The sequence below is a fragment of the Hemiscyllium ocellatum genome, chromosome 7, assembly GCF_020745735.1.
Source record: "Hemiscyllium ocellatum isolate sHemOce1 chromosome 7, sHemOce1.pat.X.cur, whole genome shotgun sequence".
Classification (NCBI taxonomy): domain Eukaryota; kingdom Metazoa; phylum Chordata; class Chondrichthyes; order Orectolobiformes; family Hemiscylliidae; genus Hemiscyllium; species Hemiscyllium ocellatum.
In genome coordinates this window covers 68,365,496-68,653,853 of record NC_083407.1, presented here as the reverse complement: position 1 = coordinate 68,653,853, position 288,358 = coordinate 68,365,496, and the positions used below count along the sequence as shown (strand labels likewise).

Sequence of the window (288,358 nt, the reverse complement as noted above, 5' to 3'; positions counted from 1 at the left end):
TACTGCAGCAAAAGAGGGAAGTTAGGGTAATAAATCAACTATCTTTCAGTTTTTTTTAAACATTAATCTTAGGATTGATCTGACTCTTACTTTGGTCAATCAGTATTTGACAAAACAGAAATCTTTTCATAGTGCTTGAGTATTACTAAACAAACACTTGAGGATCCCACTGAAATTGTTTCTACTTGTCTGTTGTAACTTTTGGAATTGCTTTCCATTCTGCACTAATTATCTAAACATTGACAATTTGACAAGAGCCAAGGCTTAGAAATCATCAAATGTGCATAAGGATACTCTTGTAATTTCATCAAATAAACTAACAACAACTTTACCTGTGTAGCATAGTGTGTAACACAGTTCATCCTGAAGTGAAGACGGTCTGGCATCACAGAATGTATTCACAGTTAATCCACTTTGGAGCATCCTAACTATTGGCATAATAATTTAAAATCTCAACAGTTTGCTGTTTTCAACTACACACTACCCTCCTTCCAAACCATTCGTCTGCTGTCTGGCTCTGTGGGGTTACCCCATGTGATTCCAGTCTATCAATCTGGATGGAGCACTGTGGTTTCCCTTCATATATCTGCACCATCAGTTCTATAGATCTCCGTGAATCTCTTTTTTGACCATCTTCTATCTCATGTAGATATTGCTTTTCAGTGATGTCATCCATCAAGTGTTAGGTTCCACATCTGTGCAGAGAACACCCAACACTACCTTCAGCACTCCATTAACCCTCCATTTTCCTACTGTGTATGTTCTTATAAACTCAATGTGCACTTTCCTGAATGACAATGCCCAGCTTGATATGTTCAAAATGTTTAAAGGAATTGATAGGGTAGAAACTAGTGGAATGAATCAAATTAGAGAGAGCATCATCATAAAGTTAATGCTAAGTCATTCAGGTGTGCAGTTAGAAACACTTCTTCATAGAAAGTTTGATAGATACCTAGAACTTGCACTCTTAAAAAGTTATGGATTCCGGGACACTTGAAGCCTTCAAGTTAGATATATAGACTTTTGTGCAGGAAGGGTGCTAAAGAATAATACCCATTCTAAGCTTTCTTACTCCTTGTTTTGATAAATGTTTGTTTAATTCTCCTTATTTATATCCCTATTTATTTCACTGTGATATGTCTTCAATTTTATTTTTACACAAATTGTTGAAAAATAGAATTGATACCACAGGATTGTCCCAGACCACATTTGGATCTCACTACTGCTGCTCCACAGTCAGTAAATTAGCTTCAGAGTGTCCCTTGTGGTGCCGTGGTAATATTCTTACTTTTGAGTTGGGAGGCCTGGGTTGAAGTCTCACTAACTCCAAAGATGTGCAATTAACCTCTCCCAACATCCACAGCATTAGGGGTCCTTGTGGCACAGTGGTAGTGTTCATACCTCTGAACCAGGAAACCCACGTTCACATCCCACGCACTCCACAGTTATATAATAACAACTTTATGAGCAGGTTATTGAGAAAGTATTCAGGTCGTCTCAGTGCTTGTCCTTTCTCCCAGCCAGTGACCTTAAACTTGAAGGGCCCACTTTGTACTTAGCTCCGGATATTTGAAGTTTGATTAAATTTGTCCAAAATCCCCTCACAACGAAATAAACCAACTTCAGACTTCGAAAGAGAGGCTGGCTTCTCACTCATCCCAATAAAAACTCCGAATCACGTGGAGGATGATTTTGAAGCGGATTAAACACATAAATCACATGGATTGACCGAGATCCTGTAATAGAGATTGGGTGTGATTTCCAATAGTCTGATATAAGAGAAAATCTTTACTCTCAGAAAGGATGCTCATCAAAGTAAATTCGAACTGTATAAGCTAAATAGCATATAAGGTTCTTGAAACGCATAATACAATAGCAATCTGATGCCTTCATGGGTGTCGCTTATTCAGTGCCAATGTTAATAACGCGAGCTTTTATGCTATTGACTGGTGTTGCTGTAAATTACAGTATCGAACCTTTTACAAAAATCGCCACTGTTTTATTTCGGCAGCAGCATCACAGCGCATGTCAGGATATCATTATATAATTCTTGTTAATCTTTCTGGAGGGATACATATTTGCTTATGATGTATACAGCGTTGGTGCATTGAAAGCAAATAGGACGTTATTCTACAGAAAGACCAGGCGGAGTCAGGAAATGCTTTGAACACCGATTGTATCCAATGAGTGGAAAAGAACACCGTTTTGTAACTAGTATACAACGATGTTCAAAATGGACAATAGTTGGGGACTAAACTTTACACAATATTTGAACAGTGTGTTTAAAAATATCCTATTGTATTTCAAATCCCTTCTATCAATTTGTTTTTGGCTATAGAGATTCCTATGCATTCCAGATTGTATTGAAACATAGTTCTTGTCAATAAATGGCCCACACCATTAGCAAAACTCTCTCTATCGTTTGATACACGGTAGTTCTTAACAGTAAATGGTTACAATTGGTACAGGTAGCGGAACGACACCAAATACATTCTTATTGTAAATGCAAGTCCTGATAACCCGAAAAGTAGTTGGGCAATGAAAATGGGAGATATAATTTTCAGACTAGTAAGAATGTACAGGTAATGGTTAAGTATCAATTGTGTATTGTGTGGATGAGTGTGTAAGTGAGTTTATTGATCAGATTTGTTACACCTTGCGAATTAGATCGACTTAATTCCTAATATTACCAATTTTTTTTAATCGCTAGGATTTGTGTGAGTGAAAGGGTACGACTACCAATAAAGTTCAAGTGAATACAGCTATTTTGAAATGTTTTGTTATGTACAAAAGCTAGATGAGTTCCAGTTGAATTATTGGGGTTAAAATGCATATTCTTACATTATGAAGACTACATATCTAGTGAATGGGGGTGAGGGGCGGGGGGGGGAAGATGGTGGGGGATATCAATTCATATATTCACATATGGCCTTACTGGTGAGAGTTCCACCAAAATTAATTGGCGTGAGAATAAGCAAAGATAGAGAGAGTCCTGCATTCTTGCAGCACCATTTGTAATTTCAGGACTTCTTAAGTTCATTACAGCTAAATAATTATTTTTTTTCAAATGTAGTACTTGAAGTAATGGATATGTGGTAACCAATCTGCATTCAGGAAAGTCCTTCAAACATCAATCCGACAACAACTGGCAGTATTATTGACTGAGGCACACATTAACACTTCTGTGTTTCTTCAATATTCTAACATCTAATTGAGTCATAGAGTCATAGAGATGTACAGCATGGAAACAGACCCTTCGGTCCAGCAAGATATCCCAACCAATCTAGTCCCACCTGCCAGTACCCAGCCCATATCCCTCCAAACCCTTCCTATTTCCTACACCCATCCAAATGTCTTTTAAATGTTGCAATTGTACTAACCTTCACTACATCCTCTGGCAGCTCATTTCATACACATACCACCCTCTGCGTGAAAAAGTTGCCTCTTTATATCTTTCCCCTCTTACCCTAAATCTATGCCCTCTACTCCTGGACTCCCCCACCCCAGGGAAAAGACTTGTCTATTTGTCCTATCCATGCCCGTCATAGTTTTGTAAACCTCTATAAGGTCACCCCCCTGCCTCTGACGCACCAGGGAAAACAGCCCCAGCCTGGTCAGCCTCTCCCTATAGCTGAAATCCTCCAACCCTGGCAACATCCTCGTAAATCTTTTCTGAACCCTTTCAAGTTTCACACATTTATACATTCATACTTCATTCAGAACCTCAATTTAAAATTCATATTTGACATCATATACATGGCTAATGAGGTCCTAGAATGACAGATTTCCCTGAAAACATGCAATAACTCCTTGAAGGACTCCTAAGAAATCCATTTCTATGACTTTCATTAGAATTCATTTTCAGGACAAGCTGCCTCATTCATTAATTCTTCAGTTTGCTTGGTAACCCCTTATCCTACCCGATTTCATTATCTAATACATTGTAACAACATCTGCCTGGAATCTTAAATAACAGAATCAGGATGGTTCTAAATTTCCATCTTTTCTTTCTTCCATCTCTGCAGTGAATATGAAAAATTGAGTTTACCTGTACAGCTTAATGATCTCAGACCTGAATCATTTTGGTTTCCTTTGTTTGTACCTTCTTCTGTCACAAAGTCCTTAGTGAAGTAAGGAGAAGAAGCATTACACACGATTTAATATCCATTCATATCAAGGTTTTATAGACTTAGCAGATTTGTAAAGAATACAGTTCTCCTTGACTGCAGCCTCCTAACAATGAAACATAATAGATTGTGATCACTCACAGGTGTTTTCGCCTTTAAATTCCCTTCAACCAACACCTACTCATGTTTATACGGTAGATGTAATTAAATGCAACTAAGTGCATAACTACAAATTTATTTACATTGAAAATTATTTGCCCATTTAAGATCCACTTTCCCAACCAACCTATATTCATTGACACACAAACTGGTGTGATCTACTATGTTCCTCATGTTCTCATTATGGAATGTGGCAAGTACATTGAACTATAGAATAATAAAGCAGAGGAGACAAATTGATTCATCATGACTATGCTAGCTTATTACTAGAATTATCTAACAAATCCCATTCCGCAGCTGTTTCCACATACCTCTGCAATATTTTCCCCTAAATTACTTCTCTAACTGTAACCAAAATCTTCCTAACAGACCTGTTTCCATCACATTTGCAGGCAGTTCATTCTTGATCAAAACCTTCTGGGGGACAAAATTCCTCATGTCACTTCTGTTTATTTTGCCAATCACCTTACATCCGTGTTCTGGATCTGATCCTTCTGTAAGTAGTTTCTGTATTTACCCTACCAAAACTATTCATAATTTTGAACACCTCCATCAAGTCTGCCTCAACTTTTCCTGCTGAAGGTGATCAATCCCAGCTTCTCCAATCTCTCCAAATAACTGAAGGAGGTCATTGCTATTGTTATTCTAGTAAAGATCTTCTACATTCTAAGGCATTAATATTCTTTTCCTAAAATGTTTACCTAGCTGGGGCTCAACTATACTTTTTCAAATTTTTATTCATTTATGGGCTGTGGGAATGTATGGATAAAAATAGTTTTATAGTTCCATGCCCTCCCACTACCCCCACAACCCCCCCCCCAAAAAAAAGCCTGTAAGCAAAATGTAAATGCATTGCTTCTTGAACTGCTGTAGTCCTTGGGGTATAGCGATACCCACCATGCTATAAGGAAGGGAATGCTATTGGGACAATGAAGGAATAGCAATACAGTTCCAAGTCAGGATGGTGTGTGACTTGGAAGGGAAAATGTAGATGTAGCATTCCCATGTATTTGCAGCCCTTGTCCTTCTTGGAGGTAAGGTCAGTCATTTGGAAAGTGCTATCAGAGGAACCTTGTAGTGCACCTTATAGATGGTATACATTGTTGTCATTGTGCAGTGATGGCGAAGGAAACAAACATTGAAGGTGGTGAATGGGCTGCCAATCAAGCGAGCTGCTTTGGCGTGGATGCTATCAAGCTTCTTAGAACTTTATTGTGCCTGCATTCATCCAGTCAAGCGGAGAGTATTGCATCTCCCTCCTGATTGTGCTGCATAGATGATGGATAGGCAATAGGGAAGTAGGAGATGAGTTAATCCTCAGAGAATACCTAGCCTCTAACCTATTTGTATAGTCACTGTTTATATAGCTGGTGAAGTTCAGTTTCTAGTCAATGATAATTCCTAGGATGTTGACAGTAAGTTTTCCATGATGGTTGAATTTGAAGGATGATGGTTAGATTAACTTTAGTTGGAGATGGCCAGTGTCTGGCACATGTGGCACCAATGTTACCTTGCAAAATATATCTGCTTTTGTACTCCATTCTTCAATTAATCAAGCCAATTTTTTTGTTAGTAACCTTTGAACTTGTCATGCCATCTACAAAATTGCAAACACACACCTAGGGCTTTATGTTCCATGTGGACTTCATGACCTTCAACATCCTGGATACCCAAAACTAAACAAACAATATCATCTCTCAATTAGTTAATCGTACAGTACCAAAGTATAGAAAATAACTTTTAAAAACAAAATCCTACTTAGATTTAAGTTTGGATTTAGAGCATCTCAGAACATTTTGCAAATTGTGTATTACTCATATCCAGTATTACAGATGTTTTGCATGACAGTTTTAGAAGTAACCTAGAATGATTTTAAGGATTGAGTTCATTAGATTTGTGGGTGTGCTCCAGATATTAGAAATAATTCAAAGTGTGAGATTGTCCATTCCATTTGTCATCCAGGTTTTGCCATGTCATCAATTGTTCTTATTAGCATCAAACAGCTGAATCTGTCAATGCTGTGCTGTTTAGACCTCAGTCTAAGTTACTGGATAGTAGGAACATAAACCAAGAAGATAAAAGTAGCAGAGCTACTTGCTTATGGCCTGATACATGCAAAGAAGATCTGTCAGAAATCAAGTCATATCACAGAAGACTCAAAAAGGCAAGACAGGTTGGAATAAGCATTTTATTGTGAAAATTGGAAGAAACACCTTTACCTTATTGTGCTGCTAAAATATTTTTCTTTATTGTTTACACACCAGCGATGTGTTGAAAAACCATGAGAAAATTCAACTGAAGAGAGGTTAGGTACAGTACAAATATTTGTCTTTTGTACTATTTCATCTTTCTATTCATTATAGTGGTGCAAATTACAGCTTAGTTTTGCCACTTTTTCCCATCCACCTCACTGGCAGACATTGATTATTTCAGCACCACAATTCCATTGAAATCAGTCACTCTCAGGTACTCTCCCAAGAGGTATAATTAGTGGTTGATATCACCATGGAGATTTGACTGTGAGGTATCACAGTCAAAGCCTAGTCCATCTTAATGCAATATCCACAAATAAGCACTTTTCAGAAGAGGTCACTGAATAAGGATCAAGAATAGGAACCATTCATGAATTTTGCCTCCTTATTCAAAGGATATTGTTGCCAACTGCTGCCAATTCACTTGAGATGAGTTGGCTCAGCACAACATAGTAATGAAGTGAAGGCTGTTTGATCGTTTTAACTTGGTCGCTTGATCAGTTCACCAGTTGGAACCATTTTCCCTTTGAATGCATTTCTCAAATAATAAATTGGAGAGGAAATAGGGCAATGGTCCTTGAACTTATTAGCATTTTAACCAGGTCTGAAATACACCCAACAGATCAGCAAAACTACCTTGGATACCTAATTAAAATGTAAGCTTGAGTTGCTCTGTAATTCAATGAAAAAAGAAAGCAATAAATTTCCATGCAAAGGTAGAGTTTTGCAACTGGATTGGCTAATTCCACTCAAACATTTTATTTGAAGAATTATGATTTTTAAAAAATAAATGGCTTTTTCCCAACTGCAAGTTCTTTGGCATTTCTAAATTTTAATATGTTGCAAATTCAATTGGGACCATTTAGCAGTTCATTGTGTATGTGCAAAACCCTGTATATATTCCATTCCTTTGTTTCAAAACATGATCTAGTAGGTGTTCATTTGGGTGCACAAAAATTAATTATCTAAAGGAAAAATCAAATTGGCAAGTAGTATAGTTTTACTTTACACCATATAAATAAACATTTTGAAGTTGAAGCCAACTTAACTGGGATGAGAAAGAAGTTGAAGCACATCTTGTGGTTTTAACAGTTGTAGACCAAAGCCTTTTGACAAAAGTTAAAACAAGGGTGTTATATAATAGCAATGAGACCTCTCAATCCCAAATTATGTTTGCTTTCATTTAGAGACTATATTTAATTCTATGTCTGTTTATAGCAGTGAAGAAATTCAAATACCTTAATGAATCTGAGACCAAGATATGAGCAACAATTGTTTGAAAGCTAATAATATCAAATCCTTTGAGCGTGAATTTCATGAAAAGATATTGGCCAGATGTTTCAATTATTCATGATCAATAGTCAGAACATAGGAACAGGAGTAGTCCATTAAGTACCTCAGGTCTATTCATGCCATTCAATGAGATAATGGCTGATTTGTATCCTAATATTATCCGTTCACCCTGGTCCACATCTCTCAACATCACCAGCTAGAAAAAGACTGATCAATCTCAGGTACATATTTATGAATTGTTTTAGCATTTATTGCTTTCTTTGTGTAAAATTTCCATTTCCACTCTCTTCTAAAAAATGACAATCTCTTACAAAATGGAATTGTTTGTATAGAATAAAATCATGAAAAAAGGAAACCATAAGCTATCCACTTATAGAACTTTTGTCAACTTTACTATTGTATAAAAAGACAATTGCGATGATTCATTTGTTTAAAAAGGGCATTTAATTTTTACATTTCGATCAATACTTTGCTTAACAGTTTGATTACTTCAAGCAAAGATAGTTACAAGCCATTCCTTTGAGGAGACAGTAAAGAAGCAAAAAAAAAAATTTCCTTTGTGACCCACAATATCTCTCAGACTTTACTGGAGCATGATAAATACTGGGTGAAACTGGCTATTCAGCACTGAAGCAGCACAGTCTGTCCCTTGGTACACAGGAGATGGAAACGCTTTGTTCTGAAACACCATTAGTCCAGCCAGGAGAGCCTCTTCCTCTGCATGAGTAATTGCCAAGTCAGTACAGTAGTAAGAAGTATTTATTGCTTGTAAGTAAATAAAGCTTTTTTTCATCATGCCAGAACTACTGTGGTTTTAGCTTTCCCTAATGGGTTTCATTGGAAACAAATTAATGGTCAGTCCATTGATATTTTATAAAATAACCAGTTGTTATAAATTATAATAAAACAGGTGTCTTGTCAAAGCATTACAACTTTCATTTATATTAAATACACATGGTTTTGGATTTCAGAAACTCATTTGCTTTAAAATATGTTCTAGGACTCTCAGATCTCATAGCAATGTCTTGTTTAGATTAAAAATACTGGATTTGGATTCAAATTCAAAACGTCACCGTTCAACTACAAACAACTTAATAATTTATGGAGCCCCCACATATCAAGAATATTTGAGCTCCCTTCATTTCTTTTGCACTCATCCCTCATTAAAATGCAAATATGTAGTAAAATACTTGGAATAATTTCATCCAATGTTTACATTAATAATAAAGTAAATCAATGAGAGTACATTTAACTGGAACTGATTTATGTTTACCCACTGTTTGTTGGGAATTTTATTGGGGCACTATATTTCACTGGGTTCCCTGGGCATACTTCCCATCCCATGTGCAGGACTGAGGGACTCGAACAACAAAAGCTTACCTGTTCAAAGGCAAAACGTAGGGTATATTGTTTGTTTGTCCTACCATCGCCAGGATTAACAGCTTTGCCACCCACTTTCATCTCAGTACAGCCCTCCCTTCCTCTTATTCCAGGAGGAGATAGCCTAAAGTAGAACAGAAAGAGCCACAATGGGTGGTGGGCTGCCCGACATCCAGTTCTTCACCCGCTATGAGGAGAGGGGCCTGACCCTGATTGGCCAACAGTTTTAAAACCATAAGACTGGCATTGGAGGCTGCTCTTGACTTATTGTGCCAAATCGCCTGACTGAACGCTGTGTCCCTTGACTTGACTGAGAACTGCTGACAATCTTGACAAGCTTCCTGGCTTTGTGTCTATGTTTCTTGTCAAGGCAAGACAGAAGATCATTGAGAGTCTGGTAGCTCTGGCTGGAGAAAATTCAATAAGACAAGGCAGGGATCCAGGTAGGCTCTAAGTCAGTGAGCTTGGAGAGACTGAGTGAGCAACCCTGAGGTGCTGGATGTCCAAACTGTATCTGAGTGCCTATCCATGCACGCTGTGTCCTCACACCAGTGTTTCAATGCTTCTTGTTAGTGCACCCTGAACAGCAGCTTTAAAATGCACAAGTGTTCTGCAAGTGGATCAGTTAGTGCCATGCAGGTCCTGAGAGGCTGGCAGTTTTCAGATGCCAGTGTGTATGGATTATGGGGGTGGGGAGGGGGAGGAGTGTGTGCAGGGGTCTGTAGGTACATGCAGATGTACCCTGGAGCAAGTCTTCAGAAATTGTTGCCTGGTGTCCAAGCCGGAAACCCAAATGAGCAAGTACTGAGCTGGAGTCACCAGGTATCCTGGTCATCACCCTCAAAAATTTCTCTTTTGAATCCTCCCACTTCCTTCAGACCAAAGAGATAGTCATGGGCACCTGTATGGGCCCCAGCTATGCCTGCCTCTTTGTCGGGTACATGGAACAGTCCATCTTCCGCAGTTATACCAGCACTATACCCTACCTTTTCCTCCGCTACATTGATCACTGTATCAGCGCCACCTCGTGCTCCTGCAAGGAGGTTGAACAGTTCATCAACTTTACCAACACCTTCCACCTTGACCTCAAATCCACCTGGACCATCTCGGACACGTCCCTCCCTCCCTGGAGCTCTCCACCTTCATGTCCAGCGAGTGACTCAACACAGACATCTACTTAAAACTCACTGACTCCCACAGCTGCCTCTACTACACCTCCTCCCACCCTGTCCTCCTGTAAAAATGCTATCCCTTATTCCCAATTCCTCCTCCTCCACCACATCTGCTCCCAGGAGGAGCAATTCCACTCCAAAACAAGTGGCCTCCTACTACAATTTCCTCTGCCACATGACCTCCAGTGCATCTCCTCCACTTCCGGCACCTCTGCCCTTGAGCTCCACCCCTCCAACCGCAACAAAGATAGACACCCCCTGGTCTTCACCTTCCAACCCATCAACCTCCAGATACAACGCATCATTCTCTGCTATTTCCGCCACCTACAGTCAGACCTCACCACCAGAGATCTATTTCCCTCCCCACCCCTTTCAGCATTCTGCAGAAACCATTCCCTCCGTGACTCCCTTGTTAGGTCCACACTCCCCACCAACCCCTTCTCTGCTATGGGCACCTGCCCTTGCTGCATCAAGAGGTGCAAAACCTGCACCAACAAACTGCCCGCACCCCCCCCCCACCACCTCCGTCCAAGGCGCCAAAGGATCCTTCCACATCTGGCAGAGATTTTCCTGCAGATCCAAACACCTCATCTACTGTGTGCATTGCTGTCGATGTGGTTTCCTCTAAATTGGGGAGACAGGATGTCAACTTGCATAACATTTCAGAGAACATCTCTCTGGGTCACACGCACCAGAGAAGCCTACTGCCTGTGGCCGGCCACTTCAACGCCTCCTCCCACTCCCCAAGGATATGCAAGTCCTGGACCTCCGCCACTACTAAAGTCTAGCTATCTGATACCTGGAGGAAGAAGACCTCATCTTCTGCCTTGGGACCCTATAACTACACGGAATCGATGACAATTTCACCAGTTTCCTCATCTCCCCTCCTCCCTGCTTATCCAAGATCCAACTCTCCAACTCAGCACTGCCCTCTTGAATTGTCCTACCTGTCCATCTTCCTTCCCACCTATCTGTCCCACCCTCGGTTCCGATCGATCATCATCAGCTCCCACCTTCATCTACCTATTGTCTTCCTAGCTCCCTTTTCCCAAGCCATACTCCCTGCACCCACCCCCCATTTATATGTCGGCTCCCTTGGGTACCCCTCTCCCCACATTCCTGATGAAGGGATAATACCCATATTGTCTCGCTCCTCAATTGCTGGCTGACCTGCTGTGCTTTTCCAGCACCACATATTTTTACTTACTCTGATCTCCAGCATCTGCAGTCCTCACTTTCTCCTCACTAAGTATCCTCTCCCTCAGTCATGTAGGGAATTCTCAGAGTCTAGGTTCCTCGAGGTGGCCGATAGCATGTGAGGCTGTATTTTAATGAGGCATGATGTGAAGTTAGTAAGGCCTCTAACAAGCAATAATTCACATTAATAGATACTTTGCTGCTGCCTTGTGAGAATCTCACCTCAACATCTGAATCTTAGATGGAAAATGTAACAAGTTGCCTTGACATTAACAAAGGCCTTGGTGGACTTCCCATGTGATTCTGCCAGATTTCTCACCATGGCCAGAGCATCCTGAGATGTATAAGTTACCACTCTTTGTCTTATTATTTTACTCCATGTTAAGTATACTATATTCAAAATTCAATTAGTCTTCCCTGTAATCTGCTGAAATAATATACTTGCTATTTGTGATTTATGTGCGAGGATTCGCACATCCTTGCATGTTGCAGCTTTCTGCAGTCTTTCCCCATTTAAATAATATTGTTATGAAGATGTGGGTGTACTATACCTTTAAGAGAGTAAAAGCTAGCAATCACAGCACCAAGTGTTCTCAATAAGACACAACGTAACATGTACTCCAGGTACTGGGGTGGCTAGTTGCCTGGAAACGAGAAAACAGATTCAAATTCAGCCAATCAGTTTAAACTATACCCCGAAAAAATAACAAATTCCAATCAAGTTCGAATTGAGTACATTGACAATCTTAAAAGCCAATGACATAATCCGATGCTTTGGGGTATAAGAGTGGGGAAAATTGAACAGTTAGGAGAACTGCCACAAGACCAATGGCTATAGACTGTTAGTCAGAACTCTCTGACCTATACGGAGAAGAAGTTTGCACAGAGAAAAACCTGAACACTGACCTAGGGAGCCAATCTACTGACAAAGATAAAGAAAAGGTTTGCCTACTGGCTGGTTTTAAAACTTGAATTTTCTGTAAATCTTAATTGGGAGTTTTATCGGACAAGTATTATAGAAGGGACAGTAAAAGCTAAGTTAGAGGAATGAATTGTAAACAGTTCTAAATTAATTAATCTCTGTTATACTTTAAGAAATAAAGGTGATAATTTATACTTTAAATAGTTCTCAGCCACTCGAATTTTTATAGGTTACTGAATGGGATAAATCTTTTCTGTGTTGCTGGTTTTAAATTAAGCAGGAGAGATTACCCCGTGTTGTAACTATTTGGAGGCTCAGGTCCATGATTTGAACTGCTTAAGACAGATTTGAATAGATTTGGGGGTATGAAAACTCCCAGCAGATTTAAACACTTGCAGGTCAGTGTCCTAGACCTTTAGTAAAACGTTGGTGAGACAATTTGTTTAATTTCGGTGACTTGTAGTTGATTACATTACAGGTAAGAGAAATGGCTCTTAAAATTGCTAAAGAGGTTTTGGGATTTGAAGATGATTCTCAAATTTGCCAAGAAAGTTTAGAAGGAAAGAAAAAAGCCATACTTTTAGAATTAGCAAGCAAGTTAGATTTGGGCTTAACCAAGGAAAAAGTAAAGTTGAAATTATAAGGGAGTTACTCAAAAACTTAGATGTGTCAGAGAAACAGACAAATGCAGTAGAGGTAGAAAAACTTAAATTACAATTGAGGAAAATGGAGTTAGAAGATAAAGAAAGAGTGAGAGGAAAGGGAGAGGGAGAAAGAGAGAGAGAATAGTGAGAGAGAAAGAAGGTTCTTAGCTGTGCAAACAGAGAAAGAAGAAAGGGACAGAAAAAGAGAGAGAAAAGAGAGAGAAAGAGAGAGTGAATTTGAACTTGAGAAGTTGCAACTTAGTCAGCAAAGTCAAGTTAACAGGATGGAGTTTAAAAGAGAAGGTAGTAGTATATATAAACATGTCAAAACTCTACCATATTTTTGATGAGAAAGATGTTGAAGCCTTCTTTATTTCATTTGAAAAATTGGCTAGGCAGATGGAGTTGGAGCTGTACTTCTACAGGATGATGAGGATGGGATTGAATTGCCGGTTGGTTACATTTCGGGAGGAAACACTCCATGATCAAAAAACAACTATTGAGTTTGGTACTGACCTTACAACATTTTAATGTGTATGTCATGAACAATGTGTTAGAGATGGTTGTGTACACTGACCACAATCTGCTTACATTCTAAGAATGCTTTAAAGACAAGAATATACGACAATTTCATTTATCGTGGATTTAATTAGTAGAGTTCAGATGAGATTTGTCTTTGTTTAATGTTATACATATACATACATATATGTGTATATATATGTGTGTGTATGTATATATGTGTGTATATATGGGAAGAAGTTAAGGTAAAATTATATTAAAGTTATCTGTATGTTAGGGTAATGTGCTTAAAACGTAGAGGAATAAAAGCCATCTTTTCATTCTGATGGCTAATTTTTTTCTTAAGGGGGAGGTGTTATGAAGATGTGGGTGTACTATACCTTTAAGAGAGTAAAAGCTAGCAGTAACAGCACTGACTGTTCTCAATAAGACACAATGTAACATGTGCTCTACCTTGCCTGGAAATGACAAGACAGATTCGAATTTGGCTAATCAATTTAAATTATACCACGAAAAATACCAAATTCCAATTAAGTTTGAATTGAGTATATTGAGAATCTTAAAAGCCTATGACACAATCTGATGCTTTTGGGTATGAGACCAGGATAATTGAACAGTTGGGAGGAGAACTGCCATAAAACCAACAACTATAGACTGCTAGTCAGAACTCTCTGAGAAATATCTGTCGAGAGAAGGAGTTTACACGAGAAAAATCTCAACACTGACCTGGGGAGCAAATCTGCTGATGAAGATAAAGAGAAGGTTCGATTGCTGGCTGGTTTTAAAACTCGAATTTTCTATAAGTCTTAATTGGGAGTTTTATCAGACTAGTATTGTTGAAGGGAAGGTAAAAGATAGGTTAGAAAAAGAAATTGTAAATAGTTGTTAGCTAATTATTCTCTGTTATACTTTAAGAAATAAAGTTGTTAATTTTTAATTTAAGTAGTTCTTGGTCACTTGAATCTTTACAGCTTACTGCAGGGGATAAATCTTTTCTGTGTTGCTGGTTTTAAATTAAGCAGGAGGGTTTACCCTGTGACGTAACAATAGTTAGATCAGCTATTCTTCCTGCCAAAGTGCACAACCTCACATTTTGTCATATTATACTCCATCTGTCAAATTTTTGCCCATTCACTAAACCTGCCTCCATCCTTCTGCAGACTGTCATCCTCACCATAGAATCATACAGCATGGAAACAGACCATGCTAATCATAATCCCAAACTAAACTGGTCACACCTGCCTGCTCCTGGCTCATTTCCCACATCCACCGCTTCCTCAGGAAGTACATTCCACATACAAACCACCCTGTACGAGATGGTAATGAGGTGAGGGAATGGTGAGGTAGATGTGAGGAGGTGCCTGGAGAGATAAGACTATGTGGAGTGACATAGTCTGTTACTCTGAGGAGATGCAGTGCACCAAATTGTTAGCAAATTCAGAGTGTTGATGTTGCCATCTGATACTGGCATGCCACTCATCTTTCCTGACCTTTTAAGGTCAATGAACTTTTTATGGCATTGTATTCATGTACAAAGGACTACCTCCTGCTGCTGGCTATCTCTGAGATTTCCAGTCGTGCCTATTTAATTGAGTGGCTAGCCTCTTCCTCCCAATCATGGGAAATATAATGCCTCTTCAAGGCCTTTTACAGCCTCCAGCATTACCTCCAGCGGAAATTTAGAGGACTGGGGGGAGGGTAGTTTTCCTATATCTGCTCCCATTCTTTTGTTTAGTTGCTTTAGGAGATCCTTCCATTGACAGGATGTGGGCTATCATCAGCCCTTGCTCTCTGATTGTTCAGGAAATCTGGAGGCTGGATGCCAATGCCGTAGCTAAGTTAAATATGGCCAAGTCCACTTTTTCAACAATTCAGTCCCCATCCTGATGCAGGGCAGTTAAAATACCAGCTCTTGTTTCATAATGACAAAAATGTGTCAAAAGTGCTATTGTATGTAGCATTTAGAGAAGTAAATACATTACGAGTTTTGACATATATTATGTTTAGTTGTCTGAAATTTTAAGATATGTAGTTTAGCCATTGGTTATACACTTTAGCTCGACAACCCCTACTCTTTTCCTTATCGGTGTTATGTGAAAAGATTATGTTGTTTTTTCCTGTTCTGCTCGTGACTGAGTTTATACTAGAGGGAATATAAAGAGTCTTGGCAATTGTCTGATTATATTCACACGAGAGTGATGTATTTCCTCTTCTTGAAATAATGTGACTCAAAGCCTGTGTAAAATCCACTGAAAAACAAACCACACCCAAACTGTTTAGTTTCATTTGATCCTTAAAAGACTAACGTCTCTGAAATTTCACTTCAGTGAATCCTAAAGTGAAAGTATTGGGTCACTAGAGTACAGCACCACGCCTGATAAAATGTGCACTGACATATGTCATTTTCAAACTAGCAAATCCCTGCTTTCAGTTGAGTTTTCTGTCACAGTAGTGTTGCCCACCCTCTGACAACCATTGACTAAAGCCAGGGAGAAAGTCATACATGGTGAAAAGAGAAATACAGGCTGAAACATAACATCCATTCAGGGTAATTTGGAGTTGCATCAGAGGTAAACTGCAAAAAAGCCTTAAACTGGAACCCTGCGTACCTCGATTGACACTTTTCTGGTTTAAATAGAGGAGCAGGTGACCAAACTAATAAGAAGTAGTGGATTGGTCATTCAAATATTATAACAAGGCTGCCTGCTTCCATTTTAACATATCTTTACTCCAATCTCTATAGGACAGATACCTTTCAAACAAAGTCAAACTCTCAGTGGATCATGGAATGTGCATTGGAAGAATTTTAGTGTAATGGATAGATTAAACGCATAATTGACTAAACACAAATTAAAATAGGCAACTGATCCTTTAAGCTTTAGAGCAGAGCTCTGCCCTAATAACTTCTAACACATTAGAAAACCCACTTTACTGATAATGATATTAAGAAAGAGAACTGCAGTAGGCCATTTGTCCCCTTGAGCCTGTCCGTCATTCATTAAGATTATGGCTGATCCAAGGGTCACCTTAACTGTACTTTCCTCCCTGCCCACATAATCTCAACTCCTTTGTCAATCAAAGACTGTCTAATGTAGCTTTGAATATTTTAATTGACCTAACACTCACTGTTCACTGAGGAAGAGAATTCAAAGCATCCATGAATCTATAAGAGAAGAAATTCCCCTCATCTCCTTCTTAAATTGGAAACCTCTTATTTGTAAATAGTGACCCTAGTTTTTGTGTTAGGGGAAAGATCCTCTCAATATTTACTCTGTCAATCACCCTCACAATCTTAGATGTTTCAACAAGATTACCTCTCCTTGTGTAAGTTTAAGTCGGTGTTAGATAGATTCTTGATCAGTAGAGAAGTCAAGGTTTATTGGGAAAGGGCAGGAAAGTAGACGTGAGAAATGTCAGATCAGCCATGTGTCATGGACCAGGCCAGACCCCTCAACCTTTCAAGAAGGTAGTTCCGACCCTAACTTTACTAATTGTTTTAAGTAGGTGTAAGGTAGATATTCCAGGAGAGAATCAGCTGGTCAAACTACTTAGTTTTAAACAAAACAGAATTTATTTACAAGATAACTGAATGAAACCCAAAGAACAGAAAACAGAATTCTGAAGAACGTATACTATCCAAAAGCTCAAAAGATCATCCCACTTAACGCTGCTGTTCAAGAATAGATGCAACAACCCCCAAAAACACCCCTTGGCACAAAAGGTCAAATCAAACACAAATTCTTACAGGATAGGAGTCAGAAAAAGAGAGAAAAACAGCCTGAGCCTGCTTCAGAATTCTAGCAGCGTTTCCACACAATTACTGCTTTTAAAAAAAACAAACCAGAGAAATGCTGAGCTGGGAGAACTGGCTACTCCCCTTTCATTATACAAGTGTTTTTCTTTTTAACTTGAAAGCCTTCTGCCTGAGGCAGTATCTGTTACCTGTAAACAAATTAGCCCTAAAACCCACCCAAACTCAGACTTTTCAGAACATGTGTTTTTACGACATCCTGAAGAAAATACCAAAGACAACCTAACCTTGTTAAAGGTGTAGTTTCATCACACCTCACCCCTTAAAAGAAGGAACCGTCAATATCCAAAAATTGTTTCATTTTAAAACCTGTTAAAAATTGGTTTGAACTCTAAAATGCACATATACGTTACATTGACTATAAACATGCACAACTACGTTCCACCTCATCTGTTGTACCCCTGCCACTGAATGCCTCTGTTTCTCATTCAAGCCTCGACAATGCATTGACAATCACATTTTCTCATCATACCACATGCACAATTTTTAAATTGTATGGCTGCAACAACAAGCTCCATGTAAACAGTCTTGCATTTTTCTGCCTAAGTTTCTCCACAAACTTCAATGGGTTATGATCAGTGTACATGATTGTTTCAGATACGTTACTGGTAACAGAAACACTGAAATGTTGTAATGCCAATGCCAAGCCCAAAGTCTCCTTCTCAACCATCAAATATTTCTGCTAATGAATGTTCAACATTCTGGAGAAATACTTGATAGATCTTTCTATCTTCTCCTCATCTGCTTGGAAGAGCACAGCACCAACATGTCACTTACATAGACAGTCACCTTGAATGGCTTTGCGTAATTAGGTGTGGCTAATACTGAGGCAGTGGTTAACACAGCTTTCAGGCTGTCAAATGCCTTCTGACAATGCACTGTCTACAGAAACTTTTTACCTTTCTTTAGCAATTCAGTGAATGGAGCAGCCACACTGCTATAATTTGGTACAAATTTTCGATAAAATCCACTCAAACACTCTAGTCCCGCCCTTTTTGTTGATATGAGAAACTCCCCAGTTATCTTTGTTTTTGCATCCCATAGGACCATTTTTCTGTGTCCAATAACAGGGCCCAGGAAGGTGACTTGGGCTTTGACAAATTCACTTCTAGCCAGGTTTGTCATCAGGCCTGCCTTCTGAGGTTGATTGATAAAGTCGGATGAATGTTGCAAATGTTCCTTTCACGTGCAACTAAAAATTGCCAGGTCATCTAAATAAATGACACAGTTGGGCAATCCAGCACTGACCTTATTGGTTAGTCTCTGAAATGTGGCTGGCACATTTTTCATGCCAAATGACTGATACAGTCCATAAACTGATACAGTCCATTCGGCATTATGAAAACCAAAATTATTTTTGCTCTTTCTGCCAGTATCGTCTGAGCAAGTTCAACTTAGAAATATAAGTTGCTTGCCCCTCCTTCTCAACATAGTCTTCTGTCTGTGGAATTGGATATGCATCAGTCTTTGTAACTGCATTGACTTTGCAATAATCCACACATTGGGTACCATCTGGCTTTGGCACCATTACTATGGTGAGCTTCAGTCACTGTAACTCACTTTGATTAAGTCATCTTGGAGCATGCGTTCAATCTCCTTTTGAACTTGTGCCAACATTAGAGGGTTATGCCTACATGGATGTTGCTTAATTGGAACAGCACCTTTCACCTTTCATATCTACATGATGCATAATTAGGTTAATACTTCCCAGCTTATCTCCCCATGTGATAGTAATAACCTTTTCAGGTCATTTTGATTTTCATCAGGAAGGTAACTCAATAATTTATCCCAATTTTTGAGAACTTTCTCATTGTCCAATTTAATTTGAGGATTGTCCAATTCAGAATCCTCCGAATTTGGTTCTTCCCTCTGTGTTGTAATCAAAAATACGTTCTTCTCTGGCGTTCGTTCTCTGTCATATAGTCATAGAGTCATAGAGATGAACAGAATGGAAACAGACCCTTCGGTCCAACCCATCCATGCCAACCAGATATCCCAACCCAAACTAGTCCCACCTGCCAGCACCTGGCCCATATCCCTCCAAACCCTTCCTATTCATATACCCATCCAAATGCCTCTTAAATGTTGCAATTGTACCAGCTTCCACCACATCCTCTGGCAGCTCATTCCATACACACATCACCCTCTGCATGAAAAAGTTGCCTCTTAGGTCTCTTTTATATCTTTCCCCTCTCACCCTAAACCCAAGCTGTCTAGTTATGGACTCCCCAACCCCAGGGAAAAAACTTTGTCTATTTATCCTACCCATGCCCCTCATAATACTTTTTGTGCATATTCACATGACATACTCTGTGAGATTTCTTTCTGTCTGGTGTCCCTATCAATTTCCTTTTGACTTGATAAGACGCACTAAATGTTCACCTATCACTGGAAGTGACACTAATATCTTAACCCCAATAGCAAACTTGCGAATTTTTTATTTCTTGTCTGCTTCCTGTTGCATTGTATGCTGCGATACTTTTAAATGCTGTCTAGCCAACTCCCCAGTTCTATTTAGTTGTTCCCTAAAATTTGACATATAATCCAAATACGTGGTTTCTGAATTCTGACTTACCAATCTCTCCTTAATAAATTTTAACAGTCCTCTCACTTCATGCCCAAAACTAATTCGAATGGACTGAACTTGGTCAATTCATTTGGAGCATATATGATTACAAAAAAGCACAAACGGAATTCACTTATCCCAAACATTAGAATCATCTTGACTATAAAGTGTCAACGTGGTCTTTAATGTCTGATACCACCTTTCTAGTGCTCCCTGCGACTCTGGATGATAAGCAGGAGAGTTGAATTATTTTATTCCTAAGCTGTCCATAACTTCCTTGAATAATTTTCATGTGAAGTTTGACCCTTGATCTGATTGTATCTCTAGATCTCCATATCTAGTGAAATATTTGAGTAATTCCTCTACAGTCCTTTCAGCTATGATATTGCATAATGGGACAACCACTGGAAACCTAGTTGATACATTCATTATTGTTAACAAATCCTAATTCCCACTTTTTATTTGACGTAGGAGACCTATGCAATTAATTAAGATTCTTGTAAAAGGTTCCTCACGTCCAGGAATAGGTATTCAAGGTTTGGGTTTTATTACCGCTTAGGGTTTTCCAATTACCTGACATGTATGACATGTCTGGCAAAATTCAGCTACATCCTTGTGCAGTCCAGGCCAGTAAAAAATGTTTTTGTATCTTAGGTTGTGTTTCCCTCACTCCTAAATGACCCCCAAATGGTAGCTCATGTGCCACTCACAACACCTCCTTCTGATATCCCACTGGCAGTATGATTTGATGAACATCTGACTATTTCTCATCTGCCTGAATCTGTGATGGTCTCTATTTCCTCATTAAGACATCATTTTTAAGATAACACTCAGGGATACATTCACATTTCTTTTCTGTGTATGCCTTTTGATACAATGCTTTAATTTTTTTATCTTTCTGCTGTAACTCTCACTTAATTTATCTGAGCTAAAGATATCTGCATTGTCATCTATCTGCTCCTGCTTTGTCTCAACCATCTTGATCATAAATGGTCTCTGCTAATTCCACATCAACTTTCTTATCCGCACTCTTTGATCTGTCCTGTTTCAGCTAGTGACTTTACGATCTTGTTACCACACAGTCAGTAGATATCCCAGGATATGTGTCCTGCAAATTTCAGTTGCCTGAGTTTCCACTGGTTTTTTAACCACAGTAGGCAGCACGCCTACCAGTGAATCAGTTATATCTTTAGCAAGGACAAATTGTATTCCTGGAGCTGACAGTTTGTCCAGTACTCCGACCTATGAATTCTCCACTCTTCTCTGGACACCTAGCCTCACTTTGAGTGCTTTTTGTCTCACTGTAAATTCCCATTATTAGTACCTTTTCTGGTAATAGTCCTTCAAATGTCCATATCTCCTCATCTTTCAGCATCTCAGACTGAGAGGATCCTGTGTCTCTGAATATTGTAATCCCTTAGCTACTGTTCCTGGGCTACGAGGGTTAACTTTACCTTTGCAGGTATATGGTTTAAGAAAATCTGGCACTTCCTCCTTAACCTTCCTCCCACCAGCTTGTACATTCTGGTGCAGCTTTCTAACTTCCACTGTGCTTTCTGTTATCACTCCAACAAAATTCACTAGCTTATCCTGTTTTCCTACATCTGGCTTCCCGGTGCTTCTCCTAACCCACCAATACTGTGACTTCATGCGGCCTATTTTGTTGCAGTGAAAATACTGGAGGTTCTTTTTAACTTCTCAGTCCCCTTCAAGAGTTTCCTTTTTACCGTGTTGTTATCCTTATGATCTTCACCGAGATCTACCTTTCCTTTTCCACGTGATGATTTCTCTTTTCCCCAATTTCAATCCCTCATGGACTGAAATTGATTCTGGAAGCCAAACTTTGCTTATAATCATTAACCATTTCAGCTGCTAAGCTTGACATTTTAACTTTCTGCTCTTCCAAATGAGTTCTCTCTACTTCAGGAAATGAATTTTTGAACTCTTCCAAAATAATTGTCTCTCTAAGAGGCTTTCTTCACCTCCTCATACACCTCAGATCTTCTGATACTGATGCGAATACTTCACTAGCTCGACCTATATGTTTTGTCTGGATCAACAAAACACACATGGTCACTGGCCACTGCATTTGTTTAGCCATTTTTTCAAATCATATGAAAAAGGCTTCCACATCCTTCTCATCAAATTTAGGTAATGCTTGGATATATTTAAATTGATCATCAACAGGCCTTTGGCTACAATGGGTTTGCTCATCCTCACTCTCTTCCTCATTAAGCTTACCTTCAGCTTTCATTTGCACCCATTTAAGCTGAATTTCCTGACTGTGTGCCAACTTCTGAAGTTCAAACACTGTCTTTTTTTCTCTCTTCTGCTTTTAATCATGATTCAAACTGTTTCATTCCTGTTGTCCTTTCCTTGTCTTTTGTTTTAACTCAAGCTGCTTCATTTTCAATTGAACTTTAGCCATCTCTAAAGATTCTGATGGCATTTCCAGCAAATTTAAATGCTGAGCTACTGCTGTAATTATCTCTCCTTTCCTCACGGAAAGAGGGAGCTCCAGCTCCAGATTGTCTACTACTTCCTGCAGCTTGGCCTTAATGACATTTTGTAAAACCCCCAGAATCACTTCTTCAACCCCAAGAAAACTCTTGGTTACTGAAAGAGTCATTGTTATCCCAAGCACTGTTTAGACCAATCAAATCAACACCCAGGATAAAAGACACTAACACCTACCACTCGCTGCTTTCGAGTCCAACAACTCTACTCAAAATTTGGAACTACAGAACAAATCCAACAAAGAGCCTCAAAATGTGTTATGGACCAAGCCAGACCCCTCAAAACTTTTCAAGAAGTTAGCCCAGACCTGAGCTTGTTGTTTTAAGCAGGTGTAAAGTGGGTATACCAGGAGCGAATCATCTGGTCAAACCACTTAGTTTTAAACAAAACAGAATTTACTTACATGGTTACTGAATGAAATACAAAGAACAGAGAATGGAGAATACTAAATAAAGTATCCTACCCGAAAACCCAACCATCATCCCACTTGATGATGCTGTTCCAAAATGCATGCAACAATCTCTGTAAACCCCTTGGCACAAAAGGTCAAATCAAACACAAATTCTTACAGGATAGGAGTTAGACAGAAAGAACTTGAGCTTGCTTCTGAATTCCAGCAGCATTTCCACACAACTACTGTGACAAAAAAACAAATCAGAGAAAAGCTGAGCTGGGAGAACTGGCTACTCCCATTTCATTATACAATGTTTTTCTTAAACCTTGAAAGCCTTCTGCCTGAGGCAGTATCTGGTAGCTGTAAATAAATTAGCCCTAAAATCTATCCAAACTCAGACTTTTCAGAACCTGTGTTTTTATGACATCCTGAAGAAAATACCAAGGACAACCTAACCTTGTTAAAGGAGCAGCTTCATCACATATGATTGTATTGAGTAGTGAAGCAGACTTGAGGAGTCAACAGCCTTCTACTGCTCCAATTCCTGTGGTCACTCTTCTAAACCCCAATGAGTATAGGGACAATCAGCTCAATCTTTTCCTTGCAAGGCAAACCCAAGAATCAGCTGAGTGAACCTTTTCTGAATTGATTACATGAAGTATGTGCATTCTTCAGTAAGGAGATTATATCTGTATCTAACAAAGAAAAGGTGTAGTGTTACCACTGCACTGCATTGTTTTGCAATACTTTCCAACTTTTACACTCCATTCCCATCGCAATAAAGGACAACATTCGACCTATCTTCCAATTACCCTGTTTTACTTACGTGCCGACTTTTGTGCATGCACAAGAAACCCAGATCAGCATTCCTGCTAATTTGTTTTCTTCTGTATGAACATCCGTGGTCTATACATAGCAGTGACTTCCAGATCCAGAGGTCAATGCTGCAAACAGTGCTGGCATGCTGATTGCTGTGCACAGACCCTCAGGGGGACTGTATGTGCAAACACAAATTTTCGAGAAAACGCTGCATTTGATATCTCTATAATGAGACATTCCGCAGTTTCTTGTCATCAAAATAATATTCTGTTTTACTGCTGTTATTTCCAAGTTGACAATCTCCCATTTTCCTCCATTATATTCCATCTGCCAAATTTTTGTGCACACATTCAAACTACCTTTCAGACTTTTAATTATTAATATAGTCATTAATATTGAATATAATTGTTGAGGTATTAGTCCTGAAGTCTGTTGCACTTCAATAGTTAGACTTCACCAACTCAAAAATGACCCATTTATTCTCCCTGCTTCCACTTATTTGGCTAATCTTCTAACCATGCTAATATTTTATTTCAATCCTCTAAGCATCCATTTTACGTAGCATTTATTTATCTCTGGCACTTCAGTACATACCCCATCAATTACACTGTCCCTTAAGAAGTCATTTGATTTTCTGGCATACAGTCCAAAGTGATTCTTAACTCCAAAGGGTTTTGATCAATTCCCTCCCTTTCCCAGGGGCTGTAAACCTTAGCTGAATAGTTTTGCATGGTGGGTTTTTATTTTCCTTATAATTCTCCCACTAACATAAGCTAGGTGTTCCATGTGCTTCAATTCTTCCCAAATTTCATTCATTGATCAGAGCATATTCACAGCCTTTGAAGAAGTGCTTGGATGAGCACTTGTACTGTCATAACATTCAGGGCAACAATGGACCAGGTGCTGGAAGGCTGGACTGGTATAGATTTAGTGTAGCTTTGGCAGTACAGACTTGATGGACTGAAAGGCCTCTTCTATGACTGTGTGTCTCAGCTGCAGTCATGTGTGGTGAAACACTGAAACCTCCAGTGTCTAGCTGCTCCCCCTCTCCCCCTCTCCCCCTCTCCCCCTCACGTTTGGCTTGTCTGTGATTCATTGATGTTTTGAGATTGTCCCCTTTCAAAGCCCATCTACATGACAACATGAATCAGATGGTAGAAATGCTGATTAGCTATTCTTCCCCGACTATAACCCTATTCTATTTTGGAAGTGAATGGATAACTCTTTACAACCAATATTTTCAACACTTTCCTGGGATTTTGGAGATGAGCCATCTAAGTGTCCCAAACAGGAACTGCTGATCTAACCTCCAAGTGTAAATACCTTACCTTTCTCCCCAAGCAAATAAGCCAGGGCCACCCTTTAATTGTAAATAGTTGAACACCCAGGTAGAGCTTACAGCAGATCATATTGCTCCTTCATTTTATCCAAAATTATAGACTCAGTCCAGAAACATAATTTTCTAAACCTCACGTATGTAACACATACTATATATAACAAATTTCAGCTAGATTTTCCAGGTATCAGAATCCCTGGTTACAGCAATGGGGTAGGAAGGACAGAATCAATAAGATGGTTTCTTGATGACATTACTTGTGAGTAACAAGGAACAGGACCATTACCTCCAGGCCCAACAAGTTACCCATTTAGGATCCCCTCCTTCAAACCTGACCACTGTTGCATCCCCTACCATCACCCTCAATATTTACACTATACACTATTTACTCCTTTGAATAGTATCGGTTTTCCCACAACCAAAATTGGTGCACGTCTCCTTCAAAATTCCAGCAATCAAGGTCCCAACTTTCACCACTTAAGTAATGTCCCACAATTGGGATCTCATCTCCTCCGCCTTGAACCAGATCCACCTTCTTTTGATCAGAAATCACCTTGCAATATTAACCCTCTAATAACTCCCTAAATACACCTGACTTTTCTTGTAGGCGTCAGCTGTCTGAAACCGTAGTCTGACTAAAATAGTTTGCAGTTTGTCAAACAGGCTGCCTCTACTCAAAAATGCAAAAGAGGAATGTTCAAATGGCCCTCTGCCATAAAAAAAATTCCTCAAGTTTGGGATAATCTTATTTCCCATTTTGCCCAACTTCACATCAGGCTGCCTGCACTAAACTTACATCCAGGCTGACACACAGGCCAAAGAATTTAAGATTGGAGAGAAGAAAGGACTTACATGCACCCTTTCAGAGTTAATCTAGCATCTTTCTCCATATTAAATTTCTCCATTGAGCTACATTTATTCTTTTTACTAGTCAACATTTTTGTTTCTATAGACTTAGAAAACTTGTTCTTCATAAGATTTGTGCTACTCAATATTAACTGTGTGAATTTAAATCACTGAGGATCAGAAGGGATAATTCATATTACATCTCAATGCATGGTCAAGGATACGAAAAATTTCACAAGAAAAGTATTCTTCATCAAAATTTTATTGAAAGGCATGTTTCCCAGCAAATTGAAAAGGTAAGCTTTTGCTAGTGTAAAATACTTGAAGTAGGTCAAGGGAACCATTGAACACAAATGGAGTGAAAATAGATCAAGAAGATATGTACCAATTTGAGGCAACTTTGACAACACAGCAGATGAAGAGAAAGCATGCTGATTTATTTCAAATCATGTGAAGTGGCACATTTAAAAACAAGCTTATGGGAGATCCAATTAGCGGCGATCCAGCAAGTCTGAGTCTGTAGTGCTCTGCCCAAAACTCAGGCAAAGTGGGCTATCCGCCTCGACCACACCTGCCAAACTATTCAAAATAACTTTTATTCAATACTGTTAGTTTGCATCAAACTTGAGTAGTTGGTGCTTTGTTAAAATGACTAAGGGAACGAATGCCCGCAGCTCGCAGCAGGGAGGAACCCCTCCCCCACTCTCCCCAGCTGCAGCAGAGATGTCCACAGCCGCCCCGGGGGACTTACCTATGGTGGCAAGCCTTGTTGCTGTAATTACCAAGCTGGAAGAGAAGATCAACGTCTTCACAGAGGAGTCCAGAAGCAGGTGGGAATCGCTCTCTGTCGCGCTGCAAAAGCATGACCAAGATAGTGAAAAAAAATCAAACTCAAGTTGGAGGGGCGGAGCTAAAGGCCGCAACCGCCAAGGCTGCTGCAGAATCAGCCATGGGTCAGGTCCGGACTCTCAAACAGCGAATCCGGGCCTTAGAAGATTACATCGGCCTCAAGAATTGGGGTTGTCAAAAATTTGTTTGCTGGGCCTTCCCAAACGGGAAGAGGAAGGCCAGCTTGCAGTGTTTTTGGAGCAGTGGCTCCCTCAGATGTTGAAGCTGGAGGCTGGATCAGGCCAGGTGCGGGTAGAGTGGTCCCACCGGGTTGCAATATGCAGGCCTGGGTCGGACCAGCGCCCCCGCCCAGTCCTGTTCTGGCTTCAGTGTTACAGGGAGATGCAAATGCTCTTGGAAGCCTTCAGAAATCTCGGGAAAGATCTCCAGGCCATGACATATAAGGGATCTAAGATTATGCTGTTTCAGGATTTTTCCCCAGCTTTGGTCCACAAGAGGAGGGCATTTGATAAAACGAAGAAGCATCTAAGGGATTTAAACATTCAGTACTCCCTGTGCTACCCAGCGACGCTGCGTTTTAACCACGAAGGATTCGTCTATAAGTTTTTGAATCACCGGAGAAGATCACGGAATGTTTGGACTTTCTTAAATAGATTGTAAGAATTAATCTGTGTGGTTAATGATGCTGTTCTGCATCCCCCACCCCCCCCCAGATTACCCTTTTCTTTCCCTTATCTCCTTGATTGTTCAATACCATCTCCGGGGGGGGGGCTTATTTGTTACCCACTATGCGATTTTCTTTTTTTCTATAGGCTGGGCAGTTAAGTTGATTCAGGTGAGGGGGGGCTTTTGCCTTGTCCTACATTATTTCTTTCTTTTAGAGCAGGGTTTGTTTCCTCCTTTTTATTCTGTGTTGTTATATTTAATTATTACCTGCTGAGACTGTAACTTTGTAGTTTTATACATTTATATGTGGTATTAACATTACTAAATGTATCTAGGTGTTGGTGTGGGTGGGGGGTGTAGGGTACTCACCGTCAATTTTAGCTTTATAGTACACTTGAATTTTTTTTCTACTTTATTATGGGGTGCCTGGGTCGAGGGTGGGGCACTGGTTGGAAGAGGATATGATGGTTTTCAGATAGGAAGTGATGTCCCTTGGAAACAAGGAGAAAATCTTCTTTTAAATATGTTTGACTTTTTTTAAGTTAGAAATAGTTTTTTTACTATATTGGCGAGAGTGTATTAAAGAATCTCTTTTTGTGAATTTTCTATGGTCTATGTTCGGGGTGCTTTGGATGTGGTTCATCCTCCCGGGGAGTCTCAGTCTTGCATGGACGATTATGGTTAGTCATTCAATTAAATGGTGCACCTGGAATGTCAAGGGGTGTAATTCGCCAATCAAACCTCAAAAAGAAAAGGGTTGATATAGCTCTCTTACAGGAGACACATTTACTGGATAAAGAACACTTGAAATTACATCAGGTGGATTTGATCAGGCCTTCTTTTCATCTTTCAGTTCAAAAAGTAGGGGAGTAGTCATTCTCATTCGGAAGAATCTCCCTTTCAAAATCCTAAGTCAGATAAAAGATGAATCTGGACGGTACATATTGATTAAAGCCCTTATAAATGGAGAGGGAGATGGGATTTTGAATCTTTACTGACCCCCAGCACATCCTTTCATAATTATAATGGAAGCTTTCTCCAAACTGATGGCTCTCGGGGTTCATCATACAATTACAGGGGGAGATTTTAATTGCATTATGGACCCAGACATAGACAGGATACCCAACAGTAGTGTGGGTATACCCCCCCAGATCCAGGTAATTGGCAGATTTGAATAAAGAGCTAGGATTAGTAAATGTGTGGAGGTGTCTCCACCTGCAAGGCAGAGATTTCTCTTTTTTATTCTAATCCACATAAGTGTCACACTAGAATTGAAATGTTTTTTTGCCCCCACAACCTTTTTGAATTCCATATTATCCTGCAAAATAGATAATATAATAATTTCTGATCACGCTGCAGTGTATATGGAATTCAAGACTAGGAACAATGAGATGCCCGCCCCCCCCCCCCGACATTGGCATATGGATTCTTTCTTAATGAAGGATAGTAAATTTGTAAAATATTTCTCTCAAGAATTCAAAAATTTTGGGAAATTAATTCCGGTACGGCTAGTAACCCGGTGATGTGGGAGACCATTAAAGCTTATGCGCGGGGTCTGATCATTTCAAACTCGGCGACCCAGAAAAAACAAAAGGGAGAACAATAGTGTCTACTTGATGTTCACTTAAAGGCAGCTGAGACAGCGTGCGTTGATAGGCCCTCTGTTGCTAAATTACAAAGGATTACGGCCCTTAGGACAGCCCTGAATATCGCGCTCATCCAAACAGCAAAGAGGGAAATATTATTTGCAAAGCAAAGGTTATATGAATTTGGCGATAAGCCTTGTAGATAACTAGCATCTCTCACTTATCACGTCCATCAGGGAAAGTGCTGGTATTTTGACTCACGATCATAAAAGGATCAACGCAAGCTTCAGAAAATTTTACTCTGATTTGTATAAATCACAGGATTGTGAAGATAGAGCCAGGAAGATGGAATCCTTTTTTAAAAGCCTGGCATTTCCGGACTTAATCTCGGAACAGGTGTCGATCCTGAATGCTCCCCTAACAACCCAGGAAGTACTTGATGCAATCAGGCAGCTTCAGAGTAATAAAGCACCTGGCCCAGATGGATTTCAGGTTGAATTCCACAAAGTTTACAGGAGTATTAGCTGGTCCACTTATGGACATGTACAACTACTCATATAGTCAGGGCTGCCTTCTGCCTTTGTTGAGAGAAGCGAATATCTCTCTCATTCTCAAAAAAGGAAAGGACCCAGAAGATTGCGCATCATACAGACCAATATCTTTGCTAAATGTAGATTTTGAAATTCATTCTAAAACATTAGCATTGAGGCTGGAGAGGGTATTGCCATATATCATAAAAGTGGACCACACGCGGTTTATCAAGGGCTGTAGATCATCTAATAATATTAGAAGGGTTTTGAATGTGATTCAAGCCTGTTATTAGGAAAGAATACTGGGAACAGTGGTCTTGTTGGACACGGAGAAGGCATTTGACACGATTGAATGGTTAAGGTTTGGCATTGGAAAGGTATTTGCTAAATAGGTCTCAACATTGTATAATGACCCCAAAGCAGTTGTGATCACTCATGGCTTAGGCTCAGATAGCTTTAGTGTGGGTAGGGCCTGCCGTCAGGGATGTCCTCTCTCACCGTTACTGTTCACACTAATTATTGAGCCACTAGCTGAAGCTATATTAGCTGATTCTAATATAATGGCCCCGAGGGTTGGCACGGGTAAACATAAAACTACCCTTTATGCAGATGATGTTCTTTTGCTTAATAATCCTTTGAGGTCCATGCTCCACCTGATCCAAGTTATTAACTTATTTAGTGCTTTCTCAGGTTACAAGATTAATTTCTCAAAATCAGAGGCCATGCCGATGGGTGGACTCGCTGGTATATCCCACTTATTGGACAGACCTCATTTTCCCTTTTGGTGGTCTCTGGAGGGTTTTTTATATTTAGGTATTTTTATCACCCCAGTATTGGTCATCTATAAAAGGTCAATTTTGTACATCTACTGGAAAGGATAAGGCAGGACCTTCAACGCTGGGGATCTTCCAATTTCTTGGCTAGGTAGAATAGCTCTAATTAAAATGAATATCTTTCCCCGTCTCTTATACCCAATGAGAATGCTCCCGGTGATGCTGCAGAGGCCGGCATTGCGCAAATTATATGGTTGGCTTGGTTCTTTCATCTGGAAAGATAGACGGCCCCTCATGAAGTTAAAGAAGCTACAGCATCCACAAGCAAGGGGAGGGCTGGATTTTCCAGACTTTAGGAAGTGTCAGCTGAGTTCTCTATTAAGCTACATAGCCGATTAGGTCTCATCTGACCCGCAATCAATCTGGCTGGACATCGAGTCTTTTCAGGTAAAGTGTCCTCTTATTCACCTCTTATTTTTAGATAAGATGAAAGTCATTATGGACCATTGTAAAAACCCTATGGTATTAAACACAATTAAAGCCTGGAAGATAATGTGGCAAAACGACGGTAATTCACATAAAACCTCCCCTTATACTCATATAGTGGGGGCATGGCATTTTCAACCGGGGCTCACAGACGCCACGTTTAAATCCTGGAGGTCCAGGGGTATCTCCTGTTTTGGCGATCTGTTTGATGAGGCAGTCATGTTTTTTGAACAGCTGCACTAGAAATTTGGACTGCCTAATGGAGACCTCTTTCGATACTTCCAAATTCGAGATTACGGACAGAAGACGATTACGTTATTAGATAGCCTTTATAAATCAGAGAAAGAACGTAGAGTGCTGTGGCCAATGGGTTTACCCTTGGTCAGCACTATTTATCATTTATTACATAATGAAGTCTTGGAAGACATGGAAACGTTTGCTTAGAACATAGGATCAGGAATTGGGGTTGGAAATATCCACAGAAATGTGGGATGACTTCTGGGATAATGCCAGAAAAATCTCTATCTGTAATAGAACCCAGGCCATCCAGTTAAAGATACTCCATAGGACTCATATATAGCACCGGAACGACTGGCAAAATGTAGGGCAGGAGCATCTCCAGTGTGTCCCAAATGTAAAATAGAGGTGGGCATTCTCACACACTGCTTATGGACATGTCATAAGATCCGCAAATACTGGGTCAGAGTAGCAAATGCTTTGACAGAAATCTTGGGCGCGGAAATTAGAGTAGATCCAGTATCCTTTCTCCTGGGCTTTTCGAGCTTGCCTTCCCTGGATGTGCACAGGAGAAATTATTTTCCATTCTCTCCTTTTGTGCAAGGTAAAATTTCTTAGTAAACTGGATAGCTGAGGGCCCTCCAGGATGTTCGAATTGGTATAGGTTGGTCATGGAATGTATTCCCCTTGACCACCTCACAAATATGGTGTACCAAAAAACTGAATTATTCTATAAAACATGGCAGCCCTTCCTGAATTAGATTAGATTACTTCCAGTGTGGAAACAGGCCCTTCGGGCCAACAAGTCCACACCGACCCGCCGAAGCGCAACCCACCCATACCCCTACATTTACCCCTTACCTAACACTACGGGCAATTTAGCATGGCCAATTCACCTGACCCACACATCTTTGGACTGTGGGAGGAAACCGGAGCACCCGGAGGAAACTCACGCAGACACGGGGAGAACGTGCAAACTCCACACAGTCAGTCGCCTGAGTCGGGAATTGAACCCAGGTCTCTGGCGCTGTGAGGCAGCAGTGCTAACCACTGTGCCACCGTGCCACCCTATATATGCAGATATTTCAGCCATTTTGTCAAGGACTTTTATCGAGTTGTGGGAGCGGTTCTGGATCATCTAGGAGCCTCCGAGGGAAGGAATCCCATACAAATACGGGTTTTATGATGACTTGATGTTAATTCATTCCGAGCATGTACTTCACTATTTAATTACTATGTTATCCTTTTTTTCTCTTGAGTAATGTAAGATATTTTATTATATGCTCTGGTTAGTTATAGGTTAGATTATTAGTTAGTTGAGTTTTGTTTTCTCCTTTTTTTACTTTATCTCTTTTTGTTTGTTAGGTTTTGGTTATTATTTATTTAATATTTAATTGTATATTAATGTTTGTATTTGTGTTTTTTATTTTTGCAAGTTTGTAAAAGCATGTTAAATTTTCAATAAAAATCTATTAAAAAAATAAAAATAAGTTTACTCTGAATAATGTGAGGTTAAAAAAAATTAGAAGAGGATATGAATAAATAATGCAATGTATTGATCAAATCTCTGATCAATTGTTGAAAATGAAATCAGTGTACCTACAACACACTTGGACTGTGTTCTCCAGATAAGTATTGAATGGTTTCTTTAATTTGAGTTGTCGGAAAAGCTACTGAAATTGCTTTCATTTTTAAAATAGTGTTGGCATATTTCTTAGTGTACATTTTAAAAACATTGTTCATTTGTATTTAATTAAGGACACAAATGCCTTTGTAGCATCACTGCAGGCAACAGCACTCCAGTTTTCCTGTGTGGCCGTGTTTGCAAATTAGTCTACAGGTTAATATCCCAGTTAACCCCCAAAAAAATGCTTTTCATACATATCCAACAGAAATTATTTTCAGAAATTAAAATCTCTAAGTTTGATTGTTTCAGATTTTCTTTACTTGAAAGAAAATGCATAATTTGGAAAGGAATACCAAAGCTTTGTGAATGGAGGTGAATAAAGAATTGATTTATGTTGCCAATTTTATGGCTGTGGAAATACAGTGGCTATTAATATTGAGGTGTCACTAAGGGGCGTAGTTCTGCTTTTTACAGCTACATTAGTGTGCTGCTACAGAAGCACCTGTTTGATTTCCAAGTTCAAGGAAAATGCACTAAGAACATTTAGACCATTAAAAAGCATTACTGCTGTGAACCTATGATAATAGCTAATTTCTTGGTCATTAATCTAGACATCATTTAATACCCTCAGAAATCCATTTCTCTTCACTGCTTTTTGAGCTTGATACCCCATTGTCAAAGGTGCAGATCTGCAACTTGATGGGATGGGACACTCTTTAAATTAAGACAGTGCTGAGATCCCATTTGACACAGCAAGTTTTCCTCTGAGAATCTGTTAGTCAATACCAGTTCTCCAGCAACAGATGAATTCAGGCTCCAAACAAATAATCTTTCAACTGTTAGAAAGGCAAAACAAGGAAACAGAGGCCTACAGGCCACAGGCAAATGGTTAAGTTCCTGTCTATGCAGCTACTTGTTGACTGGCACTATTCAGTTAATTCCCTTGTTTCCTGTCATTCTTTTTGTTTCCTAAAGCAGTACAATAAACTGAAAGTTAGCTGTTGAAAATTTTGCAGGTTTAACTAGTGAAGTTATTTACAATTTGATTTTTTTTCAACTTTTGTTAATCTTAACATTTCTGGAATTGTAACTAATTGTAATCATGCAAACAATATAAAGCTGGGGAGGAGAGTGATCTGTGAGGAGGATGCCGAGATACTTCAGCATGATTTGAACAAATTACGTCAGTGGGAAAACATTTGGCAAAGGATGCATGATGAGGATAAATGCGAGGTTTTCCACTTTGGTAGTAAAAATAGGAAGGCAGATTATTATGTGAATGGTGATACATTGGGATGTGGGAGGTGCAATGAGATCTAGTCCTTGTACACCAGCCCATGAGGGTAAATATGCAGGCACTGAAGAAGCCAAATGTTATGTTGGCCTTCGTAGTGACAAGACTCAAAGACAGGAACACGGATGTCTTAATGCAGTTGGCCAATGAGACTACACTTCAAGTATTATGTTTGGTTTTGGTCTCCATTTCTGAGGAAGGCTGTGATGGCTATGGAGGGAGTGCAACAAAGGTTTACCAGAACAATTCCTGGGATGGCAGGACTGACATATGAAGACAGCCTGAATTAGGACTGTATCCACTGGAAATTACGAGAATACGTGGGTTATCTCATAGAAAATCAATAAAATTCTAACAGAACCAGACAGGATAAATGTAGGATGGATGTTCACAATGACTGAGGAGTACACAGCCAGGAGTTGTAATCCAAGAATAGGGGGTAGAGCATTTAGAACTAAGATGAGAAGAAACTTCTTCACCCAAAGATGGGTAATGCTGTGGAATTCTCTGCCATAGAAAGTGGTTGAGGCCAAAACTTTGACTATTTTCAAAGAGAAATTGTATACCATTCTTAAGGCTGAAGTCATAACAGTGTTAGGAAGAAAGCAGGAACAGGGTGCTGAGTTGGATAATTAAGCATGATCATGTGAATAGCAGAGCAGATTTACATGGATTGAATAGCCTACACGTGTTCCTATCTTCAATGTTTCTTTATTTCTAATAAGCAAGAATTCCTGAGCAGAATCGTTTGTGTCTGGTGGATATTGTTTTCTGAATGTTTCCCTTTAAAAATTCAAGAGTCCATTTGCCAACCAACCAGGAATTTCTTTTCAAGCAGGATAAATAAGTCATTTCCTTTGAGATTTGGTATTCTTGCAATTCTGTCCTAATGAATGCAAGACAAAAAGCTTCAACAGAATATATTTTATTCAGCAATGCCCAAGTTCTGTACAACCAAGTGACTAGTCATATGCTTTACTTCCTCTAAGATCTCTGATCCCTGGACATGAATTGCAGCAGACACAAAATCCATAATTGCTTTTAAATGGGAAATGGATGTATAAGTGAAATATAACAATGTAGAAGGGTTATGGAGAAAGGCCAAGGGAGTGTGAGTAGGTGGATGGTTGTTTTAGAGAATGACAGGCAAAGTGAGACAAATTCTTCCTTATCAGTGAAAAATGTTTATGAACCTTTGATATTTACAAAATTATTTTTCTTTGGATGAAGTTTTAAACCTGCTGAACTGTTTTCGTCAAAAATGCTTCTTTATTCACAAGTAAATTGACAACATTTATAAATCCCTTCAACTCAGAATAATATACCAAGGTACATTTTTACAAAGATGTAATGATAATGAACACAGAAGCAAATGAGATTTCAGGAGTTTATCCAGAGGTGAGCTTTAAAAAGGTTCTTAACGCAGAAAAAGTGGAGAGTGGTAATTCCAGTGCATAATCCCAAGAAGGGAAAAATTTCTGGCTGTAACAGGCTGCTCCTTTTTGAGGTATTTTAGGTGTTGGAGTTGATTTCCTCGAATTCCAGGAGCAGCAATTACTGTTTTATTTGCTGTTGCATTGTTTTGGGACCTTGGAGAAAAAAAAAAGTCAAAACCCTTTTAAAGGGAGAGGAACAGACTAAGGCAGCAAATGGCGAGGTCAGTGCAGGGGAGAGAGAGAGAGAAAGAAATCCACACTGACAGAGTTAGCAGTTATTGCCTTTGCTGTTGTATTCATGTATTGCTGAACATCGAAAATTAACAAATAGTGAAAGTCACAACTGATCTTGGAGGAACCTGTTTGGGAGAGGTCGCAGCACAGAAATAGATATGTGAATAGATTTAAGTTTGGCCTTGGGGCCTTGTTGTGGGTCTGTAGTAGTGAATAGAGTGGGTTCTTTCTAAATTATACGTTTTACTGAGATATGTCTCTTGATTAAACTTAAAAATATAAGCCATATATACTAAGTTAACCTGGAGCAGTGTTTTGCAGAGGAATAAGACTACTAATTTCTGGGTCTGCAGATCAGGTGAAGCAAAAATGGCCTTTAGTACAGTGATATCCTCTTCTTGTCAGATGTGGGACTTTAGGGAGAGTTTACGTGTTACTAAGGATAATATCTGCAATAAATGCTATTGGTTGTGAATCCTATCAGATTGAATGGAATAGTTGGAGGCAATAAGGAATTTACAAGAGCAATAGGATGTGTTGGATGGCAGTTACAAGGAAGGGAGAAAAGTTGCAGAGGCAGTCACATAGATGGGTTAACTTCAGGAAAGGTAAGAGAGGTAGCCAGGTAGGGCAGGAGTCTTCTGTGACTATCCCCATTTCAAACAAGTATGCTGTTTTGGAAAATGAAGGGGGTGATGGATTCTCAGGGGAATGTAGCACGAACAGCCAGGTTTCTGGTATTGAGACAGGCTCAAATGAAATGACGGTTACGTCAGGTTCCAAGAGATCGATTGTGTTAGGGGATTGTCTAGTCTGAGGAACACAGACGTTTCTGTGGCCAGCAGCAAAAAAATCAGAATGGTGTGCTGCCTCCCTGGTGCCAGGATCAAGGATGTCTCAGAGACTGCAGAACGTTTTCAGGGGGGAGAGGGCCCAGCAGGAGGTCATTGTACACATTGGAACCAATGATATTGGAAGGGAAAAGGTTGTGGTTCTGAAGGGAGAATACAGAGAGGTAGGCAGAAATTTAAAAAGGAAATCCTCAAGAGTAGTAATATCTGGTCTCCTTCCTATTGGAAAGATATTGTGAAACTTGAAAGGGTTCAGAACAGGCTTACAAGGATGTTGCCAGGTTTGGAGGATTTGAGCTATAGGGAAAGGTTGAACAGGGTGGGGCTGTTTTCCCTGAAGTGTCGGAGGCTCAGGGGTGACTTCATGGAATCATGAGGGGCATGGATAGGATAAATAGACAAAATCTTTTCCTTGGGGTGGGGGAGTCCAGAGCTAGAGGGCTTAGGTTTAGGGTGAGAGGGGAAAGATATAAAAGTGACCTAAAAGGCATCTTTTTCACGCAGAGTGTAGTACATATATGGAATGAGCTGCCAGAGGAAGTGATGGAGGCTAGTACAATTGCAACATTCAAAAGGCATCTGGATGGGTATATGAATAGGAAGGGATTGGAGGGATATGGGCTAGGTGCTGGCAGGTGGGACTAGATTGGGTTGGGATATCTGGTCGGCATGGATGGGTTGGACCAAAGGGTCTGTTTCCGTGCTGTATGTCTCTTTGACTCTATGATTCACATTTTTGGATCATTGGACTCTCTTCTGGGGTAGAAATGATCTGTACTTCTCCCTGTATTCCATGTGACCTAACCTTGCTAACCAGTATCCTATGGGGAACCTGGTCTAAAGCCTTACTGACATCCATATAGATCACGTCTACTGCTATGCCCTCATCAATCCTCCTTGTTACTTCTTCAAAAAATTCAATCAAGTTTGTGAGACATGATTTCCCACACACAAAGCCTTGTTGACTATCCCTAATCAGACCTTGCTTTTCCAAATACATGTACATCCTGTCCCTCAGGATTCCCTCCAACAACTTGCCCATCACCGACGTCAGGCTCACTGGTCTAGTGATCTCTGGCTTGTCCTGACCACCTTTCATAAATAGTGGCACAACATTAACCAACCTCCAGTCTTCTGGCACCTCACTTGTGACTATCGATGATACAAATATCTCAGCAAGAGGCCCAGCAATCACTTCCCTAGTTTCCCACAGAGTTCTAGGGTACACCTGATCAGGTCCTGGGGATTTATCCACTTTTATGCATTTCAAGACATCCAGCACTTCCTCCTCTGTAATATGGACATTTTTCGAGATGTCACCATCTATTTCATGACATTCTATATCTTCCATGTCCTTTTTCCACAGTAAATACTGATGCAAAATACTCATTTAGTATCTTCCCCATTTACTGCAGCTCCACAGAAAGGCCGCCTTGCTGGTCTTGGAGGGGCCCTATTCTCTCCCTAGTTACCTTTTTGTCCTTAATGTATTTGTAAAAACCCTTTGGATTCTCCTGAACTCTATTTGCCAAAGCTACCTCATGTCTCCTTATTGCCCTCCTGATTTCCCTCTTAAGTTTATTTCTCCTGCATTTATAGTCTTCTAATGATTTACTTGAACCAGCCTATCTATATCTGACATATGCTTCCTTCTTTTTCTTAACCAAACCCTCAATTTCTTTAGTCATTCAGCATTCTCTATACCTACCAGTCTTTCCTTTCACCATATCAGGAATATACTATCTCTGGACTCTCGTTATCTCATTTCTGAAGGCTTCCCATTTTCCAGCCGTCCCTTACCTGCGGAATATCCGTCCCCAATCAGCTTTTGGAGTAAAGGTGAGCATAGATTTGGATGGTGACAAGATATGTAAGAACTTTGGAGAATAAAGCAAGGTTCTGAATAATGAAGTTGTACTTTACTGGATGCTGAGGGCAATACGTTTTTGAGAATTGGGATGTTGACAATAGATTTGAAGGACAGCTCATAGTCATTTAAGAGAAAGAGTCTTAATCTCTTCACTAATTTATATAAATATATGTGTAAGTATTCTATTGGGATCTGGTGCCTTGTATTTATATGAAAGAGTCATATCCATGATATCAGCTGACATCAGCATTAGGAAGGGAAGTGGGGTGGAAACATGGCCAAGGGAGAAGGAAGTGGATCTCATAGAAACCATGATCACAAAGAAGGCATAAAGGAAATAGCAGAGACCAGACAACAATAAATTTTCATGGATAGGGCAGGGAGGAACTTCAGAGGAAATTTATCAGATTAGCTAATGAAGAGAGTGGCAGAGACAGCTGTTATGATGGCTCCAAGCATTGAGAAAGGAAGTAAGTCCATGAACTTCTTGCATTTATGTTAGTGAGGGCAGCAATAATAAAGAGGGGAGAGAGCAATAGGAAGATGATGCGCAACAGACAACAGAAGCCAGAGGTTATATCTGCCTTCTAGAATCTTTGTGGAACAGTGAGCAGCTTTGACAGTTGAAAGCTGGACCTGATTTGTGTTCAAGCAGATCTGGTGATGGATGGCTCAACCAATTGTCTACTATCCCTGTTCAAGTTTGCACATCTTAGACTTTAGGGAGCACAGAGCTGCTCTGGGACAATAGCCAGGGTGAGAGAAAATAATAGTTTTTGGTCAGAGAGGTGCTGGAAAAGCACAGCAGGTCAGGCAGCATCCAAGGAGCAGGAAAATCGACGTTTTGGGAAAAAACCAGAAAATAATACATTTACTGGAGGCAATGGCATTAATTCTGGATGTGAGTGTGGTTAAACAGATCAGTGGCTGCAGAAACATTGTGGAGAAAGAGAGACCAATGAGTAGGCTGCTGAAATTGTGAAAGGGCAGCTGTATATGAACTGAAAGATAGCTATTTTCCAGGGACAGACAAGGAAAGAAGATACATTGAATTGTTTGATTAACTTTATACAGAGGTCAACTCTTCTAATAGTCTTTAAGTACATTGTTAAGGTACCAGATTGATATCAAAAAGATACAAAAACATGTAAGATACAAAGAGGAGATTATTGATAAATGGATCAAAAATAGAAAATACAAGGCACCAGATCCCAATAGAATACTTACACATATATTTATATAAATTAGTGAAGAGATTGCAGAAGCACCATTATAAATAGCAAACATCAAGAAATTGAAAACTTTTAAAAATTACTTCATGGAAGTTGGGCATCACTCGGTGGGCTAGTGTTTACTGGTTATCCCTAATACCTCTGGAGAAGTGGGTGAGTTGCCTTCCTGAACTGCTGCAGTCCTTGAAGAATAAGCACACACAGCAGCAGTTAGCAGGGGAGTTCCAGGACTTTGATCCAGCACCAGTGAAGGAATGGTGATATAGTTGCAAGTCATATTGTGGGTGATTTGGAAAAGGAATTGCACTAATGGAGTTCCCATATTAATGCATATTCTCACAGCTTTTGAAATGGAAGCTCAAGCTTGATTAACTGTACCAAATTATTTGAAAAAATAACAAAGTGTAGGCAAGAATAATGCAATAAGTGTAACTTTTAGATTTACAGAAGGCCTTTGATAAAGGAGTGTTAAAGGTCACAGCTTGCGTTGTCAGAGAGGTATAAAATGGATGGCATGCTGCCTGTAAGACAGAAAACAAAGTAACAAAGCAATACAATCTGTGCTAAGAACACAATTGTTCCACCATTTACATCAATTTTGATCTCAGGAATCAGAGTCCACTCAGAGTACTGCAAACAACACTAAGCTCTGTGGGATTGTGGGGAGGCTGGTGATGGTGTAGCTAATGAAGACTGTAAAGTAATAGAAAAGTATTAGTGAGCAAATCAGCCTCAGTATAAGTGAAGTGATACTTTTTGGTTGGAAGTATACAGAGGCCTCAAATCCCTTGGAAAAATGGTGTTTAAATAGCATAACGGAGTAGAGGCAACTGGTTCACGTACATAAAGCACTCAAAGTAGTGTCACAGGCTATTAAAGATATTGGAAAAAGAAAAACAATGACACTCACTTCTAGAAGGACAAAAAAAAGGCAAAGAACAATGCTGTTAAATTGGCACGAGCCCTTGCTTAGGCTGCACTTTGATAATAGTGAAATCCCAAAATTATTAAAATTACACTGTGGCACTAGAGAAGGTAATTTACTTGCATGATCCCTGAAATAAGAAGTCATGCCTTTCAGGAAAGATTGAACAGACCAGAGATTTCTCTCTCCAGGAAAGACTGGGGAGGGCCCTAATTGAAAATTCTAAGGTTGAGCTGATTGAGGGAAGATATTCCATTCACAGGGAAGACCAGAAATAGGAGCCATCAATAAAGAAGTAATGTGGTCAACAATAAATCAAATTGAGAATTCACAAGAAACGTCTTTAACCGGAGTGGTTAAGATATGGAATATACTTAGACAAAAGCAGTTATGTGTAATTAACATCAGACATAAGGAGAAATTAGATAACTAGGTGAAGGTGAAAGAAGTGTTACTAATGTTAGATGACAAATGATGGGAGGAAACTTATGTGAAGCATGGAAACCAAAATGAACCTATTGGGTTTAAAGGTTTATTTTGGTGTTGTAAATACCAGAAACATTATTTTTCAGAGTACACAGTTCACCTAAAGGTTCAATGAGCTTTAGTTTAATCAGTAGTTGAATTATCCAAATCAGGAAAACCCAACATTTAGACAATATCTCCAGGAGTACAATCGTTTGCTGAGGTTTGTGCTGAGACTTAAATGCTGCTTGCATTCAGCAAACAGCATGAAGGAAAGATTCACTGCAAGAAATAACCTTTCTAGAGTATGATGTAAACATGAGTGGATAAAAGGCACAGGTCAAAAGACCAACAGCAAAGTGTTTTCATGAACCAAAGCACGGTACAAGCACAGGGAAGGAAGCTGACTGGTGGGTAGCACTGGTAAATATTTAGTCCTTAAAGTAAAAGTTAGGTATTCTGTTTGTGTTGAGGTCTCCAGTGTTTTTCTTCTCTTTTTTCTCAAAAAATGGCTGCTTTAGTATAAATTGATATTTTATTTTAAACTAAAATCACATACAGTGAAGTGTAAGAACAGAGTCCAGATTAATTAATTAATAAATGAAATCAAACATGATAGTGATGTCAGGGAGTGTGATATTGTTGCTCCTACAATGGAGACCATTATGGTCCAAACCGAAGATAAATGTAGTGAGTGTTTGCAACTCCAGGAAGTTTGGATTGGGAGCTACAGACATCACACTCATCAAGAAGAGGAAAATTATCAGAACACTTTGTTCCAGGGGGCAGTCACACCTTAGAGTATTAATGACTGCAGGTGACAAGGTTTAACATTACAAGGTTTTTGCAAGCTAGGTGGATAAAAGCATTGATCTGAGGGAGGGTGAACAAACTGAGAATAGCACGTAGCACAGGGAGCCATTCAAGTGTTGGGGGGGGGGGGGTGAATGACATAGCAATGCAGTAATGGAAGAGGACAATTAGAGTTCAGAAACTGTTGTCTGCAGCTGTGAGAATGAATCTCAAAGGCTATAATGCCTGCCTAGTGCCAGAGGTAAGGACATTTCCTTTGGCTGGAGAAGAACTTGGAATGGGAGGGCAAGGATCCAATTGTCATTATCTAGGTTAGTACTAATGAATTTGATAGAACTAGACAAGAGGAGCTTTTGAAAGAACTTGAACAATTAGGAATTAAATTCAAACATAGAACCTCCAAGGTTATATTCTCGAGATTATTACCAGAATGACAGACAAACTTGCATAAGGCAAATTATGTCAAGGAGTTAAATGTGTGGCTCAATGATTGGTGTGGGTAGAATGGGTTTCAGTCCATGGGGCACCAGCACCAGTACTGGCATAGATGGGTGCTGTTCAGGGAGGCAGGCATCACTCAAACCATGCTGGGATCTGTGTCCTGGCAAATCGAATAACTAGAATGGTAGAGAGGGCTTTAAACTGATTGTGGGACATGGGGGAAAGGGGGGAAGACCAGAAGCGTAGGCTTTCAAAGCAAATGACTATGGCAGCATTAGAGGGCAACTATTTGAATAATGATACCCAGAGTAGGACAGGAAGGTACAGCATGTAAATGATAGAAAAAGAACAGCACTTAGGTCGAAAGGGGAAAAATAGATTGGTAAAAAGCCAAAATTAATGGCTCTTTAGTTGCAAGTTGCTCTTTATAGAAATGCAATTGCTTCACCACTTGCGAAGATCTTTGCATCCTCGCTCTCCACTGGAGTCGTACCTGAGGATTGGAGCGAGGCAAATGTAATTCCTCTCTTCAAGAAAGGAAATAGGGAAATCCCCGGCAATTACAGACCAGTCAGTCTCACGTCTGTCGTTTGCAAAGTGTTAGAAAGGATTCTGAGGGATAGGATTTATGACCATCTGGAAGAGCATGGCTTGATTAAATGCAGTCAACAGGGCTTTTTGAGGGGCAGGTCATGCCTCACAAAACCTTATCGAGTTCTTTGAGGATGTGACTAGAAAGGTTGGTGAACGCTGAGCTGTGGATGTGGTGAATATGGACTTCAGCAAGGCATTTGATAAAATTCCCCATGGTAGGCTCATTCAGAAGGTCAGAAGGAATGGGATACAGGGAATTTAGCTGTCTGGATACAGAATTGGCTGGCCAACAGAAGACAGCGAGTGGTAGTAGAAGGAAAATATTCTGCTTGGAAGTCAGTGGTGAGTGGTGTTCCACAGGGCTCTGTCCTTGGGCCTCTACTGTTTGTAATTTTTTATTAATGACTTGGATGAGAGGATTGAAGGATGGGTCAGTAAGTTTGCAGATGACACAAAGGTTGGAGGTGTCGTTGACAGTATAGAGGAATGTTGTAGGCTGCAGAGGGACATTGACAGGTTGCAGAGATGGGCTGAGAGGTGGCAGATGGAGTTCAACCTGGATAAATGGGAGGTGATGCATTTTGGAAGGTCGAATTTGAAAGCTGAGTACAGGATTAAGGATAGGATTCTTGGCAGTATGGAGGAACAGAGGGATCTTGGTGTGCAGGTACATAGATCCCTTAAAATGGCCACCCAAGTGGACAGGGTTGTTAAGAAAGCATATGGTGTTTTGGCTTTCATTAACAGGGGGATTGAGTTTAAGAGTTGTGAGATCTTGTTGCAGCTCTATAAAACTTTGGTTAGACCGCACTTGGTATACTGCGTCTAGTTCTGTTCGCCCTATTATAGGAAAGATGTGGATGCTTTGGAGAAGGTCAGAGGAGGTTTACCTGGACGCTGCCTGGACTGAAGGGTTTATCTTATGAGGAGAGGTTGACAGAGCTCGGACCTTTTTCATTGGAGAAAAGGAGGAGGAGAGGAGGCCTAATTGAGGTATACAAGATAATGAGAGGCACAGATAGAGTCGATAGCCAGAGACTATTTCCCAGGGCAGAAGTGGCTAACACGAAGGGTCATAGTTTTAAGCTGGTTGGAGGAAAGTATAGAGGGGTTATAAGAGGCGGGTTCTTTACACAGGGAGTTGTGAGAGCATGGAATGCATTGCCAGCAGCAGTTGTGGAAGCAAGGTCATTGGGGACATTTAAGAGACTGCTGAATATGCATATGGTCACAGAAATTTGAGGGTGCATACATGAGGATCAATGGTCGGCACAACATCATGGGTTGAAGGGCCTGTTCTGTGCTGTACTGTTCTATGTTCTATGGTTTGAGCTAGGAAATAACAAATGAACACATGGTAGGAGTAGTGTACAGGCCCCCTAACAGTAGCTTTAAGGGAAAAGAGAGAATAAATCATGAAATAATTAGTTAAGAGCAATTAGTAACAAGTAAAAAAAGGCAGGACATAATATTAGGTAATTTCAGTCTTCATGAAATTTGGAAATTGGCAGAAGTAGCCACAAGGGAAAATTTAGATGTGTAGGACAGTTTCCCAGAAAAATATGTGATGGATCCAAACAGGGATTGAATTGTTTGGCATCTGATGTGTAATGAGGCAGGTTGAATAAATGATCTCAGAATAAAAGATTTTCTAGAAAATAGTGACCATAACATGGTAGAATTTAGCATTTAGACAGAACTAAAAACTTGGGTCTAAAACAATTGTGCTAACCTTAAATAAAGAAAATTGCAACAGTGAAGGTAGAGTTAGCTGGAACAGACTGGAAAAGGAGCTTAGTGGCAAAGACAGTTGAGAAAGAACAGCAGATGTTTAAGAAAACAGGCCATTATGGCTCAGAATTAAGGTACATCCCAGTGAGGAAGAAGGAAATGAGCCAACCACAATTAACTAGGGAGGTTAAGAGTGGCATCAAAATTTTTAAAAAGTAAACTGTGGCAAATATTAGTCGCGAAGCAGAAGATTAGGAAAGTTTTAATAGACAAGCAAAGATGACAAATAATGAAAAGGAAGAAAATAAACTTTGATGGTATCATATAATATGAAGACAGACAGCAAGAGCTTTTTTATTGATTCATGGGATGGGGGCACTACTGGCTAGGCCAGCATTTATTGCCCATCCCTAATTGCAGTCAACCACATTGCTGTGGGTGTAGAGTTACATGTAGGACTGACTTTGATTTGATTTGATTTGATTTATTGATGTTGTATGTACAGGCAGATCACAACATACAAAGATCTCCAGGTGATTGAATAGAGTGAGGAATACAAAAGTTACAGCTGCAAAGAAGATATACAAAAAGCAGTATTAACATTAGATTTCAAATTTGAGAGGTCTTTTCAGAAGTCTAATAACAGCAGGGAAGAAGCTGTTCCTAAATCTGTTGGTATGTGTGGTTAAGCTTTTGTATCTTCTGCCTGATGGAAGAGGTTGGAAGAGATTATAACTGGGAGCATGGGGAGGGATCTTTGATGTTGGCTCCTTTTCTGAGGCAGTGAGAAGTGTAGATTGAGTCAATGGATGGAAGGTTGGCTTGCATTGCTTTATTCACAATTCTCTGTTTCTTATGGTCCTGGGCAGAGTAGTTGCCATATCAAGCCGTGATGCAACCAGATAGAATGCTTTCAGTGGTGCAAGTTTAAAGTTGGTGAGAGTCCTTATGAATGTGCCAAATTTCTTTAGCCTCCTGAGGAAGAAGAGGCATTATTGTACCTTTGTGACCATCACATCCATGTGGGTGGTCCAGGACAGATGGTTGGTGATCGCCACTTCAAGGAATTTGACGCTCTTGACCATCTCCACTGATGTATATCAGGGCATGCCCTCTTCCTTGGTTACTGAAGTCGATGATCAACTTGATGTTGAGGGAGAGATTGTTATCTTTACACCAAGCACCCTTTCTCTTTGTTGCCTCATCATTGTTTGACATCTGGCCGACAACATTGGTGTCATCAGTAAACTCGTAGATGGAACTTGCACAAGATTTAGCCACACAGTCATGAGTCTACAGGGAGTATAGTAGGGGGCTAAGTACAGACCTCACAGGTGTTGAGTTGTTGTGGAGGACGTGTTGTTATCTTCACTGATTGTGTTCTGTGGGTCATGAAGTCTAGGATCCAATTGTAGAGGGCGCAGCAGAGACCTAGGTCTCAGATTTTGGAGATTAGTTGGTTGGAATTATAGTGTTGAAGGCGGAGCTGTAGTCAATAAGGCCAAAGTTGATATGAGCCATGACTGACCTCTTGAAGCACTTCATAATTATGGAGGCCAGCGCCACTGAGCGATAGTTATTGAAGCACGGTACATGTGTTTTCTTTAGTAACAGGATGATAGTGGACTTTTTGAAGCAGGTGAGGACTTTAGAGTGTAGCACGGAGAGGTTAATACTCCCACCAGCTGGTCTACACAGGATCTGAGTGCATAGCTGGGGACTTCATCTGGGCCAGTTGCTTTCCCTGGGTTAATCTGATGTCTGCAGCAGTGACTGAGGGAACAGGTGCATCCAGGGCTATCGGGGTTGTTAATATTGTTTCACTGACCTTCTGTTTGAAATGAGCGTAAAATGCATTGAGCACATCAGGGAGGGAGGGATTTTTTAAAGTTTGTGAGAAGACTTATAGCTCGGGTGCTCGTTGTTGTGGTTCTGTTCGCCGAGCTGGGAGTTTTTCTTGCAAACGTTTCATCCCCTTTCTAGGTGACATCCTCAGTGCTTGGGAGCCTCCTGTGAAGCGCTTCTGTGCTGATTCCTCTGGCATTTGTACTGGTTTGAATCTGCTGCTTCCGGTTGTCAGTAGCTATCCACTGCAGCGGCCGGTATATAGGGTCTAGGTCGATGTCTGTTGATCGAATTCGTGGATGAGTGCCATGCTTCTAGGAATCCCCTGGCTGTTCTCTGTTTGGCCTGTCCTATAATAGTGGTGTTGTCCCAATCGAATTCATGTTGTTTGTCATCTGAGTGTATGACTACTAGGGATAGCTGGTCGTGTCTTTTCGTGGCCAGTTGGTGTTCATGGATGCGGGTTGTTAGCTGTCTTCCTGTTTGTCCTATGTAGTGTTTTGTGCAGTCCTTGCATGGGATTTTGTAAACTATGTTGGTTTTGCTGCTGCTGGGTATCGGGTCCTTTGTCCTGGTGAGTTGTTGTCTGAGAGTGGCTGTTGGTTTGTGTGCTGTTATAAGTCCTAGTGGTCGCAGCAGTCTGGCTGTCAGTTCAGAAATGCTCCTGATGTATAGGAGTGTGGCCAGTCCTTTGGGTTGTGGCATGTCCTCATTTCGTTGTCTTTCCCTGAGGCATCTGTTGATGAAATTGCGCGGGTATCCGTTTTTGTTGAATAACTTGTATAGGTGTTCTTCTTCCTCCTTTTTGTAGTTCAGGTGTGCTGCAGTGTGTTGTGGCCCTTTTTGAATAATGTCCTGATGCAACTTCGTTTGTGTGTGTTGGGGTGGTTGCTTTCATAGTTCAGGACTTGGTCTGTGTGTGTGGCTTTTCAGTATACCTTCGTGGTGAATTCTCCGTTCGGTGTTCTTTATACCATCACGTCCAGGAATGGGAGCTGGTTGTCCTTTTCTTCCTCTCTCGTGAATCGGATTCCTGTGAGTGTAGCGTTGATCATCCGGTGTGTGTTCTCTATTTCTGTGAAAGGACTGGCCACACTCCCATACATCAGGAGCATTTCTGAACTGACAGCCAGACTGCTGCGACCACTAGGACTCATAACAGCACACAAACCAACAGCCACCCTCAGACAACAACTCACCAGGACAAAGGACCCAATACCCAGCAGCAGCAAAACCAACGTAGTTTACAAAATCCCATGCAAGGACTGCACAAAACACTACATAGGACAAACAGGAAGACAGCTAACAACTCGCATCCATGAACACCAACTGGCCACGAAACGACACGACCAGCTATCCCTAGCAGCCATACACTCAGATGACAAACAACATGAATTCGATTGGGACAACACCACTATTATAGGACAGGTCAAACAGAACAGCCAGGGAATTCCTAGAAGCATGGCACTCATCCACGAATTCGATCAACAGACACATCGACCTGGACCCTATATACCGCCACTGCAGCCGTCAGCTACTGACAACCGGAAGCGGCAGATTCAAACCAGTATAAATGCCGGAGGAATCAGCACAGACACGCTTCACAGGAGGCTCCCAAGTACTGAAGATGTCACCTAGAAAGGAGACGAAACGTTTGCAAGAAAAACTCCCAGCTCGGCGAACAGAACCACAACAGGGAGGTATTTTTGTCCACTACTTTGTACTGCTTCATTTTGTAGCCTGTTATGTCATGTAGGCCTGGCCACAGACAGCAGGTGTCTGTCTGATTAGTTTGGGTCTCTAACTTTGTCCGGTATTGCCTCTTGGCATCTCTAATAACCTCATGGAGGTCGTATCTGGGTCTCATGTAAAGAGTCGGGTCGGCTGACTTGAATGCTGCACACCTGGTCTTCAGCAGGCAATGATTTCCTGGTTCATCCATAGTTTCTGGTTTGGGAATATATGGATTGACTTCTTTAGCACACAGTCCTCTACAAACTTGCTAACAACGTCAAGGAGGCCTTCCTCGTGAATCCACACCTAGATTTTGTTGGTGTGGAAAGGCATGAAATGTATTGCAGAAAAAGTCATGATCTAAATTCAAAGTAGAATCTAACCATTTTAATTATGACTTTTTTCACATATTTAAATGATACCCTCCAAACATCTAAAAGACCTGCTTCATCTACTCACAACCAAATAAAATAAATTATTATAAATAGCCACAGTTTCAAATTGTCAACTGAAACTTTTGCAGTCATATTACGAGAAGGAATTAACATGCTAATTAATTACTTTTATTTTTTAAAAATGCAGATGTTGCCAAATTGAATTTCAAAGCAACTTCAGAAATCACTAAATTATAAAATTCCTCTATGTGTTTGTTCAGTTTTGTGATGAGACAGCAGGGTAGAAAATGGCTACTGCCACCTCAGTAAAAGCTCTAACCACAACAGCAGTGAGGTGTGGTTCACATTCAGTAGTAAAATGGAAGTAATTAGTAGGGTTGCTAGCTAAAGCAACCCAAAGGATGACCTTCTATCACTCTGGTCAGGATGCAGGAATTCAAATGTGCTTTGAAACGGATACAGATGCTTTTATAAATTAAGAAAGCTTTTTATGATTGGCAATTAAAAGTGCATAAATTATTCTTATCGGTAATTGTTTCCTTCATGAGTACACCATATGGATTTTGCTGATAATCTTAGTTTTTATATTTTCAAATGCTCTTACTGGTTGTGCAGAAAGCTTTTTACTGCCCTTCCTCTACCAGTGTCACTAATAATCAGCTAATGCAATTAGAAAGCCTCCTCCAAGCTCATTTGTAATGCACTAATTTGTGATGCAAGAATTCAATATTCTTCTGGAGGAAAATGTTTGCTGATTTATATTTGTGCGAGTTGAATTAAAGTAAATTTGGTAAAATTTTTAAAATTCCAGTATAAATTACTTAAAATACAACGTGCTGTTCTAAGACACCATTTTGCTTTAAACTTTGTTCTCAAAGCATGAATCATAAATAGAAAAGCTATTTCTAATTAAATACTAGAAAAACATGTACTTAGGAGGTATTAGCAACATTGACATTTACCACACTGCATAGAGGAAGCATCATGTTAGTTCATGGACGTAAATTGGACGCCAGAGTTGGCTTCCTTAACCAATGCTAAATTTTGTTGATGTTTATGCAAAACATCAAAATTGTGTGTACACATCTTTAAGAAACAAAGATCCTTGGATTTCATTGCATAGCATCCGTTTCTCAGGAACTCCAGTATGGACTGTGAATGTTGCGGCCTCACTAGAAATTTGTTACACATCATATTAGTTAGAATAATCCATCATTGCTCAGGCAATTGCTTGAATCTTGTAGTTTATCCAGATTGGCAGAGGTTCCTGGCACCTCTGTAAAATTTGTTTCTCACTGATCATAGCAAGCATAGTTAAGCTGGCAGGCTGCAGTCATTTTGAAAAGTCATGGAGTCATACAGCTTGACAATCAACCCTTCAGTCCAACCAATCCATAACAAAATTAATCCCAAACTAAACTAGACCCACCAAACAGTTCCTGGCCCATATCCCTCTAAAACTATCCTATTCATGTATCTATCCAAATGTCAGGAAGTTCATTCTACATGTAAACCCCCTGTGTAAACATTCGTCTCATATCTTTTTTAAAATCTCCTCTCACCTTAAATGTGCCCACTAGTCTTGAGACTCCTCATCTTAGGGGAAAGACAATTACCATTAACTCCATCTATACCTTTCATTAATTTATAAACTTCTGTCAGGTCACCTCTCAATCTCCTACGCTCCAGTGAAAGAAGCCTCAACCTATCCAGCCTTTCTTTATAACTCAAACCTTCTATACCTGGCAATATCCCGGTAAATCTCCTCTGAACCCTCTCTAGCTTGATAATATCCTTCCTATAATTGGGCAACCAGACCTGGACACAATATTCCAGAAGAAGCCTGACCAATGTCCTGTTTAACCTCAATGTGACTTCTCAACTGCTATACTCAAAGGACTGAGCAATAAAGGCAAGCGTGCCAAACGCCTTTTTAACCAGCCTATCTGTGAGTCTGGTTTTCCTGCATTCTGGTGCCCTGCTCTTTAACTACAAGTTTTAACTTTTCCAATTCATCAGTAATGATTTCTAATTGTATCTGCAGTGATCTAATCTCAGCAAGTTAACTGTAGGAATCTCCTAAGCTATATGCTTGTGTTATGGCTACCTTAGTAGCCTTCTTTTCTAATTTGTTATGTGTTTCTTGCCCAAGGGATTTGTAGCTTCCGTCCACATCAAAAACTCACAGATCAGGAACAAGAAGGATTTATAAATCAGAGGAAAATTTATTCTACACATTGGAACTGACAATAAATAAAATAAACCTACTCTCACTCCAGCCCCATCCAATTCTTCTGGGACAAGGATAACAGAGGGTTAAAATAAAAACTCCTTTTTTTTCTTTAAAAGGAGTCCAAAATGTCTCTATGGTTTCTAAACAAGAGGCAAATGTCTGTCCCCCTCTAGACAGAGTCCCATCCTCAGAGTCCTTGTATATACTCCACAACCTTTTTCCGGCTTGCTTTGCTCTTACTGGGTTGTAGAATACCTGGCTGATGGGCCAATTTGGTTGATTACCTGCATTCTCAGTTTCTCACTTGAATCCTGGCTTTCATGTGTGGTATTTACCCTCTTAATTACAGCTTAGGCTGAATCCTGAGGAATACCACGCTGGTGGTTTCAACAATGGAGGACCAGATGGTCACTTCTTATTGAAAGCCATCCAGGGTCGTCAAATATTTTCCACTTCCTCCTTAAAATAAGTTAGACAACTCCAATCAAAATGTTATGAATGAATTTACACAGGGGTGTCCCACCATACCAAAGCGGTCAAATCAATATGAACACAAACTTATACCAATGCAAAGCAGTCCAACTTTATTAGGAAACAAGTTACAATAACCGGTAATACAAAGTATACTAATTCTATTTGGCCATTTAGTTTACAATACTTCTTGGGTCTCTTGTACATTTATCCAGTTGCTTTCCTGGCTATGAAGTCTCTGGGTCTGTGAAGCTGTTTTCTCTCTCTCACTCTCTCTGGATTGTCTGTTCTTACCATGTTGGTCTCCTTGGGAGATCTCCAGAAGATTGAAGAGATTTGTCTGCTGGTGAAGCCTGTTTTTATATTTTTTTGGATTATTTTCTGCAATGTTCAGTAGTTTTGACCAATCAGGGAGACATACTTAATTGCTAATCATTTGGATGGATAGCGACTGTTTGTTACTTTGTGTAGCAGGACCCGATTCCTTTCTGTCTGGGCCCTCCTTTGTTTGGTGGATAAATTGTTACAGGTATGTCTGACCAGGATAACTGCTGCCTTTTACATTATGCTAATGTCATTAGTACCTGGCTGCTGTGCTTGCACTGTGTCTAGCATGTGGGTTTTGTAACTTCAGAGTTTTACTTGGCTAATATACCCAGCATCCTTTGCTGTTCAGCCAAGTTAACAATCTATGTTTTAACAGCCAGGAGGCTGCGACACCAACGTGTAGTCCATCTTGTTTGGTCATTTATACACCTTCAAGCCTTTCAGTTTCTCTAGCATGTTCACCTTTGTGATAGCCAATTCACTCACTGCTGCCCCCTTACTCTCTTGAAGTTCTGGCATGAAGCTGATGTGTTCCCCTGTGAAAAATGATGCAGTGTATTCCGTTCAGTTCCTCTACCATTTCTTTGGTCCCCATTACCACTTGTCCAGTCTCATATTGCAGCAGTCTAATGTCCACTCTTGCCTCTCTGTTACCTTTGGTAAAACTCTCGCGATCTGCTTTTATATTAATGGTTAACTTACATTGTTTCATTTAAACCTGCCTTAAAACTTCTATTGATCACAATTGTTTTTGAATTGGTGAGAGGGTAATCCATACTCAGTATTCATATTCAATATTTTTCCTTGAGATGTGCATTTAACCACTCACAGAGGCAGAGAGAGACAAAAATTCATCCTTTGAGATCTGACAGCACAAATGTGTCACAAATTGGCAGTGTAATTCACAGAAGCACAGATAAATGTAGGATTTCAATGTTTTAAAAGTTTTCTGCTGGGGAAACATGACAGATTAGAGTATTCGATTCCTTGACACTGTCCCTCTATTCCCATTCTCTGCTCCATCCAACTGTCACTTCAGCTCCCACTTCCATCTCTTCACTACTCCCTGCACCAGGCTTCTCTTCCCCTTCTCCAGTTGTAATCTCTCTCAGGCCTTTTTCCAGACCACTTTCCCAATGCCAGGGACCATTCCTGTCTCAGGTGGTGTCCTCATGCAGTGTGGTTTCACTCTTCCACCCACCACCCAACTCCTCATTCCTGCTTGGTTCAGATTTTACCACAAGATTTATCACTGTCCCAGGGAGTGAACAGTCTGGGAGAATTACAGGTACATTTTGTGTCTCGTGTTGTAAAATCTCCATTGAAGTATTCCAAACAAGAAAGAAAAACTTCCAAGGAGGTGAGACAATTATTTGTGGTTAACGAGAATATTAAAAGGTAGCATCAAACTAAACAAAAAAAAATTGTGCAAAGACAGGTAAAAGTTCAGGCATGTAAACACCATATTAAAATCAGCAAAGTATGACCAAAAAGGCAAAAATTTAGAGTACAAGGGAAAGCTAGCCAGAAATATAAAAACCATTTTTAATTTTCCAAACTCCCTTGGTTCAATGATGATCTTGTTAGTTTGGAAGATGGTGAATGTAATCCTTTATTCATGAAGGGAGACTGAAAGCTGAAAATTACAGATAAGTCAGCTGAACATCTGACATAGAGAAAATCTTAGAAGCTATGATTAAATAAATTAAAGCAGGACACTTAGATAAGTTCAAGATAACTAATCATATTCAAAATGGTTTTCCAAAAGGGATATCATGTTTAATCAATCTATTACTGTATGACTCTATGACTCTCGGGAGTTCTATGAGGAGGTAATATGTGGTGTCGATAAAGGGGAACCAGTGAATATACTGTACTTTGATTTTGAGAAGGCATTGAAGTGTCACATCAAAGATTATTGCAGAAAATAAAAGGTTATGGTTTCAGGGGTAGCACATTAGCATGGATAGAAGATCGAAAAGTATGGTACTGGAAAAGCACAGCTGGTCAGGCAGCATCTGCAGAGCAGGAATGTCAACGTTTCGAGCATAAGCTCCTCATCAGGAATGTGGGGGGGACCCAAGTGAGCTGAGAAATAAATGGGAGGGGGGTGGGGCTGGGGTGAAGGTAGCTGGGAGTGCGATAGGTAGATGAAGGTGGGGAATGAAGGTGATAGGTTGGAGAGGAAGGTGGAGCTGATAGGTAGGGAGATGGACAGATAGGACAGTGCCAAGTTAGAGGGTTGGATCTAAGATAAGGTGGGGGCAGGGGAAATGAGGAAACTGGTGAAATCAACATTGATCCCATGTGGTTGGAGGGTCCCATTCTTCCTCCAGACATCCGGTGGCTAGAATTTGGCGATGGAGGAGGCCCAGAACTTGCATGTCTTTGGCAGAGCGGGAGGGGTATTGAAGTATCTGGCCACGGGGCAGTGTGGTTGATTGGTGCTTGTGTCCCAAAGATGTTTTCTGAAACGTTACACACATTGGCACCTTGTCTCCAATGTAGAGGAAACCACATCGAGAGCAACGGACTCAGTAGATGACGTGTGTGGAAAGGCACGTAAAGGGGCCTTGGTCGGAGGTGAGGGGGAGATATGGGCGCAATGTTTGCACTTCTTGTGATGGCATAATTTCCTTTTCCCCAATTAAATATCTTCCCTTGGTAACTGCTTCTTTCCCTCTGTAAGGCTATGTTAAATGTTAGGTAGTTGCGATCACTGTCACCAAAGTGTTCTGCCACAGCGAAATCTGGCACCTGTCCTGGCTCATTGCAGAGTACCAAATCCAAAATGGCCTCTCCCCTCATTGGTCTGTCTACATACTGAGTAAGGAAACCCTCTTGAACACACCTGACAAAAACGGCTCCATCCAAACCATCTGCACTTAGGAGGTTCCAGTCGATATTGGGAAAGTTGAAATCACCCATAACAACAGCACTGCTACATCTGCATTTTTCCAGAATCTGCCTGTCTATGAGATCTTCAATCTCTCTACTGGTCTGTAGAAAACCCCCAATGAGGTGGCTACTCCCTTACTGTTCCTGACTTCCACCCATACTCAGCAGACAGACCTTCCTCAAAAACCTTCATTTTTGTAGCTGTGATGCACTCTCTGATTAGTAATGCTACACCCTCTCCTCGTTTTCCACCCTGTTCTTTTTAAACGTTCTAAACCCTGAAACATCAAGCAACCATTCCTGCCCAGTGAAACTCACATCTTCGTTCTGTCCTTGTTGTGATTGGTGGGGTGGAGTTCAATGTCAGAGGTATGCGAACTGGAGGTGAGCATTGGAGGGCATTGTTGACCATGTGGGAGGGGAAATTGTGGTCCCTGAAGGAAGCCATCTGGGATATTCTATGGTGGAAATAGTCCTGCTGGGAGCAGATGCAGAGGACTTGCGAATAAGGGATAAGTGTTCTTGCAGCAGACAGAGTGAAAGGAGGTGTAGTCCAGGAAGCTGTGGTGTCGGTGGGTTTGAAGTACATGTCCCTGTTGAGTTGGTTGCCAGAAATGGAGATGGGGAGTTCCAGGAAGGGGAGGGAGGTGTCTGAGATTGTCCAGGTAAATTTAAGGTCAGGGTGGAAGATGTTTGCGAAGTTGATGAGCTGTTCAACCTCCTTGTGGGAGTATGAGGTGGTGCCGATTCAGTCATCAATGTAGCGGAGGAAAAGGTGGGGAATGGTGCCAGTGTTGCTGCGGAAGGTGGACTGTTCCACGTTCCCAACAATGAGGCAGGAATAGCTGGGGCCCATGTGGTTGTCCATGGCTTCCCCTTTAGTCTGGAGAAAGTGGGAGGATTCAAAGGAGAAATTGAGGATAAGGACCAGTTCAGCCAAACAAATGAGTGTGTCAATGGAAGGGTACTGGTTGGGTCGGTGAAGTGGAAGAAATGAAGGGCTTAGAGGCCTTTGTCATGGTGGATTGGATGTGTACAGGGACTGGATGTCCATGTTGAAGATGAGACATTGGGGGCTGCAGAAACGAAAATTCACGGAGATGGAGGGTGTGGGTAGTGTTCCGAATGTATGTGGGGAGATCTTGGACCAAGGGGAACAGGATAATATCAAGATATGCAGAGATAAGTTTGATGGACAGGAGCAGGCTGAGAAGATGGGTCGATTGGGGTAGTCAGGTTTGTGGATTTTGGGTAGGAGGTAGAACCGGACAGTGTGCGGTTCTCAGCTTATGAGGTTGGAGGCAGTTGGTGGGATATCACCTGAGGTGATGACATTGTGGATGGTCTGGGAGATGACAGTTTGGTGATGGGAGGTGAGGTCATGGAGGAGGGATCTGAGAGTTAGTACATGGCTTCAATGGTGTAAAGGTCAGTGCACCAAACTACCACTGCACCCTCCCACTTGTCCACTGGTTTGACGGTGATGGTGGGGTTGGAGTGGAGGGCTGCAAATTTCGAGGATGAGAAATTGGAGTGGGTGAGGGGGGGTAGACAGGTTGAGGCGGTCAATGTCACGGCAGCAGTTGGAGATGAAGAGATTGAGGACGGGTAACAGACTGGCATGGGGTGTCCAAGTGGATGGCTTGTGTTGAAGGTGGGAGAAGGGGTCCTCAGAGGGTGGGCTGGAGTCCTGATGATAAAAGTTCATCTCTCTTCTCACATATCCGCTCCACCCTCCTCTCTGACTTATCACGATCACCCCTACCTTCATCTACCTATTGGTTTCCCAGTTACCTTACCCCCAGCCCCACCTCCCTCCCATTTATCCCGCCCCCCATGAAGTTCCTGATGAAGAGCTTATGCTCGAAACATCGACTTTCCTGCTCCTTGGATACTGCCTGACCAGCTGTGCTTTTCTAGCATACTTTTGGACTCTGATGTCCAGTGTCTGCAGTCCTCACTTTCTCCATGGATAGAAGATTGGTTGGTTAACAGATATAAATAAATGGCATAAACGGACCTTTCAGATTGGCAACATGTAACGTGCGGTATGCCATAGGGACTGATGCAGAGACCTTAATTTACTTTATAAGAATGACAGATGAACTAATCAAAGGTATTTATGATTGCCAAATTTGCTAACAACACAAAGATAGGTAGGAAAGTAATTAGTGAGGGAAACATAAAGTCGCTACAAAAAGATAGAGATAGGTTAACTTAATGGACCAATAGTGGATTATATAAAGATAATTGTGAAATGATCTATTTTTGCAGGAAAAATAAGAGCATGTTATCTAAAAAGTGAAAAATTGCAGAGCTCTGAGATGCAGTGTGACCTGGATTTCTTAATGCATGAATCACAAAAGGTTAGTAGGGAGGTATCAATTAGACAAAACGTTTTCTGAGGGCTAAGGGTCTTTGGAAATCTCTGCCTGATAAGCTGGTAGAACCAGACTCCTTGAATATTTACTAGTTGGCTTATTTAAACTCATTTACTTTGCCAATAATGGGGCTAGGTTGAGATCCATGGAATACCAAAAGTGCCTCTGCACCTAGCAGGTGAATTCTGGACCAATTTCCCCTCTCTTCCTAACATGCTGTAGGTGTATTTAATCTCTCCTTGGATCATTGTGTATCTCGTTTTCTTGGCGTTATCAAACTTCGTTAAATTGGATTTGATAATCTTTTGGATTGAAGACAGTTCATTTATTAGCCAATTGATTTGGAAGTTGCTTCAAGGAGAAAGTGAGGACTGCAGATGCTGGAGATCAGAGCTGAAAATGTGTTGCTGGAAAAGCGCAGCAGGTCAAGCAGCATCCAAGGAGCAGGAGAGACAACGTTTCGGGCATGAGCCCTTCTCCCTCCTCCCTACCTTTTATCTTAGCCTGCTGGACACACTTTCCTCATTCCTGAAGAAGGGCTCATGCCCGAAACGTCAACTCTCCTGCTCCTTGGATGCTGCCTGACCTGCTGCGCTTTTCCAGCAACACATTTTCAGCTTGGAAGTTGCTTCCCCAAGTGTTGAAGATGGCTTGCATTGAGTGTTCAATATTACTGTGTACAGCATACACTGTGATGGATTAAGAAACAAAACACAGTGATGGAGAAACTCAGCAGATTTGGTAGCATCTGTGGAAAGAGAAACAGTAAGTGTTTTCTTTCATATTTCCAGCACGTGCAGTACTCGGAGTTTATTTGTGTGCTCTATTAAGAAACTCTATGTTTACATATGTCCAGTTTTAGTCAGTATTAAATCTGCACCTTTGCTACCTCCAGCAGATCGATTTTTATTTTAACAGAATGCAAACTCTACTTGTAAACGTGAATTCATTCATCGCAACAGCATTAGCAGATAATTCAATCTTGTGATTGGATCAATGACAAATGTCTAGACATTTACATGAAATGCTAGTAAAGGATAAAAACATCATTCAAATGTATCTGACTTTCCTTGTTGGGCAATACTCAACTAGAATTCCTGAGTGTTTATTTTCCCCCATCCAATCAAAGGCACAATTGACATCTGTACATGATAATTTATAGTGAACATGAAATCACATCTCCACAAGATGACTAAATGCATGTTTTTCAAGAAATACTGCCAACTAAATTTACAATATACATCTTCACCGCCAACATTTTCACATCACATATTTGAGGAGATGCCCTATTTTCTGGAAGCAACAGCATTTAATAACCATAATATAATTGCCCCTTAATTGTAAATATTTCTGTGGAATTTCAATAGACTTATTGGATACTACCTCCTTTACTGCCCATGAATTTTTGATGTAGACATTGTTGCCTGTCTCAGAGACAACAGGATATACATAGACAGTGGGATGGAGACATATGAGCATTTCCTCCTCATTATCTAACCAGTGTTTGCTGCTTATGGGTAGTTTGGAACAGCTCCCAGGGGTTGTCCCTAGGACAACAATCTCTTGTACACTTGACTATATTTGTTAGCTTTTTTTTAGATTAGATTACATTACTTACGATGTGGAAACAGGCCCTTCAGCCCAACAAGTCCACACCGTACCCGCTGAAGCACAACCGACCCATACCCCTACATTTACCCCTTATCTAACACTACAGGCAATTTAGCATGGCCAATTCACCTGACCCGCCCATCTTTGGACTGTGGGAGGAAACCAGAGCACTCGGAGGAAACCCACGCAGACTCCACAGTCAGTCGCCTGAGGCGGGAATTGAACCTGGGTCTCTGGCGCTGTGAGGCAGCAGTGCTAACCATTGTGCCACCCACAGCTGTTGAACATCATGAAAGGTAGTACATGTAATGTCAGGGTGGGGTGGGTGTTGCCTCCTGGCTCTGCTGGCTGTCATCTCCTAGTGATCAGAGGGGAGCCTTGAGGGCAATGGGCACTTCTCCTGCCCCTCCCTCTGGAGGGGACCCCATTTTTCCTGGTCCTCATCTCCATATCTGGCCGTTTCATCTTCTGCTCTTCCCCAGTCAACATTACCATCTTTCTCCCAGCTCTCTTCAAAAGCTGGGGTCACAAATTCACATATTATCCCTCTTTATGCCAATATCTTACTGTAACTTCTCTACCTGCTTCATCAACTTCGCTATGATCACCCAAGGTTCCCTTTCGTTCCTGTGCTGACTTATGTGCTACATTCACAGCTGTTTTCAAATCACTAGTGTTTCTTTAACTCTTCTGTCTGCATGAGCCCTTTTAGTTTCCTCTTCACTTCTCTCATTAATTTCTCACACTGTATTTGATATTGGTTCGTATGCAATGAGGTCTGCATCACTCTGGCTTTGTAAATTCCTGACCTTCTTGGTGAGTCTTTTTAACTTCACTAAGCTCAGCTATTTCTGTTTCTAGCTTCAGCTCTCTTGCTGCTGGCTTCCTGCCTAGTCTTTCAACATACAGCTATCACAACAGCTTTCTCCACTTCCTTTTTCCCACACTCTAGAAAGAATCCCCAACTGTTCCCCTTCCCCTTCCAGTCCTAACGATACACTTTTAGTTCTTCAGCCACTTCCCAGCCACATATCTTTGGAGAAATCCTCTCCAGTTAGTCATCAAGATCTACCATTCTTTGTTAGCTCTAACTTCTTCAGTATATACTCTGTTCTTTCTCACTATCAAATTTCCACCTCCTCCTAACCGCCCTAACTTACTTCAGCGGGGTGTAGGAAAATTAAGAGGTTCTAGGTTTGGCGTTGGAATAACTTAGAGCTACTATCGATGCCTGTCCAGGATACGGCCCATCTCTGAGAGACAACATAGACAAACATACTGCAGAGACACTTGGAGCTCAACAAAACTCAATTAATTTATTAAGTACTTAAACAAATGACACATACTTAACTACTGGAGATATTTCAATCACAGTCTTTCACTACCCTGAGTTCTGTAACTAACCCAAATATTATGACCTAGGAGAGTTGGCAGTTGGCCAGGCCAGAACTCTTCTTGACGTCTTCACCATGCCTTTTGATGTAGGATACCTCTTGCAGAGTTACTTTTTGCAGTCCTGCTGAAAAGCAAGAATTTTTTGGGCTGCTTTATACACAGGTCACTGTGCCAAATGTAACTTATATGGAATTATTCACACATATAACCAATCCTGAATATTGCGTCCTTATTTGGTAGAGACAGCGATAACTGATTTTCTGCTCCTTAGCTTTAAGATCTGAACAATTCAGTAATTTCTCTCACATAACAGCCAGTGTAAGCTCTTATCAGTTCCTGTTATCTTTAGCCTTATCCAACAGCACTATTGCTAGATCTCACCTAAGACAAGACATAAATTTGTTTGTTACAAATAATTTGCATTTTAAAGCACCTTTTAAGACTTCAGAATGTCTCAAGATTTTTTGCAAGCAATTAAGTACTTATGAAGTGCAGTTAGTGTTCCAATGTTGGAGACACAGCTGCCAATTTGCACACAGCAAGTTCCTATAAATTGCGATTAGATTGCTATTACTACACACCCCTGATCAGAAAATCAATGAAAAGGCTCATTAGAAAAAAGACATTGGCTGAGGTGCTCTTGTGATTTGCTGGTAGTGCCCCTACTGCTAAGCCAAAAGTCTTTGGTTCAAGTCCTTCCTTGCTCCAGAGAGAGTCACAACATTCTGAACAGGTTGATTAGGAAAATATAACATTTCCTGGGGTTGGTCTGAGGAGAGCGCAGTGCTGTGGTACTGTATTTACCTCTGAGCCAGGAGTCTGAAGTTCAAATCTCAACTCCTCTACAAATGTTTCATAACACTGCCAAACACCTTGATTTTGAAAATATCTACTCCAAAGTAAAGATCTTTTTTTAAAATTGGCTAGGACACCATGACAGTGCTCTGCCCCTCCTGCTGGGTGGATAGGATATGCAATCTTTTAGATTCATCCTGGAGGAGAAAAGAAGCAAATACAGTCACATAGATGGGTTAACTCCAGGAAAGTTGGAGTGTTAGGCAAGTAGTGCAGGAGTCTTCTGTGGCTATCCCCATTTCAAACCAGTATGCTGGTTTGGAAAATGTAGGGGGTGATGGATTCTCAGGGGAATGTAGCATAAACAGCCAAGTTTTTGGTATGGATACTGGCTGTAATGTAATGAGGGTATGTTGGGTTCCAAGCAATCAATTGTGTTAGGGGACTCTCTAGTCAGAGGCACAGACAGATGTTTCTTTGGCCAGCAGCAAAAAAGCAGAATGGTGTGTTGCCTCCCTGATTCCAGGATCAAGGATGTCTCAGAGAGGGTGTAGAATGTTCTCAAAGGGGACAGGGACCAGCAGGAAGTCATTGTACACATTGGAACCAACAACATAGGAAGGGAAAAGGTTGAGATTCTGAAGGGAGATTAGAGAGAGTTAGACAGGAATTTAAAAAGGACGTCCTCAAGGGTAGTAATATCTGGATTACTCCTGGTGCTATGAGCTAGTGAGGGTAGGAATAGAAGGATAGAGCACATGAATGTGTGATTGAGGAGCTGGTGTATGCTGCCTGGCCTGCTGTGCTTTGACCAGCAACACATTTGCAGCTGTGATCTCCAGCATCTGCAGACCTCATTTTTTTACTCAAAGATTTTAACCTACTGCGAATCCTCTTACAAGGATGCCTTCCTTGAAGAAGCTCTCTTCCTCCCTCTACAAGGATTTCAGTGAGTCCCTCTCTCACTGCACCCCCCAGGTCATCTCCTCTGCACAGCCTTCCACCTATCCCACCTCCATCGCCCCTCCCCCAAGTCCCTCCTCCCTACCTTTTATCTTAGCCTGCTTGGCTACTCTCTCTCATTCCTGATGAAGGGCTTATGCTCGAAACGTCGAATTCTCTATTCCTGAGATGCTGCCTGGCCTGCTGTGCTTTGACCAGCAACACATTTGCAGCTGTGATCTCCAGTATCTGCAGAACTCATTTTTTACTATGGGAGAAAGATTCACATTTTTGGGTCATTGGAATCTCTTTTAGGGTAGAGGTGACCTGTACAAGAAGGATGGATTGCACCTGAATTGGCAGGGGACTAATATACTGGCAGGGAGATTTGCTAGAGCTGCTCGGGAGGATTTAAACGAGTAAGGTGGCGGGTGGGGGGCTGGCGGTGGGACATAAGAGATAGTGAGGAAAGATCAATGAGACTGGTACAGTTGAGAAAGGAGTCAAACAGTCAGGGCAGGAAGGAATAAAGCAGAGAACAAGGTAGAACTGATAAATTAAATTGCATTCATTTCAATGCAAGAGGCCTAAGAGGGAAGACAGATGAACTCAGGGCAAAGTTTGGAACATGGGATTGGGATATCACAGCAATTACAGAAATTCAGGGATGCACAGGACTGGCAGATTAGTGTTCCAAGATACAAATGCTACAGGAAGGATAGAAAGGGAGGCAAGAGAGGGGGAGGAGGGCGTGACATTTTTGATACGGAATACTGTTAAAGCTGTACTGAGGGAGGATATTCCCAGAAATACATCCAGGAAAGTTATTTGGGTGGAACTGAGAAATAAGAAAGAGATGATCACCTTATTGGGATTATATGATCGACCTTCCAATTGTCAGTGGGCAATTAAAGAACAAATTTGTAAGGAGATTGCAGTTATCTGTAAGAATAATAGGGTGGCTATGTAGTGGATTTTAACTTTCCAAACATAGATAGCCATAGTGTTAAGGGTTTAGATAGAGAGGAATTTGTTAAGTTTGTACAATAAATTTTCTGATTCAGTATGTGGATGTACATACTAGGGAAGGAGCAAAACTTGAACTACACTTGGGAAATAAGGCCGGGCAGGTGACTGAGGTGTCAGTGGGGGAGCACTTTGGAGCTAGCAACCATAATTCTATTAGTTTTAAAATAGTGATGGAAAAGGATAGATGGATCTAAAAGTTGAAGTTTTAAATTGGAGTGTGGCTAATTAGGCAAAAGCGAATTGGGGGCTGATGTTCACAGGTAAAGGGGCGGCTGGAAAATGGAAAGCCTTCAGAAAGGAGATTGAGAATCCAGAGACAGTATATTCCTGTTAGGGTGAAAGGAAGACTGGTAGGAGTATGGAATGTTGGATGACTAGAGAAATTGAGGGTTTGGTTAAGAAAAAGAAGAAAGTATATGTAAGGTATAGACAGGATAGATCGAATGAATCCTTAGAGTATAAAGGAAGTAGGAGTATACTGAAGAGGGAAATCAGGAGGGCAAAAAGAGGACACGAGAGAGCTTTGGCAAATAGGGTTAAGGAGAATCCAAAGGGTTTTTTTACAAACACATTAAAGGATAAAAGGGTAACTAGGGAGAGAATGAGGCCCCTCAAAGATCAGCAAGGCCACCTTTGTGTGGAGCTGCAGGAGTTGGGGGGAGATACTAAGTATTTTACATCAGTGTTTACTGTGGAGAAGGACATGGAAAATATAGAATGGGGGGTGCCACTATTTAAGGAAAGTGGTAAGGATAAGCCAGGGAACTATAGACCAGTGAGCCTGATGTCAGTGGTGGGCAAGTTGTTGGAGGGAATCCTGAGGGACAGGATGTACATGTATTTGGAAAGGCAAAAACTATTAAGGATAGTCAACATGACTTTGTATGTGGGAAATCATGTCTCACAAACTTGATTGGGGCTTTCAAGAAGTCACAAAGAGGATCGATGAGGGCAGAACGGTGAACATGATCTATATTGACTTCAGTAAGGCATTCAACAAGGTTCCCCATTGGAAACTGGTTAGCAAGTTTAGATCTCATGGAATACAGGGAGAACTAGCCATTTGGATACAGAACTGGCTCAAAGATACAAGACAGAGGGTGGTGGTGGAGAGTTGTTTTTCAGATTGGAGGCCTGTGACCAGCGCAGTGTCACAAGGATCGATGCTGGATCCACTATTTTTTGTCATTTTATATGAATGATTTGGATGTGAAAGTAGGAGGAATCGTTAGTAAGTTTGCAGATCACATCAAAACTGGACACCAAACTTCAGACTACAACGGGATCTTGATGAGATGAGCCAATGGGCTGAGGAGTGGCAGATGGAGTTAAATTTAGATAAATTCGAAGTGCTCCATTTTGGAAAAGCAAATCTTAGCAGGACTTATACACTGAACAGTAAGGTTCAAGCGAGTAATGCTGAACAAAGAGACCTTGGAGTACAGGTTCATAGCTCCTTGAAAGTAGTCGCAAGTAGATAAGATAGTGAAGGCGGTGTTTGATATGCTTTCCTTTATTGGTCAAAATATTGAGTACAGGAGTTTGGAGGTCATGTTGCAGCTGTACAGGACATTGGTTAGGCCACTTTTGGAATATTGCGTGCAATTCTGGTCTCCATCCTACTGGAAGGAGGTTGTGAACCTTGAAAGAGTTCAGAAAAGATTTACAACAATGTTGCCAGAGTTGGAAGATTTGAGTTACAGAGATAGGCTGATAGGCTAGAGCTGTTTTTCTTGGAGCATCGGAGGCTGAGGGGTTACCTTATAGAGGTTTATAAAATCATGAGGGGCAAGGATAGGATAAATAGACAAGGTCTTTTCCCTGGGGTGGGAGGTTCAGAACTAGAGGACCTAGGTTAAGGGTGAGAGGGGGACGATCTAAAATACACTTAAGATGCAACCTTTTTGTCGCAGAGGGTGGTACATGTATGGAATAAACGTAGACTTGCATATCTAAATTAATAATAATTATATCCAAAACCAATACTTTTCAAATTCAATTAGACTTTATAGGGTCCATTAAATGGACTTCTAATGGACCCTTTAAAACTTATAAAATTGCTTTTACAGGGAAAACTAAGTTTGGTATTATTCCCGCAAGACATAATTTAGAAAAACATGATTTGAATGCCATTTCTTTTGGGCACTATAAATAAGATGTCTCAAAAATAGACGTCCAATTCCAACTATGAATTTTAAGAAACTGGCTCTAACCATAGTGAAGGTACTAACCATAGCCAAACCATTTTGACTGCTTTAACATAGAAACATAAAATATAGGAACAGGTGCAGTCCATTTGGCCTTTGGAGCGTGCTTCACAAGTCAATAAGATCATGGTTGACCATCCCATTCTGTGTTTTCCATTTTTTTTTTATCCCTTTGCCCTGAAGAAATATATATAATTGCTTCTTGAAACCTTTCAATGTTTTGACCTTCATGGTTTTCTGTGGCAAAGAATCCTGCTACATCCATGCTAACCAGATATCTGAAATTAATCTAGTCTGGTTTACCAGCATTTGACCCATATCCTTCTAAACCCTTGCTATTCATATATCGATCAAGATGCCTTTTAAATTTTGTAATTGTACCAGCCTCCACCACTTCCATACACACTCCACTCTCTGCATGAAAAAAGTTGCCCCTTGGGTCTCTTTTAAATCTTTCCCCTCACCCTAGACCTATGCCCTCCAGTTCTGGATTCCCCCACCCCAACGAAAAGACTTTGTCTATTTACTTTATCCATGCACCTCATGATTTTATAAATGTCTATAATGTCATCCCTCTGCCTCCAACGCCACAGGGAAAATAGTCCCAGCCTATTCAGATCTTGTTCAAATTTGATACGTTGCAATGAGATCTCTTCCTCATTCTTCTAAATTCTATTGAATACAGTCCAAACCAATCCAGTCTCTCCCTATACATTCCCAGGAAACAGAATTTTTAAAAAGTCTTTCACTAGAACATCCTTCCTCAGATAAGGAGACAAAAACTGCACACAGTACTCAAAGTGTGGTCTAATCAATGCCCTGTACAGTTGCAACAAGATGTCCTTGTTCCTGTACTTGAATCTTCTTGCTATGAAGGCCAACATACAATCTGCTTTTTTCACTGCCTGCTCTACTGCATCCTTACCCTCAGCGACTGGTGTTCAAGGACTGCTCAATTTTCTAACTTACTGCCATTCACATAATAATCTGCCTTCCTATTTTTGCTACCAAAGTGAATAATCTCACATTTACCCACATCATACTTCCTTCAACATGTATTTGCCAACTTACTCAACTTGCCCAAATCACAATAAGCACCTCTGTACCCTCCTCATGACATACCCTCCTCCCTAGCTTTGCATCATCAGCAAATTTGGAGATATGACACTTAAGAGTCATAGAGATGTACAGCATTGAAACAGACCCTTCAGTACAACCCGTCCATGCCGACCAGATATCCCAACTCAATCTAGTCCTACCGGCCAGCAGCTGGTCCATATCCCTCCAAACCCTTCCTATTCATATACCCATCCAAATGCCTCTTAAATATTGTAATTGTACCAGCCTCCACAACATCCTCCGACAGCTTATTCCTTACACATACCACCCTCTGCGTGAAAAAGTTGCCCATTAGGTCTCTTTTGTATCTTTCCCCTCTCACCCTAAACCTATGTCCTCTAGTTCTGGACTCCCTGACCTTAGGGAAAAGACTTTGTCTATTTATCCTATCTATGCCCCTCATCATTTTGGAAAACTCTGTAAGGTCACCCCACACCCCACAGCCTCCGAGGCTCTAGGGAAAACAGCCCCAGCCTGTTCAGCCTCTCCCTATAGCTCCAACCCTGGCAACATCCTTGTAAATCTTTTCTGAACCCTTTCAAGTTTCACAGCATCTTTCCGATAGGAAGGAGGCCAGAATTGCACGCACTATTCCAACAGTGGCCTAACCAATGTCCTGTACAGCCGCAACATGACCTCCCAACTCCTGTACTCAATACTCTGACCAATAAAGGAAAGCATACCAAATGCCTTCTTCACTATCCTATCTACCTGCGACTCCACTTTCAAGGAGCTATGAACCTGCACTCCAAGGTCTCTTTGTTCAGCAACACTCCCTAGGACCTTATCATTTAAGCGTATAAGTCCTGCTAAGATTTGCTTTCCCAAAATGCAGCACCTCGCATTTATCTGAATTAAATTCATTCTGCCACTTCTCAGCCCATTGGCCCATCTGATCCTGATCCTGAGGTAACCTTCTTCATTGTCCACTACACCGCCAATTTTGGTGTCATCTGCAAACTTACTAACTGTACCTCTTATGCTCGCATCCAAATCATTTATGTAAATGACAAAAAGTAGAGGGCCCAGCACCGATCCTTGTGGCACTCCACTGGTCACAGGCCTCCAGTCTGAAAAACAACCTTCCACCACCAGCCTCTGTCTTCTACCTTTGAGCCAGTTTTGTATCCAAATGGCTAGTTCTCCCTTTATTCCATGAGATCTAACCTTGCTAATCAGTCTCCCAAGGGGAACCTTGTCGAACGCCTTACTGAAGTCCATATAGATCACATCTACTACTCTGCCCTCATCAATCTTCTTTGTTACTTCTTCAAAAATCTTAATCAAGTTTGTGAGACATGATTTCCCACGCACAAAGCCATGTTGACTATCTCGAATCAGTCCTTGCCTTTCCAAATAAATGCACATCCTGTCCCTCAGGATTCCCTCCAACAATTTGCCCACCATTGAGGTCAGGCTCACCGGTCTATAGTTCCCTGGCTTATCTTTACCGTTCTTCTTAAACAGTGGCACCACGTTTGCCAACCTCCAGTCTTCCGGCACCTCACCTGTGACTATCGATGATACAAATATCTCAGCAAGAGGCCCAGCAATCACTTCTCTAGCTTCTCAGAGTTCGCGGGTACACCTGATCAGGCCCTGGGGATTTATCCACTTTTAACTGTTACAAGACATCCAGCACTTTCTCCTCTGTAATCAGGACATTTTGCAAGATGTCACCATCTATTTCCCTACAGTCTATATCTTCCATATCCTTTTCCACAGTAAATACTGATGCAAAATATTCTTTTGACACTACCATTTTTTTTCACTATCAATAACAAGCTAACTGATCTATAATTGGCTATTTTTGTCCACTGCCTCCCTTATTAAATAATGGGGTTACATTAGTTACCGTCCAATTCATAGGAACTATTCTAGAGTGTAAAGAATTTTGGTACTCATTCATTATAATTAAGTATAAATTATGTTTGATGAAGAATTTGATGACTCATTCCAATAAGTCAATGTTCATATTCTATGGTGTGGCGGTAGCGGTGTTGGACTGGAGTGGACAAAGTCAAAACTCATATGACACTGGGTTATATTCCAACAGGTTTATTTGAACCGGCAAGATTTTAGAGCCCCACTCCTCCTTGAGGTAGCTTGAAGGAGCGGGGCCCCAAAAGCTTGTGGTTTCAAATAAACCTGTTGGACTATAATTGGTGTCAAATGATTTTTGATATTGTTATGAGATGCAGAAAAAAAACAATAAATATATTTTAGCAAGTCATGTTACTGTGTACACCAGTAAACGAATTAATAAACACACCAGCAAACAAAATTAGTTATTCCAAAACTCCAAGTTTTTTTTTAAGATCTTCTTGATTCTGTTGTGTTAATGTTCGCCTTTAGTTGACAACTGCGGTCAAAAGTTTAAGCAGTAACCTTCACCTATGAAGAAATGAGCATTTTGCTTTTAAGCTATCACCTTTCTAATGAATAGCCGAGGTTTAGCATGGAAAGAAAATTTATGTTAACATCATCACATTTCTTCACTGCATCATCTCATTCCACTATCACTGCATTATCAAGGGACAATGTATGGGAAGCTCCAAAAACAAAATCTACAACTAACTCAGTTGAAGGGCTCTGTCAAATTGTTGCAAACTATAGTGGTACTGCGAATATCTTAATTTGGTACATTAGTACTTGAGTGATACCCTCTATTTGTCAAACTATTTGCAAATTATTTATGTCACTTTTCCGGTATTGTTTTAACAGTACATAAACAGCCTCTCTTGTGTAACAGTGCCAGCAGAAAAAGCTGAACTGAGCTTTTTCCTACAGTTGGATGCTGAGCAATTGTACAGGGATGAATGTACACAGGGCTGTCATTTGTCCAAGACTGTACATGATCTGAAGGTTTTTTCACTTTAAACGCCAACCTATGTGGCAGATGATGTATGTGTTTCTTCAGTTCTGTGATTACCAGCTCAGAGCTGTGGTGCAGCACTCTTCACCTCATCAGTTCTAGGAGCTGCGCTCCAGCGTGGGTGAAGTATTCGCAGCAAGATGGCTTCTGACATTCAGTGAGGAGGTGGCATTCTGCTGTAATTTCGGTTTATAGATTTTTGAACAAATCTTCTGCTGCTGGCCAACTAAAACAATGTGTCTGCTGGACTATTAGTATCCATACATTATATTTGTGGATTTATCTTTTCAAAAAGATCTAACTTTTATAGAAAGCTGCTGTCACTATCTGAAAGTAGCAATGGACACAATTCTTCAAGCACATAACCCAGTTTGGATTTGTAAGACCAGATAATGAGCAGCAGTTTCTCTCTGTAGTGAATCATTAATCAGAGAAATGATCCTTGCTGGTGTTTAGATGTTTTACTTAATTCCTTACCTCTGGCCTGCTGCCCCACTAGTGTCAAAATTATTATTTCTCACCCAGCAGGTGATAAATAACAACTTCAGCCATGATTAATACTGTGAATTTCTCAACTAGACTGATGTAAAAAACAAAACCTGCAGAACAAGTGGGTGATAATTGTTGTGAGTGCCATGGGAGCTGTGGTCTTGCTTGTAAAAAAACTGCAGGAAATGAAGCGCACACTAGTATCCCAGCTGATCCTAAGAGGCATCATTAGAGGAACATCACTCGCAGCCTTCATTTGAACATCCTTTTTCTTTCCTCTCCCAACTGCACATTTGAATCATTTGGTCAAAAATCAGTTTGCACATCTGGTTGACATCCACTGAAAAATAGTAAAATTTTGTATGATTCGGAGGAGTACTGCACTAACAATAACTACGATTATCAATTATGCCTAGTTAGTCATGAACATACAGCTACAAAGGATATCACCTAATATTTGAGATGCATTTTCTTCAAGCTATTTCAGTGCTTGAGTAATGAATTGTAATGTATCAAAAAGCTCACATATTTCAAAAAAGTTTAAAATATGCTGTGTTTTGTAACAATTTGAGCACTTCAAGTTTTTGATAAAATTGTGGGATTTGGCATTTAGTTTCACTTTTGATTTTTGAACTGTAGTTAAACTGTGTTTCTTATTTTGCTTTCTTTAAACTTCCTGGCGTGATGTGCAAGGTCAGCTCACATTAAGTTTATTCTGATTCTGGAATGCAAAAGATACAGCAAAATATATTTTAGCACATATCAGGCAAATTTTGGTTGGAATTAACACTTCCATTATTTTATAAAAGCTATCTTCTGTGCTCAATTAGTATAAATTTTTTTTTATAAGGTTTGCAAACCACACAGACTTTTGTTCACCCACTTCTTTGCTCCTGACTTACATGTCATCACTTTTGTTCGTTTTTAGTTTTCTTTACAATATTCAAAAACTATCACACTGCCATGGGGGATTTGCAATCTCAATTCAAAACATAGCAGTCACATTATTAGTAATTCAAATATCTGCAAATTTAGAGATGAAATGGTTAGAAAGAAAGACTTAGAAAATTCTGTTGTGTATTAGTTCTGTACAAATTACACTGCAAACAGTTTCTCATCAAAATGTCAGCAAATGTTAACATTTAAGAATGAAATTACTGAGTTGTATAGTGAAACAAATGGATATTGACAAACATTACACTGACTGCATTCAATTTTTAATAGACATGCAAGTCTCCAAAATACAGGTTTAAAGATGGATTATTAGGATAGTTAGATGTTTACTATATTCTGTAGGCTTTGAAAAACTTAAGATTAAATTTTCAATTTTGTGGAAATGTCTAGCACTGAGAGGAAATGGGACATCATTGTTGCAATATTAGCTTAATTTTCGAATAACAGTGCTCTACATTGAAGCAGAGCCAGATATTTTGTATAGAAAATCTATACAACTCATTAAACATACCCAAATGTGTTATGCAACCATGCAATATTAAGATTGCACAAAACAAATAATACAATAAATCTATCTATACATGCATAAAATATGCCACAGATCTTAGCTTTTCATCATAATCAATTCTTTGAACAAGAAAAGCAATACAACATTAAAGAAGCCTTCAGTAAAATTTAGTTGAGGTTCACATCAAAGTACACACATATACAAAGGTGAAGACAGAACCTTATGGGGACTACATCGGATTGCTCCCTCAACCATGCCCATTAACTGCAATGCAGGCAGCATGCTACTGTTTTAAACAATTTCAGCACTGTTAGTTATTGTGATTAGCCAGCACCAATTAAGGCTAGCCTGCACCACTTAAGGAGAAGTTGCAATATGGCTACTGCAGCTGACGGAAGTCTCTGGTGAGCTTATTTTTTCTGGAAAACACTGAAGATGGTGCAACATGACAGCACTAACATTTTGAGATTCTGTTGCGGAGACCTTGGATGGGAGAGCTTAAACGCCATGTCTTCAAGGTCAAATTCATCAGTCACATGTTGGGGAGTGCAGAGAGTATAGTTATCAAGACCAAGACAGCACCATAAGAATTTCAATAACCTCAAGGTTAGTAAGCACAGCTTCAAAAGTCATGTCCTACCAATTTCAGTGCCAATATCAGACTGCTCAAAAACTAAATCCCCACTCACCAAACAACTGTCTCTCTCGATCATGACTCACATCTGACAATCACATGCTCCCTCAAGATATTTAGCTCCACTGCAAGCTGCATTCCCAAATCTCTCAGCTTTCACAGACTGACAAATATTTAACCACAGCATTGCACACAACACCAAAACAAAATGTACCACAGTCACTAACATTTCCTCTCTCTTGCAAGACAAGGTGGTACGTCATTTGAGGCAGATCAAATGCCCTAACCCCATAGCACTGAGTTATGAGCAAAGCCATCAAAGTGATGGTATTTTTACACCTAATTCTCTGCCTACCTCCCCTTCATCCTGTACACTCTTCTGATTTACAAACTGCAGATGGTGTAAACATGCACCTCTTCACCACGCAATCTTTCTGAACTCAGATATTTGAGAAATACATCTGGAGAGTGGAGGAAAGTGTGGAAGTGAAGGAGATAAAGCACCAAGTGCCAGCTCAGATAGTGGCAAAATGTGTAATCTAGAGGATGGTATGGAGGCAGCATCTATATATGGTGTGACAAGAGGCAGTGGCAGTGACTTTATAGAACATGAAGCTGTTGTTTAGTCACTGTCACCACTCCATCTGTTGGTGATGGTTTATAGTTCCCAGTCAGCTAGACAGCCCACAGCTGCCCACACTGAGAAATGTGAATTATGCAGTCAGGAATTCTTTGCCCAGAATTTCTCAAGCATGTTGTCTAAAGCCAATCTTCAGTGTTGAAAGTCAGCAGCTTTCCATCAATCATGCTGCAGGCACTGGGAAGCACTAGAGCAGGCAAATTAACATAAAAGACAGGCACTAAAGTAATCCACAAGGGTAATTAGTTCACATTATGATATGAAATTATATGCTTGATGCATTTGTTTGAGCTGGCATTTATTTTGTATTCTGCACAAGTAGACACTATGATGGTCAGTGACAATGGGGCAGTAAAATATTGAACGGTTAGTGAATGGGCAATTAGTGTTACAGATCTTGGTATTACACTTAGAGGAAATATTCGTGGACAAATTTTCATTGTATTAATTTGGTTAACTCTTCAAAATGCATATTCTTTTGAGAAGAATGTATTGGCTTTTGACAGAGTGCAAAACATATTAGATTGATACCTGGACTCCAACATTTAAGTGATAAGGAGTAATTAAACAACTAGGTTTATAGTGTGTGGAATTTAGAAGGTAATAGTAAGTGAACAGATTTACACAAGATGTTAAAGGGAACAGAGAGGATAGATTGGGAGAACTATTCCCAATTAGTCAGTCAGTCTAGGGTTAAAGCACATACCTCTAAATTAGAGTCAGACTTATCGTGACAAAATTAGGAAACCGCTTCAAGCAAAGGGTGATAGGAGTTTGAAACTCTCTTCACAAATGACAACTGATGCTACACCTTTGTTAGCCAAAAGGTATTAAGGGGTATGGAACAATACTTAGGGTGCAGGTCAACCATAATCTCACCAAATTGGGGAATAGGTCAGGGAATAAATGGCCTATTCCAGTCCTATATTTATTACATCTGATCTAAACTAAGATGTCAGCCTCAGCTTAGTTGGCAGCCCTCTCATCGGAGAGTTATAATGTTATAGTTCAACTTCCACTTCAGGACTTTAGCATTAGAATCAAGATTGAGCACACTCTTATATATCAGAGATGCCACTTCTTGGATGAGACATGAAACTGAGGTCCTTTCTGCTCTCTTATTTAGATGAAAAGATCCTATGGCATTATTTTGAAGATAAGTTAGGAATTATTCTGGGCCAATGGTTATCACTCAATATAAAAAGATTGGTCTTCATTACATTATTGTAGTGAAACTTTGCAACTTGTAAATTGTCTATTTTTACAATATTGTAACAGTGAATACTTAATTAGCTATAAAGCACTGCAATAGAAATGTAGAAGCATAGGGGTAGGAGTAGGCATTCAGCCAATCAATCCTGCTCTTTCATTCACACTGATCACTGCAGATCCTCCACCTCAAACACCATATATGTTTTATCCATATCCTTTTAGCTTCTAGAAATCTATTTCTTTCTAAAGTATATTCTTAAATATATACTTTTTCTGTGGTAGAGCATTTCACAAGTTCACCACCCCCAGAGAGAAGACATTTCTCATTTTGGTCTGAATGGCCTATTGTGTGTCTTGAGACAGTGTCTTCTTGTTCTGGATTTCCCTGCCAGGGGAATCATTTCTGCATCAAATCTGTCCAGCCATGTCAGAATGTTACACATTTCAGTGAGATCCCCCATCCCCTCATTCTTCTAAATGCCAGTGAATATAGGTCTAGTTGAGGAGAAAGTGAGGACTGCAGATGCTGGAGATCAGAGCTGAAAAATGTGTTGCTGGAAAAGCGCAGCAGATCAGGCAGCATCCAAGGAGCAGGAGAATCGACATTTCAGGCATAAGCCCTTCTTCAGGAAGAAGGGCTTATGCCCAAAACGTCGATTCTCCTACTCCTTGGATGCTGCCTGACCTGCTGCGCTTTTCCAGCAACACATTTTTCAGCATAGGTCTAGTTGACCCAATCTCTTCTCATTTATGAGATTAACCTGCAATGCCAGGATTCAGTCTGGTAAGCCTTTGCTGGTATATCTTTTGAGGTAAGGAGACTAAAACTGCACACAATAATCCTGGTATGTTTCAGTGTGTAGAAATCATGAAAAGTGCAGCATAAACCTAGGTTTATCAATGATACACCTGCAGACCAAGGTAAGCCCAGACCAATCAATCTGTATGAAGGCAAATTTAATAATAAAGATACATTTTAAACATCTCACTAAAATTAAATATATTTCTATTTTGTATTATATACTTATTCAGATATTATCTAGGCCAAGGAAACCTCTCAAAGGGAATTTTTGCCCAAATGTAGAGAAACCAGCTAATAGGGAGGACTCTGTTGCCTGTACTTGGACAAGCAAGCTACTTTCAAGTGAGCTGACCCTCTTTCTAGCTCATTTCTGGAGGGAGTAATCCCATGAATGTTAATATGAAAAGGGGACTAATCATCTTGTAAAGCAAGGATCTTCTTTCAATACTTACTTGTTAAAACACAAAGAGAGCAGATTACCAGTTGAGCCTAGAATAGCTAACATAGTAATCCTCGAATGTGTAATGCAAATTGTACCCTTTTGTGCTTGTGGGGGATAATCAGGAGTCACTGTGTTTGCTCATATTTAAAAGCACTGTGATCAAAGAGGACATTTAGAGATTCCCAATTACTCTTTAATTGGTTTTTCACAGACACAATTCCATCAAATTGTCATTAAATTTATATTAAATATAAAATAAAGCACAGGGTCATCTTGCTAATAATTAAAGTCTGCAGATTTTTGAATAATCTTACATGAAAAAATGTTACAGGAGATTGAACTGTAACTGTGTTAATCACACACAACTTGGAAATCAATTTTTTTTCAACAAGCCTTCAGTTTTTATGTAGTTTGATATAATATTAATTATTTCAATAATCATTCCCTCCTTTTGTTCTTTATTAATTATTTTGTGGAAGAACCTCTTGAACACCTGGATACTGAACTCAAAACACTCTCTTGATCATGCTCTTCAAAGTATTGTTGCTCTATTCTTCTGCAAAACTTGATGAGATTTTCATAATTTTTTACTTTTTCACAAAGTGCATCATCGGTCAGCTGAGTTGTAAGGATGGTGAACAGATGACCAAACACCAATGCATCCAGTTCTGTTGGCCTATGGCACAAACATTAAAGGGTTAGCTTATCATTATTTTCAAAGGCAACATTGAGGCCTGTAGCAATATTCTGTTGCAAGGAAGAGGTTAAGAAAAGGTCATTGCGAGGGATATTAACATACTATTTCAGTTCCCCAAAAAGCTGTTGACATTTCCTAACTAAATTAAGCCAATCTCTATAGATTTCATCGACGCAGACCATCTTAATTTTTATTACTGTAATTTATTATACAGGTACATCAGCTTTATGAATAAACCTGCCATTAACAGATTAATTACATTTTTCCCAAATGAACATAAATTAAATATACCAAAATAGTACACTTAAAATGTGTGTAGGATAATGTTTTCTGATCACTGACAGTTGCTCTTCATTTCTCAGGGAAGAAAAAAAAGATCTGCGTCCTCTGAAGCTATTGTGCGTAAAAAAGCCATCCCTCAAATAGAATGCTGCACATCAAATAGCAAAATGCATGGCTTCTGAGTGCTTCATTTGCCGAAGTTTCTTAACACTGTTGATGAAATGAAGTACAAGGTGGTAGAATTCCTTTGTATTAAACATGTGGAACTAGTGAGAATACAACAATCAAGTGAATATGTCCCTCGTCTAAAAAGACCATACATTTTCTTTAACATTATATCTTTAGTCATTCCAATGCAACTTACTGTTTAGTAAAGAAATAGGGTTGGGTACCCAGCCTTTGAGAGAGAGCTTGACAGCATCGATCTACATCTTCGAGCACCTAGCAGTCAATCAGAAGGAAAATGTTAAAATTTGTACAAATGATAGACTTGTAAAGCTTGGCATTGAATGCCTAAAGGTCTTCTCGCTTTTGGGTTGAGTTAATACTACTGGCTGAATACTGTTTTATACCGCTAGCATTTCATATAAATACAACATTCTTTGAAATTAGATTTCAAAAACTGCTAAATTTGTGGTTGGTAATATTCTACATCAGATTCTACATTGAAAATTTAATATCGGAGAAGTTCAGTAAACTTGTGTCTTGGTGGTTCTTCAAAAGCTTTAAAAATTCTTGATTTTAAAAACCGAATCATCAAAATTAAAATAAGGCACTGGCATTAATTTCATGGCTCTGTAATTGAGAATTGTTATTAGAACAGTTTTAGTAGTCCATTCTTAACCTGACAAGTGGCAACTTTACAGGCCAAAAGGGAGTTTTGAACTCATATTTACAGAGCAAAATGTTGATATCAGCTCTTTAGTAAAACAAGAAAACAAGAGGCAGGCACAGCAGACTTTTCCATATTGTGGTAAGTGCTTCCAACATATAAAGGCAATTTTTTTTCCTTTATCCATTTATGGAAATTGGGGTCGCTGCGGGGCCAAAATCCATTGTTCATTTTCAATTGAGAAGGTGGTTCTTGAACTGCTGCAGTCCTTGAGGAGTAAGGATATCCACGTTGCGTTAGGGATGTAGTTGCATGATTTTGACCCAATAACAATGAAGTAACAGTGATAAAGTTCCAAATCTGGATGCTGTGTAGCTTGGAGAGGAACGTATAGGTGGTGGTGCGTCCATGCAGCATCCCAAGCATTCATCCCTCTTACCACCAGTACACTGTGGTAAGAGTGACTGCCCTTGACAATAAGGTAGCATTTGACCAAGTGTGGAATTAAGAAACCTGAGTAAGATTGAATTTACTTTGAATTGGAAGATAACTTCACTGGTTGAAATCTTACCTAGGACAAATTAAGGTAGTCGTGGTTGTTGGAAGACAATCATCTCAACTACTTGACATCACTGCAGGAGATCTTCAGGATAGTGTCTTAATCTCAACCACCTTCAGCTTTCAACAATCTTCCCTCCAAATCAAGGTCCAAGTCAATGCGGGTGTTCACCAATAATTGCCCAGCATTCAGTTCCATTTGTTATTTCTCAGCAATCAATGCCTGTATGCAGCAAGACCTGGACAATCTTCAGGCTTGAGTTGCTAAGCAACAAGAAATGTTAGTGCCTCACATGTACCGAGCAATGACCATCTCCTACAAAAGAAAAGGCAAGCATCTCCCTTTCACATTCAGTATCACTACTAACATTTAAACTCCCATCATCAGCACTCTATATGTTTATCAATGATTTAAAACTCAACTAGTCCAGCCACATTGATTTTGCAATTACAAGAGCAGATCAGATCAGAGCCTGGGAATTATGTGCCAAGTGTCTAAGATTAGAGACATGAACACGTGGCACAAAGATTGCCATGAGAGAAATAGGTTCAGGTCCTGGAGCACTGGGTTCAGGCTGTTAGGAATGTCCCACATTAGAAGCATGATGGGATCAATGTTCTGGTGAATGATGTCAGTAGGGCAGTGTAAGGCCTTTTAAAAAGTTGGGGGTGGGGGTGGTGGGGAGAATATCAAATTAGGGGAGATATAGTAAATTTAAGGGAAACAATAAATTACAGCAAGGCAGCAAACAGGTAATGACTACCAGAGTACGACATGAAAGAGCAGAATATGCAAACATAAAAGGGCACCAATTAAGCAAGGCCAGAGTTTGCAAAAATGTTTTAAAAATTGTATCTAATTTCAGAAAGCATTTGTAAGAGAAGTGATGAATTGCTTTCACACAAAGAAAAAAAGTGCGATCTGATAAGCATTATAAAGACAGTTGAAACATGACCAAGACAGGGATGGACTGTTGAATCATGTTTCACATCTTGAAATCACATGAAGCTGGGAAAAAAGTGGCAAATAGCTCTATTAATTAAAGACAGAATTACTTCAGTGTTAAGAGTTGACCTTAACTTGAAAGATCAAGGTGTAGAATCAGTTTGGGTAGAGATAAGAAATATTAAGAGGTCACTAGTGGGTGTACCTTATAGGCAGGCACCAGTGACCCTGCACAACAGAACATTCAAGAAAAGCTCTATCTTCTGCCAGAAGTGCCGAATGGATGATCCATCTCCTCTATTTCCCAGTATCATAGACGCCAACCTTCAATCAATTTAATTCATTTTAAGACATCACAAACAAGACATAGTAGGCTCTGGGCCCTAACAATAGTCCAGCAATCATGAAGATTGTGCTCCAGAACTAGCCACTTCACTATCCAAGCTATTGCAGTACCAACTAGAAAACTCTTCATCTACCTGACAATATGGAAAATTGTCCAAGTATACCCAGTTCGCAGCAATTACCCATTAACCAAAACTGTTCACAGTACTCCAGATGTGGTTATTTAGATATTGTCACATGTACTCAAGTACAAAATTACAGTGAAAAGTTTTCAATGCTGCCACACATGGCGCCATCTCAGGTACAAGTACCTTGGTACAAAAGTTTAAGAACAAGGTAGAAAGAAATAAGAAACAAAGTTAAAAGTTAACACTGTAGTCCTTTTTAATATTAAATCAAAGAATAAAGAAGTAAAGCTAAACGTTCAACCACTGTAATCTTTCTTAAGTGCTCAGCTATGCTGATACTGCACTTCCTACAAGGATTTGATCTCCTCGTCTTCGGCATGCCTTCTCGCACTAGCTCAATCTCCCTGCTCTCATTATCGCTGCAGGCATATGGGGAACCTCCACTGTCGCGTTCATCTCACTCCTAGGATCTCAGACCATCAAAGTACTGATCCAGGCACTACCCACACATGGCCTTTGGCCTCACCCTTGGTTTTTGTGCCAATCATTGGTCTCACCTTTGGTCCATGTGAGGGGCATCAGGAACACATTGAGAATCCCGGATCGGGCCCTCTATCACTGCCTTGCACTGGACATCTAGCTGACTACCTGATTCAACAAACCCGATACTCCACCGCAGCTGCCTTTCACCAGAAATTAAACTAGCAGGAAAAAACTTTTTAAAGAAACATTAAACCTAAAGCAAAAAAAGGAAAAAGTAAAAAAGTTGTCAGTTGTAATTAGACTTCCCTACTAAGATGCCAATTTCTTGAAATAAGGGCCAACATTCCACTAGCCTTCCTGATTGCCTGTCACACTTGTGTGCAAGCTTTCAGTGTTTTGTGTACAAGTATACCCAAAGTCCTTTTGTATTGCAGCTTTCTGCACTTTTTCTCCATTTAAATAATGTTCTGTTCTTTTGTTCTCTCTTTCAAAATGAACAACTTTGCATTTTCCCACATTATACTCCATTTGCCAGCTTTTTTCTGCACTTACCTAATCAATCAATGTCTTATATAAACTGTTGGTATCTCTCTCACAACCTGCCTGTTTCTGTCTTGTCTGCAAATTTGGCTCCAGAACATTCACTTGCTTCCTCCAAGTCATTAACATACATTGTAAACAGTTACAGTCACAAAATGATCCCTGTGGTCCCCCATTGGTCACGTGTCACCATCCTCAAAAAGAAACCCTTATAACCACTTTCTGTTTCCTGCATATGATCCAATTCTCTATCCATGCCAATGTACTACCTCTAACACCATGGGCTTTTACTTTGTGACTTAACCTTTTGTGAGGTACTTTATCAAACACCTTCATAAAGTCCAAATACAGCATATCTACTGGTGACTCTCCATTTGCTTGAAAAACTCTTAAAATAAAATTAGCCTGACACGATCTCCTTCTCATAAAGCCATACTGACTCTGCTTGGTTAGATTATGGATTTCCAAATTTTCTGTTATTACTTTCTCAATAATTAGTTCTAATGCTTTTCCAACAATAGATGTTAGATTATTCAATTTTCAGTTTAGAACAGCAAGGCTACAGGCAATATCTTTCAGCAGAATTCAGTTGAAATGGTGTGATGCCTAAAAGAATTAAACTGTTGATAATAAAGGACCCTGTTCAGAATGAGTTAGACTTCTCGGATAGCCAAGCAGACAAAACATACAATCAAGCCAGTAAGAGAGCACAGGAGATAGCTTGCAGTACAGAACCCCAAAGTTAAAGAATAGTAGATCCAGAAGCCTGATCCAAGCCTGATAACATTTAAGATGTGGGACTAACATTATTAAAGATACAGGAATTATGTTATTATAGTGTCCAGATAATCACATTTTTAAGCAAGGTTAATCCTTGTCACCAAAAGCACTCCACAGTTGAAAGGAAAGCATCGAGGTTTGTGTTAGCCCTTCAACAATTTGAAAAACTAACTTTCAGAAATATCAGAGACTGTGATCTATAATCCATCTACCATTCATGTTTTGAAGAAATTTAAATTTAAATCCAATAATTCCCATTTATTCATGAGAGAACAAACAGTGAGTGAAAGTGAGGGAGGCTGCTGAGGGTGAAGGCAACTGTAGGGATTTCGATGCAAAACGCCGTAGAACCTTAATTGCCATAACCTGATGTTTAAGATGCCTGTGGTATAAAACGGAGTTGACTGCGCCTCTCCCCCCCCCCCCCCCACCCCCCACCCCCCCCCCCCACCAAGAACTTAAACCAAAATACCCAAAGAAGAGCACCTCACCCTATAATCTGTTAAAAGGAGTGAGAAGGGGTGTAACCAGCTTTTCAGCAACTTCTAGTGGCTAAACAAAACAAACCCCGACACTCATTTTACAGTTAGCAATTTATTTATCTAGCTTTAACAGTGAACAAATTAACAAAACTATTAACAAACCAAACATAGAACATAGAACAATACAGCACAGAACAGGCCCTTTGGCCCACGATGTTGTGCCGAACATTTGTCCTAGCTTAAGCACCTATCCAATTGCTGCTTAAAGGTCACCAATGATTCTGACTCTGCCATTCCCACAGGCAGCGCATTCCATGCCCCCACCACTCTCTGGGTAAAGAACCTACCCCTGACATCCCACCTATACCTTCCACCCTTCACCTTAAATTTATGTCCCCTTGTAACACTCTGTTGTACCCGGGGAAAAAGTCTCTGACTGTCTACTCTATCTATTCCCCTGATCATCTTATAAACCTCTATCAAGTCACCCCTCATCCTTTGCCGTTTCAATGAGAAAAGGCCTAGCACTCTCAACGTTTCCTCATACGACCTATTCTCCATTCCAGGCAACATCCTGGTAAATCGCCTCTGCACCCTCTCCAAAGCTTCCACATCTTTCCTAAAGTGAGGTAACCAGAACTGCACACAGTGCTCCAAATGTGGCCTTACCAAGGTCCTGTACAGCTGCAACATCACCTCACGACTCTTGAATTCAATCCCTCTGCTAATGAACGCTAATACACCATAGGCCTTCTTACAAGCTCTATCCACCTGAGTGGCAACTTTCAAAGAGCTATGAACATAGACCCCAAGATCCCTCTGCTCCTCCAACTTTCTAAGAACCCTACGTTAACCCTGTATTCCGCATTCTTATTTGTCCTTCCAAAATGGACAACCGCACACTTGACAGGGTTGAATTCCATCTGCCACTCCTCAGCCCAGCTCTGCATCATATCTACGTCCCTTTGCAGCTGACAACAGCCCTCCTCACTAGCCACAACTCCACCAATCTTCGTATCGTCTGAAAATTTACTGGCCCACCCTCCGACTCCCTCTTCCAAGTCATTAATAAAAATTACAAACAGCAGAGGACCCAGAACTGATCCCTGAAGAGCTCCACTTGTAACTGGACTCCAGGCTGAATATTTACCATCTACCACCACTCTCTGACTTCGACCGGTTAGTCAGTTCTCTATCCAACTGGCCAAATTTCCCACTATCCCATGCCTCCTGACTTTCTGCATAAGCCTACCATGGGGAACCTTATCAAATGCCTTACTAAAATCCATGTACACTACATCCACTGCTCTATCCTCATCCACATGCTTCGTCACCTCCTCAAAGAATCCAATAAGACTTGTAAGGCAAGACCTACCCCTCACATATCCGTGCTGGCTGTCCCTAATCAAGCAGTGTCTTTCCAAATACTCATAAATCCTATCCATCAGTACCCTTTCCATTACTTTGCTTACCCCGAAGTAAGACTAACTGGCCTGTAATTCCCGGGGTTATCCCTATTCCCTTTTTTGAACAGGGGCACAACATTCGCCACTCTCCAGTCCCCTGGTACCACCCCCATTGACAGTGAAGACGAAAAGATCATTGTCAACAGCTCTGCAATTTCCTCTCTTGCTTTCCACATAATCCTAGAATATATCCCGTCAGGCCCGGGGGACTTGTTTATCCTCAAGTTTTCAAAATGCCCAACACATCTTCCTCCCTAACAAGTATCTCCTCTAGCTTACCAATCCGTTTTATACTCTCCTCTTCAACAATACGGTCCCTCTCATTTGTAAATACAAACAAATCCCTTCTACTAACTATTCCCAAACAACACAAGATTCAAATGGTATGATGTTCTAATAAATACCAGTCCCACTCACATAACAAAAAAAATAGAATTTAGTCTCAAAATTTATAGCCAGGTTCCATCTTCTGGAACTTTGTGTGTCTTTTCTACTGATCCTTCTGTTAGAAATGTTTTCTTTGTAGATTCTTTGGTCAGGAATTTAGATGGTGTGCTGCAGTATTGTGATAAATGGTGCTTTCTCTAAGAGCTGAGAGCTGTTACCTATTAGCAGATGGCAATTAGCTCTGGGGCTCTGTCCAACTACCTCCTTCTTTTACACCCAAGACAATATATCAATGTCTTACAATAGGATTGGTCCTATGTTGTCAATGCCATCAGATTTAAATTTAATAGGTTTTTGGTAGTTAAGGGCCTGATTTAAATTAATTGGCTTAATTTAAAACCTGTTGTCTTGATAAAAACTGCTGCTTGGCCTTTGATACAAATTTTTTCAATTCGGGTATTCTCTGCACCTGCAAACTTTAAAGTTGCTGTTCAAACGTCCATTATTAAATCTAATCCCTAAGCAGAAGGAAAATAAACACCACCTTTTAAAGGGACCCTGTAATGCTTTCCCCCTAGCATTTTACAAACACCAACTTGACAACACGAACAGGGAGTTTATAAACTTGGAACAGTCATCACCCCAAATCCTACTCAACTCACCCACTTACATTAGTTAAGAAAACTGGATCATTAAATACCTTCCAGAATATGCTAACTAGTCCTAGAATAAACAGAAATGCCCTCTCTCCCCAACTCTAATCCACTTGGAGCTTTTCAGGGGACTTTGCTGCACATTTCTTTGACAGCAATGATCAAAAAATCAGAAATGAAATGTACAGTAGCATCAAGTCAAGATAATCTTTATATGCAATGGTTCATAATTTTGCAATTGGTTTGTCAGAAAAGCCAACATGTTAAGAACGAATCTCTCAGAAGTCTACAGTGCATGTTGACCAGGGTGTGCACAAATAATTTATTTCAAAGAATTAACGTGTACATGGCTACAGTTTACAATCCATGAACATTCCAAGTCCATTACAGGCACTGAAGTAGCTTTGAAGCATAGCCTGTAAATAGGGAATTATGAAGAATTATGAATGATTATTTGTCACTTGTACTCGACAACGAACAACACAATGAAATAGAGTGAAACGCTTCAACTGTTACCACAATCTAGGGCCATTTGAATATTTTACGAAGAATAAAAGATAAAGATAGAAGAAAGTCCTCTTTGTTTCACTGCCTCCACCACAAGTCCTGTGTCCTGAGCCAGCTGCACTGGACCCACCAGCAGTGTCATTCTTCAGTCACTATCACTTTGTCACTGGGCCCACTTCACAGATGGGTTGCTGAGGCCGGGTTCTATGCTGGACCAGCACCGGCCCCACAACCACACAACCACAGGGCCCTGGCTCCAAGCCTACCACAATCACGAGCTGCCAGCACCACCACGCTGATAACCAGAAGATCCCCTCCAGGCCTACTGCAAACAGGAGTCCCTGGTACCACTACCACCTCGATGACACCTAGAATCCCTGCTGCAGGTTTATCACAACCAGGAGTCCTTGGCTCTGCTGAAGCTGCTGTCTTGAGTCCCCACTCCGGACATACCACATCACCGATGCTTCAACTGTTTGTCTTGCCGAAGCCTGGCCAGGTCACTGCCTTGTCTGCTCTGGTTGCTCTCCTCCACAATGTCACATTCTTCGCCATCGCCAAAAGGAAGATGAAGAAGAAAATTAAAATCAAAGATGATGAAAAGGGCAAGGATAAATGGGCAGAAACAGCTGCCTGGAGTGGACAGGCCCAGGAGCCTGAACACTGCCTACCTTGCCAGCGCCAGAAACACAGAAGCCAAATTAAACAATGTAAGATTCCGCAGATAAGGGAATAATCAAATAATCTGTTTCAGAAATATTTTTGGAAAGATAAATATTTACCAAGACTCAGAGAAAGTTCTCCTGCTCTTAATTTATCTAACTTTCTCTCAAGTGGGGAGAAAAGGCCTTCATTTAACATTGCACACTAAAAACAGTATTTATGGCGTATGCATTGAAGTTTCATATTGCATTATGTACTTATGTCATGGAGCAGGGTTTGAATTCATGACCTTCTGACCCAGAGGTGACCATGCTACCACCAGCAAAGACTAAACCAAGGGTTGAGAGCAGCTGTAAATACGCTTGTCATCAACACAACCTCCTGTTCTATCAGTGCTGCTAAACAGTCTCAGTGATGTATCACAAACTTTCATGATGGCATCTTTCTATGTGTGACCACTCCGTCATCCTCAATCTCTACCGATGACCTTCTTCATATGCCAACATTTCTGATTCACAAATTATATAAAAGGAACTCAAACGGCAATATTAAAATGGAATGGGTGTCAGCAGAGTCACCCAAATTCGAATGAACAGAAAATTAATCAGATAAAATTCAAATGGAATCCACAAGGACTGCAGCAGTTCAAGAAGCCAGCTCATCACCACATTCCCAAGGGCAATTAGAGATGAGCAATAAATGTTGGCTGTCCAAGCAACATTCACATCACATGAATGAATAAAATTAATAAAAAGAACACAGATTAAAGTTAATATGGTTAAATATATCATTAAACATTTAAAAAATGACGACTTTCTCTCCACAAATGGTAATGAACTAATTGACCTAGATAATGTTGAAAATGATTCTCATTGTTCAGCAACAATTAACAAATGAAAAAAATGTTTAAGTAATTGTTAAATCAATAGAGTACAAGTTAGAGGATGTTGTGTTGAAACTATACGGTGATGACTAATATTGTGTGAATCATGTTACAGCTTTAAGTAATAAATTGTCAGAAGGAGTGTGCAAGGCAATAAACAGCTTCACAGTAGATTAGCTGCCAGAGCTACAGGCAATGGTGTTTAATCAAAGTGTAGGAGCAGTTTATTGCTACACACTTTATAAAGTCGAAAAGCATGAGTGAATTTAAAATTGTGGCATCCAATTTGGTTAAGTATATTTTTGTTTGTCAAGATATTGTCATTTACTTGGATGGTATCAAGTTTGTTGTTGCCAATTGACACTCAATTGAATTTTAACTGAATATAACATACCATTTGGGAATTAATAGTCACAATATAGAAGTGAATTTATAACAATAGCTTCATGCAGGTCTCAGATGTGGTTAATTTGATCATTTTGATAACTGGTATTTGCAGATGCATGGGCAACAACTTGTATTTAGCAGATTCTTCACTTTAATGAAAATGTCCCCGAACAAAAGTAAAATCAGTCAAAAGGTACATTAAGCCATAGAAGAGGTACTAAGAGAGGTGGCCAATATTTAATCAAAGAGATGGGTCTTAAAGGATGAACAGAAAATGGAAATCTTCTGTTTAATAGCAATTGCACAGGAAGTTGTCTGCTCCTGATCAAATTGGCATTTTCAGCTGGGGCAGTAGGCAAGGTTTACAAATCTTCTAACAGGTGAGTTTGTCTGTGTGCATGGGACTGTAGTAGTGGTGAAAGAACGACTCAGGCGAGAATGTACATGGGTACTTGGAAAAGTCTTCCAGTCAGAATGTTTAGATTGGAAGGGGTAGTGGACACAGGTTTTAGGAAAGAGCTGTGATGATTTAGGGGTAGTATTGGGTATTATGCTCAGTTCTGTTACTCTGGCTAATTTCAGAGTCATGCTAGAGATTAAACTATGTTATACTTGTCAATAAGTATCCGATTAAGTCTCACATAACTGGCTAAATTTTCCAAGCCTGGACTTAGGGTCAGAGACATTTTCAAAGTTCCTGAGGCAGCAAGATCAACCCATCTGGACTTTAAATTTCTCAAGTAATAACAGTGCATCTGTGTGCTGAAATTTTTGCAAGATTCTATCACGCAACATATATATAAGACCACAACTTGCTGGCCTGAAGATAGAACATACATAATGACGAACTTTTAGGGAAGAAACTCCAGCATTTGACTTCCAGTTTGAATCCAAAAAAATCAATTCTCTCACAAAAATAATTTGTTTTAAAAATAGTAAATACCTTCATGCAATACAAACTTTTGTATTATCGGCACTGAGTTAGAAACAAGTAATAAATATAACAATGGCAACACAGTGACTAACCTGCTTTAGAGATTTTCCACCCCATCCAATTGCCTTCATCTTGCGCCTTACTTCCCATTGTTTCTGATAGGCTAATATATGGTTTAAAGGCCAAGGATATGGTGAACCATATCTAGAACGAGTTATCTGAAACCATCAAAAGGTCCATTAAGGGTCTTTAATGTTAAGACAATATACAAAATATCAAGAACTATATAATTGATCCTTTAGTTGGTGTGATAGATCACTTAAAAGTAATAGTAAAATCATCCAAAACCATAAAAGTCTCAAAATCTATAAATGTACTAATACCAGCTCAACCTGAATCGCATACGGAGATTTTGTTTTCAGAATCATCCCGCCACTCACTTAATTAAATATTTTGAATTATCTGATGGCACTAGATGCACAAATAGGATCCCACGATTTGATAATTCTGACTCTCTCACCCCTAGCTTATTCAAGTCTCATTTTTTAAAAAACATGATATTGCGGTATAAATTCTATATTCATATTCACTCATCAGTTTCTTTCAAGCATCGTAAATTATATAAATGAAAACTTTTCGTATCGGGGTACAAACATAATAGTGATTACATAAGTAAAGAGTTACAAATTTCTTATTAAAACTAACATAACCCCAGATTGTGGTGTATACATTGACGTTTGAAGTCATCAGAATCTTTCAAAAAGCAGTGGTTGATTTATAAATAATGTATAAAATGTGAAGTGCCAATGTGAGCTTGGATGGCCGCCATTTTGAAATGTTTAAAACATTGGTAATTCATATCAAATTAATTAGGCATGATTAATTGAATGAATAAACTGTGCAAAGATACCTCTAACCACTTCAAAATGCTTTAAAATCCATAAAATTTGCTGTCTTCTGCATCTCATACAAAGGTTCATTAAATTCATTTTGTCCCTTCAGCTATAAGATCACCATAAAGTTCCCACTTTTGATTGCATACAATGATTTTGTTTTCAGAATCACCTTCCACCCAATTAATTAGGTATTTTGAATTTTTTGAACAATCTGATGCTACTAGATGCACCAACAGGATCCCCTGATTTTGATCATTAAACCTCACCAAAAATCAAGCAGGACAGCTAACATTTTTTAATCTATGTGAAAGCTTCCTATCAACTGTTCATCTATTCTATTTGGCATGAACATTACCATTGAATGGCTCACTTAGGTATACATCCAAAGGATGAACCACAGATGTCAAACCTACAGGTATAATTATCATGGCACAGCTGGATTTAAGTTGGCAAGATGCTGACTAATGTTTTGCCTGGTCAAGAAAACAAGCTTTGTAAAGTTCATTGCAGATAGAGGAATTTTAATTCCATTAATTCATAAATAAACTTGAGAAAAAATGCTAGTCGCATCAATAATGATCATTAAACTATTGGAATGTCTTAGAATTCCTGGTTCTCTTGAGTCTGTCAGGGAAGGAAATCTACTTTCCTTGCCCAATCTGGCCTGCAACTTCAGACCTATGATACTGATAATCAGAATATTTATAAAGTTATTCTGTTTTAAAATTTTGAGAATGCAATGCTTCTGAAATGGAAGAAAAGTATGCAATAATTTCTGTAGTGCTCAAGCTAACATCAATGTTGACACTTACACAAATTACAAGCTTATTTTGTAAAATTGTTGTGAATGCTGACAGTTTCTCACCTTTGCTGATGTACTATCATCACACCACTGAACGTAAAGCTGTAAGGTAAAGCATATTATCAAAAGTTAGTCAAGAATTAGTCACACTATAGTAAATTGCAAAAATATACTAAACGTGACAACTTTAGCTGCAATCATTAATCAAAGGAACAGAAAATAACAATTGTGGTGTTAGTTATTGGTCTTCAGTATTAAGGGAACAAAAGATAAGGTTATAATTCTTTGAGCTAACATACCTCTGCTGTCAACAGCATATTATTCACCAATTCTGTATAAGCTTTCATCTCAGCCTTTTGAATTTCATCTAGTCCATCACTTAGTGAGTGACCCTAAAGAGTCATAATATTCAACAGTGGGTAAACTCATAAGTCAAGCCATAATCACCAAGAGTAGAATTGCACTTATTTCCTTTCAATTAAACACATCACCAATACAGGTGTTGTGAAAAAGTGAGTCAAAATTGTTTTAATATTTGTAAATTGCATATTCTAATTATTTTACTAAAAAACAATTTATTTTCACAAAGTTATCCTTTTAACTTAAACTCCAATGTTAAATTATTCATAGATTTAGAGGATTTGAAATGCCAGAAATTACCCATGACTAATTAGCATGGACATTATAATAGTTTTGGACAATATTACGTATGGAAGAATAAGTAAAAAGTACTTAATTAAAAATGGCAATAAATACTTTTTTTTAAGACAGATGCTAAATCTGCACATGCCAAAACATTGACACATGACGTAGCATTTATAGGTAAAATAATGCAAGTAGCAGTCATTTTTTTTACCTTGGCTTTTGCAAACTGTACTATGGGACCAAGTTCTGATACAACATGATTACCAACATGTATAAAGGGAGCCTTGCCTGTGTAAAACGAGATTACTTTAGTTATTACAATAACTTTATAAAGGAAATGGAAACAATTGCCAAAAAGGCTTGCATAGATTAAAACATTGAATTTCACTCAAAAAAAACATTAAAATATCATGAGAACAAAAAAAACTAATAGGCTCAATTGCATATCATATGCTAACATAAATATATACCCCGGCAGAAAAATGTGGTACTTCACTTTATTATAGAGTTATAGAGAAGTACAGCATGGAAACAGACACTTCAGTCCAACTTGTCCATGTCAACCAGATATCCCAACCCAATCTAGTCCCACTAGCCAGCACCCGGCCCACATCCCTCCAAACCCTTCCTATTCATATACCCATCCAAATGCCTTTTAAATGCTGCAATTGTACCAGCCTCCACCACTCCCTCTGGCAGCTCCTTCCATACACATACCACGCTCTACGTGAAAAGTTGCCCTGTAGGTCTCTTTTATATCTTTCCCCTCTCACCCTAAACCTATGCCCTCTAGTTCTGGCTCCCCACCCCAGGGAAAAGACTTTGTCTATTTACCCTATCCATGCCCCTCATAATTTTGTAAACCTCTATAAAGTCACTCCTCAGCTCCGAAGCTCCAGGGAAAATAGCACCAACCTAATAAACCTCTATCTATAGCTCAAATCCTCCAGCCCTGGCAACATCCTTGTAAATCTTTCCTGAACCCTTTCAAGTTTCACAACATTCTTCAGATAGTAAGGACACCAGAATTGTACGCAATATTCCAATAGTGGCCTAACCAATGTCCTGTATAGTCGCAACACAATCTTCCAAACTCCTGCATTCAATACACTATAAAGGAAAGCATACCAAACGACTTCCTCACTATCCCATCTATCTGCGTCGCTGCTTTCAAGGAGCTATGAACCTGCACTCCAAGGTCTCTTCATCATTCAGCAACACTCCCTAGAACCTTACTATTAAGTGCATCAGTCCTGCTAAGATTTGCTTTCCCAAAATGCAGCACCTCACATTTATCTATTGTTTGTTTGCTATTTTCAAATCTACTTTACACTGTTTTTAGAATCACTTTGCACTGCAAGAATGTACGTTTTTTACATTCAGTCAAGCTCACTTGTTTACCTATTCCTTTATGCTCGAAACGTCAAATTCCCTATTCCTCCTCTCTCTCATTCCTGATGAAGGGCTTATGCTCGAAACGTCGAATTCCCTATTCCTGAGATGCTGCCTGACCTGCTGTGCTTTAACCAGCAACACAATTTCAGCTACAAATCTAATGGTGTCAGCAAGTTTTCGAGGATGACGTCAGTAATGAATACAAGTTCACCCTTGTAAATCCATGTATTTCAGCTGATCGCTGAGACAGTGGAAAAGCCCACTACTGGGAGATCACAAATTAGTTTGAAGGATTCCAGTTTCTTTCTATTTCCCATATATTTCTAATCTAATTTATAAAGTTAATCAAGGGTAGCTGTCCAGATATCATCAGTGAAAACAAACATCAGCAATGTATTTTCTCTTGTCTAAAGGGGAAGTGTAAACACTGCTGCCAGCAGTTTGGTGCAATTAATTATGAATAAGTGCAGGATGGAAGTCAATTTATAAATAGAGTCTGTGGAGTATTATTGTACAGTCTTATTTATAATATTCAGAAAAGTTGATGAGCAGCAGTGAAGTACTAAACAAGGCCCCTAAAAGGCTAACAACTTAAAAAATGAGAAAAATGGTCCAAAAGTTAAGCAACCAAGGTCAGTGCTACATCGAGACTGAATAAGTTAAATTCATTTTCAGTGAAATAAACTTCAGGATTTTGCTTGATGTTCCATAACTCCATGTGTTTTCGCCATGAAATCCATTGTTGACATGTAAAATATACAAAAATGGTATACCTTCATTTAAAGCTGTTACCCATGTACATTGTTCACAAGAGCTATTATCAGAACTGCTTCTAACTCATTAATGTCCATTATGTAGTAAGGAGACTAAAATTGTACAAAATCCTCAAGATTAGGTCTCAGCAATGGACATTAAACAGTGGCAAAACATTCGTCCTTTAGTATTCCATTTCCCTTGTAATGAACAACAACATTCAATTTGTCTTCCTGATCACTTGCTGTCCCTGCATACTAATCTTCTACTCATGCATCAGGTCACCCATATCCCTCTGTACCCAATAGTTCTACAATCTCTTAATTAAATTGTATGTTTCTTCTCTATACTTCTTGTCAAAGTGGACAAGTTCACATTTATCCACACTATACTCCATCTGCCAACTTTTTGTCAACTCACATATCTGTATCCTTTTGCAAGCTCACTTATGTCCTGTTCATAACTTATTTCCCTACCTGTTTTTAAAATCATCAGTGAACTTAGCAAAAATAGACTTGTTCCCTTCATCCAAGCCATTTATTTGGACCGTAAATAACTGAGGGCCCAACACTGATCCCTTTGGTTTGATCAATAATCACATCCTACATGACAACTTGAAAAATCATGTCAAAGTTAAATATTTCAGAGATATGTATGCATAATTTCAGGACATTTTTGGATAAAGACAAGAAATAAAAGCAGTAAAAACTCAGTCAACAATGATTTGCAGACAGAGTTTAAGAAATAGTGGAAATTAGTCTTAAACATTGGTGGTTAGCATGGCAATTGTGGCTGCTCGGGAGAGGCCTCAGAAAATAAGCAACGGTTATGAAACAAGACAGCAATGAGGAATCAGTACTTGGGAAGAATAGGAAAAAGGTTATTTGCCCCTTAAATCTGCTATGGGTGGGGATATGTCAAAAGTGTGCGAAAATAAAATAATTAGCTAAGAACTAATTCTGCACAGCCAAGTATATCACTAAGGCAGGAAGTGACTGAAATGAGGTAGGACTCATAAGAGGAAAGCATGGTCACATCTTTTAAGATGATAATTCAAAAATAATGTAGGCATCTAAGAAATAATTTGCACAGGCTATTATTGAGGCAGGAAATTACTATATTTGCAAGGATACATGGCTTATTGAAAGGAGAGGCAAGAACAAGAGGTGGTGAAGTATCTTCATGAGAATGGCTTGGAATAAGTACATTAGCAAGAAATATCCTGGATAACAGACAATAGACAATAGGTGCAAGACTAGGCCATTCTGCCCTTCGAGCCTGCATCACCATTCAATATGATCATGGCTGATCATTCTTAATCACTATCCTGTTCCTGCCTTATCTCCATAACCCTTGATTCCACTATCCTTGAGAGCTCTATCCAACTCTTTCTTAAATGAATCCAGAGACTTGGGCCTCCACTGCCCTCGGGGCCAGAGCATTCTACACAGCCACCACTCTCTGGGTGAAGAAGTTTCTCCTCATTTCTGTCCTAAATGGTCTACCCCGTATTTTTAAGCTATGCTGGCACTCACCCATCAGCGGAAACATGTTTCCTGCCTCCAGAGTGCCCAATCCTTTAATAATCTTGTATGTCTCTGTCAGATCCCCTCTCAGTCTTCTAAACTCAAGGGCATACATGCCCGGTCGCTCCAGTCTTTTAGTGTAAGGTAGTCTCGCCATTCCAGGAATTGACCTCGTGAACCTACGCTGCACTCCCTCAATAGCCAGAATATCTTTCTTCAAATTTGGAGACCAGAGCACACAATACTCCAGGTGTGGTCTCACCAGGGCCCTGTACAGCTGCAGAAGAACCTCTTTGCTTCTATACTCAATCTCTCTTGTTATGAAGGCCAGCATGCTATTAGCCTTCTTCACTACCTGCTGTACCTGCATGCTCACCTTCATTGACTGGTGTACAAGAACATCCAGATCTCTTTGTACTGCCCCTTCACCTAAATTGATTCCATTTAGGTAGTAATCTGCCTTCCTGTTCTTGCCACCAAAGTGGATAACCATACATTTATCCAGATTAAACTGCATCTGACCACTCACCTAACTTGTCCAGGTCACCCTGTAATTTCCTAACATCCTCCTCACATTTCACCCTGCCACCCAGCTTAGTATCATCAGCAAATTTGCTAATGTTATTACTAATACCACCTTCTATATCATTAATATATATTGTAAAAAGCTGCACTCCCAGCACTGATCCCGGTGGTACCCCATTGGTCACTGCTTGCCATTCCAAAATGGAGCCATTTATCACTACCCTTTGTTTCCTGTCAGCCAACCAACTTTCAATGCAAGTTAGTACTTTGCCCCCAATACCATGCACCCTAATTTTGCTCACAAACCTCCTACGTGGGACTTTTCAAAAGCTTTCTGAAAGTCCAGGTACACTACATCTACTGGATCTCCCTCGTCCATCTCCGAGTTACATCCTCAAAAAATTCCAGAAGATTAGTCAAGCATGATTTCCCCTTCATAAATCCTTGCTGACTCTGACCTATCTTGTTACTACTATCCATATGTGTCATAATTTCATCCTTTATAATAGACTCCAGCATCTTTCCCACCGAGGTCAGACTAACTGGACTATAATTTCTCTCTCCCACCTTTCTTAAAAAGTGGTACAATATTAGTCACCCTCCAATCCACAGGAACTGATCGAGAATCTCTCGAACTTTGGAAAATAATCACCAACGCATCCATGATTTCTCGCGCTACCTCCTTCAGTAGACCATCAGGCTCCGGGGACTTATCAAACTTCAGATCTAACCGTCTCTCCAACACCAATTCCTGGCAAATATAAATTCCCTTCAGTTCAGGTCCTTCAGCCACTGTTACCTTAGGGAGATTGCTTGTGTCTTCAGAAGATATGGAATTTATATGGATGTAGATAAGAAATAACAATGGGAAGATGGTACTGGTGGGAGTAGTCTCAAGGCCAGGTAATAGTAGCCATACTGTAGGAGAGGGAATAAGTCAGCATATGGCGGCCGGGGGGGGGGGGGGGGGGGGGGGGGGGGTGGTGGTGGTGGTATGTAAAGAAAAAGAATATTAATCACGGGTGACTTTAATCTTTATGTAGGTTGGAAAAGTCAAATTGGCAGAGGTAGCCGTGAGGAAGAATTCACAGACTGCATTCAGAACAGTTTTTCAGAACAACATGCTGTCCTTTCAATATGTCACAATTTCCTAAATTTTTAGTTATATTCAATATTTCTTGGACCATTGTAATTTCCTACTTTAATTAAAGCCAATGCAAATTATCTATCAAATCCACCATGATTTTTGGATTCTCATCTGATAAAAAGTGGTTTCATCTAGGGAACTTTCATTTTTGACAGCTCTCACCTTACTGATATACCTTACTATTCAGAATTAGTTAATAATGAATTTAACAATAGTAAACTTTGTTTAAACCGGCACCTAATGAATCAACATGCTTGATCAATCGGCAAAAACTATATCCCTGAAATACCAGAGGTTTACCGTGTTATCACGATGTCCAAGTAGTCAGTTGAGGATGCAAGTAAGAAGGCTGCAAATAAGTTTTATTTAAGGCAAAGTTGCATCATTATTTAAGTGATTTATGCTACAAATAAAGTAGAACACTGATGTATGTATCCCATGTATTACTTTTCTATTACTTAGTGTGTGTTTTTATATCGACTAATGTGGACCTCTTAATCAACCAGAATATTTGATCAACTGCCACAGTCCTGGGCCCACAGGTGCTTGCTAATAAAAACTTTACTGTATTTTGTTTCCTCACACCTTTTTTGACTTATTTCCATCTATGGCAGTTCAAAGGAAAAAAATAACCTTTTTTCCACCTTTTCCCTTCAAAGTGCAGATTATAACCAAGCTACTGAATAGGGTGCAGAGCAAATCTTCCAGGATTTGGTTGGGCCTGTTTTCAAGTGACATTTAGAAGAATAGGAGGTAACCTCATCAATACAGATAGGATTGCTTTGAAAGTTGACAGGGTGGATAATGAGAAGTTGTTTCCCCTTCTGGAAGAGTCTAAAACCAGATGTTATAATCATTAGGAGTCTGTAGAATTCTTTACTGCAGAGAACTGGAGATGCTGGGTTGTTAAGGGTATTCAAGGCTGACAGACCATATTTTAATTAGGAAGGGAGTCACAGGATGTGAAATAAAAAGGCAGGAACATAAAGTCGAGGATTATATTAAGTCAGCCATAATCCCATTGGATGGCAGAGCAAACCTAATGTGTTGAATGGCCAACTTCTGGTCCTACATCTTATGAACTTATTACAATGCACATTTCCCAGGACTTGTACTATTCTAATGGCATATTGACATTGTACAAGGGTACAAAAGAAAATGAAAATTACAGAGTAAACTGCTTCTGCCACTATTTTCTTGTGACCTTTGTGCCACTTATCATTACCTTTATCAAAGAAGTTAGGCAATTACCAGAACCCTGCCTCAATAAAATTAGCAACTTAGAACATAGAACAATACAGCGCAGAACAGGCCCTTCTGCCCTCAATGCTGCGCCGGCCTGTGAACAATTCTCAGCCAGTCCCCCTACACTATCCTATCATCATCCATGTGCTTATCCAAGCTTTGTTTAAATCTCCCTAATGTGGCTGAGTTAACTACATTGGCAGGTAGGGCATTCTATGCCCTTACCACTCTGAGTAAAGAACCTGTCTCTGATATCTGTCTTAAATCTATCACCCCTCAATTTGTAGTTATGCCCCCTCGTACAAGCTGGCGTCATCATCTTAGGAAAAAGACTTTCACTGTCTACCCTATCTAATCCTCTGATCATCTTGTATGTCTCTATCAAATCCCCTCTAAGCCTTCTTCTTTCCAATGAGAACAGACACAAGTCCCACAGCCTTTGCTCATAAGACCTTCCCTCCAGACCAGGCAACATGCTGGTAAATCTCTTCTGCACCTTTTCCAATGCTTCTACATCCTTCCCAAAATATGGCAACTAGAACTGTACACAATATTCCAAGTGCGGCCGCACTAGCATTTTGCATAGTTGCAGCAATATGTTACAGCTCCTGAACTCAATCCCTCTACTAATAAAACCTAACACACCGTATGCCTTCTTAACAGCACTATCAACCATCAACCTGGGTGGCAACTTTCAGGGATCTGTGTACATGGACTTCAAGATCCCTCTGCACATCCACACTACCAAGAATCTTTCCATTGACCCAGTATTCTGCCTTCCTGTTATTCTTCCCAAAGTGAATCATCTCACATTTATCTGCATTGAACGCTATTTGCCATCTCTCAGCCCAATTCTGCGGTTTATCCAAGTCCCCCTGCAACCTGCAACATTCTTCCACACTGTCCACTACTCCACTGACTTTAATGTCATCAGCAAATTTACTAATCCATCCACCTATGACTACATCAAAGTCATTTTTATAAATGACAACAGCAGTGGTCCCAAAACAGATCCTTGTGGCACACTACTAGTAACTGGACTCCAGGCTGAATATTTTCCATCAGCCACAACTCGCTGCCTTCTTTCAGAAAGCCAGTGTCTAATCCAAATTGCTAAATCATCCTCAATTCCATGCCTCTGCAGGTTTTCCAACAGCCTACCATGTGGAACCTTACCAAGGCTTGACTGAAGTCCATGTATAACACGTCAACTGCCCTAACTTCATTTACATGCTTGGTCACCTTCTCAAAAAACTCAATGAGGTTTGTGAGACACTACCTGTGCCCTTGACAAAATCATGTTTACTATGTGAAATCAAAATGTTGCTTGCTAGGTGATTATAAATATTCTCTCTTATAATCCTTTCTAAAACCTTTCCTACAACAGGAGTAAGGCTCATTGGTCTATAATTACCTGGGTATCTCTACTGCCCTTCTTGAACAAGGACATATTTGCAATCCTCCAGTCCTCTGGTACCAAACCTGTAGACAATGGCGACTCAAATATGAAAGCCAAAGACTCTGCTATCTCCTCCCTAGCTTCCCAGAATCCTCAGATAAATCCCATCCGGCCCAGGGAACTTGTCGACTTTCACTCCTTCTAGAATTGCTAAAATCTCTTTGTCACTAAGCTCAATCCCTTCAAGTCTAATATCTCATACCTCATTCTTCTCCTCTACAATATTCTCCTTTTCCTGAGTGAAAACCAATGAGAAACATTCGTTTAGCACCCCTCCGATCTCCCCATGGTTCACACTCAACTTCCCACTTCTGTCTTTAACTGGCCCTATTCCCCTCATACCTATAGAAATCTTTAGGGTTCTCCTTTATTCTATTTGCTAAACACTGCTTGTGTCCTCTCTTTGCTCTTCTTAACTCTCTCTTTAGCTGATCTGTAATTCTCCATTGCCTCATCTGAACCATTTTGCCTCATCAGAACCACTTTGCCTCATCAACACGTAAGCCTCTTTCTTCTGCTTAACAAGAGATGCAACTTCTGTAGTAAACCATGGTTCCCTTACCTGATCACTTCCTCCCTGCCTGACAAAGATATACCTATCAAGGACACACACAATATCTATTACTTAAACCAGCTCCACATTTCCATTGTCTGCATCCCCTGCATTTTGCTACCTCATTCTATACATCTTGCCTATCCGCATTATAATTGCCCTTGGCCCATCGATAACTCTTGACCTGTGGCATGTATCTATCCCTTTCCATTTTTTTTCTCAGATTTAAGTCACCTTTCAGCATTAATGCTGCACAGACTTAAAACAATAGTCTAAGTGATCTTACAGGAGCCTGACTTCTTGTACCAAGACTGCGTTTAAATTTCCAGGTGTTAAAAAATAGATTACTGTTGCCAAGATTAAACTTAGGATCTGTGAATAACCACTCAGAACACCTGGGAGTTTTAGTTTGAATACCATACGTCCAGAGTTCACTTAAATTAATATATAATTTTAGAATTTAAAAGGCCATTTCCTCTACAGTACTTAACCTCAGAATAGCCACCAACACAGCAAACATATTTTGCCGTTAGTTTAATGCACATTAAATAAAATTGTAATTTGAAGTAAAGTTTTGTATGTATACTTCAAATATATTTCCAACCCATCGTTTCAGTGAAACGTTAGCCTACCATCATATAAATTGCTGCTGTCTACAAAGATTTGAAATTTTGAGTGTCACTCAATAAAAAAGTCAAGTTCAAGTTAAAAATTCAAGGTTAGCTTGTCTAAATTAATCATTTATAAATGTAGTGACTTGGGAGTGGCCTGGATTCATAGATCACGCACACTATAGCAAAAATGACAGAAATCTTAAACTTGCAAAGGGATGCATTTAAGAAGTTATGGTTTCTATTCACTGACACCCTCCAGTGGCTCTTAATGGTGAATGTGACAACACTGCAGCTCTTAGATCACCGACAAATGATTGAGCCCGACAAGCTCAAGTGGCATACTCTAATTAGAAATGAATGCTCTGTAGCATATTAGCAATGGCAAAACTGGTGCAACAGATAACACGATTTGCAGTTATGTCACCAAATCTTAATTCCACAGGTAAATCTGGACAGTATTTCACAAAACATAGAAATGTAGAAACTAGGAGCAGGAGCAGGCTATTTGGCCCTTCAAACCTACTCCATCATTCAAGACGGTCATGGCTGATCAGCTACAGCAATGCTGTATTCCCGCTTTCGCCCCAAAAACTTTGATGCATTTAGTATCTAAAAAAATGATCATTCTCTTTTCGGAATATATTCAATGACTTGGCATCCGTCTGTGGGAGAGAATTCTACAGGTTCCCTACCCTTTGAGTGAAGAAATCTTTTCTCATCTCAGTCCTAAATGGATTGCCCCATATCCTAAGATTGTGATCCCTGGCTCTAGATTACCCAACAAGGAAAAAATCCTCCCTGCATTGAGTTTGCCTGGGCCTGTTAGGATTTTATATATTTCAACCAGATTCTGCCCCCCCCCCCCCCCACATTCTTCTAAATGTTACATTCCTAATTGAATCAATCATTCCATGTAAGACAGTTCTGTCATCTCTGGGATCAGTCTAATGAACTTCTGCTTTACTCCCTTTTTGCTAAATTTATTCTTTTTTGTGTAGGGAGACAAAAACTGCATTTAGTAGTCCAGGTGTGGTCTCATAAAACCCTTTTTAACTGCAGTAAGATATCCCCACCCTTAACTCAAAATCCTATTGCCATGAAGTCTAATGTACCATTCGCCTTCCTAATTGCTTACTGCATCGGATTATCTCCTTTCATTAACTGGTGTAAAGGACACCCAAGATCCCTTTGTATATGGACACCCAGATCTGTGTGTACGCCCATGTTTCCTAATACATCATACCATTTAAATAATACTTTGCCTATTTTTCACACCAAAGTGAATAATTGCATACTTAGCCATGTTGCATTGCATCTGCTAAATATTTGCCCATTCAACTATCTAAAATCACCTTGCAGCCTCCTTGTATACTCCCTACAACTCACAACCCTGCCCAGTTTTAGGTCTTCAGCAAGCTTCAATATACTTCATTTGGTTTCATCATTTATATAAATGATTTGGATGTGAGTATTAGAGGTACAATTAGTAAGTTTGCAGACAAACCAAAATTGGAGGTGTAGTGGACAGCAAAGGTTACCTCAGATTACAACAGGACCTTGATCAGATGGGCTAATGGGCTGAGAAGTGGCAGATGGAGTTTAATTCAGATAAATGCGAGGTGCTGCATTTTGGGAAAGCAAATCTTAGCAGGACGTATACACGTAATGGTGAGGTCCTAGGGAGTGTTGCTGAACAAAGAGATCTTGGAATGCAGGTTCATAGCTCCTTTAGAGTCTTAGGTAGATAGGATAATGAAGAAGGCATTTGGTATGCTTTCCTTTATTGGTCAGATCATTGAGTACAGGAATTGGGAGGACATGTTGCTCCTGTACAGGACATTGGTTAGGCCACTGTTGGAATATTGCATGCCATTCTGGTCTCCTTCCTATCGGAAAGATGTTGCGAAACTTGAAAGGGTTCAGAAAAGATTCACAAGGACGTTGCCAAGGTTGGAGTATTTGAGCTATAGGGAGAGGGTGAACAGGCTGGGGCTGTTTTCCCTGGAGCGTCGGAGGCCGAGGGGTGATCGTATAAAGATTTATAAAATCTTGAGGGGCGTGGATAGGGTAAACAGACAAGGTCTTTTTCTCTGGAGTGGAGGAGACCAGAAATAGAGGGCATAGGTTTAGGGTGGGAGGAGAAAGATATAAATGAGACCTAAGGGGCAACCTTTTCACACAGAGCGTGGTGCATGTATGGAATGAGCTGCCAGAGGAAGTGGTGGAGGTTAGTACAATTGCAACACTTTAAAGGCATCTGGATAGGTAAATGGGTAGGAAGGGCTTGGAGGGATATGGGTCAGGTGCTGGCAGATGGGACTAGATTGGATTGGGATGCCTGGTTGGCATGGAAGAGTTGGACCGAAGGGTCTGTTTCTGTGCTGTACATCTCTATTACTCCATGACTCTATGTTTCACTCATCCAGGTCAGTTGTATTTATTGTGAACAGCTGGGGCCCAAGCACGATCTTACAGCATCCTCTCTCATCACTCATTGCCTGCCTGCCAGCCAGCCAGAAAAATACCCATTTATTCCTATTGTCTATTTCTCATCTGTCAACCAACACTCAATCGATTCATATATATTAAGTTTGCCTGCTGACTTGTTATCAAACGCCATTTTAAAATCCAAATATATCACATCCACGGGCGCTCCCTTATTTATTCTACCAGCAACATCCTTAAAAAAAACTGCATATATTTAGTAAGTATGATTTGCCTTTTATAAACCTGTGCTGACTTTGTCCAATCCTGTTAGTGCTTTCTAAGTATTCTGCTGTCATATCTTTTATAATATTCTAACATTCCCCCACTAATGATATAATGCTAACTGGTCTACAATTCTGTTTTTGCCTAACTCTCCTTTTGTAAAGTGATGTTACATTTGCCACCTTCCAATGTGTAGGAACCGCTCCAGAATGTATAGAATTTTGGGAGACGCATCCAGCATTTCCAGGACTACTTTCTGAAGCACTCTGTGACATAGATTATTTGCCCTATGGTTTGTCAGCCTTTAATTGCATTAATTTCCCAGTTTTTTTTGTTAATATAAAACAAAACACTGCAGATGCTGGAGAAACTCAACAGATCTGACAGGATCTGTGGACGGAAAATAGAGCTAATGCTTCCAGTCTAGTGACCCTTCTTCAGAACATTCTGAAGACCTGCTGAGCTTCTCCAGCAATTTCTGTTTTTGTTTGTTTCTTACAAACAGGTGAAATGCATTAACAGATGGACAAGCTAGTATTTGAATTGTCTAAGGCATCCACAGCTTGCAAGCCATGACTCAGCTGCATAACCTATTAAGTTAATGAAAGAGCATCTAACAATTAAACACACATGTACAAATACAGAAAGAACATATTCTGCATGCTGGCAATGGGAAATAAATATAATGCTGAAAATACACAGATCAGACACATCAGTCATGATGGATTTATTTGAACATATTTTGTATGAACAAATCAAATTGGCAAATACAGTCTGGAAGATGAGTTTGCAAGCTGTTTGTAGACTTTTGTAAAGTTTCCTGTTAACAATATAATGTGGAACCAACTATGCATAAAGTTAAAAAAAAGCAGAACACTGCAGATGTTGGGAGGTCTGATGAGTCAGATCCAATTAAAAATATTGACTCTGTTTTGCTTTACAGGTCTGCCAGATACAAATTATTTCCAGCACTTCCTTATTTCAGGCATAAAGCTATTTTACACCTAATATAGTGCAATTAGGTAGGTTTAATTAGTAATCTTAAATCGTCAAAGATCCTCTAGGGAAAAAGTAATACAATGGGCTTCCATTTTAAATTTAAAAGCAATGTCATTCAGTCCAAAACCAGAGTCAAAGAAAAAAGCCAATTACATAGGAAGGCCAGGAGTGTTGGTTAAGGGTAAATGGATAAACATTAAGAACAAGCAACTAACATGAGAGTTAAACAGCCAGGAATATAATAATACTATAAGAGTTTTGACAAGTATGCAAAACAGAGAGTAGCTAAAGCAAATATTGGTAATTTAGAGTCACATTCCAGGGTGTCAGTCCAAAAAAATCAAAGCTAACACTCCAGAACAGAAGTCAGAAAACACTACTGTTGGAGGTTCTTCTTTTCAGATGACACATTAAATTAAGGCCCGAACTGCCTGCTCAGTTGGATACAAAAGATCCCATGGCATTATTTCAAAGAAGAGTGGGCGAGTTATCCAGAATGGAATTCAACATATACTTGAAAAGGAAACTTTTGGAGATTATATGGAAAGAGTAGGTGAGTGGGACCAACTGAGTAGGTCTTTGCAAGATGAATTCAAAAGTGAATGACAGAAGAACCGTATATTTATGTACATTTAGCAAATGGTTAGGATTTAGAGTGAATTGGCTGAGAATGTGATGATGAGAAAATTCATTCACAGATATTAAAAGGCAATTAGATAGTTATCAAAACATACAAGATTTACAGGTAAAAACAATGACTGCAGATGCTGGAGACCAGATTCTGGATTAGTGGTGCTGGAAGAGCACAGCAGTTCATGCAGCATCCAAGGAGCAGCGAAATCAACATTTCGGGCAAAAGCCCTTCATCAGGAATAAAGGCAGTGAGCCTGAAACGTGGAGATAAGCTAGAGGAGGGTGGGGTGGGGGAGAAAGTATCATAGAATAAAATGGGTGAGTGGGGGAGGGGATGAAGGTGATAGGTCAGGGAGGAGAGGGTAGTGTGGATAGGTGGAAAAGGAGATAGGCAGGCAGGACAAGTCCGGACAAGTCATGGGGACAGTGCTGAGCTGGAAGTTTGGAACTAGGGTGAGGTGGAGGAAGGGGAAATGAGGAAGCTGTTGAAGTCCACATTGATGCCCTGGGGTTGAAGTGTTCTGAGGCAGAAGATGAGGCGTTCCTCCTCCAGGCGTCTGGTGGTGAGGGAGCGGTGGTGAAGGAGGCCCAGGACCTCCAAGTCCTCGGCAGAGTGGGAGGGGGAATTGAAATGTTGGGCCACGGGGCGGTGTGGTTGGTTGGTGCGGGTGTCCCGGAGATGTTCCCTAAAGCGCTCTGCTAGGAAGCGCCCAGTCTCCCCAATGTAGAGGAGACCGCATCGGGAGCAACGGATACAATAAACGATATTAGTGGATGTGAAGGTAAAACTTTGATGGATGTGGAAGGCTCCTTTAGGGCCTTGGATAGAGGTGAGGGAGGAGGTGTGGGCACAGGTTTTACAGTTCCTGCGGTGGTAGGGGAAAGTGCCACAATGGGAGGGTGGGTTGTAGGGGGGCGTGGACCTGACCAGGTAGTCACGGAGGGAACGGTCTTTGCGGAAGGCAGAAAGGGGTGGGGAGGGAAATATATCCCCAGTGGTGGGGCCTTTTTGGAGGTGGCGGAAATGTCGGCGGATGCTTTGGTTTATGTGAAGGTTTGTAGGGTGGAAGGTGAGCACCAGGGGCGTTCTGTCCTTGTTACGGTTGGAGGGGTAGAGTCTGAGGGCGGAGGTGCGGGATGTGGACAGGGCAATGAGGATAAGTGGAAATTACGTTAGTGGAATTAGCTGAATAGCTCTCACAAAAGCTGATGTGGATATAACAGACTAAATGGATTCTTTCAGTGCTTAACCACTTTACAATCATATAGATGAAAGCTGGCTCCTCCTAGCCAACGAACCAAATGCCAATTTATGGGAGGTACCCTTTCTCACTCAAAAAATTAGTCATATATTAAAGCAGACAAAACACGTCCAGAAACCATAGCCACTTTCCCCTATATCAAAGACATTTCGGAAATGACTGCCAGACTATTCAGATCCCTTGGCATCATGGTAGCCCACAAACCCACCAACACACTAAAACAGCAGCTCGTGAACTTGCAAGACCCGACACAGACAACAAGCAAAACTAATGTCATTTACAAATACCGTGCAAGAACTGTAACAAACGCTATATTGGACAAACAGGCAGAAAACTAGCCACAAAATGACATGACCCTGTCTCACTAGTATCCTTACATACAGTAAGGAAGGACACCACTTCGACTGGGACAACACATCCATCTGAGGACAAACAGAGACACGCACGAGAATTCCTAGAAGCATGGCATTCCAAACGGAACTCTATCAACAAACACATTGACTTGGATCTCATTTACCAATCCCTGAAAAAAAGAACAGGAAATAATGTTACCACAGGAAATGACATCACCAACCCAAAGAAACCCAAACATATAAACAGTAAGCAGGAATCATGTACAGTGCTTCGCCTGGAGGCCCACTATGAAACGTCTGGAAATGAACCTTCCAAGCTCAGCGAGCAAACCTACATCCAGAACCTCAATCTAAGCTACAAATCTTCTCAAAACTCGCTAGGATTAATTCTAGCTTTTTAAAATGCACTAGAAAATGTATTTACAGAGAATCAGAACATGTACGTTCCTGAAGGAGGATAGCGAGATGTAGAGGAGGAGGGCTTTAGGGAAGGAATTCAAGAATATAGAGCTGAGGCAGTTAATGACAGATGGATTAGTCATAAAAGAGAAGGGTTTGAGTGAGAAGTTGTAAAACTGGATCATGTTACAGAAAGGTCCAACACCATGATGGACTAATGATCTAATGAAGAGATGAGAATTGAATTTGTGGTTGCAGATGGAAAGCAGAAGCCAAGGGGAGACAAATGACTTGGGTTAGGATATGGGAGGCAGAGTTTGGATAAGCAAAAATTAATGGGGAAAAGAAACATGATCAGCAAAAAGAATGAATCTAGAAGAAACAAAATAAGTTATGCATCAGTATTTCACTTTAATTATTTAGTTCCTTTAAACACTATGGAGAAATTCCAAATTTACTTTTTAAATTTGGTATCTTCCTTGAACATGGCTCTAATGTAGTGATTGTAATGAGGTCAGCCAGATGAGCGTCACAGAATAGCAATTCCCTGACTGGGGCTGTTAATTTGGTCTAATCATGGAGCCCTGCCCAACAACTATGAACAGGAATGTCAGACATTCTCAAACTTATAGAGCTGGCTCTGACAGCGCTGGACCAGCATCAAGGGCTTTTGATGTGTAAATAAAGGGTGATCTGGTGTCAAGATACCAGGCTCTGGAGTTAGTTCAGTGGTAACAAGAGTAAAGCAAGTTCCTGAAGAAACTCACTCTTTGAATTGGGGTAAGGATTTCTGGCATCATGCCATTATTTGGGTAGCTTGACTCTTTTGATCCTGCCAAAGACTAGGCCCAGTGTGTGGAACAAATGCATTACTTTTTCCAGGCAAACAACACTGGGGCAGATGAAAAGCAACGATCAATTCTCCTGACAGCTTGAGAATCTGCAGCTTTTTTGATTATTAGGAGCCTCACCTTCCGGAGGCACCAGATACTAAAACCTTTCAAGAGTTGACACATTTAATTAAAAAATATTACAACAGCAAGCTTCCTCTAATTCTGATACACTGTCATTTTTGTTCAGCAATTCGAGAACCAGGGGAAATCCATATCAGGATTGACTAGGTTAAGTCAACTGGCAGAAGCAGGTGACTATGGTTTAACTCTTAATGAGATGCTGAGAGACAGGTTGGTGTGTGGGACTAATGATGTAACCACGCAAAAGTGCCTACTAGCTGAAGCCCAGCTGAACTTTAAACAAGTACTACAACTGGCTTTATCTTTGGAAAATGTGGCAAGTGTAACATATGGGTTGCAGGGTAATCCAATGGAAGTGGACACCTTCGCCAATCCGAGTGAGGCTTGGGGAACACCACTTGACTGAAAACAACTGTATAGCCTGACTCTGGACATATCCTGAATAGAGGGACTCTAAATCAGCCCGCAGCAAAACCCCAAAACAAAGACAAAGACAAACTTCGCCAAATGGTTAACATTTTCTTAAGGATCTAAGCCTACAAGCCATTGTAGTTGCTGCCAGTATGTGCTCTCAAGACAGCAAAAGAGTCCCACTAGACCCAAATTGAGTACGAGAACTCATAGGCTGGGATTCAGGAGAGTACATACCCTAAAAAATCCACCTACATCTGGTTTGGAACAGTTAAATTGCCTTGCAATATCCAAATCAGAACCAAAATAAACAGTTGGTTAAATAGTCATCTGGTTCTAATGGACGTCAATACCAGTGCAACTGTTCAGTGATTGCAGAACAATGCTGGACTTCAACCCTCAAGTTTGTGCAAGACTTCAGCTGGGAAGTCTTAACAGATTAAAAAGGTACAACTTCAATTCTGGTCCCTTATGAGAAGCAGCTGATTGTTACCATTGATTGTAGTAAAAGGCTTGGGACCAAGCTTATTGGGGCATAATTCATTGATAAAGATTCACCTAGATTGGCTCAACATTTTTCAATTCGAAAATGACTGCCGAATGAAGTCCTAATTAAATACCAAGAAGGCTTTCAGAAAAGTCTAGGGACTATCAAAGGAGCCAACTACCTTGCATGTTGACCAAGAAGCAATTCCATGATTCTGCAAGGCCTGCCCAGTACTATTTGCCTTACAGATCAAGGGAGAGGCAGAAATCAGAAGACTAGAAAGTGAAATCACCAAAGCAGTCCAGTTTGCAGAATGGGCAGCGACAGTCATACTCATGTTAAAGCCCAATGGGTGGTTTGCCTCTGTAGCATTTTAAACAAATGGTAAACTATTTTTGCAGCTGTACAAATACCTAACCCCTCGCACACAGAATTATACGCAAAGCTGGCAGGGGGGGCTATCCTCCACGAAGCTGGACGTGGGGCGTATGTACAGGTTGAGGTAAAAACAATGACTGCAGATGCTGGAAACCAGATTCTGGATTAGTGGTGCTGGAAGAGCACAGCAGTTCAGGCAGCATCCAAGGAGCAGCACAGGTCATTCTGTTATATACAAGTTTCTTCAATGTGAATTCATTGTAACATGATTGATGAATTGGGGTCCCTGTTTCTAAAGCACAAACTTTTAAAATGTCAAATGTAAGTGCTGTTTATAAAGCAGAATTTTTTTTATAACACAGGGTTGCACAAGAATGCAACCATTGAGTTATCGAATGCATGAGACTGCCACTTAGGGTATCATCAGCCTGTGCAATTTTTCAGTGGATGACGGAAAATATTTTGCAAAGTCTGCCTTAGGTCACCATTTATCTAGGTGACATGCTAATAACAGGAATGACCAATAAGGAACACGTACAGAACTTGGATATAGTCCTTGGATGGTTTTCCTAGATTGGTATATGCCTAAGGAAAACAAAATGTGTGCTTCAGGCATCCCAAGCGACCTACTTGGGCTACAGAGCTGACAAGACCAGGTTACACCTGCTGGACCGCATAAAAAGCTGCCTTGGCTCCTTAGTCTGTACCGGTGCTTATGTCTTTCCTTGGGCTGAAGAATTGTTATGGAACATTTGTATGTTAACAGTCTTGGGCTAGTGATTCCCAGGTGTCTGTGGGAATGCCACACTTCGCCAGTAAGGCCTTGAGGCTATCACTGAAGCACCTCAACTGTTCACTTGCCATTTCCAAGCTGGAAAGACAGAACCTGCTTGGAGAGTCTCATGTTGGCCCTGTGCACAACATGCCTAACCCATCATAGCCAATTAAGGGTGGTCAGTGCATCTTTCTTCCAAGCAGATTCACAGGATCTTGCACAGCAAAGCATTGGTGGTACTGCTCCAGTCCCTTGAGGGTCTACTGTAGACAGTGCACATCTCAGAACCAAAAAAAGGCGGGAACCACCACCATTCTGTAAATCACAATCTTAGTGTTGGATCTTAGTGTTGTCAAACACCCATTTCCTCAGGCAGCCAAAGCCTGTGCCAGCACACAGGTGGTGATGCTGGATCTCTTCTTCAATAGCTGCTTTGGCCGACAGGATACTTCCATTGCATTGGAAGTGGTCAACATTCTCTTACACTTCCCCTTGGAACTTGATAATCAGGGGTTTGCTTCACAATGACAGGCCAGGTTGATCGAGGATCTTCATCTTCTGGATGTTGAGGGAGAGACTCATGCTCTCATATGCTTTCATAAAAAAGTGCTGATGATGGTCTGCACTACGCCATCTGAGATTGTGCATACCTAAGCATCATCTGCGTACTGCAGCTCAATGACATTGGTTGGGGTGACTTAGGTTTTAGCTTCAAGACAGCAGAGGTTGAATAATTTCCTACAGATTCTGTTAAATTAGGTCCACACCACCAGAGCTTGTCGGCGGTGAGGTGAGGCATTGCAGCGAGGTAGATCAAGAACAGTGCTGGGGCTTTGGTGTAGCCCTGCTTGACACAGGGCTGAACAGGGAATGGGTTTATTGTGGAGCCATTTGTCATTGCCACGACTTCCATGTCATCATAGAGCAGGCAAAGATGATTTATTTATAAGTCAGAAGACTGTCCGTGAAGACAGTAGCGAATGCAGATGCTTTGAGCCAACTACCACGGCAGGGACACCACCAGACTGCCACTAGAATAGTTCATAATGGTTTTAAATTTTCTGGATACACACAGTCACAGCTGACAATATCAGACTTTGGGCGCAGAAAGATCTAGTCCTGACAAACCTGAAACAGCTGGTGGTGATGAGGAAAACCAAACGGCCGAGACCACCAGAAGTGAAACCTTTTTAGACCCGAGAGACCAGAGCACATATAGGACGGCATATTAATATGGAGAGCAAGAGTGAATGTCCCAAGCAAAGGTCGACACCAGCTGAACTCACAAAGAGGTTGAGAGAAGTTGTCAGTTGGCCAGGCTTGAATGCAGATATAGGCATATAGGTGGGGCAATGCCAACAAAGGCAAATATTACCACCCTCATAGAATCATAGAAGCCCTACACAGTGTGGAAGCAGGCCATTCGGTCAATCAAGTCCACACCGACCCTCTGAAGAGCAACCTACCCAGACCCATTTCCCCACCCTATCCTATCCTACTCCTGTCACCCTGGATTTCCCATGGCTATCCCACCTAGCCTGCGCATCCCTAGACACTATGGGCAATTTAGATTAGATTAGATTACTTACAGTGTGGAAACAGGCCCTTCGGCCCAACAAGTCCACACCGACCCGCCAAAGCGTAACCCACCCATACCCCTACATTTACCCCTTACCTAACACTACGGGCAATTTAGCATGGCCAATTCACCTGACCCGCACATCTTTGGACTGTGGGAGGAAACCGGAGCACCCGGAGGAAACCCACGCAGACACGGAGAGAACGTGCAAACTCCACACAGTCAGTCGCCTTAGTCGGGAATTGAACCCAGGTCTCTGGTGCTGTGAGGCAGCAGTGCTAACCACTGTGCCACATTTATTATAGCCAGTCCACCTAGCCTGCACAGCTTTGGACTGTGGGAGGAAACCCACGCAGACAGGGTGATAATATGCTTCCCCCACATTTGTGGAAACTGCCTGGTAAACCCTGGGCTCAGTTAAATACCAACCATGCAGTCCCTTTCATAGTCTCAATGTTCTTAGTCATAGTAGCTGCCCACTCAAAGTACCTGGATGTGGATAGATTTTATTCGTCAAACACAAGAACAACAGTAGAAAAACTGCACACATCTTTTATGCTAAATGGACTCCAAGAAGTGTTTGTCTCAGATAACTGGCCATCATCCACCAGCAGAGAATCTGAGTATTTCCTAAACACAAATGGGATCTGACATATTAGCACAGCGCCATACCATCCATCATCCAAAGGCCTGGCAGATAGAGCAATCCAAACTTTTAAGGCAGTCTTGAAGAAACAGTCTACACTTTTGCTAGATATCAAACTGTCCCAGTTCCTATTTGTGTCCATAAATTGTAACAAGATCAGCTAGGTGGATCTCATAGAATAGGACATCCCTTAATGATAGTTGTTACTCTGGTCCAATCAGAGAGCCCTGGCTGACAGATAGAGGAGTGTCAGATATTCTGGCATTAAGAGCTGGTTTTGAGGGATCTGGGCCAGTATCAATGACCTTTCTCTTGCAAATAAAGGGTAACTTGGAGATGGGATACTGGCGTTTTGGAGTTAATTCACTAGCATGTCCAGTAACACTAATACACATTTCCCAAATTTACCCCTCCATTTCTGTAAGTCCCTAACTCGTGTCCCAGACTACAAATCATACGTGCAAAAATGAACCATTGGAAATCAGAGTGGAAACCTGGCTATTTTTGCCCTCCCTTATCTCATAAAATTGTATGCTTTTTGTATGACGAGATTATCCGCAACAGAAATAAGCTAATTCAACACAAGTAGAATCTGAGGTCTCCCTGATTGCGATGATTCAGTAGTACAGAAAACAATGCACACGTTATAAGCAATTGCATCTGCATTAATTCAATTTATTTAGATTCTTCCTCCAGAAAATACCATTCCGCAACTGTGAAGACAGGAATTCAGCTATTCACAACTTCTGTCAATGATGCTCTTGAAAACATTCATCAGAATATGTAGCAGTAGGCCACCTTATCTTTATATTCTCCTTTTAGGTCAGGAGAGAGAGAGCAGCAAAAAAATCTTTTCAGATAGCCATCTGGGATTATAACCCATTGTGGGAACTGTATGAGCAATGAGACAGCAAATGACCATGACATATAGCATGTATGAAATCTACATTCAAATAAACTCTTTAGATTATATCCAAAACCACTAATCTCAACTCTCAAGTAAACTTGGACCATGGTTGAGACAATTGTGGTATAAAATGTAAGTGGGTAATTAAAGTACATTTAAAAGTTATCAAATCAGTTAGGATCAAACAATTAGCCTAATGTTCTCAGTCAACCATTGAGGGCCCCTTGTACAATGTGGGATATCCCTTTTGAAATGGGAAGGCAGCTGATTTGTTCTAAGGTCTCTACCTATTACTGTTCGATAATCAACTGCTCGGAGGTATGGTTAGGGCAATTGCATTCTCCAATTTTATTTTCCTTTATCCAGCACCTGGTGCTACAGAATGATACGTGCTTTTTGGTAATTGTAAAATTTTCTTTTGATAGCACTCAGCAGTAAACATTTCATAAAATCTTCAGTTTTTGTTTGAATCAAATTTAACTGAACCACTAGTCAAGATTTTGTACTAACATATACACATTGTGCTTTGTTTCATTTCTTATCTTTCTCTTTTCAAAACGTATCTTACTCAAATGCACAAAACCTGCTGTTAAGGCCAGTTCATATACAGTTCACACTAACAGCAGGCTCTGTCATGCTTCTTTTAAATAGATTCATTCTTCATTGCCTTCACAGGCAGCCTGAGGGTAATAGATGAGGTAAAACGTATGAACAAAAGCCTCATCTGCATCCATATGATAAGTGTATCACAAAAGAAATGCAGGTCTCTTTGAACATAGTGATCTCTGAGCCTTTATTCATATGTGTTCAAGCACAAAGGAAATCCCAATAAAAGGCCAACAGCATCACATAGACACTAAGATTCAAGTGTCAATCTATGGAATTTTGAGTTTATCCACCATTTAATTTCCTTTTTCTTACAACTGTGTATAAAACAGCCAGAAGTGAAGTGAATTTTGCTGAAAAAGGTATCTATTAATCTGTGCTTTCAAAAAATAAATTGGTAGGTAATATTTATAATTAACTGCTTGAACAATTCTTCACATTGGAACATATATGGTTGTATAAGACAACCATTACACATCACTCAATAAACATTACCAAACAACAGCAATCTTTAGTCATTTATTCCTCACATAAGCCAGGTTAAGAATGATGTAAAAGCATATGAAAAATAGGCCTATAACCAGTACTGGTTGTAGACTACATGATTAGATATGTTGCCATGGCATCACACAAAACAACCCCTCCAGGAATTTAAGTCAGCTCCAGACTTACCAGATGGAGACATGTACTCTGCATTTGCCCGACAAACCACTTGGACTGGTAGATTGCACATCCGCAGAAACGCCTGAAATATAGCAACATTTTGTCATTAAACTGAAATTTAAAAACTAGACATTATAATTTATGATCATTCTGTATTCAAATGAAGAATAATTTGTGTAGACAAATAAAAGAGGAAACATGTCTTTGGCCAGCACAGGTATATCCAACTAGAAATGATTCAAAGTAACTATGCATGACTTTCTCTCTGCCGCCGAACAAAACCTAACCCCATATAGACTACTTATCAGACCTGAAAATACTTCATTGTACTCAATCGGCACACTTAATTCTGATGATATAATTGGCTAAAATCTAAAGACGAACCATAATTAATTATATTCTTCAATTAATTGTTTATCAAAATAATGGAACTATGTACACAGACATGAAGAGCTAAATGACCTCCTTCTGTGCTTTACACATGCTGTGATCTCAAATGCTCTTTTCAGTTTGTAGGGTGGAGGAAGAGAGATTTTGTGGATTTTGTATGATCTTATCTTGTAGAACAGTATTAAAAATAACTTACCAAGGTCAAATTTTATTCTTAAAAGTGGTTTTGCGTTTACTTAGTTTTACAATCATTGAAATGATACTGATAATATTTGCTATTAAAAATGTGAAGAATTGTATTTTAGTGACAGGTTGCAAGTGTTTTCTCTTCATTAATTCTAACAAAACTAGCTTGGTATCGAAAAAATAAAACCTAACTAAAGTAACAGAATTTTCCAGGTTTGACACAAACCAAATTTATCCTTATTTGGCTTGGCACATATGCTGTGTGCATCTCCCCAAAGACTTACAGGAGCATAATGTTATGGACAAACAATTTGTTGGCACTTTGCCTCAGTGCACAATGCTGCCAACCTTCAACCATGTTTAGATTTTTCCACCGACCATTCTGTGCTCTATATGAAAGCAAACTGTACTGAAGGTAACTAGCCTGAGGTAAGTTTTACAATTATGTCACCATAATGCTTGCTGCTGCTGCTCCTGCTCCAAGGAGCACGTTTTGAGCATTGGTGTATTTATGATGCCAGCCAGCCAGCCAGCTGACTGCATTAGGCCAGAGTGGCACACTGAGAATGGGGTCCTGTGCTGAAGTGCTGGCATGGAATTCTCAGGATATTTGTATTTTATGTAAGATAAATGCATTGTCAATTTGCTATCTCTAAAGAGTAGGAACCACTTTATTTGGTTCTACATTGCGGAACTGGAAACTCCTTCATATATTTTCCTCTCAGAGCATCTGTTTGCATATCAGGGAATAAAATCAAATTGAGTCAAATGTAAAAACACTGCTGCCTCACAGCGCCAGGGGCCCAGGTTCGATTCCAGCCTTGGGCAACTGTCTGTGTGGAGTTTGCGCGTTCTCCCCATGTCTGTGTGGGTTTCCTCTGGGTGCTCCAGTTTCCTCCACAGTCCAAAGAGGTGCAGGTCAGGTGAATTGGCCACACTAAATTGCCTATAGTGTTAGGTCCATTAGTCAGAGGGAAATGGGTCTGGATGGGTTACTCTTTGGAGGGTCGGTGTGGACTTGTTGGGCCGAGGGCCTGTTTCCACACTGTAGGGAATCTAATCTAATCTAATCTAATCTAAACTGCGCATCTTTACTTTATGTGGAACACAAGTTTGGTTTATCAAGTTCTTTTTGTATAAGCTCACAAGGCAGGGTCACAAACAACAAAGTACAGGAATATGCAATACAATGGATAAATGGATAAATGGACAGCACGTTGGTTCAGTGATTAGCATTGCTGTCTCACAGGACGAGGGACCCAGGTTCAATCACACCCTCAGTTGACTGTGTGGAGTATGCACATTCTTCCGTGTGTGAGTGTTTCCTCCTGGTGCTCCATTTCCTCCCACAGTCCTAAGATGTGCAGGCTGGTGGAATTAGCCATGGGAAATGTAGGGTTACAGGGATAGGGTTGTGGGGTGGGTCTGGTTGGTCTTCTCTTCAGATGGTCAGTGTGGACTCGATGGGATGAATAGCCTGCTTCTACACTGTAGGGATTCCATGATTGTATGATCAGTACAAAGGCCAGGATAATTAATACAGAGATCCACAGAGCTGGACAATATACAGTAAGCAAAGCAGTGCCTTACTGGGAACTGATGGATAGCAAAGAATAACAGGTCAGACAGCAAAGGTGTTATACAATGAAGTATGACAAAGCACTGTAACATGGTTGTTGATGCTTGCGAAATCCTGATCACTGACAGATGCCAATGGTGTATTCAAGTAGGGAAGGAGTGAAGGGCTTTCAGTTGCAATACATGCTAGCATGGAGACAAGGAGGAGAGACAGAAGGATTAAAAAAGTCAGGAGCATTGACAGGAGAAATGTCCAGATGTGAAACATGCTGATGTGACATTTCTTGTGGATGTTATCTTTCATGTACAGGGTATAAATAATTTAAGCAACCTGTTCAGACATGTTATGACACACCTTTGAAGTAAGTGTGTCAAAAACGCAGACGTTTTGACCCAGAGGTAAAGACACTCTCACTGTACTACTGCGTTGAGCTCTTGTACCTCCTGTTTACTGAAGTGTTTTAACTCACTAAACCAGAGTGCGACAAACCATATAACATCTTCATTCTACAGTAAACAGGACATACAACTATTGTTTTATCATTATATAGTATCATACATTTGATTTCTAAATTGCAAGATAATCTGGCAAAAACATACACTCAGCTTTCTGCTAGAACTAAACTGTTTAAAAATCTATTTATGACACAGATAATCAGTGACTCACTGAGGGTCAGCCAGACAGGAGTCATATCACGTTTATTTTTGATTAACAGCACCATTCCCAGGTAGAGAAATTACTCTGTATCTATCAACATGGAAGTGGATATGTGAAGGCTCTGTGGGTAACCCAAATCATAGGTTTGGGTTGTAGACACTGGTCCAGTTTAATGTGATTAGAAGAGTTAGTGAAGCAAAATGCCGTTTGTTTTCTTGTGGCTGGGAACAGAAGGCACGACGCTGATAGTCAGCAAAATTTTCTATCTCAATTTTTTGATGTGTACGTTTTTTGTTGCCAACTTTCTAATAGATTTGATTTATGGTGTATAGCATAAGTCACATTGCCTACCAAGCGATTAATTAGTGTTAAATAAAGATAAAGGAACAGGAGGGACCACAGATCATTTGCACTGACTAAAGTGGTATCACAGGGTTGAGGTTGCAGCACAACAAAAAAAATCAGAATGGAGTTGGGAGTTAGGCTGGTGCAAAGAAGGAAAGTCACAGCAGGTTAGCCCAGGAGGGCTTCCAAGGAAAGCATTCCTCCTCTTATTGTCCCATGACAAATGTTGGGAAAGCAAGTAACTGATGGATCCAGCAGCTGCCAGTTTCCTAAACATTAGAAATTAGCCTTCAGCCATTAAATTCAAAAAGCTGTTAAATTCTGAGCCACACAGATTCTTCTAAATAACTATTAGAATTACAATCTTGCATCTCAAAAACAGGTCACTTGCTTACTCCCACTCAGCTAAATCTCAGTAGGACTATTTGTAGAAGGTTGTAGTAGTATCTAGCATACTTGAGTGCCATTTTGTTACAGCGAAAAGGGGGCCATTACAGCATTCTAAGCAATAAGTCTGTTAGAGATTGTGCATATCTAGATGAGTGACTGGACTTGTTGCCAGAAAGAAAATCACTGCAATCATCTATTTTCTAGAATTTTAGACCCTATTCCTTCACTGATCTTCTTCCATCACAATACAAATTATTTCTATAAGAACCTCTTCCTTATTCAGAACATCCATTAACAATATTCTAGGCATTTCACAAACAAAATTCTTTGATTTATGCAGCATACATTGAGCAAGCAATGCATGGTAGGTATGGATGATATTTTGTCTTGCACAGACATGGACAAGATTCTGATTGGCACACAAATAAAAAAAAACAGTTCATTGATTAGGCACTTCTCTGAAGGAACCTTTACAACTCCATCCAAAATGTACTTTTAAAAATACATTTCGCAACATAAAAACATAATTGAACAATTCTGAGGAAACATACAAGACTTAGCAACAAATGCTGTAACTTTCCAGAAGCCCTGAACTTCCTTTCTGAACCATTTTAGTTAGTTAGCTACTTAGTTAGTCCTGGACATTCTCTCTAATGGCCCTCAAATTTGTAAACCTCTCAATGTATTTTAGACCTCTTGCTCTTTTTTTTCCAGCCTCTTCTCATCCAAACATTAGTGCCAACAATGGCTTCTTAGCAAAAATAACCAACACATCTTATTGGATTGTGAAAAAGTAGGTATTTCAGGATTGCGGCATTTTAAGTTCTTCAGAAACAATTTAAACAATAAGAAATGTGCAAATGAATTGAACTGAAAAGTAGAGTTAACCTTATGCAAAATCAGAACAGCCAGTGGTGAATCTTTGAATCTTGAGAAACGCTGGATGTGGTCTACAACATGCTGGGTCAGCAGTTTCATCAAGCTAAAAATGATTTGCAGCCAAATAGGTACAAAGCAAAAATCTCTTACATTAACCTTGAACACAGCATTCAGAGTGAGTTGGTAAACTACAACTTATCCAGATGAGTTAGGAACATAGAAACATAGGAACAGAGGAACAAGAGTAGGCTGTTCAGCTCATCGAGTCTATTCTGCCATTCAACGAGATCACGGCAGATCTTTGGCCTAACTATGTAAATCAGCTTTTGATCCATATCCCGTAATACCTTTGCTCAACAAAAACTTATCTATCTCAGATTTAAAATTAACAACTGATCCAGTATCCACTGCTGCTTATGGAACAGAGTTCCAAAAATCAACGGGCGGCATGGTGGCACAGTGGTTAGCACTGCTGCCTCACAGCGCCAGGGACCTGGGTTCAATTCCCGCCTCAGGCGACTGACTGTGTGGAGTTTGCACGTTCTCCCAGTGTCTGCGTGGGTTTCCTCCGGGTGCTCCGGTTTCCTCCCACAGTCACAAAGATGTGCGGGTCAGGTGAATTGGCCATGCTAAATTGCCCATAGTGTTAGGTAAGGGGTATATGTAGGGGTATGGGTGGGTTGCGCTTCGGTGGGTCGGTGTGGACTTGTCGGGCCAAAGGGCCTGTTTCCACACTGTAGGTAATCTAATCTAAAAAAAAACCATTTTGTGTGTGTAGAAGTGCGTCCTAACATTTCTCCTGAATGGTCTGGCCCTAATTCTCAGACAATGCCTCCTAGTTCTACAATCTTCAACCAGGCAAAACAGTTTATCTTTATCTATGATGTATTTTCCTGTTAATATTTTGCAGACGTCAATCAGATCACCCCGTGGTCTTCTAAATTCTAGAGAAAACAGGTGTAATTTGTAAAGTCTCTCCTCTTACCATAACTTCTGAAGTCCAGGTACTATTTGTGTAAACCTATATTGTACTCCCTCCAAGATCAATATATCCTTCAAAGTTGTGGTGGCCAAATCTGTTCACAGTATCCTAAGTGGGATTTAACTAGGGTTTTGCAGAACTGCGGCACAACTTCCATGTCCTTATACTCCAGTTCTTGAGATATAAAGGCCAGCATTCCATTAGCTTGATTATTTTCTTCAACTGTTTGACGCATTTTAAAGATCTTTGCACCCGAATCCCAAAGTATCTTTAGACATACACTGTTCTTATCTTCGTATCATCTAGAAATTGCCCTGATCTTCCCAATTTTAGCACAAAATGATTAAGCTCAAACTTAGTAGATTGAATTCCATCAACCACAGTTTTGTCCATTCTCCCAGTCTATCAATATTTGAGATTTTATGCTCTCATGTACATACAACTGCCATTGGAAGACTCCTTGGTATTATTCCATATTGTCTATCTATGTTAGACAAGACCTCAGCAATGCCACATCTTCATGGCAATTTTATGAATTCAATTTTGCCTTTAAAATATTACTATTTCATCTATTTATTATCTATTTCATCTTGCAACCACAAGAAAAAAGGTCATTCTTAAATTGGACCCAAGGACTTAATTATTTGATATCCAAGACAAGCATGAGAAGATAACCTCACCTACGTGATAGAAATCAGTGATTCACATTCTATATGCCTGCAAGTTAAAGGTTAAGGCATTTCTATGTGACTAATCATAGAACAGGATCATATAGTACAGGAGCACCATCAGTCAATCATATCTGTAGCACACTTGCATTTTTTCATTGAAAATGCCTTACAATAGAAGTATAAATGATATCAACCTTGCCCACACAATTCCTTTACCTCAAATATTTATTTCTACATAGAATAAACAAGGTGAAACTCCATTCACAATCTCCAGCAGACAAATTCCAAAAGGAGAAATATTTTTGAAATTATTATTTCAGTTTTAGAAATAGTTTAAAGTAATATAAGCGAAATATCTACTTCTGTGTTATCAGCTGCATGCATTTCATTTCTGTATATTTAAATGTATCAAAAGTAAATTTGATTAGCTCCAAGGTGAAAAAGGCTGAATAGTCACATTATAAAGTGCTTAATACCTTCAGAAGGATGTCAAGCAAAACATCCACCTGTCAATGAAATAAAAGTTCACAACATTGAACTCTCAAATGAGCTAACTTTAAGTGTACACTTTTAACATAAAATAACTATTTACTTATTTTCCTATATTTTGTATCTGCATCACCAAAAAGCCTTGTAGAATCTAATATTTTCCAATTTTCAAAGCTGTTTTTCTTCCTTAGTCTATAAATCTGGTACTTGCCTTCTGTTCATTTATATCAAAATTAATAATTGCAGTTGTTTAATATTCATTCTTTTTGTCTATTTTAAAATTCTGCTTGTATAACTGTACAATGACAGCCAGTGTTGATAATAGATCTTAATCTTGCATTTAGCTAACTTTGTAAAACAATAACAGAATAAAACAGGAAACATTGAGAAAACCTGTATGTTTGGGCTGGCAGAACAACATCAAAGTCAGTTCACTGGACAGCCTGTGGCAAAGCAGTACTTCCATGTTAACCTGTGCTTTCACTAAATCCTGAACATAAAGTCAGATTTGGACAATGGGAAAATATCCATTGGTGACATGAGGAGACATTTATTTTTAGCACTGATTGGTTTAGGACCTGGAATGCATTGCCTGACAGCATAATGAACACAGTTTCAATCTTGGCTTTCAAAGAAAATGGATAACCATCTTAAGGGGGAGAAAAAAATGTTGAAAGCCAAGGTAAAAAATACTGAGAACAGAGCTAGCTTAGTTGTTCTGACGTTAATCCAGCACAGACTATGGGTTGGCTTGCTTGTGGGTGTAGCTATGCTATGATTCTCTGATTGTATCAAATTTATGGAATTTTCACATTGAACTAAGTCCAGAAGGGAGAAAGCTCAGAAGTTCAAAAGACTTAGGGCAATCAAGATGTTTTCATTTACCTTACTTGAAAGAAGTATTGAAATCAAATGTACTAGCCTGTGAGATGGCAGATACAGATGGATTGTGTATCTGAATTCAAGGTGAAACTGAATGCCTGGTCAGCAATAAAAAGTGGTCAATTTGTCGTCCCACTCCCGTCCTCAGTCGAAGCAAAATGTTCAGAGACACAGTATAGTTTTACCTCCTTCATCTTTATGCCGGGCTCAGAAGGGAGAGAACGATCGCCCATGTCCACAGAGACATGAGTTCACAGTCTTCTCTGGAATAGCAGTTTCTCAATGAACTATATAGTCATTTTACAGAGAGTAGCATCCAGATAAGGCAACATACACATTGACTGGGCGACCATTACATTCAGCAAGAGTCAATAGTAAAGACTAAGCCATCTGGTGTTACACAATGAATGTTCTTAACCTTGTTAACTGGATTCATACAATGGATACCTTTCCACTTGCTAACTGACCTTGAAAACTGAATGCTTCCAATATTGTTAAATGGCTCCATATAATGACTGCTTTTCTACCTTGCTAACCCATTACCTGTGCCTCAGCACCCCACTGTTAACTGTAACTTCTTATCTGCCTGCTTATACCCTATACACATTCTCAAACTGAAATTATAATGGACTTCTATTAAATATTTTTCAGACTGAGATCAACCTGATGGACCATTGCTACCTTCTCCAATGTTGTACGTTTCTAAACTTACTAAAGAATTCAGCATTAGAAATATAATTACGAGGAGATCCAAGATGGCAGCAACTCAGCAAGTCTGAGTTTGTAGTACTCTGCCCAAGACTCTGGCAAAGTGGGCTGCCCACTTCCACCACACCTGCCAAACTATTCAAAATAACTTTTATTCAATACAGTTAGTCATTTTGCATCAAACTTGAGTAGTTTGGTGCTTTGCTAAAATGACTAAGGAAAAGAATGCCTGCAGCTCACAGCAGGGAGGAACCTCTCCCCCAACGCCCCCAGCTGCAGCAGAGATGTCCGCAGCTGCCCCGGGGGTCTTACCTATGGTGGCGAGCCTTGTTGCTGTAATTAGCAAGCTGGAAGAGAAGATCAATGTCTTCATTGAGGAGGCCAGAAGCAGGTGGGAGTCGCTCTCAGTCGCACTGCAAAAGCTGAGGCTGCTGTAGAGTCAGCTGTGGGTCGGGTCCGGACTCTCAAACAGCACGTCTGGGCCTTAGAAGATTGCTTGCTGGGCCTTCCCGAATAGGAAGAGGAAGGCCAGCTTGCAGTGCTTTTGGAGCAGTGGCTCCCTCAGATTTTGAAGCTGGAGACTGGATTAGGCCAGGTGCTGGTTGAGTGGGCCCAGTGGATTGCTATACGCAGGCCTGGATCGGACCAGCGCCCTCGCTGTTCTGGCTTCAGTGCTGAAGAGAGAAGCAAAAGCTCTTGGAAGCCTCCAGAACGCTTGGGAAAGATCCCCAGGCCATGACATATAAGGGATCTAGGATTATGCTGTTTCAGGATTTTTCCCCAGCTTTGGTCCACAAGAGGGCATTTGATGAAATGAAGCGTCTAAGGGACTTAAACATTCAGTACTCCTTGCGCTACTCAGCTATGCTGCGTTTTAACCACAAAGGATTCATCTACAAGTTTGAATCACCGGAGAAGGTCACGGAATTTTTGGAATCTCTTAAATAGATTCTAAGAATTAATCTATGTGGTTAATGATGCTGTTCTGCTTCCCCCCCCCTCCCGGTCTACCTTCTTTTTTTCCCCTTAATTTCCTTTATTGTTTAATATCATCTCCGGGGGGTAAAGAGGTCGGGGGGGGGGGGGGCTTATTTGTCCTCCACTGTGCAATTTCCTTTTTTTTAAACATAGGCCGGGTGGTTTAGTTGATTCAGGCGAGGGGGGAGCACTTGCCTTGTCCTACCTTATTTCTTTCTTTTACAGCGGGGTTTTTCCCCTTTTTTTGGGTTGTTATATTAGTTATTACCTGCTGAGACTGTAACTTTATAGTTTGATATGTTTATACGTTGCATTATCGTTACTAAATGCACCTAGGTGTTGGTATGGTTGGGGGTGGGGGGGGGGGGTGTAGGGTACTCTCCGTTAACTTTACCTTTATAGTACACTTGAATTTTTTTCTATTTTATTATGGGGTGCCTGGGTCGAGGGTGGGGCAGTGGTTTGGAAACGATATGATGGGTTTTCAGATCAGAAGTGATGCCCCCGGAAGCAAGGCGGAAAATCTCCTTTTAAATGTGTTTTATATTATTTTTATATAGAAATAATGTTTTTACTATATTGGCGTGAGTGTATTAAAGAATCTCGATTTTTGTGAATTTTCTATGCTTGGGGTGCTTTGGATGGGGTTCTTCATCCCGGGGGGTCTCGGACTTGCATGGACGATTATGGTTAGTCATTCAATTAAATGGTGCACCTGGAATGTCAAGGGAAGTAATTCGCCAATCAAAAGGGAAAAAAATGCTATCAAACCTCAAAAAACGATTGATATAGCTCTCTTACAGGAGACACATTTACTGGATAAAGAGCACTTGAAATTACAATAGAGAGGATTTGATCAGGCCTTCTTTTCATCTTTCAGTTCAAAAAGTAGGGGAGTAGTCACTCTCATTCGGAAGAATCTCCCTTTCAAAATCCTAAGTCAGATAAAAGATGAATCTGGACGGTACATACTGATTAAAGCCCTCATAAACGGAGAAGAAGATGGGATTTTGAATCTTTATTGTCCTCCGGCACATCCATTCAAAGTCATAATGGAAGCACTTTCCAAACTGATGGCATTCGGGGTTAGCTACACAATTATATGAGGAGATTTTAATTGCATTATGGACCCAGAGATAGACAGGATACCCAAGAGTATTGCGGGTATATCCCCCAATCAAGGCAATTGGCGGATTTGAATAAAGAGCTAGGATTAGTAGATGCGTGGAGGTGCCTCTACCCGCAAGGCAGAGATTTCTCTTTTTATTCTAATCCACATAAGTGTCACACTAGAATTGATATGTTTTTTGCCCCTCGACCATTTTGAATTCCATATTATCCTGCAAAATAGGTAATATAATAACTTTCTGATCACGCAGCAGTGTACATGTTCCTAGTCTTGATTTCCAGTGAGATGGCCCCCCCCCGACATTGGCGTATGGATTCTTTCTTAATGAAGGATAGTAAATTCGTAAAATATTTCTCATTAGAATTCAAAACCTTTTTGAGAATTAATTCAGGTACGGCTAGTAACCCGGTGATGTGGGAGACCATTAAAGCTTATGCGCGGGGTCTGATCATTTCAAACTCGGCGACCCAGAAAAAACAAAAGGGAGAACAATAGTGTCTACTTGAGGCTCGCTTAAAGGCAGCTGAGACATAAGCACATTGATAGGCCCTCTGTTGCTAAGTTACAAAGGATTACAGCCCTTAGGACAACCCTGAATCCTGCACTTACCCAAATGGCAAAGAGGGAAATATTATTTGCAAAGCAAAGATTATACGAATTTGGGGGCGATAAGCCTGGTTGGTACCTAGCGTCTCTCGCAAGGAAAAAAAAGTCCCCTCAAGCTATCATGTCCATCTGGGAAAGTGCTGGTACTTTTACTCATGATCATAAAAGGATCAACACAATCTTCAGAAAGTTTTATTTTGATTTGTATAAATCGCAGGATTGTGAAAACAGAGCCAAGAAGATGGATTCCTTTTTTATAAGCCTGGCCTTTCCGGACTTAACCCCAGAACAGATGTCAATCCTGAATGCTCCCCTAACAACCCAGGAAGTACTTGACGCAATCAGGCAGCTTAAGAGTAATAAAGCACCTGGCCCAGATGGATTTCAGGTTGAATTCCACAAAGTGTTTACAGGAGTATTAGTTGGTCCACTTACGGACATGTACAACTACTCATATAGTCAGGGCTGCCTCCCGCCTTCGTTGAGAGAAGCAAATATTTCTTTCATTCTCAAAAAGGGTAGGACCCAGAAGATTGTGCATCATACAAACCAATACCATTGCTAAATGTAGATTTTGAAATTCTAAAACATTAGCATTGAGGCTGGAGAGGGTATTGCCAATAGATTATAAGAGAAGACCAGACGGGGCTAATCAAGGGCCATAGATCATCTAATATTAGAAGGATTTTGAATGTGATTCAAGTCTGTCATTAGGAAAGAATACCAGGAATAGTAATCTCGCTGGATGCAGAGAAGGCATTTGGCACGATTGAATGGTCATACCTGTTCTATACACTAGGAAAGGTTTGGCATTGGAAAGGTATTTGCTAAATGGGTCTCAACATTGTATAATGACCCCAAAGCAGTTGTGATCACCAATGATTTAAACTTGGATAACTTCAGTGTGGGTAGGGACTGTCGTCAGGGTTGTCCTCTGTTACTGTTACTGTTACTGTTCACACTAATTATTGAGCCACTAGCTGAAGCTGTATGAGCTGATTCTAATATAATGGCCCCGAGGGTTGGCACGGGTAAACATAAAACTACCCTTTATGCAGATGATGTTCTTTTGCTTAGTAATCCATTGATGTCCGTGCCCCACCTGATCCAAGTTATTAATTTATTTAGTGCATTCTCAGGTTAAAAGATTAATTTCTCAAAATCAGAGGCCATACTGATGGGTGGTCTCCCTGTTATGTCCCACTTATTGGGCAGACCTCATTTTTCCTTTTGGTGGTCTCTGGAGGGTTTGTCATATTTAGGTATTTTTATCAACCCAGTATTGGTCATCTGTAAAAGGTCAATTTTGTGCATCTACTGGAAAGGATAAGGCAGGACCTTCAACGCTGGGGAGATCTTCCAATTTCTTGGCTAGGTAGAATAGCTCTAATTAAAATGAATATCTTTCCCCGTCTCTTATACCCAACAAGAATGCTCCCGGTGATGCTGCAGAGGCCGGCATTGCGCAAATTATATGGTTGGCTTGGTTCTTTCATCTGGAAAGATAGACGGCCCCTCATTAAGTCAAAGAAGCTACAGCTTCCACAAGCAAGGGGAGGGCTGGATTTTCCAGATTTTAGGAAGTATCAGCTGAGTTCTCTATTAAGCTACATAGCCGATTGGGTCTCATCTGACCCGCAATCAATCTGGCTGGACATCGAGTCTTCTCAAGTAAAGTGCCCTCTTATTAACCTTTTAGATAAGATGAAAGTCATTATGGACCATTGTAAAAACCCTATAGTATTAAACACAATTAAAGCTTGGAAGATAATGCAGCAAAACGATGGTAATTCACATAAAACCTCCCCTTACACTCCTGTAGTGGGGGCATGGCATTTTCAACCAGGGCTCACAGACGCTACATTTAAATCCTGGAGGTCCAGGGGTATCTCCTGTTTTGGGGATCTGTTTGATGAGGCAGTCATGTCTTTTGAACAGCTGCACCAGAAATGTGGACTACGTAATGGAGACCTCTTTCGATACTTCCAAATTCGAGATTACATACAGAAGACGACGACATTATTAGATCGCCTTTATAAATCAGATAGGGAATGGAGTGTGTTGTGGCCGATGGATTTACCCTCAGTCAGCACTCTCTATCATTTATTACATAATGAAGTCTCGGAAGACATGGAATGATTGCTCAGAACATGGGATCAGGAATTGGGGTTAGAAAAATCCACAGAAATGTGGACAACATCTGGGAAAGTGCCAGAAAAATAGAACCCAAGCCATCCAGTTAAAGATACACCATTGGACTCATATAGCACCGGAACGATTGGCAAAATTTAGGGCAGGAGCATCTCCAATGTGTCCCAAATGTAAAATAGAAGTGGGCACTCTCACACACTGCTTATGGAAATGTCATAAGATCCGCAAATACTGGGTCACAGTAGCAAATGCTTTGACAAAAATCTTGGGAGCGGAAATTAGAGTAGATCCAGTATCTCTTCTCCTGGGCTTTTCGAGCTTGCCTTCCCTGGATGCGTTCGGCAGGAAATTACTTTCCATTCTCTCCTTTTGTGCAAGGTAAAATTTCTTAGTAAATTGGGTAGCTGAGGGCCCTCCAGGACTTTTGAATTGGTATAGGTTGGTCATGGAATGTATTACCCTTGACTTCTTTACAAATATGGTGCACCAAAAAACTGAATTAGTCTATAAAATATGAAAGCCCTTCCTGAATTATATAGATACAGATAATTCAGCCATTTAGTCAAGGGCTTTCATCTAGTTGGGATAGCGATTCTGGCTGGCCCAGGCTCCCCCCCCCCCCCCCCCGAGGGGAGGAATCCCATACGAATACGGGTTTTATGATGACTTGATGTTAATTCATTCTGAACATGTACTTCACTATTTAAATACTATGTTATCCTTTTTTTTCTCTTGAGTAATACAAGATATTTTATTATACACTCTGGTTAGTTATAGGTTAGATTATTAGTTAGTTGAGTTTTGTTTTCCACCTTTATTAACTTTATCTCATTTTGTTTGTAGGTTTTGGTTATTATTTATTCAATATTTAATTGTATATTAATGTTTGTATTTGTGCGTATTATTTTGTAAGTTTGTAAAAACGTTAAATTTTCAATCAAATATCTATTAAAAAAAAGAAATATAATTACAATAGGTCCAAAAAATATCCCAGTCAAAGTCATTATACACTGGAATCCTGCTATAACACACTTCATAAAATAAAATGCATTATAGGTGAGACTGTGACATGCTGATACATGACGTAACAATTGGTTTGGTCAATTATAGGGAAATTAATTAATACAGCAAAGAAACTGCAAGTAAATACTGAGATGTGGTTGGCTATGACATATTGGGGCATGTTACATAGAGGGATGATGGTAAAAGGTAATGACAAACATTCACATGGCGCTTGGGTGAACTGCAACAATTCATTCCTGTCTGGCACAAAAGTAAAACAGGAAAGATGGCCAAACAATGGCTTACAAAGAAAATTAGAGATCGTATTAAATCGAAGCAAGAGGCATACAAATTAGGCCAGAAAAAAACTAAAAACCTGTGGATGCAGTTTAGAATTCCGCAAAAGAGGACAAAGGGATTAAGAAAGGAAAAATTGAATACGTGGGTAAGCTTGTGGGGAACATAAAAACTGACTATAAACATTTCTATTGGTATGTGAAGAGGAAAAAGACTAGTGAAGATAAATGTAGGTCCCTTACAACCAGAAACAAGGGAATTTATAATGGAAACAAAGTAATGCTGACTAACTGAATACATATGTACACACACACAGAAGACGATATAAGTAACCAAAAATGTTGGGTTAACACCTGGTTTAGTGAGATGGAGGAACTGAAAGATATATCAACTCAGGAATAGTTACTACAGAATTTGAAGATAACTATGTTAACCTCCTATTTAAAAAGAAGTAGAGAGAAAACCAGGAATTACAGCTAGCCTTCCAGAATTAATGGGGAAAGTGCTCGAGTCCATGATAACATATTTAAAGCTGAGCATTTGGAAAACAGTAGCAATATTAGACAGAGTCAGCATGGATTTACGAAACTATTGTAATTCTTCAAGGATGTAACTAGTAGAGCTAGTGGATGTGGTTTATTTGGACTTTCAGAAGTCTACTGCATAACAGATTAGTGTGTACAATTAAAGCACATGGAATTGGGAGTAACAAATTGAGATGGACAGAAAACTGGTTCACAGACAGGAAAAAGTAAGAATAAATGGGTCATTTTCCCAAAGGCAAGTAGAGACTAGTGGGTTAATGCAGGGATTAGTGCTAGCACCCCAGCTCTTCTCAATGTTTTAGATGAAGGAACTAAATGTAATGTCACTAACTCTGTTGATGACTGAAAACTAATGAGGAGGGTGAGCTCTGAGGAGGATACAAAGATGCTTCAGTGTGATTTGGACAAGTTGAGTGAATGGACAAATGCATGGCAGAGGCTGTTTAATGTGGATACATGTGAAATTACCCACTTTAGTAGCAAAAACAAAAGGAAATTATTTGAACGGCAATCACATTCATTTTCTTGCCCTCTCCCTGTAAGCCTCGATTCCCCGACTAATCAAGAATCGAAATCATCCTTAAATATATACAAGGACTCTGCCTCCTGAGCTCTCGGTTTTACAAAGGTAAAATGGGAAAGGTGGTCAAACCATGGCTTACAAGGAAAAGTAGAGATAGTAATAAATACAAGCAAGAGGCATACAAACTCACCAGAAAAAAGACAATAGACCTCAGATCCTAGACTCTCCTAGGAGGTGAAACATCCTCTCAGTATTTACCGTGTCAAGCCCATTAAGAATCCTTTATGTTTCAAATACATCATCTCTCATTTTTCTAAATTGCCATGAGTGGAGTAAAAATCTGCTTAGCGTTTGCTCGTAAGACCATTTTTCCATATCAGGAATCATCCTAAAGAATCTACTTTGAACTACCTCCAATGAAATGATATCTTTCCTTAAATGTGGGGACCAAAAGTGCTTTGGAGTCCTCCAGATGTGGGCTTACCAAAACCTTGTACAGTTGCAGTTAGACCTCCCTGCTTAGACTCCAACTCCTTGAAACAAAGGCTAACATTCATTAGCCTTCCTGATTACCGGCAACTTCCGCACCTGTGTGCGCATTATGTCTTTCTGCAGTTTTTCACTACTTAAAGAACACTGTTCTTTTGGTCTCCCTTTCAAAATGAACAACTTCACATTTTCCCACATTATGCTGCATTTGCCAATTTTTTTCCATATTTACCTAATTAATCAATATCTCTCTTTAAACTGTTTATATTCCTCTCACAATCAGCCTTTTCGCCTATTTTTGTGTCATCCGCAAATTTGGCTCCAAAAACATTCACTTCCTTCCTCCAAGTTGTCTATATACTGTAAACAGTTGGACCTCCAGCACTAATCCCAGAGGAACCTCACTGCTCATACTTCACCAACCAGTAAAATAAACCCTTATCCCCATTCATTGTTTCCTGCCAATGATTCAGATCTGTCCCCATGCCATTATATACCTCCATGTCTTTGGCTCTTATTTTGTGACTGAAACTTTTTTACCTACATTGTCAAATACTTTTTTTGAACTCCACATACAACACATCTACTGTTTACCCTCAATTCTTTCTGGTTGAGACTGTCTTGAAGATCTTTAATAAACTAGTCAGACATGAATTTCCCTTTCATGAAGGCAAGCTGACTCTGTTTGATTAGATTACAACTTTTCAAATGTTCTGCTATTGCTTCTTTAATAGTTGCTTCCAAGACTTTTCTAACAACAGATGTTTGGCTAATCTACCTTTAGCTATGTACTTTTTGCTTTCTTTCCTCTTTGAATAGGGGTGTCACATTAACAGTTTGCCAATCCTTTGGTACTTCTTCAGGAAGTCAACAATTTTAGGGTGAAACAGTGGCTCAGTGGTTAGCACTGCAGTCTCATAGCACCAGGGGCCCAGGTTCGATTCCAGCCTCGGACAACTGTGTGTGTGGAGTTTGCACGTTCTCCCTGTGTCTGCATGGGTTCCCTATGGGTGCTCCAGTTTCCTCCCACAATCTAAAGATGTGCAGGTTAGGTGGATTGGCCATGCTAAATTGCCCGTAATGTAAGGTGCATTAGTCAGGGGAAATGTAGAGAAATAAGAGTGGGTCGGGGTGGGTTACTCTTTGGAGAGTCGGTGTGGACTTGCTGTGCCAAATGGCCTGTTTCCACACTGTAGGGATTCTAAGTTAAATTTTGGAAAATTATAATCAATGTATCTCTTTAGCTACCTCTTGTAGGATTCTAGGATGCAAGCCACCAAGGCCAGGGGACTTGTCTGCCCTAAGCCCATTAGCTTGTCTATTATATCTTCTTCAGTGAGGATGATGGTACTTATTTCCTCCCTGTTTTTTTATAGTTTTAATAGTTTGTTCAAAGTACCTTCCACCGTAAAGAATAATGCAAAATACCTGTTTTACACCTCTGCTATTTCCTTGCTCCCAAAACTGTCTCCCTAAGTGGCCTATGTTCACTTTGACCTTTATCTTCCTTTTTCATATATTTAAAAAAGCTCCTGTTGTCAGTTTGTGTGATCTCACCAGTTTGCCCTTGTTGTTGATTTTCTGTCTTTATTATCTTTTGAGTCTTCCTTTGCTGGATTCTGAATTTGTCTCAGTCTTCAGAGCAATCACTGACTTTGCCCCCCTTATATGCTTTTTTTTCCCAACTTAATACTCTCCTGAACTTCTAGGTAACCATGACTGGTTTATCCCTGAATAGAAAAGGTTCTAAGAGAATGTCACACCTCCACTACCCTTTGGGAAGCAAATTGTAAACATTAACAATCCTTTGAGAACAACATATTCACACTTACGGATGAAGGTGAGTACTGCAGATGCTGGAGATCAGTCAAGAGTATGGTGCTGGAAAAGCATATTGCTCAGGCAGCATCAGAGAAGCAGGAAAATCGACCTTTCGGGCAAAAGCCTACCTATATCCATCTTAAACAGGAAATCTCTTGATATTTGTTAAACTGTCCATCTCAGGTTTGAGTTCATCTTGACCATCACCAACCAACAAGAGACTGACTAACCACCACCCCTTGACTTTTAATGGTGTTACCATCACTGAATCTCCCACTATCAACAGCCTAGGGTTTACCATTGGCCAGAAACTCAACTAAATTCACCACATAAACATAGCCACAACAAGGTCCAGTCAGTGTCTAAGAATACTGCAGAGTAACTTACCTACTGATACCCCAAAGTCTCTCCATCACCTAAAAGACACAAGGAATGTGATGAAATACTCCCCACTTGCCTGGATGGGTAAAGCTCCAATATATTCAAGAAGCTTAACACCATCCAGGATAATGCAACCTTATTGACTGACAGCATATCCACAAGCATCCTCACCATCCACCACCGATTCTCAGTATACACTGCTGCTTCTATGTATAAAATGCACTGCAGAAAATCACTAAAGAACCTTAGAGAGAACCTTCTAAGCTCACGGCCACTTCCATCTAGAAGGACAAGGGCAGCAGACACATGGAAATACCACCACCTGCAAGTTTCCCTCCAACCCACTCAACATCCTGATTTGGAAATATATCACCAACCTTTCATTGTCAATGGATCAAAATCCTGGAATTACCTCTATAAGGGCATTGTGAATCAACCTATAATACATGGACTGCAGCATTTCAAGGAGGCAGCTCATCACCACCTTCTCAAGGGAAACTAGGGACAGGCAATAAATGCCAGACAGTCAGTGACACCCACGTCCCAACAGCAAAAAACACTCCAGCCCAGAGCTGAAACATCCCCTCACACCTATCCTGTCCCGTCTCGTCAGAATCTCGTGTTGCAATAAGTTCATTTTTCTTTGTACTAAACATCAACAAGCTTCACCCCAATTTTCTCAACTTTTCTAGTAAGACCATCTTTCTATCCCAGAAATCAGCCTAGTGAACAGTCTCTGAACTACTTCAAATGCAAGTATATTCACACTTAAGTAAGGAGACCAAAACTATGCATTGGTAAGACTGCACTCTTTTTGTGGTTTTCTGCTCTCTTTTGAAGCTTTCCCAATCTTCTAGTTTCTCGCTGATCTTGGCTAGTTTGTATGCCTTCTCTTTCAATTTGATAGCCCCCTTATTTCCTCAAATTACCCATGGCAATTTACCCCTTTTTTTTATAGTCCTTCTTTTTCACTGGAATATATTTTTGCTGAGCACTTTGAAAAATTGCCTTGAAACTCCTTCGCTGCTCGTCAACTGTCCCACCATAAAGTCTTTGTTGCTAGTCTACTTTAGCCAACGCCTTCCTCATCCTATTGAAGTTTCCATTGTTTAAGCACAGGACCCTGGGTATTGTATTTTATCTTTATTCTAAATTCAACCATACTGTGATCACTCCTTCTGCAAGGATCCCTAACTATGAAGCCATTAATTATTCCTGTTCCATTACACAGCATCAGATCTAGGATAGCTTGCTCCCTCGTCAGTTCCATTACATACTGTTCAAGAAAACTATCGTGGATACACTCCAGGAACTCCTCCTCAAGGTTACCCTGACTGAGCTGGTTCGACCAATCCATGTGTAGTTCCTTCCTAGCCTTGTCTCTGTTGTTTGTCCCACAACAACTGGATCATTGCCCTCCTGTTCCAATATCTTTTTAAGCCAGTCAGAGATGTCCTGCATCCTGGCACCAGGCAGGCAACACACCATGCAAAACTCTCAATCCAGCTTGCAAAGGATACTTTCTATCCCCCTAATTATAGAATCCCCTGTAACTACCACTTGTCCTTTTGCTCTCCCCCTCTTGAATGGCCTCCTGCACTTACCTCCTGTAGACATTCTACGATATCTCTGCACCACAGAATTCAGTAGTCTCTCTTCACTTCATTATATTTTGCCTTTCAAGTATTTTTGCCAAAGTGGACAACAAATAATTTTGCACTTTATACTCCATTTGCCAAAACATGCTCATTCAGTTACCAGATAAATATTCAAACAAAAACTAAGAGTTAAAAGACCCAGTACTACCCATGGACAAAACCAACATCATATCTATGCAAGGACTGCCACAAACACTATGTAGGACAAACAGGAAGTAAGTTATCCACCAGGATACATGAACACCAGCTAGCCACAAAAAGACACGACCCCCTCTCCCTCATAACCCTACACACGGATGAAAAAAACCACCATTTCGACTGGGAGAACACATCTATCCTAGGACAGGGTAAGCAAAGACATGCCAGAGAATTCCTAGAGGCCTGGCACTCCAACCACAACGCTATAAACAAGTACATAGATCTAGATGCCATCTATCAATACCTCAGAAAACGAACAGGAAATGACATCACCACAAACCCCAGGAACCCCATCCAGGAGAAAGATATAAATAGAAAGCAGGAGACAACAGCTTCGCTTCACTTGGAGGTCGCCACTGAAGATGTTACCTAGCCAGGTAATGAAACATCTGGATATCAAACCTACAGCTCAGTGAGCAAACCTACACCCTAAACCTCAACCTGAGCTACAAACCTTCACAAACCTTGTGAAAAGATAAATATTCCTCTGAATCTTCAGCAAATGTGGCTACAATTCAGTTTGTCTCTTTATCAAGTCATTAATAATAGGTTGTAAATAGTGGAGGGCCCCACATCTTCACATTGGTTTCCATGACACTCCAACTGTTAATTACAAACCTAAAAATGGTGCATTTAACCTAACTGTTTCTTATTCATTAGTCAATCCTTCAGCCATGCTAAAATCAGTCCAACACCACAAGTCTTTAACATCTGCAGCAATCTTCTACAAGGCACCTTATTGTATGCCTTCTAGAGGTCAAAGTATGCTGCATTTAACAAAAAGCAAAAGAGCTGCAGATGCTGTAAATCAGAAACAAAAACAGAAATTGCTGAAAAAGCTCGCGAGGTCTGGCAGCATCGGTGGAAAGAAATCAGAGTTAACATTTCGAGTCCAGTGACCCTTCTTCAGAACACCATTCCATATCCATTTGTTTCCATTTATCTATTTGATTTGATACATCCTGACAAAAATATCAAACACGATTTCCCTTTTAAGAAATTATGTTGACACTTGCAGGCAATCTTACGATTTTATAAATGCCTAGCTACTACCTTCTTAATAATGGACTCTAGCATTTTGTTTAAGTTACACACAATAGCTTTAAGACCAAAATTTTGCATACACAAATTGAATGTGAAAATCTTTCAGGTTCTGTCATATCATGATCACTCTTACCTAGGGGCTATGACACTATGAGGTCTTTTAATACACCTAGTCTCTTCACACACTATCAAGAATGGAACAGTGTTCCATGGTTGGCTTCAGAAAGTGATGGTTTAAGAAGCTACCAGAATACTCACAATAAGCTGATGCTTCAAACAATGTCTATCAATTTGCCCAGTCTGCATGAAGATTACCATCTCCCATGATTCTTACAGTACATTGCTTGCAACCTCTCATTCTTTCTTGACTGACCTTTCTTGACTTATTTTCTTCATACATTGATGGTTAATCTGCCTTTTTAAGCAGGTCAAAATATGTGGTGCAGACATGCAAACGGTGGCACAGTGGTTAGCACTGCTGCCTCACAGCGCCAGGGACCTGGGTTCGATTCCCGCCTCAGGCGACTGACTGTGTGGAGTTTGCACGTTCTCCCCATGTCTGCGTGGGTTTCCTCCGGGTGCTCCGGTTTCCTCCCACAGTCCAAAGATGTGCGGGTCAGGTGAATTGGCCATGCTAAATTGCCCGTAGTGTTAGGTAAGGGGTATATGTAGGGGTATTGGGTGGGTTGCGCTTCGGCGGGTCGGTGTGGACTTGTTGGGCCGAAGGGCCTGTTTCCACACTGTAAGTAATCTAATTCCACTAGTTTACAGCTAAAAGAGGAAAACTGTAAGGATGATTGATTGTAATCAACATTTTAGTCAATTTCATTGCATTCAAATCAGAAAGCCATCTGAAGTCTGATTGAAATTAATGTCCAACTTCTGATCTAAGAAAATTATACAAGAAATTATTTCATTAACTTTACATACCTTCTGAGCAAAAGTTCTTTCAAAACAAATTTATGAGTGTCAAAATCATTATCATGTAAACACAGGTTTTGGAAATTAAATTGAGGATGACTGAATGTATGTAACTACTGTTACGTTCCCAAAAATGTGTACATCTTAAATTGACAATGTTATAACAAGAAAAGTTGGCTTCTTTTCCCCCTCCCCCCAAGTGCTAAAGATAATCTCACTAGAAAATGTTAAACTTTATGACAGGGAAGTACTTTATGTCATGGATGGACTATAACAGAGGTATTAAAATATTGCAGAATAATGCTGATAATTTAGCATAGCATGACATTCTGTCTTGGAACTGGCAAGGTAAATTTAATTTTGCTTTTGTACTGTTGATCAAGATACTAAAATGAAAATTTTGTAAGGTAAGACAGACCAGCTTTCTGCTGAGTTCCATGTTATGCCAGGTCCCAATGTAAAACTTTTATAATATAAAAGGAAAGCCTGACTAGTGGTTATCTCAACTAAAAAGTTGATGGTGTATTTAAAAATTGGCATAACTTCCAAAACTAGTGTTGGAAAATGAAACCAGTGTTTGACCAGTGCAGACTGGGCCAAAGGGCCTTTTACTAAGCTGTGGACCTCTATGATGATAAGACAGACTGTACCTTTCACAATCTAGATAGCAGCTATGAAAGCAATAAAAAGCATACCTCTTTTTAGTTATTTCACAGGATGAGGACATCGCTGGCCTGGCTAGCATACATTATTTTTCCCTAACCGTCTTCGAGGAGGAGGTGGTGAGTTGCCTTTCTTGAGCTACTATAGTCCACAAAATGCAACTGAGAGTGTGTATAGGGTGTAAGCAGGCAGGGAAAGAGTTAAGTTCTGAGTTTTGTGAAACAAGAGGTTCAGCTGAGCATGACTCAGATCAGATAAGAACTTAGCGTTAACAGTGAGATGCTGGGGCAAGGAAAATGGGTTAACAAGATAGAAAAGCAGTCATTATGTAGAGCCATTTAACAATGTTGGAAGCATTCAATATGCAAGGTTAGTTAACAAGGACAAAAGGCATCCATTGTATGAATCCAGTTAACAGGGTTAAGAACATTCATTGTAAAGCAGTAAAGGGCTTGGTCTCCGCTACTGATACTCTATGATTGTAACAGTCAACCAATTAATATATTGGTTGCCTTATTTGGATGCTCCTCCCTGTAAAATGACTACATAGTTCATTAAGACACTGCTGTTCCAGAGAAGACCGTGAATTCATGTCCCTGTGCACATGAGTGATCGTTCTCTTTCTCTCTCCACAGCCCGGAATAAAGATGAAGGAGGTAAAACTATACCGTGTCTCTAAGCATTTTGCTTCAAGTCGGGGGGAAAACGGGACGACAATATTGGCATAATCTGCAGGATTTGAACCTGCATGGGGAAGCCCTAATAGATTATTGGTGCGGTCGGCAGGATCCAAATGAACAGTTACGATTGGACATTGTCAGCGATCGGAATATTCGTGTCTCGAGATGGACAGGCATTTCAATACAATTTTTGTCTTACAGTAGAATGGTTGGGGAGGGAGGAGGGAAAAGAGAGTGCAAGCATTGAATAAATTTCAGCAAGATATAGTTTGCCCTAACAGGAAACGTGAAGACTTTTCTAAAAAGCAATAATTTTCACTGATGAGATATTAGCAAAAACTGACAAAAATACGGTGCAAAGCATCAGAGCTAACTAAATGTTTGCCAACATAGAGACAGACAAAAACAAACCATGCTCCAAATGAATATCAACAGGCAAGGGTTGGGAAAGCTAAGGAGCTGAGTTTAACTAACATAGGCTTGTGATAGTCTCTTCCATTCCCCCTTGTGGAGGATTTTTATGGGGGTAGGAGGAGGAGGGTGGAAGGTAGAGTGAAAGCAGGGGTAGAGAAAGGTGAATCGCACTTAAAGAACTACACACACAAATTCCCTCCTTTCATCCCATGTACACTCTCTACCTCTGCCTCCCCACATGCTCCCTCCCTCCTTTATCTGCTCTATCTCTGCCACCAATGGTGTGCCTCTCCCTTGCTAATGCCCTTTGCCTCTCTCCACCTCCTGTACACAAGCACTTGCCTTCTTACATGCCCTTTCCCTGCCTCTGATACACACACATCTCCTCCTTCTCTGTCTCCCAAATGCACCAAACTCACCCTAATTTCTCATTAATGAAAATTATTGCCTTTTAGAAAAGTCTTCATGCTTCCTGTTAAGGCAAATTATATCTTGCTGAAACTTATTCAAATGAGCCACCCAAATGCATCACACAAACTCACCATCTCTCCTACTTCCAATTGTGATCATCTAAAAAGTTGGGTGATGTCCAATATACAGTTATTAACCCTTACCCGGCAAAGACGAGTTAACTTGTCTTCACCCAATTTGTCTTTTTACGTGCGACGAGTAAACTCGTCCAAAACATATAATTTCAAAAACAGCCACAGACGAGTTGCTGTGTCAATTCTCGGCATTTCTGGGCCCTTCTCAGCTAGAAACGAGTATACTCGTGACTCATACGTCTGGTAGCTGTGTCTCTTCCGCCTCAGGCATTGCAAGAAGTATCGGCGCACACTGTCATTCGGTTTGTTTTTTTTTTACAAATTACACCCAGATGTCGAGCTCAGAAGGTGACAATGAATATGAACCTTCCATTAGCAGCTTGGATACATCAGATGAGAGTGCAAGCTCGTCTGATAATGGCTATTCCCTCTCAATTGAGGAGTAGGAGGATGGACACATTTGGTGTCGACATGTGGTGTCGGAAGAATGCGTGCCTCCTCCACCACCACGCTTCCCATTCACTGGAAATCCTGGAATATCAATTGATCAAGACACAGCTGATATGACTCCTTTGGATTTTTTTAGTCTTTTATGTGACAACAGAATTATTGATCGAGTTGTGGACGAAACTAATCGCTTTGCTGAACAAACTGGAGAAAGAAATTGTATGTGGCGCCCTGTAACAAAGGCAGAAATTTGTGTGTTTTTCGCCTTGAAAATGCTTGGGGGTATTGTGAAAATGCCAGATCAAGAAATGAACTGGTTGAAAGATGAACTACTTGAAAGACCAATTTATTTTTGCCGAAAATGGTATCTTCAAAATAAAATTTCGGAAATAGATAAAAACAAAAGTTATTTCCATAATCATCATTAAAAATACTATTTAAAAAAGCAGTAAAAAATTTGTCTGAAAATGAAACGTTTTCTCCAAAAAACATCGCCGGGGAAGGGGTTAAACCTAGTGACAGCTCACCAACTCTCTCAATTCATCCACAGTCTCTAAATGATCACATTTCTTTTTTATCGTCCACTACAGGTGTGAGTAAAATAACAGGAAGACCAAAACCAATCACCTTTTGATCCTAGTCACAAATTCTCTTTTCTCGCTATCGACTCCATGTCTCTCCCGCCCAACTGTCTGAAGTTTAACAATGCTATTGATAAATTTGACATCATCATGTTTAACCTGGAGGTTGCTTCAAATCACACGGTATGAATCCCTATGTCAATCAATACTGAAACACTCATCCATGCACTTGCAGAAAACTTCACTCACTCACAATCCCTGTATGCACGAGCTTACATGTAAGACATGCCTGATATTTAACAGATCAATTCTTGAGTATGGCTGAGAAAGAACATATTTTGTCAAAGTTTTTCACCCTAAATTCATCAGGACAATTCATGAGAATGGAAGGGGAAACCAACATTTATGACATAAGAGAGAAGAGTGCTGATTAGTTGGCAAATGAACTCGAATTGCTGGAGGCATGCCATGGAGAAAGCACCTATTAATTCGGATAGACAGGTGCCCTATCGGAAATTTGTGCATACAGCCCATACCATTTGTGTAAATATGCTGCTGAAATACGGTACATCAAATCCTATGGGACAATGGCTACCCTAATCAAGACATTTCTTGCTACATATCATACAAACTCCTGAAAGATTTGTTCCAGTGCACAATCTGCTCCAGATTACTCTGGAAGAGTAAGGGAAGGTATCACAAAGGTTTGTGCAATAGTTGAATTTAATCAAAGTCTGAAAGTTAACTGTTTATCACCATAAATTAGCATATTTTCCATGGCAGTACCTATACCAATATATTGCCAACTAATAAGCATTTTCTTCTCATGCAATATATATGTTGGTTTACCTCGAGTGGTATTTTTGGGAATTATCTTGATGAGTCTAAGTATCAACTTTAACATCACAAGTCTTTTTGCAGCAATACTCAAGTTCAGTCCTACAAAACAAAAGAGTTTAATCTCTGTTTCCAAAGTCCTTCATCGTCTCTCTGCCAATCTCTAATCCCTAACAGTCCTACAACCCTCACATCTGTATCATGCAATCAGCCACCTTGACTTCAGCTACCAAGACCCTAAGCTGTGGAATTCTCTAACATACTGTGCTTTCTTCTCTCCTGTAAGATTTGCCTTAAAACCCATCACTTTTAGTAAGCTTTTAGTCATCAGCCATCATTGTGGGTGGCACAGTTGCCTCACAGCACCAGGGTTCCAGGTTCGATTCCAGCCTCAGGCAACTGTCTGTGTCTGCGTGGGTTTCCTCCGGGTGCTCTGGTTTCCTCCCACAATCCAAAACGTGCAGATCAGGTGAATTGGCCATGCCAAATTGCCGCATATTGTGAGGTGCATTAGTCAGAGGGAAATGGGTATAGGTGGGTTACTCTTCGGAGGGTCGGTGTAGACTGGTTGGGCCGAAGGGCCTGTTTCCACACTGTAGGGAATCTAATCTAATCTAATCTCTGTTGTAACTTGGTCAAATACTGTTTTATAACAACCCTATGAAGCACCATGTTATAGTATATTAAGTTGGTATATGAATACAAGTTATACTCTTGTTGGTATGCCACATATTAGTGCACTATATGAAGGAGTGGTGGAAGCGAATTGGGTAAATAATTGAAAAAGGAAAAATAACTCTTGGTATTGAGGAAAGAACAGAAGAATAGATTAATTTGATACTTCCTTTAGGAATCAGCATAGGCACAATGGGCAAAATGGTCTCCTCCTGTGTAATATTTATATGTTCAGAATTCTATGACTTTACACATTTGAGTGAGATACTGCATCATGCCATGATTAACAATTAACATTGAATTACAGTATAAAGGAGTGGAATGCACATACTCTAGTTTTTCTTTCCAAAATGCCACTTTGAAACCATTCAGCTTTTATTCAGAGAATATACAAAAACCATTTGTTGTAGCACACTTACCAAAGTACAAATATTAGAAAGCAATAAAAAAGGTAATCAGACAGTTAAACATTCTCTTTTTAATACATTATACAATTCTGCAGCATGAACAATCCTCTGTGGGTTTCCTGATTCAATATTATATATCAGAGATATGATTTCTATGTTAACTTTATGGAGTTCCACTTGCTTCAGCCAAACTCAGTGACACTGTCTAAAAGAACCTGATGACAGGATGTTCCTATTTCACGGAGGCTTCTATTTATTGAGTATGATTTGATTTATATCACTGTATTTTGGTAAACATGCAAATTATATAGCAGACTTTGGATCTTATAGTGAACTTCAATTTCCATTCTGTAAGGTGTAGGTACAGAAACTGCTTCTGCTTTAATTAAGAGTTATTTTAAAATTATGTGCCATAAAAGCTTTTAAAAATTCCAAATTTGGCTCAGAATGAGAACCCTGACTTTGTCACAATTATGGGCGGCACGGTGGCACAGTGGTTAGCACTGCTGCCTCACAGCGCCAGAGACCCGGGTTCAATTCAATTCTCCCCGTGTCTGCGTGGGTTTCCTCCCGTGCTCCACTTTCCTCCCACAGTCCAAAAAAAATGTGTAGGTTAGGTGAATTGGCCATGTTAAATTGTCTGTAGTGTTAGGTGAAAGGGTAAATATAGAGGAATGGATCTGGGTGGGTTGCGTTTCAGTGGGTCAGTGTGGACTTGTTGGGCCGAAGGGCCTGTTTCCACACTAAGTAATCTATGCTGAAGTTGATTGAAAAGCAACAAAAAAATGATACTGTGGAAAATAACTTTTAAATGAATGAGGAATTAGAACTTTTTCCCTATTACCAGGCAACCACAATTCATTGGGCCTAGGAAAATTACCAAAGACACTCTCCACTGAGTACAGCAGTCATCATAAGTCACAATTTAGCTTCACAATACAACAAGGTAGTTGCTATCACCAGTTAGCTGCCTCTTGGGACATTGTTAAGGCCACAGGCAAGCAGCAAACTGAAGATCCTAAGTTTAATGACATATATCTGTAAGCCAAAAGTATTATCACTATTTCTCCAAGAACACACAAGTTTCCCAGCAAAAAGAAAAGTGTTTTACCAGAAAAAGTAATTTCTATTAAAACAGCACTTCTCAGCATAACGAAAAGTATTAGTTTCACCTCTTTATGTAATCTGAGTGTCACAGCATAAACTTGATAGGTATTTATAGCTTAAGATTTATTTTGGCTTTTCCTCTGCAACAGGAATTAGGGACACTCAGAATCTACTTTAGCTGGTGATCTACTTCAGTTTAAATAAATTGTCAGTAATGCGGAGACCAACATTACTGAACACTTTGAAGTTCAATGAGATATACATACTGTACACTGACTAGATTGGTTGGGATATCTGGTCGGCATGGATGGGTTGAAGGGTCTGTTTCCATGCTGTACATCTCTATGAATCTATGATGCTGAAGCCACTTGCCTATTTTTCCCCAAATAACTGGAGAGAAAATATTGAACTTTCTAACTATTAAAAGAGAAATTTAACAATCTGTGAACCTAGACCTTTGACACTAGTCATTTTATAGTAAATTGATCATTGCTGCAATAATATGAAACCCACACAATAAATGCTACAGTAAAGCCCTACAATTTGGAGGTCCAATAGTTGGCTTCAATGCATCATACTGGAAAAATATAATGACAAGTTTTAAAAAGCTTCTGTCTTCACCCGTGCTGCTATCAAAGTTGAAGCAGCCATTTCAATTAATAGGAAAGAGGGCATGAAAGACGATGAAAGATTCAGATTACACTCTTCGCCAAACAGTTGTGCAAGAACAAAATACCACATATACTTGAATTTTTCCCAAACTTTTTGACTACTTTTTAAGGTTAAACTTATGGGGTTGACTATTACATGGATACTACTTTTAAGGGGCTAAAATTCATGCCCAATAAAATTCATACTGTATCAATTCAGAAGCCCAACTGATCACTAAACGAATAAAGGGAAGAAAAAAGCCAATTATGGTAATTCCGAAAACCTAGAACTGAACACAACAACCAACGGACTGGAAGACCGGGAGCGGAGCGGTACGGAACGGAACGACTGGCAGACTGTAAAGCTGGAGCAGGACATGACGGCCGGCACATTGACTCACAAACGTTAATCTGTTATGAGTGAAGAATTAGGGTTGATGTTTACATGAGATATGTGGAAAATTCCAGATTATTTGGCCAAAAATAAGGGATCGACTTTTACATGAGATCAATTATTACTCAAGTATATACGGTAATTGCATGTAGAAAGTGATAGTCAATTAAATGGGACAAAAGAAAGAAAAAGGAAAGAAAATCTGTAAGAAACTCAAATATATATCAGCCAAGATAAGTTCAAATACTCTGGTCTAAAGAGTGAAATGAAAATTAAATTTCACATTATGCTCATTTATTGCACATTCAATTTCGACACATATGTAATGTTTCATCAAGCTCAGAAAATGTTTAAATACCTTTGCAACAAGTAGCTTACAAAAACCAAATGCAGCTTGGTTCTGTTACAAGCTTGTTTTATATTTTACAGTTACACTGTACATAATTGAACTAAGGTGGTTACACATAAAAACTGTATCATTCTTCATTTAAGAGTCCGAACAAATTCTTAATTTGATTAGTCTAATGGATCTATTTACAGTTTAACACAAATTAAGATGCTAATTCTATTATATACTATTTTGAACAACTAATTTCCTCAATCCTGTGAATGTAATTTACCATCCAGCTACAATCATTTTCAAAATCAATCTATTTTACCCTATGAACAGAGCAAATGGTACAACTTAATCTTATTGTTGTTCTGCATTAGCACAAATGAGGTCTAGAAATGATAAATGATGACACTGTCTACTCATCAGTAATTTTGGGATTTGTTTCCTCATCACTCGTAGAAGAAATTCACAGGCCATGGCTTTTTAAACATAAACATTCTGAATCAGCCAAGAAAAAATAAGGAGGCAATGCAGCCTGCTGTAGGCAGATTTTGTCCAATGAAGATTCATTTCGAAAAATCAGAGTTTAACACGAAAGCTTATAGTTTGTTTCCTTCAGTCTATGCCATATTAATGTCAGTAAAACTGGAATGTCCTTTTTTGATTCTGACCATCTACATGCCATTTGGCTTTGACTTCATCAACTACCTCAGCTGCCATCTTCAGCTAAACCTGGAGAATGGGTGTTTTGGCACCTTGTTCAATCAAACATGCAGCATTCCATCTCCATTTTTTTGTGTTATCCATCAAGCTCTTTCTTGCGCTTTCATTTTTACTTTCATTATTGTCTAATCCATATCTTTTGTCACATTAATGTCTATACCCTAAATGCTATCTGATTGAACCCATCCCCCACGCCTTTACCACAAAATGTAATTTATTCAGAATACACACATTCCCAGCCAAATACAATGACGCTTCCATTATCTCCACCCTGGTTTCTTTCACCAGTACACAACATTTGAGCTCCAGTGTTCAATTTTCAATCTTCAGACCAATTACTGTACACAACCACCACTCTTGATGTTTGATTATATTTATGGTTTTCCATTCTTCACAAATGCTGAATGGTATTTATGACTTTGCCCCAAATCCCTCTTGACTCCTTCGGCTTGCTACTTCCTTCCTTTCAAAATCCAAGGACGGAATCTTACATTTTTGTTTATTTGTGGGATGTGGGCATTGCTGGCTGGCCAGCGTTTACTGCCCACACCTAGTTGCCCTTAAGTAGTTGGTGGTGAGCTGCTTTCTTGTATCACTGCTGTCTACCTGCTGTGGATTAACCCACAATGCCATTCAGGATGCAATTTCAGGGTGTTAACCCAGTGTCAGTGAAGAAATGGTGATATATTTCCAAGTCAGGATAACAAGCTGCTTGGAGTGGAACTTGGAGGTGGCGGTGGGTGTTTCCATGTATCCGCTGCCCTTGTCCTTCTACATGGAGGTGCCGTGGGTTTAAAAGATGTTGTCTTGGCATCTTAGATAGTACACACTGCTGTTACTGAGTATCAGTGGTGGAGGGAGTAGATGCTTGTGGACATAGCACCAATCAAGCAGGCTGAATGGCGTAAAGCTTAAGTGTTGATAGAGCTGCACCAATCGAGCCAAGTGGGGAGTATTCCATCACATTCCTGACCTGTGCTTTGTAGATGGCGGACAACCTTTGGGATGTCAGCAGGTGAGTTATTCATGGCAAGATTCTGAGCCTGTAACCTGCTCTTATTGCCATAGTATTTACAAGATTAGTTCAGTTCAGTTTCTGGTCAACGCACAGGATGTTGACAGTGGGGGAATTCAGTGACAGTCATGCTGTTAAATGTTAAGGAATGATGGTTAGATTCTTTCTTGCTGGAAATGGTCATGGCTTCAAACGTTACTTGGCATCAGTCAGCCCAAATCTGGAAACTGCCAGGTTGTGTTGTATTTGAGAATGGATTGCTTCAGTATCTGTGGAGTCGTGAATGGTGCTGAACATGATGCAATTATCAGTGCACATCCCATTTCTGACCTTATTGGTGAAGCAGCTGAAGATGGATGGGCTTAACGACGCTGCTTTGGGGAACTCCTGCAGATATGTCCTGGAGTGAGATGATTGACCTCCAATAACCACAACCATCATCCTGTATGCCAGGTATGGGGAGGTGAGTACCTAGTGGCATTATCGTTGGACTGTTAATCCACAGACCCAGGTAATGATCTGGGGACCCATGTTCAAATCCTGCCATGGATTTGAATTCAACTCAGCAGGTTACTGCTGAGCAGGTGTTGCTTGATAGCACAGTTGATGACATAATCCATCATTTTACTGGTGATTGAGGGGAGACTGGTGGGGTGGTAAGGGAACGGGTTAGATTTGCTCTGCTTTTTGTGTACAGGTCATACCTGTATTGAATTGAATTGAATTTATTGTCACGTGTACCGAGGCACAGTGAAAAGCTTTGTCTTGCAAGCAATACAGGCAGATCACATCATTAAGTAGCATGGATAGTAAATAATAGGTAAACAGCGGCAAAAATAAAGACACAGGACAGTAGGAGTAGAAACTGTTGCAAAATCAACTGGTGCCTGTATTCAGGCTTCTGTTCCCCAATGGTAGATTTCGTAGAAAAACATTGCCAGGGTGGGATAGATCTTTGAGAATGTTGGCAGCCTTTCCTTGACAGCAGGCCTAGTAGGTGGATTCTATAGATGGGAGGTTGGCCTTTGTGATTGCCCAGGCCGAGTTCACCACTCTCTGTAACCATCTCCAATCTTGAATGGTATAGTCGCCATCCCAGGTAGCGATACATCCAGACAGAATACTCTCGATACTGCACTATAAAAATTGGCAAGGGTATTCACCATCATGCCAAATTTCCTCAGCTGCCTGACGAAGACGACACATTGTTGGGCCTTTGTAACTAGTGCGCCCCCATGAAGAGTCTAAGAAAGCTTGTTGCAGATGACCACTCCCAGGAGCTTGACACTCTCCACTCATTCCACCTCTGTGCTATTAAAATGTAGCAGGGGCATGAGTAACATCCTGCCAAAATTCAATAATGAGTTCCGTGGTTTTGCCAGCATTAAGCGCTAGGTTGTTCTCAGTGCACCATTTTTCCAGGTCTTCCACCTCCCATCTGTAGTCTGTTTCAACGCCATCTGAGATTCGGTGGTGGTGTCATCAGCAAACTTGTAAATAGCATTAGTCTGGTATTTGGTGACACAGTCATGGGTATACAGTGAATACAGCAAGGGGCTGAATACGCACCCTCTGGGGGCTCCAGTGTTGAGTGTTAGTGACGATGAAATATTGTCCCCAGTCTTCACTGATTGTGGCCTGTGGGTCAGGAAACAGAGAATCCAGTTGCAGACAGTGAGGCTTAGTCCGAGACCACTAAGTTTAGTAAACAGTCTCAAGGTAATAGTAGTGCTGAAGGCTGAACTATAGTCAATGAGTAGGATTCGTACGTAGCTGTTCTTGGTGTCAAGATGTTCTAGGGAGGAGTGAAGGGCAAGTGATATGGCATCTGACATGGATCTGTTGGTCCAAGAGTCAAACTGGAGTGGGTCAAGAGTAATGGGGAGGCTAGAGTTGATTAATGCCATGACCAGCCTTTCAAAGCACTTCATGACCACCGAAGTTAGGGCCACTGGGCGGTAGTCATTGAGACATGCTGCATGAGCCTTCTTTGGCACAGGGATGAGGTTGGCCCTCTTGAAACAGGTAGGGACAGTGGCCTGCTGCAGGGAGAGGTTGAAGATGTCCAAGAAGACCTCTGCTAATTGATCTGCGCATGCTCTGAGTGCACGACCTGGTACTCCATCTGATCCCATCACTTTCCTTGGACACAAAGGAAAACTGATCTGACCTCTGATGCAGTGACAGTTGAGATAGACTCGTCAGGACTTGTCAGAATAGATGTTACCTCTCTGCTGAAATTTTGCTCAAAGCAAGCATAGAAGATGTTGAGACAATCTAGGAAGGATATGTCATCATCTACTATCTTGCACTGTCTCTTTTTAGAACCTGTGATGTCATTCAGTCTTGCCATAGTCGCCAGGTGTCAATTTTCCACATTGTTGGGTAGATGGCAGCACTGTAACTATACTGGAAAAGCTTGGTTAGGGGAGCAGCAAGTTCTGGAGCACAAGTCTTTAATACTATTGCCAGAATATTCAATGAATCTCAGAATCCATACAGTGGTGTTACAGGCCATTCAGCCCATTGGGTCCACACTAATCTTTCAAACAGCAGCCCACCCACACCCAGCCACCTACCCTATCCTTGTAACTCATTTCCCATGGCTAATACACCTAGACTGCCCGAGAGTAGAATCAAACCTGGGTCCCGGACGCTGTGAAGTAGCAGTACTAACCATGGTGCAATTTTGCTGCCTGTCAAGACTCATATCCTTTGCAGTACTCAGTGCCTCCAACCATTTCTTGATAATGTGGAGTGAAACAAATTTGCTAAAGACTGGTATCTCTCATGCTGGGGAACCACTGGGGGAGGGCACAATAGATCATCCACTCAGCACTTCCGACTGAAGATTGCCACAAATGTTTCAGCCCTATCTTTTGCACTGCTGTGATGGGCTCTTCCATCATTGAGGATGGTGATATTTGTGGATCCTCCTCCTCCAATAAGTTGTTTAATTGTCCATCACCATTCATAACTGCTTGTGGCAGGACTGCAGAGCTTAGATCTGATCCTTTGGTTTTGAGATTGCTTAGCTATGTCTGTGTCTATCACGAGCTGCTTATGCTGTTTGAGACATCATCAGGTCTGAAGTCAACGTTGCAGACTCCCAGGGCAACTCTCTCCCAACTGTATACCACTGTTCTGCCACCTCTGCTGGGTCTGGCCAGTGGGACAGAACAAATCCAGGGAGAGTGATGATGATGTCCGGGACATTGTCTGTAAGGTATGATTCCATGAGTATGACTATGACTATGTCAGGCTGGTGCTTGACTAATCCATTTGACATCTCTCTCAGCTTTGGCACTAGTCCCCAGATATTATTAAGGAGGACTTTGTAGGGTCGATAAGGCTTTTTCTGCCATGGTCTTTTCCGGTGCCTGGTAGATGCAATTGATACAACAATGCTGGGCCATTTCAGAGGGCAATTGAGAGTCACTCACATTGCTGTTGGTCAGAAGTCACATGTAGGCCAGACTGGGTAAGGATGGAAGATCTCCCTCGCTGAAGGACACGAGTGAACTAGGGGGTTCTCACAATCAATAATGATTTCATAGGTTCGTAATTCCAGATTTTTAATTTGGATTGAATTCAAATTCCATCATCTGCTATGACCGGATTTGAGCCTGGAACCCCAGAACATTAGCCGAGTTTCTGGAATGATGGTCTCGTGGTATTCTTGCTAGACTATCACCTCCCCTTTTGGCTGTACAAGAGTTTGATGAAGTGGAACCCACTGTGAGGCCAGGCACTTTTCTCACCGCATCTCAGAAAACCTGCCACTTTAATCATCATTGCCAATCACAATAGCACATATGATACTAAATCTCCATTCCATCTTACCATGTGCCATTCCCATAAAAACTCACCACTCACCTGACATCAGTCATAAACTGGTCACTAGGTGGAAATGGCTGGCAAGGCTAAGTTGGCATCTGTAGGTCCTGGCAGATGAAATGGTATACAGAAGGTTTCTCCTCTTCCAAGCAGAGAGACTGACGTGGCTGCATTACCGCATATCAGTTTCCTGGTCAAAATACCTCACACTCACTCAATATGACACAGCATTCGCCTCACAACCAAGGTCTGCTCTGACACTACCTCTGTTACATGCAATCTCTTCCCTCATTTGTTTCCCTAACATAAACACACACGTACCCGCCTACGGCCCACTCGTGTCTAACCCATTTGCCTCTGCGTCATTACAAAATACAACACCTCACAACAGGGTGAAGCAAAGACTAATGAGTGGGAAATGGAGAGGAGGGGACAGGTCCTTCAGGGACACACAACATCCATGTCCCAGCACCTGAGTAAATATGACATGCAGTAACATCAAAATGCTAAAATTTGCCTGTCAGCCTGTGTGCTGCATTAGGGATTGGCTCTACCCACTGACCGCAATGCCTTCTGTCTTTTGCGCCATTCTGTCTTTGAGGACATCAGCTGAGAGGTTGAGTGGTCAATGGGAAAAATAGGCAAAGGGAGTATGGGATACGAGGCAACTGAGGACCTCTCACAGATGTGTAAGGGAGAAATGCCCCAGGCTACTGACACATGAAGGAATGCTACTGACCTGGCACGTTCTCAGCCTGCAGCAAGAGAAGACCCTGTGTCCCAGCAATGAGGAACTTCATGGACATGTTCATTGAAGAACAAGATTGATAGGCACGCATTCAGGATGTTATGGTCCTCCTCAGTGAGAACCTATAGCAATGCAAACAATCCAACAAACATCTGGCTGCCTCCACTGACAGGATGGCAGCAGTAAATGAGACAGGTCCATTTCGCTCATGGTGTGCTGGAATATCACGCACACGTGTTCCATTGTACTGACCCCCCAAGACCAAAGCCAGGGTGTAGACAAAGAGGCCAATTTGGACGGAGCATCGGTCAGTGTCCACGTACCCCATTCTCAAAACAAATAACTGGGAATTTGAGTCAAAAATGGGAATTCTGTGTAGAAGGGAAAAACTAAAAATCACTTTAAGGAAACCAAGGTAGACAAGCAGTAGGCTGGAAGAACACAGCAAGCCAGGCAGCATCAAGAGGTGGAGAAGTCTAACGTTGTGGGTATAATCCTTCTTTAGAAATGGAAGTGGGATAGGGGGAGTTGCAGATAAAGAGAGGTGGGGAAAGGGTCATGGGAGGGGAAAGGAGCAGAGAAGTGAGATGGTGATATTTGTTAGGTGATCTCCAATATCTGTAAGAATAATAGAGTGGTTATGGTAGGGAATTTTAACTTTCCAAACATAGACTGGGACTGCCATGCCGTTAGCATTTGGATGGAGAGGAATTTGTTAAGTGTGTACAAGAAAGTTTTCTGATTCAGTATGTGGATGTACCTACCAGAGAAGGTGCAAAACTTGACCTATTCTTGGGAAGTAAGGCAGGGCAGGTGACTGACGTGTCAATGGTGGAGCACTTTGGGGCCAGTGACCATAATTCTATTAGTTTTAAAATAGTGATGAAAAAGGATAGACTAGATCTAAAAGTTAAAGTCCTCATACAGTCATAGTCATAGAGATGTACAGCACGGAAACAGACCCTTCAGTCCAACTCGTCCATGCCGACCAGATATCCCAACCCAATCTAGATCCCCCCTGCCAGCACCCGGCCCATATCCCTCCAAACCTTTCCTATTCATATACCCATCCAAATGCCTCTTAAATGTTGCAATTGTACCAGCCTCCACCACTTCCTCTGGCAGCTCATTCCACACACGTACCACCCTGTGTGAAAAGGTTGCCCCTTAGGTCTCTTTTGTATCTTTCCCCTCTCACCCTTAACCTATGCCCTCTCGTTCTGGACTCTCCCAACCCAGGGAAAAGACTTTGTCTACTTATCCAATACATGCCCCTCATAATTTTGTAAACCTCTATAAGGTCACCCCTCAGCCTCCGGCGTCCAGAGAAAACAGCCTGGCAACATCCTTCAAAAGTTGATTGGGGGCAGATGTTCGCAGATAAAGGGATGGCTGGAAGATGGGAAGCCTTCAGAAATGAAATAACGAGAGTCCAGAGAGAGTATATTTCTGTTAGTATGAAAGGAAAAACTGGTATGTGTAGGGAATGCTGGATTACTAAAGAAATTGAGGGTTTGGTTATGAAAAAGAAGGAAGCATATGTCGGGTATAGACAGGGTGGATCAAGTGAATCCTTGGAAGAGCATAAAGGCAGCAGGAGTACACAGAAAAGGGAAATCAGGACGGCAAAAATGGGACATGAGATAGTTTTGGGAAATGGGGTTAAGGAGAATCCAAAGGGTTTTTATAAATATATCAAGGGCAAAAGAGTAACTAGGAATAGAATATAGTCCCTTAAAAATCAGCAAGGCAGCCTTTGTGTGGAGTCACAGGAGTTGGAAGAGATACTAAACGAGTATTTTGCATGAGTGTTTACTGTGGAAAAGGACATGGACGATATAGAATGTAGGGAAATAGATGGTGACATCTTGAAAAATGTCCATATTACACATAAGGAAGTGCTGGATGTCTCAAAACATAAAAAAGTGGATAAATCCCAGGACCTGATCAGATGTACCATCGAACTCTGAGAAGCTAGGAAAGGGATTGCTGGGCCTCTTGCTGAGATATTTGTACCATTGATAGTCATAGGTGAGGTGCCAGAAGACTGGAGGTTGGTTAACGTGGTGCCACTATTTAAGAAAAGGTGGTAAGGACAAGCCAGGGAACTATCGACTGATGAGCCTGACATCAGCGGTGGGCAAGTTATTGGAGGGAATTCCGAGGGACAGGACGTACATGTATTTGGAAAGGCAAGGACCGATTAGGGGAAGTCAACATGGCTTTATGCGTGGGAAATCATGGCTCACAAACTTGATTGAGGGTTTTCAAGAAGTGACAAAGAGGATTGATGAGGGCAGAGCTTGGGATATGATCTATATGGACTTCAGCAAAGCATTCGACAAGGTTCCCCATGGAAGACTGGTTAGCAAGGTTAGATCTCATGGAATATAGTGAGAATTAGCCATTTGGATACAGAACTAGCTCAAAAGGTAGAAGACAGAGGGTAGTGGTGGAGGGTTGTTTTTCAAACTGGAGGCTTGTAACCAGTGGTGTGCCACAAGGGTCGGTGCTGGGTCCGCTACTTTTCATCATTTATATAAATGATTTGAATGTAAGCATAAGAGGTATATAGTTAGTAAGTTTGCAGATGACACCAAAATTGGAGGTGTAGTGGACAGCGAAGAAGATTACCTCAGATTACAATGGGATCTTGATCAGATGGGCCAATGGGCTGAGGAGTGGCAGATGGAGTTTAATTTAGATAAATGTGAGGTGCTGAATTTTGGGAAAGCAAACCTTAGCAAGACTTATACACTTAATGGTAAGGTCCGAGGGAGTGTTTTGAACAAAGAAACCTTGGGGTACAGGTTCATAGCTCCTTGAAAGTAGAGTCGCAGGTAGATAGGATAGTGAAGGCGGCGTTTGGTATGCTTTCCTTTATTGGTCAGAGTATTGAGTACAGGTGTTGGGAGGTCATGTTGCGGCTGTACAGGTCATTGGTTAGGCCACTTTTGGAATATTGTGTGCAATTCTGGTCTCCTTCCTATCAGAAGGATGATGAAAGGGTTCAGAAAATATTTACAAGGATGTTGCCAGGGTTGGAAGATTTGAGCTATAAGGGAGGGGTTGAATAGGCTTATTGCTCAACTGTGGCAATGGAGAAGACTGCAGATGGTTATGTCAGTGAGGGAGTGGGAACAGGAGTTGAAATGGGCAGTAACCAGAAGATCAGGCTGGCCCTTAACAGCCCAGCTGAGAGCTCAGCTAAATGTGCCCTCAGTTTACGTTTAGTCTCACCCATGTAGAGAATCAGGCAGTTAAGCAGGAGGATATCATATTTGATATTCAATTTTGGAAAGTGATGAAGGCAATACTCGTGCAGTGGCAGTCCATGGTACCACAGAAGACTCCACTGTATTGAGGAAGTGGAAGAACATTGGAACTTCAATACTTACAGCAAATTCCAGAGACAGGGATCAGATAGGCATGTGTGGCAATAAATGGTGTCTCCTGGATGTGTGTTACCTTTTAAGCGCCAGGGTCAAGAATGTCATGGAGCAGCCACAGGAATCCTTCCGGAAAAGTGGGATGTGCCACAAGTCATGGTCCACAATTGTACGAATGACATAGGTAGGAAGGGGAATGAGGTCCTAGATGTAGATTTCAGATAGTTAGGAAGGGAATTGCGAAGTAGAACCTGAAGAGCAGAAATCTCAGGATTATTCCTGCAACCACTTGTAAATAAACGTAACAAAAAGATTTATCAATTTAATATGCGACAGAAAAGGACAATAGGAAAGAGGACATAGAATTTCTATGGAATCTGGTCCAGCTTTGAGACAGGTGAGACTCCTACAACTTGGACAGATTACATGCTAATAGAACTGGGACTAATATCTTTGTACGGAGACTTGCTAGTACTAAGTAGGTGGATTTAAGCTTGTCGGGAGATGGGAACCTCAGGGGGTAGTCCAAATTGGAAGGGAGCAGGAAAGTGAAAAGCTGAGATGGACACAAATGTAGTAGAAACAAAGCTGATTGTTTCAAAGTGGAATGATGTCAAAAAGACAAAATTAAGGGCAGTCTACCTGAATGCATGTAGCGTTCATAACAACGGAGATAATTTAAAGACACAAATAGAGATACATGGATATGATATCATTGCTATTACAAACACGAGGCTGCATGTGATCAGGACTGGGAACTGAATATTCAAGGATAATTGACATTTAGGAAAGATAGACAAGGAGGAAAAGATAGCGAACTTGCTCTGATAGTAAAGGGACGGGATTAGTATATTAGCAAGAAAGAACCCCAAGCCTGAAGAATAAGGTGAAGAATCTATTTGGATGGAACTAAGAAACAAGAGCCACAGACATTGGTTAGTTATTTATAGACCACCAAGTAGTAGTGGTAGAGTAGTGGATGGTATTAATCAGGAGATGAGAGAAGTAGATTGCATGGGATACAGTTATCATGTGTGAATGCAAAATATACATTGACTGGATTTTCTTTATTCATTCATGAATCATTTGGTTTTTATTGATTTGGAGGTGCCAGTGTTGGACTGGGGTGGACAAAGTTAAAAATCACACGACACCAAGTTATAGTCCGACAGGTCTATTTGGAAGCACTAGCCCTCAGAGCACTGATCCTTCAGATGGTTTATTGCCCATCCTTAACAGTCCTTGGGGAGATGGTCTTGATTGACTTTCTTGAACTGCTGCAGTCAATCTACTGCAAGTAGACCCAAAATGCTGTTAAGGAGGGAGTTCCAAGATTTTGACCCAGCAACACTGAAGGAACAGCAATATATTTCTAATTCAGGATGCTATGTGGCCTGGAGGGGAACATACAGGGGACAAAGTCCTCATGTATCTACTGCCCTTGTCCTTTACAGTTGTAGGTATGTAAGATGCTCTCTAAAGAACCTTGGGGAATTGCAGTTGTGCATCTTGTAGGTGCTACACACTGTTACTGAATGTTAGCCGTGAAGGGAATGAATATTTGTGGATGTGGTTCTAATCATGCAGAATTCTTTGTCCCGGATGGTATCAGGCTTAAGTATAGTTGGAACTACACACATCTAGGCAAGTGGGAGTATTCCATCACATCCCTGACCTGTGCTTTGTAGACAGTGGACAGGCTTTGGAGAGTCAGTAGGTATGTTCCTCACTGCAAGATTCCAAGCCTCTAACCTGCTCTTATAGCAACAGTATTTATATGACCAGTTCAATTTCTGGTCAATGGTAACCCACAGGATGTTGATAGTGGGGGAGTTCAGTATATGATCATACTGTTGAATGTTAAGGGATGATGGTTAAATTCTCTCTTGCTGGAAACAGTCATGGCTTTGCACTTGCATGACACAAATGTTGTTTGGCATGAGTCAGCCCAAATGTGGATATGTCCAGGTTGTGCTGTATTTGAACATGGACTATTTCAGTATCTGAGGGGTCATGAAAGATACTGGAAATTGTGCAGTCAATGAACATCCCCACTTCTGACTTTAAAATGGAGGAAAGGTCATTGACGAAGCATTAGACGATGTTGAGCCGAGGACACTATCCTGAGGCACTCCTGCAGAAACATCCTGGAACTGATCCCAACAACAACCACCTTCCTTGATGTCAGATATGACTACAGCCAGTGGGGAGATTTCCCCCAATTTGCATTGACTTCAGTTTGGTTAAGACTCCTTGATAACACAATCTGTACAAGGGCAGTCACTCTCACTTAACTTTGGGAACTGAACTTTTTTGCCCATATTTGAAACAAAATTATAATGAGATCAGGAGCTGACTGACCTTGGCAGATCCCAATCTCAACACTGTGAAGCAGGTTGTTGCTAAGCAAGTGTTGCTTGATCACATTGTTAACAACATCTTTCATACTGAAGCTTGAGAGTAAATTGATGGCAATAATTGGCTGGGTTAGATTTGATCTGCTTTGTGTACAGGACATATCTGGGCAATGTTCCATATTGTTGTATGGATGCCAGACGTGCAGGAATACATTAGGGATTGTCTTAGAGAGTGGTATGTTGTGGAGCCAACTAGAGGACACATTATTTTAGATCTAGTATTACACTCGGAAAAAGAGCTAATTAAAAACGTTGCAAGAAAAGCTGCAGGGAGAGTGACAACAACATGACAAAATTTTACATTATGTTTGAAAGTGAGATCGTTTATTCTGAAGGAAGAGTGCTAAATTTGACATGGGAAAATTATGACTGCATGAAGCACAAATCGGCTGTGGCAGCTTGGTAAAGTATATTAAAAGACAGGGTTCTACATAGACAACAGATAATTTTTTTTAAAAATTAATACATGACTTGTAGCAACTATACGTTCCTTCAAGGTGCAAAAAAATTGAGTGTGTTTTAACAAAGGAAGTTCAGAATTGTATTAGGTTAAAGGAAAAGGCATATAAAAGGTTGCCAGAAAAAGCAATAATTCTGAGGATTGAGAGGTTTATTGAATTAAGCAAAAGAACAATCAAAAAATTGATAAGGAAAAGTTAATTAGCATATAAATGCAATCTAGTAAAAAAACATAAAGGTAGTCTATACAACATTCTATATAGACATAAAAGGGAATTTTTGGCTAAAACTAATTTGGGTTCATTACACGCAGAGCCAAGGGAATTCATAATGGGGCACAGAGAAGTTAACTGATTACTTTGTGCATGTTTTCACTGAGGAAGATCCAGAAATGCCCCAAAACAAAGGAAGAATGAATACAAAGACACCAGCATTAGTAAGAAGATTATATTGGAGAATGGAGTGGGGCTGTGTGAGTAGGAGTGTGTCTCAGACAGTTCCTCAGCTACAACCATGCCAGGATGAGCCAACATGCAGCGAGTGTCACTACTGCAGATGGCCATGGAGTACTCAATCTGTATGCCTGCAGTGTTAACATCTCATATTCAAGATGTTCTTCCCCTGTCAACACACAGTAACCTCAATGCAATCTCCTCCCTCATACCTCAGCTCAATTACACCCCCCTCCCGCCCATTGTGTGTTAGTTTGCAGCCATCCGTGTGGACACTGAAACACATGAACACTGCACAAATTAGAAACAGCAAGCAATTCTCTACCACTAGCTTTCAGCTTCAGCGTTAACCAAGCTGTGAGCACCAGCATCACCATCTCCCCACTAGGCATCAATTCTGTCAACCACAGGCCTCATACAGCCTGAGGTAAATACATTTACACTTGCCTCACAACCTCCATTCCCATTTTTCCAAAAAAAGTTTTAAATTGAGTGAACAATGACGACAGGTCAATCATGGCCCAGCTCCTGGGGGGATTTGACAGCCATGGCCTACACCTGCACCTATAAATCCTTTCAAAAATCCTAACCTGCACAGAACCTGACTGATAACCACACATGACTCAAACATGGCAGACCTCTCTCTTAATCTGGTCCACACACAGGCAAATGACTGATCATGACCCAGTCCCAAAACCAAAGGCACAGTTTCACTTTGCAAAGCCACTGAATTGAATGCCTGTCCATTGTCAATGCTCAGGACTGGTATGGGAGCTGTTGATTAACCATGTTGTAATACATGGCAGCACCAGCTGCACCAAACCCAGTGCATCTGCAACAAGCAATGGGACATCACAAAGTCTTCAGGGAGTGGACTGCACCCAATTCCATGGGACATCAATCAATAGTTGCCTTTTAGCTCTGCCTTAAGTAGTTTTCTTTTATTGGTCACCCTGAATGCGTGTTTAGACTAAAAATAGGGAAATAAATGCTTGTTTTATCATCAAAATATTCTCTTATCAAATTTTCCTCCTTGTAAAATAATTTGGCTGAGCTACCAAATGCAACAGTACCACCGTATTAATATTTCCTAAAACTAATAGCAAATAACTGATTTATTATAGATGTACTTACGATCTTTCATGTTCTCAAAAGCAACCTAAAGTACTTTACAGCCAACTAAAAACTTTTTGAAGTGTGGTGTGTTCTTTATAATGCAGCTATTACTTACTCCATTCTTCTAGAATTAAGAGTTATCTACCTGACAACCTTTTCTTCCAACTTTTGTCAAGATCTGAATGTAATGTTAAAAGGATAAATTATACTCTCTCTCTGGATATTAATGTAATGTTAATGGGTTAAACTGTACTGTCCATCTTGTTCTTGAAGCTGAACATTCTGAACGTGGGTAGGGATGACATTCATGTAGGAATGTGGATGATTCCCTCTTCATTTAGGCAGCCATTTACTACTACTCTCCTGCTATTATCAAATTAAACTCTCATTCAGTCCCTTCCATTCAGAAATGTTTCCATAACCATCTAGCCAATCAAATTTGCTTACGTGATCATCCCTGATACTGAAACAAATCACACCTGTATTTTTTCAAGTAGCGAAAAAAGAATTCATTTGTAGGTCCGCCCCAAAACTAGGACATATCACACCTACATTCTCTTGGAGAATCACAGAGTCAGGAAATCATTTGCATAATGTGCCCCAGGCTTCAGGCATTTACACTTACTCATCGTACCATTGCACCTGGGGTAACATGTGGTCATGGAGGGGATGTGGCCAGAGTACCTGTGAGCATTACCAACTGATCTGTATAAAAGGGGATGGGTTTCCTTTGTTTGGGGTCTCTTTTGACTTGACTTTGCACGCCTGCGAAGTGTCAAAGGGGATCACCTAGCTTGTGCAGGCTTTAATAAACATTTATTGTTTCCACAAATTGGTGTGTGCGAATTACATCTCATGTGTGAAACCTCAGGAAAGGAACCTAATACTACTACTGATTTAAAATAACTCAGCAGGATAAATACATTAAAGATGCTTTAAAATCAGTTGCAGGTGCATAGACTGTAGTTGGAAGGATTGATCTCATCTAAATCTAGCACTGGTGTTAAGAAAATTGATCAGACAGCAACTAGAAATCAGAGAATCAAATGGATCTTGAACTTCAGCAACATGAAGGTGAACATCAGGCAGGCATATAGTTTCTTTGTCAACCTTGGATGCATGCAAAAGCCATTATTCCTAATATTTAAAGGCAGGCAGAAAGAAAGCAGAGAAATGTTCCATTTAAGGGAAAAGCTGGAAATCACAGGTGTATAAAAAGTCATCCTACAAGTTATATATGCACTGCCATAAAAAAAGTGTTGAACAAGATCACGTTTTGTGGTTTTAATCCCAGCTGACTTGATACCATTCCTTTGTCCACACATTGACAATGCAACTATCATCAAAGAGTGCAATTAATAACTATAGGGAGAGCAGAGAGAGAGGGGGGAGCAGAGAGAGAGAGAGAGCGCGAGAGCGCAGAGAAAGAGAGAGAGAGAGAGCAGAGAAAGAGAGAGAGAGAGAGAGAGAGAGAGAGAGCAGGGGGGAGAGCAAAGAGAGAGGGGGGGGCCGGAAAGAGAGAGGGGGGGGCCGGAAAGAGAGAGGGGGGGCCGGAAAGAGAGAGGGGGGGCCGGAAAGAGAGAGGGGGGGGCCGGAAAGAGAGAGGGGGGGGCCGGAAAGAGAGAGGGGGGGCCGGAAAGAGAGAGGGGGGGGCCGGAAAGAGAGAGGGGGGGCCGGAAAGAGAGAGGGGGGCCGGAAAGAGAGAGAGGGGCCGGAAAGAGAGCGTGAGAGTGTGTGAGAGAAAGAGACAGAAAAGAGAAAGAGAGAAAGAAAAGAGAGAGGGAGACAGACAGACACATGGTAATCCTATGCAGAAATCTGAATTCTTAGAAACCAAGAACTACAATTTTAGATTTTAAAGATGACTTTATATAAAATACCCTAAGTAATGAAAAACTAATTCTAAGAGAACACTGCTATTCACATTCCAAATCATAATTTATTGCTGTGATTTGTGAAAAATTGACAAATTGCCTTTGAAAAATTACTGCAGGAAAATGGCAATACCTTCAGGAATCAGCCCTTCACATAAATGTTTCAAAATGACCAAGGATATTTCTGTAGCAGTATAAACATTTCATGCTGCCTGAACAGAAATAACATTTTAAAACAGTTACTGCATATCATATTTTCTATACTGTAATAATTAACAATAATATTAACAAACAATTTTCTAAGTTGAATTTAAGAATATTAACAAAACAACTGGATCTGTGGTGGTGCAATTTGGTTGAAGGACACATACCCTTCAGAAATACCGGTCTTAAAAGGAGTAAATAAATACAGGGTATAGGGTCCACAAGTCATTACAAAAGCCTTAAAAATATACAGACAAAGCACTGTGATTCATTTCCAAATTAACAACACTCAATAATAAAAAAGACAATGTGGAATTTTGTTTAGATCACACTTATGATATGTGTTCACTTCTAGACTCCACATTACAACAAGGCTATAAAGGCTTTAGAAAATGTGCATAAATGATTCATAAGACTCAGCACAGCTAAGAGATTGCAGTTACGAAGAAAGAATTACTGGGCTCTCTCTTTTAGAGTCATAGAGATGTATAGCATGGAAACAGACCCTTTGGTCCAACTTGTCCATGCCGACCAGATATCCCAACCCAATCTAGTCCCACCTGCCAGCACCCGGCCCATATCCCTCCAAACCCTTCCTATTCATATACCCATCTAAATGCCTCTTAAATGTTGCAATTGTATCAGCCTCCACCACTTCCTCTGGCAGCTCATTCCATACACGTACCACCTTCTGCGTGAAAAAGTTGCCCCTTAGGTCTCTTTTATATCTTTCCCCTCTCACCCTAAACCTATGCCCTCTAGTTCTGGACTCCTTGACCCCAGGGAAAAGACTTTGCCTATTTATCCTATCCATGCCCCAGCCTCCGACACTTCAGTGAAAACAGCCCCAGCCTGTTCAGCCTCTCCCTGTAGCTCAAACCCTCCAACCCTGGCAACATTCTTGAAAGGGTTCAGAAAAGATTTACAAGTTTCACAACATCTTTCCAATAGGAAGGAGACCAGAAATGTACGCAATATTCTAACAGTGGCCTAACCAGTGTCCTGTACAGCCGCAACATGACCTCCAAACTCCTGTACTCAATACTCTGACCAATAAAGGAAAGCATACCAAATGCCTTCTTCACAATCCTATCTGCCTGCGACTCCACTTTCAAGGAGCTATGAACGTGCACTCCAAGGTCTCTTTGTTAAGCAACACTCCCTAGGACCTCAAGTAAATGCAGAAAACAACAAGCCTGGAATAAAGAGGGAGGTTCCAAAAATAGGGGATAAAAGAGTAAAATAGTTATGAATAATTCCAAAAACAAATTCACAAGAAGTGTCTTTAATAGTAAAGTAATTCAAATGTGGAACTTAATACTCCATGGAGTACTTGAGGTGAATCACATTGAATTACTTATGGGAAACTAGATAAGTATTGGAAGGAGAAAAAAAAACTGGAAAGGAAAGAAATGTTGATAGTGTGAGATGAAGCACTGTGGAAGGAGAAACATGTGAAACATTAACCCTGACCATGACCTGTTGAGCGGAGTATCCTGTTTCTGTGTAACTAGTAAGTAAAATGTAAGTAACTACAACTCACTGTACTTTATGTACAGTCTGAAGTAAATCAATATTTCAGATTAATGAGTAACTTGCAACACCTTATAGCTTTTTTTATTGCTCATTGTTTATTACTCCCAAATCCCTCATCCACAATATAGGTCTTAAAACAAACTAAGAGATCCCTGGTGAAGAACCAGTATCATCTAAAATTCATTGGCACTTTTGAGTTTTTCACAAGTAAATAAACAAAATAAGCCATACCTCTGAATGAACATCAATTTAAAACATTTTTGTTAAAACCCAGAATTATCTTAATATTCATTATTTTAATTTAACACCACTAAAGGAGTAATTTATAGTCATATGATACCACTGGTTGAGGAACTTCTAAATAACTTTAATCTTACTTCTTTTTAGCTAAAGCTACCACCTTTACTGTCACCACTGTCACAATACCAAGAATAAGAGCGCTTCTTGATCAAATTCAATCTATCAGAAAAACGTGCAGCACCAATTCATTGAAAGATGAATGTGTGCTAATATATGAGGAAAACAGATTTAGAGGCAAGTGAGACAACTGAACTTAAGCAAAACCACCAGCAAAAGCTCAAGCATTATAATTGCTTACTTATACAATTTACAGTAATTTCAAAATACAGAAAAATAGTGGCATTATACAGCGCTGTGCGTCCTATTGTGCCAACGCCAGCATTTTGAAAAAGCTGTCCTATTAGTTGACTGCTACTTTCTCCCTGCAGTCCTACAAATGTTTCCTTTTCAATTATATATCCAATTCTCTTTTCAAAGCCCTATTGCACGTGCTTCCACCCTTCTTTCACACTGAATTTCTGATCCTCACAACCCTGAATGAAAAGAAAGCCTCATCTTTTCTCTGTTCCTTAATTAAAAACCTATGAAAAAATGGCAGGCGCCAAAAATATTGAATTAAATATGACAGTCCTGTCAAGCAAATAACCTATCCTAAAAGGGAAGTTTTGCCACAATTAGATATCTACAATACTTTTTGTTAAAACAAAGTATACTATAAGGCCTGGATTTCAGTCCCACCAGCTCCAACTGTGTCATAACATCTCTGAACAGACTGATTAAAAATATTTGCCAGTCATCGAGCAGTGACCATCAAAACTCTGTGCATTTTTCTTTCTTTACAAGTTTTTCCAGAACTTTTCAGGGCCAACAACATTTAAAGAACAAAAAAAATTATGATACACCGTACAATATTTAAATTTGATCATCTATCTTTCCGGTTGATCCCAGGTGACCACTTTCTTCATGTATTTATTTTCTGAGACATTCCTCTGCAAACTGAACAGATTTTCCAAGCAAACAAGCATTAATGAATTTCACAGAAGTTTTCATACCACAGTATGTGTTTGCTCTCAAACTGATTAGGATTTTGCATCCAATCTGATTAGTTGACCCTTAATACCAAGAACATCATGCTTTTATTCCTACCTGAACAGCAAGACAGGAAGCATTGTCTGACAGCAAAATCTGTTCCCCTGCATAATGAGAGGACAAAAGTCATACAGAAGGAAATTTTATCACCTGAATCAGACCATTAGTACACAATAATCTTTTAGCATTGCTTACCTAAAGCAAGAAAAGTCTCCAATGGCGTTCTAAAAAGCTATTTGAAGCTAACATTATAAAACATTTCAGTCTGTCAGAAGAAAGAAAGATGACAAGTTCACTGCAATAAAAATTCCTTGGTTTAGAGGACTCGGGCAGCAACCCATTAGTCTTCATTACTTTGCAGTCTACTGACAACTGGAGCAGGCTGCTGTGCCCCAAATGGGGGCCGTAACATGAGCTGATGATATATGAACAGCTGCTAAAGGAAAACTGAACTGTCTCTACCAATGTGAAGCATTTTAAGTTCTTTTTTTTTAATGAGAGCCACATTTGCCATAATATTTAAATATCTGATGGACCTACAAATCATTTCCCAACTGTTGGTAAACCTATCAATAGGGTTTCCAACCATATCATTTCACAACAAGCTATTTACTTGCTGAATAATAAATCATGAAGGCTAGATTTCATGAATGTCTTGTTTATTTGACAGACACATGTCAGCAAAATCATCTTAATAGGATGAAGTACCACCAAGTATTAAAATTTTCCATGACATGCACCGAATCTTTGATTGAATAACACAATTAGTTGCAAATACAAATGATGCAGTATAAATATTACAAGATTTAATTCCAAAACAATGCCTACCTTTCAAGGGTTGATACAGTGTTGCATTTTCGGGCCAAGGTTCTGCAGCTGTAACAACAAAATAAATGCATGAAATTATAGGCATAAAGAACCACATCTGAATTCAAAATATTAGACCTAACTTCGGAGGAGAACTATCTCCATTTTATTACAAAAACGTGCTAAAAACATAAGAACATTAGATACATGTGCAGGAGTAAGCCATCGAGCCTGCTCCAGCATTAAATAAGACCTTAGCTGATCTTTTCGCAGACTCAGCTCCATGTACCTGCCCGCTCACTACCACCATTAATTCCTTTACAGTTCAAAAATCTATCTTTACTTTAAAGATATTCAATGAGGAATACTCAGATGTTTCATTGGGCAGGAAATTCCTGATTCACAACCCTTTGAATAAAGAAGTTCCTCCTTCACTCAGTCCTAAATCTGTTCCCCCTTATTTTGAGGCTATTCCCCCCAGTTCTAGTTTCACCTGCCAGTGGAAACAACCTCTCTGCTTCTATCTTATGTATTCCTGTCATAATTTTATAAATTTCTGTAAGATTCCCCCCTCATTCTTCTAAATTCCAATGAGTATAATCCCTCTCACAAGCCAATCCTCTCATGTTGAGGGTTGTACAAAATTCTGATGCAGCTGCACTTGGAGTAATGCGTACAGTTCTGGTCACTGCAATACAGGAAAGATGTGGAAGTGTTGGAAAGGGTTCAGAGGAGATTTACGAGATGTTGTCTGGTATGGAGGGAAGATCTTATGAGGAAAGATTGAGGGACTTGCGGCTGACTTTGTGAGAGAGAAGATGATTGAGAGATTATTAAATTGAGGCATATAATATCATCAGAGGGTTGGATAGGATGGACTGGACAGTGAGAGCCTTTTTCCATCAAATGGTGATGGCCAGCATGAGGGGCCACACCTTTAAACTGAGGAGCGATAACTATAAGACAGATGTCAGAGGTAGTTTCTTTACTCAGAGAGTAGTAGGGGCATGGAATGCCCTGCCTGCAACAGTAGTAGACTCGCCAACTTTAAGGGCATTTAAATGATCATTGGATAAATATATTATTGAAAATGGAATAGTACAGGTTAATGGTCTTCAGATTGATTTCACAGGCCGGCTCAACATCAGAGAGCCAAAGGGCTTGTAGCCCGCTGTAAAGTTCTATGTTCTCTCAATTCTGAAATCAACCTGGTGAGCCTCCTCTCCACCCCTCCATTGCCAGTACATCTTTCTCAAAACATACACAGCTATGACCTCGAAAGAACCCGAAACATCAACAGCTTAACCAACGTGTTTTTAAACTCCATCCCTCTGGCAATGCAGGATAATATTCCATTTGCCTTCTTATTTACTTGCTGCACCTGCAAACCACCTTTGTTTGATTTTTTTATTTATTCATTTGTGGGATGTGGACATTGCTGGCTGGCCAGCATTTATTGTCTTTGAGGAGATGGTGGTGAGCTGCCTTCTTGAACTGCTGCAGTCCACCTACTGTTGGTTGCCCCACAATGTCATTAGGGTGGGAATTCCAGGATTTTGACCCAGTGACAGTGAAGGAACAGCAATACATTTCCAAGTCAGGATGATGAGTGACGTGGACTTGAAGGTGATGATGCTCCCATATATCTGTTGCCCTTTTCCTTCTAGATGGAAGTGGTTATGGGTTTGGAAGGTGCTGTTGGAGGATCTTTGGTGAAATGTTGCAGTGCATCTTGTAGATAGTATACACTGCCGTGACTGAGTGTTGGTGGTGGAGGAAGTGGATGCTTGTGGGCTTGGTGTTCATCCAGTAAGCTGCTTTCCCTGGATGATGTCGAGCCTCTTGACTGTTGTTGGGGCTGCACTCATCCAGACAAGCAAGGAGTATTCCATACATTCCTAACTTGTGCCTTGTAGATGGTGGACAGGCTTTGGGGAGTCAGAAGGTGAGTTACTTGCTGTGGTATTCCTAGCCTCTGACCTGTTCATAAAGCTACTGTGTTTATGTGGTGTCCAGTTGGGTTTCTGGTCAATGATAACCACCAGGGCATTGATGGTGGGGGATTCAGTGATGGTAACACCATTGAATGTTATGGGGCGATGGTTAGATTGCGTCTTATTGGCGATGGTTATAGCCTGGCATTTGAGGGGTGTAAATGTTGCTTGCCACTTGTCAGCCCAAGTGTGGATATTGTCCAGATCATGTTGCATTTGAACACATCTGAGGTGTCACAAATGGTACTGAACATTGAGATTCATGAATCCTATTTGTACAATATACTTTGTGACTTCAATCACTGAAAAAGTTCTCTAATCCTAATTAATAAAACAATTCATTTAAATACACTAATGATTGTTGCTGAACCACAAATTTTATTATGTTCCCCAGCAATTAGCTTATTCAGTTGACATGAGAAGTTTGAAATCAACTATCAAGTTAGTTAACCCAATCATTAGATCAAACAAAATAGTAATAGGCCAATTTACATCTTCAGCCAGCTCCACCATTCAGTAAAATCATGACTGATCAGATTGTGGCCCCCTGCTCCATTTTCCTGATTGTATCCATAACTCACAATAACGTTTTGAAAAAAAAATCTATTGAACTCAGCTTCAATGGCTCTCTAAGATAAAGAGCAACATTAAGAAGAAATTTCTCAAATGTCTCAAATGGAAGACCCTTTATTTGCAAACTGCACATCATGTTCTTGACTCCCAAGGTGAAACATTCATTCAGCATTGACTGAGTCAATCTGTTTGAGTCACATATATTTAAATTAGATCATTCTTCTAAACTCTAATGAATATAAGCCCAACCTGCTCAACCTTCCTCATAAGACAGCTCTTTTATCCCAGGAATCAGCCTAGCCAACCTTTTCTGAACTACTTTCAGTAAGATTAAACAAGGCAACCAAAACTTAACATAGTACCTTAAACATGTCTCATCAATGTCCTATTCAATTGTAGAAGGACTTGTCTACTATTATACTTTATCCCCATGCAATAAATATCAACATTACATTTGTTTCCAAATTACTTGCTGTACCTGCATGCTAACTTTTTGTCACCTAGAGCTCTCCATACCATAACATTCCATGATTTCCTTCCATTTAAATAATATTCTGTTTTTCTATTCTTCCTGCCAAAATGATCAACTTCACATTTTCCCCACACTTGCCTAATATTTGCTTACCTACTTAAATCCACATTCCTTTAAGATTCTTTGTATCTTATTCACAAATTGCTTGTCTACCTATTTTTTGAATTGTTAGTTAACTGAACATAACAGTTATCAGTGGGACTTTGAAACCAAAACTAAAAACCAGGTGAAAAGACTTTGCAAGAATGAAAGTATAAGAGTATGATGGATAAAACAGCAGCAAGTAATAGGAGAGGAGAATAATTAAAAGACAAAAGTCAAAAGCAGAAAACGCCAAATGAACATTCGAGCAACGTAGGTAGTCCAGAAGGTTGAGGTGGTTCAATAAGACATGTAAAGCATGAATAAAGTTCCTGGAATTATTTCATAGTGGTTATAGCTTTAAGATAAGGGACAGCAGATATAAAACAGAAGTGAAGAAACTATTTCTCTCAGTCTGTGGAATTCGCTACCCCACAGTATAACAGATGCTCGGACATTGAGTAAATTTGAGGAGGAGACATAGGGTTAGTCATTACTCCTAGGGTTGAAAAGTGATGGAGAATGAGCAGGGAAATGCAGTTGAGGTCAAGCTGAGCTTAGTCATGATCATATCAAGAAAGAACAGGCTCTAGGAGCTGAATTGACTTCACCTGTTCCTAGCTGTTCTGTTATGTTCATTGGAGCACAGAACTAATGGACCCCAGTGAACATCAAGATAACAAAAATCAAGAGAACTCAAAGTAGTAGAAAAATAGGGAAAACTTTTCGAAAGAAGCTGCAATTTGTAGAGGGAAAAGGCCAGGAAAGTATTTGAGTCACTGAGCTGATAGTTATTAAAGATGTGAATAAAAATTATAGCATCGTGAGGAAGTAAACATTGAGATTTGCAAGGTAAAAGGTAGCAGAATGCAGTACAATGGTTTTACGCACACATGCTGTCAGTATAGTAACCATGTAGTTCTGTTGCACCAGTGTACATCAGACACTTGTAATATACTAACCGCTTCATAAGCCAGCTAAAAACTAGGCAATTCTCCAGATTACCTGGCTGTCAAAAATTAAACTCAGACTTTACCTTTTTTTTCTACAAATACCACTAGTTAAAGCCAACTTTAGAACACATTCCTCATTTGCTTGAAGTCACAAAAACAGAAATTAGCCATATAATTACAGGTCAGAAAACCTTCACTTACTATATTCATTTTATTAGCAGGATTTTTTTCCCCGAATCTGAGGTGACAGCTTACCTTTAATATTTACTTCAAGCAAATAAATTATGTTAACAATGCTGACAACTTCAAAACAACAAAAGTCTTGTAAAAATTTAAATAAGTGTTACAATATTTTCCTAATAATTATGGTTAACCTGATTAGTCACCCTTAAAATAAACAATAATAAAAGTGTAAAAACTTCTCAAGAAAGTTATAAATCCAGTGGTTTGTCAAACAACAGCATGGTATTATTTTGTGATTAAGATAATAAAAAAAACTTCCTATAATACCGTACCTAAGGGATAAATTAATAATCCTACACTTCTTAACAAACAAATTAGTAGGAATAAAAAGTTTCAGACCTACAACAGAAATACATTTAACAAACACTAAATATATTTTATCTAAAAAAAAGCTTTTGTTAGCAACAGCGGGTTAATACAAAACTAAATTCAGTAATATAAATACTAGTCATCTGGTGAAACTCAAAAGCAAATTATAAAAAAGTGTGCATTGCATTTCAGTGACCATACACAACTTTATCTATATTTTGTTTCAAATGGAGAATCAAGTGAAACAGTGCCTCTATTTACTGGAATATCTTTAGGAATTATATCTGCAGAACAACTTCCAATACAAATTTTGATAAAACGGAAAAATAAAAATTTAATATAAAAACAGTTTTAATACCAGGAAATAGTCTATGTTTGAACCTTCTGCCTCTATGATTGTTCAAGACCAATAAATAATGGAACAGTAAATATCACAGATGACAGCTACAGCTGTGATTTTCAGGCTAAAATAACAGCCTTGTACAAAACATGCATTTTAAAAGGTACTGAACATGATGTAAAATTTCTTACATCACCAAACACAAATTACATGTAGCTTAACCACACAAGCCTGTTTTCTATCACAGTGATTTATGACACAAAAAACTCCACTAAAATCAAACTTCATTTATCCTTGGGCCACATATTTCCATAGCATATGGATTACAGTTTGCTACTCACTATGTCTAGAGCATAAAAGGAAATTTCCCCAAGGTCTTCTGCTTATCAATAGAGGTCTCTATAACATTTCAATATCTGATTTTTGTAATATGCAATTTAAATTAGGTTTTATAAAATCAAAATAGCAGGCATAAAGCAAAGTTTATTAGGCTTTCCACCTTCCATTCTATAACAAAGGTATAGCTCCACAAAGACAAAGGAAGCCCTCTGCCACTTCACCATCCTGCCTAGCTTTAAGTGCCGAGACAGTGCATTTCAGGAGGTTGTTGAGCTACATAGAGAATTATAATCAAGATTAATATCCACACTTGTCTATGTTCCTGTTAGGGCTAAGTCGATAGCAGCCGAGAGATTCCCACCAAATTTATAAACATCTAATACAGTTGCTCACAAATATACATTCATGAGCAGAATCATATAAGGAGTCAGTTTTCTTTGCTGTTTGAGTTAACTGAATACCTAGCCAAAGGAACAATGTCAATAGCCAGACCATATTACAAGGCCTACAATTTTTGTAGATACAAACAATATTTCATTACATCAATGCCTGGGCTGGTAATCTCAGTTCATGAACCTGCTTGTGCCATCTATTATTGCTGTTTCAATATTATTAGGCACTGTTACAGTAACAAATATAAATACAGAAGATGCATTTACAAAAGCAAACACAAATTTGGCCTAGCCTGTTAAAGCTATGAACAACTGAGCTTTATAAAGCAAAATGTTCCTGGTTATTATTTCCAGTCTTTTATACAATGGAGCACTATAGCTCATCTTGCATCCTTTTTTTTAAAAATGCACTCACAGGTTATGGGCATTGCTGGTTATGCCAGCATTTATTGCTTATCCCTCATTGCCCAGAGGGTAGTTAAGAGTCAGCTACATTACTGTGGGTCTGCAGTCACACATAGGCCAGACCAGATAAGGATAACATATTTCCTTGACTAAAAAGGCATTAGGGAACCAGATGGGTTTTTCTGACACTTGACACTGGCTTCGTAGTCACCTTTAGACCCTTAATTCCAGATTCTTTATTGAATTCAAATTCATTCATGTCAGGATTTGAACCCAGGTCCCCAGAACATTAGAGCTGAAAATGTGTTGCTGGTTAAAGCACAGCAAGTCAGGCAGCATCCAAGGAACAGGAAATTCAACGTTTCGGGCCAGAGCCCTTCATCAGGAATGAGGAGAGGGTGCCAGGCAGGCTAAGATAAAAGGTAGGGAGGAGGGACTTGGGGGAGGGGCGATGGAGATGTGATAGGTGGAAGGAGGTCAAGGTGAGGGTGATAGGCCGGAGTGGGGTGGGGGCGGAGAGGTCAGGAAGAGGATTGCAGGTTAGGAGGGCGGTGCTGAGTTCAAGGAAATCGACTGAGACAAGGTGGGGGGAGGGGAAATGAGGAAACTGGAGAAAACTGAATTCATCCCTTGTGGTTGGAGGGTTCCCAGGCGGAAGATGAGGCGCTCTTCCTCCAACCGTTGTGTTGTTATGTTCTGGCGATGGAGGAGTCCAAGGACCTGCATGTCTTCGGTGGAGTGGGAGGGAGAGTTAAAGTGTTGAGCCACGGGGTGGTTGGGTTGGTTGGTCCGGACGTCCCAGAGGTGTTCCCTGAAGCGTTCTGCAAGTAGGCGGCCCGTCTCCTCAATATACAGGAGGCCACATCGGGTGCAGCGGATGCAATAGATGATGTGTGTGGAGGTGCAGGTGAATTTGTGGTGGATATGGAAGGATCCCTTGGGGCCTTGGAGAGAAGTAGGGGGGAGGTGTGGGCGCAAGTTTTGCATTTCCTGCGGTTGCAGGGGAAGGTGCCGGGAGTGGAGGTTGGGTTGGTGGGGTGTGTGGGCCTGACGAGGGAGTCACGAAGGGAGTGGTCTTTGCGGAACGCTGATAGGGGAGGGGAGGGAAATATATCCCTGGTGGTGGGGTCCGTTTGGAGTTGGCGGAAATGACGGCGGATGATACTCTGTATACGGAGGTTGGTGGGGTGGTAGGTGAGAACCAGTGGGGTTCTGTCTTGGTGGCGGTTGGAGGGGCGGGGCTCAAGGGCGGAGGAGCGGGAAGTGGAGGAGATGCGGTGGAGGGCATCGTCGATCACGTCTGGGGGGAATCTGCGGTCCTTGAAGAAGGAGGCCATCTGGGCTGTACGGTGTTGGAACTGGTCCTCCTGGGAGCAGATGCGGCGGAGACGAAGGAATTGGGAATATGGGATGGAGTTTTTACAGGGGGCAGGGTGGGAGGAGGTGTAGTCCAGGTAGCTGTGGGAGTCAGTCGGTTTATAGTAGATGTCTGTGTTGAGTCGGTCGCCCGAGATAGAAATGGAAAGGTCTAGGAAGGGGAGGGAGGAGTCTGAGACAGTCCAGCTGAATTTGAGGTCGGGATGGAAGGTGTTGGTAAAGTTGATGAACTGTTCAATCTCCTCGTGGGAGCACGAGGCAACGCCAATACAGTCATCGATGTAGCGGAGGAAAAGGTGGGGGGTGGTACCAGTGTAGTTGCGGAAGATGGACTGTTCCACATATCCTACAAAGAGACAGGCATAGCTGGGGCCCATGCGGGTGCCCATGACAACTCCTTTAGTTTGGAGGAAGTGGGAGGATTGGAAAGAAAAGTTATTCAGGGTGAGGACCAGTTCAGTCAGTTGAAGGAGGGTGTCAGTGGAAGGGTACTGGTTGGTGCGGCGGGAAAGGAAGAAGCGGAGGGCTTTGAGTCCTTCGTGATGGGGGATGGAGGTCCCCACCTACGTTCGGGCCTCGACACTGTTCTGTCCCCTTTAGTCCAAGAATTCCCCACCTACGTTCGGGCACTGTACCCCCAGAACATTAGCTGAGTTTCTGGATAAAAATAAACGGATAACACCTTAACAGTGTACCTGTGCCTGATCAAAGTCAATGGGCAGTTATCACTGCAAGAAGAAAATATGTGATTGTCCAGTAAAAACAAAAATAGTTGCACTATTTCCCCTATTAGTTAACACTCACTGTCTAGATTGAGAAATGTGGAGTGCTACTTGACTGTGGTATCAGAGAATAACTAGCATCCATGAAACCACGCTTGTGCAAGAACTGATATCTTCATTGCAAAAGGAAGGAAATAAGAAAAATTGGTTCAAAGAGAAAGTTGCCAAAGCAAACTATTTTAATGGATGCCTCCTTCCGTCAACATACTTTAATGTATCTAACTTACATTGATGGTACACAAAGCCTTGTAACTTCCAGCAACCCCAGAAAAAGTTCAAGGCATTACAACCTGGTTCCTAGCACATATAAACGTACAACATAAAACTCAGCCATACTTTAGCAAAATTTGGTTAATCTTGAAGGATGGTTGAGGAGAGAGATGATTCCAACAAGTTTCAGGGAACTTTTGTTTGCATCTGGCTACTTCATACTAATCTGGAAAGGCTTTACATTGACAGTGATCCCCAAATTGGAAAAACATTCCATTCTCAACACAAACATCTTGCCTTAATTGGAAGGATTATACAGTAACTAGCAGCATGCAATTTACCAAGCCAGTTTCAATTTCAGCACTAATATATTAACAAAACCTTCGAGGTTTCCTTCTGTATTGGAAGGTTCAGCGATTTACGTTAGACTGAAAACATGTACAATAAATAGACTACAGCCTCATGCATCATGCAAAAATGCTATCACTGAAATGGCATTGCCAAAAATTACAGCAGCTAGTAATTATAGTGAATTGTAATGGAGTGTTAATTTTAAGATGATGGAGTGACTTCACTTACAGCCCAGGAGATAAAGAGCCCAAAGATACAATTCATTGTCTTGACAGTGTTGAGTTAGGAAGGAGAGAAAGCAAAGGCCAGGAAATTTCCTTGGAATTTCTTCCATATTGCAGCTCTAGCCTTGCCTAATAAACAGTGAAAACTTGTTCACACTTGGAACAAAAATAACTCCAAAAGAAATTCTTGCTGAGGAGGAACACAAGGAAAGTAGTTTTTCATCTTTATTCATCAGTGTCTGTTGGATCTACCCTCTGTGGGAATTAAGTTCCAACAAAATCTGAATGTTGCCAGTTAAACAGTTTTCTGTTAAATTATTTAACTTCTGCAAGGTTGGTAAGTGAAACAATCTTCTACATTGCCTCTAATCTCATTTACATTCTATAGGTTCTCACCATATTTTTCCTTAGTTGTATTGAAATTGACCACCAATCGTCTTGATTCCCACCTATTACACCTCTGAATTATTCAATTTCTTCTTGTCTTATACATGGTGCTATGAAAGAAGAAATTTTATTCTGTTTCAAATTTTCTTTAAGAATTCTGGTCACGCAGAAACTTTTATTTTAAAAAAAAATGTTGTTCCCCAATATAGCAAGTGGTGGAATTTGAATTCAGTAAGAAAGCCTGAAATTAGCAATCTAACGATGACCATGAATCCATAATCAATTATCAGAAAAACCTATCTGGTTCATTAATGTCCTTTAGTCAAGGAAACTGTCAACCTTAGCTGGTCTGACATACACATGACTCCAGACCCACAGCAATGTGGTTGACTTAACTGCCGTGGGGGTGATCAGAGATAAATGCTTGCCAGCCAGCAACATCCTCATCCCACTAATGAATAAAAACAAAACGAAGTGAGGAAAGGTGAATCGGCTCCTGTTTTTTCAATCTCATGAGTGGGCATAAAATTTAAGTCCCTTTTCTTTCCTCCTATTGACTCCCAGTATTCATTCCTCCCATTGGCCGACCAGGTCATACCATCTACCTGCCTTCACCTATCCCCACTTCTCTATCCTGCCCCCACAATTCCCTTTATCTGCAGCGCCCCTATACCCAACCCCAGTCCTGAAGGTTAACCCACGAAACATCGTCTTCTCCACCTCCTGATGCTACTTGGCTTGCTGTGTTCTTCTAGTCTCCTGCTTGTCTATCTTGGATTCCAGCATCTGCAGTTTTTTTTGTCTCTTTTTAGTATGAGCCAACATATCTCTCCAGTTAAAACATAGGTAACCAGTTTCCAATGCAGCAGGAAGGAACCATACGCAAGGATTTCTTCAGTGAAACAAAGCACAATTTTATTATCGGCTAATCACAAGAAAAATAGTGGACACAACGTCAAGCATACTCACAGGCACAAAAGTTAGAACAAAAATAGTGTCCAGTACAAAAGGAAGAGGAAAGGAACACACTGTCTATATGTACAGTAGAGACAAGTGTCTTTAAGGCACTAGATTCTAACCTGAAATCATGGTTATTTACTGAATGTCTTCAATTATCAGCAGTAGTAAATATCACAAAGTTTTTTTTCTAAGTCCTTCGCATCCAAATGATTTTTCTTCAATCAATTCTATCACTGAGCACTTGTCTTTCTTCAAAACCAGAGAGCACTTTCTCCAGCTGGATCAGTTTCTACAATAGAATCCATTTCTCGTACTCTGACAAAAGCAACTCTGTGAAATACAAGATGGTTTGTGTATTTCCATGTCTGATGTATAAATGAAAATAGGAGCCAAGGATCTTTTTATACCTGACTGGGTTGACCAGTTTCAGCGCTTTTTGATAAAGCATTAAATTCATTTCAAGCCTGGTTTATTCCATGTTAGTTCATAGAATATGGTTAACATATCTGGTCAGGTGACTTGTATCAAAATCAGTGTTTCATCCCTCTTCAAAATCATTTTAGTCCATGAAGTTATTAAAATCAGATGATGGAATTTGAATAGTGCGTATTTTATCACCATTATGACAGAACATGTACAATGAGCTCAACTGGAACTATTTTCAAAATGGGTATGCTATAACATAATCTGCAAGAAAATAGTTCAAAATGACTTGTTGGGAAATAAGTAAATGAGAGGGCATTATGCTAACAGTTCTTATTCCAACAGGTTGAAACATGCTTCAGTCTTGGTAATTGCAAAGGCCAGATAGTATTGGATTATTTTGGCAAACACTACGCCATGCAAGTTTTTGTATTAAATCTTTGGAAAATGACCAGAAAATTGCACAACAGTTGTATCTTTGTAATTTTTGGTTCTGTTACAAGTGAGACTAACCTGAATTTTTATGTACACATTGTTTGCCAGCATTTGTATTATTGAGCTCCAGTTGCTCCAAGGTGTTGGCCTTGTTACTTGAATGATTGCAACCGTATCAGTTTGATTATAATGAAGTTATTCACCCAGAACAGGATTCTTTCCATTAAAAATGTATTTTTTATAACAATTAACAGCTTTGTGCTCACTTTGACTGACCAGTTTGTTTTTGTCATCTTTATCATTTGTTAATTATGAAGGTGAGATCTGAAGTCATGTGCATTCGATTACTGGCACAGGCTTCCAATTGTTGGACTGTTTTTAAATTACAAAAGAAGGACTGGCAGCTTAATGTTTCAGGATACAAATGGTACAGGAAGGATAGAAAGGGAGGTGAGAGAGGAGGGTGAGTGGCATTTTTGATAAGAGATAGCATTACAGCTGTGCTGAGGGAGACTATTCCCAGAAATACATCCAGGGAAGTTATTTGGGTGGAACTGAGAAATAAGAAAGGGATGATCACTTTATTGGGATTGTATTATAGAAAACCCCCAACAGTCAGAGGGAAATTGAGAAACAAACTTGTAAGGAGATCTCAGCTATCTCTAAGAATAATAGGGTAGTTATGATAGGGGATTTTAACTTTCCAAACATCGACTGGGACTGCCATAGTGTTAAAGGTTTAGATGGAGAGGAATTTGTTAAGTGCGTACAAGACAATTTTCTGATTCAGTATGTGGATGTATCTACGAGAGAAGGTACAAAACTTGATCTACTCTTGGGAAATAAGGCAGGGCAGGTGACTGAGGTGTCAGTGGGGGAGCACTTTGGGGCCAGCGACCATAATTCTACTCGTTTTAAAATAGTAATGGAAAAGGATAGACTAGATGTAAAAGTTGAAATTCTAAATTGAAGAAAGGCCAATTTTGACGGTATTAGGCAAGAACTTTCAAAAGCTGATTGGAGGCAGATGTTCCCAGGTAAAGCGACAGCTGGAAAATGGGAAACCGACAGAAATGAGATAACAAGAATCCAGAGAAAGTATATTCCTGTCAAGGTGAAAGGGAAGACTGGTAGGTATAGGAATGCTGGATGACTAAAGAAATTGAGGGTTTGGTTAAGAAAAAGAAGGAAACATTGGCAGGTATAGACAGGATAGGTCGAGTGAATCCTTAGAATGTAAAGAAAGTAGGAGTATACTTAAGAGGGAAATCAGATGGGCAAAACAGGGACATAAGGTAGCTTTGGCAAATAGAATTAAGGAGAATCCAAAGAGTTTTTACAAATATATAAAGGACAAAAGGGTAATTAGGGAGAGAATAGGGTCCCTCAAAGATCAGCAAGGTGGCCTTTGTGTGGAGCCACAGAAAATGGGGGAGATACCAAATGATTATTTTGCATCAGTATTTACTGTGGAAAAGGATATAGGAGATATAGGCTGTAAGGAAATAGATGGTGACATCTTGCAAAATGTCCAGATTACAGAGGAGGAAGTGCTGGATGTCTTGAAACGGATAACGGTGGATAAATCCCCAGGACGTGCTCAGGTGTACCCAAGAACTCTGTGGGAAGCTAGAGAAGTGCTTGCTGGGCCTCTTGATGAGATATTTGCATCATCAATAGTCACAGGTGAGGTGCCTGAAGACTGGAGGTTGGCAAACGTGGTGCCACTGTTTAAGAAGGGTGGTAAGGACAAGCTAGGGAACTATAGACCAGTGAGCCTGACCTCGCTGGCGGGCAAGTTGTTGGAGGGAATCCTGAGGGACAGGAGGTACATTTATTTGGAAAGGCAAGGACTGATTTGGGATAGTCAACATGGCTTTGTGCATGGGAAATCATGTCTCACAAACTTGATTGAGTTTTTTGAAGAAGTAACAAAGAACACTGATGATGGCAGAGCATCTATATGGACTTCAGTAAGGCATTCGACAAGGTTCCCCTTGGGAGACTGATTAGCAAGTTTAGATCTCATGGAATACAGGGAGAACTAGCCATTTGGAAACAGAACTGGCTCAAACATAGAAGACAGAGGGTGGTGGTGGAGGGTTGTTTTTCAGACTGGAGGCCTGTGACCATGGGAGGTGCTGGGCCCTCTACTTTTTGTCATTTACATAAATGATTTGGATGTGAGCATGAAAGGTACAGTTAGTAAGTTTGCAGATGACACCAAAATTGAGGTGTAGTGGATAGCGAAGAAGGTTACCTCAGATTACAACAGGATCTGGACCAGATGGGCTGAGAAGTGGCAGAAGGAGTTTCATTCAGATAAATGCAAGGTTCTGCATTTTGGGAAAGCAAATCTTAGCAGGACTTATACACTTAATGGTAAGGTCCGAGGGAGCGTTGCTTAACAAAGAGACCTTGGAGTGCAGGTTCATAGCTCCTGGAAAATGGAGTCGCAGGTAGATAGGATAGTGAAGGCGGCATTTGGTATGCTTTCCTTTATTGGTCAGAGTATTGAGTACACGAGTTGGGAGGTCATGTTGCGGCTCTACAGGACATTGGTTAGCCCACTGTTGGAATATTGCGTGCAATTCTGGTCTCCTTCCTATTGGAAAGATGTTGTGAAACTTGAAAGGGTTCAGAAAAGATTTACAAGAACATTGCCAGGGTTGGAGGATCTGAGCTACAGGGAGAGACTGAACAGGCTGGGGCTGTTTTCCTTGGAGCGTCAGAGACTGAGGGGTGACCTTGTACAGGTGTACAAAATTATGAGGGGCATGGATAGGATAAATAGGCAAAGTCTTTTCCCTGAGGTCAGAGAGTCCAGAACTAGAGGGCATAGGTTTAGGGTGAGGGGAAAGATACAAAAGAGACCTAAGGGGCAACTTTTCACAGAGGGTGGTACGTGTATGGAATGAGCTGCCAGAGGAAGTGGTGGAGGCTGGTACAGTTGCAACATTTGAGAGGCATTTAGATGGGTATATGAATAGCAAGGGTTTGGAGGGATATGGGCTGGGTGCTGGCAGGTGGAACTAGATTGGGTTGGGATATCTGGTCAGCATGGACAGGTTGGAACGAAGGGTCTGTTTCCATGCTGTACATCTCTATGACTCTATTACTCTAAATTCATCTTATTCACAATAGGCACCTTGCATTTTTCTGCTTCAATACAATAACCACATCTGAAAAAGTGGCTGAATGTGCTTCAAAAGTAAAATCACAAAAATGGTCAAGTTACATGCCGTAACTTTTCTTTTTGGTGTGAATCCATTGCCTTGACAGTAATGTCAGAGAGAGCTGACACATGACCATGAAGTTATGGATTGCGGTGGAATAAAATTTCACTGCTTCTGATGCCACACAGTTCATGAATGCCCAATCTGTTTCTGTCCCATTGAACACAATGGTAGTGCCACACAACAAAACAGAGAGCATCCTTGACATGAAAATGTAAATTTGTCTCCCATGAGAATTATGGTGGTCACTCTTTTTTGCCTAAGTTCATTCACAGGATATGTGCGATGCTAGTGTTTTTTGCCCATTCCTAGTTTTCATTGAAAAGGCAACAGTGAGTACATCTTGAAGTGCTGCAGTCTCTGGTGGAATGCTATTAGGACTTTAACCTCACAATACTGAAGGAACAGTAATATAGCTCCAAGTCAGGATGATCTGTGGCTTAGAGGTAAACTTACACATGATGATACGCCCTTACATCATTTCTTCTTGCCCTGCTAGGTGGTAGAGATTGTAGGTTTGAGAGCTGTTGTTGCAGGAGGCCTGGGGAGTTGCTGCAATGTATCTTACAGATGATATGCACTGCTGGTGATGGCATTGGTCAGCTATGTGGAAAAGTTGAAGGTGGTGACTGGATGCCAAATAATTATAGGTCTCTGCCCTGTATGGTGTGTCAAGCCTCTTGAGCATTGTTGAAGCTGAGCTCATTCAGGCAGGTGAAGAATATACTGTCATGCTCTTAACTTCACAGATTCACATAATTCATACAATGCAGATGGTGGCTGTTCAGCACATTGGTTCTTCAAAAAAGGATCATGATCTAGTGTGAATTTCTGCTTTTTCCAAAATTCTTGCACATTACTTCTGCCCAAATAATCATGCAATGCTCTCTTGAACCTACCTCCACCACAGAATCAGAAACTAACTACAGTGCAAAAGGCCATTTAACCCATTGTGCCTGCACCAGCTCTACTAACTACTCGGGCTCTATTGTCTAGTGCCTTTTCTCCAGATTTCTGAATACAATTACTAACCAAAAAAAAATCCAGTGCACTTTTGAAAGCCTCAATTGAACCTGCTTCCATCACATTTCTATTCTTCTCACATCACACTTGCTTTGTTTGCACATCACGTTAAATCAATACCCACTCACTCTTGTTCTTTTTATAAGCAGGAAGGAACAGCTTCTCCCTATCTCCTGTATCAAGCCTGCGCAGGATGTTGTAAACCTCCATTAAGTCTCTCAGCCTTACACCCTCCAAGGAGAACAGCCCCAAAGTTGTCAATCCATTCTCACTACTAAACTTTTGCATGTCAAATGTAAATGGTGACCAGTTTCACAGAACTTGGAAGTAACTCAGTTAGAAAGCTACTCAGTGCAGAATTTTTAGCCTCTTATCTGCTCTTACAGCCACAGTTTTTGGATTAGATTTGATTTGATTAGATTCCCGACAATATGGAAACAGGCCCATCAGCCCAGCAAGTCCACACCGACCCTCCAAACAGTAAGCCACCCAGAGCCGTTCCCCCAACTTACACCTACCCCTGACAAATGCACCTTTCACTATGGGCAATTTAGCATGGTCAGTCCACCTGACCAGCACATCTTTGGATTGAGAGGGGAAACCGGAGCAACCGGAGGAAACCCAGGCAGGCACTGGGAGAATGTGCAAACTCCACACAGACAGACAGTCGCCCAAGGTGGGAATTGAACCAGAGTCCCTGGTGCTATGCGGCAGCAGTGCTAACCACTGAGCCACTGTGCTGCCCCATTTACAAGGCTGAGTGCCAACTCTCAGACATTTCCTCCTATCATCTTCTCGATCGTGACCTCACAAACTGTTATGTCCAGGACTAACTTATACATTTAAGGGGAAGGTCCTGGGGAATGTTGCTGAACAAAGAGACTTTGGAGTGCAGATTCATAGTTCCTTGAAAGTGGAGTCCTAGGTAGACAGGGTAGTGACGGTGATGTTTGGTAAGCTTGTCTTTATTGGTCAGTGCATTGAGTATCTGAGTTAGGAGGTCATTTTGCAGCTGTACAGAGCATTGGTTAGGCCATTTTTGGAACAGTGTTCAATTCTGGTCTCCTTGCCATCGGAGATATGCTGCTAAACTTCAAAAGGTTCAGAAAAGATTTACAAGGATGTTGCCAGGTTTGGAGGGTTTGAGTTATAGGGAGAGGCTGAACAGGCTAAGGCTATTTTCCCTGGAGCATCAAAGGCTGAGGGGTGACCCTGTAGAGGTTCATAAATTCATGAGGGGTATGGATAGGGTGAACAGTCAAGGTTTTCCCCACAGGGTAGGGGAGTCTAAAGCTAGTGGGCATAGGTCCAAAGTGAGAGGGGGGCAAGATTTAAAAAGGAAGCTGATGGGCAACGTTTTCATGCAGAGGGTGGTGCATATATGGAATGAACTGTCATAGGAAGTGGTGAAAACTGATACAGTTACAACATTTCAAAGACATCTGGGTAGATATATGAATAGAAAGGGTTTAGGCGGATGTAGGCCAAAAATGGAACGAGATTTATTTAGGATACTTGTTTCCGCAGTGTACATCTCTATGACATCATCTCCTCTGGAGAGCTCATTTCCACAGCTTCCCACTTCATAGTCCCCTAATCCCACACAACGAACTTCTACTTCCTTAACAAAATTCACAAGCAGCACTATCCTGGCAGAACTATTGTTTCAGACTTTTTGCGCCCCACTAAACGTTATTCTTCCTACTGTGATTCTATTTTTGTCCTCTCTTTGTTCAGCCTTTTCCCATTTACATTCCTGATTCTTCTGATGCTTTATGTCAATTCTAAAATTTCCAGCTTTCTGGCCATAGATGCCTCCACTTCACAATGAAATGAAATCCCTTGATATATCCATTGCCCTTGAGGATGATCTAAAGACTCCCTGCTTCTTTCCTGAAGAGTCTTGAACAGTTCCCATCCACCACCATTCTCTATCGTTTGACTGAACTCATATTCACTGTGAACAAATTTTGTGAAGTCAAAGGTGTGGCTTTGTGTTTTATATCTGTTCTAGTCCTACCTGGGCCCCCACCAACAACTTTTTCTTCAATACATCAATGATATCATTTACGTTGCTACCTGCTCTTGTCTAGCATTGGATAAATTCATAATTCTACTTCCAAGTTCCATCCTTCTCTCACCTTCATCTGACCCATTTATGACTCTTCTCTTTCCTTCCCATCTTTGACTTCAATATTTCCATTTTTGAGGATAAGTTGACCACCAATATCTATTACAATGCACCATCTGCCATGGTTACCTTGACTGCTCTCCCTCACACCCTGCTTCCTTCAAGGTTTACATTCCATTTTCCCACCTTCTCCATTTCTGTTGCAGTGATGCCACCTTCCTCCAGAGTGCCACTGGCATGCCCTTCTTTTTCTTCAACACAGATTCCACCCCCCAGTGTGGCTCCATGGGTCTCAACAGTGTCCAACCCATCTTTTACACTTCTGTCCACACTCCTTCTCCTCCCTCAACAACAATAGGGCTCCCCTTGTCCTCACTTTCCATCTTACCAGTCTCTATCGTCAATGGATTGTCTTCTGCCTTTATCGTCACCTCAAACAAGACATCATGACCAAACATAATTTCCCCAAGTTATCTGAGCATTCTAAAGGTATCATTCCTTCTGTGTCAGTCTGGTGCACTCTTCCATCTCTTCTAACATTTCTTTACTCCCTCATGACAACTTCCCATACAATAACAAAGTGTAACATTTGCCTATTCACCTCGTCTCTCCTCACCATCCTAGACCACAAATACACTTTGAAAGAAGTACAAGTAAAATGCTGCTTCACCTGCAATCTGACGTACGATATTCAATGCTCACAACGTGGTCTCCTTTACATCAAAGAGACCAAATGGAAATTGGGTGACTGCTTTGGTAAACACCTCCACTCCGTTCATAGGAATGTCCATCAGCTTTTAGTTGATTGGCATTTCAAAGAATTGCCTTGCTCCCATGCTAACACTACCATGGTTGGCCTGCTTCAGTGTTCCAATGAAGTTCACAACAAGCTGGTGAAACAATTCCTCAGTTTCTGCCTACTCTAGGACTCAATTTGAGTCACACAACTTTCGAATATGGCATCTGTATTCTATTTCTCTTACAATCCCACCCTCCCCTGGCTGTATCTTGTTTGTGACTTGTCAGCTTTGCTCTTAGCACATCAGATCCATTTTCTCCTTTTCACAGCCAACATTTACAACTACCGTACTTCGTACATCTCTCTCTCCTTTGCCACCATTTTCACTGCCTTTGTCTTTTGTTCGGGGCACTCTCACCATCTGTTCCACCTGCTCCTCCTCACCTTCAATCACTAGAATAAAAGTCATGATTTTCTAGCTCTTTTCAAATCTGAAGAGGAGTCAACCTGGATTTGATATGTTAACTGCATTTCTCCCTCCACAGATGCAGCCAGACCTGCTGGGTTTCTTCAGCATTTTGTTTTAATTTCCGATTTCCAGCATCTACAGGATTTTGCTTTTATTCGACACATATTGCTACATTTCTTTATTATCAAATTTGTTCACGAGGTAAACAAAGTCTAGCTCTCAAAGCACTTTGAGCAAAAATCCCCAGTAAAAGTTCCTGGCTTGCATTTGTTTTTTTTTGTGATAAAGATAAATAAAATGATTTCTGGAAGGAACACAATTTATTTTCATGAGATTTACAATCTCATTTACTATTTCTCCTGTGGGGCTGTATTACAACAACTTCAAGACAAACCCAGAGCTTAATAGATTTATGTCATAGGCCAAGCATTGACATTTTTGATTGCATTTTGGTCTCAAGTCTACTTCTGGACAGATTGCAATTGCATATCCTGTAAAGTATTATCCTCAACAAATAGCAGTGCCTACACACTGATGTAACAGAGATTTTCTTCACCCACCCCTGTAGTTGTACCCGTTTCCGTGCTGTCTTGGAGTGTATTTTAGGTTCTCTCATAAAAGTTCAGTCACCCAAGATCTCATTCTCAATTTAAATATGAGATTGACTGAATCTCTTTTCCCCACGATGTTCAGTCAGAGAACCAACATGCTAGATGCCTGAATAGAAAGTCAATCCTGATGAAGGGCTTTTGCCCGAAACGTCGAATTTACTGCTCCTCGGATGCTGCCCGAGCTGCTGTGCTCTTCCAGCACCACTAATCCAGAATCTGATTTCCAGCATCTACAGTCATTGTTTTTACCTAAATGTTAAAAACACCCTAGATTCTTGCGAGATCACCTGGTAAATAAATCTAGCAACATTTAACCTTGTTCTTGGCGTGCTAGCTGGCATGTAAAACCTACTGTACAAGGAAATATGTTACATCTACAAACATTCATCTGAAGATATTATGATGTTTCATTTAGCATTGCTGCCATAACGGAGATTGGAAAATCACCCAGATATCAGAAAAAGCCTCCACTAGCAACCCAACTCAAATAAGCATTCCTAGTAATCTTTTAACAACAATGGTTGCTTTTATGGATGTAAGATTTACGTAGTTTTTTCGTGGGAGGCCAGCATTTACCATTCCTATTGCCTCAGAGGTGGTGGTGAGCTACCATCTTGAAACCCTGCTACCCTTGGTGTGCAGAGAGACCCACAGTGCTGTTAGAAAAGGATGTTCATGAATTTGAACCAGCAACAGTGAACAGTTTTATAATTCAGCTCAGAACTACAGTTCATCCAACTGGGCTTCTTCCAGAGGTCCCCAGCATCAGAGATTAGTCTTCAACTGATTCAATTCACTCCATGTGATGTAAAGAAACAGCTGGAGGCATTGGATACTGCTAAGGCTACAGGCCATGAGAAAATTCCAATAACAGTACTGAAGACTTTTGCTCCAGAATTTGCTGCATCCCTAGCCAAGTTGCTCCAGTACAGATACTACACTGGCATATACCCAACTATGTGGAAAATTGCCGAGGTATGGCCTGCACAAAAGAACTCAGACAAATCCAACCCGGCCAATTATTGTCTCAACAGTTTACTCTCAGTCACCAGCAATTTCTTGAAAGCAGTTATCAGCAACATAATCAAGCAGCACTTGCTTAGCGATAATCTGCTCACTGATGCTCAGAGCCACACAGCTTCTGACCTCATTACAGTCTTGGTTCAAATATGGACAAAGAAGCAGAACTCCGGAGGTGAGGAGAGTGACAGCCCTTGACATCAAGGCTACAGTAGACAGTGTGGCACAAAGGAGCCCTAGCAAAACGAGAGTCAATAGAAAACTATTCATTGGTTGGAGTCATACTTAACATAAAGGAAAATGGTTGTGGTTGTTGGGGGTCTTGGCACTGTGTTGACTGACATCTCTGAAGGAATTCCTCTGGGTAGTATCCTCGGTCCAAGCATTTTCAGCTGCTGTTGTGGTTCTCTTCGCCGAGCTGGAAATTTGAATTGCACACGTTTCGTCCCCTGTCCAGGTGACATCCTCAGCACTTGGGAGCCTCCTGTGAAGCACTTCGGTGTTGTTTCCTCCAACATTTATAGTAGTTTGTCTCTGCCGCTTCTGGTTCAGTTCCAGCTGTCCGCTGCAGTGGCTGGTATATTGGGTCCAGGTCGATGTGTTTGTTGATAGAATCGGTGGATGAGTGCGATGCCTCTAGGAATTCCCTGGCTGTTCTCTGTTTGGCTTGTCCTATAATAGTAGTGTTGTCCCAGTCGACCTCATGTTGCTTGTCATCTGTGTGTGGGGCTAAGGATAGCTGGTCGTGTCGTTTCGCGGCTAGTTGGTGGTCATGGATACGGATCGTTAGCTGTCTTCCTGTTTGTCCTACGTAGTGTTTTGTGCAGTCCTTGCATGGGATTTTGTACACTACGCTGGTTTTGCTCATGCTGGGTATCGGATCCTTTTCCTAGTGAGTTGTTGTCTCAGAGTGGCTGTTGATTTGTGTGCTGTTATGAGTACTAGTGGTCGTAGTAGTCTGGCTGTCAGTTCAGAAATGTTCTTGATGTATGGTAACGTGGCTAGTCCTTTGGGTTGTGGCATGTCCTCATTCCGTTGTCTTTCCCTTAGGCATCTGTTGATGAAATTGCGGAGGTATCCGTTTTTGGCGAATGCATTGTAGAGGTGTTCTTCTTCCTCTTTTTGCAGTTCTGGTGTGCTGCAGTGTGTTGTGGCCCTTTTTAACAGTGTCTTGATACAACTTCTTTTGTGTATGTTGGGGTGGTTGTTTTCATAGTTCAGGACTTGGTCTGTGTGTGTGGCTTTCCTGTATACCTTTGTGGTGAATTCTCCGTTCGGTGTTCTCTGTACCATCACATCTAGGAATGGGAGTTGGTTGTCCTTTTCTTCCTCTCTAGTGAATCTGATTCCTGCGAGTGTGGCGTTGATGATCTGGTGTGTGTTTTGTATTTCTATGTTTTTAATGATTACAAAGATGTCATCCACATATCTGACCCAGAGTTTGGGTTGAATTTGCGGAAAGACTGTTTGTTCTAATCTTTGCATTACTGCTTCTGTTATGAGTCCAGAGATAGGTGAGCCCATGGGTGTGCCGTTGATTTGTTCATATATTTAGTTGTTGAATGTGAAGTGTGTTGTGAGGCACAGGTCCAGTAGTTTGAGTATGCAGTCTTTGTTGATACGTTCCCCGTCTTGTTGTCTGTTCTGTGTTGTCCAGCATGCTGGCTGTTGTTTCTCTGGCTAGGGTTTTGTCGATCGAGGTGAACAGTGCCGTTACATCGAATCAGACCATATTACAGATAGACAAGGAAGAAACTTTCTGATGATGTCCTCATCCACAGATTTTAACATCAAACACATCAATCTGGACCCAATATACCGGCCACTGCAGCGGACAGCTGGAACTGACAACTGGAAGCGGCAGAGACAAACCACTATAAATGCCAGAGGAAACAACACAGAAGAGCTTCACAGGAGGCTCCCAAGCACTGAGGATGTTACCTAGACAGGGGACGAAACGTCTGCAACACAAATTTCCAGCTTGGCGAACATAATCACAACAACGAGCACCCGAGCTACAAATCTTCTCCCAAACTTTGAATTTTCAGCTGCTTCAGCAATGTCCCTCTTTCCATTTGGGAAGTCAGAGTGCAGACATTTGATGACAATTGTACAACATTCAACACCAATCATCATAAATCAGATACTGAAGCAATCCAAATCCAAATATAGTACAACTTGGTCAATATCCAGGCTGAAGCTGACAAGTAATGTACATGCCACAAAAGTACCAAGCAACAACCACCTCCAGCAAGAGAGAATCTAACCATCACCTTTGACATTCAATGGTATTACCACTGCTGAATACACCATCATCAACATCCTACGTTTACAATTGACCAGAAACTGAACTGAACTAGTCATATAATTCCTGCAGTTACAAAAGCAGGTCATAGGCTCTGAATCCTACAGGGAGTAACTCACCTCCTGATTCCCCAGATCCTGTCTATCACCTACAAGGTACAAAACAGAAGTGTGATGGAATATTCACCCCCTTGCTCCAATAATATCCAAGAAACTTGATAATATCCAAGACAAACTAATCTACTTGAATGAGCACCACATTCACAAAGATACACTCCCCCCCACCATCCTGACTTGGAAATAAATTGCCATTCCTTGTAGTGCTGGTTCAAAACCCTGGAACTTCCTCCCTAACGACATTGTGGGTCTACCTACAATAAAACACAGAATGCAGCAGTTCAAGGAGACATCTCACCATCACCATCACCATCTCAAGGACAACTAGTGATGTGGAGCTAGCAACACCCACAACCAATGAGTAATTTTTTTTTAAAAGCCAGGATAGTGTGTAATTCAGAAAGCAATTTTCACATTGTACAGTTCAAATGTATTTGCTGCCCTTGTACTTCTAGGTGGTAGAAGTCTCAGGTTTGGAAGGTGCTGTCAAAGGAACCCTGGTGAGTTGTTGTTATTGTTGGAAGGGATTCACTGAGATATCTAAAAGGCCTATTTAATTGGAGAGTTAATTTATTACTGCTTGCATTTTTCCATAATTTATATATGAAATTAAATACTGAATAAATGTGACAGCTGGGGCTAAGCAAAGTAAACTTATCAAAACATCATCATAAATTAAGTAGGACTTTGTCTTTACCTCACAAGTAATATTGATTGCAATTATAATTTCAAATACTAAAATATGATCTGAAGACAGTTCCTATTAGGCACTGAACTAAAATGCTAATTCCTTTCGACAGACACTCCTGGATGCTCTCAGCATTCCCAGGATTGTTTTTATTTCAGATTTCAATTAGTTCCAATATTGCCTTGCATTATATAATTCTAGATCTTCATTGATATAGCAGCAAAATGTATGCAAAAATGGGAGTTTATGGACTATTTTTGCACAAAAAGCATCTACTACATACAAATTCCAGAAATTTAAGGTATAGTTACACAACTTATTCATGATCATTTCACTACCTTAGAAATACAAGTAACTGATATTTGGTCATTTAAAGCACTAGAATTATCAGATAGTGTAATTTGAACCATGTGCCTGAGTTAAAAGCAGGAACCTTATGCTTACACCTTTGAATCATATACTGAAACATTAAAGTTGTATGGAACAGCATTGTTCAGTGCAATTTGACATTACAGTACACAATTCAAAGAATTCATGTAACTACAGTCTAGCTATTCTGCATTTTGACTTGGGCAAAAGACTACTCAGGCACTGTTCTCAATTTTCTTTACCTTCAACTGTTTGCAGCCAAACTGTAAACAACATTGCACTTACATCAAAACTCAAAATTACAAGTAATCCAGGTGGTTTACTCAATCATTCTCAAATTCATAATGTGGAAAACAGCCACTTTTCAGCAATCCTCAAAGCAACAGAAATGTTGTAGACTAATGGCCAAAGAACCGTAGACACATTGGAAAAGTTATACTTTTGTTGATCAAAGCATACATACGTGGGTTGTACAACTTAATGGAAAGTGCATAAATAGAGGCGACAACTGATCCAAGTTAAGTTCTGGCAATCTCATCCGTTCCTCAGGAGGTAGGATGAATTGAGAATCTCACTGGGTCAACAGGCACCCCCCCACCCCCGTCACCTTTTAGTTACTCCAACAAGGACCAAGCTAACCCCGTTAATGACAACACGAAGCGACTCTGGACTCATTACCTGCCAGCTGGCAGACAAACATGTCTGTTGCTATAGACATGGCACAAAGCTGCTGCTGCTGCTGCTGCTGCTGCTCTCCTGGGCCGAGAGAAAGGCTTCACAATCTCCTCAGACAATGTCAATCGCAGCAGACACTCACTTCCGGCGGTTTTGTGTCACATCCTGTCCAGTACCGCTTGTGCTGCGCATGCGTACTGTGTGTTGCTGCTGGTTTCAGGGGAGCCCATCGCGCAATGTAAAACTTCAGACAATATGGCCTGTTTTATGGAGAAGTAGGAGAAGGTTGGGTGAGGAATTTCGATGTTTGGGTCCAAGACTGCTGCAAACACTAACGGATGAGAAGAAAAATTGCATCCTTAAAGCGCCAATCGCGTCTCAAAACGCTTTATGGCCAATGGATTGCTGTATGTGTAATCACTGTCGTAATGTATGAACAGCCACCACAAGTTAGTGTCGCATACTTAACATGATCCCAGGCAGGACACAAAGGAACAGAGGAGACATTAAATCGAAAAATTCTTCAAAAGGATAGTTTTAAGGGACACCTTAAAGGATGAAAATGAAGAAAGGAGGATATTTCAGGGTTTAGTTTTAAGCAACTGAAAGCATAGTCACCAGTGGAAGCACAGAAAATAGAAGCAGGAGTACAGATGCAGCCCTTCCAACCTGTTCTGTCATTTAGTGTGATCATGGCTGATTATCCAACTCACTACCCTGATTCCACTTTTTCCTCATATACTCTGATCTCTCTACCCCTCAAACTATATCTAACCCCTTGAAAACATCCAATATTTTGGCATCAACTGTTTGCTGCAGGAGAGAATTCTACAGGATCACCACTGTCTGGGCTAAGACATTCCTCCTAACTCAATTTGAAATGGCCAGCCCTATATATTTAAACTGTGACCTCTGGTTCTGAATTCCCAGCATATCAGAAAAACTCTTCCTATGTTTACCCTGTCAGGTCTTGTTGGAGTTGTATAAGTTTCTCTGCTCCCCTCATTCTTCTAAACTCCATGGAATATAAGTCTAACTAATGCAGTCTCTCTTTATACATCAGTCCTGCTAGCCCAATCAGTCCTGCTAGCCCAAGAATCAATTGGTAAATCTTTGTTGCACTCATAGCTCTTCCTCAGATAAAGAGACAATAACTCCACACACTGCTTCAGGTGTGGTCTCACCATAGCCCCGAGCAATTGCAGCAAGGCATCACCCTTTCTCAACTTGAATCATCTTAATATGAAGACCAACATGGTCTTATCAGGGAGAAAGTGGGAAATGGGGTTTACAAACCGATCAACCATGGGGTGAAGCAGACACAATGGGCCAATTTCGGCTCCCTCGTCTTATGGTCTAATTTTCTAACATATAGTTTGTCTTCTTCACTGACTATTGCACTTGCTTGCATTTTTCAGTGACTACTATATAAGAGTCATGTCTTGTTGCATTCACCCTTTCCCAATCTAATCGCTACTCAGATAATAATCTGCCTTCCTGTTTTTGCTACCGAAGTAGATAACCTCACATTTATCCATATTAGACATGATGTACCATGCATTTGCCCAATCACATAATTGTCCAAATCACACAAGCATGTCTACATTTTCCATTCAATTCACCCTCCCAACCTTGTGTCTTCTGCAAACTTAGGAGATATTGCCTTTAGTTCCTTCATCTAAATAATGAAAATATATTATGAATAACTGGGATCCTAGCACTAATCCCTACAGTATCCCACCAGGCATTGCCTTTTACTCAGAAAAAGACCTAATTAATTCTGTAGTTTGTTTTATGTCTGCCAACTAGTTCCCTATTCTTGCCAGTGAACTACCACAATCCCATGCACTTTAATTTTACATGCTAATCTCTTCTGTTGGACCTCATCAAAAGCCATTTAAAAATCCAAGTAAATTACTTCCACTGGTCCTCCCTTTATTGACTCAATTAGTTAGATTGTCGAATAATGTCCATTGATGGGGTGGCATGCTGTCTCAGTGGTTAGCACTGATGCCTCACAGTACAAGGAACCTGGATTTGATTCTCATCACAGGTGACTGTCTGTGTGGAGTTTGCATGTTCTTCCCATGACTGCATGGGTTTCCTCCAGGTGCTCTGGTTTCCTCCCACCATTCAAGATGTGCAGGTCAGGTAAATTGATCATGCTATGTTGCCCATAGTTTTAGGTGTATGAGTCAGGGGTAAATATAGAGTAGGGGAATGGGTCTGGGTGGTTACTCTTCAGAGGGTCAGTGTGGACTTGTTGAGCTGAAGGCCCTGTTTCCATACTGTAGGGAATCTAATTTATCAAGTATGATTTCCTTTTTGTAAATCAATTTAGAATCTGTCTGATACATTCACTATCTTCTAAGTGCTCTGCTATTAAATCTTTTATAGTGAACTGTAATGTTTTCCATCTACCAATGTCAAGCCAACCAGTCTATAATACCCTGTTTTCTCTTTACCTCATTTTTAAAAATATTAGAGTTGCAATAGCTGCATTCCAATCCATAGGAACTATAGTATTGTATAGAGTATATAGAATGTTGAAAGATGACCGCCAATACATTTATTATTTCTACATCCTGCCTTGACTGTTTGACTTACTCCTTTTCTCAACTACATCAGTCTCAGATTGATCTGTTTTCTCACTATTTCTCTGGGTCCTAACACACACATGCTGGCATGCACGCACACAGCACTCCCAAGCAGCTCTGGCAAATCTCCTTGCAAGCATTCTAATCCTCTTCCAATGCAGGTGCAACCTATCCTCCTTATCCAGGTCACCTGTACCCCAGAAGAGATTTGAATGATCCAAAAACGTGCATCTTTGTCTTCTGCATCAGCTCCTCGTCCAGGCATTCATCTGCTCTAACCTCCCATTCCTGATCTCAATAGCACATAACACCAAGTGTAATCCAGATATGATTACCCTCAATGACCTACTTTTTAGCTTCCTGCCTAATTTCCTATGTCCTTTTCTCATCCTATGTCATTTGTTCCAATGTGTACAATGGTCTCCTGCAGAGAAAACAGTGGAGTAGCAATGGCAGGAGTTTCTGGGGGTAATTTGAAAGGCACAGTAGAAATCTATTCCAAGGAAAAAGAAACATACTAAGGGGAGGTGAAAGCAGCCATAGTTGACAAAGGAAGCTAGGGATAATATAAAAGGAAATAAAAAGACATACAATGTGGAGAAGTCATGATTTGGAGATATTGTGTTGGACTGGGATGTACAAAGTTAAAAATCACCCAGCACCAGGTTATAGTCCAACGGATTTAATTGGAAGCACTAGCTTTCGGAGCGCTGCCCTTCACCACCTGATGAAGGAGCAGTGCTCTGAAAGCTTGTGCTTCCAATTAAACCTGTTGGACTATAACCTGGTGTTGTGTGAATTTTAACAACGTGGGGAAGATTAGTGGGTAGATAGAGAATTGGGAAGCCTTGAAAATCCAGCAATGGATAACTTAAAAAGCAATAAGGGGGAAGAGGATGAAATATGATGGTAAGCTAGCTAGTAATATAAAAGAATTTATGAGGACTTTTGTTTACGTATATCAAAGGTAAGCAAGAGGCAAGAGTGGATATTGGACATCTGGAAAATGAACCTAGAGAGGTAGTAATGGGGAACAAAGGAATGGTGAAGGAATTGAGTAGGTAATTTGCATCAGTCTTCACAGCAGAAGACACCAGTAAGATACAAGAACTTCAAGAGGAAAATGTAGTGACCATCACAAAGAAGAAGATGCTGGGAAAGTTGAAAGGCCTGAGGTGGATATGTCACCCGGATTGGATGGGCTACTTCCCAGAATTCTGTTAAAGATACCTGATGAGTTTGTAAAGGCATTGATGATGAACTTTCAGGAATTACTGGAATCAAGGAGCATCCCAGAGGACAGGAAAATAGCTAATGTAGTACCCTGTGTAAGAAAGGAGGGAGGCAGAAGATGGAAAATTATAGGCCGGTTAGCCTGACCTCAGTCACTGGTGAGATTTTAGAGTCCATTATTAAGGGTGAGATTGCATAATATCTGGAAGTGCAAATTAGGGCTGAGTCAGCATGGCTTCGTCAAGCGCAGGTCATGCCTGACAAATCTGTTAGCATTCTTTGTAGAGGTAGAAGTCTGCCAAAAACGATAAGAGCTCATGGTGTTAGTGGCAAGGTAATGGCATGGATAGAAGATTGGCTAACTGGCAGAAGACAGAGAAAAGGGATAAAGGGGTCACCTTCAGGATGGCAGCTAGTGACTGGAGTCCTGCAGGGGTCACTGTTCGGACCACCATTATTCACGTTAGGCATTAATGGTCTGATTGAAAAAATTGAGGGCATTGTTGCAAAGTTTGCAGATGACACGAAGGTAGGTGGTTGGACAGATAGTGTTGAAGAAGCAGGGAAGCAGCAGAAGCACAGGCCAGGAGAATGGGGAAAGAAATGTCGGATGGAATACAATGTGAGAAAGTTGTGGTTATGCACTTTGATAGAAGCCATAGACTATTTTCTTAATGGGGAAAGGCTTAGAAAGCACAAAGGGAGTCCTGGTTCAGGATTCTCTTAACATTAGCATGTAGATTCAGTTGGCAGTTAGGAAGCCGAATGCAATGTTAGTATTCATTTTGAGAGGGCTAGAATACAAGAGCAGGGGTGTACTGCTGACATTGCATTAGGCTCTGCTCAGACCACATTTGGAATTTTGTGAGCACTTTTAAGCCCCATATCTAAGGAAGGATGTGCTGGCTTTACAAGGGGTCCGGAAGAGGTTTACAAGAATGTTCCTGGGGATGATGACCTTGTTATATGAGGAGCAGTTATAGAGAAATAGAGCTATACAGATCCTTTGGTCCAGTTCATTCACTCCGACCAGATATGCTAAATTAATCCAGTTCCATTTCCCAGCATTTGATTCATTTCCCTCTAAACCTTTCCTATTCATTTATCCATCCATTTTAAAAAATGTTGTAGTTGTACCAGCCTCCACCACTTCCTTTGGCAGCTTATTCCATACATGCACCACCCTCTGCATATTACGATCGAGCCCTCCACTATCACCTGATGAAGGAGCGTCGCTCTGAAAGGTAGTGTGCTTCCAATTAAACCTGTTGGAGTATAACCTTGTGTTGTGTGATTTTTAACATTGTACACCCCAGTCCAACACCGGCATCTCCAAATTCTGATAAGTAAGGGTATCAAGAGTTGTGGGGAAAAGGCGGGAGAATGGTTTTGAGAAATATCGAATGGCAGAGCAAACTCGATGGGCTAAATTGGCTAATTCTGCTCCTGTATCTTTTGGTCTTATGCATGCACTTTGATTATGATTTTATCCTAACAAGATTTGCTGATCAATATTCCCTTTTCTTGGTGGCTATCGTTGAATTATCATCTAACCCTTCTGATTTCTGCTATGACAGATTTTGTGTTGTGTTGTGTTGTGTTATATTGCTGGAAGTATGTAACCTTTGTGAATAGCAATGAGTGCTAAGATTTTAAGTAAAGATGGACCTTTCTAGGGGTGTATGTATATCCATAATATGACAGTTCAAGCAGATAACCTAGCAGCATCCAAAATCAGAAACTACCTTCAAAAGCAACAACAGCTCAAAAATGCATATACAACAGAACAGCAGCTCAAAAGTGAAGTCAATGGTCAAAATCACTGTTAGAAGGTGACTGACTTTTGCTGCTTTTAATTTGAAATCTTTGTCACTGTATGGTGATCACTTTTCAGTAATAAAATGTTCTTTCTATCAAAAGTAAGTCTTCATTCTTCACGCTGTAGCATTTAAAACGTTGGTGACATCTTGCAAAATGTCCAGATTACAGAGGAGGAAGTGCTGGATGTCTTGAAACGGATAACGGTGGATAAATCCCCAGTACCTGGTCAGGTGTACCCAGAACTCTGTGGGAAGCTAGAGAAGTGATTGTTGGGCCTCTTGCTGAGATATTTGTATCATCGATAGTCACAGGTGAGGTGCCGAAGACTGGAGGTTGGTAAGCATGGTGCCACTGTTTAAGAAGGGTGGTAAAGACAAGCCAGGGAACTATAGACCAGTGAGCCTGACCTCGGTGGTGGGCAAGTTGTTGGAGGGAATCCTGAGGGACAGGAAAGGCAAGGACTGATTTGAGATAGTCAACATGGCTTTGTGCATGGGAAATCATGTCTCACAAACTTGATTGAGTTTTTGAAGAGGTAACAAAGAAGATTGATGAGGGCAGAGCTGTAGATGTGATCTATATGGACTCCAGTAAGGCGTTCGACAAGGTTCCCCATGGGAGACTGATTAGCAAGGTTAGATCTCATGGAATACAGGAAGAACTAGCCATTTGGCTACAGACCTGGCTCAAAGGTTGGTGGTGGAGGGTTTTTTTCAGACTGAAGGCCTGTGACCAGAGGAGTGCCACAAGGATCGGTGCTGGGCCCTCTACTTTTTGTCATTCACGTAAATGATTTGGATGCGAGCATGAGGTACAGTTAGTAAGTTTGCAGATGACACCAAAATTGGAGGTGTAGTGGACAGCGAAGAGGGTTACCTCAGATTACAATGGGATCAGGATCAGATGGGCCAATGGGCTGAGGAGTGACAGATGGAGTTTAATTTAGATAAATGCGAGATGCTGCATTTTGGGAAAGCAAATCTTAGCAGGACTCATACACTTAATGGTAAGGTCGTAGGGAGTGTTGCTGAACAAAGAGACCTTGGAGTGCAGGTTCATAGCTCCTTGAAAGTGGAATCGCAGGTAGAAAGGATAGTGAAGAAGGCGTTTGGTATGCTTTCCTTTATTGGTCAGAGTAGTGAGTACAGGAGTTGGGAGGTCATGTTGCGGCTGTACAGGACATTGGTTAGGCCACTGTTGGAATATTTCGTGCAATTCTGGTCTCTTTCCTATCGGAAAGATGTTGTGAAACTTGAAATGGTTCAGAAAAAATTTACAGGGATGTTGCCAGGGTTGGAGAATCTGAGCTAAAGGGAGAGGCTGAACAGGCTGGGGCTTATAGAGGTTTACAAAATTATGAGGGGCATGGATAGGATAAATAGACAAAGTCTTTTCCCTGGGGTCGGGGAGTCCAGAACTAGAGGGCATAGGTTTAGGGTCAGAGGGTAAAGATATAAAAGAAACCTAAGGGGCAACTTTTTCACGCAGAGGGTGTTACGTGTATGGAATGAGCTGCCAGAGGATGTGGTGGAGGCTGGTACAATTACAACATTTAAGAGGCATTTGGATGGGTATATGAATAGGGAGGGTTTGGAGGGATATGGGTCGGGTGCTGGCAGGTGGGACTAGATTGGGTTGGGATGTCTGGTCGGCGTGGACAGGTTGGACCGAAGGGTTTGTTTCCATGCTGTACATCTCTATGACTCTATTTGAGCAAAGTTGTGCATAAGCCTAAACTCCAAGACTAACCAATAGCATTCTAAGAGTTCTATTATGTGGAAAAGCAATCTAAAAGTCTGCAAAGGTGTACTTTTGACAGTGATGGTTTACAAGAACTGACAGGAAGTGACTTTTGTCAGGATGCCTTGAGAAGTAGTTCCCTTTTACATTTGATACCTCTGAAGCATTTTGCAACATTTTGGTGTTCACTGTAATTTTATTTCTGAAGTAACAAATATGGTAAGTGCACTTTATCACCATTTGTTCCTTTGCTGGAAACACACATTCGGAAATATAAAGCCAAATATGCTCTTTCTTTGCTGTAAGATGTAACACCTTTTCTGGTGTTTGCCACATTATCCACAGTGTGATATTACTGCATAAATATTGCAAATTTAAAGAATTCAAAATATATCTTTAATATGTGTTTCTTAATGTATTTAACACATTGATTGTTGGTCTCATTTTGTTTCGATTTAGGCACTTCTGTTGGCAAATTTTTAAGTTCAACATTTGCCTTTTACTCAAGCCCAAACTACATGTTGTTTCAACTAGATATACCTCTTGATGATGAGGAAAAAATGAAAATGTAAAATAAAATGTTTGAGGTGCTTTTTAATGCAGAGAAAGAACAGCTCCTTCCTTGCCAGAGGTCTGATGGCTCCTGACCCAAGCATTCACATCTATAAGCCAACCTGAGAGCCAATCACATTGTTGTTGGCAAGCAGAAGGCCTTTGTTAATGGAACTGGTCTCCATTATCCAATGCAATCAGCTACCTGTTGCTGGCTGAATCTCCATTTGTACAAACCCCTTGGCTGCAGCTTGTCTGCATCTGGACCACCCTATGCCCTCTCCACTGCCTTAACATAACTCACAATGATGTCAGGTAATCTTCTTTTAAAAAGTATACTAATCCTTTTGACAATCTCTTGGTTTTTAAAATAGTTCGTTTCAGATTTCAGTCCACAAGCAAAAACTACAGAAAATTGTAAAGGTGTGATCTTTACAGGTTTCATAAATTTTGTACAAACATAGTAAAGGTATGCTGAACCTTTAGAAAGGTCTGTTTAGGTCCGAACAGTTGGTATAGCATCCAGTTATGGTCTCTCACTTAGGAAAAATGTGAGTATCCTTCAGAGGGTACTGAAGAAATGTTTCAGGAGTGAGAGATTTTAGTTACAATATTAGATTAAAAAACATGGGTGTATTCTCCATGAGGCACAGAAGATTAAGGGGAGATTTAATATAATGTTCAAGATTATAACAGATTTAAATAAGTTAGGTAAAGACAGGCTATTCCCATTCGGTGGAAGAACAAAAGCTGGGGACACAGCTTTAAGATTTTTGGTCAAGAAAGGCTGAATTAATGTGAGTAAGAAATGTTTGGCACTGAGTATGAATGACCTGCAACTCACTGCCCACAGGAAGTGAAATTGGAAGCAATCAATGACTTCAAAAGGAAATTAGATGAATATTCAAAGGAACTAAACTTTCAGAATTGATATGAGATTGACTTGTCTCCTCTAGGTAAAGTAAGCTTATACTTGATGGGCCAAATTGCCTCCTTCTAAGCCATAAAGGTTTTTATGCTATTCTCTTCTCCAAGCAAATCCTTTGTGATACCTTGTCAAAGGATTTCTGAAAGTCTGTGTACACCAGATGTACGGGACTTATTTCCTCCACCATATTGAAATGATGTCAGACATAATGAACAATACAAACCTATGAAATTATTGGACAAGAAACAACTAGATGGTCCATCCAATATATTCCATATAGTTGTTATCCTTATTCATCTGGCCAAAAGCCTGCTTAATTTGGAGTACTTTGTGATCTTTTGAGAGATGTGAAAAATCTCTCAAATTCGTATCCAAGCACCATCAGTAATCAAAATATGTTCAGGAAATCTTTTAGAAAGCTATGTAGGCTCCTTCTAATTATTTTCTCTTCATGCAGATATTTAATAGTTTCATATTTAACTAATGCTACCCAAATCTTCCTTACCCAAATTTACCACTGTTAAACTGTCAAGTAAATGACAAATTGGCTTTTATTTCCCTTTTGGAATAGATATTACATCAGTCATTCTCTGCCTGCAAGCATCAATGTACAAAAAAACTCAAAAATAGAATTTTTATCCTCATTATTTCTCTGCTTGTTTCCCTTAGAATCCTTGAATGTAGATTCTACTACTTTGCCAGTCTTTAGCTTAACTAACTTCTTCAAAGTTCTCTTGTTAGTTACTAAACCATTTCTTTCTATGTTGAGCAAATTTAGGATTCACAACAACATTATACTTTTGCTTTATTTAACATAATTTGATCTAACAATCTTTTTTTCTGATTTAGGCATTCAACAATACTGCTTGAGGAAAGAATCCTGCATAAATTTTAGGAATTACTTTCTTCCTTATCTGTTTACTCCTTCCCTGTCTCAGTCAATAATTGATCACTTCCATAATATCTCCTGCTTCAACAGTTACCTCTCTCCATCATTCTGCAGCCTCAAAGCACATCTTTTTCAAATTGAGACTCTATTTCCCAAACCAGTTTTAACTAATCTCCACAAATAGAAATATGGTCAAGAAACCACTGCCCAGATCTTAAATTCAAACTCTCGTTATTAAACTGATTTCAAAATTTGCAATTGTTTTTTTTGGAAAGTATGAAATACAAATAAATAATAAATTAAATTAAGTTTGAATTTCCCACAGAATACAACATAATGATTGCAAGTTAACATTTGATTTATTTAGTTACATATAGTAACATTTCAGATATTATCATATTTATATTTCCGTTATGGATCGCATTGCTTGAAAACAGTAATATTCTTTTGTATCTACTTGTCAGTGTAACATATTGATTTTAAAATCACCCATTAATAGTACATCGCCTGGATTCTGAATAATTGTCTGATTACAAGCGTTCTGGCCATAAATGCTGAGGTTAGAAATTAATAAATCATATGCAATGCTGAAAATATACCCATTTCTGTTTTAATATCTTTAGGAAAATCTTAATTTCAAATAACATTTATTGACAGAGAGTAATTATTTCCAATTATTTTGAAACTTATTACATGCTGTCTCTCAAAGTCTGACAACAGAATTGCAATAGTAAGATTAATTCCAAAATCAATAGATTATCATATCATTGGTTTAGATATGCAGCACAATTCATAGAACGTAAACATAATTATCAATAACTTAGGCACTTGAACAATAGCCAGCCAATTTCTATTTTAGGAGATCAATGAAAATATCAAATAAAAAATAACTACAGAAAATATAATCTATGGTTGTATTTTAGATGTCGCGGCTGTCACAGTAGATATTAAATTAAGCAATACAAGGTGGCTGTGGGTAAAAAGAAGGTGTTAATATCCCAGAGTTTATTACATTTGAGATGATAAAGGAGTAATGGATGAGGTGGCTGCAATATGAGGCTAAGTTAATTTAGAGAAACCTCATAATGTGTCATATAAAAAAGTTAGAGGTTATCAGTTTTTTTTTCCCGACTCCAAAAGCAAGGTGTGATATTCTTAATGCTATTTGCAGGATTAACTAAGAATGTCTTGTCAGTCTAATCAATGTGTTTATTTTAACGGAATTTATAATGTATATGATTTTATAATTGAGTTGCCAGTTATTTCTCAGAAATTAGAACCATTTCCTGCAGACATAGGACTTTTATTTAATAAAATAAAGCCAGTATATGGTGTGACATGGTGACAGGGAAAGAGAAACTGAACAGAGCAGCAATATAAGTTATGTTGGCACAAATGTAGTCAATTTTAATTCAGCAATCCACACTTTTATAGAAAAGTGTCAGTTTTTCATACATATCTTGCAAGTGTTCAAAAACATTTACTCCAATAAGCAACTGCATAAATAATAATGCACCAACAATTATTAAAAGGATAAGGGGAAATGTAATTGAAGTGTACAAGAATACTTTTCAACAGAGTAGATGTGGGAAACTGGATTCTCTGGCAGGACAGTTGAAAAACAGAGACACAAACTTAAGAGAACCGTTTTAAAAAGTTGAAATCAGTGGAGGGGAATCAAAGGGTGAAGAATGGGGGATTTTTTTATGCAGTGAGTTGTTATTATCTACATTGCAGATGGGGTTGGTGGAAGCAGATTCAAAATTAAGTTTTAAAGAAAATTGAGTATATACTTGATAGGGAGGAATTTGCATATGTGACTAATTGAACCAGGAAAGCACAATAAACCAAATGGCCTCCTTTATTGCTGTATGATTACGTGAAAAGGAATTTGAAATGTTATTTGCATTCCAAATGCTTAAAGGTCTCAATTGAAAGTGCAGGAACTCGAAACACAAAGAATATTTTAGAAGAGAAATGTCTTAAATTTGTACACAACATTAGTTTTGAGACATGGTTACAAACAGATCAAAGCTGGGAATGCAATGTTATGGGGTATGTGACTTTTTGAAAGGTCAGACAGGAAGGACAAAGTGGTGGATAGCAGTGTTGATATATACAAAGCAAGGAATGATCTTCAATCAGAAGATACAGAATCCATATGGTTGGAGGTAAGAAATAAAATGGGTAAGATCACAATTGTAGGAGCTGTCTACTGTATATGCCACCTGATAGTATTCCTGATGAAGGGCTTTTGCCCGAAACGCGATTTTACTGCTCCTCGGATACTGCCTGAACTGCTGTGCTTTTCCAGCACCTCTAATCCAGAACCTGATAGGAACTGTACAGTTGGATAGAGATTAAATCAAAAGATAATGAGCGCATGAAACAAAGGCAGTGCATTATTTAGACAATTCAAGACTTTCCTATAACAAGACATTGTTGATCCAACCAAGGATCAGGCTATGTTTGGATATGGTAATGTGCAATGAGGTAAATGTAATAAATTATCTCAGAATGCATAACAACCTGGGAAATGCTGACGATAAGATAGTTGAATTTAGCATTTAATTAGAGAGGGAGGACCTTGGATCTGAAACAAATGTGCTAAACTTAAATAAGAGTGATTACAAAATAATGAGGGTAGTTGGCTGGAGTGAAGTAGGAAAGGATTTTAGCAGCTATGATAGTGGAAAAACAATGTTTGACATTTTTGGAAAATAGTTTGTCGTTCCCAACAAAGACATGTTCCAGTGAGGAAGACACACTAGGATGGTGTGAGCCTATCATGGTTAATTATGGAAGTTAAGGACAGGATCAAATAAAACAAAAATCTGGCAAAGGTTAGTGGTAATCCAGAAGTTTGTGAAAGTTTTAAAAGGACAAAAAAAATGAAACAGTAGAACATAAACTTGAAAATAATATCAATAAGGGCAGAAAGAGCTTTAAATACATAAAAAGAATGAAGGAAGTCAAAACAAATGTCAGCCCCCTGGAGAAATAATAAGGGGACCCAGGAGTCAAATTAGTATTTTGCATCAGTCTTCATAATAGAAGATACTAATACTGTTCCAAAATTACTAAATAATCAATGAGCAAAAGAAATAATGCAAGTGTATCACAGAAGAAAATGTGTTTGAGAAACTAATGGCTGAAGACCATTAAGTGCTTTGGACCTAATGGAATGTATGCTGAGATATTAAAGGAAGTAGTCACAGAAATAGTTGATGCACTGCTAGTGATCTTCTAAGAACCCTTAGATTCTGGAAAAGTTCCAAGGATTAGAAAACTACCAAAGTAACACCTTTATTTAAAAAAAGAAGAGCTAACTAGAGTCCAGAGACAGTATATTCCAATTAGGGTGAAAGGAAAGGCTGGTAGGTGTAGCGAAAGCTGGATGATGAGATAATTCAGCATTTGATTAAGAAAAGGAAGGAAGCATATGTCAGGTATAAACAGGATAGATTGAGTGAATCCTTAGAAACGTATAAAGGCAGTAGGAGTATACTTAAGAGGGAAATCAGGATGGCAAAAAGGAGACATCAGATAGCTCTGGAAAATAGAGTGAAGAAGAATTCAAAGAGGTTTTACAAATGCGTTAAGGACAAAAGGTAACTGAGGTGAGAATAGGGCCCCTCAAAGATCAGCAAGGCGACCTTTGTGTGGAGCTGCTAGAGATGGAGGAGATAAATGAACATTTTGCATGAGTATTTACTGTGGAAAAGGACATGGAAGATATAGAATGTGGGGAAATAGATGGTGGCATCTTGAAAAATGTCCATATGACAGAGGAGGAAATGCTGGATGTCTTGAAATGCATAAAGGTGGATAAATCCCCAGGACCTGATCAGGTGTACCTTAGAACTCTGTGGGAAGCTAGGGAAGTGATTGCTGTGCCTCTTGCTGAGATATTTGTATCATCGATAGTCACAGGTGAGGTGCCAGAATACTGGAGGTTGGCTAACGTGGTGCCAGTATTTAAAGACACTAGGAAGAAACCAGGGAACTATAGACTGGTGAGCCTGACATCCATGGTGGGCACGTTGTTGGAGGGAATCATGAGAGACAGGATGTTGATGTATTTGGAAAGGCAGGACAGATAAGTGATAGTCAGAATGGCTTTGTGCATGGGAAATCATGTCTCACAAACTTGATTGAGTTTTTTGAAGAAGAAACAAAAAGGATTGATGAGGGCAGAGCATTGGAAGTGATCTATATGGACTTCAGTAAGGTGTTCAGCAAGGTTCCCCCTAGAAGACAGGTTAGCAAGGTGAGATATCATGGAATGCAAGGAGAGCTAGCCATTTAGATAAAGACTGGCTCAAAGGTAGAAGACAGAGGGTGGTGGTGGAGGGTTGTTTTTCAGACTGGAAGCTTGTGACCAGAGGAGTGCCACAAGGATCGGTGCTGGGTTGTACACTTTTTGTTTTATATATATAAATTATTTGGATATGAACATAAGAGGTATAGTTAGTAAGTTTGCAGATGACACCAAAATTGGAGGTGTAGTGGACAGTGAAGAAGGTTACCTCAGATTACAATGGGATCCTGATCAGATGGGCTAATGGGCTGAGGAGTGACAGATGGAGTTCAACTTAGATAAATGCGAGGTGCTGCATTTTGAGAAAGCAAATCTTAGCAGGACTCATACACTTAATGGTAAGGTCCTAGGGAGTGTTGCTGAACAAAGAGACCTTGGACTGCAGATCCATAGCTCTTTGAAAGTAGAGTCACAGGTAGATAAGATATTGAGGAAGGAGTTTGGTATGCTTTCCTTTATTGGTCAGAGTATTGAGTACAGGAGTTGGGAGGTAATGTTGTGGCTGTACACGACATTGGTTAGGTCACTTTTAGAATATTGTGTATAATTCTGGTCTCCTTCCTATCAGAAGAATGCTGTGAAACCTGAAAGGGTTCAGAAAAGATTTACAAGGTAGTTGCCAAGGTTGAGGGATTTGAGCTATTGGGAGAGGTCAAACAGGCTGGGACTGTTTTCCCTGGAGAATCAGAGGCTGAAGGGTGATCTTATTAGTGGTTTATAAAATCATGAGGGGCATGAATAGGGTAAATAGACAAGGTATTTTCCCAGAGGTGGGGGAGTCAGAACTAGAGGGCATAGGTTTAGGGTGAGAGTGGAAAGATATAAAAGAGACATAAGGGGCAACGTTTTCATGCAGAGGGTGGTGTGTGTGTGTGGAATGGGCTGCCAGAGGAATTGGTGGAGACTAGTACAATCGCAACATTTAAGAGGCATCTGGATGGAAATATATAGGAAGGATTTGGAGGGATATGGGCTAGGTGCTGGCAGGTGGGACTAGATTGGGTTGGGATAGCTGGTCAGCATGGACAAGTTGGATTGAAGGGTCTATTTCCATGCTGTACATCTCTAAGCCTCAATGAGATTGAAAACCAGATAACTGTAGATATGTTAGCATGACATCTGTTATTGGAAAAATGTTCAAGTTTGTTATGAAGGATGTAACAGCAGAGCATTTAGAACATTGAACATAGAACAATACAGTGCAGAACAGGCCCTTCTGCCCTCAATGTTGCGCCAACCTGTGAACTATTCTCAGCTTGTGCCCCTACACTATCCTATTATCATCCATGTGTTTATCTAAGGATTGTTTAAATCTCCCTAATGTGCCTGAGTTAACTACATTGGCAGGTAGGGCATTCCACGCTCTTACCACTCTCTGATTAAAGAACCTGCCTCTGACAGCTGTCTTAAATCTATCACCCCTCAATTTGTAGATATGCCCCCTGTACAAGCTGACATCATCATCCTAGGAAAAAGACTTTTACTGTCTACCCTATCTAATCCTCTGATCATCTTGTATGTCTCTATCAAATCCCCTCTTAGCCTTCTTCTTTCCAATGGGAACAGACCCAAGTCTCTCAGCCTTTACTCATAAGACCTTCCCTCCAGACCAGGCAACATCCTGTTAAAACTCCTCTCCTTTTCCAATGCTTCCAATTCCTTCCCAAACTATGGCAACCAGAACTGTACACAATATTCTAAGTGCGGCATGATGTTGCAGCTCCAGAACTCCATCCCCCTACCAATGAAACCTAACACACCATACGCCTACTTAACAGCACTATCAACCTGGGTGACAACTTTCAGGGATCTATGTACATGGACTTCACGATCCCTCTGCACATCCACACTACCAAGAATCTTTCCATTGACCCACTACTCTGCCTTCCTGTTATTCTTCCCAAAGTGCATGACCTCACATTTTGCTGCATTGAACTCCATAAAAATAGAAATACTCCATAAAATTATGATTTGGAGATGCCAGTATTGGACTAGGGTGTACAAAGTTAAAAATCACACAACACCAGATTATAGTCCATCAGGTTTAATTAGAAGCACATTAGCCTTTGGACTATCACCTGATGGAGGAGCGTCGCTCCGAAAGCTAGTGTGTTTCCAATTTAACCTGTTGGACTATAACCTGGTGTTGTGTGATTTTTAACTCCATAAAATTAGAAATACTTCAGATGAAGCAGAGTCAGCATGGCTTTATATAGTGAAATCATGCTTGACAATTTTGCTGAATTAGATTAGATTACTTACAGTGTGGAAACAGGCCCTTCGGCCCAACAAGTCCACACCGACCCGCCGAAGCGCAACCCACCCATACCCCTACATTTACCCCTTACCTAACACTACAGGCAATTTTAGCATGGCCAATTCACTGACCCGCACATCTTTGTGACTGTGGGAGGAAACTGGAGCACCCGGAAGATACCCACGCAGACACGGGGAGAGCATGCAAACTCCACACAGTCAGTCGCCTGAGGCGGGAATTGAACCCGGGTCTCTGGTGCTGTGAGGCAGCAGTGCTAACCACTGTGCCACCGTGCCGCCCATGGAGAGATACTTGAAGAGATAACTTGAAGAATTATTTGAAGAGATAACAAACAGGATAGTTAAAGCTCCATGGCGTTGGAGTAAATGAACTGTCACTAATTTTGTGAATGACACAAAAGTAGGTGGGAAGGTAAGAGGAGACACATCACCCAAGCACATTGAGACTGACCTCCTCCTTTATCCAGTGGCAATAACTTTCAGACAGAGTTCTCATTTTGGTGATCACACAGATTCTCTCTGGCTATCTGTGATAAGCAGTGCAGGGAAGCTTGCAACCTGATCTCAATGGCAACATGAAATACATTAACCTTATGACAGAGTGGGAATTCAAACTGGCTATCCTTTGGAAACTTCCTTTCAGCTTCCAAATATTAATTGAAATTGATTATCAAACTTATCCTGTAACACCTTTAAGGTCTACTCATCACACTCTTGGAGACTGCAGCTATTGTTTCCAAGACATTGTACACATTCTTTTCAGGAGATCAATCTAAGTTTTCTTTTGATCACTAATCATCAAACCACCCAGACTTATTCTCAGGCAGATTTCAGAACAGATCGTATAACTTCCTTCATTTGCTTTGAAGTTACAGTCCCCAAATATGATAATGTTATAACCCCCATTATGTAATATCCTTTTATTTTCCCTAAGGAATGAATGGGGAAATGATTTTTAACATGATAGTTTTATTATGAACTGAAGACACAACGACGGAGTTTTAATTGCACCAGTGTATTGTTTTCCAATGTTCCTGATTTCATTTTGGCATATTTCATTGTAGAGACTAATTTATTGCCAAATTCTAGGGAGGTTTCAGCTATGAGTTCAAATCCATCAGGGATTTCAACAACAAGTGGTACATTTAAAACATAAGAATCTGTGGGAGGAAGGAGGTCTCTGGAGAAGTGAAGTGCAATATCATGGGAACGACAATAGTCCTCTGTGAAATGTGCTGGATAAATGTGTAGACTGTTTATTCTGAGGCTGTCACTTCTTTCACTGCTGTCATAAATGAAACTTAGTATTCAAAGATAAAAAATGTTTGTGTTCTTACTGTATATAAGCATGTCCTGTTCTACGCAAGCTTAGTTTTAGTTTTATTGCATAAATTTGATAAATTCATTTGTAAAGAAGCTAAATTTGAGATGTGCAATGCAAATAATCTACCCAGGTAATCTGATCAGTCATTGCTTGTTGTGGACATGCATGGTCAAGTATCATTCACTTCTCTGAATTAACCACAGAAAATTAAACATCAAAGCAGAGTAATTTTGACAAATAGAAATAATAGGTACGAAGATCAGATCACCAAGATTTTTTCCTTTTAAGCTAAATATTATGATTCCTAGAGATAGAACAATGCCACATCCAGATATGAATACATTGCAAATTTTAAAACTATTTTCAAATTTGGGCAATGTATTTAACATGACTGGTAAGGTGCTGTGGTGGTATACCTACCTTTGAGACGGGGAGTTCTGGGTTCAAGTCTCACCTGTTCCAGAGCTGTGTAATAATATCTCTGAACAGGTCGATTAGAAAATAGTTTTTTTTCATGTTGGGTGGTGTTCTTCTAATGAAAATATCACATGACAGTGACAACTTCAGCTGCAGTCCATTCCTGAAATCGGAAGTAGCACAACACCAAGTTATAATTCAACAGGTTTATTTGAAATCACAAACTTGCAGCGCTCTGAAAGCTTGTGATTTCAAATAAACCTGTTGGACTATAACCCAGTGTTATGTGACTTCTGACTTTGTCCATCCCAGTCCAACATTGGCACCTCCACATCATTCTGGAAATACAACAGCAAATATCAAATTAAAATGGATAATCACAGCCATATGTAGAATTCACACAATCCATGGTTTAAGGATAAGCCATCAACAGAAAGTTAATTTGCCAGTTCTGAAGGAGGGTCACTCAACCCGAAACATGAACTCACAATTCTCTCCACAGATTCTGTCAGACCTGGTGATGCCTTTTCCAGCAATTTCTATTTTTGTCTCTGATTTGCTGCATTGACAGTTCTTTGGGTAGTTAGATGTTTTGTCTGTTGTCTTCACTGAGCAATATTGACATCAAATCTCAATGGGTGTTGGACAAACAAGGACTTGGATCTTATCAGTGTTTTTTTATTGGCACCTCACCCTATACATCAAGACTGTGGCTGTCTGAAATTGTCAGCCAGCGAAAAGGCACAACACTAGATGTTAATTGGACTGATGCACCAACATATTTAGCAAAGGATGTTGGACTTGTAAAAGGTCACATGGATAGACCAGCCAAGTTTGTAACCTGCCTTTACAAAAAAGCAGAAGTTGTCCTGGAATAGATATATCTGAAATGCCATCTGGATTGCTATCAAAGCAACACAAAGACCACTACACAACAAGTAAAATGCAGTTTTAAAGTGGAGAACACCCTGTCAAAACCTTATCTAATTTTAAGTTCACCTGACATTCTAACAATTCAACTATATAAAACCTTCCTTTTAGACGAGACGAGAATTCTTTGCTTTTACAAGACCTCCTTTAAAGCAAAAATATTGTTACATTGAAGAAACTTCAAGACTGCTATGAAAGAAACTGAAATAATTCCACATTGTGAGCATTTTGTTTTTCTTCATCTGTTAGTTTTTTATCTGTATATGATAGTGTGTGAGATATAATGCTCTAACCCTATGAGGTAAAGGTGTGAAGACAAATTTATTTTTAAAATTTACAAAACTGTACTTCTAGACTCATTTAAATTGATACATAACATTCTAAGGGGAAGAAAACACAGTAACATAACAAAAACAATTTGATCATAAACAGTTAAAGATATAGGTTCTCTAAATAGCCTGAGCCATGGAGACAGTGTTGGGAAATCTGTGAGATGATCAGTGAGGAGCTTCTCAACGTCAAGAGCAAAAAAATCCCCTTTCCCAAACAAGTCTTGGTTGGAAGACAAGCTGTTTAAGGCAAGAGGGTAAAGATGCACTAAAGTTTGCATGCACTAGTATCTCATTATTAGTTAATCTTGCCTCATTTATGTGCAGTTTTCCAATCCCACAATGCCGGGTAGAAACTAGATGGTGACAATTCCTAATATGAAAGTCAAAGTGGTTACCTGGAGACTTCAGGCTCAGCACTTGCTTGCCGTAGAATCATAGAGTCATAGAGATGCACAACATGGAAACAGACCCTTTGATCCAACTTATTCATGCCAACCAGATTACCTAAATAAATCAAGTCCTATTAGTCAGCATTTGCCCCATACCCCTCTAAACACTTCCTATTTATATACTTGTCCAGATGCCTTTTCAATGTTATTATTCTATCAGCCTCCACCACTTTTTCTGTCAGTCATTCCATACACACACCACCCTCTGCATGAAAAAGTTGTGCCTTAGATTCCTTTTAAAGCTTTACTCTTTTGCCTTAAATGCATGATCCCCAGTTTTGGTCCCACCCATCCGGGGAAAAAGACCTCGTCTATTTACCCTATCCATGACCTCATGATTTTATAAACCTTTATAAGGTCATCCCTCAGCCTCCAACGCTCCAGAGAAAATAGCCCCACCCTATTCCATCTCTTCCTATCGTTCAAACTCTGCAAAACTGGCAACATCCTTGTAAATCTTTTCTGAGCCCTTTCAAATTTCATAACATCCTTCCAACAAGTGGGACACCAGAATTGCACACAATAATCCAAACATGGCGTAACTCCCCAGGACTTTATCATTAAGTGTATAATTCCTGCCCTGATTTGCCTTTCCAAAATGCAGCACCTCATATTTATCTAAATTAAACTCCATCTGCCCATTGGCATTCTGATGAAGATCCATTGTACTCTGAGGTAACCTTTTTTGCTGTCCAGTACACTCCAATTTTGGAGTCACCGGCAAACTTATTAACCATATCTCCTATGTTCACATCCAAACCATTAGAAAATAAGTTTCCTTTAAGATGGGTGATATTTTTAAATGAAAATATCACATGACTTTGACAATTTCAGCTGCAGTCCATTCCTGAAATCAGAAGTCACACAACATCAGGCTATAGTCCAACAGGGTTTATTTGAAATCAGAAACTAACAGCACTTTGAAAGCTTGTGCAATGGACCCAACACCAATCCTTGTGGCACACTACTAGTCACAGGCCTCCAATCTAAAAAGCAATCCTCCACTACCACCCTCTGTCTTGTACCTTCAAATCAGTTCTGTATCCAAATGGCTAGTTCTCCCTGTATTCCATATGATCTAACCTTGCTAACCAGTCCACCATAAGGTACCGTGTCAAACATCTTATTGAAGTCCATACAGATCAAACCATCCATCTCTTTCACCAAGTACCAAAATCTCAGGCACACTCCATTACCAGCAATCATATGCATTGGAGTCAAAAAGTGTGGCATTGGAAAAGCACAGCAGGTCAGATAGCAACCAAGGAGCAGGAGAGTCAATATTTTGGGCATGAGCCCTACATCAGAAATATCATATGCATCCCCCATTCATGCACCTTGGCATCTGACACATAAACAGCTGCACCTCGTCCTAATGACACATTTCTGAACCATTTACAGTATGGTCTATACTTCAGTGCTTCGCCTTGGAATGCATTGGCAAATATTATTGCAAGCTTGCTGCCAGGACAATAAGCATGTAGGGACAGGTACCAATCTCTTAGCTTCATCCTGGATGCAGCTCAAGCATACTCACTCACTCCTTTCATGCCTATCTCAATGTTTTGCCTTGCTTTAACTTTTTGTCCTCAGTGTCTTCAGCTGGAGTTTAAAAGCTTCCAGTATCTCTATCATGACTTGCCCTTTTAATGCAGAGATAAAGTCAGGCTGGTTAATACAGTTTCCAACAGTGACTAGTCAGGGGTGGATATTTGCTGTACATCATCATGCTGTGTCAATGTCACACATGCATCAAGTACCAGTGACATATGTGTCAAATACTGCATTTGAAATATTTACTCAGTTTCTCTCTCCACAAATGTTGCCAGGCCTGCTGACTTTCTCCAGCCCTCTGTGTTTGTTTCAGATTCCGAGCATCTTCATTATTTTTTTGTTATTCAAGTGAGAGATGATTTTACATTCAATAGTGAGAGTGGTAGGCCATGAGCATTGGTGGGCTCAATATTATAGTGCTATCTGTAATAAAAACTTCTTTTAAAGGGAAATCACACAGTGTGCTAGTTTTGCTTTTGAATACCTGTGGAATCTGATGTCAATATTTAATATTTGTGCTATTGTAAATTGTAAATATGTATGTGTGTATGCATTGGTACAACTGAAATTTTGATATTTTCTCTAAAATAAAATACTCTTAATCTACCAACATGGTGCTAGATAGCAGCCAGACCTATCATTTAGCCTTGCTGTTTCAGAAAAGCATAATCAGTGTTTTACAAATATGATATAATGTTCTTGACCAAGAAGTCATTGTGAATCATGGAGGAAAAAGAGGTGATTTGTATTACTTCCTTACTTTCTGACTAAAGAAGTAACATTTTCTTTAGTTGCTGTTTTTGGTACTCATGTGCTTACTTTATCCATCACAAACAGTGGCATCTAGGGATGAGATGTGCATTTTTTAGCTGCTATGTTATCATTTCATGCAATAGTGCAATTGAAATCAAAGTAATTAAACTTGAACTATATTATTTCCATAACGGTTAAGTGATCAGGATATGCAGTGAGGAGCAATCAATAAACGTATCAACAAAGAAGACAATGATATTTCTGTACAACTTTTTCATCAGTAAGCCACAGGATATTCATCATTAGTGGGATAGGCTGGATTAGCCTTTGTTTTTTTATATGGGTATAGATCACATGGTTTAGGTGGAATTCTAATGTAGAGCAGAAAGGCTTGTAACAATGAGAACACAAAATTGCACGTTTTGGAAACAAAATTCCAACTTGCCGTGTAATGATCCGTTCATATTTTCTCTCTGACCCTAGTAACTGCCTGATCATTCTCAAAAGTGAGGAAACTGCTGCAATAGATAATAAGCAATGACCCTTTGATAAATTGGAGGTACCGGTGTTGGACTGGGGTGTACAAAGTTAAAAATCACACAACACCAGGTTCTCGTCCAACAGGTTTATTTCGAAGACTCCTCGGTAATGCATTCGAGCTATTTTGAACTGTGAATATTCTTGTATTCACTGCGGCTGCTTGTTTACAAATGGCTACTTATGGCTGATTCTTGATGAGTGGTGCTGGAAGAGCACAGCAGTTCTAATCCAGAATCTGGTTTCCAGCATCTGCAGTCATTGTTTTTACCTACTTATGGCTAACCCTGTCAAGATACCTGTTGAAGACATGGTACCTTTCAGTTGTGTATTTAAACAAGTCACATGGCTAGTAGCAGTTGAAAGGAGTCCAGTTTTGCTTTACACTTGGACCACTGGGACGGTGTTGGCTGTAGTTCCTTAAGTAATTTCAGAACTGGAGAACTTTGTGAAGTAAAACGCACAATTGGGGATCCGTTAATTTTTTTATATAACTCTACTGATTATACAAATAGTAGTTTAGCTCATGCTGTTTATTGAAATATAATCATTAAAATACATGACGTTAATATTTTGAAGACTTAATTGATTAATAAATTGAATCTTTTTTATCGCAAGGCTAAATAAACATAAATAATACCTCGCGCCTGTTCCGTCGCCGTGTGAGATTTAAACTTAGATTATTATATAGGAAAGAAGTCTGTACTTTCTGTGTGTATAGGACATTGATGGAACCAGTCATGTTAATTATTCTGAGGAAGGGTCACCAGACCCAAAATGTTAACTTTGATTTCTCTCCACAGATGCTGCCTGACCTGCTGAGCTTTTCCAGAAACTTCTGTTTTTGTTTGTGACTTACATACAGCATGCGCAGTTCTTTCGGTTTTTATTAATGTTAATTTTTGCAGATATGGGCAGTCAAAGTTAATCATTCTAGAGGAACACATCTGAGTGAATTTGTGTCTTCGAAAGACGCTCGATTACTATCTGCGAATCAAAATGAGTAAAGCAAACACATGAACAGACTTTCTGTAGAATCATTGGATACTAGTTATACACATGGTTCTTGAATTTAAGTCGACAGGATAAGATAGTTTATTCCTTCAGACTTATTTAGGATAAATTGCATTGCTGATCAGTTTTATCGTATAACGAAGGGAATTGAAACAGTTATTGCTATTAATTTAAGATGTTTATATACTATAACTATTTTACGCTCCAATTATTTTTATAAGAAAGAAATAACGTACATTTATTCAACCGTCCTGAGCTCAGGGCGTCTCAAAGTGTTTTGCAGCTAAATGACGTGTAGTCACTGTTGTGATGTTGGGAAAGTAAATTGGCGCACAGTAAGATCCCGGGAAGAACCGTCAGATCATGTAGATTTCTGTTCCACCTCCACAGGTCGTTTTTAGTGCTGTTGGTTGATAGATAAGTATTAGCCAATACTGGAACATTCCCCAACTCTTCCATGAATTGTGCCGTGGGATGTTTTGGGTATACCTGAAAGGGCAAATAACATTTAGTTGAATATTTCGGTCTAATTCTCATGTTTGTTATAATCTCAGAAGTCCTGCAGCGAGTTTTAAACCCTAATTCTTCTGTCTTCACGTCTGAATTAAATGTATAATTTATCTGATAACAGTAACATAATGTTTAAACGTCGAACAATGTATTTGGACGGATCGTGTTTTAACGAATGAGTAAGCACATGAATACAAAGACACAATTGAACACGTGAGAGCAAGAGAGCTTTCGGCTGAGCAGTGACCCAACCTACCTTCACCCAATTCCATTATTGTAATCCTATGGGCCGCTTCGTCATATATATGTGAGCATTCTTCTAACTGCAAGAATACCCGAGAGTCATCGCAGCCAGTCACTGCTGAGTCCGGTGTAAGAATGTGATTTAATGTGGCATTAACTAATTGCATATTGGTGCCTTGTTTCATATAACAGAAACCTAGCAGCCGCACAATTCTGTCACTGAACCTTTTTTTGTCGATTCTGTCATTTCGCAACAAGCACCTTAAAACAGGCTTCACGCGTTTAAAAATGAATCTTCTCAATTATTGCACAGTTTAAAAAAAACAAACCAGCTCATTGTGAATATAAATGGAAACTTAGCCAGAATTCTCCAGTGACCTTTTATCCGCAAGAATGCGGGTTAGCTAAATTATCTTCGATCCAAATTATGACATACACATGGAAACGAACAATTAAACTCTCAGTGCAAACATTGTTCAAAACGCTGATTAGTGTTGGAATACTGTTAGTGGTCTCATTCGGAAAGCCGGGTGGATACGATGGGCAGAATGGCCTCCTCTTGCTCCTTGTATTCTGTTGTGTATTCTGTCTGTTTTTCTGTGACCAATAAACAGCAAAAGTATTTATGAATGCCAAAATTGCATGTCAGCTACTGCATATTACCTTTATAATAGCAATTAACAGTAATATATAAAGCTGAATCCGACACAACTACTTACTTATTAAAAAAATTGGGGCTCACATTGTTTCCACTTTTAGGCATCCGGTGCTATTTTCAAACACTTCCAGGTCGGAGAGAAAGCTACGCTTTATTGGATCTCGAAATCATGCTCTGTTACACGTTTCTCCATTTTCCATACGAAGTACATGACCGCTCTTAGTGAGCTGCCAGTAAGTGTCGAATTAGAATCAGTTTGATGCAGCAGATTGGTGACAACTGGATATTAAATTCGTAGGTGGCACAGTGGTTAGCACCGGGTTCAATTTCCGCCTCAGCTGTCTGTGTGGAGTTTGCACATTCTCCCGGTGCTCCGGTTTCCTCCGATAGTCCAAAGATATGCAGGTTAGGTGAATTGGCCATGCTAAATTGCCTGTAGTGTTAGATGAAGGGATAAATGTAGGAGAATGGGTCTAGGTGGGTTGCTCTTCGGAGGGTCGGTGTGGACTTGTTGGGCCGAAGGGCCTGTTTCCACACTATAAGTAATCTAATCTAAATGCAGCCTGCCCAAACTGTCTTTAGGAAGGGCCCCTACAAACCCATTCATCTGACAACATTGGATTTGAGTTTAGATGCCAGAGGTCAGTGCCTAATCAACTGAATCTATCCACCCCACCTAACTTTCCAGGTTTCAAGGCAAATGAGATGTTTAGAATATGAATTGACAAGTTGGTGCACCCTGCTTATTTCAGTTTAATACATCCAGAAACGAAGGGCCGGTGGCAATGGGGAGAATTATAGTCTGTTTGTATTGTAGTTGGGGATAACACCTCATTTAATACTACCTACATAATTCAAAATAATTTGTAGACCCCAAATGGGAATCGTTGAGTAAAATAAATACGAGTAGTTGTTTCATGTCTGTCAATTTGGAAATGAATTGTATTATGATTATTCAAATAAGCAGACGTTCACCATTACTTGCTCTGAAAGGAGACAAGAGAGATGATTTAAAACTGCGCATGAAATGTCAAGTAGATCGGATATTGTTCGCCTCCTTTACTCCAAAAATGATTTTATTTTCGACCCTAAACATTCATTTCGCTCCTGAAATTATGAAACCATTGTTTCCGAAATCTTCTTATACTTTAACGGTGCGCTGGGGTATTTTGGTAGAACTCATAATAGGCCAGAGATCAGAGGAAGGGTAGTGTCTCTTCCACCATTAAAGAATTTCTCTGTGGTTCGAATAGGTCGGATCACATAAGAAATTGCGATTATTTCATTATTTTTAAAATACGTGCTGGGATCGCGCAGAAGCTTTGTAATCTACGCTTATGACTGTCTGTTAACTAGAGCTTTGAAAGTTTGTATCAGAGCGGCATATACAAGGCATGCAGTGATTTTCTGATGACTTTGTAAAACATATTGATCAGTCAGGAGGCTTGTGCCATCTAACCCCTGGCAAATCGAACGTTAACGCATTCCTCTACAAAAGGAGAATGGGAACGTGAAGCTTATCATTTTTTGTTTAGCAGGCATTTCGCTGATTGCCGGGAGCAACATAGTTACGGTGCACTTATTGATGCAGGTCATGTTTGGATTAATCCACACTGATCGGAATGTACTTGATTTAAATTATCCCATATAAAATCCAAGCACTTCCTATAGAAAATGTTTACACTGAATATAACTACGCTGCCAAACTTTACTTACCAATTTCATCACGTTTAGAATACTAATCAGTTTTTCTACCCTGTATTTTATGTTCTACATTCTTCAGATTTATCGAACTTAATTAATTATTAAATATGCTGATTTGACACAATGACTCATTTAATCTACCATTGGCATCAGTCGTTCACCAGAGCTAACAAATTCTGCCTAGTCAGAACTGTGTTTGTTAGTGCACGCTTTTAAGTTGAATTACTTTGAATTTTCATGCAAAGATGTTCATCTTTATTGTGCTGTTTCTGTTCATACTGAATCACATTTTAACTAATCCCAGCAGCAGAGGATACTGCAATTAACTCTTGCTACTGAGTTGCTACAATGCAACCTGCCGATAACAAATGAAGCTTGTCACAGTCCTGACAGATTAACTGGTCACTTTCTTCGTGGTTAATGTCTGCAGAACAAATCCAAAATTTAACAGCCGACCAGAAGAAATGGCGATGGATTTCTTTAAGCAACCCATTTGCAGGATGATTTGGAGATGCCGGAGATGCAAATGTTGAACATTTGCAGGATGAGCAGAGTATAGTAGTCCACTTATAACTCAATTCTTAACCCAAAATATACACAATGTCAAGGGGTGTTTCTTGCCACTAGTAAGCCCCATGCAAATGAGTTCATGTTTCAAAGGGTGAAATTGAGCGACTTAACGAAACACATGCACAGAGTTGTTATCATATGGAACAGAGTTAATGTGACAATGTGAATTTTCGACTTGCTGGTCCTGCTGACCAAATTTAAACTCACCTCAGTTCTGTTTGCAGACTCTCTATTTCAAAAATCTAATTGGCTATAATCTGACACAACTTCATTGGAAGCTAATTGATGTCGCGCTAATTGGCGAAGGTTGACCCCTTGTTTCCTTGTGGCTGACTTCTTTTTATTTAAGAAAGCGATACCAAAGACAGAGCTGCAAGTCGAAAGCAAATTGTTAAATTAACTGAAATGGTCACACAACATTGAAATTGGATAGCTGCCAATCTATTCACTGTATAACGAATAAATACGCCAACCACCACATGTAGCAAGTGTCAATATGTAAGTTCCATTGTCAATCCTATTAAACATACAAGGTGACTACTGTGCTGCAAAAGGGAATGGTCGGAAATATCAAGAGTCGTATCAGGAGCAATTCTCTTTACATCGGATTACATTGTGTAACCGTGAACTAAAGCCGTAGTGTCGGCACTACGATGCTATACATCTGTATGATGGAAGGCAAGATAATGAAACGCTTTCATTCAGTCTTGTTATCGGCTGTAAACTACAGATTGGTGCGATAGGTAGCGCGAAATTGGTGGGATTGAAATACCTCAGTTTGCTAGAAGGATGCAAAGTGTATATGTCAAACAACTTTTAACATATTTAGTTGTATAATTTCTCACTTATTTAGTTACGATTTGATGTTGTGTCAACAATTTGAATTTCCGGCCTCCTGAATTTACGTATTGTGACTGTACGTCAAAATTCTCACCGGACAGCCCGATGAAATAACTAATTATTCAAAGAGTGCCTTCATCCGGTGACAGCTACAGTGTTAGTAAATACCAAAATAAACAGGAGACAAACGTTATTCGTCAACATTCAGCATCTGAATAATCCGCGTGTTAAAATAGGGGAGAGCCAATGAAATGCTACCACTCTACATCATTAAAAATCACACAGCACCAGGTTATAGTCCAACAGGTTTAATTGGAAGCACACTAGCTTTCGGAGCGACGCTCCTTCATCAGGTGATAAATTCTGTATTACGATCGAGCCCTCCACTATCACCTGAAGGAGCGTCGCTCTGAAAGCTAGTGCTTCCAATTAAACCTGTTGGACTATAACCTGGTGTTGTGTGATTTTTAACTTTGTACACCCCAGTCCAACATCGGCATCTCCAAATCATGACTCTGCATCATCACTGGCTTATTCGAACTGGCTTTTCTGGCTGTTTTGTTCGCACCCGAAAATGCCCAACTAATGGTGATATTCGTTACACATTTCTCGGGTAAACTGGCGCATTTTAAACAAAACGGATAATTCTGCTTTCGAATGGTTTTATGATTGTTTTTACAGTCTTGGAGCATAGAACTTTACTTCCTACAGCATGCTTTCTACGTGACACTGGGTAAAAATGTCACTGGAGACAAACAAAAAAGGATGTTTTCCCTGCTCCAAAACGCTTACCACATATGTGTATGATTTTTTTTCCACAAAAACGAAACTCAGAAGTTGATCTATCAATCTAACAGCCTAGTTAATCTTTAAATATGCAAGTTTTAGAGAAAAATGCTACAGCGAACAAATAAAACTGAATAACGGGTAACAGCGAATACCCATCAGCGGTACGTTCTTATTATTTGCCATTAGGTTTTGCTGGTATATTAATTGGTCGTCAGTCATAAAGTGACGTTAAATATTCATACATTCCGTGCTACAATGAGCTTTGAACTTTAATTCTATATGAAGACAAGCTTGCCTTAATTTATGACTTCAAACATGTAAAGCAAGTTGGTGGGAAAGCTCATACAGATATTTCACGTCTGATATTGAAACATCTTTACTAATACATTGATCGCAAAAGAAATGGCAGACGCCTAGGGATCGATCCAGATCGTTTTGGTTCTCTCATGAACTTTCAGTGAACCTGGTGCTTGGGGGTGGGATCGGTGGGATGCCTGTTACGGTTCACCCTTCCACAACCCCTTTCAGACAGAGTAAATATTGAATAGTCCTTCCGCTCAGGGCAGAAGTAAAACTGAATATCAAACAAGTGCAAACGACTATTGTGACCCTTACAATACAGTCACAGTTACGAACAGTTTTTGTATTGTAATAATAAAATCCCTGGCATTCCCCCTACGTCTTCAGGGGCTTTGGGTAATAATCACTACTGGGATCAGAGGTATGATAACATAAAAGCGAACAATAGGCGCCCAACAACTCGGGACAAGACAAAAGACCTGCAAGTTTATAACATGCAATCGCACCAGGATGTGCCATTTCCCGAGGCGTAACCTAGCATTACTTATTCATACTGTTGAAAATGTCCAATTTTTAAACTGGTCTCCTGGCTTGCAAGAAGTATGTGTCACTATCGAAAAACAAAATAAACATCAGATAAAACGTTTCTTTCTCTCTCTGGGCACGGTGCAGTACGGTTGTCCACTGCGCGCCATCATCAAAGAATTGTGGATTCCATTTCAAAGATCTCCGAGCTGATTCCCAAGGAGACCATTGTAAATTTTACGACCAGCAATTCTTTGAAATACCGCTTCTCGGCCAGTATTGTGTGTTGTTTTAGCCGGACAGTAATTAACACTAAGTTGTTAGGACCAAATGGCCCAAACGTTTGAGAGAAAAATATCAGCATGCTCATTTGTGTTGCTCCGCTTTGTTGAATTTGACAACCCGGAGTTGATCTGGAATATGTACTGACATTCCGAGTGGCGATTCTCCAGTTAGTGGTGATGCACAAAAGCAAGAAAGCAAACTCCCAAACCCAAGAGATTATCAAAATTGAAGTGGTTCGTCTTGTGTCGTTAATGGTACCCTTTCCTTGCCTTACAAAAATTAACAATTTTGGAAACAACGAGTAGCCTAAAGATAGGGGTTTGCATATATTTTATTTCTATTGTTCATAACGATGCTTCGCAAAGCACGTTTTAACATAATCTGCATATTTTAAAACATACTGACTTTTTTGTGCAACATTTTGTGTTTTTGATCTGCGCTCATAACTGCAGAGCGGGAAGAGGAATCCCGAGCTCATAATACTCTACAAATATGGTCTTTTGCCATTTCTTTTCACAGCCATTAAATCAGTAAGTGGCTGCTTGAAATTATTATTTTATTATTATAAACACGAATTAAGCTACCAAGGTGATATGAAACAAAAATTAATTTGGCTGATTAAATCGTTGTGTTAAATTTAACGTTACTCAAGCCTTAAATCAGTACAAAAAAGCATCACGTTTATGTCTGCAGTTAGCCTGTAAACTAGCTGACATTAGTGCAATATTGCAAGTCGCCAGAGGGAATGATCAGAGGTTAAATATGGGAAGTCATTTTTAACTGATATTGCGATTGACAAATTAGACAGCCATGATGTTTCTGATTGAGCAGCTGTCTGGGCATTTTGGTTGTCTTAATGGAATGATGTAGATACTTTTTTTTAACAGCACCATCACTGTGTGACTCACTTCCTTGTGCAATGCCAATGAGAGATACTTTATGTTTATGTCTAAAGATACGCGTTATATATAAGATCCATTTAGCTCGCTAGCGTATAGTTGCAGAATTCATTATTGAGCACACGCCTCTGAAATACGAACATCTTTGGTTCAATTGATTAGGAAGCTGAATGAATGTATTCCCTCTCTTGTATCGATCATTAGGTAGAAAGTTGCTGAGTAAAGATGTGTATTCCAAATGGACTCATTATAACTTGTTAATAATGCAAAGGCCCATTCTTCCTGGCTTCAGAGGAGAGCTGACAGTAAGTATATTCTTCAAACATTATTATTGATGTAACTGTAGTAACAAAAATGACAATAAAAGAAAAAAAAGTTAAAGTCCCCCATTTCGACTTCAGACATATTTTGATAACATAGTTTATAAAATCATGAAATATAAAATTACTGCTGATTGAACTAAAATTATAGAGAATGATCAAGAGTTTGTTGAAAACAGAAAGTGTCCTTCTTGCTTGTTTTCTGCACCAGTCTATGGAATTGATTTTACACTGGTTGACTCAACCATATTTGCACTGCACAGATAAAAAGTTTTCTTGATGCACTTTCCAGATCAAAGCAGATGTCCTGATCAAACTCTTGAATCCAATTCAGTGCACTTACAGAAAATTCGAGAGATTTTCAAGTGATTGATATATTCTGATATATTTTATTCCACGGCATTTATACATCATTACCATTGGACTTTATATCGAACAATCAGAATTACTGAAGCTGACAAACGTTTCCGATCATAAGATTAAATTAAAAGATTTAAATTATTTCATTATACAGCTGAATGCGACATGACTAGTCTTGAATACACAATGGTAATTAACACAGAGGTAGAGTAGCCAAGTAACATATTTACCAGTGAAAGAATGCTAGATAGGCACAGTGTTACATTGCAGCAACCACAACCTTTCAACCTGAGGCATAATTGTGCAAACTCCACTCATTGAGGAGCTATGTCGAACATGCTACATTACATTCGTCAATGTCATCACACATAAATCAATTAAAAAATACAGTACATGTAAACAATTTCCTTTGCGCAAGTAGAAGTCTCAGCAAGGCAGTATGTAGAGGAAAGACCTGCTCCACATTGTGGAAGCTTGCTGTTGTTGAGACTTTATAAAGGCTGCCTAATGCTTGTGCAAACGTATTAAGAAAAGAAAGTCTTTTCACACTAGTTGAGTGATAGATTGTGTTCCGCCTTTGCAAGTAACTGTCAATTCCATTTGTGTTGATACACATTGCAGGTCAAAGTAGAAACTTTGGCCAAACAATTGAGTCTAGATTAATATTTTTACAGAACTTAGTCACCTCAAACCAATATATACAAACAACCGAGTTTGCATCACGTGCCAACATTGTAATAAAGGTGAAACTTTGGTCAGGTGCTAAATGATTCCAGCATTTTCGGTCAAAAAATTGATGAAAGTTAAGGCCCAATCCCTCAAAGCATTTGCTTCGGCTCAACAAAGTTTAGATTTTCTGATGATTTTTTTGTTGATGGGGAAGGCAAAGGTGAGGCAGTGTCCGATTTATCCGAACTTTCTGTAAAAAGTGAATCCTGAGTAGAGTTCACAGCAGCCAAATTGGCAAGAAAACCTTCTCTCTCCCTTTTCTTTTGTTTCATCCTCCTGTTCTGGAACCAAATCTTCACCTGGGTTTCACTGAGTTGTAGTACGTTCGCTATTTCCACCCGTCTGGCTCGTGTCAAGTATTTATTAAAATGAAATTCCTTCTCCAGTTCCGTCAACTGTTTGGTAGTAAAGTTTGTACGAGCTGTGCTGGGTGAGCTGGGGATCCCATAGTCAGTTGCTTTAGCTACAAAAGGGCACACAATAGTTAGGCACTGTATTCTGATGGAGTGCAGAAAAGTTGGTTAGCTCATTCCCCTCACAGTATTACTACCCAACCCCACTCCCACCAACACACTCTTGAAAGCGGCATCGAATATGATTCAATTATCCATGATATTGGCGAAACATACATAATAGGGATCATGTGACTGGGAATGGAAAGACGTTAGGTGAAATTATTCAAACAGTAGTTTAAACTTGCAGGGCACTATTAACATAATGAAGCTCTGTCAATGAAAGGGTTAAATTTTAAAAAACTGTTTTGGAGAACTTTAAAAGGCGTATGGATTTAGTTTTCCACTTTCAGCTCAGGTTTCCGAGATAATATACTGACCTGTTTTTGGAGGATTTCGCTTCACTTTCATCCACTCAAAGGTATTTGCTGCAGCGATTTTCTGTCCTGTAGGAGACTCCGACCTTAGGTATCTGCTCTGAGACGTCGACAGACTCTGATAATGCCCAGGGTAAAAGTTTGGGAACTCCTTGCCATAGGTTTGGTGTTGTTCCTGCTCAACAAAGACATTGTTGTATTCGTGTTGGCGCGCAGTGAGCGGAAAAGAGGCGCTTCCTGAGTAAACAGAGGTGATGTATGGGAGCAGTTCCCCAGTGTCATCCTGCTCCTGGTTAGCAGCATAAGGAAAGTCATAGCCGACGTTGCTCTGGGGTAAGAAGTGCACATCTGCAGATGGAGAGGAGTCATAGGAAAGTTCGAGAGTAGCAGGCGCCGACTGATGAAGGTGAGGTGGGGTGGGAGATGGATCATCTACTGGCTCAGCTGAAACATACCGACCTTGTCCGAAGCACTGCTGCAGGGAGACTGCTGGAGGATTACTGTGACAGAACTTAGGCGTAAACGTCAGAATGTCTGTGCTAGGAATGTATTCTAAATAAGAGTTCATTCTTCCAATGACGGGCTGCAGCAGAATAAGATGCGTTGCTTTAGTTGATTGCTGTCTACCCCTGATCACCATAGCAGATTTTTCACTTCCTTCGCAAAGGAAGTAAATATTCCTAATATAGACCAAGGCAGGCACGTGGCTCCAGCCACCCAATCAGAGCGGCCGTCGCCAGCGCGATGCCATGGCGTCCGGAGTTCCTTGCTGATCCACGGAGAGGAGTGGACTCTTCCAGTGCTCACCTTCCACTGAGATCACATCATCAGCACATCCCGCAGAGGCATTCACTAACGTTACTCATACAGCGAACGATCCTCCGATAGCCCGTCCTAAGGTAAGATAGTCGCTTTGAGTGTGGGCGGAGTGTAACCGCCGCGGAAAAATGTGAGACTTGAGTTGTGTGATCGTGGCGCTTACAGTAAAGCACGCAGTCTTCTGTCAGTAGACTTGGTTAGTTTACGTTAGAACGATCACGAAAGGGGGAGGGGTGGGAGGAGTACAATCGTGACAAGCTCCACTGAATTAGTTACAATAATTACAGCACCAGGAAATCTAGAATGAACACAGCGTGAAATAACAAAGCAAATGGTCTCTGAAGTTGAGTTTATAGCATTGCACTACCTCTATCCCTGCGTGTGCAGTTTGGAAAGCACCGCCAGCAAACAGCCTTGCTTCTTTAAAAAAAAACGAAGGAACTGCGGATACTGTAAATCGGAAACAAAACATAAGTTGCTGGAAAAAACTCAGCAGGTTTGGCAGCATCTGTGAAGAGAAATCAGAGTTAACGTGTCGGGCCCGGTGACCCTTCCCAGAACACAGTTATGTGCTATTTTTCTGTAAAATCATACTAACTGGCATAATAACCAGGTCCATGAAGTATATAGTTACATAAAGTGATATGTTTATGACATCGTTAAAATTTCGAAGTGTTAATAAACGTCCAAAGTACAATTGCCTGTACGGTGTACTTGTGACTTTAGAAATCCTACCATCAGACCCGTTGAACCCTCTTTAAACAACTAGAGAAGGCTGACCGTCCCCTTGACAGGGATATAAAGAATATAGAGCTTCCTTCCTTTATAATCGGCAACCTGTCAACTTTCGTTAATAACACCGGACGTTGTAAACTACCAGAAATATGCTTACATCAGGAATCAACATATTTCAACTAACTTTTTAACACAAATGGCTGACACAAAAGGTAAACGCGTTGATGACTGGGTTGTTTATTTCACCACCCATTCTCAAGTCATTTGTCCTGGTGTGTACATCCCTCTATGTCATGCTACAGAATAAAGTTAAATGGTGAGACCATACGAACTGCGACATATCACTTTCGTTAAGGCCAAAATGCAAAGTCTGATAAATGAAATCGCGAACTGAACAATTACAAGTGCTTCGGGAAATTTATAAGCAAATCGAAGTATTTGAATCGTTTGGCTATTGGGTTTGTGAATATTTTCCCCTAGTCTATTTCCGTGATGACGGTTGACTCAGAGTCATTTACCTGTCAGAACACTCAGTAACGAAGCTCTAACTCAAAGTCAGTTGATGTGAGTGTATATAGCACAAGACGACTTGCTCTGTTTAATCGCCAGGGGCAGTGTGCAGTCAAATTCATATCAGCAGCTTGTTAGGTGCCGTGTCATTAACTCGTTCATTTGGTAAAACATAGAATTAGAGTCGTTTGAACGAAGTTTCTCCATTCATATAAAGAGCAGATAATATATATTCGGTATTTCACGTTCGGAATCTAAAACCCATCTACCTACAGCACAACGTGTCTATTTTGCCTATCTTTTGATTAGCACTTTCTGTCTGTCTGTGTATCTACAAGTGAATACTTCTCATTGTACCTTTTTTAAGTTAGCATCAATTTGAGTTTACACTTTACTTTCCTCGCAACTAAATCTTAAGAGAGGGTTTGAGTAATGACATTCCAGTTGCTTTTCTGTTGCTCATATAAAAACCTGCCTTGTTCATTTTGCGGTCAGCAGTTTTAATCTGATCTTGTAAAGCTATGTTATGTATAATTCAGGGGGAAGTGAGTTTAAAGACTTTGAAAGCATACAGTTGCCGCGGAATTTGCAAATGACTAAATTCCTGCATATACCATTCAGCATTTGCATCGGGCCTTCCTATTGACTTCATATTTGTCTTATTTTGTTAACATATCTTTGCAGTTTTTACTTTAAAAGATGTATACTAAATCATAAATCTGGCATATCCTTTTTCGAATAACGTGTTAACAGCAATATTTTAAAAATAATTGGTCATTGCACAATTTATGTTTCTGTTTAATCACAATCTACTAATATTGAGTCCTATTTACCAGATTTCTTAAAATTAGAAATTAGAAATTGGTAGAAAGTACCAAACTTTGTTATAGCTATATGGGATATAATCCACTTCTTTCAAATGCAATATCAATCATTAGTGACCGATCAGATGAGCTACTGCCTGGAATAGTAATATAAATGAAATACCTGTTCATTTCACTGGTATCACAATCTAAACAATGGCCTAAACATAGAACACAAAATTACTGAATGAATATAGTAAGCTTTCCATATGCGAACTTGTATAATATAACACATTATGGTTTCTAATTAGAAAATTACAAAGCTTTGTGAATTATCATTGTGTTTGTTTACGTGGAGTTTATAAATACAAAATCAACACATTTCAGTTTCCACAATTTCTTCTGAAGTTCATGGATTCCATTTTGAAATAATGAAAGAATTTGATTGGAATATTGTTTTCTTTTGACAGTTGCACGCAATACTTCCGTGCAATTTAACTGATTATTTAGCAATTTAAGTTCATCACACTTAACTATGTTTTTTGTAAAGAATGGACGGTTTCTGACTCGTATATTTCGTAACTTTTGTCAGCACTCGACTATTCTTCGAGGTGCAATCAGCTCTGAAAGTAGATGATGTGGTTTAACCTGTTCAGGGGCATATGATTGAAGATAGCCTCGTGTAAACGGTCAGAAGAATACTGCAGACTTGTTTTAGTCGAATATGTGGAGTCATTGCAGTAGAGTGCGGAACCATTTCCAAATCGGAACGTGTTTCTGCATTTGTACGACACGGTACTTTCATATGTTCACTTCAGTAAAACCTTATCGATTTGCATGTTGGATCATCAAGAATCTTGAGAAAACCGGACCTGGCTGTCCTAGCAGCAACTAGCCAATGATTCTGGGGCAACGTCTTCCAAATAAACATCAGGATTAACCTATGGTTTCTTAGGACTATTTAATGCTGTATCTTGTGCACTATCTATATCTGAAATTTTGTACAGTGCCTTGCTTAGAACCCAGCTTTTCATAAGGTTAGCTTCCATCTTAGCCTTGTAATATGTTGACCGGGATGTATGGGGCGGTTGGGGGTGGTGGAGCGGGAGTAGTGGGGGTCAGTGATGGTGGTGATGACGATGGCCTTCAATCTCTGAAAGTGACAGGGGCGGACTCAAAATCAATTATCGAGAAAAGTACCAGGACTGTTTTCCATTTTTTGAAAGTTGTCACCAGTCTCAGGTTTGTTTTGAACTGACTGCGCGTTTCCTGCATTTTGTTTTGGTGCGAGTTGCCATTAGCCGTTCTACATTCGCAAATAGAGCTGAACCTTTGTCGAGCAACAGCACGGAAGTGCATTCAAAAAATAGAGAGATTGCACTGAACCAACTGTGCAAGCGACTAGATTAGCTCACCATTAACTGGTCTGTGGATCGACCAGAGCAAAAGTGGGTTGTAAATAAAATATAATGTACGAGGTTTTATACGTTAGGGATTCCTGAAAACACATCTATTAGTGACATATTTTAAAAGGTTAACGTAAATGACCCAATACCACAAATGCAGTCATACATGACAATAATTTAAGCACACATAGCATTCTCAGCTGAGCCAAGATTTCTGGTGCCCTTGAAACGTTTTACCCTCTTTAACGAGCAGTAACGAGGGATCGCAGTTAGACTCCAGATTTCTCGAAGGTTAGTCATACAGGAGGTATCGTCTGTGGTGTGATTAGACTGGTGTGTGATTCGCTTTTGCATTTGTCCGCCTTGGCAGCGGTTGCTGGAGGGATCCCAGCTGGCCTTGGCTTGCCTTAAAGAGGGAGGAACTGCTGTCGAGGGAAAAGTGCAGATTTCATGATTGATGAACTCTTAACAATACCCCACTGACAGCTATGCGTCCAGACAGAGCTGCAAGTCTTTCAGCAAAACTCCCTGTTTGTTCGTGCGTTGTTTCAAATTCCAAATGAGCTTTCCTTTTCATTTACAATTGCACTTTTGCAGCCATCACTTTTGCAAAATGAACGGAAATATTGGCTGTAAATATATCAGGCAGTTGCTCACATAAACATGAAATATGATGACTGATCTTGCTACCACGTGATCCTTTACTCAAGTGTTCCTGGAGAGCTGCTGGTTATTACTAGGAACAACAAACACAAAACCTACCCTTCCTTTACGGCTGAATGCTTCAAATATTTGGAAAACGTGCAATATTTTGTATTAATAGAAATAGTATAAACGTCATAATTTATGCAAGGTCAAAATGTCACTTGTTATTATGATTGAATTGTGAAGGCATGACCTCACCATAGCAGCACCATAATACAACACATGAAATTGCAGAAAGAACTACGTGAACTTATAACTTATTCGACAGGCCTCAGAATGCAAACATAAAGCGGCAAGGAGGCCGACTAGTATAAATAACTAAATAGAAAATTGTTCCTTATTTTCGGTATAGCATTCAAAACGAGATCTGGATTTTTCTTGCACAGATTTAAACCAAAATGTTCTGAACTAATAATTTCAATAGTACTATCCGAGTGAATATGCGAACTAAAGTGCTTTAAGATCGCCATGTAAATAACCAAATCTAATACAAACGTTGGAATTTTAATATTACAGCACTTAATCTTGAAATGCGAAACGACAAAGCAAGGACTCCTCTAGCCTTTGCACATAAAGTGCACTGTCTTGTCTCATGTTAACAAAGCAGACAGTTACGTTTAGAAAGTTCACACTACGCTATTTTCCCTGCAAATGAAGTACATAAAATAAAAAAATTCAAAAATTAAATATTTATTGGGCATTACAAACGTGGAACTTAGGCGTTTTGAAACATATCCTTGTCTGACACAATAAAAACAACTGCTAACACAATTTGCGTGGGTGTGTAAGGGAAATAGAGGTACTTCTTTCAAAATAGAGTGTTATTCTTTGTTTGATGACGCTGCAAGCAGACTTAAGTAAATGTTTGGAAAGCACATGTATTCCCCTTAATGAAACAGAAAGATAAATTGCATCTTGCCTTCGAAGGAACTCGTGAATTTCTGGGTTAGATTGTGATGCATTTTATTTCTCTTCTATATGCCATTTAAAGGCAATAACATGCTCAATAGATTTCACCGCATCGTGAATCCAATTGCTAAGTGGTTTAAAATACAAGAACTTTTAGATCAAATTGCAGCCAATTGTTTAGCAGGATAGATCTTATGCAACAGATTACATTTAACTCTATTCAGTTGCTACAGTTAGTTATTTATTCATTCGGAACTTTTTTCATGATGAAGTACTTGTCATCTGGTAAATATAAACTAAATATCAATAAATTTTCCATCAGCATGTGCTTGATTTTAAACATCTTTCGCAGCTGACAATTTTACACAGATATCCTATCTAATTCTAGTCGAATTGTTTTGGGTCTTAATATTTCACAGCTAGTGATAACCTATTGTGAATTTCTAAATAAAATCCAAGTAGAATAAAATTGTAAATATACGTGTTTCAAGCGGCCATCATTACTCGATCTGTTATATTTTATGATGTAGTTATAACATCACCGGTCTCGCCACCGCGCCCGTGTTCGAACGCTGCAGCTAGAGATATTTTCTTCCTTCCAACTCCTCTAAATAGGATATAAATGCACTGATTTATTCAGCTCCCGGATTTGATTCGACTGAACAAAATGGCGTCTTTTATGGGTTTATGCCTCAGCCGAATTATGACATCCATCGTGTGCTTGTGATTAGTACCAGTTTTTCCATTTCTGTAATGACTGAGTTTCTGAAAAACGATCAATTTGATTTTTCTGGGTGTGAATAATCAGTCCTGTTGGCCTCCCTTTTCAATTTCCATGTCAGCTAATTAAATATTTGAAATTATTTTAGTATTTAAACTTAAGTAAAACCCATGGCGTAGTTTGAGAAATCCAGTCTTATTGTTTATCAAAACCATATTTTCTTAAAGCATTAAATAGTTTGCAGGCATTGTTGGAAAATCGTGGAAGATGATCTATAATTTAATAATACACTTTCCATGACAACCAATATATCCCTGTATATAATGACATTTTGACATAAGCAATCGTTTTTATTCACTTGGTATTATTATCACTTGTGTTGTTTGGTTGCTGATTATCTTTTTGTTTTATTTTCTAGGAATATTGCTGATTGGAACTTTGGACGAAGACAATTCAACTATTGAATTGAATGCAATCAGCAGTGTCTGGATGTTTACCTTTCCTTGCATATTTTCACGCTAACTCATATTTTTTACACAAAGCTATTTTATAAATTGTATTTTAAAGATGTGTAATTAGTTTTTGAAAATCTGTAAATATTTGAAATATTCACCTTATTTAAAATAAAATACTGAAAATACTTTATTTTTTGCACTTCATGAAATTTCTCAGGACTCGTTTCATTTGATTCATAGCAGAATGAACACATGAGCAGGAGATCCTTAAATTCTAGGATCTGTAGGCATGTAACAAATGCCATGACTTTCCATTTAGTAATATAGTTCTTGGAATTATCACTGTTAAAGAATATCAACAGTGCTTATGTGCGCGTGAATTGGATGTCGATCTAAAACTGCAATTGCTGAAAATCGGTGGAGTTAAAATTGTCACTTATAAAGTCAAATACGTTGGATGGAATAACTAGTGTGTCCTCGTTTTCCAACAAAGATAGTTGAGGTAATTCGTCTATCAGATCTAGACGTGGTTCGATTGTAATTTTGTCTAAATCCTCCAGAGATGGGATGCTGAAACTCTCAGGACTGCTAGGACTTGTTCCAGCCGAGCAGTTTTTCAGCATAGGTAGCAGGGAGTCAGTTTCATCTGAGCTCTGGGGGAAATAATGACAATGGGTTTCCTCGGTGCAGATCAGAGAAGTGCCAATAACAGTGAGCAGGTCACTGCTGATATCACTTAATGTATCTTGATGAGCAGAATCGCTAATATCTTGCTCAGCATTTTTGTCGCTCTCTAACGAATTCAAAGTTTTATTTACAGGTGTCTCAGCAAAGCCTCTTGTGGAAAACCCATTCTGATTAACACTGTTAGCAAAATGGCGCTTTGAATCGGTGTTTTGGCTTTGTTTGAATCGAGTTTGTCTCTTGTGTTTCATGCGTCTGTTCTGAAACCAGACTTTGACTTGCCTTTCTGTTAGATCGAGAAGAGCTGCGATTTCTACCCTCCGTGGTCTGCAAAGGTAGCGATTATAATGAAACTCCTTTTCCAGCTCCAACAACTGAGTGTTGGTGTAAGTGGTTCGTAGTCTCCTGGAGCTGTCAAAAGGGCTCCCACTGTCCGGCTCATTAACCTCTTCGTTTTCTGCAGTAAGGAGGGGAAAGTTTCGATAAGTTATCACAAATCTTTGCGAATAATCCAGCAACATAAAATGGCCGCCTCCTAGACACAAAAGGCTTCCAGCAGAAAATGGCCCAGCAGGGCAACTGAAAACAGATACAGATGTCTGGAATTTGCTTATGTGCAGGTCATTGATACTCACAGAATACCTGGAGTTCTGTAGGCTCCAGCAAGCACTGTTTACGTTTTGAATATAGTTGGGGTATGTGCGTTTTTCAGGTCTGACATCTTTCAGTCAATGAAACATTTATTACTGCTTTAAAATGTAATCCTTTATAAAAAATATTCTCTGCTCACCAAATATGACCACGACCTCCGCTCCCCCCCTAAAAAAAAGTAATGAAATATATGATGGACCTGACCTTCATTAGAAGAACAAGATGAGAATGATCCCGTTGCTTGGACAGGTTTTTTCTTGTGGCTTTTCTTTTCTCTCATCCACGGATATTCCAGAGGTTTGTCCCCTAACGTGGCCCGACCAATGCTTTTTGAAGTGTGCGTTTTCTCATTTTGGTTTGTGTTACCATGGTCCAAGCTTCTGAAGCTCTGCTCAAAAGGAGGAGGAATCAGTGTCGAATGTGAAAGCGTCGAGTTCTTGATTGATGAACTTTGAAATGTCTCGCCAACAGGAGGAAAGGATGTCAGGCACTCGGCAAGCGATGGTTCACTATTGATAAAACCAACCTCTCTCTCAAACTCGTTGTTCATTTCTGCCCAGGCAGAATCGGTAGAAAATTGCTTATTAAATAGTTTCTTTGAAAATGTATATTTATATAATGTACTGATTACAAACGTTAAGGGACCGTGCTATTATTAAACTATGTCTATTGAATACACAGACACGATGTTGAGATGAGGCTGATTTTATCGTCACATGATCGCATTAACCAATGACAAGGGTGGAAAATACGACTGGCTTTCTGAATGATTCTGAAATAAAATATATAAAGGTGTAGGCAGCATTTCCCTGTGGTCTCCAGGCCATGTTTATACTGTGAAGTAGTACAAAGTCATTTCTACAAGATAGCAAGTGTACAGTACTATTACAAAGCATCCTGCATCACTTGGTGGGTGGTTTTAGCCCTGAGAAGAAAAGAACACTCAAGTCTAGATTCCTGCCTACATATGTGTAGCGTGGAGTAATGAACGACAAATCAATTAATCTTCGGAGCTGTGACAATCATCGCAAGGTTCTACGGTGTGGAAGAATGAATACAAGCTGTGGTCAGAGCAGCACCCTGGACAGTAGGAGCTGGCAGCGAGGCCCAATGCCAAGTAGAACAGGATCATTTTCAGACGGTCCCTGGATTTTAACATGAATATAAACAGATATTGTAAACTTTTTACAACTCCACCCCCTCAGAAATGGCTTGGAGTGTATTTTTTGCACTCTGAACAAGTAGCATCTCACTTTCTCCATCTGGATCAGCACGCCCTGTTTACAAATGACTCCCTGTTCATATGTTATTTGTTGACTTCATAAACACCCACAAGCCAATGATTTAAATATTTGCGAAGTAACATCTCGCGGATTCTCCTTGAGCACAGCTGTTGTGACTTATGAACTTTCCGCATTTTAGAGCATCGAATGTGAGTTACTTGACGTTTAAAACCTAAAGGCTGCTCTTTCTGTAATCTGTTATTGGCAAATTAGTAAACACAATATTTGCTATTTTGCTCTGCTCACATAATACAAAATGTTTGCGATTAACAAACATTAAACCCCAGTTAAAATGCATCATTATATTTCTTTTTGTAATACTAGCTAGTTGGTCTCTGGCCTACATAGAATTGATGCGTTAGACTTTTTTCTCCTTCTGTCTGATTCGAAAGACAACATTTTGCATTCCTTGACGAGTGGGTGGTGTACTAACAAAACAAGGTTCTGTACCACTTTGCGGCGTTGGCGTTCATAATGGGCATCTTTAAAATAGCAACAATCAAAGAAGCTGTGTGCGGGGCATTAGAACAATTCTTCGTTCATATTTAGCATTTGCTTATGGTCAGGAATTTTTAGTAAATCAGGAGTTTACACTGAGGAGAAATTATAAGTGGTACGCTGACTTCAAGCTCTAAAACCGTCAACAAAACCTTAGATTGTGGTCTTCGTCAAGCTGTTGAGGTTTTCAGATACCCTCAGGCCCACTTCCTTATTTCAAATAATGACATTACTTTCGACGGCTTGGAGATATCTTTGTTGCCAGAAGGCTTTCAGCGCCCCTGCTTTATTTGTCAAACAAAATGGCGCCGCATGTGTCGGGGTTGCGGGCTGCTGCTGTGGAGAGAGACAGCAACTAATGCCTGGGACCAGGCTCCCTGTCGCAGGCACCTGACACTGGGGCACTTCGGAACACGGTTTTCTACATAATAGTGTTGACGTCTTCATAAGATAACGGTAACAGATTGAGATTTATTTTTGGATTTATTCCTGTGTTTATCAGATAACTGCTATGGCAATGCTGACTCTTTTTTATTGGATTGATTGTTCTTCGTGTATTTTGAAAACAAAAGCTGTTAACTTTTTCCTTAAATGTCTATCAATGGAAATATTACATTCCAACGACCGTTAACTTAGAGAAAAAACAAACCAAGTAATAATGGATAATATCAGTTAAAATGCATCCTAGTTTGCTCTATTTTATTTATCTCTTGCTAGGTGACTACATTTCATCGCGATCTAACTTACACAATTGCTCCCCACCCCAGCCTTTTCCTTTTCATTATTCTATATGCCTGATTCTTTACGTTTTATATCTTATAATGGTGAGCACAATACAAAAGCGTCGCAAACGTTTTTCATATTATTTCAACATATCATTAGAAAATGCAATATATTGTTTTGCATATATAATATATATTTAATCAGACCACAGCTCTGCCGAACATCTCCAGTCATTGGCTGGAGTCAGCTTGTCTTGTATTAATGAGAAGTGAGGAGACAAGATGGCGAAGCATACAGCTGGAATGGTGCATATGCATTTATAAATAAAGGCTCCGGGTTTATTCAAAGAACACATTTTTATTCTAAATATCTTTTGGAATAGTACCAGACAATTGAAATAAAGTATTCTTATAGAAATGTGTCGTCTATTGTGTAGTGTCACATATTTTTTGATGTACTACAATCATAACTTACAATTTGCTTTCAGAGATAACCCTTATATAATCTAAAAACACCAGCCACTGATACAACTGCTCAAAAAAACTATCCTCTCATCTAGTTTCAACCCAGGTTTACTAAAGGGAAGAAATATGATTGTAACAGACATGGATCAAACAGGTTAAAGTCAGATTGTATAAGATCTATAAATCTCACATAAATACATTAAGACGAGGATAAATAAGTAATAGAAAAATCTTCTTTTCTTTTCGACTTAAAATAATAAATACATATTATTGATGCTCAATTCAGTTCGTTCATTACTGAGAAGTCCAGAGCTGAAGTTCTGGGTAGTTAGATCAGTTACGGTCAGAATCCACCAAAGTGGAGTTTAGAATTACCAGTCTTTTAAATTCCACATTAAGAAGGGTTGCTGAAGACTGACTTCATTATGTCTTACCTTTAAGAGCACCTATTTCAAGCAATTCTTCCTCTATTTGCATTCTGCATTACGCTAGGATCTTAACGAAAGGCATGGTCGACGTGTAGACCCTTAAATGAATACAGGAAAGCAATGTAACAGGTAGAAAGTGAATGGTGGACAAATACTGTGGCAGTCTGATAGCAGGAGAATATTTGATACAAATGAGGTAATAAAAAAGCGAAGTGACATCGCTTGGCAAACCGTTCTAGCCCATTACAGATGTGTTAGTTTGGGCGCTTCTTGAATTCTTCCCTGAGATGTGTGATGAGGAGTCAGATCTGTATATGTAGGATGGGGATCACAAGGTCCATGATGATGATTGCCCGGTATTTGAGCAGCACAGCTATAGTCCACAGTAGCTGATGAAGGATGAGGAAGATGGCTAAGGTTGAACATGGGACCAGAAGCTGGCATTGAATCAACAAAGTTCCCTCCAACATATACAGGGCTGCCCTGCAAGTTATGATTGGTAAAACTACCATTGCCCTGCAGAGTGTGATGATCATACTCTGTGCCTGGGTACCTTTTTTGCTGGGGTAGGCAGCTACTATGTGGAGCAGTGTACGCAGCCAAACCATACATATTTTGTTGGGATTTGGTGAATGATGTTGGCGAAGGAGCTTCGTAACTCAGACTGTTGACAGTAGGGAGCTGACTTGAGAATCCAATATTATTTTGCGCGTTCAAAAGTGGACTTCTCTCTGGAGACTGTCCAACAGGGGAATGCATGATTCCTTTGGATTTTTGGTCTTTTTTATATTTCATTCTTCTGTTCTGGAACCAGATTTTAATCTGGCGTTCAGTCAGGTTTAATAAATTTGCCATTTCAACTCGCCGAGGACGGCACAAGTAACGATTAAAATGGAATTCCTTTTCCAATTCCACGAGTTGTGCGCTGGTGTAGGCAGTACGGACTCTCTTGGAAGATGGACCTGGTGGACTTTTATCCTCACAATTGTCACCTACAAAATGAAAACAGTATGTTGGTTCCGATAAAATAAACCTGGAAACAAGCACGCCCAGCCTAGAAACCCCACTGCATATTATCTTGACTCTGAACTAGTGAAATAACTGCAAAGGGATTCTGTTACTATTTTGCTTTCCCCGGGCTATTTGAATATAAAGACATACGTTACTATCTGAAGGGTAACATGTCGATGGCAGACAGAAATGTGCTATAACTACAATAACACTCAAGTAAGCATTTGACGACACTTCTTAATTAAATCATTGGCAAGGTTTTTTTTACGCCGTCCTAGACTCGAAAGGCGCTCGTTCACGTACGTCATTTATTTTCTTTTGGTATTGGCTGTTAGTGCTCTTTCCTAATTCATGAATTCATAATTTATGGACTGGTTTTTCGGAGTTTCCACCGGAAGTTTCACTAACAAAATAAAACAAGCATTTCACCTGAATCTATTTAAATGAAAAATAACCATAGAGGTTCGTAAAATCATGAGAGGTATGGATGGAATGGATAGCCAAGATCTTTTTTCCCAGGGTAGGGTAGTCCAAAACTATAGTACTTCGGTTTAAGGTGAACGGAGAACGATTTAGAAAGAACCTAAGAGGCAGACTTTTCACGCAGAGGGTGGTGCGTGTATGGAACGAGCTGCCTGGGGAGGTGAACGTAATTACAGCATTTAAAGGGCATCTGGATGGGTACATGAGTATGAAGGACTTAGAGGGACATGGCTAAATACTAGCAAATGGGATAAGATATGTGGCGACGCGGACGAGTTGGACCAAAAGGTCTGTTCCCGTGCTGCATGATTATATGACTTTGTATTTAGTCTAATTTGTGAGGTTCTCTACCTTAGAACTGGAGGAACAAATTACTGCAGATGCTGGAATCTGTACTGAAAGCAACAAATGCTGGAGATCACAGCGGAAGTGAGCTCTGACGCAGTGTCATCGAGACTCGAAACGTTAGCCTGCTCTCTCTCCATGGATGCTGTCTGACCCGTTGTGATTTCCAGTATTTGTTGTTTTCACCTTAAAACTGGGGTTGAAGGTCATTGGTGCTCGAAGTTCTGTACTTGCAGGAAATGTAACTGAGGGAGAGAATAAACTGAAATCAGAACAACTAAATTAATTATATTTAAGTGAGATACCAACAAAGTTTTGAAATAACTCTATTTTCTTAGTCTCTACTCTGTTGATAACAAAGTCCAGTGTGAAAAAAGTAAGCTAATTTGGATTAAATGCGAGAATTACATCTTTTACAATTTAGTTGCATGATATTTAAGCATGAAAGAGATGAGTCAACCGAATATTTCAGATATTCGTTTTCTTCCCAGAGCAGTAACTTAGTATTCAATGTCTCATAAATTATCACCAAAATGTTGAGAAGATGCCCTGAAAATGTCATGATCCTTAACTCTCTCCAACAATCTTATGGACGGCAATAAATCATAGAATTCTCTACAGTGTGGAAGCAGGCCATTCGACCCATCGAGTCAGCACCTACATCCCCCTTTGCCCGAAGGGCATCCGCCCAGACTTATCCCGATTTCATCTCCCTGCAACCCTGTATTCCCAATGAATAATTCACCTAGCCTGAACATCCCTGGACACTATGGTCAATTTAACATGGCCAATCCAACTAAACTGCACATCTTTGGACTGTGACAGGAAAGCGGAGCACCCAGAGGAAACCCACGCAAACATGGGGAGAATGTACAAACTTCACACAGTCATGTAGATGGAGTCGAACGCGGGTCGCTGGCACTATGAGGCAGCAGTGTTAATTACGGAGTCACAGTGCGGTTCCAAATTGTGCAGACTGGTGGCAATGGTCTTACTTAAGTGCACTGTTTTGGTAACCTTCCTGCTTAATTATCAAAATACGTGATTCAAAATCTAAAAAGCGAAGGGCTGAAGGATACCTGCAACTGTGCAGTTGTTTTTCTGCTTGGCATTTTGACGAGATTCTTTCATCCATGGAAAGATTTGCTTCGTGAGAGTAGCAGCTGGGCTGGTGGAAGAATTTGACAATGACTTGGTTCTTTTCTGTGTTGAGGTGTTGCTTGCATTGGGTGAGGGTGGTAAAGGAGGTGGCTGCTGTGGCTCATTCATGCTTGGGGGCTGGGCAGTGCCCTGGCTGCCGCTTGTTCTCATACAGTTGCCATTAATATCGGTGGGTTTATGGTTTGGGACTCTGACATTAGATGTCTGAATGGGGCACGTCGAGCTTTGATAATCATTTTCAACGGAAGATGGCGGGTAGGCCTGATGGCTAGAACTGTAGCTGTATGCATTAGCCTTTTGGTAGGAGTAACCGGCGAATATTCCGGAGTTGTCGTAGTAAGTCGCTTTTTGCATCTCGCTATTTCGAAATGATAGGGTCTTGACACCCTTATCGAAGAGCATTGACACTTTCGATCACGTGACACTATTCCACCAATCACAAGTCTGCAGCAGTCCTTTAGTTAACGAGGCAAAAGACAATAATGTAAAACATTAGGAACTCCTAATTCAGAGTGTACAACATAAAAGTCGCATCCAATCCATAAAGTCCCATTATACGTTGTTAGAAGAATAGGTTTCCCCTCCTTCTGCAAATCTGTGATTGACCTTACGGGACTATTAATAAGTTACTGAAATTCAGAATAAATTATTGAACAACTTCTGGAAGACTTTTATAATACAACTTATTTTACATTTTGATGCTTTCTTGATTTCCGAGAAATTAATTTCAAATTGTGAATGCAGTCTTGAAATGATTATTGAAAACAAATTGTTGGAAACATTTATAGTTCGACTTCTTGCTCTTTCATTACACTTCATTGGAGTTTACTAATATTTAAATACATAATACATTACTAATCGATTAATGCCTACCAGATGGAATTCTTTCTTCATAAATACGCTATTTTTGATGTTTGACAATAAGTAATTGCATACCAGACATGAAATAAAATGTCTCCATCATCTGAAATATTTCACAGCATATAGATAACAATCAGCTTTACACTGTAGTTTTACTATTCTACAACACTGGAAGTCAAAAACGCTTAACATGTCCCAGTGATTCTTGATGTAAGTGGACTTCGGTGGGACACACAGTGCTATTCCAGATGGCTTCACTGGTTGAGGCCACTTATATAATGATGAAAAACAAAAAGACCCTTCTTAAAAAGAACGAAAATACCATAGTCACAGGCGGCTTATTTGCCTACAGCATTTGCTGTGGGTACAGACCGTTTTATTCTGTGATCTAGACAGTGTTACACAGGACATGATGGATCGGGCCAGTTCCAAAAGGTGAAAAACCAACGAAGTGTTCCCTCGCCATTGTTGCCTTCTTTCTCTTCAACGTAAGAGAGGTTTGTGTGAAGCGAATCTGCTGCTTTCTGTTATATCTTTCTGTTTTATGACAGCGGGCAGGCAAAGTAGTTAAAGTATAACTAGCACCTATTCAATCTTTTTGTTCGAATTAAAACAGAGAAATGAGCAAGTCAGCATTTTACATCTGCATTCTGCTGCTTACATCGGCTTTTGTTTAGGCACCAGTCTGCAACAAAATAGCACATGTAACTGGATGTGATGATCTTTTTGGAACATGTACGACAGAAAAAAAGTCAAACTAACCTAAACTGAATCCAAAAGAAGCAGCGAATGAGTGCAGGTTTAGTCTTTGCTAACAGAACCTCTCTTAACGTCAATAAACGTTCATAATATTACAATTGTTTTGAAACAACGCAGATCAAGCTCTTTGGCTGTGGCAACAGCTGTTCAAATACGTGATAGCACACAAACTGTTTAAATGTTCATATTTTCTAATTTATTTCTGTATAGATTTATTTGTTTTGAGACCCTAATACCAACTTCCTAAATATTCCTTATTCATTTGTGACTTTATTTTGACAAAAAAAATGCATTTTACTTCAACCAATCTCTCATCAAAGACTTTTACAAGTTCGCATTAACATTGCGAGTAGCGTTCCCAACAAGTCCACGTCTGCATGAGGTGGGGGGTCCCGCCAAAAAAGCCAAGATATTTTGATTGTGGCATGGTATCTTGTAGTCCAAATTAGGTTCCCTAAGATATATCTTAAAGTCGGAAATTGTTTGTGTCTGTAATTAAATGATCAAAAGGTGTATTAAAATAACCTACTGTGAAATATACTTGAAATTACAAGAAAGTGATTGGTCAGTGTTCTATATATAATATTTAATCTGCAACATTATTTAAATAACACATATTGCTGTAGAAACCATCATAGCCATTGGACGTGTGACTTATCTAGATACTATATCACGTCACAAATAGATTTTCTATTCATTTAGAAAAAGCCTTCAGCCATACAAGACTTGACATTCTAATGAAATATGAGGTTTATGATCTGCGGCCTCCAAAGTTGCAGTCAGGCACACGTGCACATTTCAGCTGTTCCTTTTAGAAACAAGTCAATGTTTTTCTTTTCTGTTCTAACTGTTTTGTTCTCGTTGTGTGTCGTATATTTTGTCTTCTTCTGTTATCCTGAATTCATTTCGATCCATTTTGCCGTTTTAATAAAATTGTTAGTACATTGCAGTCCTTTGCTTAGTTATCTGAATTTTAATTACATCTCTGTTCCCCCCACCTCCCCCCACCCCACCCCCGCCCATCTAATCTGTGCTATATGTAAGAGATAAGAGAGTAACTCAGTATTATTTACTGCCATGGGATCTGAACCTCCGCCACTGCAGCCAGCCTCCCAACTTGCAATGGATTTGAAGGCGCTATCTTCAGAATATCAAAACTAACATTAATATGAAAGCATTGTGGAAAGGTTGTGGTGAAGCGGCAGATCTGGTTCAGAAACTCCAACTGCTTGTGAACTCTGCTTGAACTTAAATCGCAGCCATGGGCCATAAATCATTTGGACAATGGTCAACTGTTTCTGCGTTCATCTTTCAGATCTTTCTTACCTTACATGTTTTCTAAATGCAAGGGTGCGAGACGTAATACAAAGATTTGATAAGTAACACCTTGTTATGGACCATCATCCCCACTTTGGTATTTCCAAATATATTATCCAAAATCACGGGACACATGGCGAAAAAAAGCAAATTATTAAGTACTTTTGAGCAACATCAATGACAAATCTTAATGACGAAAACTGCTATTACGAACAGGATATTGGTACCGCATGCACCATGAAAGGATTGAAATCAATGTATTATAATTCAGTTTTTCAGTGTCGCAGATTTTAAGCTCGTCTACAAAAGGCGTTGGAAAAGGTAAACTGCTTTTAAAAAGGCAGGCATAACTATATGGATTGTTATGTCTCTCCCCACCCCCACTCCATGTAATGGCTCACAATGCTATGCCATTTGTCCTGTTTTATTTGTCCGAGGCCAGACCACTGAGAAATGGTTTCTGTCTTTTTAACTGTTAGTCAAATCATTCATTTATTTGTTTATTTTTCACTTAAATATTAGCAGAGTAGCCTAACAATTTAGAAAGCATCTCTAAAGGTGGGCAGTTCGTTAGCAAGAAGCTAGAGCCCTCACAGTGAATATCAATGCACCTGTCATTGTGGGCTGCGCAAAATTTATGACTGCTAGTGCTACGGTCGTAAACGCTTCACTACAGAATGAAAAGAAAAACACTTTCCAAAGACTTGCTATCTTCAGAAGTGTAAAACAGCTACAGCGTAGGAGGAAAGTCCTGAAAAAGAATGTCCATACTCGGCAAGTTTCTTATCAACAAGGCGTTTCGCCAGCACTTGCAGGATTTTATATAAACCATTGAAAGTTGCCAGGGATTTTGAATTACGGATCAGACCAGAAGCTTCTCACATTCAGCAGAAGCACATGGCTCGAGCGGGAAGAACTGAGAATTGCCGTGGATAAACATTAGCTGGGAGTCAAATATGAAATCAAAGATTTGATTTCAGGTATGAAGCTGAGGGAAAGGGGGAGAAAACCGCTTTTCTCTTCCGGCTTAGTGTCTGGTTGGAGTGTCCAATTTAAAGTTATTAGTGATAAATATTTCAGCTATTTTCTAAGTCTACAAATGCTTGATTAACTTGTTTGATTATATATGTGTCGTTAAAAACCCTACTGAAATGTATATCATCTTCGGCTATAGCTCACGAGAAGAAGTAGAATATTGTGGGGACATAGCAATGCTAATTATGTTTAAACTTAGAGGATCAGTTCTGGCTCAGATTTCTGGTTGGATATCCACATCTGTTCAGATTGCAACTTGGATAATTCAATATCTTTTGGTTTGCGGTTAGTTCCTAAACCATAGGCGTTGGAAACTTCGCTTTAAATTGGAATGATTTGCCTTCTGCTGCAATTTCCTGGAGTCTCTGGAAAAATAATCCAGGATTACAAGAAAGGCAACAGGATCTCATCATTAAATTAATGATCACCAGGTTTCAGCTGCTAACTTACTTTCAACGTAAGTTATTTTATTCCTTCCAAAATGGGATAAACACGTTTACTGTCGATGATAAAAGTTGCATGAGTTGTGCGATTCCTGCCTCAAATTACATTTCATCTTGTGATTTTCACAGAAATGTAACACAAGTGTATGAACAATTAACTTACAAACTAGATATTTGGTCAGAACAATTATGTCGATCTCTTGGTGAAGCCTGGTACGAGTTAGAAAAGGAAAAGGAATGGAAACAAACACAGTTTATAAGGTTGAAACTCAGCTGGATTGAAAAATGATTTTGAAAGAACTGAAATAGAAGCAGTTGGCGGAATATCACAGGCTCAAACGAATAATGTTTAATACTCTAAAAATATTACCGACTTTTTGTTTGAACGAATCTCACACAGTCATCCATATTTACAAACATGCCTTTTTGAAGAGTGCATGAAGACTGTCCATAAAGCGATTAGTTTAACTAACATTTCATTCCCTCCCGTTTTCAATCGCATCGATTCCGTTGAAGGCCTCTGTTCTGCAATCAGATGCCGACCAAATTGCCGGAATTACGGGTTACTTTACAAAAGCCTTGGTTCTAGCACAGGGTAGAGACAAACTCACGGGCGGCTAGCACGGGAATGGGCGCAACTGAAGAAACCATGGATCACATTCGAGAACTGTGTTTCAATTTTGGTACCTGTGTTCCGGTCTTTAAAATATGAAAACGTGAACGAATCTCAGTTACTTATTGACCATAGTGAGTCCAACAGCTTTAAAAAAATGGAAAGTATAAAAACTCACCGCACAGAAATTTTCTATGTGCTTTTGCTTGGCTTGGGCTTGGAATCTGTCCAGATTGACCAGAAGGCACTGGCTTTGTTCTGAAAACAGAAAATGTAATTAAATATTTTCTCATTCACTAATGCTATTTCTCTATATCCTGTATATTTTAGGTCGTTTTTTGGCTCCTATCAAACAAAGAAATGAAAGGAACTTTGAACAGGCCGTGCAGATCCATTCTTGTTCTGCCCAAAATGTATTTGATTTATTATTTACATTAAAATGTCAGAAAAAAACAGTTTCCTCGTGAGTTTTAATCTAATGACTTCGTGATTTAAAAAAAAACTTTCAATGCCTCAGAAATTAGAAAATCAATGGTATTAAATAGCAGGGTTCTGTGCTTAACGAAGTGAGTTGCATTATCAAGTGAAATTAAAATGAAATAAGGGAAAGAGGAAGGGATGAAATGTATTTAAAATCAGTAAAAATCAGGATTTCGTGAAGAATGCCTCCCGAGAATTTGAACACAACAAATCATTTATTTGAAGCGATTTTCATAACTCAAATTGTTATTGCGGAAGCATAAATCTATTAATAGCAACGAGCATTTGGAATAGGAACTTCCATTTAAAATACCAGAAATGTGCCTCAAGGGTGGCCTTATTACCCAATGAACATGATATTTTGAGGCCTACTGCACTTGGTAAGAAAATAGATCGTTCTGCAGTGGCCTTTTAATGGAACCTGAGCCCAAACGGAGTATTAAATAAGAACCACAATATTATATCATGCATTCAGACTTTTTTTTTCGAAATGACTGCAAAAACTAACATCAACAACCTTCACAATATAAAATAAGTAATTCTTTATTTTCTTGATGTCGTTTAAATACATGCTTTTAAAGACAAACCATCACCTCTGCCGAATATTTTATAGCAAACTCACATAACAATACAAATATGGAGGTTTGGAAGAAAAGCCCTGGCGCCATATATGAAGCTCATGAATAATGTATTATATTGACAGGCGGTTATGCTTTGTCATTGGGATACCAAACATCATGTAATATTTTATATCGATCAAACTTGATCATAATGTTCGCAATAAAGAGCTTGGTTATGCAAAATGGGGGCTAAAATGCAATAATACAGCCCCGCTGGCATCTCCAGACAGGCTGCAAACTCCAAATCAATGTGCAAGAAACAGATGGAAGGTGAAGGGAAGCTGAAGTCAGACAGAAACTGCGTTTTTGTCAACGTTATACCTATTCAAAGCACATGCTTAAATTTGTAAATGCATTTAAGAAAAACAGCAACTGCGGCAGATCAGATGGACAAAGAAATTCCCGTCATTAGCTGACAATATATAAGAATCATAAGCCTTTGAAATGACCTTTGGCTTGTACAGCAATAACTCACCACTTAATGAACAACCAACGGAAGCGCCTCTACTACCTCACAATACAACCCATCACACAATTTCACCATGGCCTTTCTATCCGTCTTTAAGCCCACTAAGACACAGCACTTTACAAACTAGTCTCACCAACTTGTGTCGATATAATTTGAAGTTAGAAGAGGATCCAAATCACAGTCGGCAAGACATCGCGTCCTCGGTCTGATGCCTCCCACCAGAATGTTTGTAATGTATTCACGTGGCCATACGTCAAGTTAAAATCTTTTATTTCTCTGTAATGACCGGAATTAAGTTAAGAATTTGCAGAGCAAACTCGCGATTTTCCAAGGAAAGCGAACGCAGTCGACAAGCTTTAAACACTTGGTTGCTTTCAAACAGTCACTGATAGCTCAGGTCTGCTCAGCAATGACCTGGATGGTAAGTTTTTAAACATCTTATTGATTTCGCAGCGTTGGAAGAGACCTCTCACACTCCGTCCCTGAGTATGAGTAGGCTACCCATGTAAACCTTGTTGACAGAGTGGCTACGCCGATAAGTTTTGAAAACTTTTATTTCGCCATGTTCCTAAACTCCCAAACTAGTTTAGGTAGAAAAAGTTTGGAATGGATTCGCGCTTACTGTCTGCCAAACCATTGTGGAGGACACTCCGTCTGTGAGCCCAAGGCGATTACTGTATATGGTGCCTGAAAAGTTTGGACTTCTCTTTCAGGGGGGTAAATATTCTAAAGCCACACTATAAATAAATGTTAAAAGATATCATGACGGGAGCTGCAGGGAGGTTTATTGAAATTTTACGTGAATTTATAAGTGAGTGGCCCCATCGAGCAAAATGAAATGCTACTCAGAGTAATTGGATTCAGCTGACTAACATGGCAGCCCAGCAGCTTCGAGGCATACAGTAATGAAAAATGCTCGCCTCAAAAGTTTTTTTTTGGACCGAACAAAGCACATATGCACATTGCAAACCTATTTTTTATACCTGTGGACATGCTACTAAAATGTCCAAATCTGTAAGAAACACTCGTGAGTTTGGACAAGTTATACATACATATTTTAATTGAAAAATAAATGAGAAGTCCTCAATAATGATCATTAAAATTACAGCGAATGATAGTCTTGTTATACTAACTTTAATGCAATTTCATAAAGAAGCAACTTTGATCCCACTGCCGATCACACAGGCTACAGTCAGACCAAAGCGTTACAGTAATAACGGTGAAATATGCATAAAGTGGGAATTTTTATGCTTTTAATTTGGAAAATAATGCAGTTACTCTGTTTGGAACAGTTAATGAAGAATTATTTAAAGCGTTTTTAGAACTGGAGGAGAAAAAAACAAGTTAACTATTAACGTTAAGATTCCACTAAAACGGTCGCCTAGACACCAGGAGTTGGGAGAAAGGAGACGATTTCGTTTAACAGGATTTACCTAACGTGGTTAACGGCGAAGTAGATAACTGGAAAAATATTGAACCTGAGCCATTGGAGACGATCTCCTGACACGTTTGTTATGAATGTAATATTCGATATTTAATGTATTTAAAAATACGGATATACTTACTTCCTAGAAAATCACAAATTGTTTTCCTTGAAAGAAAATAACATTAATTGAGAAATAATTTATACGGGCTGCCGCAATAACTTTAGCCTGCAATATATTTCTGAAACGCATAAATCAAAGAGGACTGCAGCCTGACGATAAGCTAGAGACAACAAATTAATGTGATTTACGATCTAAGTTTGCTAGTGACAGTTTGAAAAGTTCCCTGGGTTTCTATGCCTTTTTATTTCGTTTTCCTTTTACATAAAACCGCAGAATCAGCTAAAACACAGCCACAAGACAAATCTGGGACTGCTTTAGTTTGTCCGATCTAACCTTTCTCAAATTGCGCACTTTCGTGGAAGAGCAATGTTTTTTTCTCTCTATAAAGCGTCATACTTTGCTCCAAAACCAGTTTGTGGTTGTTCCACGGAAATAGAAAGAATACACTAGTTTGTATCAGAATTTCATATAATTTGGCATGAATAATATGCCCTCTTGCTGAAGGCATTATCCAAACCTTCTGCTAAAGGTTGCATTTTACCATACCATTGCTTACCTGTGTGTCAATTTATCATAAATCTATGCTTCTCAAACTCAATTTCTTAGCCTGCAGCTGCGAATAACATCCTCTGCCGTTTGTCTGGAGACAATGCTGCCTTAAACCAGATCTTGCGGTTTTACAGACATTTCGATACCAAATGCAGACGCTATTCCCGATAGAAATGGCTTCGGTCTCAGGGACAACTACCAATAAAAACGGTGTCCAGTAATGCTTTAGCTTTTAAATCTAAACCGATACTTTATAATCGAACATCCAACGAACAATTGGTATTTATAAACCAGTAGATATTCCTTTAAAAAGTTGCAATTTATGAATTTTATAGTGCAACGGATACCTTTTATAATCAGAAAATATAGGCACTGCCTTAAGATACAGGCATATTTGTTCACGTGATCTGTGTTACCAGATTGTTCTGATTGAGCCAGTAAGTTGATCCAGCGCTACCTCACTAACATCTATTTAATATGGATTGAACGGTGTTTCGAGTCACTTCTTACATTAGCACCAACGAAGAGCTGAGTGAAAATTCAGTATTCTTTACTTGAATAAAACACATCGTGAGGCAGTGTTTTTTTTTCAGAGTAGCGCTACGTTCGCTAAACTGAACAATAGATTTGTATTTTTTTTGCCATTTCATTGCCTATATGCTGTCTGTTGCTAAGCATTCCTTCTAGTATATTGTGTTGATTATTGCACTCATTCATTTAATCAAAAGAAGTTTAGTTTGATAGAATCGGAATTTGTGAATACATATATCGCAGACAACGTACGTATAAAACATTTAACATCGTTTAGAGTTTTGAAAACAGAAGTTACATCAATGGTTTTCAAAACCAACACAAAAACTTAGAACAGAATGATAAAATAGATATCGAAATTACACCAACCATATACTTAGGTTATATGTTTTGGGGGTGAGCTCATTAAAATCCGTCGAAGGAGCAGGACGTTACATTTATCCTGCTTAGAATTTGAATTAGTTGATAGAAGCCGTTAAAGAAATTAAATTCTGCAATAGAAACTAGTTCTGTGAAACTGAATCTGTTTCTTTTCTAGAAGGGCAAATTAATCATCGTTTGGGACTGCCGTTTTATGCAATAAAAGTGATGTCTGTGGACTAGGAATTAACGTGATATTTTCCTTTTTCCTTTCAGGAGAAGCAACTTAAATTACCAGAGCCAATTGTCTGGTTAGAGATTTTTTTTCACCAAAGCGGCGTTTGAAAATTGTTGAGTGATGCCTCCGTGTTTATTTTGTACTTTTCTTTCTCAAATGTTTTGTTGAAATATAATTTTTTGGTTAGCGAAAATTAATTTTTAGTGAAATTCTATCGAGTTGCTGAATGTTTCTGTTAAATGTTACCTCCAACTGTTCTTAATATCTGAAACATTTGCCTGTAATTTAATAGCAATAAAAAACATTTCTATTGACAGTAATGCATGACCTTATTGCACCTAGCGCTGGCTTAACGCAACATTTATCTAAATTACTTTACCCTCTGTGGCTTGTATGGTCGTTATAAAAATATTGCTTTGCAATTACTGCATTATAAATTATTTAAAAGAAAATACGAGTTACTACTCACTGTTTAGCTAAAGCATTGCTTTCTCCCCAAACCGATGTTGAGTAATTTTGAATCTTTGTCTTCTGACATTTTTCGTAACACAGATTGTTGTGGGCTCTCGTAAAGAAGATAAATCTTTTATATCGTTCAAATTATCCATGTTTGTGACTTTGAAGTAATTTCTGTTCTGGTATTGTTGATCCCAAAAGTGTAAATAGACCATTTTATTATGGCAAGTTATACCTTCTCTGATAATTTTACGAGGAGACTAAGATGAAGCAACTATGTGCTAATGCTTGTCACTGTGGGAACCCAACTTTACGGGGAATATAATCAAATGGGGATCTGAAGACATCTTCCACCGCAGCATATGTTCATGAAGCAATAAAAGGGAGAGATTTACAATCCTCGCCTGGTCTCGGCAGCCTTTCACCCTTTCAGGAATTTCTCGCAGTGATTTATAACAAAGTGGAAAATTGTTGACCCCCCTCCCCTCCCCCCCCCCCCCAACAAAACATAATACTTTATTTTGATTTAATGAAAAAGTTATAATTAAAGTGTGTTCATTGATTTTTGTCTGCCTAGTTCTTTGCTGGATTAGAATTTAACGGTAAACGAGATTGAGTTGACGTGAGAGTAGAAAAGAAAGTAACTTGGCGGCACAACCATAGCTTTGTCATCAGTAAAGCAGCGCTGCATTTGTCATCGGTGAATAACTGAATTAATAGGTTATTGTTTTAATGCATAATTTATTAAAAAAGGAAACGAACGTCGACTTTACACACGTGACAACGAAACAAATTCAATTTCCAGAAGTGTTTTGTGACAAAAGCAACGGAAGCAATAAATGCCGACGTTCATATCGTAAAATATCGCCAAACAAGGTGATCAAATCCTTTTTCAAAAATATTTTTATTTACCAGAGTAACTTATGTAGCTTATAGTACACCTATCGAAAAAGATTTAGGAACCGAGCTGTCAAGATCTGTCACTAAAACGCTATATTGTAATGTACGTTAAAGTCTCACTGCTCATTGCTCCAACTTCAAATGCTTACTTAGGATTTATTTTCGGGCTTTACCCTAAAACTAAAACTTTTTTCACGTCACTGAAACGGCCAACAATAACAAGATTAATCATTCTTGGGCTTTATTGTCTTCAGTTACCTATATCATGTATGTGAGATATACCTCCCTATTCTGAACTGACCTCAATTGAACAAATCAGCATTGTGCCACTTTGTTACATTATAAAATGTACTATTGGTGAAATTATAACTTGGTCTTAATCTGGGTAGAAATCATAACCATTTATTCTTTAAACGGGTCAAGCACGTTCTTCTAGCTTTGTGGATCATAATTTAACAGCTTATAAGAAAGCAACACTAGCTTTTTGGGGGGATTTGGAAATACCCGTGTGTTCAAAGAAGACATTTGTTTCATCTTTTGAAGCAAAACATCGACTAAAAAAACACAAAGCGCTCATCAACCTAGTTTCTGTAGACGTGAGTACCTGCAATTGTCCTTGTGGAATCTCCTTTACAGACTTTCCAGTACCTCTCAAAGAAAACAAAATATATGACTCGTGGTATTCAACAATGCTCAGGCCTCTATTTCGCTGTGTACAAATAGGCAGCAGATGCCATGACAGCCGGCATTGTTTGCAATAAAGCACAAGTAAACCGTAAAATCTACGCCATTTCATTACACTCAACTACGCCTTAATAATAACCTCACCGCAGTCTTACTAACATTTACCCCTTTCTCCAAAATGCAGCCGTTACACATTTCTGCATCTGAAGTTTATCATAGTTGCTCCAAATTGTTAAAGCTAATCCGAATAGAAGGTCAGTATATCTGCCTACTACAACTTATGACTGTCGCCTGGTAGCACAAAGTAAGAAGCAAAGGGCGCTATTCATCAAATATATATGACAGTTACATTCATTTGCTATCTTAGCAGAAACAAAACTAAAATTGTTTACCTACCAAGCTTCCATTTTTCAGTTTCTTGCAACGAACTACAACAGGAAAGTGAAATAGCGGACCATTTGTATATAATATTCTTGGGATCTGTTCACTTTTCAAGTGTGATAGAGTCCTTTGCTTGGCCGATTAATGACGACGCCGTGTTTCTTTCGGGACGTACTGCATTAATTATTTAGTAAATCACGTGGCCGAATCAAATATAAAAGGATACATAAAATCCTACCACCTCCTCTGGACATAACCTTAAAATGTAAAATTCTTTATCATTTGAGAAACATTAGCTTGGCAAATATGTTTTAAAATTCTAAAAGAAAGGACTAACAAATATGGCTGTTTAGTAGCGTTGGGTTGCATCAGCTTTGTCCCATTTTGAATGACCAGCCTATGGCATGGTCGCATTGACTCTTTGCCTTCCATTCAGCCGTTTCTCTTTCTACACAAGAAACGAAGTAACCAGGCGGGTTATAGACAACAATAAAAATGCAGCGAATGTTACTCGTTTGAGTTTAAGTTCATTCGGATTTCTTCAATAAAACTAAATATTAAAATTGTTTCATAGAAAGTCAAATAATGCATGTCTGTTGCTCTTAGATGTGCACAGACGTAAGAACATACACATGTACATTATCGCAAACACACACGCAAACATATAGACATATTCATTCATACATGCATGTAAATATACATGCAAAATATCCATGCATGTGCACATGCACATAGGCATATATGCATGTATGTACACTGATGAAATTATGAGCATGCTAAGAATAAAAGACATGCATATACACAGCATATAGTTAGATATAGGAGTTTTACGTGGCCATGGGAGCAGTGCATCGATGGATATAAATATGCACGTTGATTGATTGTGATTGATATTATATGTGACGTTATGAATTTTGAATGATATAACAGTTCAGAAATCATGATGTTGTTGACTTTTATGTTCTATGTTTCCCATATCTATGTACTCAATATTTGTGACAAATTATATAGTGAAAAAACTTGAAAATAATTAAGCTTTTGAATTTAAAACATTTGAATTATAATTTGTAACCAGTACATACACTAATGTGTGTGGCTGGCTGGTTTAAATATTGATAAATTACATGGCTACATGAATATGAGACATTGTCAATTGACCTTGTTGATAACTGCGGTTTAAAGTCGACTGCTTTTCAAGGAGATAGGTGTTATACAAAAGTCAAAGTCATATACTGCTTACAGCCTCTTTGAGCATATATATGTTCAGATAATTTAGTTTGTACCTTGGAAAAGGCAACATACGCAGCTGATTAATTGTTCCTTATTTTGGCTGTTCTCACATACTGAATCTCAAATTCAATCAGTGCAGTTTTATGAAATATTGCAAAATATTAAGAAGTTATTTTAGTTTCTCTTTTCCTGGGGTATTGTAAACAGAAAGAAAACTGTTCTACCCAATTTTCATTGAAGACACTGCGGATTCTTTGAGGGAGAGAGATGATTATGAATTATAGTTTAGCATTAACACAGGTCAGACCAAAACACAAAAATGATAGGAAACTGTGTCTATTTGGTTTGAGAATGTGCCTTCTTTACTTAATGAATAATGGAAAAATATTATGCAGCCTTTACTCATAAAAAGGATGCAATAGTGTTTGAGAGCAACTGAATACCTTGATTTTTTGTTTCACTTTTATTTGTTTTGTTGTTCTGCATGTTGCCATAAAATTTAGTTGGCATGAACAGAATTCAATTCTGATTTGACAAACATCATAGACCATTATTCAGCACAAATGTCAACATTATTTCAAGTATTTTAAATATATCACTAAATGTGACAAAGTACGTTTGTGTGCAATTTTGGAGAAATAATTTAATGGGAATGTTGGGAGATGAATGGAAGTGTTTTTGAATGCTGTTTTTATTCGTGCAGCAAGGAAAATACAGCAAAAGCATATTGTGCTAAAATTAAGCGAAGTTTGAAGCTGAACAAATCAACAAATTCCTTGCTCCAACATTTGAGATAAAATGTTGGTAACGGTTGTAGTGTCGCTCCTGTAAAGGTGGGGGGACGGGTGTAATAGAAATCGAGTTTAGAGACACCATAGTAGCATAATACTATATTATCGCCCAAGAATAGCCGCAAAACTTGTCCCTGCAGAAATTGGAGTAGTTCATACGTGAGAAACTATTTCAACTGGCTTTAACTAGATGTTGTCTGTGTTAAAACACATAGAAAAGGCGAAGGGTAGGAATGAGTCCAAAAGGTCAAGGGTTTAGAGGTCAGTCCTCCAGGCTGAAATACAGCTAATCGAATAGAAAATTTGTCCTTTTGGTGAACCTGTTCCTACAGTTTAGCCGAACTTCAGTAAAATACCTTTTCAGCTTCTCAACATGAAGGCGTCAGAAAAGGACATCTTGCTACGCGTGAACCTTAGCGTTTTGTACTGGAGACAATGATTTAAATGGTATAGAGAATATCACTCATTTATAATATCAAGACGTGGATATATTATAGTAATGTCATGTGCAAGTCTGAGAACTACACGGCTTATCCTATAAAGAACAAAGAATCATGGAATTCGCCTTTTCAAGCAGACCATATCCAGCTAAGCCAGCTGCAAGCTTGCAGGTCAGTGAAGGAACAGGAAAAGGAGCTGCACCGCCAACTTTCTTTGTTACTGAATGTTACGAAATCGAGTTGAGCATCGAAATTCCTAGGAAATAGATTTTCTTCATGCATTTTGACGGAATCCTGGCATTGCCCTCTAAATTGCTGCATGATTGCGAATAATGATTTCCTGAGAATTGCTTTGGCTCGGTTTCCTTTTAGCGGATTAGATAGGCCATTAGCCCGAACCCCTCCGGACTTCTTCCCTCCACATATACATTTTACCAATGGCTTTAATGGTTTTAAGGCAATATTGTGGATACCAGCCATCTTTTCCCCCCTCGAAACCTCCAATTTTACAGAAATTAAACGGGCTAAATCTAAAGCATTTAAATTGTTCGAGAATCTACTATTTTGTGAGGAGATAACCTTTCACTGCAATAAAACTTAAACACAATATCGCTCCCCTTGTTTGCTCTGATGCTCTCAGAAATTAGAGAAAAAAATAAGCGCTTTATTTTGACGAAGCTATACATCCAAAGGCTGGGCAGCCCCTCACGGAACCTGACATTAAGTGTTCCCACGTTGGCTTCGTGAGCATTTGGAATATATTTTCCTATTTAGCTTATGGGGGTAATTTTATTATGGAAATAGTACTGCACTTGGACTATCTAATGAGCTCTTCCTTAGTGACACTCAATGAGCACTTCATTGCGTTTAAACATCTGGATACTCTGCAATGATTGACCGTTTTACAACATTGTATAAAGGAACTGAATGCTGAATCTCCATGACATACCAGTGTGTCTCTGATTGATATCGTGAGAATGTTGGCACAGCACATGCAATCTTGTATTTCAGGAAGTTCTGACTCGTTTCGTCTGGTTGTAACAACATTAGCTTCCTTAAAACTGCTAGAATCAAAATATCTTCAGTAATTTGTGTTTAGGTGTAAATTGCCTAATTGAAGAGCCTCTCGGCTATTGTCCTTGCCCCTCTAAATCAACCACCAGTGTGTCTTTACAGATTAATAGATTGGAAAAACGAATAGTGCTTTCACAAAGCAAAATACACATGGTGTCGACCGTTTCTGTTTCTAAACTATGTACCTTGTCGTATTGTTGTTCGCTCATCCGTTCTGGAGAAAATCGAAAGGAAACACATTCCCACTTGTAATACTAAACGTTCACAGATTGGTGTAACCAACTTACTCATTTATCAACCAACAAACCGAGAAAAGAGTTTAACATGCACCCTGAACACTACTGTTGTAATATTTATCTGAGCCCATTTCTCTTTCAGAAATGTTGCTCTAGTAAACATCGGTTTGTATCTATACATATTTGGCACAGAATTGCAGATCCCTCGTTTTTTTTAGGATTCTGCATTCTTTTATGTAAGGTCTCTTTTCATGACATTTGTTCACGTCTGCCTCGCAACATAAGCTGTTCTCATATATAAGAAAACATGTCCCGATACCAAAAAAGGAAAACTACTCACGCTATTCAGCTTATTACTACTAAATTTATTTTTTTGAATTTTAGTAGCACGAACTAATTTTGGTATCGTTTTTGAACATAAAAATGTACGCAATCTTGCATTGTAGGCTTGTAACAATAATCCATCCAGCAGCACAATTACAAATACCATTTTCTCATTTTAAATAAAGAAACCACAAAACACTGTCTAATTCTTGATCACTATAAATCTCGAATATCAACACAATATACACAAAGAGATGGAATCGCAAAAATACACATTACAAGCAAAAATAGTTGTGGAAACCACAAATTACCACAACAAATCACTGGGCCTTCATTATAAAATAAAAAAAAGACCATGAACAAGCGTCGCAGCCTTTCATTTTCATGCTAGCAGACTACACATGTACCTTCCTGAAGTGTACACCTCACCATGTCTTCACCACTTAGTGCCTCGCACTTGTTAAGGTTACTAAGGTGTGCTGTGTGATAAAAATAGCCACTGACTAGAGTCGCAATGATTTCAGCTGCAGCTAGGGTGACTTTCTCCTTTTTGTTTCATTTGCTACATTTGAGAACAAAAGTGAGGCACAAGACAAAGTCCCTTCAATGCCATTAAAAATCAGCAGGAAAGCACCTACAAGCCATGTTATCGGTACATGCAATTTCTGCCTGGAAATGTCTCATTATATACACTTAAGGAGCCATTTATAGGATGTCCTTCTATAAACTTGTGAGGTCTGTTTGTTGGTCCTTGGAAACAGTTTGTAACTGTTGATTGGAAGTAGAAGAACCAGAGGACCTGGTCTTTGTATTAGGCAGTTTGTGATCTTTTTTCCACTTCATTCTTCTGTTTTGAAACCAAATTTTGATCTGGCGTTCGGAAAGACACAAAGTGTGGGCTATTTCAATACGACGTCGTCTTGTCAGATACCTGTTAAAATGGAATTCCTTTTCGAGTTCTAAAACCTGCTGCCTTGTGTAGGCAGTTCGTGAACGTTTTGGTTCTCCTCCTGTATAATTAGGGTTCACTGAAAAACAAAACAATTCAAAAACCATTCAAAGCTGGACCTAAAGTTTTTCAAATGCTTTCACCATACAGTCCTAAATACAATGTCTGCACCCACACTGCACTGGAACAGTGCCTCTAGCAAGAAGTTGAAATATGTTATTAAGGATCACTTTAAAGTTCTTTCGGAATTGAAGATCTAACATGTCCCTGTTAATCCCAGGCTCGAGTTTTCACATGGAGTCAGCCACATGGCCAGCGGCCTATTTCCTCAGCAATAAAAATTTATGATGGGTGTAATTGCCGGTCTTTTTAAAAACCGCTCATAAATCCTTTCTTGAAGGAGTTATTTACGGTAGACCTATATCAATGGGTCGCAAATATTTGTCAGGGAAAGCGATGCAGCAGGGGAGCGAAAACCAAAAAAAAAAGTGGTCCTTACCCGTGTTAACGTGGATTTTCTTCATCCAAGGATAAACCACTGCTGGCTGTTTGGTTGCTGCGCCGTTTTGGTTCTTTGAATTATGTTGCTGCTGGCTGCAGGGCCGGCCTATGGACACTTGGAGCGGTGCAACTGGCTCCCCCTGCCCTGTGAGGTGGCTCTGAGGAGCGGGCTGTGCCTGCACATGACCCCTTTGCTGCACTGGAGAGCCCCGAGCGTTGCTGCAGCTGTACGACTGGCCGCTGTAGTTTGACCGTGGATAGATTCCTTGGTGCTGAAAATCAGAATCCTGCGACTGACTGTAATACTCTGGGCAGTGGTCAGGTATGTAGTTATTTTGCGAATATTCCTCGCAAGGAGGAAATTTGGGATCCACATATTTAGTGTTCATCAAATACGAACTCATGGTCATTAATTTCTGAAGGTGGAAAATACTAATTTTTCTCGAGTTGTCTTTTTTCCCGTTCCATAAAGCCCTCCTACTTGCTGTCAACTGAATAAAGTTAGTCACCCATGTGACTGTACGAGCCAATGGCGAGGTCGGGCCCGATTCCCGGATAAGGAAACAGCTAATGACAATTTTTTACAAACTTCATCCAGAAAGCCTTGATTTAAAAATAAATTATAAACTGCAACGTCTTTGGTTTTTTTTCCAGCAGTCACTAAGTATTTCAAATAGATTCCGAAGAATGCATGCAATAGAGGTTTCCATTTGGAGAGAATAATGACCACTCACTGAGCGCCCGAATATTGCTCAGGTAATTTGTTCTTTTGTCAAAAGAGAATTTCCACCATTCCTTGCCGCTTTTCAAATAAATCAAGGATAGAGAATGCATTCGGCGTCTTTGTATTTTTTGTTGTTGTTTTCTCCCGAGAACAACGTGACAATAGCGAGGGAACTTGGAGAAACGGCCGGCAATCCAGCGTACGCAGGGTGACAAAGGAAGCATCCCGTTAGACAACAAAAAGAATAACGGAGCTGAGGAAAATAATTACAACTATTACCGATGCAAAGAAGTCTTCTGGACAAAGTTATTCAAAGACAAACATAGTCTACTCCGATAAAATTAGAACAAAGCTCCATTTAACACAGAAAAACACTTTGCACATGTTGCTTAAGGACATTGCAAGATCAACGCTCTTTGCTCTGAAAGTTTAAAAATCTGCAAAGTAGGATATAAGTTTTATATCTGATAGCCTCCAATGTTTTCGCTCCAATTTCTTCACAATTTGTTTTTCTCCTCTGACATTCACGCACATCTATGATCTTTCTAAATTAACGCAGCAACTAACTATTCAGTTTGTAAGATGTATAATTCGAATTTTATCTTTTGACCTTCAATGTATTTTGATCCGATTTAATTCAAAAGCATCGTAAGCTAGTCAAACGCCATACGAAACCATAGGCCAATCTTTGTAGATAATTTATCGCCATCGCCATGGAAACGGGCAGCATTGAGAAAGAAATACTTAAGTTTGTGTAATCTTAGATTTCCGGAGAGTAAATCCGGAAGTTTAGAAACGACTAATGATCAGTAAATCAACACGTTAAACATCGCAGTTCGATTGCGAAGGGGAGCCAAAATAAGCCATTCAAAACTGAGCGGCGAGATCTAAAAGCTCACTCAATATTGAAAACTGGATTCAAAACCCAAAAAAAGGCCATTCTTAATCCAATTACTCAGTCCTACTTAGAACTAAATCAGTCGAAGCAGTAAAACCCACGAAGAGCAAATTGCTGATTTTCGTAGTGTTGGCATCGACCATAGACTCCCCTAGAAACGAATCTGTGACCGAAACATCACACAAATTCGGTTCTACAGGGTATATATAGACGACGGGTTACAAACAAATTCGGTGACTAATTACAACAAGGGAAAGTGCTTTAAAAGATTGCACTTGCAAGCGAACTCCAAAGAGTTAATTGTGGTCTACTATCAATAGCTAAGCAAGCAAATTCCAGACAAAGCGCTTGTTAAACTACTTAACTGTTTAGCCATTGAAAAATAACAGAAGTCGTTCTTTTATTTTTAATAGGTGGTAACAAACATTTCTATGTTCGGCAGTGGCAGCAATATGAATCAGCGTGCAGAGCGGGCTTGTGTATACAGTCTACAAGGCAGAAGTTATTATTTGTTACTGTGTTTATGAACCCTGCGTATTTCAGAGAGATTTTATAGGAAACAGTTTGTACCGATCCGCTCCAGCTAACATTACTAAGTGCCCCAGCGTGAATCAATAATTGCTCCAGATGCTAATAATTTGAACTCACCACTAACAAACCGCAGGATGTTATAACAAATATCGCCCGGCCTAAACAATTCCTAAATCTAATCAAGTTATACATGGGAGCACAAATATTGGTTTATTTCGAAGTGTTTTCCACTTATTGCTCCTTCCATAAAGTGATAGCAGCCCAGGAAAATAACGATTGTTTGTTCTATTCTAATCTCTACCATTTCCTGGGAGCTGGATCAAATAATACTGCCAGCAGTATGCTTCCACATCTAATTAACACAAGTCAGTTGGTTCGCCATATGCAAGAACAGAAAATATAATTTAATCTGCCAACTAATCAGGACTCCCTTTGCCTCACACGTCTAAGGTGGTTTCTAAACTCGAGTGCATTGTAGGTTCCTTACTTTGCTCTCCCCAATGTCCCTGCAGTGCCACCGCGTTGTGTGTTAAAGGCTGAAGGGCACGGGGTCAGACTGAAATCATTTACAAACACATCGGAAAGTTGCATTATTATTTTCACTTTAGCGAGTGTCACACGCTGACCTTTTCTAAGTGTGTGAATCTTGCCGAACTAACTGTTTAGCTAGGTTTACTGTAATCCTCTTCTTACATTCTTGCTGTGCTTTTTGTAAAAAAAAGGGCACTTGCGAAACAGGCTGGGAATAATTATAAACGTGCGCCAACGAAAAAAAAGAGTAAATGTATTCAACAGTACAAAGATTTCACCTAAATATTTTGAGATACGCTGATTAACAAAGTAACGTTGAAACTGTACTTTCTGACAGTAAATGGGTATGTTCAGTTCCTTATTTAGCTGCTGTTTCTATCGAGAACAACAAAGGTCTCGGTTTATCTACGTTTTATTGTAGAACAAAAATGACCCTCTGCAAACGTTCAAATCTATACATCAGCCTTAAATAAGTTGCTGTTTAGATTATTTTATCTTTGCAAGAGAGAGAAAAAATAACCTCGCTAAAAGTTTAATCTTATTTACCTGTGATTTTTTTTCGTTTACCCCAGTGCATTAGGGAAGAAAAGAGCTAAACTGTTTTCCACAACCAGTGACGCCAACGAATGCACCAGCAGTGAATTCTGCTTTTAAAAGCCTTTTTGCAAGGAAAATCCCAGATATCGTTGCACCAGCCGATATTTCGAAAGCCAATTCCCTTTACAGTTCAAATTATCGCACATTGTGAAGCTGATTGGTACTACGCATTTTAATATTTGTTAGACGCTGTGACCTGCATTTCACCTTACTGCTCGACTCGTTCAGACAGGTCAATGCCAAAGAGTTATTGATGAACAAACCCGATTAAAATTCACCTCTTTTTTTAACTGCCCACACAAGTGCTGCGACTTTTGATCTTCCAGATTTTGACCTAGAGAATGTCAATGCAAAGTAAGTGTTTGGGAAGTGAACCCTATATTTATTCATAGATTCAGTGGTTCAATGAACGCTATTATTGTCATGAGTCTGCTAAAGGCCTTCCTACGTATACGTACAACAATTTAAAAAAACCAAATTGGATTTTTAAAAAGTTCACCTTTCTGGTGACCCAGAAAGTCATTTTCTTGCAGAGGTCCGCAGAGCATAAGCAAGACTGTTTTGCTTTTCAGTAGCAATTACTGTTGATTACTTATCAACGCCTAAAGATTCGCATTGTAAAACTTCGTGCTGAAACGAAGGATCCATTGCGCTGGCCCATTGCTTTACGAATACCGGTTAAACATTATCTGGAGCTATTTAAAGTGAGTCCTTGTTTGACGTTTATCTCGTGACTTATTGAGGCCGTTACTTGGAGGGAAAATAGTATCGGATATTATGTGTAAAGATGGACTGGAATCTGTAAATGTCTGAATTTAATATCCTAGCAGTGATTATAATTAGTTAAGGTGACGAAGCAATAGTAGACCTAAGGTGAAAAGAAACATTGACAGTTCCTGACGTGGAAGAGACAGGATATAAACATCTCTATTACTGGCTTTTGATAGCTAAATTGTAACTTGACTGAGGAGGTTTTACTGTCCATTTGAAAGCAGAGGTCTTTAACCTGCCTAATTTGATGTGGGGCTTTCTCGGTTTTGGTTACTCTGATATTGTCAGATTTTCTTTAAATATGCAGTTTTAAAATATTAGCGTCACATTATATTTGTGAACATATTAATACGCCATTTTATTAACTAAATCACTCATGTCTAACCAAACAACAACGAAATACTGAAACCTACCTTCATTTAAAAAGTAGCAAAATGTTACAATGAGCAATATGAACTTTTAATAAACTATTATTTTATTAATTGGTCAACCATTACAAAAAGCAATATGAAATCGTAGGCCTAGCCGATATAGTCCACGAGAAGGAATGCCCTGGTTTAGTTAGCTGAACAGTTTATTTGATGAACTGGCAGCCATAAGACTTGCTGTTGACCTACATGTTTATAGTGGCTGTGATATTACATCTGTAGAGTTTGGAATTTGCTGTTGTCTACACGCCTCTGTTGGCTCTAAAGGAGTACACTTTAAATATCTGACTTAATTACTGCCACGTCACTCGACAAAGTGATTTTACAGATGTTATTAAAACCGAAACAATAATTTTCCTCCAAATGACCTTTTGGAAATACAGCCTTGCACTGGGAGGCGCTGTGTTGAGCATCACCAGTTCAAAATAACAAGCCAACTAAATCTGGCTGTGGATCGACACTATCACAGTAAGACTTAAACACGATTATATTTTATCTGAATTTATGCTGTATGTATAAGAATCTTGTTCCTTTCAGGAAAATTGAATGCAACATCATTTCTTCTATGCCGTTGTACAAATTAAACAGAGAATCGTAAAGACCGTTAAGTTACACACACTTGTATCTAGGACCATGTTAGAATCCAGGTTACTGCTCCCATTTAGACACATGATGTGACCAAATCATTTTCCATACAAACCACATTCGAAACAATTAACCGCGTCCAATTATTCGTCACGATTTATGAGGTAGCACAATTACTTACGAAAGATCTTCCTCCATTCTGCCATATCTGTAATAAAATTTTAAAAAATTCAACAGTTAATATTAAGTGAACCATACATTAAAGATGGAGTTCAATACACATATAAACACGTGGGCTTTCTTATCCAAGCTACTCATAAATAAACTGAAGTACTGTAACCGCCATGAGTTCTTCATTACATTATTTTCAAGGGTAAATATTTTCATTTTGCTCCACAAAAAAAACCTTTACAAAAGCAGATCTGTATTTTTACATGCAGCATTTCAAACAACAATCGATCATTTGTTTTTGGCCTACTAATTAACTTGACATTACCAGTTTTTTTTCCAAGTTGCTTAAGCACTTAAAATGGCATGTACTGTCATGTATTCGAGGTAAACTGCAATTTCAACATTGCCTTTACGTAGTCGTAGCTGTTAATGGCATCTGAGAATGCACATTTAAACCGTTCATAAGTTAACGTGACCACTCATTGAACTTTTACAATACATCCGTAAGCTTAAAATATCGATCTGTAATGAAAAGCGACATTAATAAAAAAGTCCTGTGTGGGTAGTAATCCATTCTCAAATATTTTCTCGTTTATCTTGGCATGTCCCTTTTCTCAGTGTTCGGTTTGGTATCCTCGTCAGTTGCCGTGTTATTGAACATTTAAAGCAGAAATTGTTTTCACTCTGCTGCCACTCCAACTTCTCTAACTTCGAAGAATTTCTACATCTTCATTTTTATTTTATTTTAAATTACGTAGTGATCAATTCAACTAAATTAGGTTAAAAGGGCGAAACTATCATTTAAAACAAAACAAATCCGAATTCCTTCTGGCTGTACTGCCCACAATTTCACTTTTTTAAACTACACGTCCTTCGACTCAACTGTTTGGGCAGAACCAGCCCCCTGTCATGTTTAATTTTTTCTAAAAAAAAAAATTTTTGAGTGAAAATTCAGATTTCAGATCCCGTCTTCCACTGCTTCTGAATTTCTAGTCCGCCCTCTCAAACAATTTTAAACCTTGCAATGTCATTCTATGTTTCAAATAACATCTGGTCATAGCTGTTGTCGTTATATAACAAAAACAATTAACACGGCTGGTTCATGGAGACATCTCATTTCTGCGGGACATAAAAAGGGGTTCCTTGAGAATTTCGAACAAGATCTCGCCGATTGCAGTGTGCTCTTATTACAGCGCTTCTCATATTGAATAGTTGATTTGCAACTTTTTTAAAAAAAACATTAGAACTTTATTCCTTTTTAAAAAGTACTTTAAGCCGAATATTGTTAGCCATTGTGTTATATTTCTAGTCCAATTTGTTCGGAATCAGACCAGTTAGAAAATCTGCGTGACTGTGGACGAATTTGCGGCATCTATAACCGGACAAATGCTTTGAAAATGTCGTACAATCTCAGCAAATTAATATAGAGGAAGATCGGCAAAGAATATGCAAACATTGTCTTACTCTTCTTTAAACTTGCAGAATTATTTCTCACATCAGGTTACATTTCCCAAACAGATTTTCAATTCATCTCGTACATTTATGCAGGAACAACACAAAGCTGGCCTAAGAAAATTATATATCTACCAGACGTGATCGTGCAGCACAAGGTCTTTTTTCTAAAAATAAAGAATTCTACTTATACTTGCTTGAAGGGTTAGATAAAAACTATAGTTTATTTCTGCATTTTTCAATTAGTAGTTAAAAAGAATAATAAAACACGTTGTTTATGATTATAAATTTGAACTTATAATTAGAAATTTTAGAACATATATAAAGTATATTTTGTTAAGAATATTGTGATATAATTTCCCTAATTGAACATGTATCGTGTAACTGCTAGTTGTTGAAACTGAACTCACGTTGCGTTGTGATTTTGGTTTTTTTGGCTGGCCTAGAAATTGTGCATGCGCCCAAGAGCTTCGAATGACATCAGGTGTCATGCGTTCACTTGCTCTTTTCCCGATTAGAAATAACTTACTTGCGGTTTTTCCAGTGCGAAAGTACCAGGACACGAGAACACTACCAAGTCATAACCGTGGAACAGGACAGCTTGCTTCTTGGTGTCACTTTCCACGGACCCTCTCAAAAACACTAACCATCTGCACTTGTCTGCTCTTAACCTAATATATGATGTGAATTATATTTTGGCTTGTCAACTCCCAAACCATAAAACAAAGTTTAATGACATCACGTGCCCCTCCGTAGCCAGTCAGGACGTTGCTCTGTGGCGTCCCTATAAATAACCCTTAAACTTTAAAACTTTTATTCACTAAAGACAGTCAGGTTCATCGAAATGCTCTCCCACTAATATAAAGCCAAACGTCTGAGCACCCAGACGAAGCGTGCCTTGGAGAATAAGCTGCCCTTACTTTAATACGCAATATGGACAGTAGTTCTTATGCAGCCAAGGGGATCTAGACGATTTGGTAAGTGCAAATACCCTACAAATATACGTGACTGATAGCTTCTAACTTACAGTGAAATAGATATAGGTGGACTGAGAATGGAGAAACAAGTCTTTTTACAGTTGCTGCTACCTATGACTTTGTTTCCCTATTTCTGTCGCTTCGACGGCTTATTATTTCCTTCTGCTTTTCGGAACACAAATATTCTCAGAAAAGTTAGCATGGAAAATTATTCTATGCAATGGATACTGCTGCAAATCCTTCTTATAAGTAACATAATTTATGCAATACGTCCTATAAATTGCGGCATCACTTTCCTAAGTATTTATGTCAACATCCATTAATAAAAACAAACTCGAATTATTCTTCCATTCAGTAAAATCTGTGAAATTATCTTTGGACATTTGACGTGTTTGTAGTCGAGCTGCCGAGTTTCTGAAGTATGAGTCATATTCTTTAATTAAATAAAGTTATTGGAATAGTATGAACTCGACCATCAGTTCTTGCCAACAATAATGTTTTTTTCTAATTCAGAAAAAATTGAAAGACGGTTCAACCCAAGGAACTTTTATGAGTTCTGAAGCATTGGGGCTAGTGTTCGGAGAACTTGGGTGTCAAACCGAATAGGTGTAAAATGAGAAAGTGAATGGCTTTTTGTCTTTTCACAAGAAACCAATTGTCCGCCTTTTTACACATCATTAGAGTTCAAACGCCAGGTGAAATATTTATTGATAAAACTGACTTTATTTCAATGTAGGCAAAAAGAAACTCACTTATTTCATGTACATAGGACAAAGTCAGACATTCAGACATTATATCTGTACAGAATATACAAGACATATATACCTGGGACCACAGCAACACTCGTGCCATAAACATTCCAAGGCAAAATCAAACAAAAGAAAGTTTGATGTAAAAAGAGATGACAGGAACAATATTCATCTAAGTTTATAAAATATTATTAATTTAAAATCTTAGCGAAGCTCTATTCCGGTATGGGATTCGTTTGTTCAGAAACCAGATATACAGCACAACTTCATTCTGTTCTCAAGAGATAAATGGCTTGCTTGGCTACATTAAGTCGTTTGACCCCTTTCTCGCTCTTTCTCTTATAATCTAAATTTAGGCATGGCCATTACCATCAATGTATAAAAACATGATTTAACATCTGTTGGTGACAACTGATAAATTGTATTCTTTTCTTGGTAAATTGATAGCAAGACGTTGTACCCATATGAGAACAACGTATTAATAAACGCATCTCATAGAGGAGTACCTAATGTGGCCAAACAACCTTTCCTATTGCAACTTAAAAGATCATCTGGACAGTAATATTGTATAGCCAGAATTAGGATGAAACAGGCTATGGCTGAAAGCCTACTCCTGGGGGGCTGACATTTATACTTTTCAATTTATTGTCCTTTTTCCATTTCATTCTTCGGTTTTGGAACCAGATTTTAATTTGTCTTTCAGTCAGGCACAGGGCGTGAGCGATTTCTATCCGGCGGCGTCGTGTAAGATATCTGTTATAATGGAATTCCTTCTCCAGCTCCAGGGTCTGGTACCGAGTATATGCTGTCCTCGTTCGTTTCCCTTCTAGCCCACTTAAGCCTTCTTGAGAAAAAGTTGAAAGATGCATTACTACACGCAGTGGAATTTACGAACTTATACAATATCAGACAAATAGATTAGTGCCTATGTCCACTATATTACAAAGTGTTAATTGTTCGGATATTTTATGTGAAAATAATATAAAATATTTGCATTTTCAGTCGGTAAGATGCAAGGTATGGTGCAACTTTTGGCTAATTGCTGTCCTATTTCGGAGCAACAGTCTTAATGTTCCCATATGACTCAAACTGTCATCCTTTTACGATTAATCATTATATATTTAGCTCATACTTGTTATTTAATTACTCAATCTGAACAATTAATTCGATCAAGAATAAAAGGCATGTCAAAAGGTCGAATTGCGTACCTTGGTTAAGGTGCATCTTTTTCATCCATGGGTATATCTGCATTTGCAGTGCTGGATCCTTGTCTAGTTGCCCACTTTCCGGTTTGGGGCTGTTCGTCCCCTTAGGATGTTCATCGTTAACCGGCGATGTGTCCTGGTTACCGTGGTATGAATGATTGGATTCTGTAATAATCGCCCCCGTCTTAATAGCACTATCTGATGAGCTTATTAAAGATCCCGAACAGAAGGCAGGTTCAGGAGATTTCATTTTCACCCCAGATGAACTATGAAAGGTGTTATTGACTGTTTGCAGGTAATTGGTGGACCTTTCATTGTCACCACACAGATTTGAGTTCGAACGAGTCATGCTGAGGTCTATCCCGGTGTAATCATAGCCATACCTGGCGGAGAGCATCGTCGACTCCCTGAAATGCTCGCCGACAGAAGCAGTATTTCCATAACTCGGCAACTGATAATCGTGGCCATTTTGGTAGCGACCTGAGAAGGAGTTTAAAAAGTAGGAACTCATCTGCCTTTAACGGGTTTTGATTTGTGGTTCTTAGACGTTTATTCGGCACTAGACCGAGCGATATATAATGAAATATGGAAATAAAAGGCACATGTCATTTCTCTGCTTTCTACGTATGCAACCAAATATGGGGCACAAGTTTAGATCACGTGCTTTTGTTGACCAGTCGTAAATTCTTGTGCCTGACCCTGGGGGTAATTCATGCAGTGAGAATACTTGCTATGATTTAGCCAGCATGATCCTGTAGCGCCCCCTGCTGGCAAACATGAGGAAAGCCAGATTCACATCAGCACTTTATATAGGTTCACACTTTGCAACCTATTTTCCATATAGGTTTATTTGTAAAATGGTTCACACTTAAAACCCTGTTAAACCTTGGGTATGAAAGCTGATTTCTGTTACCTGAAATTCGATTTTATTTAACTGACGACATATACAGGAACACAGACACAAAATGTGTATGCGAGTAAAAATTTCCTGTTTAGTAAGTTTGTAAGTGTATAGGTTTGTGTATAATGCATATGTAAAGTAATTTGTGGAATTGGTTTGTGCTGACGATAGGTACAATATTAAGAAACTACAGACGTTGATCTGATCCGTTTGTTATTCAGCATTACACCTTAATAATTCAAAATATTTTGTAACACAATTAACGTTTTAAATTCAATTCAATTTAAAACGTTTATTTCGTATTAATCATGTATTTAATCCTTTAGCTTGATGTTGGTTGAAAAGAATGATTTGCTTGTGGCGAACTGCATAAATGGAAATAAATAACAAGTAAATCTTCTCGATATCCGACTCTGATTTTTAGTCCAAGGTTTAGGATGTTTAACTTCTCTTCCTTTTAGGCAACAATTTAGGGAAAGTTCGTTTTCCTGAAAGACAGCTTATCCCTGTATAGGATACAGAGGCAGCCTTCCCTCACTTACACACACAGCCCGGGTTTCAACACCTATAACGATTACAATGTCGTTTTCGTAGAACACAGCGCACAGCTATTTCCACATTACGTTGATATCTACATACACTGCGCATTCACAAAGTTTCCCATTAGTTTGTCCAGGCAATCCCACAATTTGCCCATGAAATTCCTGTTTCTGGATAATTGTGTGTTGTCTGTTATGATTGGGGATCTTTTTTTTAAAAAGAAACAGACCAACATGGTATTTTATTTTGTGACTGGTTAAGTCGACCCTGAAACCAACCAGAATCGACTAAGAAGCTAAGCGGGCGTGGTATAGGGTTTATTTCTATTTTCGCCGCGGAATTCCTCGTGAACGTTACTACAGTTGTCCCTTGTACAATCTATGTTTTACTTAGATGGAGGCATATATCTAAAACTCTGATACCTGATGCATAATCCTGTGTAGGTGCTGATGGAATTAAAACAAATTTAATTGTGGAAAGATGGCCTTCGGGTAAATATATACAGATTTCCAAATGATATCGTGTAGGCTCCAATTTTGCTCTGTTATCGTTCTCTGCCACGCAGATCCAAACAATCTGAACCAGCCAGAACGGCAAGGAAACGAACCGAGAAATAAATGCAGTATTTGTAATCAAGATTTTTCTTTTTCGGTTTGACGAATAGGCTGCGTATAAATTTTAGATTGCGATTTGTAAAGGAGTTGATAATGAAGGACAAAGGTGTCAAACATCGACCGTGATAATGCGGGCCTTGCAGGACTTCTTACAAAGATCCGCTCAGAATGGCAGTAATCTTTCAAACAGGTGGAGTACATCAATGCTTTGTTTCTTTTTCTTGGCAAAAAAAGGGTGTTCCTACAGATTAGTCAGTGCATCGGTTAGCAACAAAATAGGGTTCTTCGGGTTTATGTTTTGACCGCCCCACCCACACATACTAGTTTCTCATACAAAACCGTACAGAATTTGATTTCCTTTCTATCGCAGGAACATTTAGATGTTATTTACCCTGACAACTTGCAGCGCTGGAGAATTGAGTTACTTTTACTTATTACACCCGAGCTTTTAAGAATTGAAGGGCTAAAGTATTACCAATTAATTGAAGTCTAAGCAAGTTTCAATGGAAATATTATTGTAGTTTGTAATCACAGCCCGTGCAATCCATGCCAGGATACAACATCAACCCACAAAGACCCCAGGTATTTATTCTAGGCCCCGGTTTCAAGGTGGAACTGCATAGGCCTTCATTAAAAGTGCATTGATTCCAGATCAATCATGGATTACAATTTATAGCTTAAGAAGTCAAAATATAATATTTTAACAAGTGCATTTTAAATAAAATGCCAGACTATGGGGATGGTTTTATTTATCCTTTGTGAAGTTTGATTTGTGCACCCTTGCAATTCTGTTCGAAGAACAGAGTTGCGACACTGTCCAACTGACTCTGTCTAAAGCTCGTAAATCTAAGGCTGCGGCAGCCATGTGACAGTCGGTAACAGAAATACTGTCTTTGTCCTGCACTAACAAATCAGGCCGTTCTTACAGTACACGTTATGGAATAGAATGGCTTTTTGCTGCTGACTACAACGATTTTTTTTCTACTTTACCGAATATTTGTACTCTTGAAACTTTTGAAATAGAATACCCAACAGTCAAATATTTTACCCTTTCACCAGGCACGATTGTGAATTATGCTCTGACAATGGAAAGTATAAATTATTGCGTGCATCACATACTAATTCATTTTTGTTGATTGTCATTTTCCAGTGCGTCTCCCTTATGACAAAATTTAGAAGATCGCGTTCTGGAAATTCGTTGGTTTGCCAAAACTACGAGGATCGAATTGTCTTTGAGATTGCAATAGACCATTTCCCTCGAATCTGTGCGAAGTGTTTGCATTAAGATTTACTTACTTTCACAACGAGATGCCAATATAAAAGCAGTGCAATAAATGGTTTAATGCGAACTGGCATTGGGAATCAGACCACCTTTTGTTGCAGAAGTTAAATGAAACATGTTTCATTGAAATTATTGATTCTAATATTTTGCTATTATGCTGAAATCATTTGGAAATTATTTTTGAGCATGGCTGGTACCGAAGATGTAATATGAGCAAAACTTTTTCGGGTAGCGTTTCTAAATGCACAATTGGACACTTAGTATGAATTACACATACAAGCGAACAGATAGGCAGATATTCACACACACATAGGTATACACACAGAGACAGATACAACGGTGCCTGTTGCGTACTTTAGTCGGTTTAGCAAAACCACGACGACATGACGCATAATAACAAAAATTAAATAATTCGATTCTAAAACTAGAAAATGAACTGAATAACAAATATCCGCTTTCTGGTAATTTTAATTACAGTGACATTACTGTTGCTCAGTTTTCTTTTTCCATGTGTTCATGCTAAATTACGAATGATTAAGAAAAATCTGCGAAATCACTTTTCAGTCTGTTCATACATTGTAAAAAGTGCAGAGTGTAATAGTCACGTAACTCCGAAAAATCAGCTTTATTTTAACGAAAATTATACCTGAACAACCTTATCTCATTTAATTATTTAATGGAGGCAAATAATGCTTGATTTTCAAAGTCTGTAAAATAATTGCCTGACAAATTGGAATGAAGATGGGCGATGCATTGAGAATTAAACAAAAGGTATTATGAACAGAATTACTGTCAAATATTGCTTGAAAATTAGGGTAAACCTGCAAGTGCTTTGCCAATAGCTAAAATAATACTAAAACTTCAAAACTGATAGAATTCGAGTGCACGTACATTGCTGTTTGTGAGTTTTGACTAAAAAACGTCAATACTTAATATAGAAACATTCACAACGTTATAAAGACTATGATGAAATTGCGCATGTTACGCTATCGATGCACACTCTTTGATTCTAGCTTCATTTTGAACAGCCTCGCTTTCACTTTCACAATATGTCTGTTGGTCCATACGTTAGATAGATAGACAGACATTTTGTTCGGTGTTTAATACTATTTTCATATACAAATAGGCGACAGATGCACAACAAATCAAGATCGCTATAACTATGCACAAAATGGATGGTCAAACTATAGTCGTTTAATCCGTTTTCACTAAAAGAAGATTGAAAGACAAATCAATTTTCAAATTATGAATATAAGCATACATTTCAAATGAGTGCAATTTTGATGTACAGTCAAAAACAATTTAAGCAATCCTCTCCGAATATTTAATAATTGGAAAAAATACATACAAATAATTGCCGAGGGAAATTGCAGAAATGATATATGATCAGCTCATCTCCTGATGACAATATCTCGCACACACAACCACCCCCTTCCACCTTTCTAGGTATACGTCTGCAGCAAGATTTTGCAGTTAAATCGCTAATAATGAGAAAAACTTCCACAACAAAGTAAAGGAATTCCACGATTTTTGGTGATCATTCTGTTTTGCATTGTGAATTCACTTAACATGGACTGGAGCTGTTGGTTCCGAACTAAAAACATTTCCCGCATGAAGACCCTACAGTTTTAATAAAATGTGCTATCCAATTTGGGGACAACTTGCGGGAAATTAATCACCGGATGGTTGAGCTGCTAATATTTTAAACATTGCAAATATAGACGCAGTTAGAAATTTTTCCTGATCCCCTGTTCATTACAAGTATATTGAGAGCACAGTCCGCTATCTATTGCAGGGCACTTATTGGAAGAGTATCACTCATTTGTGCAAAGTTCCGTCACGTGGTCAGACATCATTTAAAATGCTGGTTAAACACATCTCCAAAATTCTGATCGCTTCTGTGATTGCTGCACGGAATTATTAGGATTAAGGCAATGCATATCATTCATCTCTGCACCTAATTCTTATTACAGATGACGTTCAACACATATCCTTGTATGCAAAATAGCAGACAGAAACAAACTGAAACCGCCAATCATTAGCTCCCGGAAAAAAAAACCCAAGTCGCGCAATTTGCAATAGCACTACTAATTATCCTACTACAACGCTACACATTCTGATTCATCTCTGCTCTGGATCATATGAAAACATATCAGCTGTGTGTGGCGAAGCCTTCATTTCAAAGACAGCCACGAATCATAGCACTCCGTTCTATTGCGGGAAATAAATATTTAATTAATCTGCGCCACAGCCGCCATATGAATTCCAGTGACCACCTGGACCTGCTTCGTTCGGACCGTTTTCAAACCCGTGCTGGGGTCATTTAGCTTCAATAGCGCACCATCTCAGAAACAGTTCCCCAGAATCCAGCGAATGAAACAAACGCCTTTTTCCGGCTTTCCATTTACAGCAATATGATTTGCAACAGCAGAGCTAAAACAGCATAGCACTTACCCGGGTTAGGGCGCTTCCCCAATACAGTCACCAGCCTGATATTGTATTCCATTTCTACTTTTTCGATCAATAAAATAACTTGAAAAAGGTAAGGCGAAAATTGAAGGGTAAATGGAAGACTGTAAACAGACGTCAGAGCTCTGTGAGAGTGATTAGGTTGCTGAATCCCAGCATGAGACGAATGACTTCCTCACAGTTGTACGGAAAAGGACTGGACACTGCGAATACAGCAGAAAGTCTCCTTTTTTTGCAAGCAGCTGGCGTCAAATACCAACGACAAAAGCAGGCAAGAGGAGATACTGACAGAAAAGACGATTTGAGACGAGTTAGCAGCGGAATGCAGTGAAATATTCACAAGGGAAATCATGAAAAGGCCATGAACGCAGTTACTAGATTCACATGACCAATGTCAGCCAATAGGATCACGGGCTCCGTCGTAAAAGGTCCATTACAAAGTTGTAAATTTTCTTCAAACAAAAAGGAATTCGCAGCAATTCCTTGCGGATTTCACAAGTATAGCTAGCAAGCGCCATGTTCCCTTTAACGAGTTCTTTGCTACAGCTATTTGTTACAATATGTATTGTAACGAACGTCTTAACTAACTATATCAGCGGAAATACCGCGACAACATCAAGTGGAATATCAACCAATGCGGGGCGCATTCTATAGTGCAGCAAACAAATCGTTACAATTTGTTTGTTAATCGCTACTTCTTTAATACATCCAATAGATGTATCAAGTGAAGACATGGGCATTTTTGAAATTAAATCTCGTCAAAAACATAATAAAGCGGTAATACCAAGAATATATACTGCTGCCAGTTACGTATTAGAAAACTTATTTTCGTTTCCTCCCGACTTTCTCATTCCATTCAATAAGATCTAATTAAAAGTAGAAAGCAAAATAAACTAAGCAAAAGCGTCTGTAAAATACGCAACAAAACTGCGGCGCCTTCCGTCCTTCCTTCCAATAACAATCAAAATCTCAAGGAAAGTTGTATCTTATTCGAAGCTTTGTACGATGCATTTTGCACAGGTCAGAACAGAACAGTAAATAGATGCATATGTAGGGGCCGAATGACATGGAGCACGGCATTAAAGTCCTCGTGTGTCCACTGTGGGGAGAAAATGGGCATTATAAATTCTCGTGCTTCATAAGATTTGGCTTAATCGGCTAAAATAGCTTCGGCGCTGCGTTAACAGATTAGGCGTGAATGCAAGCATTTGAATCAGTTGGTTCGGTATATTTTTCCTTCAATGTCCGTGAGCGGGTTCGGTAATTACGGTTTCACCGTGTTGCATGCACGGGAACTTCGAGCATTAGAAGGAAAGCATGTCTGCTAGATATTTGCTTTCCAAGTTTCTCTATTATCCCATGCTTACCGCTGATTTAACTCTAGAGAAGGGCTAGCACGAGGCTGTCTTTGCTGCGGTGTTTTGAAGTGATCTTACGGTGAAAATCCAAAACGGTATCACCAGAATCGGGACGAGTTCTCATTTTTAATTTATGAAAATGATAAGACTATTATCAAGGTTACATCAAAATAACATGCATTATTAATAAAACTTTCAACAGGACAACTGGAAAAGTCTTTCTGGGTTTGGAGACTGGATGGGGGAGGAATTTCGATAGCGATTTTATTCGAGACCCAAATTGACCGGGAATTGTAAGCAACAATTCAGAAGCAATGCCCGTTTCAAAGTATTAATTCCACCCACAAGCCTCGCCATTGTGTGCACAATTCGTTCAGTGAAAACTTGCGATTCTTCTTTGCTAATCTAAATACTTGATAAGACCCGTTCTACCGTCATTGTACAATCCCTTCCTGATCGCTGGTATGGGGATTTGATGATTCAATTTGCAATTGGAGCAAATGCAGAATAGCATTTAAAAATATACATATATAGCCTGTTTCACACTGATTTGTTGAACTTCAAAATTTGTGGTTTTTTGATGAAATTGAACATCGTAGAAAAATCATGCACACATTTAAAACAATCCTGGTAATATGTGAAAGACAGTCAAGAAATACTTAATTTTGGACAAATATGATCCTCTCCTGTTCGAAAATGCAATTAAAAATAAGTCTGTTCCAATTTATTTAGAGTCGATTTATTCTGTAAAATGATTGCTATATTGCAATCGGATAGCTAGTTTGCTATTTAAAATAGGATACAAATTTTATTTGCATTAAAATAAAACATAATGCAATTAACATTCAAATGTGTAAAATTACCAATATACAGCTCCAAAACTGGGATTCCCCAACTGCTCAAATCTCTATCTTCAATTAATTAATTGTTGCTTCATATCTGACTATACCTGATACAGTGAGGATATTGCGGTCGTATGACTTTGAGTTATTAACACAGAGAATTCCATTCAATTACAAGTCTGAAGTTGTTTCGAAAATCAGAGATGTTTGTATTATCTCAGTGGATTCTCGAACTCGCCACAAAATGCAGAGTGCTATTTTTAGTTTTAAAAATAAACAAGGTCTTTTAATTGTTTGTTCACATTTGAAACACAACGTTTGCATTTTCCCCTCTAATTGTTTCCTGTTTGTTCTTATCAATTTGTCTTTATTGTTTCAGATTGGCCATGCTGTTCATCTCCCTGCGCAAAGGTGGAGATTCGAAATTCCCGATTCTTAAGGTTGAAGTTTATAAGCAACGTGCCCACTGATATTATTGACATTTAAATTGGCGTAATTGCTGATAAAGGAAAAAAATTCGCGAAATGTTGGAAGGTTATTAGGCAACCAAAGATGTTGCTTTCTTCCCCAGCCTTCAAACCAGAGAAAAATAAAATGGAGCCAGAAGTCCACAGTTTGTTGAGTGATTTGTAGTGTTAGAACTTTTATTGTCGGTTTTACGAGATTTGCTGATACACGCGTACAGTAGACCGCAGTTTAACACCAATACTAACTTTTACAGCGTCGGCTTAGCCACACATAAGCCAGGCATGTGATCTCATTAACCAATAGTCACTGGAAAGACTTTTAACTTGGGGCATAGATAAACTAATATTCTAATCATCGACGATATCATTAACTTTTATAACTACATTACGCCATCTTCAGGCTTTTCCGTCCATGTAACTGCCGCGCTGCTGTATGACAGGCCTGAACCTTGTGGCTACAGAGACACAGAAACAAAAATAAAGTGCATCTGATTTCACTGGAAAGTAGCAGCCTAGAAGCAGCCGCAGAAAACTGGCAAGAGGGTAAACCAGTGATCTCTGCTGATGGTCTCGAAATGACCAGATTGATTTTCCTTTACAGCATTTTTGTTGCTTTGGAATACTCGTCGGAAAATGAAACAAGTACACAATTAAATTTAATCAACATTTATTAATTTAATCACATTCGAGCATCTTAAAAAGTGACTATTGCTGCGGAATACCTTGACATTTTTTTTGCTTGTGTTTATAATATGCGTATCAGAGATAAGTAATGGTTGAGAATTTCCAGCCGCAATACACCACCAATTATTTCACACGCACAGTAATTAAGACACATCGTAAGTGCACATTTTTTTCTCTATCATTAAGTGTGTTCGCAATACATTCCGAATTATTCATTCTATTAGGCAGTTCATGTTGTTGGGTATAATCACAAAATGCTAAATAAAATCAACAAACTAAATCAATCACGATACCATCTCATATTATCGACGTATTAAAAAGCAATAAAATCTTTATTCAAAATGGCGATTTCTTCTGTGATTTTGCCACTTGCCACTTATAATAAGGGAAGCCGCACATTTCTATATGATGGCTGATCTGTCAAGGTGTGATTGAAAAGTTCAAAATGATGCACAGAGAATTCATGAGATATAATGTCGAATTAAGGCTCTAAAGAACTTTAAAAAAAACAGGTGGACAGTTTACATTAACCTTGCCATCAATGTGCCGGAGATTCATTCTGTTCACCACTGTTTAACAGTGCAGTTTGGACAAACTGAATGACGTTTTGCTTAGAGGCCAAAGGGGGTAAAGTTACTTGGTCTCTTTTTCTGTTGTCTCCTGCTCAGGCTCTTCCTGTTCTTTTTTGACCTCTTCCTCCTCCTCGTCGTTCCGAGAGCTTGGAAATTTGTCCTTGTTGTTTTCCTTTTTCCACTTCATTCTCCTATTTTGAAACCAAATCTTCACCTGCCTCTCTGTCAGTCCCAGAGCATGTGAAACCTCGATCCTTCGCTTTCGTGTCAGATACGGATTGAACAGAAATTCCTTTTCCAGCTCCAGGGTTTGGAATCGGCTGTAAGTTTGTCTTCCTCTGCGTCTGCCGGGCGCTGCTAAACAACACGAGAATCACAAGAGACAGTAAATATTGGAAAATTGCACACAAGCAAATCATGACAGACTAGCAACAAGAACAACAACAAGCCTGCTTTTGAACGGTAATGCCATACAAAGAAAGTGTTGCTATAAAAGCAGACAAGACTATTACAGACCGCGTTAAAACACGTTGGCGATATAACTGTGCAGTAAAACGTGAGATGGAAGCTAATTCTAATATATCCAACCTTGAGGTCTCATCCAGGGAAACATTTGAGTAGGAGACGAGTTCTGATTTAAGTGTTCTGGTTCTTCGCCAATATTACTGCTAGACGATTTACAGTCAGGATATTGTACCAGATCGGCCTCTTGCTGTGTCGTAAAAATTTGCTGTCTTTGTAAGTTATCGTATCCGTAAAATTTAGAGGGGTCACCATGACACGTAATTCCACAAGGATTCTGTTGAAAGCCAGCATTAGGAAGTGCAGATGTCCCATGATGGTAAAAATCTTGAACTTGAGCTGGGTGCTGGAAGCTTGCGCCGCTGCTGGGACCATAGACGACAGCGTGTCTGCTGGTCACGTCTTGTGGAAACCGGCAGTCGTAGTAAGTGGGACTCAGAGCTTCTCCTGGTTTGTACTTGGAGTAGAATGGATTAACAAAATATGAACTCATCTGTGCAGACTCTAGAATGGCCAATGGATATCAACAAAATAAATGTTAAACAACACTGAAGTGATGTTATTGGGTTCCCCGATCTACACAGTGCTCATGATGGCAATGCAGGTCCTGTATGCACTGATGCCCCGTGGAACATACTCGCTAATACTGTAGGTACACAACTGCCTCACTGCTTTGGCTGCTTCACTTTGAAACCGCAGATCAGTTCTCAGCCAACTGGGAAGATCGTTGACTGCCGTTTACAGTTGCCGCTTTCGCGGGCAATACGTCTGTGCTGGGAAATGATATTTTTTTCTCAAAAAAATGTAGAGGGCATAGAGATCGGAAAAAAAAGATAACATGCGGATTAATATACTGAGCACACTCTCATTACAATTAGGCGGGCCGCATCACAGAAAACATGAAATACGTGCGCCACTCAACTGAAGAGAAATGAAGCTGGCCTGGTTACAGCACAGCAATTAGATTTTAGAGCACAACAAGGTGAGACTGGTCTCAAGGTCAAAACATAGTCAAAAATGAGGGGGTGGAGGTGGTTTGGGGGCTTGGTGTTTGGGGTATGTGTGGGCGGGGGTTTGGCGGGGGAAGCCACAGGGCTAAAAGGCTAAAGTTAGAATTAAGATCAGGGATTATTTTTATTGGCTGTTTCTGTAAATCTTGTTGGATCTGCACCAATCTGTCAATCTGTCCCTCTCCGGCTTGTACTTTTAGATGTTTATTTGTACTTATAATTCTACTTACAGATATACATTCATACTTATGCATATTTATACTTGCAGATTTATATTCATACCTATATGTTTATCATTACACATATATATCCCTACATTTATGCAGTTATCCCTTTATGCCAATAGATATATCTTTATATTTGATAAAGCAGATGTGTCTGTAATTTCCATATGAACGGTTAACACCCTTCTATAATTCTTTATTTTATTGGTGGTATCTGGGAGCAGCTGAACAAAGCGTTCCTTGCTATTAAAAAATGTTCGCGCCATTGATACAGATTATGAAGTCTCCCTTCTCCGAAGAACGTGGAGAAATAGTTACCCTTGCCTCAGAGACATGGGTTCACTTAACTTAAACTTCGAGGTTAATTACTGGCTAATGAAAATCATGCCTGTGAATACAGTTTCCATCATTTCAGCCCTGGCATACGTCATTGCCGAGGAAAAGTAGCTTAGTTCTCCAGGCAAATACAAAGTTTGCAGTGTGAGGTTGATAGTTGATCAAGAACTTAAGCATCGGGAGGAAGAGCAAGCCTGAGATTCTAGGCGTGCAGTGCTCGAACTGGTTAGCTTCAGTTGTTGATGGTTCATGAATAAAAAGAATTCCATTTTCCCCTTTTAAACGACTGTGTTTAAAGTTTAAACGAAAAGAGTCCTTGATCTGCTAAACTTGTATTCACCGGTGAACTTTGTTCCTCACGCTTCGATGGCTGTCTCAACTCGCCAGAATGCTTCAGGGAAATAGCACCAGAAATATCCTTATTGGCTGATGCACAGAAAAATTCTCCTTGCACTGCCATTAATTCAGAATACGTTCATTCAAAATGAGCCCAAAACGTATAGCAACTGTATTCCTCCCAGCAGCCCTTCACTTATTTGTTGAAATCAAAAAGCCAACTAAAAAGTCACAATTTGTACAATTTTAATTTAATTTGACGAATTTATCCATGAATTGCAACTAAAAGCTTCAGGTTTTCTTGTTAAAATTGCATGATAATCACAGATTCTGATCGTATTTATCACTAAAATCTCCGACAAACCCGCACTTTTTAATGAACGGAATATTCTCATTAATCGGTAACGCGATAAATAGATTGAATATCGTGTACGTACTTATACATGGAAATTTACTCTTCGGCCACATCCATCTTGTTGAAATGCTCACCTCATTTGAGCGCATTTACAAGAAGGATAAATGTTATGAGCAGAATCTCTCGCCTCGTCCTTTTTTTTGTAGAAAGCATGCAAATTAATTTACGTGTTGAACAAGATTCTGCAACATAAATTGGAATGTCCACATATACCAATCGCTAATTTCAGTGTGAGTTCTTTAAGCTTCAGTTTACATCCTTTTTGCTGTGTTATCAGAAGGGATTACAAAACGCCTTGTCTAATCGTCACAAAATGCCTCAGAAATCCGAAAGATGAGTTCTCCACGTTGAATTAACTAAATAATTCCGCAGTCATCAACGACAAATGAATGCGTACAGCATTATTCGCAATAAAGCAATGGACAGCGGCGTTCAAGCCTAATATCAAACAGCTAAGTACACGTGCTAATAAAAAAAAGGTAGCAAAGTTTTTTTTGCCGAAATCTTGGAAATATTCTTTGTTGTGGAGATACATCAAAAGTCATTGCTTAGATACAAATGTAGCCTTTGCGCCAGGCCCTCATTTCTTTCTCTGCGAAATATTTTTTTTAAAATGGAGCCAATTTACTCCGGGACATACGGGAGAGTGTTTAACAAATCTGTAACTATTGCAAATAGTTCAAATTGCTCATAATTTATTAAAATGATTCGAACATAATTTTAAAAGAAGCGTTGCAAGGGGAAACTGGTAAAACTGATGGCCAGCGTTTTTTTTAAACGTAGGCCGAATCCCCTTTTCGTTGCTGTTTTGATACTGGGATGCACGAGAAAATGAATCGAAACTTACGCCGTTAAGCTTGAGAATTATACGCTTTCGTAAAATTAGCTGGAAATGCAATCCATTTGAAGTGATATTTCTGTAGTCGCTTGTACAATTTCACTTTTCGTTACCGAATAGTGATGTGTATTAAGCAATGAAAAAGAAAAAAAAACTCTGAAATCCTTCTTCTGGAACCCCACTCCAAAACGTAGATGACTATGATAGTAGCATACAACATCAATCTATTGCCCAAACATCATATTTTATAGTTTAGAGAAATGGGCATCACTGCAACAAAGGAGAATGCAGATGCCAAAATGGTGTGTTCTTGTGAAAGTTATAGTTGCAATCGATGTGAATTTTAATAGAAAATCGTTCACATTCTTCACGCAAGTCGTTTAAAGTCGAAAGTTTCCACTTTGCCTCTATTTTGTAATAAATTTCTAAAATGTTATATGGAATCGTTTATTTTGAATTGATTAAATGCTTACATCCGTTTGATTTAGAGCGTTTGTTTTTTTCTAATTTAAGATTATAATTGTTAAGCTTGTACTTTGAAATTAGTCCAAAAAGCCAGGCTACAGATAGTACCATTATTCACGTTTTCAAAATGTGATCTGACTATGAAAACTTATGACTTTTCTTCTAACCGATTTACTGCGAATCTGTTCTCATTTGCAGTTTTTTACATTGTTACAGTGGAGCGACAGCACCGCCTAGTGGACAATCCCATGAAGTACACGTGAAAACGCATTGAGACTCCTTTGATTTTTCACGGAATCATTCAAGAACTATTTGACATGCTTGTAAAGAAACGAAATACAAAAAGGAGTTCCAGTGAAATCTTAATAAATGCTAAAGGTTGCTTTACATATAATTATTCAGAACCGTCACTGAATTTTGCTTGATGTGTAGTGCACGTTGTAAAACAAATCTCAGCGTCCATGGCTCACCCAGTGAATCTACACGTTTAAAGGTTAGATGATAGTTTGAAACTGCACACTTTTGCTATCGAACAGAAAACAGTTGATCAATTCTATTTTATTTCTTCCTAAAACAAATGTAAGTTATATCAAATTGATTGCAGATATATTAAAGTAGAAAAATATATATTAGATTTTATGATCTGAAAAGAAACTACGTGGCTGGGGGGTTGGGGATGATGGTAGTGTGGTGAGAGAGATGTGTGACTCCACGTGTGTACAGAGACAAAGAAATAAACAGAAGCCACACTACTAACTAATATTAAATATCTGGAAAGATTCAAATTTGTTTCCCAAAGGGCCGAGAAATTATCGTTTGGATGTTGTATGTGATGCTATTGATTTTGTTTAAATTTGTGAATAAATTCACATGCACATGTGTGCAGGGTCAGAAACATTAATTTGGACGTACAAAATTAATAAGTACATTAACGGGCGTGGTGTTCACTTTAGCTTCCACTGTCATTGAACAACCGGACATACACATTAGCGTATAAATCATTTGCATCTTTCAAGAAAATGCTTGGAACATACACATTTTTTTTCTGTCGCTTTCTTTTTCAGTTAATGACCTAAGCCGATAGGTTTCCCCGTCGATGTTATTGTTATTGAACTAGATATGCGGATTAATCGATATATAAGTTTGCCTTATGGTGAAGTCACTGCACTGCCTATATGTATGTTTGGGAATAGATAAGTTTGTCCAAACTCAAGAAACAAAGACGAATTGATTGCCTTCGCTCCTTTGACCAGTATCTGCGTTTTTGTTTGTTATTAACAGCCAAAAACATCTGAATTGGTTGATTTCAAAGAAGTCTGCAATTACATGAAGAAAACTATAAAGTCATTAGGTCAGACGTCTAGCCAGTTGTGGGGTTTATTGTACCCCGTTCCTTCCGGTTCTAAAGTACTGTATGTAGAATTGTGGCAATAGATGGCGTTGTAATTCAACACCTTCTGAGCACTAAAGTTTTCAGAAGATTCTCCAAAAAGAATGAAGGTCTAGTTTTACAAGGACGCGCAATTGTTTTCAGTCTGAAACATTAATGAGATAGTGGCATGAAATAAAGTGTCCTGTGACAACTTAGGTGGATAAACCCGCACTAGGGTTTTGCCAGCAATGTGTGCTTCGTTGTTTATTTTTATATCTTTAACTAAAGCACCCAGTGTATTTGCAACTATGAATCATTCCAACGTGCTATGTGTCGGATACCAACGACAATAATATAAATAACTTATTGTTCCTACAACAGACGATAAACTATCGACATTTTGCGACACAACCGATCGAAAGTAACTTGCTTCGAGCAAATACCAACTCACATACTAAGAAAATAATCGAAGTCTATTGATTAAAAATGTCTTTATTTTACAAAATACTTTGAGTTGCATTTGCTATTGGACTACATGTGACAGTATGCGTTTGGATGATAATTGGTAGTTATTACAATACAGGATTCCGGAATTGTTTTTACAATTTATACCAACCAGGAGTCTTCTTCCTTCACGAGGTCAATACTAGACTGTTGATCAGCTCATTTAAGCAAAATCCCCTTTGGGTCATCATAATCTCAGCATCCATTTAGCAATGCGGCTTTTCGGACAGAAGTGGGGGCAATAGAGTGCGCTTCTGACGGAAGATATGACCTTGCAGTCTGCTTTTAAATGACCAAGAGCTTACAGTCAAAAGAGTTTATCGAATCATAAATGACTTTTGAAACAGTCAGCAAAATTGAAATCTTTGTAATTTTTTATTGTTATCATGACGAGAAAGCGTGAGGTACAAACCAATGGACATGGATGGAACTTTCTGCTTAGCCTTTTGACGTTTGCAGTGCAGCGTCAGATCTGTTATCACATCTAGTGTTAGCTAGTGAAGACGGCAAAGGGTCTGGGAGTAAGCGAAAAGCTACTGTGTTACTATATTTTCTTACATCTTCATTACATTAAATACATTGCATTTTATCCAAGTAAGCACATCTTTACTGAAGGTGACGCAATGCACACAGAATTAAAGCAGATCATGTTCACTTGCTATTAAAATAAGCTTGCTTTAGATTGTCCCAAACGCACAGAAAGATGTCTATGCCTTTTTAAAATTAAAACAACATTTAAACACCTTTCAATTTATTTGTGTTCCTTAGTCAAAGTGCCTCTAGATTAATGACACTTTAGGGTTGTTCGAAAAATGTGCCTTCCCATCATGACCGTGATGGCCTGCTAATTTCACTTGAAATATTTAAAATAAATAGTACATCGGCTCGACACTTTATCAACAGGATGGTAATGTCACTGTACTTGAAAGTAACTGAATGGTGCTCAGCCAGTGACATTTGTATCATATTTGACTGAGTATTTGAATTTAAAAAAATGGAATAGAAAGACAAAGAGTTTGCTTTTTTTATATTTATATCGAAATGATACACTAACTGTACAGCGGAAATACATTTTACAAGATGCACAACCAAAACAAATATTCAAATATGCATATTTTGTTTTTATATAAAACATGTATATTGTAATCATGTCAAAGTTTTTAAAATACGACAGGCAATGTGCTGACTTCAGTTTAAGTTCCGTTTAATGTATCCCAATAGCAGCAAATCAGGAACAGTCTCTGGGTGAATGTCAGTTGTTTAAATACAAGGTTGCTCTGGAGCAGGACAACACTGGGAAACATAAACCGTGCTTCGATTAGGCACCACTAGATAGACAAAACGCTTTTTACACTGTCTGTAGGATTTTCAGACTTATAATTAAGAAGCAGCTGATCGTTCAAGACTCTTCGTTATTTTTCACCTTGTTCATCTTTTTCATTTTCATCCTTCTGTTCTGAAACCAAATCTTTACTTGCCTCTCAGTAAGATTTAAAATTCTAGCAACTTCATAACGCCGGTCTCTGGTGAGATACATATTAAATAAAAACTCTTTTTCTAATTCAAGTGTCTGGTACTTGGTGTAAGGACAACGCTTCTTCCTGGTAGAGCGCGCGTGGATCCAATTTATTGCAGGATGATCTGTAAGGAATGGGAGGGGGAAAAAAGCAAGAACTTAAGCATGAACATCTCCTGAATATTTTCAACGGAATTTTAGACAGCTTAAAGAATGCCCACAATCACAATAATGTTGATCAAATCTGCAGTGCTCTCCCCCACTGGGTGCTTGACAAGTTCAGTGAGATTTAATACACTGAGAAGTTGAGACATTGATTTCAACCTATTTCGGGTCGTGTTGAAATGGATTGTTGTTTAACAGAAAATAATATTTGATGAAAATAATGGAAAAATAAAGTTACAAAAGTTTAATTGGGGGAAAAAAATCTACTTTCGACTTTCAAATTGCCCTATAAAGTGCAACGAGAAGGAATGCATGGTCGTCTTAAAGTCATGTCGGACTCAAATTTGTGTGTAAAAATTCCCTGTAAACAATATAAACTCTTTACTGTGGCTGTGGCTTTTCAGACTAGGGTAAGCGTCTAGACGTTTTTATAGGTTTGTAAAACCATCAGCTTTGCATACTCGGGTCTACAGGTTGGGGTTGTAAATCAAGCTGCAATTTTTGCACTTACTTGGGTCAAGTTGCTGTTGTTTCTCCTCCTTGTGCTCACTGTTGCTCGTAGTCTCGGAGCTGGTGCAGCCAAGCTCCTTGGGAAGCTTCTCCCTGCACTCTGGGTAAGAGCCGCAAGTGAAGTCCGGTAGGCTGAGGGTTTGCAGCTCATAGGAAGAGCACTCAGTCCTCTTGGTTGACAAAGTTTCTGGTTTGATCCCGTAATGCCGGCCATTAGGATGGAATCCGGGGAAGGAGACTGAAGTGGAAATCGGTTCTAACCACGAGCGTACATATCTGCTGTCTCCAGCTGCAAGATGCGATTGATGCATGTAAGGATGATAGATTCCTGCAACGGCGGCAGAGGATTGAGGGTGAACGGGAGACCAGGGATTTGAAAATGCGGTAGACTTGGGGGTAAAACTGCAGGAAGAGAAATCTGAAGTGTCTGCTACACCTGATGGCCTTGAAGCTGTGCCTTGGGCATATCTAGTCGCGTATAAGTCCTCTGTCTCCTGCCCTATTAAAGAATCAACATAATAATTGTGTATAGTGCCACCGGTCGACATTTTAGACTCTCTCGCTTTCATAGAAAAGGTTACACTGGAAAGTGTATCTGATACCTTCACTCAGAACAATCATAGTATTTTGCCGACTACAGTTGCAGCTATTGGTTGCGGGACTCACGTGATTATATTTACTAATAGAGAGAGTAAATCAATCCGCCCATCAGCCTGACCGCAACGGGGCCTAGTCCAGCTTTATACCAAATTGAAAACCATGCACTATGAATGGACAAAACAAAATCACTTGAACAGGATTGTTGGAAATATGCTGCTGGATCCAAAGGAGCAACCTCTCCAAATGCAGTTGAACCAGTTCTGGAGAAACAGGGGGACTACTTTCCCGTCAGCTAATTAATATCTGTCACTCATTTCATAATCAGCAATGCGTAGTCCATGATCTATGTCAAGAGCAGATATCTGTTAGCTTAGTGCAATAAAGCGGCAAGAAAACACCTTCGAGGTACGTTGGTGCTTCTATACTGTATATCCCTATTTAGAAAAGAGCTTGTACAGACCATTGATTGCTTTATCCCATAAAAGGAGTAAACGACATGTTGTAAAATGAAGGATTTGAGCTGCTTGTTTTAAAATCTGGAGTATTGCTGAGTTTATTTTCCTCACTTCGAATTTTCTTCAGCTAGTATTTTATTTTGTTTTAAACATCATTGCATTTGAAGTAAACGGTTCCTCGCCCCTTTATAGTCTGTACTCAGAAGCCATCATAAATGCTTTTATGTCTATCAATAAAAATTTTATGAGGTGCATTTGATTATACATTAATGTGTCTTTAATAAAACAAGCCTCTTTTGGCAGAGTAAAGCACGCTTAACCAAAACTGGACGCCAAAATGTTCCCACAAGGTGCGAGTATTCCCGTCTATAAATATGTTTGCCGTACATGGTCTGTTTACAGCAGACTACTGCACCATGGTACTCCAAAGAGGCGAATGTACCCACAGTTGGGGACTTAAATGCATCCCAGCCCCAGTGCGGTGTTTCAATGCTGGTCCATACAATAGAGAACTGCACTGAGTTTGAAAGAAAAGGTCGAGAAGTTTGAATTGTTTCCGAATTTTAGAATATGATACCCACGAACCAGCTGCAGAGAAATGTCGTTCTTCTTCAGAAAGCACATGCACTGACCGTCGACTCTGATACAAATCAGGCAAACTTTCTTTGTGAGAAAGGGAATAAAGTTTGGATTTTGGTGTTTTTCGTATAGATACATTTCGACTGATCTTTCTTGATCAGATCGAATATTTTTCTTAATAAATGGTCAGTAACTGCGCAGTAATCTTGACATTCACCATGACGAGATTATAGTCATTAATTGTGTCCATCTCACGGACGACTCACAAACTCCATCCTATTAAAACAAACTTTATTTTTATCGCTTCGATTTACTTTCTTGTTTATGGGCAGATACGTTATTATTTGTATTTTCTTCAAGGTGAACAAGAAGAAAACATGCTTAACCGATCATAGTGAATGGTCAAAACGGGGAGATTAGGAAAGTTGAAACATAACGCACAATATGAACCGTTCAACTCAACCTCGCTCTGATATGAACTGTTACACATTACCTTAATGCACTCAAGTCACTTTCGTTAAACAATCTGCTATCTTTGAAGACCTAATTTTCAAGTTTAGTTTGCCAAGTCAGATTTAAGGTTAAATAACTAACAATCTTGCTGAACTTTAGTTAGCACCTTCCTGCTGATCGGATTTTTATTTCGCAAGTTGCTGGTTTTTGGGAAATTGAAGCGACAGGAGCACATTGACGGCAATTGATTTACTTCATTCACAAATATAGCAGTTAGTTTCTTTCACGCTGGAAATTAAGAATAATGGAAGAAATCCAGGCTGCAGTTAGGTGCTGTGCGTGTTAGGCCGACACAACAGCATGGTTTATATTATTACAGATAAGATTATTTCGGTAACGCATAAATAAACTCAATTTTCTACAACCTTCTTGTTTATGAAGTTGACTGATTTATAAGGAATGTCGTCGGAAAGCACTTCCTTTCGTTGATTGCCATTTTACAGCAAGTCAAGTAAAACTTTGTCTTTTGCAGAGTTAATGTGGTTAAGGTGCATTATCAACTATTCGCCCACCTTTACAAATTAACTCGAGTTGAGGGAACTCTTTGCAAGTGAAAGATCAGATAAATAGTACGCCAGTGATAAAGGATTACTTTTCTTGTAAGTTTCCTGTCATGTGATGCAGGAGACAAAACCAAAATGTCATGTTTAAATAATATGAGTATTTGCATGGATCGGGATGCCACTAAACTCCAACTGGGAATTTTCTTTTCCTATTTTTAACTGTTTTCAATGAGAAGTAAGTACTTTCATCAGTTATAGCTTTAAATTGACTCACTCATATTAATTCGCTTAATAAGTACACAGACGGTTGTTCAAATGAATCGGGCAAGCTGTTTTCCCCTGTAGACTAATCTACAGAATTAGAGAGAGAGAAAAAAGCATTCCTGAGGCTGTAGCTAAAAACAAATATTATGCTAAACGATTTCTGCAATGCTTGTTTCTTGATTGTGTAAAAACTATGCATTATTTCAAACTTGGACTTGATTGAGCTGATGATTATGGTTAATTCATTTTGACCTGTTTTCTTAATGTCCCTGTACACTCTGTGATTCCAAATGTGTCACGATTTTCCTTCGGTGTAAAGCATTTGCGACAGACACACGGAATATATATTTTCTTTAACGACTTTATAATGTTTATGACATTATCGAAGTCTTTTGTCATTTTGAGATAACACTAAGTGTGGAGTACTTGTTACTATTGTTTTCGTGTCTTTTTGTCTTCTTCTTAAAGGACAGTCCTGTACAATTATTGATAAAGGGTAGGAACTCGGTAGGCTTTAAAAAGTGCATGCGTAAATGCAGATTTAGCTTGACTTCTGACGCTCTTTATTAATTGGATGGAGCCTTCTCTATAAATAAGTGTATCGAATTAAAACTTTGACTGGCCGTTTTATTCAGTCTACTCTCCTCTCCTAACGCTTAGATTTGTTTCTGTATCTATGAAATTTAGATTAAAGAATGGCGTTGAAGAATGATCACGAAAGTATGCGAAACCCGTCACGTTGCGCGCTAAAAATATCGAAGATCCAACCATGTTACTACAGCTTTTTTTTTATTGCCGGGGGTGACAGTTACAAATGCAGCTGCGCTTCCTAGAAGGACCGAACATTGAATTCATAATGTTTGACCCCTACTGCAACCAAATATCTTCAGTATTCCGTACCGGATAAAATTACCCTTCAGCACAAAAATGATCGTTTGCATGGAACATGTGGGAATCACGAGTCCAAGGTCGCAGTCATAAAAAATATAGTTTTGATCTGATGGTTAGGGTACAACTCAAATAAATGATCAAGCAGATTTGTATTTGTGAATAAAGCGGGTTACTATTCCCGGTAAATATTTCCTCAGAAAACCTTAACAGTGAATGTCATTGATTCAAATTAAGTTAGACACCACTTACTCCTGCCGCAACCGTAGATTTAGCTGCAAACATATAAAAGGAAATGAATGGGTTATTATTGACACACATATCGCCCAAGAGACAAAGTATGAATAAATATGTAACCAAAACACAAATGCTGGAAACATCAGAAATATTCAGCAGGTCAGACAGCATCCGCGGAGGGAAATCGAGCTGAAGTTTCAGTCGTTTTCTGGCATTTTCTGTTTTATTTTAAATTGCCAGTATTCAGCCTTTCATGAAATAAATGTCTGCCTTTTTTTTGGCCAGTTCCTAATTACAGTGTATTCTTTTTTATAAAACTAAAATAGACGTATAAGGACAGAATAAACGATGTTTTGATAAATTGGTATCTACACGTCAGGCTTTGTGGTTTGTCCCACACTAGGCGCACTGCAGAATCTAAATTTGTTGTTTAATTTAGAATCTAGCAATTCAGGGTGAGTCTTCTACTAATTATGGAAACGTAAAGTGATGCTCTGTAGTGTTGGGAAATAGTAATTAATTAATATCTGCATTAGCACCTATATCAATATCTCTATTAATATTTGTACCACGTCGTTGCATTTACTAAACCTTTATCTATTGTAAGAAACACTATGCTTGACGTTGTTAAATCTTTTTGTTGAAGTATCCTCGAATAATTTAACAATTTCGCCTAGGCCATGGACAAAGGCTTCTCAAGTTGTGAAATAGATTGAAGAAATTGAAATCTAATTTAGCATTTATTGTTTATATTTATATATATACATATATACGTGCAACAGACACATGCATATAAATAGACATGAAAATTTGCATCACGACTCCATCACATACTCCAAAAAAGGATTTAAGAATTTCTTCCAGAGACCTCATGAGTTTAACACAGTATTTTGTGGGACCACTGCTTAAGAGTAACCTTAAAATAAACAATTCCAATTGTCTGTGTCTCATACGACTTTTCACGATATTGTCACATCTGATTTGTAATTACTAAATAAATGTCATTTTTCTGTATTTCCTAATTTTGTAAAATGTGATGTTCTGATGTACAGTACACTTTCTCCAAATTACACGAATAATTGTAACATGTCAAATAACTTAAGTTCTACTTACTAAACAAAGTAAGTAGTTTGCCCCATGTTAGACAGAATAATTTCTTAGAAAATATTCTTGTTAAGTAAACGTGCTATTGTACTTTCAAACAACCATAACACTAAAATGGTCAAATCAGAATAGTTGACAATATCCCAGAGTGGAGAAAGAGAAGGATTCCAGTCTCCAGTAAACCATTACAATAGTAAATGTTTGGGATCGCAGTGGAATCGTATTTCACACTCAAGAGAAGGTTAGATTCGTGGTCAGTTCTCGAATTCGAGTTTCCCGGTTCATTTTCTTCAGCTTCATTCTGCGATTTTGAAACCAGATCTTGACTTGTCTGTCGGTCAGATTCACGCTCTTACTTATCTCTAGACGGCGCTCACGAGTCAGATACATATTAAATAAAAACTCTTTTTCTAATTCCAGTGTCTGATATTTTGTATAAGGACATCTCTTCTTCCTCCCACTCTTTGCTGTTAGCCAGTTGCTGATTGGAGTTTTGATCTCTTCTAGCAGAAATAAGAAATAAGAAATGAGATTTTAGCGAACATGTCTTTAACAGAATAATTCAAGCAAAACCCAAACAGTACGGTTGAACATAATCCTGACATCTTAAGTCATACACAGCGCAGCAAACCTCTGCACGTTCTTCGCTTGTTGCCAAATAGAGAAAACAAATAAACACACAATTTGGGGTAATCCAAAGATCGAATCTCTTATTAACGCAAGGAAATTTTCTTTAAAATCCTTTAGATATTGACAAAGATTATTATATCTCAGGTTTTGGGGTAGCTTTCTTTGCGAATTGTAAAATATGTACCAGAGCATTAAAGGTGCACGGAAATCAGACAATTCTTCAGGTACGATGTATGATTAGTAGGCAATACTATTACTTGTGAATGAAATGTAAAGACGTAGGTTAGTTGCACCGACAGGCTTTTCACCAATAAGTCGTTTTTCAACTTCATAACGTAAATTTAATGATTGCAAAATCCTGACAGTACAAACCTATGTGGCTATGACAATAATTCCTGAGGTAAATCTTAGTCTATTAAACATACTATCGCTGCCATTTATCGAGCAGGTTAATTGGAATTTATGATTGTACGTGCTAGCAATATTTCACGTTCTTAGTATGAAACTTCTATCACATCTCATTGTAATATGTTACATATCCAACATAAACTATACCAGGGAAAATGACCGTTCTAACTGCGACTAGCACTTTCCCATCGAATCTTTCCAAGTCAGCAAATGGTGGAAGTAGCTTACTTTTCACAACAGAGTGAGTAAGGCTGGGCTTGCACTGTGGCCCTAAATATAGAAATAGGTATTCTTAATATTTGTAGTTCATGATGCTAAAACTTTCGGGTTGAACCTTAGGAGTGGACTAGGAGACATGGCAACACTAAAATGAAATTATCAAGGTTAGACTGACATCTGTAAATGATTTGTTGGCTTTTGCTACGTCATTAACAATGTAATAGTATTACGGAGCATATTTTCCAACATGTCATAAAATAAAGCTATCCTTTTATACGACATTTATCAGACTTTTTTCTCGTTTGTAATTATAGGTGATCAGAAATACACATAAACCAGTCAAATATACTGCTCTAACAAAGTTATGCATTGCAGTGACTATGTAAGCTTTTGGATCGGCTGTACGATGTTACCATGTTCACAGTCAATGTTTTAAATGCTCACCTTTAGTCTCGTTATCCGACAGTTCCGAGCCAGATTCGGCTTCCTCAACGGGTACACTGGCCTCCACTAAACTCGGCTTTGGTTCAGGAGTTTCCACATAAATCCCCTTAATGGATTCCTGCGCATTTGGCTTCTCGTTTATTTTCCCTTCCATTGGTGACTGGTTGGATACCTGGAGTTTACTGATAAGCCCTAGATTTGACTGCGGCATTACATTTGAACGGATCTCCCCAGCTTGACTATAATCCAGGCTTTTCTCCAATGGATAAGCCTGACAGAGTCTGAAATATCCCGGGATGGGAATCTCAGGATTTTCAATCGAACAGTTTTCGGACACCAGTCTGGGATAGGTAGAGATTGCGGTCGGATTGAGTTTCGCCCGTTTATCTGAATTATACATGCAGCAAGTGCTTTCCTCCTTTATGCTAGCAGGGAAGGAGCACGTGGGCATCTGTGGAGTAACAGGTTGTTCAATTCGGCATGGTCTGGAATGATCAGGCCAGCCATCTACCTGAGATATATACGGATGAACGCTGATGCTCATATTTTGATGGCTAACCTCTCCTCGTTTAGTCATGGTCGGGAGCAGTCCACAGGTCTGCATTCCGTAAGTTCCCATATCCGTGCTCGATGGCATGTACATAGAGCTGCTTGAATAGAAACCGTCACCCCGACACGCACTAATCAGGGAATCTACTAAAAACGAGTTCGTAGCGGGAGAGCTATTGGGGCAGGACATTTTGAAGAGTAATTTGAAGGAGGCAGATGATGTCCTTTGTAAGCTGACATCTCTAACAAAACATTCCCTGTGTAATTGTGGATGCCTCGGTAGAATCACATGACTACTGGGCCAATGGAATTTGAAAATGGCCTTGAAGCACTACCTCCCCGTACATCACATGATCCACAACCGGTTGAATTTGAGCTTAACTGTGGACAACAGCGACACCTACAACAGCATTTCAAAAGCGGCACCCACTCCAGCTCATTTAATCCCCACACCGACCAGGACTCAAACGTTTCATCAAAGCCATTCCTCATATTGTATAATCTTACCTCAAACAACAGTGATGATCGTGCTGCTAAAATCCAATCATTTCGTTTTCGATAAACTGAAAGAAAAGGATAGAAGAAAAAAATCGCTGTAATTTCTGGACTTTGGAAATTAAAACATAGTCCTTGTTTGAAAATGTCGGCGAAATGAAACGTGTACATAGCAGGTTTCTGATCTGATTGTTTTTTGCAGTTTCAGCGAGGCCGGCGGTGCATCAATTGCTTGCATGGTGCATAACACGGCTTTTAGATGTATATAAACCGAGAGACCATGCACCTTGCTCTGATGTGAACCAAACATTTGGTGAAATCAGTGTAAGAATTTTTTTTGTATTTTTTTATCTGCATTCACTGGTCCAACTTTTTCCCGGATAGCATTCAATTATAATTAGTGGAAAACATGAAAAACATTTCGATGTATAATAAAACTAATGTAAGTTCCGAAAATTGACCTTTACCAGCGGCGATAAGAGTCCACATTTGAATTTCCGTAAAACATCTTACGCTCTGTACTTTCCATTAAGGTAGCTAGAGTGCAGGCTTTCAGATGTTGACGCCAAACACTTCTATAATGTAATTGCATTTGAACATTTGCACAGACACCTTCCAACACTGGCTGAGCAAAAATACGATTTGCGATCCTTGCTATTAATTTAGGGGGTATAAATTTAGTCGGTGCTTCTAGTGTTTGGTCTCAACGAGCTTATCCTAAAAATAGATCTTAATTTTCTAATTCTCTCACATGTTTATGCTGAGCTGTTGGTAACTAGATTGGACATGTTCCAACAATCAACAACCAAAACATCGCCAAAAACAACGGAAGGACACACACCGTATTTTCTCCCCAGCGCCAGCAGTGATAGTGCTTGTTATTTTCGGGATTCCTCTTGTTGATGGAGTTGCAGAACTGTGTTAACACCGCTTGCAGCTATTTTTCAGAACTCTCCAACTGGAGAAAATTTGCTGTTTA

The 288,358-nt window shown here is 39.7% G+C and overlaps 9 protein-coding genes across 11 annotated transcripts; all 9 read right to left on the bottom strand.

Moving 5' to 3' along the window:
* Positions 1-73,967: 73,967 nt before the first annotated feature.
* mtx2 (metaxin 2) lies at positions 73,968-186,258 on the bottom strand. The gene is made up of 10 exons (XM_060827323.1): positions 186,123-186,258; positions 161,449-161,496; positions 160,678-160,724; positions 111,836-111,908; positions 89,040-89,116; positions 88,483-88,575; positions 88,247-88,285; positions 86,578-86,703; positions 75,876-75,952; positions 73,968-75,208 (listed from the first exon to the last, which is right to left on the bottom strand). Exons 1-10 carry the CDS (start codon positions 186,160-186,162, stop codon positions 74,998-75,000), a joined length of 831 nt encoding a protein of 276 aa, XP_060683306.1. The 5' UTR covers positions 186,163-186,258; the 3' UTR covers positions 73,968-74,997.
* Positions 186,259-218,608: 32,350 nt separating this feature from the next.
* On the bottom strand, positions 218,609-220,206 carry LOC132817612 (homeobox protein Hox-D1-like). Its single transcript, XM_060828115.1, has 2 exons — positions 219,352-220,206; positions 218,609-218,982 (listed from the first exon to the last, which is right to left on the bottom strand). The coding sequence occupies exons 1-2, from the start codon at positions 219,986-219,988 to the stop codon at positions 218,609-218,611; spliced, it is 1,011 nt and encodes a 336-aa protein (XP_060684098.1). The 5' UTR covers positions 219,989-220,206.
* A 6,428-nt stretch (positions 220,207-226,634) lies between these two features.
* On the bottom strand, positions 226,635-228,296 carry LOC132817492 (homeobox protein Hox-A2-like). Its single transcript, XM_060827952.1, has 2 exons — positions 227,951-228,296; positions 226,635-227,552 (listed from the first exon to the last, which is right to left on the bottom strand). The coding sequence occupies exons 1-2, from the start codon at positions 228,294-228,296 to the stop codon at positions 226,804-226,806; spliced, it is 1,095 nt and encodes a 364-aa protein (XP_060683935.1). The 3' UTR covers positions 226,635-226,803.
* A 2,450-nt stretch (positions 228,297-230,746) lies between these two features.
* Positions 230,747-246,504, bottom strand: hoxd3a (homeobox D3a). 2 transcript variants are annotated; one of them, XM_060827321.1, is made up of 4 exons: positions 246,401-246,504; positions 239,349-239,428; positions 234,061-234,597; positions 230,747-232,134 (listed from the first exon to the last, which is right to left on the bottom strand). In XM_060827321.1, the coding sequence occupies exons 3-4, from the start codon at positions 234,542-234,544 to the stop codon at positions 231,386-231,388; spliced, it is 1,233 nt and encodes a 410-aa protein (XP_060683304.1). In that variant the 5' UTR covers positions 234,545-234,597; positions 239,349-239,428; positions 246,401-246,504; the 3' UTR covers positions 230,747-231,385. The 2 variants fall into 2 exon arrangements, with proteins under 2 accessions (XP_060683304.1, XP_060683305.1); XM_060827322.1 differs by lacking the exon at positions 246,401-246,504 and adding an exon at positions 242,843-242,866.
* A 4,062-nt stretch (positions 246,505-250,566) lies between these two features.
* Positions 250,567-252,495, bottom strand: hoxd4a (homeobox D4a). The gene is made up of 2 exons (XM_060827950.1): positions 251,929-252,495; positions 250,567-251,508 (listed from the first exon to the last, which is right to left on the bottom strand). The coding sequence occupies exons 1-2, from the start codon at positions 252,338-252,340 to the stop codon at positions 251,201-251,203; spliced, it is 720 nt and encodes a 239-aa protein (XP_060683933.1). The 5' UTR covers positions 252,341-252,495; the 3' UTR covers positions 250,567-251,200.
* A 7,933-nt stretch (positions 252,496-260,428) lies between these two features.
* Positions 260,429-262,060, bottom strand: LOC132817490 (homeobox protein Hox-D5). Of its 2 annotated transcripts, none has more exons than XM_060827948.1 (2): positions 261,553-262,060; positions 260,429-261,188 (listed from the first exon to the last, which is right to left on the bottom strand). In XM_060827948.1, exons 1-2 carry the CDS (start codon positions 262,058-262,060, stop codon positions 260,938-260,940), a joined length of 759 nt encoding a protein of 252 aa, XP_060683931.1. In that variant the 3' UTR covers positions 260,429-260,937. The 2 variants fall into 2 exon arrangements, with proteins under 2 accessions (XP_060683931.1, XP_060683932.1); XM_060827949.1 differs by having other exon boundaries at positions 260,429-261,185.
* Positions 262,061-270,951: 8,891 nt separating this feature from the next.
* LOC132817126 (homeobox protein Hox-D8) lies at positions 270,952-272,508 on the bottom strand. Its single transcript, XM_060827320.1, has 2 exons — positions 271,867-272,508; positions 270,952-271,635 (listed from the first exon to the last, which is right to left on the bottom strand). Exons 1-2 carry the CDS (start codon positions 272,291-272,293, stop codon positions 271,340-271,342), a joined length of 723 nt encoding a protein of 240 aa, XP_060683303.1. The 5' UTR covers positions 272,294-272,508; the 3' UTR covers positions 270,952-271,339.
* Positions 272,509-278,625: 6,117 nt separating this feature from the next.
* hoxd9a (homeobox D9a) lies at positions 278,626-280,060 on the bottom strand. The gene is made up of 2 exons (XM_060827319.1): positions 279,493-280,060; positions 278,626-278,941 (listed from the first exon to the last, which is right to left on the bottom strand). Exons 1-2 carry the CDS (start codon positions 280,058-280,060, stop codon positions 278,700-278,702), a joined length of 810 nt encoding a protein of 269 aa, XP_060683302.1. The 3' UTR covers positions 278,626-278,699.
* Positions 280,061-284,865: 4,805 nt separating this feature from the next.
* hoxd10a (homeobox D10a) lies at positions 284,866-287,124 on the bottom strand. The gene is given in 3 exon segments (XM_060827947.1): positions 284,866-285,137; positions 286,336-287,076; positions 287,079-287,124. Coding segments are annotated over 3 exon segments (1,059 nt in total).
* Between the last annotated feature and the right edge of the window lie 1,234 nt (positions 287,125-288,358).

Coding starts and splice junctions, on each gene's coding strand:
- mtx2 (XM_060827323.1), bottom strand. CDS start 186,162: ATGTCTATAGCAACAGACATGTTTGTCTGCCAGCTGGCAG. Junction 111,909..160,677: donor CTTCCTGTCTTGCTGTTCAG/GTAGGAATAAAA, acceptor GCTATATTTCAG/GCGTTTCTGCGGATGTGCAA. Junction 88,576..89,039: donor TACAGTTTGCAAAAGCCAAG/GTAAAAAAAATG, acceptor ATGACTCTTTAG/GGTCACTCACTAAGTGATGG.
- LOC132817612 (XM_060828115.1), bottom strand. CDS start 219,988: ATGGTGATCAGGGGTAGACAGCAATCAACTAAAGCAACGCATCTTATT. Junction 218,983..219,351: donor GCGAAATCCTCCAAAAACAG/GTCAGTATATTA, acceptor GCCCTTTTGTAG/CTAAAGCAACTGACTATGGG.
- LOC132817492 (XM_060827952.1), bottom strand. CDS start 228,296: ATGAACAACGAGTTTGAGAGAGAGGTTGGTTTTATCAATAGTGAACCA. Junction 227,553..227,950: donor ATCTTGTTCTTCTAATGAAG/GTCAGGTCCATC, acceptor TCCTTACTGCAG/AAAACGAAGAGGTTAATGAG.
- hoxd3a (XM_060827321.1), bottom strand. CDS start 234,544: ATGCTCTTCGATAAGGGTGTCAAGACCCTATCATTTCGAAATAGCGAG. Junction 232,135..234,060: donor AAACAACTGCACAGTTGCAG/GTATCCTTCAGC, acceptor TTCATTTTGTAG/GTGACAATTGTGAGGATAAA.
- hoxd4a (XM_060827950.1), bottom strand. CDS start 252,340: ATGACCATGAGTTCGTATTTGATGAACACTAAATATGTGGATCCCAAA. Junction 251,509..251,928: donor GAAAATCCACGTTAACACGG/GTAAGGACCACT, acceptor TTTGTTTTTCAG/TGAACCCTAATTATACAGGA.
- LOC132817490 (XM_060827948.1), bottom strand. CDS start 262,060: ATGAGTTCCTACTTTTTAAACTCCTTCTCAGGTCGCTACCAAAATGGC. Junction 261,189..261,552: donor AAAGATGCACCTTAACCAAG/GTACGCAATTCG, acceptor CTTTTTCTCAAG/AAGGCTTAAGTGGGCTAGAA.
- LOC132817126 (XM_060827320.1), bottom strand. CDS start 272,293: ATGAGTTCATATTTTGTTAATCCATTCTACTCCAAGTACAAACCAGGA. Junction 271,636..271,866: donor TCCCTGGATGAGACCTCAAG/GTTGGATATATT, acceptor CGTGTTGTTTAG/CAGCGCCCGGCAGACGCAGA.
- hoxd9a (XM_060827319.1), bottom strand. CDS start 280,060: ATGAAAGCGAGAGAGTCTAAAATGTCGACCGGTGGCACTATACACAAT. Junction 278,942..279,492: donor ACAACAGCAACTTGACCCAA/GTAAGTGCAAAA, acceptor CATTCCTTACAG/ATCATCCTGCAATAAATTGG.